Consider the following 224,786-nt stretch of genomic DNA (forward strand, 5'->3'; position numbering starts at 1 on the left):
AAGTCCAAGTTCATCCACGGGCCCTGCAGCGGAGAGACAGACTCAACATTGTGGAAGAGGGACTGCGCTGTGACGGTACCCACTGGGCTACAGGATGGCTGCCCACGTTTTTCCTAGTGTTCATTCAACACTAGGCAGATGGGCTTAAAGATTTCTGCACAGTGGAATTGCTCTCTTCCCAGGTGTTTGCACAAAAGAAGGTGAGGTTTTTAGGAGGGCTATTTTCGTCTGCAGTCTTTGACCTTTCTGGGTGCTTCTCCAGCGCCTCACCCAGGATACCCAGGAATCAAGGAAGGAAGGAAGGTAGGAGGCAGGGAGGCAGGGGGAGCAATGGAGGGCGAAGAGAAAGGAAGGAGGAGAGGAGGGAGAGGAAGAAAAGAAAACCAGGCCCTTACTGCTGGGTTGTTATTTGAGTCCCGAGGGGCCTAGCACGTCTGCCTCTCCTCCTTTTCTGGGTCCTTGGCCAAGTGATTGATGTCTTTTGGAATTACCAGAAGAAGGAAAATGGAATGTACTTTGCCCAGAACCCAAAGTATAGCCCCTTTTGATGGTTCTTCAGGATTTCTGATTTTTGCTGTTACAAAAAGTCTATGATTCGTATTCTTGCTTTTGCCACTTGGCCTGGTAATTCCTTAAATTCCCAGAAGTAGACATCTTGAGTCAGGAAGTATGACTTTGCTAAGACTCTTGAGATCCAGTACGTACCGTGTATCACCACGCCCCCGCAACTCTTGTTAAATGTTCTCTTCCTTTTTAATATTGGCCAAACGATCCGTGAAAGACTGTTTTGTCTCTACTCTTCATCAAAAACTGCAAACCATTATCATTTCGGTCTTTCTTCTTTTGTGAACTATCACACTGTTTATGAACTTTGTACTATTGAGGTGTTTGTATATTACTCACTGACTTGTAAAAGCTTTGTACATATGGCAACTCAAATTTTTGGGTCACATGAGCTGTGAATACGATTCCTAGTCTGACATTTAGTTTGGTTAATGTGGCTTTGCCATGTGCAATGTTTTGCTTTTTATGTAGTCAAATCTATCAATTTTTACAAATATTTTCCTATTGAGTAGACATGGCTTTCAGGCCCTACCTTGAGCCTAAATAAACTTCTGCCCCACTTCTCACCCCCTTTTACATTTGAGATGTCAGGAGGGAAAAGAAATAAACATAGAATGGAGAAACACAGGAGGAACAGAGTTGGCACACCTCTTTTGTCTAATCAGAGGTGAAATAAGAGCCTTTCACAAACACCCTTTAATGTCTTTCTGCTTTACTCTCACTGACCACAGCCCAAGTGCCTCCAACACCATTCAGAGCCATCTGTGCTGATTTTCCCACAGGCAATGCCCCTTTCCCTTGAGAATGCCAGACTCAGCATCTTAGAGAGGTCCCCTTCCCTAGTCGCACTCTTGGCCTGTCCTCTACTAGTGAATCAGGAGAGGCAGTGATTGAAATAACATGTGGCAGCATCAAATACCAATTGTTCTGATTTTGACAGTTTTAAGAGTTGTCCCTAACTTTTCCTCAAGCTGAAACTTACTGGTTTTACTCCAGTTTCTTTACTGTGGCATTAAGAATCCGTTTCAGTCCTCTGTGAGATATACAGCACTCATAAATATTTAAATATGCCCAAGTATTGTCCTGATTCCAATCTCCACCCATGCCCCCACTGAGCTGACCTAAGCATTCTGCTCTATTGATTTGTGTGTGAGTGAGAGAAAAATGATGGATTATTTTTTATGTTTTCTTTTCAGTTATTGCCATGCTAAAATTGCAAGGACATGATTTTATTTTCTAGGATGTCTATGAATGGTCTATAAAGCACTGAATGTTGAACTTAATATATGTAACAAAGCAAGGGTGAAGATGCAATTCAAAAAGACGGCAGGAAGTTCAGAGACCCGAGCTGAACTATTGAGAGTAGGATTTCGAATTTGGAAATAGGGGACCAAAGTTCATTTGCTGGCTTCCATTCCTTGATCGTTAATTACAGTTATTCAATTAATAATTCAGTGTCCTGAACTATTTTGATAACTCCTCATTAAGAGGATCAAAGCTGATAATTAAAGGATGGGTCAGAGACCCTATCCACAGAGAGCAAAGGCCCCAATGAGCAACATGAAAGAAGTATCATTTCACATTCCTAACATGTGAGCAGGCCATGAATATTGATGGCACCAAAAGGAGAGAAAAGGACTAACGTATGGGCTTGAAGAGCTCTGCTTTGTTCACAGTCCAAAATCAATATTACAAACACTGCCCAACATGCTTCAGTAACTGTCCATCAATTATTTACAGGTGTCTTTTGTTCAAAGTTTCTGTTTACAAGATTACTTGAAGATGAACTTGAAAGAACGGTGTTTGTGTGTATGGGCGGCGCTGGTCCTCTTGGCTTGCAGATTTAGATCGAGGTAACTGTGTGCTCTATCCTTCCGTCCCATGCTTTAATTTCTATCAGGTTGACATTACAGGTCCAAGATGTTCACTTGTCCCCATTTTCAATATCCTACTTAACTCACAGCCAAGGTCAAGAGAAAGCAGTGCCCTTGAGTTGTTTTCCACATTTGTCCTTGTTCTGCTTTCTCAAAGTTCCCACTGCCTTGGAAATGAGGAGAAAACACTTTAAGAACTATTCTTACTGGGTCCTAATTCTCTGTCAGCTGTGTCTGCTTAAACCTTATGCCCAGTTTCGAGGGACGGGTCTGCCGTTTGATTCTTTTTGTGTGAGGTCACTACCTAGCCTGCAAATTACTCATAAAAGAGGAACAACTTCATCAAGAGCTTACAATATTTGCTAGTCAATGTGCTGAGCATTTTTTGAGACAAAATTCTTTTTAAAATCTCCTGTGAGATGGAGGTATTATTATAACCATTTTATAGATGAAGAAACTGAAACTTACCAAGTAGAAAGCTGTGACAGTTAGTAGCAGAGCTGATCATCAAGCTTGACTTTGCTTGCCTCCAGCACCTGAATTCTTTTCCACTATTTTATACTGTTGTAATGAACTCCTAAAAAAAAAAAAAAAAAAAAAAAAGTCCTGGTCTTTCCTCGTGTAGAACAGGAATTAGCAAACTTTGTTGTAAAGGTTGAAAGAGCAAACTTCGTAGGCTTTGTGGGCCTTGTGGGGTCTTTCACAATCAACTGACTCTGTTGCTTTAATCAAAAAGCAGCAGACATGATACATAAACAGATGCCCAGGCTGTGCTCCAGTAAGTCTTTAGTTACAAAAACATCCAGCCTGGTTTTGACCTAGAGGCTGCAGTTCGCCAGCCCCTACAGTAGGAGAATCCACGTGCTTCGAGTACAACCCTTAATAATGCTTTGCCTATTTATGAGACACATTAAATGGCAAACTTAGTTAGCATGGGATTCAGTAAGTCCTTCATAGCCCATGACAAAGAATTCTGTGCAGAAATGTCTTCAAGTCCTGGAAGATTTATCTGTGAAATAGGCACTTTGGTGAAGTTGTTTCCATGGGCACTTTGAGGAGTCAGGACCCAACTTGTGCACCAACTTTCCCCCCCCCCACAAATTCCATAGTATGGGCAAAAATTCAGGTGAGGGAAGCAGGCCATGTAGTCATGGGGTTGGACGAGGTAGGGAGTATGCGTCTGTCAAAGGGGCCACTGTCTCCTTTCCATCCAACATTCTTGAAGTGGAGGAATAGGGGCTCAGTGTTACTGCAACATCTGCAGAGAAGCCCCTGGGAAGCCATGTAACATGCTGGGTGTGCACCTGCCGCATGTAGCCCCGGACTAAAGATCACCCTGGGGAAGGCTGCTGTTCTGCCAGGGTACACCATGGTAGAGAGAAACTTAAGAGTTGCCTACAGTCTAGTTCAACTACGAAGTAGTAGTTGGGAGATTTTCAATTTTTGTTCTGTATTACCTCAGTCCCTTAAATAAATAAAAGAGACTACAGTTACTTTTTAAGTTCCAGTGGAAATTCAGTAGTAAATATTGTACTTTATTTAATCTTTTTAATTAAAGTATCCTTGACATACAATACCCTATTTGTTTCTGGTGGGCACCCTAGTAACTCAGTATTTTTAGACATTCCAAAATGATCCTTACAGGAAGTCTAGTTACCATTTCTCACCATACAAAGTTGTTATAATCTTACTGACTTTATTTCCCAGGCTATACATTACTTCACTGTAACTTACTTTATAACTGGAAGCTCGTACTACTTAATCCCTTTCTCCCCCTTTTTTTTTTTTTTTTTTGCCAACCCCTGTGGTAACCAACAGCTTATTTCCTATATCTGTGCATCTGTTTCTGTCTTATTTTTTTCATTTGTTTTGTTTTTTAGATTCCACATATAAATAAATCCTATATTTACCTTCCTCTGACTTATTTCACTTAGGCAAATACCTTCTAGATTAATCCATGTTTTCACAGATGGCAAGATTTCATTTTTTAAATGGCTGAGTAATGTTCCATCGTATATTACGTACCACATCTTCTTTATCCATTCATCTATCACTGGACAGGTAGGCTACTTCCATATCTCTGCTGTTGTCAATAATGCTGCAATGAACAGTGAGGTCCAGATAGCTCTTCAGACTCTTTTCATTTTCTTTGAATAAATACTCCAAAGTGGAATTGTTGGATCCCATGGGATTTCTATTTTTAATTTTTTGAGAAACTGCCATACTCTTTCCCATCATGGCTGCACCAATTGACATTCCCACCAATAGTGCACAAGGGTTCCCTTTCTCTACATCTTCACCGACACTTGTTACTTCTGGTCTTTTTGATAAGAGCCATTCTGACTTGTGTGAGGTGCTATGTCCTTGTGGTTTTCATTTGCGTTTCCCTGATTATTCATGTTGAGCTGCTTCTCTTGTGCCTTTTGGTCCTAGCATGTCATCCTTGGTAAAAAAATTGTCTATTCAGGTCTTCTCATTTTTTAATTGGATTATTTGCATTTCTGCTATTACGTTGTCTGAGCTCCTTATCTCTTGTGGATAGTAAACCTTTAACAGATGTGCAGTTTGCAAATGCTTTCTCCCATTCTGTAGGTTGTCTTCATTTTGTTGATGGCTTCCTTTACTCTGTGAAAGCTTTTTAGTTTGATAGCGTCATTTTTATATATTTTAGTTTGTGTTGCCTTTGCCTGAAGACACTGGTCGAAAAAAATATTAGTAAAACTGATGTCAAATAACTTACTGCCTGTGTTTTCTTCTAGGATTTTTATAGTTTCAGGTCTTATAGTCAAGTCTTTAATTTATCTTGAATTTATTTTACTATATAATAGTACTCTAGTTTCATTCTTTTTTATATAGCTGTCCTATTTTCTCAGCACCACTTATTGAAGAGAATGTCTTTTTTCCATTGTATATTTTGCCTCCTTGTCATTATTGATCACATATGGATGAAATCTTTTGATGGGGAGAGGGGTACTGTGTTCTATCCCATTGATCTACATGTCCATTTTCATGTCAGTACCATACTCTTTGATTTCTATAGCTTTGTGGTAGTTAAAAATCAGAGAACATGGAACCTGTAGCTTACTTCTTTCTCAAAATTGTTTTGCTATTCGGGTCCTTCATGGTTCCATACAAATCTAAGGATTCTCTGTCCCAAATCTATGAAAAATATCATTAGTACTTTGATAGGGATTGTACTGAATAATATGGACATTTGGTAATACTAACTTTTCCAATCCATGAGCACAGATTACCATTCCATTTATTTGTGTCATCTTCGATGTATTTCATGCCAGGGTCTTCAAAGTAGTTTCTGAACTTCCTTGATTAAATTTATTTCACTTCCTTGGTTAAATTTATTCCTAGTGTTTTATTCTTTGTGACCCAACTGTAAATGGTATTGTCTTTTAAACTTCTTCATGTTTCAATATTAGTGTATTGAAACACAATCCATTTCTGAATGTTATTTTGTATCTTGTGACTTTCCTAAACTCATTTATTCTAATAGATTTTTGGTGAAATCTTTAGGTTTTTCTGCATAAAGTCTCATGTCTTCTGTAAACTTTACTACTTTCTTTCTGATTTGGTTGCCTTTGTTTTTTTATCTAATTTCTATGGCAAGGACTTCTAATACTAGCAAGAACTTCTTGAATGAAAATAGCAAGAGTGGGCATTCTTGTCATCCTCTTGATCCTGGAGAAAAAGCTTCAGCTTTTCACCATTGAGTATGATGTTAGCTGTCAGTTTGCCATATATGGCCTTTATTATTGAGCTAATAAGGTCCGTCCTTACGTGCTTTGTTGAATTTTGTTAAAGCTTTTCTGATTCTACTGATATGATCATTTGATTGTATCCTTTGTTTTATTAATGTGGCATAGCATGTTAATTGATTTGCAGATACTGAACAATCTTTGTATCCCTGGAATGAATCCCATTTGACAGTGGTGTATGATCTTTCCAGTGTATTTTGAATTGAGTTTGCTAATATTATGTTGAGGATTTTTCCATCCATGTTCATTAGGGATACTGGCCAAAATGAGTTTGAAGCATTCTTTCCTCTAAAATTTTTTGAATAATTTGAGGATAGATAGGAAGTCTTAAGTATTTGCTAGAATTGAGCTGTGAACCTATCTGGTACTGGACTATTGGTTTGCGGAAGTTTTTTAAATTACTAATTGAATTTCATTACTTGTACTCAGTCTGTTCAGATTTTTAATTTCTTGTGATTCTGTCTTGAAAGTTTGTTTCAAGAAATTTATTTCTTCTATGTTTTCCAATTTATTGGCAAATAATTGTAGTACTGTCTTAAGAGCCTTTGTTTCTGTGGTGTTAGTTGTAACTTCTCTTTCATTTCTGATTTACTTTGGCCCTCAATTTTTTTCTTATTAGTCTGGTTAAAGGTTTATTGATTCTATTTATCTTTTCAAAGAACCTGTTTGGTCTGCTGATCTTTTCTATTTTTTGTCTTTATTTCATTTATTTTCATTTTGATCATCATTTCTTTTCTTGTACTAACTTTAGCCTTTGTTCAGTCTTTTTCTAGTTGTTTTAGGTATAAAATTAAATGGTTCATTTGGGATTTTTCTTATTTCTTGAGATACTCCCATAACTCCCATAATGAATTTCCCTTTTAGAATTGTTTTTGTTGTATCCCATAGATTTTAAAAAAGCTGTTTCCATTTTTATTTGTGTCAGGGTATTTTTAAATTTCCTCTTTGATTTTTTTCATTGACCCATTGGTTGTTTAGCAACATACTGTTTAGCATCCAGGTGCTTGTGGGGGTTTTTTGCCCCATTTTTCTTCCTGTAATTGTTTTCGAGTTTCATATGATGAAAGATTCATATTAAGATTCATATTAAGAAAGGTTATTTTAATCTTAAAACCACTGAGAGTTGTTTTGCCGTGTAACATGTGATTTGTCCTGGAGAATGTCCCTTGTACACTTGAGTGAAATGTGTCTTTTGCTGTCTGGGGTTGGAATGTTCTTTATATCTATTAAGTCCATCTGATCTAATACATCATTTAAGGCCAGTATTATCTTCTTGATTCTGTCCAATCTATCCATTAATGTAAGTGGGGTGTTAAAGTCCCCTAATGTATTACTGTTAATTTTTCCCTTTATGTCTGTTAACATTTGCTTTTTATATTTGGATATTCCTATGATGGCTGCATAAACATGTAAAATTGTTATGTCCTCTTCTTGGATTAACCCCTTTATCATTATGTAATGCCCTTCTTCGTCTTTTGTCTGTTTTTATTTTCAAGTCTGCTTTGTCGGACAGAAATACTGCTGCACTAGCTGTCTTTCCATCGCCCTTTGCATGGACTCCTTTTCCATCTTTTCACTTTGAGTCTCTGTGTGTCTTTAGATCTGAAGTGAGTAGGCAGTATATAGCAACATATATGTAAAAGAATTGGTTTATACATTTTGCCACTTTGTACCTTTTTATTGGAGCACTGAGTCCATTTACATGAAAAGTAGTTACTGAAATGTATATTCTTACTGCCATTTTGTTCATTGCTTTCTGGTTCTTTTTGTAGTTCTTTCAATCTCTTCCATGAGATTTGATGGTATGTTTTAGTGTTATATTTGGGTTCCTTTCTCTTTATTGTTTTCTTTTAGTCTATTGTAGGCTTTTGGCTTGTTACCATGAAGATCATATACGTTGGCTTACATATGTAGTAGTCTTATTTTAAGCTGATGGATGCTTAAGTTCAAATGAGTTTTTGTGTCCCACATTTTTACTCCCCACACTGTGCTTTGTTTTTGACATCTTATTTTACTTTGTTTTGTTTACCCCTTAACTACTTATTACAGAGTTGGTTTTGCTTATAACTTTTATAGTAACTTTTCAAGTGGCTAATTTGCTACTTTCACTATATATTTGGTTTTACCAATGAGATTTTTTTCTTTCATATATTTATAATTTCTAGTTATAGCCTTTTTTATTTAAAGAAGACACTTTAACATTTCTGGTAAGGCCAGTTTAGAGTTATTTATGAGCTATGTTAGCGTATGTTTTTCTAGGAAACTCTTTAGCCCACCGTAAATTCTGAATGATTACCTTGCCAGGTAGAATATTCTCAATTGTAAGTTTGTCTCTTTCAGCACTTTGAATGTAGTACGCCCCTCCATTTGCACCGGCAACATTTTTGCTGACAGATCAACTGGTACTCTTGAGGTTTCCCTTGTATGCAACTATTTGTTTTTCTCCTGTTTTAAGATTTTAACTTCTGCCATTATTTTTAGTAATATGTCTTGGTTTGGATCTCTTTGGATTCTTCCTGTTTGGGACTGTGTTATCTGGACCCAGCTGTCTGCTTCCTTCCCCAAGTTAGCAAACTTTTCACCCATTACTTCTTCAAAAAAGGTTTTTGCCCCATTTATCTCTCTTTCTGCTGGGAGCAATATAATGCGAATGTTAGTATGCTAGATGTTGTGTCCCAGAGGTCTCAAACTATTGTCATTTTTAAATTTTTTTTCTTTTTGATCTTCTCACTGGGTAACTTCCACTATTCTCTCTACCAGACTACTGACCTATTTTGTGTCATCTAATCTGTGGGTGATTTCCTGTGGTGTATTTTTCAGTTCAGTTATTATAATCTCCAACTTTGTGACTTCTGTTTGGTACTTTCTTATATTTTCTAACTCTTTGTTGAAGTTTTCACTTTATTCTTCCATTCTTCATTGGAGTTGTATGAGCTTCTTTATGACCATTACTTTGAACTCTTTATCAGGTAAATTACTTACCTCTGTTTCATTAGGGTTTTGGTGGGGGATGTAGTATCTTATTCTTTTGTTCATCACATAACTCCTTGGTCTAGTTTTTTGGTTTTTTGTTTTGTTTTGACTGTGTTGTATCTGTGAATTATGGAGAGCACCTACCTCTTCAGTTCCTGAGTCCCCTTGCATTGGAGCATTCCCTTTGGAGACTACATGTGCCTAGTGGTTTGGCTGATCAGCTAGAACTGAATCAGATGCAGCCTGGAGGGTTCCAGGGTGTACTGCACCAGGGCCACCCTACCCCTGGCTGGAGTAGAAATGAACCACAGGGGCACCTGGGTGGCTCAGTGGGTTAAGCCTCTACCTTCGGCTTGGGTCATGATCTCAGGATCCTGGGATCAAGCCCCACATCAAGCAGAGAGCCTGCTTCCCCCTCTCTTTCTCTGCCTGCCTCTCTGCCTACTTGTGATCTCTGTCTGTCAAATAAATAAATAAAATCTTAGGGAAAAAAAAGAAAGAAAGAAATGAACCACAAGGACACAAGATGCTGTGAACCAGATCAGCCTTTAGCAAGACAGTTGGAACTGAAACATTCATGTGCTGGGGTTCTCAGAGCATCTCCCTTACAGGGTTGTCCTGGAGGGATGGCTGGAACTGAAGCAGAAGTGTGCCTTCTTTGCTTCCCACCCTGGAAGGATGGCTGGAGCGGGGAAGGCCTGATGGGGTCCTGAGGTGCTGTGGGCTAGGGCTGTCCTGGCAGGATGACTGGGTTGGGCACAGTTCAGGGGAGACCTGGAGCACATATTGAGACCACCTTGGTAGAACGGTTGGCACTAATGTAGACTTAGAGCCTGGGGCTTGCTGAGTACCTGGACCTTGCTCCCATCTACACTATCAAGGTCAGGGGTTATATAAACAGTGGTGCCTGGTGGCACCTTAGACCCCACAGAGAGTTCAAAGAGTTCCACACTTTTTGGCGGAAACTCTAGAATTAGTAGATGACTTTCCTTCACTTACAGTGCAGTTGCTCTTTAAACGGCTGTTTCTTTGCTGTGTCCTAGGGCAGGCCACCCCTCAGTGATACCCTCCCTAGTGCAAATCATCACATCAGGGTGGTGTTCCCATCGATACCAGGTCCTCCTCTTTCCTGTCCTCTGTGTCCTTCCTCTAACATCATTGTGCCAAAGCCACCCAATCAGCACTCCGTTCTTCTTCAGGAAGAATTGCTCTGTATTGAGTTGTAGAGTCTGTGTGTCCATGGGAGGAGGTGAGTTCTGAGATTTCTTAAGCTGAAAGCAGTGAGATTTTTCATCAGTGTTTTGGCACATTAAAGATCATGGCAAAGAGTACAGGTGCTGGGCCCAGGTAGGTCAGATGTTAGCCAGATTCTAAGGCTAGCCAATTTCCCTGACACCCTAAGACACAGGATTAATATATGTTATCCAAAAAGCTCAAGGAAAAGTAAAGCTTTTAGTTTCTCATCTTTTTTTCATGATTCCTCATTCTATACTTTCTAGTAGTAACTAACTAGGTGAGTCTGGGCAAATTTAAGTTTATTGGTCCTAAATTCTATAAAATGGGAATATTCATAAAGACCTGAACAGGTGGAGAAGAAAAATGGATTTGTGTGTATAAAGGTCGACCATTTGGGGGTCTTCATCCAATGTCTGTTAAATTTAGTGCAGGAGGAGAGTTCCACATGTACGTAGGTGAGGTCCATACAGTTTAGAGCAACAAATCTGGATCTGAGGGAAAGCTATGAAATCTAGGTCTCTGGTTCCATTGGAGAGGCCTAGGCTAAGTCCACAGCCCTCACTTGGCAGCATCAGGTTTTTAAGAAAAAAGAAGTCTTCTGGTGGTGAGATCTTAAGTGCCACAATTAGAGGTCTTAATGCTGACATGACTAATGTCTTCACAACTCCCTTGGTGTCTTTGTTTTAAATTCTGGAATACACAGAAAACTGACTTATCTACTTCCCTCCAGGAAAAGTATAGGAATGATAACATTAAAAAGCTTCTGCAGACAAGCTCCATTTTAAGACTTGTGAACTTGATAAAAAGTATACTTTGAAGCAATAATGGATGAAATGGCAGTTGTGATACCCACTATTTTTCCTAATGGACCATTTACTTACTCCCCCAAAGTAGCTTACACCCTAGAAATGTATGTCAAGGTGAAGCAATGTCATTTTAACTTGATCTTATTTGGTGTGCGAAATCAGATGTATGGGCAAAAGACTGAGACAGTCTTTCAAGTACCATAAAATAGACTTTTTTTTTAACCCTCTCTTCTTACAATGGAGGGTCCTACAGTAAAGGCAGCAGAGTATATAAAGCATCGTGCCTGGCCCTCAATTTAAAATCTAGGGAGATTTAATTATCTCTAATACTACATGTTTAAGTCTTAAGTTTGCCATATGGCTCACATGCCCAAAATTAAATGTAATTTTTTAGTTTCCACGTTTGCTTTTAAAATTTGCAAGCCTGGGATATTAACATGAAGTCTTCAGGCAATAAAATCATCACAAAAACTTAGGTGCCATCAGCAGAATGAATGTTTTTACTTACTAGTAAAACACTAATAATCCTGGTAAGCAACCCGTCAAATTCAAACAAAGTTAGCCCACAAATGGATGTACCCCATTTCCATTCTTTTTGCAAGACTAAAATCAAGTAGATATAATTGTTACTGCTATAAATGTTATAGTAATATTTCCACCCCCACAATTGTGAAAGGACAGGGATAATTAACAGTGCAGAAAGGATGTTTTTGGCATTTCTTAATGTATAAAATCCCATATTACAGTAGTGTGTGTTTTAATGACATTATGCATTTAAAATCTGGGTCAGTCACTTTTCGTCTGTGATATATTTCTGCATGACAGCATCTGAGAATATGTGGACACATGTCTTCTGTAAAAATCATTAAACCCAGAAAAAAATGACTCAGATTTTACTTACATTTAAAGAAATAAAATGACTAACAAATGAGAGAAGAGCCAAGAATAAATCATTTACAGCCTAAAAATTCAACATTTCAAGACTTCTAACAAAATAGTTTAATACAGTTGACATGAAATGGATCTCAGAAAACACCCTTGATCTAAACAGAGACGGTTTTATAATTTAAATGATTTACCTTTAAGACAACACCTAAGCTATAAAAATCCCAACAGGTTTTATTTCTTTTGTGACTATGTCATGATCAAGCTTTGGCTATAAAATATGGGAGTGGAGATACACCTCCTTAGCACTCAGGAAAATGGTGCCCAGAAGTTAACGTGTTATTTTATTTCTGCTAACCTGACAACAGAACCTAAAATGCAAAAATTTAAATCTTCTAAAACAAAAAATACAAATACACACACAATAACCCCAATAAGTCTATTTGTCAAGATTTATAAAAGGAATCTTCTTCAGCAGTTAATCAGAGTTCATTAATCTACATCTGCAAATATGTTCTGCCAAAATGTTTTGGTACTGAGATGCCTTTCAAACCACTTTAATGCAAGGACTAAAGGAAAAGTTCAAAAGAGGAACAGAATAAGGACCCTGTGAACCTGTCCACGTTCCTTTGTGAAGGCTGAAAGATGTGGAAGGCCAAGTGGAGATCCATGGTGAAGTCTCTGCTGTGTTCCTCCAGGGTCTGTCGGAGGTATGTTGCCTGGGATCCAGACAGGGTGTGAATTGCATGGCAGCCCATGGCCATAATTCAATGTGATAAATTCATGAAGCGGAGAGGGCTGGGACAGTCAGGGAAATGATACTCCTTATAGCACACATATGCAAATGTGATATTGCAGAAATCCGAGACGATTTCCCCCAAACCCGCCAAGACAGTCATCCAAATAAGAGACCTCTGCATCCTGTCTGTCACTCCTCCAGGAGTAAGCACACCTCTCTTCGCTACCGCGTTACCTAAAACAAATTAAATAAGTGAGTGAGCATTCAGAATATCATCCCCCGCCCCCCAGGACAGTCTCTGCTTTACCAGCCCTGGAAGTCCCGAACGCGTTTAGCAGTTTGTCCCTTTATCTGTAACCAACTTCGCCAAATCAACTGTTCAAATCAAATTCTTCACAGTTCTTGCTTCCAGGTTGAAAAAAAAAATGCACAAAGGCTTGCACAACATGGTATTATGCACCTTAGCTTGGTATTTTGTTGAGTTACACAAAACCCATCAGATTCGGTACATTCATGGCCCAGAGAGTTAACGCAGGCCTGCTGAGCATGCTTTCTTAAAGGCATTGAAATTCTTTTCAAATGAATGCCAATTAAGATCAGTGTATGTCTATATTAAATGTTACCTTTGTTACTTTTTAATGTAGTTAACTTTTATATTTTTTTTTTTTAAGATTTTATTTACTTGAGAGGGAGACCACGAGCAGGGGCAGTGGGAGAGGGAGGAGCAGGCTCCCCACGGAGCAGAGTAGGACCCTGGGATCATGACCGGAGCCAAAGGCAGCCACTTAACTGACTGAGCCACCCAGGCATTGCCCATCCCCCTTTTTAATGTAGTTAACTTTCTAAAAATAAGTTACTTTGGGGGCATCTGGGTGGCTCAGTTGCTTGAACGTCTGACTACTGAGTTCAGTTGCGGTGGTGATCTCAGGGAGATCGAGCCCCTTATCAGGCTTTGCGCTCAGCGGGGAATCTGCTTGAAGTTCTCTTTCCCTCTCCCTCTGACTCTCCCCCAACTCTCTCTCGTGCATGCATGCTCTCTCAAATAGATAAATCTTTAACAATAACAAAAACTACATTCTTTTGGAAAACTGCCATAATTACCAGAAACAGACATTAAATTAAGTTTACTGTTGTTTCTTTTATTTCTTATTATTTATAAGAAAATAAATTAGCAGTTACTTTTATTTGGTCAGTTAAGGTGCACGGTATTTTACAGGTTAGAGTACCCATATACAACCTGGGGCAGGGGTGCAGGAACCCAAAAGCTTAAGATTTTAACAGGCCCACAACATGAACATGTATTACTTGATGACACAGTCATCACTCCTGGCCTTTGGACCCAATCAAAGTATTTATTCAAACCTCAGATTTGCTGTTAATTGACATATGGCCTTTATTTTATATATTCTACAATACAGTTGCTCTTTTGTTTGTCAGGAGGCTACTCTAGCACACCCAACAACAGCACAGTCCTCATGGAGCTCATAGAACAAGTACGCTAGCCCTAGTCTAGGTAAAGGAACACATAGAAATTTGTTCAGCTTTGCAGGCCACAGTCTCTACCACAACCACTCAATTCAGCCTTTATAGCACAAAAGGAACACAGACAATACAGCATGTCAACTAATGGGGATTGTTTTGTTCCAATAAAACTCTAATTGTAGTCACTGAAATTGGGATTTCATGTAATTTTCATGTTATGAAACACTTTTTTCCTATTGATTGCTTCCAAGCCTTTAAAAGCACAGAGCCCATTCTTAGCTCTTGGACCACAAAATAGAGGCCACGGGCTGGGTGTGGCTTGCAAACCATTGCTTGGAGACTCTGACTGTAGAAGAAAGAGACCAACAGGCAACGGAACGACATGCCAGGAAGAGACAGGTGCTATGGGCAAAAGGATCCTAAGGCCAGAAGGGCAGGGCTCTAGGGCTTTCTAGAGGATTGTCATGTGAGGGGCTGCTGGAAGGAAGCAGGGGAGCCCTGAGTACCTGGGAGGAGAACTCTGGCCTTTTCCTCCACTGAGGCACAAAGAGGAGACCAGGGAGGCATGGCCAGAAGGTCAACTTAAAGGGGGGTCACTTTGGTAGAAGTGATGAAAGGTGAGGCCCGCAGGACTTGTGAAAAAGAGGACAAAGAACATGAGAGGAGGAGGAGTCAAGCAAGGTCTTGATCTCAAATCCGAGGGTAATGGAGACAGAGATTTTCTGAGATGGGGAGGACTGTCATTGCTTTAGCTTCTTCGATTACTAAACATTCATTCGAGTAGCACCTGCTCCTTTCAGCTGTAAGGCAGAGTGAGTGTGATGTGAATGGCATGGCCCGGGGCTCTGGCGTGTAGCTCCACTCAGGAAAGCAAGGCTCTCAGGTGGATCTGCTGTGTGCATCTACATATGTAAGTTAACAGCGTTCCCAGCCAGGTATCAGCCTGTATCTAGGATATAATTCTCAACAGCATCTTATTTAAGGAAACTTACTTTACATGACCAGCTTGTTTTGGAGTTGATCTCTATTAAAGTTTAATGATAAGATTCTCTAGGATTGGGGCGCCTGGGTGGCTCAGTGGGTTAAAGCCTCTGCCTTTGGCTCAGGTCATGATCCCAGGGTCCTGGGATCGAGCCCCACATCGAGCTCCCTGCTCCTCGGAAAGCCTGCTTTCTCCTCTCTGCCTCTGCCTGCTCGTGATGTCTGTCTGTCAGGTAAATAAATTAAAAAATCTTAAAAAAAAAAAAAAAAAGATTCTCTAGGATTTACTTTCCTGTCAACATTTCATTTTGCTACCTGTGTATGGAAGGCTCATTGGCACTTTGGAATCTGGTGGACAGAAGGTTGCTATTGTGCCAAGACCAGCTCCTCTCTCACGTGACAGGGGACTGGGAGTTATCTGAGGCTCTAACTCTACGAAACAGGAAAGACAAGACTTCTGGGTAAAGGATCCATCTCAGCTGGACCTTGAAAGACAAGGAGAATTTTAGAAAAGGGACTAGATGAAGAAGACAGCAGTAGGATGTGGAAATACATGCTCTATTGGGTGAGTCATCTTGATGGCTCATCTCAAGGTGCTTATACTCTTTTCTGTTACCCGGGGGAATCCACTGGTGGTCTCTCACCAGGGAGAAACCTGGGCAGGGAAATTACCCCAGAAACACAGAAAACAGTATAAAGGCAAGAACAGAGCAGGTCCAGAGCATGGCTAAACGAGAATCAACGTTAAGAACAACTTCTTGAGAATGGTTCGCTAAACCCCATCTCAGACTTATTAGACCAGAAAATCCTAGAGGTGGGGCCCACAAGGGTGGGTACACGTTCCCATGGTTAAGTTTCCTGCAGTGACAGTTACCATTAAATAATTAGAATACTGGGACACAAGAGAATGAGGATGATCCTTGTGGTATCCTAAGAAACAGGGGGAAAGTTACGAATTAGAGGACATTCTGAGGCAGATACCAGAAAGACTGGGTCATCTTAGATCTTGAGAGTGTTGCAAAGATAACCTGTTGTTTACATCAACTCTTATCTCTAGTTTTCTAATACGCAATATTAGAGACATGTAGATACTAAGTGGAACCTTTGAAGGGCTACATGAAGAGAATCTAATAAGATGCTTGCAAAGAGCTCCCCCTCCAAAAAAAAAAAAAAAACTCTAAAGCAGATTTTTTTTTTTTTAACCTCAACACTATTTACATTTGGAGCCAGATAATTCGTTGCTATAGGGTGGGGGATCTACTCTGCTTTTTAAGATTTTTAGCACCTGTCTGGCCTCTCCCCCCACGATGCCCATAATAACTCCCATGGCAAGTACAAACATCCCCTTGATGGAAAAATTACCCTGGTTGAGAACTTTTGCTCCTAAGACATAGCTCTTCGCTGTCAGATGTTGGAAAAATAAAAACAGGACAAATCTAAAATTTCTTGACATTCACTATGATTTCCTTCCATTTTCAAACAAAAAAGAGCCCTGACCCGCAGTTTACTTTGGCTCTAGAACAGTGCCGTACAGTTGCTGAGAGCTTTAATGCAAACACCACCGACATAAAGGGAAACTGAGGCAGGATGACAGGGACAGCTGTAGTTCTGCACAAGAACTAGTAGCGGAATTTCTCTCTGGAAACGCTGAAAACTGTAGAGGCAGGGTGAACTCACACGGCCACCCTCTTACATCTGGAAAAGACAGGATGACTGGCTAGGAAACTGACCTCCTGGTTGTCATATCTTCATCCAAGTCTGTTAATATCTTGACTTGACTGCTTACTCTTTTCATATTTGCATTTAAATGGAAAATACAATTCTGACCTAAGTGGCTTCCTGCAGAATTTTTTTAAGTGTTTTTATGTTTTGTTGCTGCTGTGCATGAATTATATAAGCAAAATGAAAACTATTTTGTTATATAGCTTATCCCCCTCGAGGGCTGCAATGGTTTTACCTCTGTAGGACCTTTGTCGCACTTGTGGTGTATGGTTGGTATCTATTTTAAGAAAAAGACACAGCTTCTGAGGGTACTAGGCTCTTCCCAGAAACCAGTGACACCTCCACAATTGAATTTACTTTATGTTCCTAAGATCCATAAAAGACATAAAATGTGGGATGCCTGGGTGGCTCAGTTGGTTGAGCAGCTGCCTTTGGCTCAGGTCATGATCCCAGCATCCTGGGATCGAGTCCCACATCGGGCTCCTTGCTCCGCAGGGGGCCTGCTTCTCCCTCTGACTCTGCCTGCCTCTCTGTCTGCCTGTGCTCGCTCTCGCTCGCTGTCTCTCTGACAAATAAATAAATAAAATCTTTAAAAAAAAAAAAAAAGACATAAAATGTTTTATGCAGTTCAAGTCACAAGGACTTGGATTAATAAAGGAAACAAAGTTTTACTACTTCAAGATTATTCTCAAGTGGCATATCACAAAAAAAAAAAGAGAGAGAGAGAGAAAGAAAAAGAAAAAGAAGAGGAAAGAAAAAACCCAAGTATCATTATGGCTTAGGGAACTGTATTGTGTTTCCACAACTTTTAGAAGTGCCAAATGAAATGTCACTACCGTTGAGGATTTAGCTAGAGCAAACTTATATTCCCAGCACACAGAGCCAAAATGCCCCTAAAGGTTTGCTTCCTGCAAATGCTCTCTAACTGCACATAAATAGAGAGGGAGCCGCTCCAGCAAGAGACCACTTAGACACATTCTTTTCCGGAACACAGTTGGCTTGTACTCATGGTCTTGTTTTATATTTATATAGAAGAATCAATACAAGTATAATCTTACAAACGTCACTTCTTAGTCTACAAGCCATAGGATAAATGGAAATTTTTATCTCTGATGTATGTAAGGCCCCAGCTCATTAGCAGCTCCAAGATTTTTATTCAGGAAGGGGATGGGGAAAAAAAGGGGCAGAAAGGGCCCCGTGGGGAAAGGAGAGTGGAATTACTTTAAGGCAGGGTTTGCTTAGCAAGCACACTTGGGTTTACATAGTTTGGAAGTTAATTTGGAGTAGCTTAGAAATGGGCTTGAGAGAAATGATGAGAGTGTTAACCTCCCTCCTCCACCAACAGAGGACTCCATGGACTTCCACAGCTCTGGCTGTAAGAGCATATACAGGCACGCCTCAGAGCTACTGCAGGTTTGGGTCCAGACCACCCCAGTAAAGCAAGTACTGCCATAAAGCAAATATCACAGTAAGGCATGCTAAATTAATTTTTTGGTTTCCCAGTGCCTATAATAGTTTTGTTTATACTGTGCTGTCCTGTTAAGTGTGCAAGAACATTTTGGCTTAAAAAAAAATGTACATGTCTTAATATAAAAATACTTTGGGGGGGGGATGCTAACCCTCATCAGAGCTTGCCTCCAGTCATAGTCTTTTTCCCAGAAGAGGGTCTTGCTTCGATGTTGATGGCTGCGGATGAATCAGAGCGGCAGTGGCTGAAGCTTGGGCTGGTGGTGGCCATTTCTCTTCACAAGACCATCTGGCCTGTTGTGCTGACTGACTCTTCCTTTCAGGAATGTTCTCTCTCTCGCAGCCCATACTGTTGCTAGCATTTTACTCACAGAACTTCTTTCAAAATGGGAGCCAGTCCTCTCCAGCCCTGCTGCTGTTCATCAACTAAGTGGAAGTAATAGTCTCAGTCCCTGGTTGTCATGTCAACCATCTTCAGAGCATCTTCACCAGGAGGAGCTGCCATTGCCAGAACCCATTTCTATGCTTGTCCATAGAAGCACTTCGTCATCTCTTGTGTTTCTCATGAGAGTGCAGCACGTTAGTCCCATGTTCTGGCTCCTCTTCTAATTCCAGTTTTCTTGCTATTTCCACCACACCCCCAGTGGCTTCCTCCCCTGAAGTCCTGAACCCCTCAGCGTTGTCCATGACTGTTAAAATCAACTTCTTCCAAAGGCCTGTTAAGAATGAAGCCTCTAGAATGCCCAGATTCATCTGGGGGAGTTGTAGCCTTATTAAATGTGCTTTTAAAATAATAAGAAATTCAAAATGACGTCCATTCTGCAGCCTGTGGATCAAGGAGTCATGTTAGCAGCCATGAACACATTAATCAATATTCCTCTCCATCAGAGCTCTTGGGTGACAAGGTCCATTGTCCCTGAATGGTAATATTTGGAAAAGAATCTTTTTATAAGCAGTAAGTCTCAATGGTGGGGTTTAAATAATCAGTAAACCAAGCAGTAAACAGATAACACTGACGTTTGGGCTTTGTCCCACTTCTAGAGCACAGAGTAGGCTTAGTCTAATTCTTAATGATTCTAGGATTTTTGAAATGGTAAATGAGCTTGTCTGCAGCCTAAGATCACCAGGTGCATTAGCCCCTGACAAGAGTCTACCAATCCTTCAAAGCTTTGATGCCTGGTATTGACTTCTCCTCTCTAGCTATGAAAGTCATGAATGGCGTCTTCTTCCCATAGGAGGCTGTGTTGTCTGCAATGAAAATCTGTTGTTTGGAGTGGCCACCTTCTTTATTTTAGCTGGAACTTCTGGAGAACTTGCTGCAGCTCCCATATCAGTACCTGGTGCTTCACCTTGCACTTGTATATTATGGACATAGCTGCTTTGTTAAACCTCATGCACCAACTTCAGCTAGCTTCCAACTTTTCCTCTGTACCTTTATAGAATTCAAGAGACCTAGGGCCATACTCTGGCTCAGGCTTTGGTTTAAAGGAATGTTGTGAGACCACTCAAACTTTCTCCATATGGTTAATAAGGCTGTTTCCCTTTCTTTTCATTTGTGTGTTCACTGGAGTACTTTTTAAAATTTCGTTGGTGGGCTTTTCCTTTGCGCTTCCAGTTTGGCTATCTGTTGGTGAGAGGCCTAAATTTTGGTCTGTCTTGACTTTGGACAAGGTTTTCTGACTAAGCTTAATCATTTCTAGCTTCTGACCTAAGGTGAGAAACATGTGATTCTTCCTTTCCCTTGAATGCTGAGAGGTCTGTGTAGATTTATTAGCTGGCCTAATTGCAGTATTGTCGTATCTCAGGGAACAAGAAGCCCCAGGAGAGGAAGAGAGATAGGGGAATAAAACATATACATGTGCAGACTAAGTTTTCCATCTCACAGGGCTGTCACCTGAAAATTATAATAGTACCATCAAAGCTTGCAGATAATCCTAACAAGTAATGAAAAGATTTGAAATATTCCAAGAATCACCAAAATGTGACACAGAAACACAAATTGAGCCAATGCAAATGATGCTAATAGACTTGTTTGACACAGGGGTGCCACAAACCTTCAGGTTGTAAAAACAAAAACAAAACAGTCTATGCAAATCACAAGAAAATGAGATATGTCTGTATTGTGTCATTTAGCCTAGATCATCTTTATATCAATTATGAGAAGTTTGCAATTAATGTTACATAGTTTTGAGTTGGAAATTATGATTTTAATCAGCTACAGAAATAACTGTCTGATTTACTGTACTACTGATAATTTTGTATTTGATGTCAGCTGAAATTGATATTTACAGCTTTCTGTCAAATGTTACCATTTGTTCTAAATATCATCTTTCACTATGGGACTATCAAGGTCACTGCAAACATGGGCCCTGACCTCACAGGTCACTTCTAAAAAGAAAGCTCTAGATGCTAAGCACCTCAGGGCACCCTGCTATGTAAAGCAGAACCATGGTAAATGTTCAAAGATACACAAGACATGAATTCAATCAGTGAACGACTCTGAAGAAATAATGGTAATAATGGTGAAGGAGAAAAGAAAGGCGGGAAGCACGTTCCATGAAAAAACACCTTCCTCAGCAACCTCAAAGGCACCATGGTAAGAGGCACCAACAGAAGGCTGAAACAACAAAAAATAAATAACCCAGCAAGCTACCTCCCTTCGTTAAGTGCCAGACAGACAAGGCTAGTGGAGAGAGACAGAGAGACTAGCTTAGGAGATCTCCATTTCACAAAATGATGGGAGTCATCGTGTGGCGGTGTGGAGAATGAGGCAACTCAGTCCTCCAGATGAGAGACAGTGGGGACAAGACCACCATTGTAAGGACAGTGACACACAAGGAGGGAGTTGGGAGGTACAGTTCCAAAGACCCATAAGAGTGGACATGGGGACATAAGGCAGAGAGTTGTCTGGCTTAAGAATTGGGTGGACAGCGGCACCCTTCTGAGACAGGGAGGCCTGGTCAGAGGCTCCGTGGAGGAGGCAGCTCTTGACTTATGACACCTCAAGTTCAAGTCTTCGACTCTTAAAACTCCTCCCAGGAAGTATCCCTACCTCAGCAAGTCATCTGTGTGTGGGACCTTGCCACGCCATTCTGATCTGCTGGCCTGGCAACTCCAATCCCTTCCCTTTCCATGAGGCTCTTGAAAGAGCTGCAGTGAATTTCATGGCCCTGCCTAAAATAACAAGCTGATCCCCCAGATCACTGCTCTGTAAAAGCTGACATAAAGGGCAATGCTTGGAAATGGGCTTTTCAAAAGGCTAAAGTAAGAGGGTAGGCCCCTGTCCATGTGGGTTTATCGACATAAAACAAGGTCAAGGTCATGGTGTCAGGAGCAAAGGGGGGGGGGTGTCGCATGGTTAATAACCTGAGGAAGCTGTAAAGGAGAATTGTGTGTGTCTATACTTGCCTTTGTTGTTTTGACTTTATTGCCACTGCTACAGGACCAACCTGAGTAATCTGGCAGCACTTTACAGTCCTCTCCTTCCAAGCAAGGATTCATGTGACACCACCATTTCTGAATCACGATGGAAGCTGTAAGACAAAGGCCACAGAGTGTTTGTGATACCATTGCTTCCTCCAGCTACGGACAAAATAGTGCTCATTCAGATCAATATACTGACTTCAAAGATGGTTAATAAGAGCTATTTCACTCTAAGTAAATTTAAAGAATGCCTTCTGCCAAATGCTCTAGAAAAGACTAAGGTGCCAAGCTTTAGCACGTCTAGATTGAACTTGGCTGTGCCTTTTTTTTCCCCCAATGACTTCTGACTTGTTATTTAACTCCTCTTGGCCTCAGTTTTCTCATATGTAAATTAGGAATAAAAGCAGATCCTCACCACAGATGTCAAGAGGAGAAAGATAATTCCTATCGAAATCTGAACTAACCAGAGGCCAGGTACTAGGTTGCCAGAAAATGTTAGCTATTGCTGGGGTCATCATTTTGGAGGCTCCATTGGTGAATGCCAACCTGGGCAAGTTCTTACATTTGATGCCCTCTGTTGCCAGGGGCAGACACAAAGCAGTCAACATTTCCGTCACAGAGGCGTTCATCTCCCCATGCCGTTCCAGCAAGTGATGAGTCACCCCATGGAATCAACAACTAGAAACCAGGTGCAGGAGAAGAGCGTGGCACTCCCTCACTTGCCCACAGTCTAGGCTCGGGCAATCACACCTATGACTTCCCTTTCCACCTTTTCCCATCATCTCTGCTGCCATCCGCCAGTAAGACGAAGGAGCAGAAAATTCTCTGGGTTGGGAGGCAGATGAAGACACATTAAAGAAACACTATCAACTTGTCTGGGTATTCCCACAGGGTCCAAGGACAAAAGGGATTGTGACTCATCATTTATGGTAAGCCCAGACAGTGGGCTGGTGTAGGTCAGAGATCTGGGGCTATAGGTAGGGTACATGGGTTAAGGGGAAGAGGTCATTGAGCCCTGTTTTTCTGTTGAAATAACAGCACTTTGGTTAAAATAATAATAATAATAATACCCCCCAAGGATTCAACCCCAGCTACCATGGCCTGGAAAGTAAAACTCAATTTCAAGCAAATCTTGAGAATTCCTAATAGCTATTTTTTCTCCAGAGGCAGGCACCCTGCTAAATGTAGTTCCTACATTTGATAGAGGAGAGAAAACTGAGGCCCTCTGACAGAGGCATTTTAACACCAGCGCCCCTTCATCGACCTTTAAATTCACACCCCTCCCTCACACCAGCGATCTGTAGGAGAAACAACCAGAGGTGTAGCAGGCAGTGACGAAGGCAGGGGACAAAGCAAGCTCCTGCCTTAAAGACTCTGCTCTGCTCCTGTTAGGCCAAGTGGGTAGACATTGTGCCTACTCCCCCATGAGAACCCCCCATTCCTGATTCTGGCCGAACACTGTGCTTACTATCTGATTATAGTCCCATCAAAACCAATACCACCTCGATTGGGCAGAATCATGATCTAGAAGGATCATAAGCTATTTAAGGCAAAAGGTGTCAACACTGAGAAAGGAATATAGCTAAATGGGTTACTTTTTCTGTCAGGGTGCCACTGCACTCGAGTGGATGGATGGAGACCGAGGGGAGAAGTCTGAGAAAGCTGTGTTCTTTTCAGTCACGGGTATCACAGCAATCCCACCGCAACGCTGGATGGAGCTTTGTTATTTTCAAAGCTTTTTGTTATTTTCCTTTTACATACTGTTCCTCTTTTGATTATCTCAACAACCTTCAGAAGCAGGAAGAGGAGGCAGATGGCCAGAAATAAAAACGAGAGCTTTCCACCAAGTGAGTAAACGGAGGGAGGAGGGACTAGCTTCCAGACTTCTTCCTCTGCCCCTACAAGTCTTCCTGTTGTACCACAACGGATAAAGATAGTTTAGATTAACATGTGCTACATAGAGTTTGACCAGATTCAAAGTGCTGACCAGTCCTTCATTATCTTCTGAATACCTCAGGCCGATCCCAAGTAGATACAAAGATAACTAAGAGATGGTTCCCAACCCTCAATGTGAAATTCCATCTGCAGGACTGCGAAAGTTATATAAATGTTGACAGAGCTTAGTTATATTTACACAGAGTTACAGCTGAATTTAAAATACTTTTTTTTTTTTAAATCTTTAAAACAGTTCCCTCAGGCAGCTTCTCTGCCACTCCGCAGTGGGCACCTACGGATACCTGACGCGGCCCACGGCAACATGGAGGATTCCACAGAAGTCCAGGGAGCTGAGGGGTCACCTGCCCCAGTGAAGGGGACAGGGAGTGGCCGACGTGGAAGCCAGAAGACCCAGATGAGCAAGGTAGTCTGAGAAGCAACCTTCAGCGGCTCTCAATGCCCATTCCAGGTCAGACTTGGATCCCCAGGCGGTAGGGAGCCATGGAAAGTTTCTGGACAAGGGGGTACAGTAAGGCAGGGAGAACTGTGTGCCCGGGAGAGCTAGTCTAGCAGGGGCTGGTAAACAGTTTGGGGCAGGAAGGAGTCTGAAAGAGACCACTTGAGGTATACGGTGAGAACTCTGGGACTAAATTCCCTACAGAGGACATCATCTGGTCCATTCTGTGTCAACGTCCCAGCAAGAGAAATGCTAGTACTTTCTTCCTAGCCTCATGGGGTCCCGAGATCATTCTGAATGCCAAATCCAGAAAAGGAGCTTGAGGGGGGAACAAAGAGAGATGCAGGCATTCATCACTGAAAACTATGCCAATTCTTAACCACAGAATAAAAGATCTTCATAGTATTTTGTTTAAGGCTTTCAATTTATTTAAACAAAAGAAGAAAGCATATATGATCAAACGCTCATGAATTTACCAGTTTTCTTTCATTTAACTGGAAAATATGGGGTGATTTTTCTGAAGACAGATTCACAACAGATTCCTTAAAAGAGCAACCTGTCTTGAAATTTAAAATATTTCCATTTGCCAAAAAAACTTCATTTTCATATTTGAGCGAGGAATACATTAAAAGATGGGCCCTCCAAATGTCAGAGACTTACTTAACAGCAAACGTTCTTTCAGAAAAGAAAGTCTTAATGGATATCACCCTTAGTAGCCACAATAAAAGTTTCAAATTCCTTTATGCGTTAAAGACTGACAAAGAACTCACAGTGAAGGTGAGATGAGGGGTTCACCACCAGTGAATAAGGGGATTAGAAAACCCAGAAGTTCAAGTGTAGAGTGCCTACTGAGCTGGGCTTTGAGCTGAGACAAAGAACCCAGAAGTAGGATTTTATTAAAATAACTCTTGAGAACATCTGCCCACTTAACTGAGCCTTGTCTCCATAGGAAAATAAGTTTGTAGGAGGTATCTATTTTATCCTGTTACAAATACCGTAATATACTCGAGATGAGAAAGTGTCTTGTCACTTCTATTTTTGAAATAAAATTCTTTAGAAAGCCCCATGCCTCCCTGACTTAGGAAAATACAAAACATGCCTATCTTCAAGCTGCCAACCTGTAATGAATTTCTAGTTTTATGCAGAAAGGAAAGAATTTTTAAAAAAAGAAAGAAAAAAGCAGAGAAGCTCTGGTTTTATGGTAGTGACTAGTGTTTTCTGTGATGTTGTTTTCTAGGTGAAAACGTAATGGGACCAATTAGCTATCTTGCTTCTGGTGCATTTTCTGTACTTTCTGTTGAATAAAATAGATGAAGATTTTTTCTATCCCTTGTCCCAATTAAGTATTACTCCATGAAATCAAACACAAGATGTATTCATGTAGCTATTTCTATAAACCTACACCAAACAGGGCTCGGTTCTCAGGAGTTGGTCTTTCATTTTTTTGACCTCGTTTAGTTGCATTTACAGAGTTAAGGCTTTTCTAAAGAAAAGTGTATTTTTACACTGAAGCTACAGACAGAAAGATGAAAAACACATCTTCCTAGAATATACACTGTCTTAAAAATGGAAACAATCACAAAAATATGCTGAGATTTTCAGATACTTTAGCTTTTTGCTCTTAATGTTGTCCTTGGCAAATTAAGATTAAAGAAAGATTTATTAACTTTAAGCCATTGGTTAACTTTAAAGATAGTCGGGGATTGGGGTGGGAAGAGGAAGACCAATGCATTTTTATTTATTATTTCAAGAAAAGCCATTTTACCCTGACCCAGGTATCATGCAAAAAAGCAGTCCTGAGAATACGAATTTTTTTGTTAAAGAAACCTTTGTAACAAGGTATTGTTATTTCCACAGAGTCCTGAGTGAGGCTATGGATAAACAGGTACAGAACCATCTTCTGGGATCTAGGTTGGTCTCCTCCACAAAGCAAGCTCACACAAGTACAATCCTGCCCAGCCATGACCTACCCATAAGGCAGAGTTTCTTGACCTTAGCACGTTAGAGGCTGGACAATTCTTGATTGTAGGGGTATTGGTATACCTTGTATCCCAAGCCTCTCCCCACTAGATGACTGTAGCACCTTCTCCCCCACCAGTTTAACAACCCAAAGCAACTCCAGACATCATCAAATATCCCTATGCTGGCCCAAATCACCCCTGATTAAGCAACACTAATCTACAGTCAGGTCCACTGGAAGATGTACTCAGCCCCAAAGGAGAGACTGAGCTAGTTGAGCGGACCTCATCATCCCTAATACGTAGCAGACACGATGCCACCCTATCCCTTCTCTTCCCTCTTGGAGCCTCTACTGAGGGCAATCCCACAAAGTGAGAACGTGTACCTCTCCTTACTGGCGTACTCTCCTTCATCCACTCTCCTCGAATACAAGTTCCCGGAATGCAGGAACTACATCCACCACTCTGAGTTGACGGAAAGTCCCAAAGAGCAAAGGCTCCGTTTCCATCTCCAGCCTTCCCTTCCACCGCTTCAGAGCTCAAAGAAATACTTCTCATTCCCACGGTTGCCCCTCACTGGCACACCCTTTCCCCTGCTGTGCCGCTTAGTTCCCTCGTGCCTGGTAAAACCAGACCCACTGCTTCTCATGGGACACCATCCTGGACCGCTTCTCTGCTGCTTCCCAGGACCTTCATTTCCTCGATTTCATTGGAGAAAGCAAGACCTGAGTCTAATGAACATCCTATCCCCCAGGAGCCAGGCCAGGTGAGTGTCCTTTTACACCCTCCAGTGCTTTGGTGAAGTTCACCTTTCTGTCATTCACCTGACTGCCACGGGGACAATCTCAGAAAACCGCTTGGTCCTGCAAGTGGTGCAGAGAACACATCCAGTCACAGAACTTAGTGAAACCCCATTTTGAAGACCGACTCCGTAGCTCAACACACCGTCCCTAAAAACCACGTCAGTTGTCTGCAGTACGAATGGGAGCTCTAGGCCTTCACTAAGTGATTTCTGACATCTCACAAAACAAATAGCTTTAAGTTCCTCAGCTGCCCCCTATTCCTCAGCTTTTATCAGTCTTTTTTATGCTTCGAAAGCATTCACCCTAACAAAATAAATGAAGCTTCATCTACTACACATTTATCTCATTTTATCATAAACAAGATTATCTCTGCAGAGTGGTATTTTGATAAATGTGTAGAATACAGTTCCTGTCACTAAACAGCCTTGTATATATTCCAGTCGAAGATCCAAAAGGGAATGTGCTCACCAGCTAGACAGTCGTCTGTTTTAGGACCCAAGTAACCACAGCTTGAATCAAGTCCTTCTCCACCCCTCCTCCCAAATCCCAATTGTGGAGTACAGACACATTTCTACAACACAGAAGGATTTTATAAGTTAATTATAACCCAAAAAATAGAGGGGGGGAGCTCATTTTTCTCCCTTTTTAACTAACAAAAGCTATGATTTTATGGGAAGGCAATGAAAACACGAGATAAGTGTCTCTGCCGTGGATTAGCAGAAATGCATAAGGACGTTCCACTTTCTATGCCAACATTAATTAGTGCCCCACTCCAACGTCTTCTCGCCTTTGTTTTAATTTAAATGTAAATCCAAGCGAATGTTATATTTTAGATCCTCTCCACATTCTTATTGACAAATAAGATAAGAGGAACATATCAGCAGAGACTAGGTCTTTCCACAAGCCAACTGGCAGTATGATAATGCATAATTATTATAGGATAAAGATTATTATGGGATAAAGCTAAAAAGCCCTAATGGAAACATTCGGATAAGGAAGAGATCAAGGGGGATATGAAAACAGACATACATCCTAACTAGGGTCTAAATGACAAGTTCTTACACCTCCTTGGTGACTTTGATTCAATGAACATTTATTGAGCACCAACTGTTGGCCATGCTGTGCTGGGTGCAGGGGATACAAATATTAAGACAGAATCACTGTCCTATCCTTGAGAGTTTGGGTATTCTCTGGCTACAGATGTAGTACTCACTCATAAGTTATATTGGTACATAAAGCTGATCCTCCACCATCCAAGAGAGGAGGTGTTAGTCTTAAATTGCCATTTAAATTTCAATTCATACCAGGCACATCTCGAATGCTCACTAGTCATATATGGATAGTGGTCACCAGTCATATCGGACACATGTGCATCAATACATATAGCTAAGAGACAGATAAAAAGAAAATGTACATCATCACAGAACCTTCCACTGTACAGACTCGGCTGAGACACCAAGTCACTGATCTCTATCACTTACCAATCCTACAAACTAAGGAAATTGTTTAGTTAGCCTATGAGTCCTGTTTTGACATGGACGCAACTAAAATTCCTTCAGTAAAAGAATGGCTAAACAAACTGTAACCTATCGATACAGTGGAATGCTATGGAACAATTGAAAAAAAAAAAAAACGCAATAGGTTAACGTGTCCTAGCACACAGAGATCTCTACAATTTTTTTTTTTTAAGATTTTATTTGTTTATTTGACAGACAGAGATCACAGTAGACAGAGAGGCAGGCAGAGAGAGAGGGAAGCAGGCTCCCTGCTGAGGAGAAAGCCTGATACGGACCTCGATCCCAGGACCCCGAGATCATGACCTGAGCCGAAGGCAGCAGCTTAACCCAGTGAGCCACCCAGGCGCCCCAGATCTCTACAATTTATATTGATAACATGTTGGATTAAGAAATATACAATGTAATACCATTTGGGTTAAACACAGTCATACCAAAATGTACCACATATTCTAGAGATCTTAAATACACAAATATACATCATCAACAACAACAATAAAAGTACTGACCTAACAGATATGTAGTTATTCTTACTGTGATGCCCAAAGGAGATCTGGCCCATATAATACATGTATATAAAAATTAAAACAAGCTACTGGAGGATAAGGTCTTAATATTTCATTTACTAAGATAGTGAGTTTAATTGGCACACCAACTATACTATCCAGATATGGATAAAAGTGCTCTGAGATAAAATGTGTAGTTTTTTATATCTAAAGATTCTATGCTGGAGGCGCCTGGATGGTTCAGCACGTTAAGCCTCTGCCTTCAGCTCAGGTCATGATCTTAGGGTCCTGAGATCGAGCCCCACATTGGGCTCTCTGCTCAGCCTGCCTCTCTGTCTCCTTGTGAACCCTCTCTCTCTGTCAAATAAATAAATAAAATCTTAAAAAAAAAATAATAAAGATTCTATGCTGGATAAGAGTTTACAGTTTATGTCATAATTCATAAGTTTTTGAAGTTTAAAACCCATAGAGTAAGCAAACACGGTTATCATGAATTTGAAAACAATCTGTGATTTCTGAAAATGAATCAATTCTCCCCTGTGCTCAAAGTTATTCATGCACCAGCCAATTTGGGGGGTTGGGGGGGGAAGAGCAGGGGCAGGGAATTATAAGAGACTCAGTTCCCATCCTCAAGCAACCTGCAGACTATGGAATGGCCCACACTCAGAAAGATCTTAAAACATAATGGCATACAGGTAATGGACTGGAAGTGCAGAAGGATACAAGAGCATATAGCAGATATGGAAGGGGAGTAGGAATCAAGTAGATAAAATGTGTGTTGTGGGGAAGGAGGCAATGATTCAGGCAAAGGATATAGGTAGGAGTGTGGAGATCAAAAGAAACATAAATGCCCCCACTTGGACGTGGGTAGTGTAGTTAAAAGAGAGGAGGGAGACTGAGTCAGACTACGCAAGACTTCATCAGCCATGGTAAAGAACTTGGATCTTATTTTAAAGATAGTGGCAAGTCACTGGAGGGCGGTTTTAAATACGGCAGTGACGTGATGAGTTTCTGCTTCTGTAGAAGGCTGCGGCACAGAAAATGGGAGACAGGAGGACAAGCTTAGCAGAATATAATGGGAGCTCTATACTGCGGGTGATGGCAGCACAGACAATCTGAGACAGACTGAGGAGACAAAATTGGTGTGGTTTGGGCTCAATTAATGGAGAAAATAAATATGCTCGACTGTACCAGTTGGTGAGACAGGAACCCAGCAAATTTCTTTGAAATGTCTTTTTTTGGGACCCCTGGGTGGCTCAGTCAGTTAAGAGTCTGCCTTCGGCTCAGGTCACGATCCCCAGAGTCCTAGAATCGATCTCCATCAGGCTCCCTGCTCAGCGGGAAGCCTGCTTCTCTCTCTGCCCCTCCTCCTGCTTGTGTGTGCACAAGTGCACTTTCTTTCTCTCTCTGACAAATAAATAATATCTTTTAAAAAAAACAAGCATCTTATTTTTTAAGGTTAAAAATCTTCATTTTCTTTTACAGATCCACAATCCTTTACCTATGATCCCCAAATCCAAAAAGCTCTGAAAACGGACAGAACTTCTGTATAATGGTGGCAAAACCTGATTTGATTTAACATGAGCTTCTAATTCTTGCCCTATCCCATTCTGCAAGAATATTCTATGTACTTCATTGTAGAATAGAAATATTAGCATCTGTGACTCACGGGTACAACTGGAAAAGACATTAGGTTTGTGAGGGAACAGATGCTGTCTGTACTGTGGTACCTTTAAAAAATCTGAATTCAGCAATGCATTGGGCCTCCAGGGTTTCTGTGAGAAACTGTAGATGGTAAGTTGGCCATATTCACTTCCCAGTTTTCACAGTGATACACACTACTTTATGACCATACAGACCATAAATCTGTGCCTGTGTTTGGTCAGGGAGGCGGGTATGGGTCAGTCAGCTATTATTCTTGATTGTGTGATTCTCGAGTTACAAATGCATATGTAAATTCCAATGGCTGACTTTTAGAGACGCATCAAGTAAGACGGGAAGCATTCGTGTTCGGGGAGTTTTCATGCCACTGAGGAGAAAAGTGCTACAGGCCTTAACCTCATGTATCTCTTCCCCTGGGGACTGATACTTGTTTCTAACAAGATGTGTGCTACAAGAAGCCAGGGGCGTCAAAAGGAATCAATCCCAGGCCTCTACCTACAACCTGTCAACAGTCTTTTTTTTTTTTTTTTTTTTTTTTTAACCCACTGGCACAGTACTCTGCTAGGGGACTTGGAAACAACAAATAAATGACATGTGATCCCAAACTGTTCTCAGGGAAGTTGCTCCAAAGATGTTTTATGAATGTTTGTTAAAATAGTAAACTAGGGGCACCTGGGTGGCTTAGTCCTCTGCCTTCTGCTCAGGTCATGATCTAAGGGTCCTGGGATCAAGCCCCAATTGAGCGCTCTGCTCAGCAGGGAACCTGCTTCCCCCTCTCTCTCTGCCTGCTTGTGATCTGTCAAATAAATAAATAAAATCTTTAAAAAAAAAAAGGAAACTAGAAATACAGAGAATATTAGTGTGTAGAAAAAATAAAAAGCTAATCACTTTTGAGTTGAGAGCTTGAAATCAGAGAGAAAAGTGTATCTACGGAAGCAAGAGTTTCAGTGGATAAAATCTGGAGAGACAGGAGGGGAAGAAAGAAAAAAAAGATCAAAGCATACCTTCCTGATTGTCTAGTAACAGAACTCCCCATTGGGACCACTTGAGAAATATCATTAATAACTTACCTTATTCACCAAGCAATGTGTGAAGTTGCAATGACATTCACTTTTGGACAAAACTAACCTGCAAGCAGCCTAGTTTTCCTTGCGTTGTGAAGACAGGAAAGCAAGGAGGCGGGTGGTGGTTTTACGTACTTTTGCAAGAGTAGAGAAACTGACCAGAAAGGTCTTACCTTCAACACAAGAAGGCTGAGCCCGAGTTGTACCTGCAACCTGCCCTGGGAAGCAGGAGCACTTGACTGTTTGTGATCGCTCTTCTATGCGGTTCTTGTTACAGCACCTGTGGACAGCGACCACCTCACAGGTCCCTTGCTTGATCTGGTGGTGACCTGATGGATAAAACAGACCCAGTGCCATTAGCAAAAAATGAAGCTACAAAGTATGTGAATGGTACCATGACATTTTCCAGCTTCCTGCCCCATGCTTAAGAATCTTGGTAACTTTTTATTTTGATGTCATTTCAAATATATATTAAGGTGTTAAGAATAGCGCAAAAACTTTCTAGAAACCTGTGGTGGACAGAAATTCAGCCCCCAAGACCTTCAACCCCTGGTATCAACCCCATTATGCTACATGGCAAAAGAGATTTTGTGGATATAATTTAAATCACTAGCTCGGGGACACCTGGGAAGCTCAGGTCGTGATCTGGTGGGTCTGGGACTGAGCCCCAAATCGGGCTCCCTGCTCAGCAGAGAGTCTGCTTCTCCTTTTCTCTCCCTACTCGTGTGCATGCATGCTCTCTCTCTCTCTCTCTCTCAAATAAATAAAATCTTTAAAAAAATAAAATAAAATAAAAGTAATTACTGACTGGCTGAACTTAAGAGAAGGAAATTGTCCTAGATTGTCCAGGTACACTAACATGCTCAACCTGAACTCTTAAAAGCAGAGAGGGCAGGAGGGGGAGTCAGATTGAAAACATGAGGAGGATTCAAGCACCACTGCTGGCTTAAAGATCTGGGGGTCAGAAGGCAAGGAAATGGTGACATCAGTCCTACACCACAAGGAACTGAGTTCGGCCAACAAGCAGATTCTTCCACAGAGCTCTCTTAAAAGAATGCAGGCCTGCTGACAGCTTGAGTTTAACCCAGAGGTCAGACTCTGAGCATAAAATCCAGCTATACTGTGCCAGACTTTTGACCTAGAGAAACAGGCCACTAAATTTGTGGTCATTTGTCACAGCAGCAGTGACTAAGATCTTTTATCCGGATTCACTATTGTTAACAAGTGACCCTCTTTGTTGTGTCATTCACTCTCCTTCACACATCTTTCCAAGCCATTTGAGAGCAACTTGCAGACAGGACACCCCTGCCCCTTTACTAACAGTGCAGTGGGTATTTCCTAAAAACAAAAACATTCTCTTACATAATTACCAAAATTAGGATATTTGACACTGATATGATATTATTTACATGATGCTATTCCATGATCTCAGTTTTGCCAGTTGTCCTAATAATGTCTTTTCTAGCCATTATTCCCCTTGTGCAGGATCCAACTCAGGGACCTACATTATATTCGGTTGTCACGTCTCTTTAGCCTTCTTTAATCAGAAAGTATTTTTTGGCATTAATCTTTCTTTTTTTTTGGCCTTAATCTTTCTTAACCTTGACATCTGTCAAGAATACATGGCCGTTATTTTGTAGAATGTCCCTCAGCGGGTCTAACAGCTCTAGTCAAAGTCTTCAAAGACTCCAACCCCAGCCAACAGCTTAACTGCAGTCTGATAATACTGAAGCAGGACCACCCAGCTAAAACACTCCCAGATCTTGGATGCCCACTGACTATGTCAAATTGTATATGTTGATTGTTTTCAGCTTTTACGAATTGGGCTACTTTGTTACACAGCGACAGATAAAAAAGAATCATCTGTCTGTAACAGGATTGGAGAGACTATGTAAACAAGGTTGTGGAGACAATGTTTAGAATTTATTAATAAAAGACAACCTCTTCAAGCACTTTCAACTGTCACATACACTATTTACCTATGAATTGTGCCATGAATTACAAGCGATCTCTTCTCCTCATTAAAAGAAGCTTCCCCAGGGACGCCTGGGTGGCTCAGTTGGTTAAGCAGCTGCCTTTGGCTCAGGTCATGATCCCAGGGTTCTGGGATCAAGTCCCACATCGGGCTCCTTGCTCGGCGGGGAGCCTGCTTCTCCCTCTGCCTCTGCCTGCCTCTCTGCCTGCCTCTTTGTCTGCCTGTGCTCGCTTTCTCTCCGTCTCTGGCAAATAAATAAAGTCTTTAAAAAAAAAAAAGAAGCTTCCCCAAAGATTCCCAGGGGCTAACCCTTTGCTTGGTTTCTGTTGTTCAGTGCATGTACTTCAAATCACAAAACTAGTTTAAAGATCTGAATTATGGAATATTTGTTATCGATAAAACTAGCCCTTCCACACAACAACCTCTATATTATTCTGAAAAACTTCTAGCCTTTTTTCCTCTGTTAACTGTGGGTGGAAGCAAAATTCAATCACTGGCAAGAATGACTACTAAGGCAAAGTGTCCTTTGTTTTTTGTTGTTGCTGTTGTTATTTTTAAGATTTTATTTATTTATTTGACAGAGAGCACAAGTAGGCAGAGAGGCAGGTGGGGTGGGGGAGGAACGGGCTCCCTGCCGAGCAAAGAGCCCAACACAGAGCTTGAACCCAGCACCCTGGGATCATGACCTGAGCTGAAGGCAGAGGCTTTAACCTACTAAGCCACCCAGGCACCCCGCAAAGTTTCCTTTGTAAAACACAAAGAAGCAGAAATAGTACCCAGAGACTCAAACCACCATGCTGAGAGAACGTTTTCAATGTACTATAGAAGAAAGCATAAAGTGATTAAAACTAGAAACCTAATTAAATATACACAACAAGAATGCTGATTTCCCACGCATAGTTGGATACATTAGTAAAAAAGTCAATAAAAATTGTAATTACAATGTCGGAAAAGTAGGGTGCACCTTTGGTGCTGAGTAAGCAGAACAGCGAGAACTGGGAAGAGTTCAAGAGGAGACCCTGTCTCTAATTTCCAGTAACAAGTAAGCACCTTTTTTAGGTCAAATGTTCCCTGAATGACTAACTATGGGGGGGGGGGGTGGAGTCATTCTCAGTCCTCCAACAGTGCCTTCCCCTCCCTGCTGGCCACTGTCACAGTTTGCTCAGCTGCCACAGCAAAGGACCACTGGCTAGGTGGCTTAAACAACAAATCAAGGTCCTGGCCAATTCAGTTCCTGGTGAGGGCGTTCTTTGCAGCTTGCAACAACCGGGTGCCCTGTATGTCCTCACGTTGCAGGGACAGAGTGCTCTGCTGTCCCCTCCTTTTCTTCATAAAAACACCAGCTCTTCCAGATTAGGGCCCCTTGCAGATGACCTCATTGAACCTTGAATTCCTCCTCACAGACTTATAGTCTTATCTGGGGATTAGTGCTTTACAATAAGAATTGGGTGGGGGGCAGCAAATACTCAGTCCATATACCAACCATCCTGCAGGACTTAGATTTTCAAAGACCCTGAGGAGTCATGAAGGTGGCACTAAACCCCATTAAGAAAATAAAATAAATGCATTTTAGTAAGAGAATAGTTGAGAAGTGATTGGGACATTCATTAATATTATAGATGGTGTAGGATTTTGCTGCTATATAACAATCCACAAATGCAAACAGATTTTTCCCCTACTCTAATATGTCTGAATAATCAGCTTGTGTGGTCTAGGATTTTCACTTACTTAATACTGACTATGGTACCTCATTGATTTTTAAGACATAATGTTTTTCTCATAACTTCAATATTTCAGGTCTCACAACTGATAGCATCTGGTCATTGTAATTGGCAATGCTTTTCTTTCTTAGAAATACACAAAATAGCTGTGTATCTCACAACTGATGGCATCTTAGGTTTGATGAAATAGGGTAGGTTGCAGGCACTGTTTTAAATCTTTTACAAATACTATTCTGTGTAATCTTATAAAAATGCTACGATGTAGGTACTATTTTTATTCCTTTTGTACATTAAAAAAAAAGTACAAACATTAATTTGGCCTAAGTCACACACCTAGAAACTGAAGAAGACAGATGCAAACCCAGGCAGTATCTATACTATCACAGAATGCAGGGGAAAGACAGCAGCCAATATTTTACTAAAGGGAGCCAAAATGACGTCTCCACCACAGCAAACCACAAGATATGGCTCAGTTTCCCATTGAAAACAACTTTCCTACAAGATGAGAGTTTTTGTGGGACTCCATAAAGACACTATTTCTAGTCATTCCTCTACTATTGACACTGGACTGTGGTCTTGGTATGTGCCTCATTTCTTTGTAATCTACAGTTCTCGATGTAGGAAGTAAGTATTCAGAAACAAGTACTTAAAAGTGCTCAAGGAATGACGGCAGAAGACAGGAACCTCTGCTAGGTTCTCCAAAACGAAAGAAAGCACATGAAGCAGGTATATACACATAAAGAGATTTATTGTAAGAAACTGCTTCACGTGATTATGGAAGCTGAAAACTCCCAAGACTTGGAGGATGAGTCAGCAAGATGGAGACTCCGGGGAGCCAAAACTTCAGTTCCAGTCTGAGTGCAAAGGTTTGAGACCCAAGAAAGCCAATGTTGTCATACTAGTTGAAAGACTGGCAGGTTCAAGATTCAGAAAAAGATGGTGTTTCAGTTTCCAAAGGCAAGAAAAGACTAATGTCCCAATCCAAAGTCAGGAAGAATTCTCTCTCTCAAGGTCAGTCTTTTTGTTGAACTGAGGCTTTCAGCTGATTGGATGAAGCCTACCCACATTAGGGAAAGCAATCTTCTTTATACCGTCGATCAATTCAAATGCTAAACTCATCCAAAACACCCTCAAGGAAACACACAAAATAATGTTTGATCAAACATCTGGGCACTACGGGGTCCACTCAAGTTGTCACAAAAATCGATCACCATAAACATCATAAAACTATGTAATGTAGTCATAACTGGATGGGGGCACGGAATGAAAGTTTTTAAAAGAGACAAAAAAAATTAATGGCTTTCGTGGTAAACTTAATTCTCTGGAAAAGTACAAGAGGGAGGCTTGTTCAGTAAGATTACTACCAAAGAGTGGCCACTGCACGTAAATCCGCTTAAACACCTCTCTTGTCAGCAGCAGGAAACATTTTGGTTGGTGATCCAACTTGAAAGCTAACGCTCAACACATGTGAGTATTAAGAGTGAGAGACGGTAGCTCCAACTTCTCATATGGGATTTACCTTACAGGTGTGAGTTACAACAGGTAAGACTAAGTTATCCAAAAAGTAGAGCTGCTCTCAGAAGCAAAACGGGCTCAACAGAAAAGAAAACACTATCCCCTTGGCGCTATCTCTTCATCTCTGTCAATTGCGGGGCCATTTCCCCTCCAGGTTGCCTGGACAGGTGGGAGGGAGGATATTTCTTTCTATTTAACCAATACTTCAATAGTGTACTATGCACAAGACACTGTTCTCCGTGCTCCTGGAGACATATAAGTGGGGAAACTTAAAATTGGTACTTGATTCCTTGCCACACTTTCGACCATGCAATGCGGTTGCATATTTTCTTTTCAGAAAAGGTGACTTAAAGTATTATCAAGACTATAACACGTTAAGATGGCGAATTCCTCACTCAACTAAAGTTAACATGGACATCATTAAAAACATTATAATTCTTAAAACAATAATTGATTACTTTGGGATTGCTAAAAGAAGAATAACTTTGAAGAGTGCATTGCTTAAATCCTTATCTTTTTTTTTATTAACTATGCTTTTAAGAAAAGTTGCCAACAACAAAGGAAATGCCCATTTGTCTCAGTGCAGTCAGGGCCATTCCACTGTTAAAGAGAGAAAATGCAAAACCTCATTTGCAATAGCAGTTCTTCCATTGAAACTACTTGAAAGCTGATAGGGAGTCAGGAGGCATCAGATTAGGGTGACTTACTTCACGCTATTATTTTCCTTGGATCCTTTTCCTTTTGTTCAAATCCCTTTTCCCCTTCCTCCTTCTGTCCAGCTCAAGAATATATACCCTTTAAAGGAAGCCTCACACTCCAGTGATCTTCTTAGAAGGCATTTATTTTATTTGAGTATGGTATTTCTCTATGGCATTCTCAGCCTTTCTCTCCATGAAAGCACAACAGAGGAAAGAAAGCTGAAAAGAAGAATTCATGAAATGAAAGCAGACAATAGTGGCCAGTTTTTGCCTTTGGAAAACATGCCTAGTATATCCTGGTTGTAGTTCTCTTATAATTCTCAACTTTCTCCCCCTATACCTGTCTCACTCAGCTTTCAGTCAAAAAGGCATCTATCACAGTATAAAAGTAAAACTACCGTAGCCATGGGACCACCTGCTGGGCAAGCTTCCTAACTTACTCTTGGAGACAAATATCTTCTGAGCCCCTAGCATGTGCCAGGGCCTCTGCTGGGTGTGAGGGCAGAGCAGTAAAGAAGAGACATGGCCTTTGGTCTCAACAAGCAGAGACACCAAACAAAATATCTCACAAAATTCTTGAGGACACAGTCTTCTCCTTACCTTCTGGTAACAACAGAGGTAGCAATGGACTTGGAATCAGAATTGCTGCACTAGAATGTCAGCTTGCAGAGCTGGGCGATTTCATTGAACCTCTTACTTTCATTTTCTCATATATAATAGTTTATTATCTACCTTACATGACGGTTATGAATTTTAAAGTGCTTAATGAACACTGAGGTACTCGAAAAACTACAGATGTTGAATAAATGACTTTGTTTTTTGTCGCCACATTTATTCAATAAATATTTGTTGAGTATTCACTCTATGCCAGTACACGGTAACTATGCTGAACAAGACAGGCCCCCCCAAATCCTCTTCCTCCAGGACGTTTCATCTTTTAGTGATTTAAGAAACGCAAAGCAGGAAAGATACAATTTAAAACAGGGAGGGCCAGAAACTAATATTTGAGTGAAAATTAAAGCAGTAAGAAAACAGGTCCTTCAGACATCAGGCGAAAAGAGGCCCTTATAGCTCTAGCTGTATGAGAGAAGGAGAAATTAATAGATGATGCCAGAAAGATAATGGAGGGCAAATGGGCAGATTATAGAGGGCCTCATGGGTCACTGTTGGAGTTTGGGCTTTTACTCACAATGAGATGGGAAGCCCTGGAAATGATGAACTTAGAATGACCTGCTCTGACCTACATTTTAAGAAGATGTATTATGATTGGAACAGACCCAAGAGGAGCAAGGATGGAAGTAGGGACATAACACCTGCCACAATAATCCATGGAGAGGTGATGACGGCTTGGGCCAAGGTCACAGCAGTGGGAATGATAAGAAAATGTTGGGTTCAGGATTTATTTAGAAGGTGGAAGTGACAGGATTTGCTGAGGGGTTAAATTTAAGATGTGAGAGGAAGAGAGGAGTCCACGCTGACCCCAAAGCTGTTGACCTGAACACGGAAAAGGTGGGGTTAAATAAATGAAGAAAAAACTAGGAGCTTGGCTGTTACATTTTGGATGCCAATTGGATTTTAACCGAGGAAGGTCAAATAGGCAGTTAGACATTTAAGTCTGGAATTCGAGAGAAGTCTGGTTTTAAGGTGGACAGTTAGTCACCTTTGCAATATGAGACAGTATCTCGAGTCATGACACTGGATAAAATCTCCAAAAGAATAATAGTAACCAGATGATGGAAAAAAAAAAAAAAGATCACTTACATGTTGAGTTTGGGAAAAGAGAAAAGGTAGCCAGTGGCCTAAATAGAACCAAAAATAAATGTGTGGGGCCAAAGAATTGGGTTCAAGATGGCAGCACAGCAAGATCCAGAATTCACTTACTCTCACAAACCCAATAAATTTCCAACTATATATGGACTAACTCCTTCTAAAAGGCACTGGAAAATTTCATGAAGAGAGCCTCCACAACAAAGGATAAAAGGGCAGCGATGAGACAGGAAGAAGCAGAGACATGGACTCACCAGGAAAAAAACATCGCAGTCTTAGTCAATCACAAGTGGCAGGAATTACAAAGGTATGGAACTTTTTCTTGAGAAGCGAGGGATTCAAGCTCCACATCAGGCATCCCAACCCTTAGATCCCACACAGCATAGACAAGCCCCCAAAATACCAGGCTTTGAAAATTGATGGAGATTATGTTCAGAAGAGCCAGAAAACTATAGCGAGTGGAAAAACTGTGTAAAGGGGCTCATGTGCAGAATCACTTGACCTAGAAACCATCTCAAAAACACCAATTTGAAAAGCCCTAGATAAAAGAGTCCATTTACTGATCTTAGAGAGTCTGCTGGAGAGGCAGGACACAGCAAAGACTCTTCACAGAAACCGAGACACTGGTGGGAGCCATTTTTGTGATCTCAATCTATCTTCTTAACACGCACTGAATGGTATCATTTTGGAATTCTCCAACTCCTAGCTATTCTCCAATTCTCCAATTGCTAGCACCAATGGGTGTGTCCACTGAAAGCCCCACCCACAAATGCAAAGAAGCAGTTGCTGATATACCCCAACAATGGGTCAGAGGAAAGACCTATCCACCCAACATAAGACCACCCAAGTATTTACAGCAAATATTAACAGAAGTAAGGGGGAAAGCTGAGAGTAATAGGATAATAGTAAGGGACTTGAACATTCCACCTACATCAATGCATTGATTATTCAGACAATGTAAGGAAACATTAGCCTTAAATGACACATTAGACCAGATGGACTCAGTAGATGAATATACACTCCATCCAAAAGCAGCAGAATACACATTCTACTCCAGTGCAAATGGAGCATTCTCCATGATATATCACATGTTAGGCCACAAAACACGTCTCAATAAACTCAAGACAAGTGCCATAATATCAAGCATCTTATTTGACCACAATGGTATGAAAGTACAAATTAGTTACAAAAAGATAAGTGAACAACCAGATAGGTCTTTGAACAAAAAAGAAACTTAAAAAAAGAGAGAGGCAAATAAAAACAGAAAAAATGACACACCAAAATCTGTGGAATGCAGCAAAAGTGGTTTCTAGGAGAGAAGTTCATAGCAATGCAGACCTACCTGAAGAAATAAGAAAAATCTCAAATAATAAATTTAACTTTATACCTACAGGGCCTAGACAAAAACAAAAACAAACAAAACAAACAACAAAAAAAGCAGCAAATCCCAAAATTAGTAAAAGGAGGGAAATACTAAAAATCAAAGTTAAAATAAATGAAATCAAGACTAAAGATACAATTTAAAAGATCAGTAAAATTAAGCTGATTTATCCATAAAATAAAATTGACAAACATGTAGCCAAACTAAAAAAACAAACAAACAAACAAAACAAAACTCATTTAAAATCAGAAAAGAAAGAGGCAAAGTTATAACTTCTACCACAGAAATAAAAAAAGTATCAAGACTACAATGAACAATCACCTTCAAACTGGATGACCTAGGAGAAATGGGTAAGTTTCAAAAAACACAATCTTCTATGACTGATTTGGGAAGAAATAGAAAATCTGAATAGATCAATTACTAGTAAGGATATTGAGACACTAATCAAACCTCTCCCAACAAACAAAAGACCAGGACTAGATATCTTCACATAAATTCTACCAAACAGTCAAGGAAAAACTAATACCTATCCTTTTTAAACTCTTCCAAAAACTAAAAAGTTATTAAAGCTTCTAAAAACCTTCTATGAGGCCAGCACTACCCTGCTACCAAACCCAAAAAGGATAGCACATGCACAAAAAAAATTACAGGCCAACATTCTTGATGAGTATAGATGCAAGAAACCTCAACAAAGTACTAGAATACCTAATTTAACAATACATGAAAAGGATCACACACCACAACCAAGTGGGATTTATTCCAATAATGCAAGGATGGTTCAACATCTGCAAATCAAGCTACATATCATATTAATAAAATGAAAAGTAAAAACTATATTATCATCTCAAAAGATACAGAAAAGCCCTTGACAAAATTCAACATCCATTTACGATAAAAAGTCTCAATCACGTGGGTATAGTGGGGACCTAGATGAACATAATAAAGGTCATATATAACGGTTCTACAGCTAGTATCATATTCAGTGATGAAAAGATGAAAGCCTTTCCTCTAAGATGTAGAAGACAAAGATGCCCACCTTTTCCACTTTTATTTAATGCAATATTATAAGTCCTAACTGAAATATTATGCAAGAAAAAGAAAGGCATCCAAATCAGAAAGGAAAAAAGGTAACTCACCATTTTCAAATGACAGACTACATTTAGAAAACACCAAAAAAGTGTAGGAACTAATAAATGAATTCACTGGATTTATAGGATATAAAATCAATATTCAGAAATTTGGGCATTACTATATACTCAAAACAAACTAGCAGAAAGAAAAATTAACAATACCATTTACAATATATCAAAAAGAATGTAATACCTAGGAATAAATTTGACCAAGGAGCTAAAAAACCTATACACTGGAAACTGTAAGATGGTGATGAAAGAAATTGAAAACAACACAAATAAATGGGAAAATAAACTTTGTTCATGGATTGGAAGAATATCGTTAAGTAAGATGTCTGTACTACCCTAAGAAATCTACGATTAAATGCAATATTTAACCAAAACACCAATGACAATTCACTGAAGCAGAACAAATAATTCTAAAATTTGTATGGAACCACTAAAGACCCCAAATAGCCAAAGCAGTCTGGAGAAAGGACAAAACTGGAGGTATCAGTCTCCTTGATTTTAAACTACACTACAAAATTATACTGAGCAAAACAGTATAGTACAGACAATAGAAACATACTGATCAATGGAAAAGAACTGAAAGCTTGTAAATATACAAATGTATATAGTGACAGTCTATATCAGGAGCCAAGAACATCCAAGGGAGAAAGAAGAGTCTGTTCAGTAAATGGTGATGGGACACTGGCACCTACGAAAGAATGAAATTAGACTGCTGTTTATACCATACACAAATTTACTTTAAAATCCATTACACTTGAATGGAAAACCTGAAACCATAAAATTCCTAGAAGAAAAAATGGACAATAAGTTTCTTAACATCAATCTCAGCAACACCTTTGAGACTCCAAAGGCAAGGGAAAAATAAATGAGACTATATCCAATTAACAGCTTCTGTACAGCGAAGGAAACCATCATCAGATGATAAGGCAACCTAATGGAAGGCACAAAGATATGTGCAAACTCTATACCTGATCAGGTACAAACAGACAAAATATATAAAGAACTCCTACAGCTCAACAATTTAAAAAAATAAATAAATAAGTAAAAACCTTTAAAAAATAGGCAGAGGATCTGAGTTTACATTTTTTCTAAAAGGACATACAAATGGCAAAGACACATGGAAAGATTCTCAGTATCACTAGGTCAATGGAAATTGAAACCAGAATGAGGTAACCCCTCATGCCTGTCGGAGTAGCTCTTATCAAGATCACAAGGAATAACAACGGTAACAAGATGGGCAAGGGTGTAGAAAAAAGACAATCTTCATACATTGTTGGTGGCACAGTCCCTGTGGAAAACACTACGCAAATTCCTCAAAAAACTATGAATACAACGAACAAAGGATCAAGCTATTCCATTTCTGGATATTTATCAAAATAATACAGAAAGTCTAGTTCAAATGATATATGCACCCTATGCTCACTGCAGCATTATTTCCAACAGCTAAGATAGGAAAACAAACTTAAGTGTCTATCAGTAAATGAATCAAAATGCATATACACAGACACACCAACAAGTCTTGAATACTACTCAACCATAAAAAAAAAATGAAATCTTGCTATTTGGACAACACAGATGGACTTTTGAGGGTATTAAGCTAAAAGAAGTAAGTCGGGGGGCAACTGGTGGCTCCGTCAGTTGAGCATCTGACCCTTGGTGTCGGTTGAGGTCGTGACCTCATGGGTTGTGAGACTGAGCCCTAACTTGGGCTCCGTGCTTGGTGGGGCATCCGCCTGAAAGATTATCTCCCTCTGCCCCTCCCTAGACACATGTGTGTGCTCTAAAATAAGTAAATAAATAAATCAAAAAAAAAAAAAAAAAAAGACAAAGACCATGTGATTCTACTTACATGTGGAATCTGAGAAATAAAACAAATGAGCAAACAATTTAGATTTTAAAAGTTTTCAAATAAGAAGTTGGCAGGGTGTCGATGGAAGTAAACTAGCACTGCAAGAAATAACCAGAAAGCACTATAGAGGGATAGCCCCCAGGTGCTTCTGTTTAAGTGGCTGCTCTGCTATCTCTCTACTTCTCTGAGGCTTCAACCATGGCTTCACTTCTCTTTGCCTTGGTGTCGGTATCTGCAAAGTAACAAACTTTCAGAGTCTTGATGTGAGCATAAAGGTAATAGAGAGAGTGTTGCATTGCTACTATTAATACCGCCATTCTTATGAACTATTTAAACAACTATTATACTGGAAAGATCTAGAAAGAAATATAAAAATCTGGGTACAATTCATTAAAAAAAAAAAAAAAACTATACTTCTCAGAACAAGGAAAAAGGAAATTGTGTTCTAGAAGCAAAAAGTCAACACTTGCAAAGGTCCCTAACCCAACTGACAGTCATTGAATTTGAGATCTGAGATAGTCAGCAATCCTTGTTTTAATTTTTTTCATCCTGGCACATGAATCCCTTTATTTCCCCCACAAGTATTCATCAAGTAGTTCCTCAAACCCTGAGTTTTCCCAGCAGAAACCAGCGGATGCCAATTCCAGGCATTTCCAAAGACGTGAGCCATGACTCCCATCCCCACGGCATAGGACTATACTGGACGCTCCAGTTCCTATTTTTCCGGCTTCTGGTTTTACTCCTGGCGAGAGTACTTTTCAAGGTTTCAGACTCAGCAGGACCACTAGGGGACAGGAAATCAAATCAAGTGCCTTCCCACACTCAGTGGGTCAGACCAAGCACCCTTTTTCTGAAAGGGGAACATAATTGCAGAGACACAGAAGAGACTGCAAAAAGCCTCTCCATTTAGAGGTAACTGATGAAGCAGAGAGCCCACATCACACTTCACTTGCGTCTCCCCTCTGAGCTCCAGTCAGCCACCCCCGCTTTCCTAGCACCAAAAAAAAAAAAAAAAAAAAAAAAAAAAAAGGGGGGGGGGGGGGAAGAAAAAAAGAAAAGAGAAAGGAAAAAAAAAAAAAAAAAAAAAAACAAGCAAAATTGCTGTGTTCAAAGAACATATTTAAAAAGCTATCCATACAAAATAAAGTTAGAGTAAAAGCAAATGAGAATTACAGATAAAAAATAAAAGTACTTGTTTAGTCCCTGAAAGTCTCTCCCAGTAGATGCATTTATGATTTTAATAACATTTCATACACAGAATAGATTTCTTATTTGTTGTTCTACTAAATTCATGTGCAGAACCACCTCAGTAGATAAAAATAAATCTTTGCACACATAATGTAGAAATTGGTGATGAGCTTCTATTTGTATGTTAAAACATAAAAAGTATATATGTATTTTTAACATTTTCCCTTAGAAAATTTTATTCTATTTTATTTTTTTTTATTATGTTATGTTAGTCACCATACAGCACATCATTAGTTTTTGATGTAGTGTTCCATGATTCATTGTTTGCATCTAACACCCAGTGTTCAATGCAGTACATGCCCTCCTAATACCCATCACGGGGCTATTCTATCCCCCGACGCCCCCCCCTCCTCTGAAACCCTGTTTGTTTCCCAGAGTCTAGAGTCCCCATGGTTCGTCTTCCCCTCTGATTTCCCCACCTTCATTTATCCCTTCCTTCTCCTAATGTCCTCCATGCTATTCCTTATGTTCCACAAGTAAGTGAAACCATATGATAATTGTCTTTCTCTGCTTGACTTATTTCACTCAGCATAATCTCCTCCAAAGATACAGATGCAGTAAAACAAAGGAACACATGCACTCCAATGTTCATAGCAGCAATGTCCACAATAGCCCAACTCTGGAAGGAGCCCAGACACCCTTCAACAGACGAATGAATAAAAAGAGGTGGTTCATATTTACAATGGAAATTTCTATTTTACTTCTTTTTTTTTTTTAAGATTTTATTTATTCATTTGACAGAGATCACAAGCAGGCAGAAAGGCAGGCAGAGAGAGAGAGAGGGAAGCAGTCTCCCTGCTGAGCAGAGAGCCTGATGTGGGGCTCGACCCCAGGACCCTGAGATCATGACCTGAGCCGAAGGCAGAGGCCTTAACCCACTGAGCCACCCAGGTGTCCCAGTTCTATTTTACTTCTAACCAAAATGGACTCCAACAAGAAAATGCATCATATTTTTCATCATGCTATAAGCTATGTTTTAGGTGTTAAACTCTTTTTTTTTAAAGATTTTATTTATTTATTTGAGAGAGAGAGACAGTAAGAGAGAGCATGAGAGGGGAGAAGGTCAAAGGGAAAAGCAGACTCCCCATGGAGCTGGGAATCCGATGCGAGACTCGATCCTGGGGCTCCGGGATCAGGACCTGAGTCAAAGGCAGTTGCTTAACCAACTGAGCCACCCAGGTTCCCTAGGTGTTAAACTCTTACAAAAACATTATTGTTGTTACCATATCCTACATGTCATTAAATACCTAAGTCCAGAATGAAAACAGAAAATTACCCTGACATGGCACCATCGACATTTCCTTAACAGCACTTAACAATTTTCAATTTTTTAACTCCAGTTAAAGATGTGAGAAAAACACCTTTGTTGATCTCTCTTTCCTAGGATCCCACTAAAACTATACTAAAGGAAGACAACAGATCCAAACTCACAAAAGCAGCTGAGAGACTTTGAATAAGTCTTTTGGGAGACAGAAAGCAGGTGGATTAGCAGTAAGTGACAGGCGGAAGTGGATACTGAGGGGATGAGATGGATTCATTTCTAAGCACCTCAATAGGTCCTTCAAAGTATGGGGTTGGAAGCATCCGCATACTCAAAATTAAAGTCCACTCGTCACTAAATCCTCTCCAAATTCAGAGATTTCACCATTCTTTAAGAAGGCACAACTGATGTTTGAATAGCATAAGTCCCCTCATACCCGATTTTTTTTTATAAATATAGTACAGTGCTGTAAATGTATTTTCTCTTATGATTTTCTTAGTAAGATATCTTCTCTAGCTTACTTTATTGTAAGGATATGCTATATAATACATGTAACATACAAAATACATGGTAATTAGACTGTTGATGTTATCAGTAAGGCTTCTGATCAACAGTAGGCTATTATTAGTAAAGGTTTTGTGGGAGTCCAAAGTTACACACTGCACAGGGCTGGGTACCCCTAACTCTGGTGATGTTCAAGAGTTAAGTGTACAACATTTGGAGAAATTTTCTAATATGAAGGAGACTAAAATAAACCAAGAGAAAAAATAAAATGAGAGGGCAGAGAATTAATGCAAGGAACAGACAAGGACCTAAGAGTACTAAAAGTAATTGTAAGACTCAAATTTTTTTTAAAAAGGGTGGAAGGAGAGATGATGAATTTTTACTATGTGTCATTATATGTGTATGTGTGTGTGTGTCTATGTCTGTATACATGCCATTATACATATCCCATTAGTTTTATATGTAATTATAATGTATATGAGATCCATAGTTACAGAGTATACATATGTACACACACATTCATTAAATCTTACAATAAGTAAAGTAAGGGAATAAGACCATTTCAAAGTCATCCATCAAATATTGAAAAATAAAAACAAAAAACAAAAAAAAACAAAAAACCTCCAAAACAAAACCAAACCACATCTCCAATCCAGGTAATAGCATACTGAAAATCCTATGATAAAAACATCAGCAATAAGAAAACACTCAAGAATTTTTTAATAGCAAAATCAATAATTTTGTCAAAGAAAACCTCCCTTGAAATTCGAAAGATAAAAAGAGATAGAGAAAACTGAAACCAAACAGGAAATTCTTAGAGAAATAACATAGATGACCGAAAATCCTATTCTAGAGATAGAGAATGATAGCAAAAAGCAGTGAGAGTATCACAGAAGAAAAAAAAACCAAAGAAAAAAATAACAAAAACAAAACAAACAAAACCAGAGCAGACCAACACCATAACACAACACTATAACACACACTATCATGAAACGTCAAGTTTTAAGGATAACAACAAAAACATGCCAAAAAAAAAAAAAAAAATGGTTAAGAAATTTGAGAAGCCAGAATAGGAGATATTAACATGCAGAAAAGGAAATGAAATAATTTTATTAGACTTCTCAAAACCAACACTGTATATGCTAAAAACCAGTGGAGTCATGTTTTCAAAATTCTAAAGGAAAATTTCTATATCCCAAAAGATTGTCAATAAAATGTGAAACAAAATGTATTTCAGACATTGCTTCAAAACTTTTCTTTTCATGAATCCACTTATTTAAGCATTTACTAGAGAGTATGCTGTACCAAAATAAAGGAATAACTTAGAAAGAGGGAGACGTAAAAAGACAAGAAATTCAATCCAAAAAATCAGTGAAACAAAGCCACGGGGTCAGTGTCTCAGGAAGTCAAATGGAGAAGATCTCTGGAACAGAAGAGAATCTGAGACAACACAGAAGCTCAAAACATTTTATATATGCCAATCAACAGAACAGCTAGAAACAGTAAAACTGTCCAAGAGAAGCAATATATTCTTCACCTATCATAACGAGGGTTAATAATAAGATCTAAAAATTGGTGAATCAATAAATCATAGCATATGCATATTGTTTAGAAACACGATATTAATAGAAAAATCTAAGAAGGGGCACCTGGGGTGTTCAGTGAGTTAAGCCTCTGCCTTTGGCTCAGGTCATGATCCCAGGGTCTTGGGATCGAGCCCCACATCGGCTTCTCTGCCCAGTGGGGAGCCTCCTTCCTCTTCTCTCTCTCTGCCTGCCTCTCTGCCTACTTGTGATCTTGTCAAAAAAAGAGTTCTGATGTCGTGCTGCCTAGGTTTAAATCCCCCTTTCATCCCTTGGTAACTGTGTAAATGTAGGCAAGTTTCTGAACTGCCTTTAAAAAAAAAAAAAAATCTAAGAAAAAAAATAGTTGCCGCTGGAGAACAGAATTCGGGTACAGAGAGTGGAGGCAGCTGATACTCAATAAGTATACCAATACGAATTTGGTAAATTTCATTATGTACTTTGAAATCCTAACCAGATGATTCCCAAAGCCATAGCATGTTACATTCCTAGTTGAGTCCTTACTGTGTATGCTTGCACACACACACACACACACATACACACACACACACTCACTCTCTCTCTCATACTCACATACACATATACATACAAACACAGAGGTGTACGCACACAGAAGCGACTCCTTGCAGTTGATAACTATATCTAAATATCTGTAAGTCTGCTATTTTAAGTAAGTCTTTTTCTTATGACACAGATTATTTTTAGGTTAAAAATATCTATTTTTATGCACTGTACTTTTCAGATATATTTAAGTCATGACACCATATATACAGTAATTCCTTACAAGAATATTGTTGAAAACCTCTTCTTAAAACCTCCAAGACCAGGGTGCCTGGGTGGCTCAGTCACTTAACTATCTGCCTTCAGCTCAGGTCATGATCTCGGGGTCCTGGGATGGAGTCCTGATCAGGCTCCCTGATGGGTGCGGAGTCTGCTTCTCCCTCCCCCTCTGCCACTCCCTCTACCTGTGCTCTGTTGCTCTCTCAAATAAATAAATATAATCTTTAAAAACACACATGCACACAAAAACCCTCCAAGACAGAAGTGGAAATCTCACTGAGTGTTGGGCTTATGATATTTTTTTTTCCATGAGCACCTTCTCTTAGACTATAAGCTTCATGAAGGCAGAGAACATAACCCATTCATGATTGGATCCCCGTAGTAAGTCATCAATAAAGTCTTCTTGAATTAAGCAGTTAATCCTTTTAGACCTTTTTCAATATATGACCCACACTGATACCAGAAGAAACTCACTCCATTAAAGCCACATCAACACCCTATGAACTGGAGCCAGGAGAACCTTACTATTAGGGAAAGCCAAGGAAGATTTCCCTGCATGAGACGTCCACTAGGCTAGTCAGGAACTTGGACACATTTAAAAAAAAAAAAAAAAAAGGACATTCAAATATAATCCTATTCAAATGCCAAAACTTTTATATCTTATCTTTTCAATGGTTCATTTTTACCATTTGTTTTGTTTGCTTTTAATAAAAGTTAAGAAAAGCACTGTCAAAAACGCCTCCCTCCTAAAAACAGGGGGGCTTTAAGAATGATGCCCAAAGAGGGGTAAAAAAAAGAGTCATTTGTATGAGTTATGCAACTTAAATGCTATAAGGGTAGAAAAGTTTGTGGCCACCCAGGACAAGTTGGTGATAACATGTTTTGAAATGCCAGAAAAAATCTAGAACAATATACCGCTGCTGATAACAGTGATCATCTCTGAGAAATGACACTGAGGAAGACAATTTTTGGAATAAACAAGAATTGATTTTATAATTAAATAAAATAAGCCCACAATAAAAATGGGTGTAAATAAAGCAGCAGCTCTCTTGCCAATGCTCTGCAACAGCAGTTTTCAAACTAGGGTGTGCAAACTTCTACAAAGACTTTTGAAAAAGTACACTCACAAATAAGGTACTCAATCCAGATTATTCTCCATACACTCTTTTCCTTATCTAAACACATAGGATGTGCTATGATGCAAACGCATGTATTCCTGCTCTCCAACAAAAGGAGAGTTTGAAGTTTGGGGGTCACTGAAGGGCCCCCTTCCCAATTTTCATCTCATTAAGACATGAAATTCCAGTAAGATTTTCCTAATGCGAAAGATGTCGACTTAGACACTTCCCAAGAATCTCAGCTCCACACTCTCCTTTTTCAAAGAATCTGAAATTCAGGAGTGAGACAGCAGGCAAGCTTCACAGAAGCAAGACCACAAGGAAACCACAACAGTAGATCCATACTCTATATGGATCTCAATATTACCTCAATATTACCTCATCGCCTCAATATTACATCAAAGGATTGGTAAATGAGGGCACACTTAATAGACATAACGTTCAAATACAGTGCTTGAGGTAGGTATCATATTTTTACAAAGATAATTCCTTCTCTAAATGACTTTTTCAGTTAACCAGATGAGTAGTTCCTCAATAAGAGACCATCTACTAAAACAAAAAGTCAGAGTTAACTTCTTCAGCTCAGTCATGCCTAAAAGAGCACATATTATCCCCGGGTACAGAGAGGGATCCCCTAGAAGATCAGGTGTTCTGTTTCCACCCCAAGAGGGTGTACCACAAAGACCATAATGCAATTCTCACACTACCTGGAGTTAGGACAGTGTCACAGATTAACGGTTCAATTCTCCGCAAGATGGATCCCACTTCAGAGGCCAAGTCACTTGCATTTCTGACCACCTTGGCTACAAAATCAGGGCTTTCCACAACCCCAACAGCTTTGATGATTCACTAAAACAACGCACAAAACTTAAGAAAGCACAACACTTACATTTTTGTTAAGAAGGGTACACACAGGGTAAGGTCTGGAAGGGTCCAGGATGCTGAGCCCCCTTGCCCTCACCCCTCGGAGTCTGCGCCCTTGCCCCTCATGTTAAGTGCATGCCGCCTCCCAGTACATCGATGTGCTGTTCACCCACGTTAAGCTGAACCAAACTGGTGTCCAAAGTTTTTACAGAGATATCATCCCATAGTCATGACTGATTAAATAAATCTCTGGCCATGTGACTATACTCAGTCTCCAGCTCTCCTTGTCTACCCACAGATCAGAAGGCTGTAAGTTCCCACCCTCCAATCACATCTTGGTCTTTCTGTGGCCATCCTGCCTCCTGAAGCCATCCAGAGACCTACCTTGAGTGACCTCATTAGCATAATAAAGACAGTCCTGCCGCTCAGGAAATTTCAAGCCTTTTAAAATTCTGTGTCAGGAAACAGGGACAAAGAAAGACCAGATATGTTCTTTATTATATCTCAATAGGTAAATTAAAATGGTGGGAAGATTTCATAAAATTTTTAATAAAATTTAGGGTTGAGAGAACAGCAAGGGTAGGGCAGCTTAAAAGAGGTCAGAACAAGAAGAAAACAAGGAAACTAAGAACAGTGATGAAAGAACACACAGCAAGCAAAGTAACTAGATCAAGGAGTAAGTGACAGCCTAAGGACATGTGGTCAACATGTTTGAAATAAGAGATTATATTTTCTTTCTTTTTTTTTTTTTTTTTTATACATAAAAACAAAGCTCCTGCGGGGAGAATCCAATCAGTAATGGACCTTTCTTTTTCATCTAGGAGACGAATCAGAATGGTCATGTTAGGTCCAGGGGTAGACACTGGAAAGTCCAGCGATAAAAATGGGGATCCCCTTGTCAAGTTCCAGTCATAGGACAGGTAGCAATACTTGGAAAGTGATGAGGGAAAAGAAGGCAAGCTGAGGACAAAGCACAAGCTGACTGTCAGCAACACCCCCACCCCCACCTACTCCCAGGTGGCACATGGGTGACATTCCTCGGGCACTTCTGGCTGCCCTAAAGCAAAGGGAAGGAAAAACAAAGGGTTAACTTACAGAGATCACAGTCCTGCAAAACAGGAGTCTCCCTCAGTTTACAAAATGTCTTAGTGATTTACCAGAAAAAAAAAAAAAAGTGTTCTTATCAATAACCTAATATCCAGAAGGAAAGGAAACTCTCAACTATCTTACTGTTAATGCTTTACTAGAGGGAGATACAACCTTAACTTGACAATTGCAAGGCCTCCAATATCTTGTAGGCCCTCTTTATAGCATGCAGAAATTCTTTTGACAACCTCTCTTTCCTTACTCCCAACTCCCCAGTATACAATCAGCCACCCCTCACACCCCTGGGGCAGCAGCTCTTTCTGCCCTCGGGTCCTGTCCCTGTGCTTTAATGAAACCACCATTTTACATGAAAAACCACCATTTTACACGAAAGATGTCTCAAGAATCCTTTCTTGGCCCTTGGCTCTGGACCTCACCCCACCAAACCTCACCTATGTCCCAAAACTATATCTAAAAGGAAGCCTCTGGAAGAAGGAATTTATCCTGAGAAATACCTACTAATCTCAGTCAGTAACACAATACTAGAACTGACACGCTATGCAAAAATTTATGGTATATTGTTAGTTCTACAGAATTCTTTCTTTCTGTCACAAAGATCAGGTAGATGGTAATTAACACATACTTCTGAGGACAATGTGTTTACTATTTACTGTACATTATCTCATTTGAAATGGCTCTTGAACTGGAGGGGAAGAGAGACAGGACCATGAACATGGAAGCATTGCCTGTGGAGAGGCTAACTCTCTCCGTGTTCTGCACTCTCAAGCATCAATATCAAAAACTAAACCAAGACAATGTGATTAAACAGTACACAAGTATTAAGCACACAACCTGAATCCTGCACATTAGTAGTACATACCTGAAAAGCAGCATGGTAAAGATTAATTAATCAGCAAATGGTATTTGGTCAACTGAACAACTACTTGGAAAGAAAGAAATATGAATTAATATATAATGCTAAAAACCAATATATACTCCAGGTATATTTAAATGTAAATATAAGAATTGATATAAATACAAAAATAACATATAAATGCACTAATAAAACTTTTTTTTCATTTTGTAGTGAGAAGTCCTTTCGAATCAAAATTCAGAAAATTCAGAGGTGTCAGAGAGAAAAATTATATATTTGATTGTCTGAGAAGAAAATTATGTGGCAAAAGCATGTAAGAATAGTTAGATACAAGAAGATCTACTTGTGATTAGGATATAGAAAACTGCAAAAGAAAATCATTTCCATAGCAACAAAATCCACATAATTAGAGAATCCAAACTTTTTTTGAGCCTATCAGGTCTCAAAGAATTCAGGTGAACTGAATTCCAAAGGATGGCAGGTCTTTTGAAAATGTGAACTGTTTGACTCTTGTCAGAAAACAGGAGAAAAATGTGGCCTGTTTTCAGAAAACTATGAAAATTTTAACCATATCTTAAAGGACAAATGTGAGCTGGGAGCACCAAGCCCAGAGAGAAGTTGCTCTCAATCTTGTACAAGGTCTTCCACTGGATGCTCAAGAGCAATACTTTTTCTTTACACATAATAAAGAAAAAATGACCTAGAAAATAATGAAGCAATATTTTTAAAGTATTGAAAGGGGGGGGACTACCAACCCAGAAATTAATGTTCAAAAGTGAAAGCAAAATACAACAGGAAAGTTAAAATAGAATTCCAAAAACTATTCAAAATGGCAGGAATGGGAAGATGAAGGGGAAAAGAGAAGCAGCAAATCAATCAATACACAAACAAAAAAACCAGGAGCCTCAACTCCAACCATATAAATAATTATAATAAAGAATAGTGGACTCTAGAATTCAGTAAAAAGGCAGAGATTGTCAGAATGGACAAAATAAAAAGTTCACCCAAATATATGCTAGCTACAGGCTATATACTTTTTGAAACAGAAAGGTGAAAAATAAATGAATGAAAGAAAGATATACTATGCAAATGTAAGCATGAAGACCAAAACTGCCATATTAGGAGTAGACCGAATATATTTCTAAACAAAATGCATTACATGGATAAAGATGAATATTTTATTAGAAAAAAAAAAAGGTCAGTTTAACAGAAAGATACAGAAATCATACTAAACACAACAGAGCTTAAAAATACATAAATCAAAATGATGGACTTAAAAAGAAAAATAAAAGGAGGGCTCAAGACGTTGGCTAGGAAAACCCTGAATTCACTTCCTGCCACAGACACAACATATTTACAGCTTATTGACACCAGGGACCTGTGGGCCAGCACCAGAAAGATATGCCCCCAAAAGGTCTGGCTTTGAAAAAAATCAATGGGGAACAGGACCAAGATCACATAACTACAGAAAATGGAGATCTCAGTCTAAAAGGGCTCATGCACAAACCCAGTCACCCTGATATTCAGGACAAAAGTAACAGATCTAAAGTAGCTAGACCACAGGCAATGGAGAACACCATACTAATTTTAAAGCAGCCATTAGGCAAGAACCTACAGAGATGTCATCTAGGAGGCAAGCATGGGCAAACACAATTTTTGCAAAATCATCCTAACTTGCTGGTGACAGAGAACTGATGGGTGCCATTTTTGGTGCCCTCCCTCTAAACTACTAGTACTATAGGGCATCCTCTCCTGACTCTCACCCTGCACACCATGTGCAACATTAGAGCTGAAAAAGGGCTGGACAAGCCCCCAAGGGCTCTCCTACCCTTGTAAATAGTGAGCCACAGTGTGTCAGGCAAACTCCCTGACCTTGCATACCTAGTACAGAACTGGGAAGGGCAAGTACCCAGAGCACCACCCCATCCCACTCAGCAGCAAGCAAGCCAAACCAGACCAGGAAAGTACCCCAGTTCCACCCTCACCAAGTACTGAATGGAGACACGAGTGGATCAGGGAATGTCCTGAGTCCCATTCATTCAACTCTGAGACTGAGCCACGAGACAGCCCTGAGCCCTGCTATCCCAGCACTACAACTAACCAACAACTGGACCCAGCAAGTGTCCTGAGCATAGCCCATCTCACAGAGAGATCAACTCCAACCTAGAAATGCTGAGTACCTTGAACCCCATCCTCCCTGTGCAGCAGCCAATTTTCAACAAAGCCAAGCAAATGTCTGGAGCCCCATCAATCCCACCAGAAAACAAGCAGCAACCAGCAGGCCAAGTGCCCCAAGTAATGACCTCCCCGCCAAACAAAAGACAGGCCATAATAAGGCTGGATGAGTGCCCCAATGCTGTCCACACCCTGCAGAGATTGAGCCACAACCAGGATGGGGAAGCCACTCCAACACAACTTCCCCCACTCCATGGCCAATGAGCGATCTGTTGGCAATCTAGTACCTAGCGTCCTGCACTCCCCCCACAGAAGCTAAGGCCCAATCACAACACAGCCCACAGGAAAACACCATGGAGTGCCTGGCTCTGATGGAGATGGGAGGTTGCACTTCTGGGCCATAAGGAACAGCTCCTACAGAAGGTGAGTTATACAAGCCTGAGGGATGTACCTGTTTAGCTTAATATATATAGATGAACATACAGCGATGGGCAAAATCAGGAGACAGAGAAGTATACTATAAACTGAAGAACAAGGCATATCGCCAGAAAAAAGTAGTAAAATTCATTTAAAATAACTAATCAGGGTCGGAGGAGTCAAGATGGCGGAGAAGTAGCAGGCTGAGACTACTTCAGGTAGCAGATTAGCTAGATAGCTAGATAGTTTATATAAAGATTACTGAAAGACCCCCCCCCAGTCTTTAAATAATTAACTGCTCTTTTGTTGTGTAAGAGTACCCCTCCTCCCCTTGCAGTGAAAAGACCCTTCCCCCAGGGTTGAATTCAATGTAACTGCTCTTTTGCCTTTCTGTAACAGCTTGGCTTTTAGGGCATGACACTTGACTCCTGTTTGAACAAGATACCCTCTCCTAATAGCAGGGGCATGGTCATGTAGGCAGGGGGCCACATAGTCACGTAGACAGGATGTCTTTCTGCTGAGTAATAAGGTCTAACTTCCCCTCTTTGTTTCCCCCTTCCCGCCGCTCTCTTCGCGCGCGTGGGTCCCTGGAGCCAACCCGCAAACTCCAAGTATGCCTTTTTCAAAAGTTCAAACTGTCCACCAATCAGTTGCGCCCCACCCAAAACTTGTTTGTACCTGTCTATAAAAACCCGGCACCACCCCAGCCGGGTGTGCTCAGCTAGCAGGAGCTGCTGACCACCCGCAGGCGAGCGCTGACCACCCGCAGGCGCCTGCGTAACAATAAAGAACCTCTTGCTGATTGCATCCAGTGGCAGTGTTGGATTCTTGGGTAAGGGGATCCGCGGGTCTTTCATTACAAACTCCTACAATTCTAACGGCAGATCGAAGAGAAGAAGAACAGCAATTCTAGAAACAGAAAATCAACCACTTTCTGAAAGGTAGGACTGGTGGAGAAGTGAATCCAAGGCAAGGGGAAGATAGACCCCGGGGGGAGGGGCCGGCTCCTGGCAAGCGGCGGAGCAACGGAGCACAAAATCGGGACTTTTAAAAGTCTGTTCCACTGAGGGACATCGCTCCAGAGGCTAAACCAGGGTGAAGCCCATGTGGGGTCAGCGTGGCCTCAGGTCCCGCAGGGTCACAGAAGGATCGGGGGTGTCTGAGTGTTAGAGCTTGCAGGTATTAGAACAGGGAAGCCGGCTACAGAGACAGAGCCGAGGAGTGCGCTTGAGCTCGGGGTTACCTTGAACCAGTCACAGTCTTGGTGAGCTTGGAGCACAGCCGGAGGCCACAGAGATGGGAGTAATTGGGCCCTGTTCTCTGAGGGCGCACTGAGGAGTGGGGCCCCGGGCTCTCGGCTCCTCTGGGCCGGAAGCCACCATTTGTATTCCCGTCCTCCGGAACTCTACGAAAAGCGCTCAGAGAACAAAAGCTCCCGAAAGCAAACCTGGGCAGATTACTCACCCCAGCCCCTGGTAAGCAGCCTGCAATTCCACCTGGGGCAAAGATACTTGAGAATCACTACAACAGGTCCCTCCCCCAGAAGATCCACAAAAAATCCAGCCAGGACGAAGTTCACCTACCAAGGAGTGCAGTTTCAATACCAACGAGCGCAGCGGAATTCCAGAGGAGGAGAAAGCAAAGCACGGAACTCATAGCTTTCTCCCCATGATTCATTAGTCTTGTAGTTAATTTAATTTTTTTTCCTTTTCAATTTTTTTTCTCTTCTTCTGCTAAATTTTATTTTACTTTTACCCTTTTCTTTTTTAACGTTTTTAACTAGTTTATCTAATATATATCTATTTCTTTTTTATACTTTTTCTTTATTCGTTTTCTTTTTTTAATTGCTTCTTTTCTTTCTTTCTTTTTTTTTTTTTTTTTTCTGAACTTCTTTTTATCCCCTTTCTCCCCCCTCACAATTTGGGATCTCTTCTGATTTGCTTAAAGCGTATTTTCCTGGGGTTGTTGCCACCCTTTTAGTATTTTACTTGCTCCTTCATATACTCTTATCTGGACAAAATGACAAGGCAGAAAAATTCAACACAAAAAAAAGAAGAAGAGGCAGTACTGAAGTCTAGGGACCTAATCAATACAGACACTGGTAATATGTCAGAACTAGAGTTCAGAATGACAATTCTCAAGGTTCTAGCCGGGCTCGAAAAAGGCATGGAAGATATTAGAAAAACCCTCTCGGGAGATATAAAAGCCCTTTCTGGAGAAATAAAAGAACTAAACTCTAACCAAGTTGAAATTTAAAAAGCTATTAATGAGGTGCAATCAAAAATGGAGGCTCTCACTGCTAGGATAAATGAGGCAGAAGAAAGAATTAGTGATAAAGAAGACCAAATGACAAAGAATAAAGAAGCTGAGCAAAAGAGGGACAAACAGCTACTGGACCACAAGGGGAGAATTCGAGAGATAAGTGACACCATAAGATGAAACAACATTAGAATAATTGGGATTCCAGAAGAAAAAGAAAGAGAGAGGGGAGCAGAAGGTATACTGGAGAGAATTATTGGAGAGAATTTCCCCAATATGGCAAAGGGAAAAAGCATCAAAATCCAGGAGGTGCAGAGAACCCCCCTCAAAATCAATATGAATAGGTCAACATCCCATCACCTAATAGTAAAATTTACAAGTCTTAGTGACAAAGAGAAAATCCTGAAAGCAGCCCGGGAAAAGAAGTCTGTTAACATACAATGGTAAAAATATGAGATTGGCAGCAGACTTATCCACAGAGACCCGGCAGGCCAGAAAGACCTGGCATGATATATTCAGAGCACTAAACGAGAAGAACATGCAGCCAAGAATACTATATCCAGCTAGGGTATCATTGAAAATAGGAGGAGAGATTAAAAGCTTCCAGGACAAACAAAAACTGAAAGAATTTGCAAACACCAAACCAGCTCTACAGGAAATCTTGAAAGGGGTCCTCTAAGCAAAGAGAGAGCCTAAAAGTTGTAGATCAGAAAGGAACAGAGACGCTATACAGGAACAGTCACCTTAGAGGCAATACAATGGCACTAAATTCATATCTCTCAATAGTTACCCTGAATGTTAATGGGCTAAATGCCCCCAATTAAAAGACACAGCGTATCAGAATGGATAAAAAAACAAAACCCATCTATATGTTGCCTACAAGAAACTCATTTTAAACCCAAAGACACCTCCAGATTTAAAGTGAGGGAATGGAAGCAATTTACCATGCTAATGGACATCAGAAGAAAGCAGGAGTGGCAATCCTTATATCAGATCAATTAGATTTTAAGCCAAAGACTATAATAAGAGATGAGGAAGGACACTATATCATACTCAAAGGGTCTGTCCAAAAAGAAGATTTAACAATTTTAAATATCTATGCCCCCAACGTGGGAGCAGCCAACTATATAAACCAATTAATAACAAAATCAAAGAAACACATCAACAATAATACAATAATAGTAGGGGACTTTAACATACCCCTCACTGAAATGGACAGATAATCCAAGCAAAAGATCAACAAGGAAATAAAGGCCTTAAATGACACACTGGACCAGATGGACATCACAGATATATTCAGAACATTTCATCCCAAAGCAACAGAATACACATTCTTCTCTAGTGCACATGGAACATTCTCCAGAATAGATCACATCCTCGGTACTAAATCAGGTCTCAACCAGAATCAAAAGATTGGGATCATTCCCTGCATATTTTCAGACCACAATGCTCTGAAGCTAGAACTAAATCACAAGAGGAAATTTGGAAAGAACCGAAATACATGGAGACTATACAGCATCCCTCTAAAGAATGAATGCGTCAACCAGGAAATTAAAGAAGAATTGAAAAAATTCATGGAAACAAATGATAATGAAAACACAATGGTTCAAAAATCTGTGGGACACAAAAAAGGCAGTTCTGAGAGGAAAATATATAGATGTTCAAGCCTTTCTCAAGAAACAAGAAAGGTCTCAGGTACACAACCTAACCCTACACCTAAAGGAGCTGGAGAAAGAACAAGAAAGAAACCCTAAACCCAGCAGAAGAAGAGAAATCATAAAGATCAGAGCAGAAATCAATGAAATAGAAACCAAAAAAATAGAACAAATCAACGAAACTAGAAGCTGGTTCTTTGAAAGAATTATTAAGATTGATAAACCCCTGGCCAGACTTATCAAAAAGAAAAGAGAAAGGACACAAATAAATAAAATCATGAATGAAAGAGGAGAGATCACAACTAACATCAAAGAAATACAAACAATTATAAGAACATACTATGAGCAACTCTATGCCAACAAATTTGACAATCTGGAAGAAATGGATGCATTCCTAGAGACATATAAACTACCACAACTGAACCAGGAAGAAATAGAAAGCCTGAAAAGACCCATAACCAGTAAGCATATTGAAACAGTCATCAAAAATCTCCAATCAAACAAACGTCCAAGGCCAGACAGCTTCCCAGGGGAATTCTACTAAACATTTAAAGAAGAACTAATTCCTATTCTCCTGAAACTGTTCCAAAAAATAGAAATGGAAGGAAAACTTCCAAACTCATTTTATGACGCCAGCATCACCCTGATCCCAAAACCAGACAAGGATCCCATCAAAAAAGAGAACTACAGACCAATATCCTTGAGGAACACAGATGCAAAAATTCTCACCAAAATACTAGCCAATAGGATTCAACAGTACATTAAAAGGATCATTTACCACGACCAAGTGGGATTTATTCCAGGGCGGCAAGGTTGGTTCAACTTCTGCAAATCAATCAATGTGATACAACACATCAATAAAAGAAAGAACAAGAACCATATGATACTCTCAATAGATGCTGAAAAAGCATTTGACAAAGTACAGCATCCCTTCCTGATCAAAACTCTTCAAAGTGTAGGGATAGAGGGCACATACCTCAATATTATGAAAGCCATTTATGAAAAACCCACCACAAATATCATTCGCAATGGAGAAAAACTGAAAGCTTTTCCGCTAAGATCAGGAACACGTCAGGGATGTCCATTATCACCACTGCTATTCAACATAGTACTAGAAGTCCTAGCCTCAGCAATCAGACAACAAAAGAAAATTAAAGGCATCCAAATTGGCAAAGAAGAAGTCAAATTATCACTCTTCGCAGATGATATGATACTATATGTGGAAAACCCAAAAGACTCCACTCCAAAACTGCTAGAACTTGTACAGGAATTCAGTAAAGTGTCAGGATATAAAAGCAATGCACAGAAATCAGTTACATTTCTCTACACCAAAAGCAAGACACAAGAATGAAAAATTAAGGAGTCAATCCAATTTACAATTGCACCCAAAACCATAAGATACTTAGGTATAAACTTAGCCAAAGAGGCAAAGAGCCTATACTCAGAAAACTACAAAGTACTCATGAAAGAAATTGAGGAAGACACAAAGAAATGGAAAAATGTTCCATGCTCCTGGATTGGAAGAATAAATATTGTGAAAATGTCTATGCTACCTAAAGCAATCTACACATTTAATGCAATTCCTATCAAAGTACCATCCATCTTTTTCAAAGAAATGGAACAAATAATCCTAAAATTTATAAGGAACCAGAAAAGACCTCAAATAGCCAAAGGAATATTGAAAAAGAAAGCCAAAGTTGGTGGCATCATAATTCTGGACTTCAAGCTCTATTACAAAGCTGTCATCATCAAGACAGCATGGTACTGGCACAAAAACAGACACATAGATCAGTGGAACAGAATAGAGAGCCCAGAAATACACCCTCAACTCTATGGTCAACTAATCTTCAACAAAGCAAGAAAGAATGTCCAATGGAAAAAAGACAACCTCTTCAATAAATGGTGTTGGGAAAATTGGACAGCCGCATGCAGAAAAATGAAATTGGACCATTTCCTTACACCACACACAAAAATACTCAAAATGGATGAAGGACCTCAATGTGAGAAAGGAATCCATCAAAATCCTTGAAGAGAACACAGGCAGCAACCTCTCTGACATCAGCCACAGCAACATCTTCCTAGGAACATTGCCAAAGGCAAGGGAAGCAAGGACAAAAATGAACTATTGGGATTTTATCAAGATCAAAGCTTTTGCACAGCAAAGGAAACGATTAACAAAACCAAAAGACAACTGACAGAATGGGAGAAGATATTTGCAAATGACATATCAGATAAAGGGCTAGTATCCAAAATCTATAAAGAACTTAGCAGACTCAACTCTCAAAGAACAAATAATCCAATCAAGAAATGGGCAGAGGACATGAACAGACATTTCTGCAAAGAAGACATCCAGATGGCCAACAGACACATGAAAAAGTGCTCTACATCACTCAGCATCAGGGAAATACAAATCAAAACCACAATGAGATATCACCTCACACCAGTCAGAATGGCTAAAATTAACAAGTCAGGAAATGACAGATGCTGGCAAGGATGCGGAGAAAGGGGAACCCTCCTACATTGTTGGTGGGAATGCAAGCTGGTGCAACCACTCTGGAAAACAACATGGAGGTTCCTCAAAATGTTGAAAATAGAACTACCCTATGACCCAGCAATTGCACTACTGGGTATTTACCCTAAAGATACAAACGTAGTGATCCGAAGGGGCACGTGCACCCGAATGTTTATAGAAGCAATGTCTACAACAGCCAAACTATGGAAAGACCCTTGATGTCCATCAACAGATGAATGGATAAAGAAGATGTGGTATATATACACAATGGAATACTATGCAGCCATCAAAAGAAATGAAATCCTGCCATTTGCGACAACATGGATGGAACTAGAGCGTATCATGCTTAGCGAAATAAGTCAAGCAGAGAAAGACAACTATCATATGATCTCCCTGATATGAGGAAGTGGAGATGCAACATGGGGGGTTAAGGGGGTAGGAGAAGAATAAGTGAAACAAGATGGGATTGGGAGGGAGACAAACCATAAGTGACTCTTAATCTCACAAAACTAACTGAGGGTTGCTGGGGGGAGGGGGGTTGGGAAAAGGGGGGTGGGGTTATGGGCATTGGGGAGGGTATGTGCTATAGTGAGTGCTATGAAGTGTTTAAACCTGGTTATTCACAGACCTGTACCCCTGGGGATAAAAATATATTATATGTTTATAAAATATAAAAAATTTAAAAAAAAAATAAAATAAAATAAAATAACTAATCAGTACAGAATACATCAAATAAAAATAGCAAAATACGTAATCAAAATATAAAAACATAAAGTTATACACACTGTGTTCAAATCTAAGTTATTGTCAACTTAAAAGAAACTATTATATACATAATATGTTTATATAAGTTTAAGAGTAACCACAAAGAAAAAACTTATAGTAATTACAGGCACAAAAGAAATGGAATGCAGAATCTAAACAAAACACCAAAGAAAATAGTCAAATTCCAAGGGAATAAATGAATTAACAATGAACAAAATGGCAGTACGTACATACCTATTAATTATTACCTCAAACGTAAATGAACTAAATGCTTCAGTCAAAAGACACAGAGTGGTTCAATGGATTCGGGGGGGTGGGGGGGGAAGTTTCTTCTATATGCTGCCTACAAGAGACTCACTTCAAACCTAAAAATACAGACTGAAATTGAAGTGAGGGGGAAAAAATGTATCATGCCAATAGAAATGAAAAGAAAGCTGGGGAAAAATACTTGTATCAGACAAAATAGACTGTAAAACATACTGTAACAAAAAACAAGGAAGAACATTATAGGGGCTCAGCTGAACAAGAGGATAAAGCATTTGCTAATATTTATATACCCAACATAGGAGCACTTAATATATATAAAACATTTTACAAAAATAAAAGAATAAATGGACAATAATACAATAATAGTATAAGACTTTAATATACCATTTACATCAATGCATAGATCGTTCAGACGGAAAATCAATATGGAAACACTGGTCTTAAAGAACACATCAGACCAGCTGAACTTAATAAATACAGAATATTCCATCCAAAAAGGACAGAATACACATTAAGTGCACATGGATCATTCTCCAGGATAGATCACATGTTCAGCCATAAAACAAGTCTCAATAAATTCAAGAAGACTGAAATCTCTCAAAGCATTTTTTCTGCCTACAAAGGGATTAAGGTAGGTATTAACCATAGGAAGGAAATTAGGGGGGGGGGACCACACACACACACACACACACACACAAATGGTGACTGAACAACATGCAATTAAATCACCAGTGAGTAATGAATACTTCAAAGAGAAAATCAAAAAAAATTGAGACAAGAAAGAATTGAAACACAAAGTTCCAAAATCTTTGAGAAAGAAACAGTAAAAGAAGTTTTAAGAGAAAAGCTCATAGCAATCCAGGTGTACCTCAAGAAACAAAAACCCGGGGCACCTGGGTGGCTCAGTGGATTAAGCTCTGCCTTCAGCTCGGGTCATGATCTCAGGGTCCTGGAATCAAGCCCTGCATCGGGCTCTCTGCTCAGCAGGGAGCCTGCTTCCCTCTCTCTCTCTCTCTGTCTGCCTTGCTGCCTACTTATGATCATTCTCTCTCTGTCAAATAAATAAATACAATATTTTTAAAAAAGAAATAAAAACCTCAGATAAACAATCTATCTTTACATTTAAGGAAAAGAAGAAGAAAGACAAAAATGCCCCAAGTTAGAAAAAAAAAAAAAAAAGATATAAAAAGATCAGAGCAGAGATAAATGAAATAGAGACTAAAAAAGACAAGAAAAGGTCAATAACACAAAGAGCTGGTACTCTGAAAAGGTAAACAAAATTGACAAACCTTTAGCCCACCTCATCAAGAAAAAGAGATAGGGAGCCCAAATAAAATCAGAAATGAAAAAGGAGACATTATAATCAGTGCAACGGCATTATAGAGGGTCATAAGAGAATATTAAGAACAATTAGTGTATACAAGAACAATTACCATGCAACAAATTAGATAGCCTAGAAGAAATTGATTCCTTGAAACACACAACCTTACAAGACTGAATCAGAAATAAATCGAAAACCCTACCAGATTACTAGTAATGAAATTAAATCAGTAATTTAAAAAAAAAAAAAAAACCCTCCCAACAAAGAAAAGTCCAGAGTCAGATAACTTTACAGATGAAGTCTACAAAGTCTACAAAGTATTTGAAGACTTAATGCCTAGCCTTCTCAAGTTAGTCCCAAAATTAAAGAGGAAAGAGTAATTCCAAGCTCATTTTATGAGGCCAACAATATCCTGATAATAAAATCAAAGTTGGTTTAAGGGAACATACTCATCATAATAAGGGACACATATGTGCTAACATCACATTCAAAGTTGAAGAGCTGAAAGCTTTTCCTCTAAGATCAGAAACAATACCATGTTGCCCACTCTAACCACTACTGTCAACATAGCATTGAAAGTGCTAGCCACAGGGGCGCCTGAGAGGCCCAGTGAGTGAAAGACTCTGCCTTCAGCTCAAGTCATGATCCCAGGGTCCTGGGATCCAGCCCCACATTGGGCTCTGTGCTCAGCAGGGAGCCTGCTTCTTCCTCTCTCTCTCTGCCTACTTGTGATCTCTGTCTGTCAAATAAATAAAATCTTCTAAAGAAATGTGCTAGCCTCATAAATAAGGATGGGGGGGAAGGCATCCAAACTGGTAAGGAAAAAAATAAATAAAATGGTCTCTATTTGCAGATGGTATAGAAAACCATAAGGACTCCACCAAAAAAACAAAAACAAAAACAAAAATAAACAAAACAAACAACAACCACTATTAGAACTAGTAAATGAATTCAAGTTGCAGGATACAAAATTCATATATGGAAATCTGTGAAGTCGCTGTACACTAATAACAAGGTAACAGAGATATTAAGAAATAAGCCCATTTACAATTGTTAAAAAAGTAATAAAATATTTGGAAATATATTTCACTGAGGAGGCAAAGACCTGTGCCCTAAAAGCTCTTTCATCTTGATGAAAGAAACTGAAAATAACACAAATAAATAGAAAAATATGCTGTACTTATGGACTAGAAAAATTAATATTGTTAAATGGTCATATTACTCAAAGCAATTTACAGATTGAATACAATCTCTATGAAAATACCAAAAGCATTTTTACAGAACTGGAATAATCCTAAAATTTGTATGGATCCACAAAAGCCCCTTAACAGCCAGAGCAGTCCTGAGAAATAAAGCTGGAGGTATTGTGCTGCCCGATTTCAAACTACATGACAGTAAACAAGACAGTATGGTACTGGCACAAAAAGAGACACAAAAATCTATGGAACATAATAGAGCACCCAGAAAAAAACTCATACTCATGTGGTCAATTAATCTATGACAAAGGTGGCAAGAGTAATCAATGGGTAAAAGAATTTCTTCAACATATCATGTTGGGAAAACTGGACAGCCGTACGCAGAGAATGAAACTGGACCACTTTTTTACATCATACACAAAAATACACTCAAAATGGACAAAAGACTTAAATGTAAAATGAAAAACCATAAAACTCCTAGAAGACTACATAGGCAGTAAGTTCTAAGTGATATATATGGAATCTGAAAAGCAAAACAAAGAACGAAACAAAATTCGTAGATGATGGATGCAGAGAAGAGAGTGATGGCTGGCCAGAGGCAAGGGAGGTTGGCAGTGGGTAAAAAGGAAGGAGGGACGCCAAGACATACCAACTTCCAACCATAAAATGAGTGGGGTCATCATGTATAGCATGGTGACAATAATCAGCAATGTTGTATGGCATGTTATGTAGCTTTATATGGTGCTGGGGGAAACTAAACTTAACGTAGTGATCATTGCAGTGTATACAAATACTGATTCATTTTGTTGTACCCTTGAATCTAATGTCATACTATATGTCAATTACATCTAATAAGGGAGTCAAGATGAATCTTTACACTCCAGATTTAGCAATGGATATTTAAATAACGAATAGGACACTACAAGTGCCAACAAGAAAACAAAATTAGATAAACTGAACTTCATCAGAATTAATAACTTCTACTCAAAAGACACTGTTCAAAAAAAGAAAATTTAAGACACAGTCTGGGAAAAATAATTCGTAAAACTTACTGGATAGAAGACTTATAACCAGAACATAAAGAACCCTTACAACTCAATAAGAAAACAAATTAATGGATATATAGCTCCATCCCAAAAACGTTCAAAAACATCAACAGGTACTACAGGAATGCAACTTAAAGCTTTACTAAGATGCCACTAGGTATCCAATAAAATAACTACAATCATAAAAGTGACAAAGCCAAATGCTGATAAGAATGCAGACAAACGGGATGCCTGGGTGGCTCAGTTGGTTAAGCAGCTGCCTTCAGCTCAGGTCATGATCCCAGAGTCCTTGGATCGAGTCCCACATCGGGCTCCTTGCTCCGCAGGGAGTCTGCTTCTCCCTCTGCCTCTGCCTGCCACTCTGTCTGCCTGTGCTCACTCTCTCTCTCTCTCTCTCTCTCTCTGACAAATAAATAAATAAATAAATAATCTTTAAAAAAAAAAAAAAAGAATGCAGACAAACTGGGATTCTCATACATGGAAATGCCAAATGCAAAAAAATTCCCCACTTCGAAAAGCAAATTTGCAGTATATTACAAAAATTAAGCATGTAACTACCATACCCCCTCCCACCCATAATCCAATTCCCAAGGGAAATGAAAACTTACTTCCTCACAAAGACCTGTATGAGAATAGTTTTAGAAGCTTTTTTCTTAAGAGTCAAAAACAGGAAACATCCCAGCATCTATCACTTGGTGAACAGATAAGCAAACTGTGGCGTATCCACAAAACTGAATACTACTTACTCCACAGTAAAAATGAAGAAATTACTGACAGGCAAAACAATATGGGAGATTCTCAAATGCATTATGCTAACTGAAAGAAGCCAATATATTCTATCATTGTGTTTATACATCAATCCAGAAAACAGAGAAATCCTGTTTCTGAAAGAAATCAGACCAGTGGTTGCCAGACACTGTTTGCAGAGAGAGAGATGGAATGCAAACATACCCAAGGGAACTTTTAGGAGTAATGGAAATTTTCTTTATCTTGATTGTGATCATTACACTTACTGTATATATTTATCAAAACTAATCAAACTTACACACTTAAAAGTGATCATTGTTCTTACTGAAATATAGTTGACATATAGTATTATATTGGTTTCAGGTGTACAACATAGGGATTTGATAATTAGATACAGTACAAAGTCATCACCATATTAGCTATAGTTACAATCTGTCACCAAAGTTAATCACAATATTATTGACTATATTCTCTATGCTGTACATTTCATCCTCGTGAGTTTTTATTTTACAACTGGAAATTCTAATCTCTTAGCCCCCCTCCCCCCACAACACACACTTATTTCACCATCCCTCTGGCAGTCACCCATTTCTTCTCTGTACTTATGGGTCTATTTTTGTTTTCTGTTTGTATGTTTTATTTGTTAGATTCCACATACAAGTGAAATCACATGGCATTTGTCTTTATCTGTGTGACTTATTTCACTTAGCATTATCCCTTCTAGGTCCATCCCTGTGTCCTTAATAACAAGATTTCATTCTTCTTTATAGGTGAGTAATATTCCATTGTGTATATATACCACATCTTTATCCATTTATCTGTTGATGGACATTTAGGTTGCATCCATATCTTGGCTACTATTAGCAATGCTGCAATAAATATAGAAGTGCATATATATTTTTGAATTAGTATTCTGGTTTTCTTTGAACAAATACCTGAAAGTGGAATTACTGCATTGCATAGTATTTCTATTTTTAATTTTTTGAAGAATTGCCATATTCCGTAATGTCAGCACCAATAATGAATTCCCACCAAGAGAGCATGAAGAGTCCTAATGGGATGATTTTATATATGTAAATTAGGTCTTTTAAAAAGTTTTACTTTTTTTTTTTAATGCAGGCTGAGTAACACAGTAATTGGTCCTAAAACCCAGTAATTACATCCCCAATGACAAATCAAAACAGAGGCATACAGTGACAGAATCAGAGCAGCATAAACAAAAAAGTTCTGTCCAGCTTAGCAACTTCAGGGCGGTGCCCAAAGTCCAAACAGGAGAGGACCATCTACCACCTCCCGGAAGTGATCCCAGATAAATAAACAAAAAAAGGATGTTTGCAAGCATTGAGGATAACCCTTCTAAAAGAAAATGGAAAGGGGCTGGTGAAACAGAAAGTGGATGGATCTATTTCAGAGCTCACCAACTAATTTTCTGGTAACCCAGGTAGCTCCAGAATTTGCAAGATAAAATAAACTTTGAAAAACAATTTTCTCTCTCCTTTTCTCTCACACACAGAAAAAGAGATGGAAAGAACATATACAAAATATAACAAAAGTCATTGTCACTAAATAACAAGACTATGGAGACTTTCATTTCCTTTGTTTTGCTTTTCAGGTTTTTCCATGTTCTTTCTTACAATGATCCTATTTACTCCTGCAATAAAAATGGGGTTTTTTAATGAAAAAAAGGTCAAAACGCAAAAGATAAATTGAAAAAATATTTGCAACAGGACAGATGGAGTTAGGTTCTTCAATATGTAAGAAGTGCTTACAATTAGTAAGATTATTGAGTATCCAAAAAAAAATCACAAATAGACATGAAATAAGTACAAATTGCTTGTAATTATATGAAAAGATGTTCACCTTCACTAATAACTAAGGAAGTACAAATTAAACTCACTTGGGCAATTTAAAAAGGTTTATAATTTAAGATATTAGAACAGTTGTGAGATATGGCATAATCTTTTATATAAATTGTTATGCTGCATAAATACTGAAATGATGTATCAGGGCATGTTTCAAAATACACATCAAAATTATGAATGCACACACCCAATAACTCAGCAATTCTAATTCTAGAAATTTGTGTATTTGCTAGGTACAGAAATATTTGTAATACATACAAAGAATCATCTACCAGGCTCTTCAGTACCATAAAGTATAAACAAAGTAAGTGTCCATCAACAGGGTACTGGTTTAAGTAACCATGTAAGTCCACACAATACAGGATGGAGATCTACGGGGACTGCTATCCTACATGTTCAGTTTCTACAATGAAATAAACAAATCAAGTTTCAGGCAGTATGGAGCATTCCTCTCCTGTGTTTAAAAAGAAAAAATAGGGGTACCTGGATAGCTCAGTGGGTTAAGCCTCTGCCTTTGGCTCAGGTCATGATCTCAGGATCCTGGGATTGAGCCCTGAATCGGGCTCTCTGATCAGCAGGAAGCCTGCTTCCCCTTCGCTCTCTGCCTGCCTCTCTGCCTACTTGTGATCTCTCTGCCAAATAAATAAATGAATAATCTTTTAAAAAGAAAAGAAGAAAAAGAAAAAATAGTGCACACAAGTTTGAGCATGCATGGAAAGGGACAGGAAGACACCCAAGAAAATGGTTACCTCTATGTAGGAAAACCTGTATATCCTTTTTACTGTTTCAAATTTCACCACGTACATGTGTTAGCTTTTATAACCATTTAACCTTGACTAATAACATACTATACCCTGGTTTTCTGCTTTGTAAAATGGTAATACTTGTCCAGCTCATCTCAGAAGATAATTGTGAATACTAAATGAGAAAATACAGGTGCATGAAAGTGATTTGTAACCTTCATAGTATGTTGCATGAATTGCATAGGAGTTATATATTATTGCTGATCATGATTCTTTTTGGCTATAGGTAATCATTTTATGACCCAGGATTTACAGCAGATAGGTCTAAAGAAAATTTAATTTAAGGTGAAAAGATAAACGAGAAATAAATGCTAAGAACATAGCTGTAAAATGTATTACTAGAAGAAGGATTTTTATTCTTTTGGTTTTAAGGTCAGAGTTGGAAAATTAAAAGGGTCAAGGAAAACATATAAATACTCATGCAAAAGCCCTTTTCAAAAATTTCTGTGCTAGATAAACATTTAATCTCTGACATTTTTGAGGTCCTTAAAAATGAGGACAAAAGCATCACATGAAGTTCCACAGGAGCTTCATAATTAAAGGAGAGTCAGTTGAGGCCAAGGTGATCCAAAGAGAAATATGTTCCCTCCATGCTGAGTGAATTTTAAACAGGTGTTTGCAGGTATCAATAAAGCTAATGTTAAGAGGAAATAGAAAAACAACGAGACCTCAGAGTATTCAGCGGAGACCGAAATTGCAACAAACTAACCCCCTACACTCACTATTAAAAGCTCATTAACTCCCAGCTGTTCATCCATTAGGCTGAGAAGAAGAAAAAGCCCATGCCCTAGCTGTCACATATTTATACCAGAGGTTTTCATCTCATAAAAAGGAGAGAGAGGGAAGATAAGGAGAAGATAACAATCATAATTATCTCACCGGGCTGTGGAGAAAGCTGTGGTAAGTACAATAAACCTCTCAGGCAATAAAGTCAGATGAATGTCCAAAGTCTGCCATGTTAAGAAGAAAGACGGGCAGAAGGTAGATGCCCAGTGGCATCATGGTACTCGTCCTTGAGCTACTTACAAATGAGAACCCCATGATTCACCCCAGGAGGTCACATCTAATCTACACAACAAGCAGAAACACCTGCAAATAAAATATTTTTCAACCAAGCTATTCACCATGGTACACAGTCCTTGACTCCATTAAATTAAATGGAAGAGGGCATAAGAGTACAAATCAGATTTAAAGCAATCTGTGCACAGACTATTGTTTTCCTTAAAGAGGAATGGAATAGAGCCGCTTATTGTTGATAGTTCTAGGAACATGCTCAAAATCTGGCAACTTGTAAAATAATTCCAGCACATAAGTGTTATGTTTGGCTCAGGGATCCTCAAAGAATTTAATTTCTTAGTTGTCAGTATTTAGAAGTCAAGATATTTAAACTCAGTGGTCTATCTCCAGCTTGCCTAATAAAATGGAAGACTCCAATGCTAAGACTATATTTGCATATTTCTATTAGAGACAAGTCTTAAGTATTTGAGGGCTTTTTCTCCTATTAGAGCCCCAGAAGCACAAAAACTGAACAATATAACTTCTTCTATGTAAGTTTCATGCTATGGTATAATAGATGGTTCTTCTTTCCTGCTCTTCTAGCCTCTCTGTGATCCCAGCCTCACCTATATGGCTGAATTCCCACATCCCTAACCACCCTTCTGCCTTGCCACCTAGGCACACCGGCCTCCTTGCTCCTCCTCAAACATGCAAGTCATCTTCTGACTCGGGATAACTGTACTTGCTGTTCCCTCACCTGGAACATTCATTCCCCAGAATTCAACAGGGCTGGCTCCTTTACCTGACTCAAGTCTTTACTCCCACATTCCTTTCTCGGAGAAGTCATCCTTGACCACCCAATTTAAAACTCCACCTCTGATCTCGGCTTTAATTCTCCTCATAGAACTCATGATATCTGTGATACTCTACTTTATTGTTTTTACTGTCTATGCACCCCCACATATGATGTTAGCCTCAAGAGGACAAGTATTTTTTTTTCTTTTGTCTACTGCTCTAATAGTGCCTGGCACATAATAGCCATTGGGGGAAAAAAAAAAAAAAACATAGCCATCAAATGAATTAACTGTTTCTCATTAGAAAACAAAAGAAACGCACACACTCAACACATACCCATACAGAATAATGAAACCATAATGACTTCCCACCTCTAAAATGAGAGTACAATTTATTGTAGGCCTAAAAGACATGCAAAAGTATATTCTTCACACTGAAGGGAAATTTTATCAGAGAGAAATCTGGAATTTTATCAGAAAGGAAGAGCAACATAAGTGGTGAATAACTAGATACATATAGTCTATATTTCTCCTCTTTCATTTAAAAAATTACATATGACGATTAAAAGCAAAATGATCACATTTTCTGGTTGGGTTTTTAATGTACACATATGTAATTCATTTGACAACTGTAATATAAACAAAGGAGAATAAGATTTATATGATTGCAAGACTTCTATATTTTGCTTGGTGTATCTAAATATTAACTTTAAAGTAGAGGGTGAGAGATTAGATATGGGTATTTTAAGCCCTAGAGCAACCACTAAAAAATAATACAAAGAGAAATAGCCAAAAAGCCAATAGATAACATAAAATATTAAAATTTAGACAAAAGAAGCCAAGAAAGGGGAACAAAGGAGCGAAAAGTGGTGGTGACATAACAAAAACAAAAAAACAAAAGCAAACAAACAAACAAAAAAAATCCAAATAATTAAATGACAGACCCAAGGCTAACTATATCATTACATTAAATGTAAATGACCTAGTCAAGATGGCGGAGGAGTAGCAGACTGAGATGACACAAGGAGTGCAGCTAGATAGTTATCAAACCATTCCAAACACCTACAAACCCAACATGAGATTGAAGAGTAGAAGAGCAACGATTCTACAAAGAGCAAATCGACCACTTTCTAAAAGGTAGAACATGCAGAGAAGTGAATCCAAAGAAACAGGAAGATAGACCACGGGGGCAAGGGGCTGGCTCCCAGCAAGCAGTGGAGCAGCAGAGCACAAAACCCAAGCTTTTAGAAGTCTGCTCCACTGAGGGACATCACTCCAGAGGCTAAATTGGGGTGAAGTCCTCGTGGGGACAGTGTGGTCTCAGGGCCCACAGGGTCACAGAAGGATCCGGGTTCTGAGTGTAGCAGAACTCCCAGATATCAGAGCCAGGAAGCAGACTATAGAGACGGAGCCAAGGTGTGAGCTCTCAGTTTGAGGTGACTTTAAACTGTGCTCCACAGCACAGTCAGGCCACTGCACTTTGAGCAGGGACCCCACAATTGGCAGATCCATGGAGACCTACCTTCCTCTGCCAGAAGAGCAGTGCAGCAAGAACCGGCTGGGTTTGGAGACTCCAAACGGGGTTGTGTGCCAGAGAAAGAAACGCTTTGTCACAGGCCAGGTGAGCTCGGAGCATGACAAGACACCAGGGAGACAGGAGGGACTGACTGCTTTTCTCTTAGGGTGCACTATAGAATGGGGCCACAAGCTCTCGGCTCCACTGGGCTGGAGACTGGGAGCCTGCCATCCTCAAAATTATCACATTTTCTGGTTGGATTCAGGGAAAAAAAGCTCTACCGAAAGGTTCAGGGAAAAAAAGCTCTGGAGAGTGAACAGAGAGCAAACGGAGGAGATTACTTAGTCTGACCCCTGACAAGGGTGGCGCAATTCCGATCTGAGCAAAGACATTTGAGAAGCACTACAACAGGCCCCTCCGACAGAAGATAAAGAAGAACATTCAGTCTAGACCAAGCTCACTGATCAAGGAGAACAGTGGATTTCTAGCAGATGGGAAGGCAAAACATGGAATTCGTGGCTTTCTGCCATGATTCTTTAGTCTTGCAAAGTTAAATATTTTTAATTTCATTTTATTCTTATTCTAATTTTTTAACTTTTCCTCTTTCCTCGTTTAACGTTTATTAACTAGCTTATTGTAACAATACTTCTCTAAAAAAAATCTTTTTAAACCTTCATTATTATAGTCACATTATATCCTTCATTGTATCTAACTTTATTTTTTGTATACATATAGATTTTTTTCTTCTAAAAACTTTTGGTACACAATTTCTTCTTTTTTTTTTTTTTCACAATTTCTTCTAATAGATCAAAATATATCATAAATCGAGCAAAGGGCATTGTTCCAGTCTCCAGCCTAAAAAAATTCTCTCCACTTTATTTTTCATTCTTTTTCCAACCAACATATCTTCTCAATTCCTTTTTTAGAATTTTTAAAATTTTCATTTTTATAGTCATATACCATCCCTTCATCATGCTTACCCTTATTTATATATATATATATATATATATATATATATATATATTTTGCTTTCTTTAAAATTTTGGAAGGTAGTTTCCTTTAAGAGACCAAAATACACCCAAAATCAACTGGGTGGCTCTGATCTATTCACCAGTCATATATAAAATTTTTTAATTAAAAAATTTTTTTTCTTAACTTCTTTTTATTCTCTTTTATCACCCAATTGGGATCTCTTCTGATTTGGTTAGCGAGACTTTTTCTGGGATTGTGGCCACCCTTTTAGTATTTTATTCTCTCGTTCATATATACTTATTGAGAAAAATGACAAGGCGGTAAGCAAGCCACAAAAAAAAAAAAAAAAAAAGAACAAGAGGCAGTACCGAAGGCTAGGGACCTAATCAATATGGACATTGGTAATATGTAAGGTTTATAGTTCAGAATGGGGATTCTCAAGGTGCTAGCTGGACTCCAAAAAGGAAGGAGAATACTAGAGAAGCCCTGTCTGGAGAAATAAAAGTCCTTTCTGGAGAAATAAAAGATCTAAAATCTAACCAAGCTGAAATAAAAGAAAAACTATTAATAAGACAATTTAAAAAAAATGGAGGCTCTTACTACATGGATAAATGAGGCAGAAGAGAGAATTAGTGAACTAGAAGACCAAATGATGGAGAATAAAGAAGCTGAGCAAAAGAGAGGCAAACAAATACTGGACCACGAGGGAAGATTTTGAGAGATAGGTGAAACCTAACATAAAACAATATTAGAATAATTGGGATTCTAGAAGAAGAAAGAGAAAGGGGGGCAGTAGAGAATTTCCCTAATATAGCAAAGGAAGCAAACATCAAAATCCAAGAAGCACAGTAAACCCCCCTCAAAATCAATAAAAACAGGTCCATATCCCATCACCTAATAGTAAAACTGACAAGTCTCAGTGACAAAGAGAAAATCCTGAAAGCAGCCTACTATAAGAAGTCTGTAACATACAATGGTAAAAATATTAGATTGGCAGCAGACTCATCCACAGAGACCTGATAGGCCAGAAAGAACTGGCATGATATATTCAGAGCACTAAATGAGAAAAATATGCAGCCAAGAATACTATATCTAGTGAGGCTGTCATTGAAAATAGAAGGAGAGATTAAAATCTTCCACAACAACAACAAAATAAACGAAAAGAAGTTATAAACACCAAAACCACCCTAGAGGAAATATTGAAAGGGGTCCTCTAAGTAAACAGAAAGTCTTAAAGTAATGGACCAGAAAGGAACAGAGACAATATATAGTAACAGTCATCATACATGTAATACAATGGCATTAAATTAATATCTTTCAGTAGTTACCTTGAATGTAAATGGGCTAAATGCCCCAATCAAAAGACACAGGGTATCAGAATGGATAAAAAAACAAGACCCATCAATATGCTGTCTACAAGAAACGCATTTTAGACCAAAAAACACCTCCAGATTTAAAGTGAGGGAATAGGAAACAATTTACCATGCTAATGGACATCAAGAGAAAGCTGGGGTGGCAATCCTTATATCAGATCAATTAGATTTTAAGCCAAAAACTATATTAAGAGATGAGCAAGCACACTATATCAAACTGAAAGGGTCTGTCAAACAATAAGATCTAACAATTTTAAATTTTAATTTTAATTTTAAATATTTTAAATATCTATGCCCCTAACATGGGAGCAACCAACTATATAAACCAATTAATACCAAAATCAAAGAAACACATCGACAATAATGCAACAGTAGTAGGGGACTTTAACACTCCCTCACTGAAATGGACAGATCATCCAAGCAAAATATCAACAAGGAACAGAAGTCCTTAAATGACACACTGGACCAGAGGGACACCACAGATATATTCAGAACATTCCATCCCAAAGCAACAGAATACACAACCTTCTCTAGTGCACATGGAACATTCTCCAGAATAGATCACATCCTGGGTCACAAATCAGGTCTCAACCGGTACCAAAAGTTTGGGATAATTCTCTGCATATTTTCAGACCAAAATGCTCTGAAGCTGGAACTCAATAGCAAGAGGAAAATCGTTAAGAACTCAAATACATGGAGGATAAAGAGCATCCTACTAAAGAATGAATGGGTCAACCAGGAAATTAAAGAGGAATTGAAAAATTCATGGCAACAAATGACAGTGAAAACACAACTGTTCAAAATCTGTGGAACACAGCAAAGGCAGACCTGAGAGGAAAATACATAGCGATACAAGCCTTTCTCAAGAAACAAGAAAGGTCTCAAGTATACAACCTAACCCTACACCTAAAGGAGCTGGAGAAAGAACAGCAAAGAAAGTCTAACCTCAACAGGAGAAGAGAAATAATAATGCTCAGAGCAGAAATCAATGAAATACAAACCAAAAAAAACCGCAGAACAAATCAATAAAACAAGGAGCTGGTTGTTTGAAAGAATTAATAAGATTTATAAACCCCTGGCCAGATTTATCAAAAAGAAAAGAGAAAGGACCCCAAAAAATCATAAATGAAAGAGGAGAGATCACAATCAACACCAAAGAAATACAAATGATTATAAGAACATATGAACAACTATATGCCAGCAAATTTGACAATCTGGAAGACATGGATGCATTCCTAGAGACGTATAAATTACCAAAACTGAACTAAGAAGAAATAGAAAACCTGAGCAGACCCAAAACCAGTAAGGATTGAGGCAGTCATCTAAAATCTCCCAAGCACCAAGGGCTCAGGGACAGATGGCTTCCCAGGGGAATTCTACTAAACATTTAAAGAAAAATTAATTCCTATTCTTCTGAAACTTTTCCAAAAAACAGAAATGGAAGGAAAACTTCCAAAACTCATTTTATGAGGCCAGCATTATCTTGATCCTAAAACCAGACAAAGACCCCATCAAAAAAGAGAATTATAGACCAATATCCTTGATGAACACAGATGCGAAAATTCTCACAAAAATACTAGCGAACAGGATCCCACGACCAAGTGAGATTTATACAGGGGCTGCAAGGCTGTTTCAACATCTGCAAATCAATCAATGTGATACAATACATTAATAAAAGAAAGAACAAGAACCACATGATACCCTCAATAGATGCTAAAAAGGCATTTGATAAAAGTACAGCATCCTTTCTTGATCAAAACTCTTCAAAGTGTAGGAATAGAGGGTACATACCTCAATATCATCAGAGCTATCTATGAAAAACCTACAGCAAATATCATGGAGAAAAACTGAGAGCTTTTCCCCTAAGGTCAGGAACGTGGCAGGGATGTCCATTATCACCATTGCTACTCAACATATTACTAGAAGTCCTAGCCTCAGCAATCAGACAACAAAAAGAAATTAAAGGCATCCAAATTGGCAAAGAAGAAGTCAAACTATAACTCTCTGCAGATGATATGATACTTTATGTGGGAAACCCAAAGGACTCCACTCCAAATCTGCTAGAACTTGTACAAGAATTCAGTAAAGTGTCAGGATATAAAAGCAATGCACAGAAATCAGTTGCATTTCTTTACACCAACAAGAATACAGAAGAAAGAGGAATTAAGGGGTCAATCCCATTTACAACTGCACCCAAAACCATAAGATACCTAGGAATAACCTAACCAAAGGGGCAAAAAATCTAGACTCAGGAAACTATAAAGTACTCATGAAAGAAATTGAGGAAGACACAAAGAAATGGAAAAATGTTCCATGCTCGTGGATTGGAAGACCAAATATTATGAAAATATCTATGCTACCTAAAGCAATCTACATGTTTAATGCAATCCCTATCAAAATACCATTCATTTTTTTCAAAGAAATGAAACAAATAATCCTAAAATTTATATGGAACCAGTAAAGACCTCTAGTAGCCAGAGGGATGTTGAAAAGGAAAGCCAAAGTTGGTGGCATCACAATTCTGGACTTCAAGCTCTATTACAAAGCTGTCATCATCAAGACAGGATGGTACTAGCACAAAAACGGACACATAGATTAATAGAACAGAATAGAGAGCCCATAAATAGACCCTCAACTCTATGGCCAACTAATCTTTGACAAAGCAGGAAAGAATGTCCAATGGAAAAGAGTCTCTTCAACAAATGGTGTTGGGAAAATTGGACAGCCACATGCAGAAAAATGAAACTGGACCATTTTCTTATATGACACATGAAAATACACTCCAAATGAATGAAAGACCTCAATGTGAGAAAGGAATCCATCAAAATCCTTGATGAGAACACAGGCAGCAACTTCTTTGACCTCAGCCTCGGCAAGTTCTTCCTAGAAGCATCATCAAAGGCAAAGGAAGGGAAAAAATGAACTATTGGGAGTTCATCAAGATCAAAAGCTTTTGCACAGCAAAGGAAACAGTTAACAAAACCAAAAGACAACTGACAAAATAGGAGAAGATATTTGCAAATAACATATCAGATAAAAGGCTAGTATCCAAAATCTATAAAGAACTTATCAAACTCAGCACCTAAAGAACAAATAATCCAATCAAAAAATGGGCAGAAGTCATGAACAGACATTTCTGCAAAGATGACATCCAGATGGCCAACGGACACATGAAAAAGTGCTCCACATCCTCGGCATTAGAGAAATACATATCGAAACTACAATGAGAAACCACCTCACACCAGTCAGAATGGTTACAAAACAACAGATGTTGGCAAGGATACAGAGAAAGGGGAACCCTTCTACTATTGATGGGAATGCAAGCTGGTGTAGCCACTCTGGAAAACAGCGTGGAGGTTCCTCAAAAAGTTGAAAATAGAGCTACCCTACAACCCAGAAATCACACTACTGGGAATTTACCCTAAAGATACAAATGTAGAAATCCGAAGGGGCACATGCACCCAAATGTTTATAGCGGTAACGTCCACAATAGCCAAACTATGGAAAGAACCTAGATGTCCATCAACAGATGAATGGATAAAGAAGAGGTGGTACACACACACACACACACACACACACACACACACACACACTGGAATACTATGCAGCCATCAGAAAAAATGAAATCTTGACATTTGCAACAACGTGGATGAAACTAGAGGGTATTATGCTGAGCGAAATAAGTCAATCAGAGAAAGACAATTACCATATGATCTCCCTGATATGAGAAATTTGAAAGGCAAAGTGGGGAGTTTGGGGGGTAGGGAAGGAAAAAATGAAACAAGTGGAAATCGGGAGGGAGACAAACCATAAGTGACTCTTTTTTTTTTTTTAAGATTTTATTTATTTGACAGAGAGAAAGATCACAAGTAGGCAGAGAGACAGACAAAGAGAGAGGGGGAAGCAGGCTCCCCGCCGAGCAGACAGCCCAATATGGGGCTCAATTCCAGGACCCTGAGATCATGACCTGAGCCAAAGGCAGAGGCTTAACCCACTGAGCCACCCAGGTGCCCCAAGAGACTCTTAATCTCACAAAACAAACAGGATTTCAGGGAGAAGGGGGGTATGGAGAGGGTGGTGGGGTTATGGACATTGGGGAGGGTATGTGCTATGGTGAGTACTGTGAAGTGTGTAAGCCTGACGATTCACAGACCTGTACCCCTGGGGCAAATAATACATTATATGTTAATTTTTTAAAATTAAAGATAAAAGAGAGAGAAGTCCAGTAGAGCCAAATCCATAGAGCCAGAAAACAGTGGTAACCTATGACTGGGAATGTTGAGGGGAAATGAGGAGAGATTGCAAATGATTTTGATTTCTTTTTAAGGTGATGAAAATGTTCCAAGTTTGTGGTGATTGGTCACACAACAGTGATGGCTGAGAATACACTAAAACCACAAAATTGTACTTTAAGTGGAGGAATCATGAGGTGTGTGAATTATAACTTTGAAAAGATCTATAAAGAACTCCTCAAACTCACACAAAACAGATAATCGTGTCAAAAAATGGACAGAAGACATGAATAGACACTTCTACAAAGAAGACATTCATATGGCTAACGTACACATGAAAAACTGTTCATCATCATTAGGCATTAGGGAGATTCAAATCAAAACACACTGAGATACCACCTTATACCAGTTAGAATGGCCAAAATTAACAAGATAGTAAACAACAAGTGTTGGAGAAGGTGTGGAGAAAGTGGAACCTTCTTACACTGTTGGTGGGAATGCAAATTAGTGCAGCCACTTCGGAATACAGTGTGAGGAGATTCCTTAAGAAATTAAAAATAGAGGGGTGTCTGAGAGGCTCAGTGGGTTAAAGCCTCTGCCTTTGGCTCAGGTCATGATCCTGGGGTCCTGGGATCGAGCCCTGCATCAGGCTCTCTGCTCTGCGGGGAGTCTGCTTCCTCCTCTCTCTCTCTCTGCCTGCCTCTCTGCCTACTTGTGATTTCTCTCTCTCTGTCAAATAAATAAAATCTTAAAAAAAAAAATTTTTTTTAAAGAAATTAAAAATAGAGATACCTTATGATCTTGCAATTGCACCACTGGGTATTTACCCCAAAGATACAGATGTAGTGAAAAGAAGGGCCATCTGTACCCAATGTTCATAGCAGCAATGACCACGGGTCGCCAAACTGTAGAAAGAGCCAAGATGCCCTTCAACGGACGAATGGATAAAGATATGGTCCATATACACTAAGGAGTATTATGCCTCCATCAGAAAGGAGGAATACCCAACTTTTGTAGCAACATGGATGGGACTGGAAGAGATTATGCTGAGTGAAATAAGTCAAGCAGAGAGAGTTAATTATCATATGGTTTCACTTATTTGTGGAGCATAACAAATAACATGGAGGACATGGAGAGATGAAGAGGAGAAGAGAGTTGAGGGAAATTGGAAGGGGAGGTGAACCATGAGAGACTATGGACTCTGAAAAATAACCTGAGGGTTTTGAAGGGGTGAGGGGTGGGAGGTTGGGGGAACCAGGTGGTGGGTATTAGAGAGGGCACGGATTGCATGGAGCACTGGGTGTGGTGCAAAAACAATGAATACTGTTATGCTGAAAAGAAATTTAAAAAAAAAAAAGAAAAAAAAAAGAAAAGGAAAGAAAAGAAAAAAGAAGATATGGTTCGTATATAGAATGGAGTATTATGCCTCCATCAGAAAGGATGAACCCAAATTTTGCATCAACATGGACAGGAATGGAAGAGATTATGCTGAGTGAAGTAAATCAAGCAGAGAGAGTTAATTATCATATGGTTTCACTTATTTGTGGAACATAAGGAATAACACAGAGGACACTGGGAAATGGAGAGAAGTGAGCTGGGAGAAATCAGAGGGGGAGACAAACCATGAGAGACTGTGGACTCTGAGAAACAAACTTGAGGGTTTTGGAGGGAAGGGGAGTAGAGGGTTGGGTGAGCCTGGTGGTGCCTATTATGGAGGTCATGTATTGCATGGAGCACTGGGTATGGTGCATAAACAATGAATTTTGGAACATTGAAAATAAAATAAATTGGGGGAAAAAAAGAGGGGAAAAGAAAAAAAATGTAAATGACCACACTAAAAAATCAAAGACAGAGATTATCAGAGTGGATAAAATGAAATTACTCATTATTTAACAAAATAAGAACCCTTTCTGTGTTGAGGGGAAAGACCTGCTTAGTCAGGTGACTTGCATTATACAGTCAATTCTCGGGCAGAATTTCAGTGTCCCATTCATATGGAGATGGGAATACCCTGAATTAATCATGTAAATGACCTTTAATTAGACATGAGTCCAGAAGTACTACAACCAGGGAACAAATTTACAATGCCATAGAAATAAAGCAAAATGGCCACAACCATTGGATCTGCAAACTTGGGGCAAAGTGGTGGAGAATATATGCCTGAAGCAGCAAAAATTTTTAAAAAGCTCTCCCACCTTTTGTACCACCTTAGCATTAACAAAGGGAGCAAGCAAGACTCAGGAATCCTACTTTGGCAAATTTTGGCTCTGGCATCCATCAAGCCCACTGATTTACTTTTCACGTATTTTGGGACACCCACCCCCCAATGTGTGTAGTAGTTTAGTAGGAGGACAAGGCAGGTATGTAACAGATGGAGACTCTTAACAGAGGCATGTGACCCCAAGAGGAAGGAACATGGCAAAACAAGGTTACCATGGCTGGAAGCATCTCACTCCACCTTAAGGACCTGACTACACACAGCCCAAGAGCTACTGGTCACACTGGTCTTGTTCTCTGCTCCATGTAGTGTTGTAGGTTGAACTGTATCCCCCCAAAATATACTAAAGTCAGTACCTATGAATGTGATCTTGTTTAGAGATAATACCTTCACAACTGTAATCAAGTTAAAATGAAGTCTAATCTAAGTGACCTGTGCCCTTGCAATCAGAAGAAATGACCAAGTGAAGACAGACACCCAGAGAGTGGGACAGTGGAAGCAGAGACCGCGGTGCTGAGTCGCCAAGAACACTTGGGGCTATCCGAAGGTGGAAGAGGTAAGAAAAGATCCTCCCCTAGAACCTTCAGAGGGAGTACGGCCCCATCGGTATGCTGATTTTGGACTTCTAGCCTCTGCAACTGTGAGAGAAAAAATTTGTTGTTGGAAGCCATCCAGTTCATGGTACTTCGTTAGGGCAGTCCTGGGAAACTAACACAAGAAAGGACAATATTTTTTCTTTGGAGTCTATCATTTGAGGAAGGAACAGAAGAAAAGATAAGGCTTTGTTTCCATCAGAAGAACCCAGTACCCAAGAAATAAACCACTCCCTGCCTCACACCCAGGTCTAATGCAGGGATCTCAAGCTTATATGACTACAAAGTAAATGAAAAGAGCAGCCATAAAACCTAAAGAGGCACAGAAACAAATGAAAGTCTCTGTGATTATCACAGCAGAGTCTCAGTTCTGGAGACACAGAACTTTTGTTAGAATCGAGAAATTAAGATTTTGATGTGTGTATTTTCAGACAGTGAAACACTGGGCAGATGAACACAGCACCTATTTGGGCCAGACACGGCCCACAAGCTATCAGTATGCAATCCCTCCCGTCAATCACACCCTATACCCTAAGGCAGAGATTGAGAATCTAACAAAACTCTGGAACTGGTTTAAAAAAAAAAAGAGTCACAGTACTTTTAATACGTAACAGCCTACCATTGGATTTCACCAGTTGTCTGGATTTCTCAAGTTACTCAACAATCTTAATTTTTCTTAGAAACATGCCATTAATATCCATCTTTACAACCTCATTTCACTTATAAAAGGAAATGCTGGAGTGATACCACATTATTAAATAGTACTTATCAAGGCTAAGAGGTTAATGGACAAAAAAAACTTAACTCATCATCGTTAGTGGAAGGAAATAATCAATTATTAATCTTATTTTTAGTTTTTGGCTGAGAACATTAGCTACGATTACATATACGGACTCACCCATTGACCATCCTTTTTTCCATCAATGTGTAAAGGGAATTTTTTTAAGAGACAGAACTGAGAGTTCCAGGATCGAGTCCCACATTGGGCTCCCAGCTCCATGGGGAGTCTGCTTCTCCCTCTGACCTTCTCCCCTCATGCTCTCTCTCAAATAAATAAATAAATCTTTTAAAAAAGAGAGAGAGAGAACTGAAATTTCAAAGTTGATGGCACATATCCCAATGTCATGATCCCGGACATAGCCTGGGCACCAGCATTTTAAAAGCTCCCCTGGTGATCCCAGCATGCAGCAGAGTTTGCAAACTTGTACAACAGACAATAGAATGGAGGACTTTTTCTAACATTTGGGTAGTATTTTTTTAATCTCAACTCAAAATATAATGTACTTATACCTCAAAGGTAATCCCCTCAAAGCTTTCAAATTTTCAGAAAAACAATCAGATTGATTCCTGCTATCTCTTATCCTGTTTAAGTTGATGAAAATCTTCTGGGTCACTAAATTGATCTAAAGTTGTCCATGTCATCTTGTAATTATTCTTCTTCGCACGGGCAGTAATTTTCAACTTTGGTGTTTTCAAATTAACTAGATTAAAAGAATGCCACTTAACTATGCACAAAATGTGTTCTGAGGATAGATACAACTTTGCTTCTCTTCCTAATGAAACTCAGCCCTTTCATCTTAATTCAAGCAGAATCTCAAACACCAAAATGAAATGAGTTTGATATTTTTCTATTTCTATTAAATTGATGGCCATCTACACACAGGTAAAAAGCCTCACTCATTCTCTTCATTATCCCAGTACAGCTGCACGACTGCTTCTGTGAGATCAGTGGGTTTTATTGTCTCTTAATAGTGGGATTACATTTTTCCTATATTTCTGCTGTTATTATTTCTTGACTTCGCAAAGCATCTCAACTTTGGCAGGCAAATACTGGCAGTTAATCGCTCTCTGATTTCAGGGAAGTAGAAACCGACTTACCCCAATCCTACACTGGGAGATAGATGTTTGAATGAGATTGTCTGATTCAATTCAGAAAAAAGAAGCTGGTCCACTGGCCTGATCCCGACATTTACTACATAAAAGAAGAATGGACTATTGTTTTTAAATTCCGCTAAACAGATTGCATAATTAAGGGAATAGAGAGCCAATAATGACATTTAGGTGAACACTAGTCTACTGAAAAATGCCCCCTGTTTTAATTGCTTGCTTCTAATTCGTTTCAGGGTTTCGTTTTGCAGCAAACTGTTTCTGGTAAGAAATCATATTGGTGGTTCACAGCCACGCAGCCCAATTCGGAAATGCAACTCCACTTAGGCAATGATTAGTCATAAAGCTAAATGGCAAAAATGGCATTTTAATTTTGAGCTTATATTTGAGCAAGAGCATATTAAAAACATTCAGCATAAACCGATGCACTCCCCCTGCAATAGTCTGCTGAACTTCATGGACAGAACAACTACAATCTTGTACAAAAGGAATCAGACTTTGAGCCAGTTCTTTAAAAAAGGGAGCTGCCATTTTTATTGCTGTGCTTGAGTTATGGATTTTAAAAACGGCATCATGCACGCAAGTTTAATTCACTCTGTAACGATGAATCAAATACAGGCACATAAAGAGGGATTCCAAATCAGATAAAGTGAAATTCAGAAAATGCCATCTCTTTACCTGCCGATCTATAAAATAACTCCAGATGCAGCCTTACTGTGTTTAATGGCGTAATCAAAAAATGTGTCAAGACACTGGGATTGCAAAGCTGCTTCACTTTACACCCTGTCCCCGATGACTCTTTTAAAAGTGGGCAGGTTGTCAGAATCGATGGGACATAAGCACCTTTCATTCCCTGAGGAGCTGCTAGGATCCTGACCTGTGCAACCCCCTATTTTTTTCAAACTCCTCTCTTTGGAATGCAAGGTTTTTCTTAAAAATTCCAGTATCTTTTACCAAACCTCAGTAGACCTATGATGATTTATTTTCCATTGACGAGCATACAGAACTCATGTTATAAGGATTCGCTGTCCGTGAATACAGGCTAAGGAAAGATGACACCAAGCCATTTGCATCATTTTTCCCTACTTACCCCTTCCTGGAAAACTGATCACTAACAGAAGTGCTGTGTTTTCTACCCTGGCTCTCTGCCTGTCTTTCCTTAAAATTTTAGAAAGCCATAGGTATTTAAGACGGCTGTATTTTGCTAATGTTAAATATGTGTTGTACTACTACAAAGCAACTGAAAAGAACTTTACAGACTCATACTCCCATTTAACTGAAAGTAACAGGGGAAGCTCTGGTCTTGAGATGAACTTCTCTTCCCCCCTTCATCCCCCCCGTTGAGCACAGGTCTGCTCTCCCACTTCGTGAACACTTCCAAATCACTCCTTCCCACTTCCCACAGCTCCCTTCCTCACATTTCTTTCCAAAATTCCACACTATGCATTGATCTCAAGAGGCTGACCTGCAGGTATTGGCGCCAGCACCCGAAAGCCAAGGCTCTGTTTATCGATCACAGGTGGAGGGGGTGGGGTAGACAGATAGACTCCCCACTTCAGAAAGCATGATGTAACCCCAGGAATGAATGTGACCCAGCAATTCTGATTCTCTTCATTAATAACAATCATCTACTGACCACCACTCGGGCCAAGAGTAGTAGAAATTGGCTCCATCAAACACAAAGATGATCAGGGGCACCTGGGTGGCTCAGTGGGTTAAGCCGCTGCCTTTGGCTCAGGTCATGATCTCAGGGTCCTGGGATCGAGTCCCACATCGGGCTCCCTGCTCGGCAGGGAGCCTGCTTCCCTCTCTCTCTCTCTGCCTGCCTCTCTGTCTACCGTGATCTCTCTCTGTCAAATAAATAAATAAAATCTTTAAAAAAAAAAAAAAAAACACAAAGATGATCAACAGTAGTGGCTGAGAACCAAACGCAGACACAGCTGAAAACACATGCGCTCCCAAGAGCTGTGAAGCCTCGACCAAGCCTTTGCTTTTGAATCAAGTTCATGCCTCGCGAGCAAAATCACCACTAATTTTGAGACCTTCCATTTCTAGTGCCGTTCACCGCTTTACTAGCATTTAAAACCATGTTTGGGTCTTTATAGCAATTTGGACAAGAACGACAGGTGACAGCGAGCATAAACACACTTCGTTGGCAGAAGGGTTTCCTTGGATGTGGGGGTTACCGAGGAATTACAGCAAGGAGCTGAAGGAAGTGAACTCAGGGTGGAGACTGGTTTTCTGATGTGCTTTTGCCTCTCTTGTTTAGAGACTAAAGACAGGGAGGTCAGTCTACAAACTACAAAATAAACTCCAAAGCCTCCCTTTTCCAGCAAATTGGGATTTGAAGACAACTGTGCATCAGGCATTGCTCTGGCACCAGGGATACAGCCCTGAGCAACAAAGACCTGGTCCCCATCCCCACGGAGCATACGCTCTTCTCTAGTCCATTTCCTCGATGAATCCAAGAGCAGCAAGGACATCACCGCACTGTACAGCGTCAGTAGACTTACATGCCGTTTTAACCTATGAGCATACACACTTCAAGGCCTGAGGCTAAATAGTGATGTCTCAACAGACAAGACCAACAAATCCAACATGGCAGAAGGAGCCAGGGTGTGCAGCTTTTCTTTTTCGGGGGGTACTTTCTGAAACAGGGAAGTCTGGGGCAACGTTTATTTGGAAGGAAACGAAGAACATGGAACACTGTTCTGTGTGTGGCACGTCGGTGCTATGACTTACTCAGACTCGGTCTGGTGGCGAACTTGGGAAAAGAGTAATTTTACTCCACTGGATGACAATGAAGTTGCCCAAGGTGTTAGGCAATAGTGTCTTGGACTTCAGGACGCTCTCTGCCTACATACACATGCACACCAAGTTCACCCACCGCGCTTCACTCTTCCTCCTCACCTCCCACAGTCAGCTGGCCACCAGCAGTCCCAAGAATACAATTTCCTAGCTACAACCTAAATCCATCATGAAGGCTGGGACAGCGGGCCACAGATTTCTCCCCTCCTTTTATCAGTCCCTTGCAATGGGACTTTCTAGCTTCTCCCAGCAAAAGGGGCTATCTGATCTACCCGATTCAAGGATGGTCATCTATGACTTACTTTGACTAGTGGGACATGAACAAACCTTTGAGAGGCACTTGTACATTGGGACTTGCTTCTGGCTGTTGACTTGACAATAAGCCTGTGGACAACTTCAGCCGCCTTATCATTCAGCCAAAGCCAGCTAACCTGAGAGGTATAAGTGGAACCATCCTGACCATGCAGCCCCTAGATGACCTGCTAAATGACCACGGACACATCAGCAAGCGACCCACAAGCAAGCCCAGTCAAACTCTGTTGAGCCTGGCACAAACCAAGAGAACTGCCAAAAATTTCAAGCTAAACAAACAACGGTTGTTTTAAACTGCGTGTTTGAGGAAAAGCTTCTACATCAACTTACTCGTCTCCATCTTCTGCCATCATAATTTCTCACCTGCAATATTACAACAACTTCCGTCTTGTCCTCCCCCATCTACTCTCCACAGTGCAGCTGGAACAATCTTTCAAATTATGTCTATCAAAGTGTATTATATAAAACATATGTATGGGGGCATCTGGCTGGCTCAGTCAGTGGAGCATGGGATTCTTGATCTCAGGGTTGTGAGTTCAAGTCCCACGTTGGGTGTAGAGATTGCTTAAAAATAAAATCTTTGGGGTGCCTGGGTGTTTCAGTCAGTTAAGTGTCTAACTCTTGTTTTCAGTTCAGGTCATATTCTCAGGGTCATGAGATCCAGCCACCCCCGCCCCCGCCATCAGGCTCCATGCTCAGCCCAGAGCCTGCTTGAGAGTCTCTCTCCTTTTCCTTCTGCCTCTCTTGCTTGTGCATTCTCTCTCTCTCTCTCAAATCAACAAATCAATCTTTAAAAATGTAAACAAAAAATAGAATCTTAAAAATATGTATATAAATATGTATTTCATATATGCACACATATTATATGTATGCATTTGATGAACAGACTCAATGGTGTGTTGAAATGTTTAACAACCATTTCAGAAGCAAGAAGAGTGATTTGTGGCATTTGCCCATTTCCATGGTGTAAAGAGTTCTGCATGGTGGGTTTTAAGCTAACAATGCTTTACCAACTTGCTTACCAAAGTCCTACACACAGAACCATCAGCTTTTTTGAGTCAGTCTACAGTGCAGTCTAGCACAACACTCACTCTTCCCTCCATAAAACTCTTCATGGATAAAATCCAGAATCCACAGATTACAATTCTTAGCTCCCTGAACAGATTCACGTGTCCCAGAAGTCACAAAATAGACACAGAAACACTTCAGCCAGAATTTTATATTGCCCAGACAATTAAATTTTAACCAGGTGTCAATTTTTTTTTTAACTTTTTCCAGTATGAAATGAGAAACTCTTGAAAAATCAGACAACCTAACATCCTGGATTGGAGCCCAGAGGACAAAGCCACTTGAAATGGGCTTGAGGGCTCTGATTCACAGTCCCTGCTACATGTCTCATACCAATCCTGGCTCACTTCTTTTGATTAGCCATCCTCTTAGACATAGAAGTTTGAGACTCTGGTGTGTAAAAGTTATTGAGCCTTAGGGCACGTGGGTGTCTCAGTCAGTTAAGCTCTTGATTTTGGCTCAGGTCATGATCTCAGAGATGTGAGATGGAGCCCTGACTCAGACTCTGCACTGAGTGTGGATCCTGCTTAGTATTCTCTCCCTCTGCCTTCTGCCCTTCCCCTCCCACACTCAGTCCCCACTCACGCTCTAAAGGAAGAAAAAAAAGTTTCTGGGCCTCTCTACTTCCTTCAATCAGCTTATTCTAAACTCTCCTGACCTGTATCAAGGTTATTTCACAATTCACGTTAAATAACACTTCTGCACAGAAGACCTCTCCGAATCCCCTCACTGTTCCTGTTCAACTCACCCATTGCCTCTCTAGTGGTAAAAGTCATCATGCCTACAGTTACCTGTAAAATGCCAGTCTTCCATGTACATTACGAGTCCCTTGGAGCAAATGATCGACGTTTCTGTATTCAGCACACAAGGTCCGAGAGGCAAATTTACTCATATGTTTGTGAAATGAAAGAATAGACTACACAGATAATCAGATAAACTGAAGATGACTCAGTTTATCATCACGAATTCAGTTTATTCAGCAGGAAAGACTCAGAAAAGAGATTTTTTAAAAATTTAACTAGACTTTTAAAGAATAGTTGCAGATAGTTGCAGATACAAATAACAGAGAGGTCAGAAAGCATCCTAGATGGGAACAGCGTCTATAGTGATGAGATTTGGGCTACCCAGTATCCATTAGCTCAGTGCTAATAACAGTCTGATTTTCCTTTAGTATAAGACCCTTCTTCCTTTCCCATGCTCAACCCAATAGCTCAGAGAAAGTCCTACCTTCCAACTCCACATACAAATCCAATGACCCAGATCTAAGACGTCAGTGCCTTGCATTTGCCCCTGGTCACAATAATTGGTGGTTTGCTGATGAGGAGTGCACGACTCAGTCCTACACAAGCAGACCCAGTTAGAGCCAACCAGTTCGTACACCCACTGATGAGTTTACTGCTCTGTCCCAGAACACTGAAACTCACAAGGGTAGAAGGCTGTAGTTACTAATGCCATCTTGCCACCACGGAGATCCAAAATATAAACATAAAATCCAGAGGAAAGCAAAGGCAAAATATAGACAAAAACTGAATCCTAGAGCTACTGCTGGCAGGTTCTTTAGGTTATAATGAGAGTAAGTTATGTCTTCATAAGAGTCACCATATTCTTTGGCTTGGGACACCTTGGAGAAGTTACTGCCACTTGAAAAGAAACCTAAGTAAGAAAAGAACCTATATGACCAATGTTATAAAAGCTGCAGACCCTAAATAAACTATGTGCTTATTGTGGGAGAGGTTGGTTATAGCCATAGGTTAGGGGATGAAACTAAAAAAGTTAAAAAAAGAAAAAAAAAAAAAAAAAAGGCCAAACTGTAGAAAAACAAAGACCTGATTTTAGGGCTCAGATACCTTACTATTTTCAAAAGGAAAAGTGCTATATAATATTTAATATTATATATCATATATATTATTTATTCTGTATATGTATATTATATATATACAATATATACTTTATATATATACAATATATATTTTTATATATACAGAATAAAATCATATACTGCCTTTTTCAGAAAAGCAAAACAAGTCATACAAAATAAAACAGGACCAAGGAAAATAATGCAATATGTCAGTATCAGCAACGTTACTGTAATTAAGCTTAAATAGGAGCTGAGCTTCCTTATAATCAGGGCAAAAAGGAAACTGCAATCTCTTTTATTGCAGTCCTTGTTTGTTTTAAAAGGAAGACAGCTCTTAAATATACTTTATGTTCTGGGCAACAGGGAACCCTTGAAAGGTTTTTGAACAGAGACATGTTAGGAATACTTGGTAGACAAAACAAAATCAGTTCCTCCCCCTGACCCATCCCGCAACAAATAGCCACACTGTAATTTCTCACAACTTGTGAATATGTTGCCTACCTGGCAAAAGGACTTTGCAGGTGTGAGTAAGTGTCTTAAAATGGGGGGAATAGTCTGGATTATTCTGGTGGGCTCAATAGAGGCAGAGGGTCATTCTAAGAGGGAGGCAAGAGGCCCGAGTTTTGGAGAGAAGGTGATGAGATAAGGGAAGTAGAGGGAGAAGAGCCAAGTGATGAGAGGCCACAGCCAAGAAATGAGGATATCCTTACACGCTGGAAACGACAAAGATATGGATTTACCCCCAGAGCCTCCAAATAGAACCAGCCCTTCCAACCACCTTGATTTTAGAACTTCTTACCTTTGGAACTGTAAAATGATGATAAAGTTGTGTTGTTCTGAGCAATTCAGTTTGCGGTATAAAGCCAGTTTTCTTTTCATCACAGAATCCAACTTTTCAAAACAGAAGAAACCATGGAGTGAATCTCTCGCGGCCCTACAGTTCCGCTTCTAGGAAAAAATGGAGCCACAGCGGCTAGGCACCTGGCCCAGCCTCAGAAAGAGTAACTTTCCTGCCTCACTGTTCACACTCCCCTCCAACAGGTTTCCCCCACACCTGCTTCTCAGCTCTCTGGGGCCTGGCACCAGAACGGAGAGGCCGCTTTTGAAGAATTTCATTAAGGTGTGTTTGAAAGCTTGTCAAAACTTAAAGAGCAGAAGAAAAGCAAGTTCTTCTGCCAGGTACATATTCCACAAATTTAATGAGAACCAGAGCACATGCAATAGGTGTTGGAACCATTAACGAGACGTGGAATTGAAAATAGGCTAAGGAGAGAGGGCAAAGTTATAAGATCAAAAACATGGGACAACAGCTTTGTCACCAAAGCCATACGTATGTGGCAAGCATCCGAGGGGAAGGGCACAGATGCCTGCCTTTCAACAGGAGCAAAGCTAATTGGACTTTCAAGTGCTGAATGGTCACAGCTCTCCTGGTACAAAAGAGACCACCATTTATTTGTGTGACCACTCCCTTAGGACCTGTTCTGCATTTAGGTTTCAGAAAAGGTCACCCATTATGCCAGGGTCAGTCATTTTATTTTTATGCATATAATACATTAAAATGATACTTACTAAATCTCCTATCATTGGCATGTAGATTTCCAAGTGAAACTCACACTCCTGTCCCTCTTGGCCAAAATATTAAGAAGAATTACTGTTTTGCTGATGCACCCTGTTTTATTGTCTTTATCTTATTGACTATCACTGTGTAGCTATGAATGAGCTCTAGAATCCCTATAAATGTTGCTGCAGCCTTTGGGGGAATTCTGAGTAGGAAACAAATCCAATACCTTTTCTACTGATGGCTGTTCTGTGGCTTACATGAAAAATATATTAAGAAATGGAATATTACTCAGCCATCAAAAAATAAAATCTTTGCAACAACACAGATGGAAAAAGAGTGTTTTCTGCTAAGCAAAATCATTCACTCAGAGAAAGACAATTACCATATTCCACTCATATGTGGAATTTAAGAAACAAAACAGAGGAGCATAGGGGAAGGATGGGAAAAATAAAACAGGATGAACAGAGAGGGAGACAAATCATAAGATACTCTTAATCACAGGAAACCAAATGAGTGTTGCTGGAGAGAAGGGGTGGGGGGATGGGGTAACTGAGTGATGGGCATTAAGGAGGGCATGTGATATAATGAGTACTAGGTGTTATATAAGACTGATGAATCACTAAACTCTACCTCTGAAACAAATAATACACTATATGTTAATTAACTGAACTGAAAGAAAGAAAGAAAGAAAGAGAGAGAAAAAGAATTTTCTTAGATTCTTAGATTAAGTAGTTTCTTGGTTCCTAAAGCTTCTCCATTCACAGCACAAGCTATGATGGTATTTTGCTTACATCAAGTATCTATTGACAACAACATGAATGTGGCCTTTAAAAACATTTTTTCACTTACCACGTATTTATCACAGCAATTCAATTAGGCAAAGTCTCATTACCATAATCCAGATCAAAAGTTGGCAAACTGGTTCTCAGAGAACCAAAAGGTTTTGAGGGCCAAGCAGCAGAATAAACACTATTATATCAGTACCTAAAAAATCATTTAAAGTGACCATTGGGGCACCTGGGGGGCTCAGTGGGTTAAAGCCTCTGCCTTCGGCTCAGGTCATGATCCCAGGGTCCTGGGATCTGGTTCTCTGCTCAGCAGGGAGCCTACTTCCTCCTCTCTTTCTCTCTCTCTGCCTGCCTTTCTGCCTACTTGCGATCTGTCAAATAAATAAATAAAATCTTTTAAAAAAATAAAAAAAAAATAAAGTGACCATTTAAGAATTTAAATATGTGTAGCTCATGGGCCCCACAAAAGTGTAGTGGGCAGTGCCCAAATTTGGCCCAATTTTTTTAAAAAGATTTTATTTATTTATCTGATAGAGAGAGACATCGCAAGAGAGGGAACACAAGCAGGGATAGTGGGAGAGGGAGAAACAGGCCTCCCGCTGAGCAGGGAACCCAATGCAGGGCTAGATCCTGGGACCATGACCTGAGCTAAAGGCAATACTTAATGACTGAGTGACCCAGGTGCCCCAGTTTGGCCCAATTTTGGCCCAAGGGCCACACATTGCCAAACTCTGATCCAGATAATTAAGAAATTTCTTAGTTAAGAAATTAAAAAAGCATATTCATAGATAGCAAGAAAAACTCATAATATGAATTTTGATCTGTTCCCCTAATCATTGAAATTATATAAAATTCCATGCAGTTTTTCCCCAGAGTCCAGAAATCTATGGTCTTTATAGGTACAAGATGCAAAACAACCACTGGGATCTTCAGGGGGTTTTTGCAGGTAAATGCAATTAAGGAATATTGATAGACACATTTGTTCAAGAGGTTTTTCAAAATAACAGGAGTGAGAAAACACTGTGTTCTTACCCTGTTGCAAAGTGATAATAGAGGTATTAAGCAACAGAGAAAACCATTCTAATTGATATCACCAGTTAGCTAACTTTTATATGCAGTTTTTCCCTCTCTAATTGACATTTTATAAATGGTATCTGCTTTGTAAGTGTTCCATTTTGATTTATGCCAATCTGTTGGCATTACACATGAACTAGAAGAAAATATGGAGCCTTCTGCTTCAAGTATCCTAATTTACATGCTAAATCAGAAGGTCAAAATGAATCTTTGTCATGTTTAGAGGCCTGTACGTTGGCCCAGAAATAAAAGGCAGCCTGGTGAATTTCCCCCCCCCCCCTGGCAGGAAGGATAGTTCTTTTCCTAAAAAGGCAGCAAGTAATAACAATGCAAGTTTAGAACAACAAAATCCAGTGCATTAGAAAATAAATACTATGCGAAGTCCTTTGGTGCAATAAGTATGGCTGTATTTAAGTTGAAAATTGTGATTCACTCTGTTAGTAGTTGAGCAGCAGATGGCCTGAAGTTATCATAAATATGTAAGCTCTAGAAGTACTCTGTATTGAAGAGCAGCCAAAACACAACAGTGTTGAACAACACAGAGCATAGAGAGAATGGTCTGACACATCCAGAAGAATGAGAATCTTTTCCCAATAGTCCAATTTCTAAGCACAGTGGAACACCAGAGACATCAGCCAGCTTTCCCATGCAGCAGTGACGACATGGCAACCTCATTGTTAAAGGTTACATGACCAGGAAGTTAGCCTTTTTCTTCCAATTAAATTACCACATTTTCATAATACAGAACTTGAGCTAGAACTTCACGTGCTTTCTTTGGTAACTTGCTGTCAAAATCCCAGCTTAATCTTAAGACAAAGAACTGAACAATGCAATGGACAACTCTAATGGGACAGTTTGCTTCAGCTTAAGTGTTACTTTCCCCCTTCTCTAGGTACTATGACTTTTCTCCTTGCTCCTATATACCTTACTACCTGAAATGCTATCCAAAAAGATCATTGGAAATTCTCTTCATTGCTGAATTACAAAGGGAGCTCATTTTCTAGCTACTATAGCTACAGCCATTATATTCTCTACAGGCTGTGATAAATAAATACATGTGAGATCTATCCATCTCCTCACTAATGTCTATTATGTACTGTACTAGAGAACCACAGATACAGAGTTGAATGACTTAGAGAAAAAAACATTCCTTTCCCTATGTTTCTACAGAATTGGGTTTGAAACTGCTGCCTTCTCCCACTCCTCCAAATGGGAGAAGGAGAAATTCATTTGATAGGTGAAATAATGAGAGTCCAACATCCCTGATTCCTAGTTCTGTCCTACACAGGCTGATTTGTTCACAACTGGTGTGCTGATGCGGTCTTCCTGCATTCAAAGGGTATGACAAAGGCCAGGATCTGCCATGTTGGGTTACGTAGATAACGAGGGAACTGTTCAGCCATGGGTGAGTCCCAAGGAGGAGAAATATCAAGAAGTCTATCTGGGGGATGCCTGGGTGGCTCAGTTGGTTAAGCGGCTGCCTTCGGGTCAGGTCATGATCCCAGCGTCCTGGGATCGAGTCCCACATCAGGCTCCTTGCTCACCGGGGAGCCTGCTTCTCCCTCTGCCTCTGCTGCCACCTGCCTGCCTGTGCGCTCGCTTGCTCTCTCTCTCTCTCTGGCAAATAAATAAATAAAATCTTAAAAAAAAAAAAAAAAAAGAAGTCTATCTGGGCTGCAGGTCTGAGCCTCCTTCTCTAATCCTGTTTTACCAAAGGTATTGCTAATAGTTTGGTGTTTCTCTGCCTCATCTCTTTGTTTTCCTTAGGACCAGTAAGGGGTTGAGGAAGGATAGGACTCAGAAAAAAAAGGTGGGGGAGGGGGAATGGATAGGACTCATTGTACCAACAGATAAGATTACTGCCCTCAAGAAGCTCAGAGCCTTCAAGGATCTTTACTTTGTTTTTCCTGAGCATTATTTATATAATTAAACCAAAAGTAGAAAACACGTCTAGTGTACTTCTTCAAGGAACATAAATTCAATGCAACATTTTTTTAAAAAAACTACTGATTCGTATTTCAAAGACACCTAAGAATGCAGTCTCTGGATAAGTCAACACATAAATGGCATCAGTTACATATAAAATATATAATCATTAGAAAATAACTCACAGCGAACCAACTGGGTACACAAGATCTTGAATTTGAGTGACCTTAAGCACATGATAACCTTCTGAACCCTGCAGAAAACAGTGTGCCAGTGACTGGGGAAGCATTTCACTTCACAGTTGATGTCCTGGCATTCAAGGTGCCGAGAAAAACAGAAGTCTATGACACTGTATTTTCTTTCCACATAAAGAGAAAAATAGTTTGCCTTCAATTCACTAGCTGGTAGAAGACACTCTTCCACTGATTCCCACACATTACACCTGTCGGCTTTAAAAACTGTCAAAGGCATCAAATAAGAAAAATATTTTACTTCAAGTGACATTTCTAAGAACAAATAAGCCCCAGCCATTTAGTTGGTTACTCTGTCTTGTATACCTAAGCCATGTATTATATAGTCTGTGGTTAAGCTTTTTGTATAAAAAGCTTACCATCCCAGACTTGGCCAACAGGACGTGCAAGATTCACCCGAGAATGCCCATGATCGACAATAACACAAATGTCATTGACAGTCATTCCATCGTAGTTTGAAGAATGCTAACAAGTACCAGAAACTCTTCTAGGAGCCGAGAACAGGAGACTGAAGAAAATCAAGTCCCAATACTCACTGTGCTCCTACTCTAGTGATGGACAGGGAGAGCCGAGCACAACAGCCGTGTCAATCACAACTCCTGCTTACTCATGCTCTCAGCTCACATTCAATTCTCCACCATCTCGTGCCCCCTTTCCTACAACTGACTAGTCTAGTGTAGCTAACCCACAGGCTGACTAGTGACTAAGCCCTTTGTTCTGGCATTAAAAAAACAGCAAGCTGAGTGCATCTTCTCCCACTCCTTGAATGTGAGCTAAAGACAAGCAAGAGAGAAGGCATTTCGCAATGGCAGCTGAACCTGAGAGTGTATGATGGCTGCTTTCTGTAAGGAGGACAGGGAAGTGTTGTTGAAGGCAAATGCTGGCTGATGTTATAAGCCGGCAGAAACAGTGAATGAGCAAAAGCAATGGTGAAAAGCAGCAATAATTCCCAGCTCGGAGCCAGCCTGCCCTTCGGTAGACACTTTGGAAATATATGGGGCATTTCAGGATGTCTCAGGAATTGGGTGGACAATGAGGCTTGATATCTTGCTTTACTCTTGAAGTCGTGCACAGAGAAGAATTGTCCTGCGATCGATAGAAGTCTGAATACCCCGCAGGACATTCATGTAGGTGAAAATCTGTAACTATCAGGACTTAAAAGCTGAGTCTACTTTACACATAAAGGTGGAGCACACTTACATGTCAGTCTAGGAAGGACTGCTTTGTTCAGAGCTTTAGCAAGAGATGCTCACCATTTCAGGTAGACCTACTGCTTTGTGTCAAGTTCTCCAACCTGCCATACCTTTGCTGATCTGCAATCCGAAGCTGTTGTATTCAGAGACTCTACATAAAGAATCTGAAAACATCATGTCATCTGTTAGCTTGCCTGAGAATTTACATATTGAACCATAGAGCTTTCTACTCCTTTTTGTTTCTCTTTTATAACAGAGCAAGACATTGGAGGGTTTTTCTTTAATCATGTGCAGACGTAGAGAGTATTACTTGTGAATTTTGGCTTAAAACAGTAAAGGAGGTGCTAAAAAATATTTGTTAGGAAAAAAGAGAATTGGGCGCCTGGGTGGCTCAGTAGGTTAAGCCTCTGCCTTTGGCTCAGGACATGATCCCAGGGTGCTGAGATCGAGGCCCGCATCGGACTCTCTGCTCAGCAGGGAGCCTGCTTCCTCCTCTCTCTCTCTCTCTGCCTGCCTCTCTGCCTACTTGTGATCTCTATCAAATAAATAAATAAAACCTTTAAAAAAAAAGAAAAAAGAAAAGAAAAGAAAAGAAAAAAGGAGCATTGGATCTGATGAAATCAGCCAGAATGGAGGAGAAACATACAGAAGAAGGAGAGTACTTCTAACATAGAACCGTTCACATCCAAGAGGAAGCCTCTAAAAATGGCTTTTTCAACAACAGTTTCCAGGTGGTCCTGGGCTTTCAACTCTCCCACCTCAGTCAGACCATGGTAAACATCTCTTGTTCCCTGTTCCATGACCTGTGTGTCTCTTCAGCTATCAGGACAATCATCCTAAAATGATCTTTATTATTGTCTTTGTCTTACTCAAAAGGTTTCCAAAGTCCCAAGTTGCCTTCAAGTATTCATAATCTAGATCCAATCTATTTTCCCAAAAGAAATTTTCTGCCTACCCAAGCCCTCTGAATGAGCCACCCTAATCTCTACTTTTCCCTAAATAGGTTACAAGCCATCCCAAATCTCGTCTTCATACCTCTGACTTCTGGTTTCCCCATAGCAAAGCCCGTTCTCACCTCTGATGCTAGTCCCTTTATTTTTCCCTTAGGATTCAACATAAATTCCTTATACAGAAGTCCTAACGGATCATTTCTTCCTCTAAAAAACCTAGAGGGAGCCATTAAGTATGACACGGTAGTCCAAATAGGGTCTATTACACTACAATAACAAGCAGCCCCCAAATCTCAGGGGCTTACAACAAAGGCTATACTTCTCACTTATGTCAGATGTTCCATCCAAACCAACACTGCTTCTGGGTCCTTGTCATCTTCATTCTAGGACGCAAGTCAAGGGAGTGCCTTCATCTTGAACACTGCTGCCCATCATGACAGCAAGATAAGAGAACAGGGGGATTTCCTGATTTAAGGAAGCTTTTGCTCAGAAGGGCCGTGTGTCACTTCCACACAGATCTCATTGGCTACAGCAAACCATATGACCAAACGTGATGCCAATGAGGCAGGGAGAGATGAGACAACAACTGTATTAAATCTTTAATAAATGAGTCAGCTTGCATAGTGAACACTTCCTAGCAATACCCTTAAACCTCTTGAGTACAGGTTTCAGGGTCAGCAACAAGCCATTTATTGGTATTCGGTTCTAATATGATGAGAGCAGTGGATTTTAATATTCTCAACTCTAAAGTCCAAACCCAGAAAGAATGGTTGGTTGTTCAGTATACATCAGAACCCATAATGTCTCTTGGACTGTCAGTTCATGAATTTCATTTACCAATGCAATTAAATTCTAGTACAATAAAGCTGGACATGAATTTAAAGCGTGCTCTAACAATATGGGGATTGTAGTTATTGGTCTAGAAATAGGTTTTGTTACTAATAGACTTTGGCTGGGTTTGTTGTGCAGTTTTGAGAACCACAAATTTATTTATTTTTTTTAAAGATTTCTTTGACAGAGATCACAAGTAGGCAGAGAGGCAGGCAGAGAGAAGTGGGGGGAAGCAGCTCCCTGCTTAGCAGAGAGCCTGATGCGGGGCTCAATCCCAGGACCCTGAGATCATGACCTGAGCCGAAGGCAGCGGCTTTAACCCACTGAGCCACCCAGGTGCCCTGACAGCCACAAATTTAAAATTATGAAATATAACGTATGAAAATCTTACTACACGCTGGAGATCAGGAGCAATGTAAACCTTCCAGAATTCAGCAAAATGTGCAGAACTTCATTTCAAAGTCAGTGCGCTGCGGAAAACTACGAACTGCTCGCGCTGCACCCCAGGAAGGTGCAAATGCGGCTCATCCGCGGACACGCACTAACTCTGTTAGTACCGTGGGATCCGACACCACACATTGTGTTGCTCACTACTGTGCTGCTTTCACAGGCGATACTAACAAATTCACATTATTTTTAATTCCATAATAATGTCACCCATACATTCAGTGGTGCCAAAAAACACAGCCAAAAATCAATGACTTTTGAACCACTGCCAAACTACATACCACGATCTTCTTTCAGGTACAAACAGAGCTACTCGAGATAACATGGAGGAAAGAAACACAGCATCAAGGCACCAATAAGATGGGATGGCCGTAGATTCATGAGCCGTGAAGTCAACCTTGTTTGATTTTTTTTTCCCCCGGGAGAAAACAAGTATTGGAAGATGTGCGTTATGAATTAACGTGATTCTTCGTGTATCAGCCCAACGATAAACCCCACGGCCACCCTGAATGTTAAATCTTTCCACCACGAGGAAGGCCATGAGGGTACATTCCCTATAACTACATTTCATTCAGGTGCTTTGCCCCTATACTGCTTTTTATCCAAAAGAAAAATGAGAAAATATCGACATGTTTAAACCATGATAAGTACCTAACAGCGCTCAGGCTTCTATTTAAAGACATGGCTGTCAAATCCTTCACTTACAGAAATATTTGGAAGTGTTCCTCCAGTAAATCTGCGGTGAAAACTGCCTGTGGAAAACCTCTACTGGTATTAATTTTTGCAATCCTATTGAGCCTCATGTTAGCAAACTAAAAGATGTATTATTGGGCGCCTGGGTGGCTCAGTGGGTTAGGCCGCTGCCTTCGGCTCAGGTCATGATCTCAGGTCCTGGGATCGAGTCCCGCATCGGGCTCTCTGCTCAGCGGGGAGCCTGCTTCCCTCTCTCTCTCTGCCTGCCTCTCCATCTACTTGTGATTTCTCTCTGTCAAATAAATAAATAAAATTTAAAAAAAAAAAATAAAATAAAATAAAAGATGTATTATGCTTGCTCTACGTCTAGGGAAGGGGTGGGAAGCTCTAAAAAATTACTTGTTTACTCGTGGCTGCCACAGTGGCCTTTCGCAATTTTCCGGTCAAAACAAATACTGACTTTTGAAAAAAAAAGTAATCCCAAGGGTGAGGAGGATGTAAAATATTAAGTCAAGCCAATATCACAAACATCTGCACGCCTACTACGTGCTCAGTAATGCGCCAGATTTATGCCTAAAATCCTCACCCTGGGAGCTACTGGATAGGCAATCTAATAAGCAACTCCAATGAACTCCAACTGAAGCTCATTTGTGTGTACCTCTCAGTGACAAGTCAGCACGATTCGCTGGACCGTCAGACTCCTTCTCGGTCAAGGAAACGTTGCTAGCTGCTGCTCTTTACCCAAAATGACCTCTGAGAGGCAACCGCACTGAAATTCCTGCATCCCTTTTCATTCCTACTGTTGTGTTAGAATGCTTTGCTAATGTGGAATTAATTTCACACGCACCTCCGTAACACTACCGTAATACCGACGCCTTACCAGCTCTTCTCTCCTGCTAAGTTTGTTTTACAGATGTGTCAAACCACAAGGCCCACATCAGCTCAGCTGGGTTTGCCCGACTAGCTTTGGCCTTTTGCGAATGAAGCAGAGCAGTCATTACCTCGTCCTCTCAGACCAATCACCCCTTCAACCCCAAAGAATTCACAGAAGATATTCACGGACTAAGAATTTACAGAAGATATTCACTGACTCTTATTAAGTGTCAAGGTCTTGGGGTTTCAGCACACTTCCTGTTGTCTTTTCCTAATGTCCCCCCCCCTGTCAGGGATTCACACCTGAATTACACAGAGAGGCCCATAGTCAGAACAGGTAGGAGGTGGGGGGTGGGAAACAGGGTAAGTGAACTTGAGTGGGGACAAGTCACATCTTTATTCCACTAACCTCACACTGACTCGAGCAGCAACTCCAGTGATGAAAACGGTCAGTGGAATGCAATGCCATTAGCTGTGCCTACAATTTTTGTCACCGAAAGAAATCATGGGTATTTTTATCTCACATTTCAGTTGTGCCAGATATGCTAAGACATCATTTATGTGCATTCCTACTTCAAAGTTACAGTAGTTATTGCGCATGCCACAAGATCTTTTTAAATGTGTTACTGAAGTTCAAGTATCACCTTAACTCACATTTTAAAATATACCGGATAACTGAATTTCAATATATTCTAATATAACAGGTTTTCTTTGTTATAGTACTGATTTTATGAATTAAAAACATAATGGGTTTCCTGGGGACACCTGGCTGGCTCAGTCAGTAGGACATGCAACTCTTGATCTTACGGTCATGAGTTCAAGCCCCACACCGAGCCTACAGCTTATTTTAAAAGTAATAATAAATTCAAAATGGGGGGGGGGGGAGTGGTCAAGATGGTAAATGTTACATTTTTTTTTCATATAGGTTCCCTTTGTTGTGGTACTGATTTTATTTTGTGAATTAAAAACATAATCCGTATGGAATACCCTGCCAAAGGAGTCCATGGCTCCGAGAAACGATGCCGGGGGTGTGGTACACGGACAGTGCCCAGGACCCAGAAAGAAAATGAAGCCAGGAGAGGCTCCGTGGCTGCTCTTTTTAAGGGCCTATTCAGCCAGAGCGGCCCCACCCCGCTCTTGTTGAACAGCCATTTTGTTGTTTATGCAGTAAAACTTAAACTGACCCTGCCTCCCACGCCCCCACACACCCCACCCCGACTGCCCCAAGGGGAACTTACTTAAAAGCAAGTCCGGGAAACCAGGCCCTGGTAACAAAGCCCAAATACAGGAGTGGGTCAGGCCAGGTGGAGATAACAGCCCGAATGCAGGGATGAGTCGGGTCAGGTGGAGACATCCAATCAGTAGAGCGCGCATACTGTCTCCCTAGCTACCAAGGAGTGTGGGCCCCGCCTTTTGGGCGCCAATTCTGAAAAAGGTGATAGGCTAGTTCAAATGTCTACTATAGGGTAAACTGTAATTCAATTGGTCACTTATGTGTGACCTAGCATGACTGTTCAGCTTTCTCCGTGTGTTGCAATCTCATTGGCCACCTGTGTGTGGCCAGGCCCAACCACATGACCTTTGCTCTATAAGAGTTAGTCTGTGAGGCAGGGAGGGGTCGCCCTCTCTGTAAGGGGCGGCCCCGACTGGTTTGATGGTCGGTTTGATTCTTGATGCTTGGCGCAAAATAAAGCTTTGCTTGACCTTCGCTTTGTATCAGTCTTGCTCCTTTGACCATGGACCCATTATTGGGGGACCCAACACTCTTAAGTTATTCAAAAAATAGGAACAATAGCTACCACACAGATCATTTTTAAATACCTACTGTATTTGTTTCCTATAACTGCCACAACAAACGACTTCAAATTTGACAACTTAAAATAATACAAACATTACTTCATTACTCTGTAAGTCAGAAGTCCAAAATGGGTCTAGGCGGGTTACAATCAGCGCGCACAGGGTCACAGTCTTTCCAGAGGCTCCAGAGAGAAGCCATTTCCTTGCCTATTGCAGGGGCCGTGAGATGCCCTCGTTGCTTGGTTCACCGCCCGCCAAGCTCCACATCACTCTACTTCAGACATCACATCTCCTTCCGACTCTCTCGCCTCCCCCTTTCACTCCTAAAGACCCTTGTGATGATACGGGGCCCATCCCACTCATCCAGGACCATCACCCTGCCTCACAATCCTTAATTTAATCACACCTGCCATGTCCCCTTCAGCCAAGTAAAGTAACCCTCAGTTTCCAGGGACTCAGATGTGGGGCTCTTTGGGAAACCTCATTCTGCCTACCATACTAGTGCAATTTCCAACTATGCTTTACCTGGCAAAACAAGCCAATGAGTATGAAAATATCTGCAGCATATAAAAACAGAGAGGCCGGGGGCGCCTGTGTGGCTCAGTGGGTTAAGCCTCTGCCTTCCACTCAGGCCATGGTCTCCGGGTCCTGGGATCTGAGCCCCACATCAGGCTCTCTGCTCAGCGGGGGGCCTACTCCCCCCTCCTCCCCACGCCTGCCTCTCTGCCTACTTGTGATCTCTGTCTGTCAAATAAATAAATAATCTTCTAAAATAAATAAGTATATAAATAATGGGCCAACCATGAGAGACTCTTAACTATAGGGAACAAACGGAGGGTTGCTGGAGGGGACTTGGTGGGGGGGGCGGGGCTTAATGGGTGACAGATATTAAGGAAGACACTTGCTGGGATGACCATGGGGTGTTTTACGAAGTGATGAGTCACTAAATTCTACTCCTGAAACCAATACTACACTATATTGAATTTCAATAAAAACTTGTTAGGAGAAAAAAAAAAGTATCTTCAGAATTGAGAGTTTTGAGGTTTTAAGTTCAGAGTTCAAGGTCACAAAGCCAGCAGGGGACAGAAACAGCATTCGGTCCTCTAACAAGAGCTGCTTTGGGATGCCTGCTGTGTGGGAGCTGCTTTACAGGCTCAGTATTCTCCTATCCTTTATCCTCCAAACTTGCTGTCCTACATTCTCCAGACCTGCCCTCACTTAGCCTTGAATCCAGAGTTTAAAAGTTTCTCTTACGGCTTTTGGGAGCCTTCACTGCCAAGTCCCCAGAATTTTATTTTTATTTACCCAGTATTAACCTTACCTTAATGGACATACTTCAGAGGAGGCAGAAGCAAAAAGGAAAGGCTCACTCAGCGGCATCTTCACGACTCCCCACAACTCCCATGAATGAAAACCCAACTTCAAAGGGAATGCCTGTCGTTATCTGTGAGCCCTTCTCCAGGGTATCTCAGGCGCATGCAATGACCAGCTCTGCCCTTCTGTGGCAGGCTTTCTTTCAGATTCTACTGGGATCGTGGGGAAGGGCCCTCCGGATTCTCAAACAGTTCACAGCCTAAGCGCCACAAGCAAGGGTACGCAGAAATCGATCAGTATAAACCTGATCATCAGACAGGGAGGGACACCTAGGCTGGTGGTCAACACCGTGAAGAGGCTCTTAATAAGAAATCAAACTAAAAGGATCTTCAGAACAAGCAGGAGCTCTGCAGAATGAAGAGGGCTTTGAAGGGTGAGAGCACGCTGCCGGGCAGGAACAGAACACGGGGGCTAGAAATCACCGCATGGCTCAGGGAAGCGACGTATGTGGGCTACAGAGAAGCGGGGAGATAAGAACAGAACGCTGGACCTGGGAACAGAAAGCCTCCTTTGGAGGAGCCAGCTCCGCTGTTATCTGAGTAAACTACAGTTACTTCATTATCCTAAGCTTTCTCGTCCATAAAAAATGGATAATACGAAGGTTAGCCCACAGTGGGGTTATGCAAAATAAATAACATGATGTCAGCGCATCTGCAGAGGTGTTCATCTGCATTTGAGGAAACTATCAGGGCAGAGAAGCGTTACATGGGGAGAAAGAGGAAGAGAAGACATAGCATGATGGCCCCCCACTCACAACGGTTCTACTTAAAATTCTGTGACTTGGAGGTGGTGCAACAGCAGTTCGCATTCAGGAGAAAGTATATTGAATTATTGAATCTGGATCTTTTCCCAGGCTAGCACTATGTGGTAGGATGCTCACTAGTGATGTGGGGAAGTGGCAGTGCCGGCTCCCCGGCAGCCACGCATTCACCAGGCTCAACAACCACTACACTTTCAACCATTCGGTACCCACAGTCATTCTGTTTTTCACTTTCAGAGCAGTACTCAATAAATTACATGAGATATCTGATACTTTATTATAAAATAGGCTTGGTGTTACATGAGTTAGCTCAACTGTAGGCTAATCTAAGTGTTCTGAGCCCGTTTAAGGTAGACGAGTCTAAGCTGAGTCAGAAGACGAGGTGTATTAAGTACGTTTTCAGCTTACGATATTTTCAATTTATTATGGGTTTATCAGGACATAACCCCATTGTATGTCAAGGAAGATCTGTACAGTATTATCAACAGTCTGAAGAGGCTCAAGAGTAATGAAAACACACCTTCCTTCTGAAGATTCAATCCTTTTCTACTCAAACCTTTTGTACCCAGTAACGTTATGAGAACAACCAGATGTAAGTAAGATAAAATAACAGGTCATGTATTATTTCAGAAGACTTCCATTTAAAGGAAGTTACCTAGTGCTCCAAAGACTTGGGAATAATAGCAAATTCAGCATATGTACCGGAAAGAGTCTAGAATTTTCCATGACTGAAACCTAACTCTGTATGAAATATACCACCCAAGATTATATAGTAGCATGTCTGTCTAAGGAGCCTCAGTAAAAACATCATGTAAAGATGATTTTGATTACTTGGAAACAGAAGTGAAAATAAGAAGTTTTCCTTAAAATAAGCCTGGTAGGAATGAATAGTCCACAAACTTCTTAATTAAGTAGTGTGTAAATATTTAATTTGGTTGGAAGAGCTATTTTTCTTAATTCCTTTGTCAACTTTGAATAAAAGTTTCCCTTAACTGAGATCTACTCTTTAAACTTCATCAGCAACTACAAAAATCAAACAATGTCCTGTTGATGGTCTAAAAAATAATAATGATAACCACTTTCAGCTCTTTACAGAACACAGCAGAGGAATACAAGACTAGCGTCAAATGCATGCCACGGTATTCCTATTCCCAGCTGCAAGATCTTAGGTAAAATGGTATCCTCAAGTGTAAGATGCTTCATCTACAAAACAATGATAAAAACATGAAGAGTATGTGAAACAATGATTGTAAAGCTTCCGACACTCAGACAGGCTGCAGAGACATGTCATCTCTCCTTGTAATTCCTTAGTGCTAATGCCCACCCTGGCTTCTCCCCCCAGACTTCAAGAACCCCTCTCTAGAAGAGGAAGGAAGACTTACATAATTGGCTGATTGGCAAATTTAGGGAGAAGGAAGGCCCATCTGTGGTAGGACCCCTTTGAGAACCTGCTTACCTGAATATACACGCACATTCTGTTCCCCTTGGGTCTGTGCAGTAAGGAACCCACCCCAAGCAGGCCTGGTACATAAGGCTATCTGATTTAAGAGTAGAGTATAGGCAAGTCCACTCTGCCATGAACTCAAGGCCACCATCTCTACTCCTGCCATTATCAGGATTAACATGGAAATTTTAATTCTCTACCTGAATAACTTTTGTTTTCATTTATCACTTGGTTCTGAGTTCAGACACAGGCTGAAGAATGTTCTTTACCATGCTCCTACAACCCAAATAATAGGCACATAATAGTAACTGCTATTACTACCTTCACCATCTAAATCCTCCTCCCGGAGCTTTACCACTTCATATTCAGGTGCTTTCTTGAGAACTTCATGTGAGCAGCTAATAAGCATTTCAACTCAGCATATCCCAAATCGGACTCCTGATACCCACCTTCCCGCCACACCTACCTGTTCTTCCCATATCTTTCCTCACCTCAGAAACAGCAACTGCTTCCTTCTGGGTGATCACGCCAAAATACACTTACACCATCCTTGATCGCTCTCTTTCTCTTTCAATCCACAGTCCATCTGTCAGCCAGGTTGTGTCGGCTCCATTTCACTGACATTTTCAGGATCTACTCAATTCTTGCCACATCTCTTGGCACCCCTATTTCTTGCTAGGAATTATTTCAACAACCTCCTTAGTGGCCTCCATGCTTCTGCTCTTGCTCTCCCACATGTCAATGCACCACCAGGGTGATTCTTTTCGAATTTAAGTCAGAAAACGTCTCCTGCTCCAAACCCACAAAGATCTTGAACCTCGCTCAGGGTGGAAGCCAATGGCGTCACGATGGCCTACAAGGCCTGATTTGGTCCACGTCCCCCACTGCCCGTCACACTCACTCCACATAACTCCCCCACCTTACCACCTAGTCCTTCCCCTCGCCCCTCCACAGCCTTTGCATTCTCCTGGTCATGCTCTGGGTCTTTGTCTAAATGGTACTTCCCAGTACAGCCTTTCCTGATGACCCCACTGGAAACTGCTCCCTCACCCACATCCACCCTGCTGCCCCAATCCCTCGACTCTGTTCTTTTTCTCCTTAGAACTCGCCAGCATCTGATATTTACTCTTTCTGTTTGTTCATTGTCTATCTCCATTCACTAGCATCAAAAGCTCCTGGAGGACAAAGACTTTGTTTCCCCAGCATGGGAACACTGTCGGATACACAGTCAGCAACACCCAAATATTGATTAAACAAATAAATGAATGAGATGGAGGCACATGATACAATGTCTTTCTTCCTTGCCTGTGGTTTCTAGAAGGCTTGATAATAATAAATATCTTGAATAAACAAACCCCAACATTGCAAAATTGCAAATTTCTCCATCGAAGGCAAACTTGTGAAGTCAGCGGCTCAAGCACGGCACAGAGAGAAGATTTTTGTAGGAAGTTTTACTACAAAGCCCCGCTGTTGTGTGGCAGTCTTACATGGGTACCAAGTCGGCTTGCAGGTGACATAATTAGGTCACTGGGGGCAGGAATGCTTAGAAATGATAAAGAAATCTGTATGTCCCCTCAAGTCAGGCTCCCTGTCGCTTCCACAGCTGTGTCTTCCTTCTTCCTTCCTCAGGATCCCAAGTCAGACTCTCAGCCATTTAATACCATCTTTACTTTCATAAATTCCTGAAATAGCTCAAAGTGGGCAGCCATTTTGTCTTCTTCATGTAGTCCTCTTTAAAATTTGTGATTCTTCAAACACACTTACAAAATGATCCTTCTCTTTGTGTCAGAAGACACCGCTGCAAATTATAATGTGTTTTCTAATAATACACAATATTGTTAGCAAGAAAAAAAATTCCAGCAAGGTCTGCAAATTACATTTTTAAAGTCTTATTAAGTATTCTAAATAAGCAACTACAGGGGTGCCTGGGTGGCTCAGTGGGTTAAGCCGCTGCCTTCGGCTCAGGTCATGATCTCAGGGTTCTGGGATCGAGTCCCACATCGGGCTCTCTGCTCAGCGGGAAGCCTGCTTCCCCCTCTCTCTCTCTCTCTGCCTGCCTCTCCATCTACTTGTGATCTCTCTCTGTCAAATAAATAAATAAAATCTTTAAAAAGAAAGAAAGAAAGAAACTCTCTAGCTCAACCTACACTGACCCCACACACATTTATCTGTCGAAGTCCTGGTCACGTCCCCCTCCTCAAACTAAAATAAATAAATAAATAAATAAATAAATAAATAAAATAAGCAACTACAGAGAAGAAAGAAGGGTATATTACCCCCCCCTCAGGTCCCTTATCTCTTCTGATTGTTAACCTAAGAATGCACCGTTGACTGTTTTGTAGGAACTCCCCATCACAAGAAGATGGCGTTTTTGTCTGGAATCTCTTGTTGAGGAAATAATCCTGATTCCTGGTAGGTTGGTTCGTCAAAACACAATCCTGAGGAGGAATTGAAGGCTCAATATTCGTAGGGGGCGGGGGGGAGGGTTCGATCTATTGAGAACTTAGGGAACAAAATAGGTCCTTGCAAATGGTACCTATCAAATGTAAATGAAATGCTGTGTGTGAAGCAGCCTGAGAACCAAGAATCTTGAGCACCAAGGAGCCTATGTGTAATAACATCCGGCTTCTAGGACTTAGAGTGTATCACAGTTTGAAGTACTTTCCCTTTAAAATCACCTTCTATACAAACACTAACATTAGAAGTGGCAAAGCAGCGATGAACCATTCATTCAACAAATGTCTGCCGAGTACCTACCACGTTCCAGGTACTCCTCTAGGCAGTGAGGACAGAGAACAGAACAAAAGGATTCCTGGCCTCATGGAGCTTACCTTCTAGTTGTCCTTCAAAAAGTAAAGTTCTTTCCAAAGCAAAATTCATTGCTCATGTGAAACCCACTTTGTACAGTAGAGGAAAACACCGAGCTTGGAATCCAGAGGTCAGAGTTCGAGTCTAGACTATGCCAACTGGTTGCCTTGCGTCCTTGAGAAAGTTCCCTCATTAACTTTCCAGATCTTTAGTTTTGTGTGTTATACCAGGATGCAAAGGATGAAAGAAAGCACCTAGCAAATTACCTGTTCTATGGAAGGTGCTATTTCTAAAGAACAGTGATAGTAATTGGTATGACTCTCTAACCCAGGACTGGAAAATTATGGCCCGCAGGCCCAATCCAATTAGCTGTCTGGTTTTGTAAATGAAATTGTATTAGGACACAGACACCTCTTCATTTATGTATAATCTGTGGCTGCTTTCATGCTCCAAGAACAGATTTGACTAGTTACAACAGAGACTGTTTGACCCTCAAAGCCTCATACTTTTACTCTCTGACCTTTCAGAGAAAAAAAACTTACCAGCTCCTGCTATAATCCTGGTGTTATGCCAAATAATCCAATAACAGGTGCCAACAGCATCACCCAGCAGTGGGTTTGAAAAGCAAAATCTGGGGCCCCACTCCAGATTGGCTGGCCCCACTCCAGATTGGCTATCTTTTAGCAAGATACCCAAGCGTGACTCCTTTGACACAGAAGGCTGGGGAAAAGGGCCATGGAGTGTGGCCATGATGACAGGTGCATTCTTGCTTTAAAATGTTTGGGTCAATATCAACCTTCCCCTTCCTACCATTCCAGCCAATAGCTGGATTCAGAACAACGATTTCATACCTTCGTGAACATCAGAATCACATATATAGCTTGTTAGAAATAGAAACTCCTTAGATAGAAACCGAAACTTCCCTCTAGTGATTCTGACTTAATGAGTCTGAGGTGGGGTCAAACAATCCAAATTTTTAAAACTCATACCCCCCTGAAGATATTCAGATCCACGTGATTCTGGAACATTACTTGGGAAACACTGAACAGTATGCTTTTTTATCTTGTAGAGTTGGGGCAAAAGTCCAAAGCATCATCTGTGTCCATTACTACTAACTTTTTTTTTAAGTTTTTTTTCTTTCTTAATTTAACAAACACACAGCATGGCGGTGGGGAAGGGGGAGAGAGAGAAAACAAGCAGGGAAAGGGGCAGGCAGAGGGAGAGTGAGAAGCAGATTCCCTGTGGATCAGAGAGTCCAATGTGGGACTCAATACCAGGACCCTAGGATCATGACCTGAGCCGAAGGCAGATACTTAACCAACTGAGCCACCTGGGCACCCCATCATTTTTCTTTTAAATACTGAAAATATCACCAGAACATAGGTCAGCAGTAGTTTATGGCAAAGTAACGGCTCCGTGGCTATCCAGGGTTTAAACGCCATCCATCTAAGCTACAAAAACTAATTCACTGCCATTACTGTTTTCAGTGACAAGAATCCATTTTCGTATCTTCATGACCTTGTTCAAGGAACTTTACTGAACACCAAAGGTTTGTAAGGCATCATTCTAGGTAGACTGGGAGTCCAATACTGAGGGACCCACATAACATTCACTCCTAGCACAAAAATCCATCCAGGGCCACAGCCAGGCCCTGCTCCAGGTCAGGGGCTGGCAAAGGTTTTCTCTAAAGGACAAGAGAGGAAATATTTGAGGTTTTGTGGGCCATGCATTATTACTATATGGTTGTTTTGTTATGTTTTGTTTTTAATCCCTTTAACCTTTTTTTTTTTAAGATTTTATTTATTTGACAGAGAAAGAGAGGTCACAAGTAGGCAGAGAGGCAGGCGGGGTTGGGGGAGGGGGAGCAGGCTCCCCACTGAGCAGAGAGCCTGATGTGGGGCTCAATCCCAGGACCCTGAGATCATGACCTGAGCTGAAGGCAGAGGCTTAACCCACTGAGCCACCCAGGTGCCCCTTAACCTTTTAATCATTCTTGGTTCTACAAAATCATTCTTGGTTCTCATGCAGTACAAAAACTAGCTATTGGCCAGATTGGGCCTGTGGTTTTAGTTTGCAGATCCCTCCTCTACATGAGGAACTACAGCAATGACTAAAAAGAGACAAGATCCCCTGCCCTTTGGGAGATAATCCTCTAGCAAAATGTCACATATAATCAACAAATGAATGGATTAAATTGTAGATACCAAGTCAGTTCTAGGTAGAAAAACAGGGGATAAAAAGTGACAGCGGACTTTTTAAAAAGATCTTATTTATGTATTTGACAGAGAGATCACAAGTAGGCAGAGAGGCAGGCAAAGGCAGAGAGAGAGAGAAGGAAGCAGACTCCCTGCTGAGCAGAGAGCCCAGTGTGGAGCTCGATCCCAAGACCCTAAGACCATGACCTGAGCTGAAGGCAGAGGCGTAACCCACTGAGCTACCCAGGAGCCCCGACAGCAGAAGACTTTTAACAGAGAGGGGTCAAGGAAGGTGGTATTTAAGGAGAAAACTGAATGAAATAGGGAAATGAATGCTCCTCTTGCAGATACAGCATGGCCTGTTCAAGTTAAATTAACATCACAAGCCCATCCATGATGTTGCAAATGGCAAGATCTCATTCTTTTTTTTTTTTTTTTAAAGATTTTATCCATTTATTTGACAGAAACCACAAGTAGATGGAGAGGCAGGCAGAGAGAGAGAGAGAGAAGCAGGCTCCCTGCTGAGCAGAGAGCCCAATGTGGGACTGGATCCCAGGACTCTGAGATCATGACCCGAGCCGAAGGCAGCAGCTTAACCCACTGAGCCACCCAGGCGCCCCAAGATCTCATTCTTTTTTATGGCTGAGTAATATTTCACTGTAGATATAAAATATCCCGTGGTGTGTGTGTATGTGTGTGTGTATATATATATATATATATATATATATATATATACAGTAATATTCCAATGTGTATATATTAGTTTAATATTGTATGTATATACAATATACATATTGTATACAATATAATACATGTATACAATATATACAATATACATATACATATTCCATGGGATATATACAATATTCCACTATGTACATACATCTTCTTTATCCATTCACCTACCAGTGAGCATCAGTTTGCTACCACATCTTGGCTATTGTATATAACGCTGCAATAAACAAGGGTACATATAGGGTACTAACTGAAATAAGTCAGAGAAAGACAAATACCATGATTTCAATCATGTCAAATTTTTTTTAAAGATTTTATTTATTTATTTCACAGACAGAGATCACAAGTAGGCAGAGAGGCAGGCAGAGAGAGAGGAGCGGGGAAGCAGGCTCCCTGCAGAGCAGAGAGCCCGATATGGGGCTCGATCCCAGGACCACTGAGCCACCCAGGTGCCCCAATCATGTCAAATTTAAGAAACAACACAAATGAATAAAGAAAGAAGAAACACCCCTGGGTATAAAAATATATGTTTATAAAAAATAAAAAATTTTTAAAAGAAAGAAAGAAGAAACAACAACAACAACAACAACAACAAAAAACCAGATTCTTAGATACAGAGAACAAACTGGTGGTTACCAGAAAAGAGGTGGGTGGGGGATGGGGAAACAGAGAAAGGGTATCAAGAATTTACTTCTCGTGCTGAGCACTGAGAAATGTATAGAGTTGTCAAATCACTGTATTATATACCTGAAACTAATATAGAGTACTGAATGTTAATTTTGTGAGAATTTAAAAAATAAAAATAAATAGAACACAGGCTTTGAGAAAGGAAAAAAATATATCAGCATGAGGAATAACCATGAACACCACATGAGAACGTAGCAAAACAACATCCAAAACAGAAGTCATTCGTAAGAAAAAGGGCTCCAGGCTACAAATATTAGCAGGACAGAAGTGAATGTTTTACTACATGATGTACATGCAGGTATTTCAAACGGGTCCTAGAAAAGTCAGCACCAACTCAAGCTTCATTAACACTCAGATGCAATTCACAACCTTTTCATATTGAGAAATGTTCTCCTGCCCCTTAAAAAAAAAATCATTTTAATTCCTTCTTACCCTGACATATGGCCTGTCACTCTGCTTTCCAACCTCACATTAATCCTTCAGAAGCATTAACTTTGAGATCACCTGATCCTCACTATAAGTCTGGTGCAAAGGAGTGTCTGGTCTTTGGAGTTATCGTTAAAGGGGAAAAAAAATCTAAGGACACCAACGCTGTCAACTAGCTAGCAGTTGCACAGGTCAGAAAGACCATGAGCTACAGTCACAGAGGCACCGGGCTGAGATGCAAGGGCAGTGGGAGCAACCCCTCAATGAATGGTCCACCATGGGAAAAAAAAAAAATGCTATGCCCACAGACTTGGCAATACTCCAGGCAGAAAGCTGGAGGGAGAAACAGCTTTGTTAGACTCTCCAGTTCACCTCCTTTGGTTTCCAGTAGAAGCTGCATTAGGACACCGTCTTTTCTCCAAAGAGATGCCTTGTTCCCTCAGGTTAAAGTCTCAAGAAAAGATAGAGATTGCGAGACAGAAGGATCCCATGGCCAACAAGGGTTGCATCAGTGAACTATAGCCAGAAATCATTCTCACCACTTACTAGTTTGAGAAAGAACATTCAAGAGCCTAGGTAAGTAGTCGCTCCAAGAAATACTCCAGAGATAGAACACCTGTGGCTTTTCAAAATAAAACTGTTATATTCTGTTTCCTTCAATACCCAAAGACAGGAGCTAAGAAGCCAGAGATGACACAGACACATAACTCACGTGGTGACGAAGAAGAGGGAAAATCAGAGCTCCATGGTGTTTAGCAGCCAACACTCTCCCTGCATGCGAAGCCTTTCGTGGTCGTTGGAAGCCACCATGCCTGCCAAAGCCCTCCCCGGGCTCACTGCCCCGACCATCGCTAAACTGACCTTAGGTACTATTATTTCCTAAAATACTGGACCAAGTGAAGCTGCTGTCTTGTCCTGGAGTTGCCCTGTCTCACATTCCCCACTCCAGCTGTCAAGACAATAACACTGTATTAACTATAAAACTCGGACACTACAGGCTTCCTTTATATGCCCAAACAGAAGGTGATCTTAAAGAATAAAACACACACACACACACACACACCCCTTTAAATTTGCATTAAGTCTCCGCAGTCCCACAACTGCCTGGCATTGTTTTTGCCTTTCTTCCCTGACAGCACAAGGCCACCAGCCCCTGAGCTAACTCACAAGGCGTGACTATCACTCTACACAATTCACGCACTGTCACCTCCAATGGATCTGCTGGGGGCGGGTGGGGGGAGAAACTAAGCTTCTCAAAAGGCCACTCATTCCCCATTAGGAGATTTGAGCACAATCAGGTACGAAATCACTCGGTCATAAAATCTACATTAATTTCCCAGACACATAACCTGTTTTAGAAACATTTACCACCAGTGTAAATGTTCAAAGTGTTCAAAGCTCCTGCTTTGAACTTGTCCTCCAGAGGTTAAGTGAAACACACATGGAATTCAGAGATCAAATACTTCCAAGTCCTTAACTTGGAGTCCAGAATTAATGCTAGGGACCTCTCTAGAAAAGTTAGATACTACTGCTGCTAATACCTATCCCTTTTAGAGCACCATGTCTGCTTTATACATAATGACCTATTTCACCTCCACATCTACACGAAAAGGTGGATGTTATTATTGGCCCCATTTTATATGGGCATAACCAGTGGCATAACCACAATTTGAACACAGTCTGGCCCCAGTGCCTATGCCATTAACAGCCACTCGTCACCGCCCTGCAACACCCAGAGATATCTACCGTCTCCACGTGGAAGTGGAACACATACAAAATTAAACTTCCCAGCATTCTCTGAGGTCCTACCCTAATTAGGACTCCAACGCCAGACTTGACATGAGAGAAAATGAATCACACAGTATCCTGGTGGTCTGCTCCTGGTGGTCTTATCAGCAAATAAACATCATGGTCTCCACACATACATTTTAGTCCTTTTGGCATGAGATGTAACTGTAGTCTCCTATGACCTACACTGTGCTTCTTCCCCAGCAAGCAGGGATCTTCCACCAATAAGATAGAGCATTCTTGGTCTTTTCATCCTGCTCTTTGGCCTCTCCATGGACTGTGGTGGCACAGATGTGGATTAAAGGTAAAAAATGGGGCGCCTGGGTGCCCCAGTCCGTTGAGTATCCAACTGTCAGTTTCAGATCAAGTCATTCAGTCGTGGGTTGTGGGCTTTGGCTCCGCAGGGAATCTGCTTAAAGAGTCTCTTCCTTTGCCCCACCTTCTGTGTTCTTGGGCTCTCTCTCTAAAGTAAAGACACCCTGAACAAAAAAATGGGGGGCATTTGGATGGCTCTGTCAGTTGAGCCTCTGACTTGATTTTTGCTCAGGTCGTAGTCTCAGCGTTGTGAGATCGAGCCCCGTGTCATGCTCCACGTGGGGCTCTGCACTCAGTGCTGAGTCTGCTTGTCCCTCTCCCTCAGCTCTTCCACTCTAACCCCCCACCACTGGCACTCTTTCTCTCTCTAATAAAATCTTCCAAAAAAAAAAAAAAAAAAAAAAAAGGCCTATTTAATGGTATTACTTCCTCATCCCCCAGTGGTCCCTGGGCCCTTTTAACATCTCCCACATCCAGTGCCATGGCTCAGGCAATAATTCCTATTGTCACCTCCAAAGGCAGTGAAGCCTGCACTACACCAGTTACTATCCCAAAGGAGAGGTCCCAGCTCGCATACCACTTCCTCAGGCTGGACTCTTTTAGGGTGAGGACATGTACAGTTCATAGTGCATGGAGTGTGGCAGACTGTCTCCTTTCTACTTCATCAGCTCACCTAACAAAAACCAACTTGATTCCCTAGAACAGTTTGCCAAGAAGAATGCCAACATTTTAAAAAAATATTTAAAAAAAAAAATTTTTTTAAGATTTTATTTATTTGACAGAAAGAGAGAAATCACAAGTAGTCAGAGAGGCAGGCAGAGAGAGAGGGTTAAGGAAGCAGGCTCCCTGCAAAGCAGAGAGCCCGATGTGGGGCTCGATCCCAGGACCCCGGGACCATGACCCGAGCCAAAGGCAGAGGCTTTAACTCACTGAGCCACCCAGGCACCCCTTAAAAATTTTTAAAAATATTTTTAAAAAGGGGGATTGCACTTGGGTGGTTCAGTAGGTTAAAGCCTCTGCCTTCGGCTCAGGTCCTGGGATCGAGCCCCACATAGGGCTCTCTGCTCAGCAGGGAGCCTGCTTCCCCCTCTCTCTCTGCCTGCCTCTCTGCCTACTTGTGATCTCTCTGTCAAATAAATAAATAAAATCTTAAAAAAAAAATACCTAAGGGAAGGAGTCAGACACTCCTCCAGAAGTTGTCCCTTAAATAGATTTCTCACCTCTAGCACTAGCGATCCTTCCAGGGGAAAGGAGCAATAAAAAATGCTGATGAATAAACGGCAATATAGTTTTTCCATTATTTATCTTTATTTAGCCATCCTTGTAAGAGTTTCACTTAAAAATCCATATTTCCTTCTTCTCAGATTTCCTCATTTCTTTTTGGTCAATCGATTGATCTAAAATGTGATGGTAACTCATTGTGACATATTACAGATAGCCACAAACACTTTGACACTCCTTTGGGACACAGGGATGGAGTCTGTGTCCCCTCCTTTGGGAAAAGAATGTGCCATGTGACCAATACTAGAATATTCAGGAATTACCCTGTGCCAATTGCTGGACCCAGACTTCAAGAGACTTGACAACTTCTACTCCCTCGCTTTGGGAAAGCTTGTTCTTGAGCCCTGAGCCAGTATTACGAAGTACATGGAGAGACCCTGAAACTACACACAAAGAGACACAGCAGAGTTCAGGCTTGCAGCTGCCCACCCAAGTGGGGGAAATGTGAGTGAAGCTACCTTACATCCTCCACCCTAGCCCAGAGGTCATCTGAATACCACCAAGCAACCCAATCCAGGTGGAGAACCATGCCTAATAAAGTGTGCCTGATTCCATGATCTGCAATCATGACATAATAAAATGTGTTAAGTCATTAAGTCTTGGGAGCCATCACATATAAATATTAACAAATCACCAATCCTTCCTCAAAACCCCAACTTTCATTCACTCAACATCTTCTCTCCCAAAGGATCCACTATTGAACAGCTTCTCAGTCATCCCTCAACATTGTCCTCTATTGCAAGCCCTGGCCCTCTTGTCAGTCTTTCCAGAGAGTGTCTGGCTTGCTGGCTGCCATTTCATATGGCAATGAAAAATTGCCTCCTTCACTGGAAAACCACCAGGATCTACACCCTCCTCTTCGAATTCCAAGAGATCATAAGGCTCTTCCGCCTTGCAAACAAATGCAGTGCACTTACACGAAAGAAACACTTAGGGGAAGGTAAGAGATTGGGTTCTCTAATTTTAAAATTCACTGATATGGTCTATTAGGTATGGCAGATCCAAGGTAGGCAAGACTAGAGGGGAAAGCAAGCTGGGCAGAGATAAATGGGACTAGACCCTGGGATGAAATAGCAGCAATGGAGATCGTTTCAAGAGTAAGATTAAGGTCAAACTTCTAGGAAAGGGTTGGGCAAATTTCAGCATGCCTCAGAATGCCCTTCTTAAAAAAACTCAGATTCCTGGGCTCGAACCAAGAGATTCTCAGTACATCTGGAATGGGAGCCCAGGGATGTGTATTCTAATAGCTTCCCAGTATTTCTGATGCAAGGGGCCACAGACCACTCTCAGACTCGCTACTTGAGGTCTTAGCACACAATGAGTGAGAAACAGGAAAAAAATGATGAATCAACACTGTCTCTTAAGACTGAGTAAGGGCGGGACACCTGGGTGGTTCAGTGGGTTAAAGCCTCTGCCTTCGTCTCGGGTCATGATCTCAGGGTCCTGGGATGGAGCCCCACATCAGGCTCTCTGCTCAGTGGGAAGCCTGCTTCTCCCTCTCTCTCTGTCTCTGCCTGCCTCTCTGCCTATTGTGATCTCCGTCTGTCAAATAAATAAATAAAATCTTTAAAAAAAAAAGACTGAGTAAGGGCAAGACAGAAATAGGGAGATTAGAAAGGTCTCCTTTACAGGGTGGTAACTGTTTCAAGCTAGGTAATATTAGGAAGAAACAGGCATCTCACTCACTGCACTTGTGAGTTTGGTGGCAGACCCAAAAAGCACATTCTCCAGCCAGGTTTTCCAGTGCCCAAGGCAATATGCTCATTTTCACTTGCCTGACTCTACAGCTCTCTCTCAACAAGGTCAGACCTGAATAGGGGGCCTCCCAAAACTCCAATCACAAGGTTTGAATTGAATGGGCTAAGCTTCAGCTCAGCCTCAAAGTCAATACATACCCATGATCAATTTCTTTGCAGATTCACTAAGTCTGAATCGTAGTCCTTGAAATTCACTAACCATGTTTCCGAACATTATCATACCATCCTCAGGGTAGCATTGTCAACTACCAAAAACAAAGCAAACTAGCAAGACTGAGCCCTCAGCTCCTGGGTGGGGGAAAAACTTCCCTCGTCTCATATTCGCGATCAGACGAGATAATCCTTTTGGATCTAAAAACCCTACGTGTTTCCCCACACTGTTCTGAAATAATTCCTTCTTAATAAACTCTCCTCCTTCAAAGGAAAACTGAGGGTTCTTAAACCAGAAATGTGAAAGTTCAGTTGTGATTCACTTGAATCTTTCACAAGAACATGGTAATAATGTACAAAGCAATGTGATTTCTAAGTAAATTATACTTTAATTTATAATGTCAAATAGAGAGTTGGAGTGTCACAATGTTTACATATCTATTAGCTTTAATTATTACCTACTGCAGAACCAAGAGGGGAAAAACCATTTTCCCCTGCTAGTGTTCTAAAAATAAATCTTAAAGCGTTAATAGATAGCAGTCAGTTGTGTGGGTTTTTTCGGTTTGGGGTTTTTTGTTGTTTTTTTTTTTTTTAAGATTTACTTATTTATGGGGTTCCTGGATGGCTCAGTTGGTTAAGTGTCTCCCTTCAGTTCAGGTCATGATCCCAGAGTCCTGGGGTCCAGCCGCCCCACTCTAACCCGCCCCGAGCCAGGCTCCCTGCTCAGCCAGGACTACACTTCTCCCTCTCCCTCTGCCCCTCCCCCATTATGTGTGCGTGCTCTCTCTCTCTCAAATAAATAAATAAAATTAATTTTATTTATGAGAGAGAGAGAGGAAGACAGAGTGAAAGAGCACATGTGGGTGGAGTGGGAGGCAGAGGGAGAGAGTCCTCAAAGCCAACTCCCCACTGAGCGTGGAGCCCAATGAAAGAGCTTGAGCCCAGGACCCTGGGGTCACCACCTGAGCTGAAGGCAGACACTTAACCGACTGAGCCACGCAGGCGCCCCCAACTGTGTTTTTAGTACAAGAAAGTGTGACTCTGTGACATTCATCTTCCTTCTATTAACTTCAAGTTTAAGTAATATTTTAAATGCATGATTTATTATTTATTATTAAATTTCCCTGGAATGCCCACCTTTCCTCCTCTCTAACTACTTGAGGAAATTTGTTCTTAAAATCTGGGAAAGTCCCATCTCTCCTGTGAGGTGAGGTTGGGCCATGACCTCTATCTTTCCTGGGTCATTCCCTTTGCTAATTCCTACCCTACTTCTAATTTATGCAATGGAATCAGCACTCCTCTGTGTTTTCCCCCAGTCTCTTACCATCTGTTTTCCATGATATGGCCCTTTATTAATTATTCATTTCAATTCAATAAATATTTATTGAATGCCTATTGTTGGCAAAGACAGTACAGCAAGGCAGTTAAAGGATGGAAGAATGCCCAAGTCTGAGGCACTCTGGATCATCTACTTCCTACCTGCATGGCTTTGGCTTATCTGCTCAACTCCTGTGCCTCAGTTTCCCTGGATGTACAAATGGATCTAGTAGTATGACATGCAACAGCGCCTCGAGTGTAACAAGCCTCAATTAATGCTAGCTGTTGCTTCTACTACTATTGCTAAGCATACTTCTGGGCTCACAGAATGTGGAAATAAATACAGTATAGTGACGGTTTCATAGTTTAGAACTCATTCACTGACTTAACAACTATTTACTGAGTGCTATTTGGGGAATCTAACTATGAACACTCCTTCATTGAGAGAAAAAAACCAATAAGCAAAATAAATAAATAAATAAATACTAGGATGTCAGATAATTATGTCTTCCATAAAGAATTATAAAGCAGGATAAAGGGTAAGAGAGTAATACTGTGGGACAGGGGCTGCCTGAAGAGGTAGCATTTAAGGCAAGTTCTCAGTGAAATAGGAGAGTGAACGCAAAAGAGGCTTCAAGGCAGAGGGAACACAAGCCTGAGATGAGAGTGTTCTTTAAGAGACAGGAAGGATGCCAGAGTGGCTGGAACAAAGGGAGTAAGGAAGACAATGGCCGAGAGGGATGTACTCAGGGCCCAGGTCTGACCGTGCTTTGGAGGTCATGAGAAGAACTGTGGGTTTTATTCTAAGGTCATGGGAAGCCACTAGAGGGTTACAAGCAGGGACGTGACAGGCACGCTGTGTGGACAACACACTAGAACCCTACACACCTTCACTAACCATCAACACGCTACATATTGATCAGTTGTTCCTGTGAGCTCCTTGCGGGGAGACACCAAGTCCTGTGAGTCTCGGCATCCCACCCAGCTTACTTGGAGCAAGGAAAAGATACACAACTAACGCCTTAGTGATTGAATGATCTTTGCTTCTCATTTGCCTGAGTTAAAAAAAAAAAATCAAGTATCATCTCTTTTTATATATTTTTTTAAGATTTTATGTATTTATTTGACAGAGAGAAATCACAAGTAGATGGAGAGGCAGGCAGAGAGAGAGAGAGGGAAGCAGGCTCCCTGCTGAGCAGAGAGCCCGATGCAGGACTCGATCCCAGGACCCTGAGATCATGACCTGAGCCGAAGGCAGTGGCTTAACCCACTGAGCCACCCAGGCACCCCAATATCATCTCTTTTTAGAGAGAGAGAGAGAAAGCACACATGCACACACAAGCAATGGGGTGAGGGAGATGGGGGGAGGGGCAGAGGGGGAGCGAGAATCTCCAACAAGACTCCGCACTGAGCCTGCAGCCTGACATGGGGCTTGATCTTACTTCTCTGATATCATGCCCTGAGCCGAAATCAAGAGTCCGAAGCTCAAACAAGTGAGCCACTCAGGTACACCACCGAGTATCTTCTAATACGTCCTCTCTGGTTTTGTTCTTTTGAGGGGTTTTGGTTTGTGTGTTTCCTCTCCTGACCACCTTTCAAAGAAAAGTGAACACAAATTTTACCTCCACAGATGTCCACTTCCCAACAACCTCAAACATCCGGAACACAGCCTCGAAAGACAGAACACGAAACGTCCCACGGAGCTCTGCGAGAACCAGTCATACCTTCGCAACACAGAATCTCTCCATCTGACCTCTAACAATCAGCATACGCACCACATCACTATCATTAACCTACAACCCTGACCCTTGGTCCCAAACCTACGGCAGAATAAAAATCATAATAGGGGCCATAGAATTCTTAGGAGCCAGAATTCAAGGAGCTTTGTCTCTGAGGACAAAACTGGATAGGGTCACATGGGCAAAGAGGACTGGAAGGTCTAAGGCAACTTTATGTTTCCAAATAACATTGCTGTATTATTTCTATCTTATTTAGTCAAAAACAGCATAGAGGGTCATGCTGCGAGTCCGTGGAAACTACTGCACAAAGCAATTAGCCACTATGGTTGCCTTACCCAACATTCCTCTGAAGATCAGTATGTTCCCAAACATACCTAACTGGTCTGACTATTCCCACTCAGAACATTCTCATCAGAGCCCTATGGAAACTTCTCTTGACCTACATTTTCCACCCACTAAGCAGCCTCTTGAGTTAACAGATTTCATAGGCTCCCTATGTAATAGTAACCATCTAACGATTTTTAAATTAACTAGCTATTTTAAATTAAATAGCAAGAATTCTGAGCTGGAAAACAGGTATTGTGGGGCCACTTTTCCTTCTAGGACTCATCAGTTCTGGAAAGGGCACTCAACCCAAGATTTAGTTTTCAGCATTCACACAGATGAATAATACCAGTTAGACCTGAGGTCACCAAATGGGTCTGAGAGCCTCAGTACAAATGTGAGGGGATAACAACACAGACCTCCAGGATCAGGGAGAAAGTCCAGCAGGACATGCATAAGGGAGAAGATGTGGTTCGGTGCCTGTTAATGATGTCGTAATAATCATTTCTATCAACCAAACTCATCATCATGGAAATAGCATTCTTCTTGAATTAAACTTGAATTCCCACAGCATTCCTATTATCCTCCTCCGTGCACCTGTTCCATGTTCAAAGTGAGGCAATCAGCGTCTCTGTCACAGGGGCATTCGGTGATCTCTTCCAATGCATGCAAACTGTCAAACTGTTGCCACTCAGCCACTTCTGAAAACGCGAAGATACGCTGGTGGCACAACCGCTAAATAATACAGTACGTCTGAAAGACAAAGTCCCTCTTAATAAAGGAACGGCATGGCCTGTCAATTTACTCAGCACATCAAGCATCCATGGAGCGTTGCAAAGATGGAAAAACAAAGTCTGTACCCTAAGGTAGGGAAGTTATTTGAAAAGAGGATAAACAGGAAATAGTGTTAGATGTTAGCTAATGAGGACCGGTGGATGTCAACCTTTCAGCGCCCAGATAATGCTTTTAACGGCCGCCAGACTGATTTCAAATTGTTGAAACTGAAAGCAGGTTTTACATACTGTGATTGCTCTGATTTATTGTTACCTAAAAATAAGTTATGCAGAAGGACGCTGCAGAAGTACACAGTACAAATGCATCTAGACTTATTTACGGACACACACACACGTGCACACGTGCACACGCATACATAATATAGTAAAATGTTCCTAATTTTCCTTGAGTGTTACAGCTCTACAAATACAAAACACTTGGTTTTAGCACCCAACACCTCCGGAAGCCAACAGAATTTTTTTAAAGGGGGAGAAGGGTAGGAACAAGCCAGATTATCGGAAGAAATACTATATATCTATATATATTAAGCTCTGATTCTAGTCAAGAGAAGATGAGAGGAGTGGAGTAGACCGATTTATCTCCCTCTCATTCTACCACTCAGGAATTTAAATCTGATTCCTGATTCTCCATCTGCTTATCAAACACCACAGGCCACCACAAGATGCGGTCTCTAACGAGAGCGATCCTGCTTTCCCTCCCTCTGTGGACTGTCGGGTCCCGCTCACTCTATCCATCAGCATGGCATTATCGCTAACTTCTCTCATGGAGCAAGGAAGCTGTCACATAAAGCCATCGGACTCCTAGATGAGGAACAAGGCACATTCATTCGAGAAAATGCTTCGTGGAAATGCTTGTCGTCCCTCATACAGGTACCATCCCCTCAAGTCTCCGTGCTTACAAAAGTATCAAGAACAGGGTCATGTCCATCAGCTTTCACAATATCCTTTTTGTAATTATGTTATAGTGAAGTTAATAATACTATCAACCTAGTGTACATTTTAAGGAACACCTGTGTGAAGCAAAAATACTACTTTGTGACTTTCTCAGCTGATGGGAAAATGAGAAATTACACTTTTATTTCTCAATTACATTTTTTTCAATCAATTTGTATATAAAAATATGTAATGGGTTAGCATGAAGGGGGCACTATTCTAAGTAGTATGGCTGTGTCTGTCTGAGTGTGTCCATGTTTAATGGACACACCTCCACACAGATGCAAATAGAATCCTCACAGTAACTTCACAAGGTACACTCGATTGCTTGATCAGCTGAGGAAACGAATGTTCAGAGAGGTTAAGTAATCTGCTTAAGGTCACACAGCTACTCTGGAAGAAACCAGCTTTTGTTTCCGGGTAATTTGGATCCTGGAGCCCAGACTCAACCAATGTGCTATATATAACAACAATGCTTAAAATTTGAGAGAAAATCTTCTAGTTATTTTTATCTTTATTCTTGAACATGTCAGCCAAGGCTCACAAATTCAACTGCTTATACAGAAGAGTCAAGGGAGTCAACATAAATGAGGGAAGCAGGTGGCACAGGGAATGAAAACTGCCCCAAAGGCTGGGGACAGCTAATAGTCAGCTACAGCAAACTGTCACAAAGCAGAAATAAAGACTCAGTGTTGCCCCAAATCTGAATTTTTAACGTCAAACCTTGTGATTTTTCAAACAAGGCAACTAGTTTTAAAATACTTTTAAACATCATCTGGCCAAACATAACACGTATGTGGACCTAAATGACCGGTGGGCCACCACGTTGAGACCTCAGCTTCAAACCATAACCTACTCAAATTTTGGGTGGGATAGGTCAAATCATTGGCAATAAATACGGATGATATTCACATGTCATCGCCAATACCGGTCTGATTGGGAAACACTTGAATCCCTCCCTCCGCCTGAGACACTTAACCAAACCTGTTTCTTAATTCATGTCTTCTTTCTGCAGTTATCATTTGGTCAGGTAGAAAATGACCTTGCTGGTTCTATTTATTATTTAACAGAACTCCGTCTCAAAATCCCTGTCATAATCCATAATAAAATATAGAGAGCGCAAAGCTTAATCGGCTGTAAATGTACAGTAGTTAGCATTCGCTGCAAAATGCTAATAATATTTCGAGAACGCCATTTCTCTTCCTGGCCTTTGGACCAAATTGGTTAATGGGCTGAGACTCGGGAAATAATGGAAATAATTTAGGCAGAGAACTTCCCAACTCTGCACCAACCTTGAACTGCACTGCCTCCAAGCCAGGAAAGCAGCCCCGAGACGGCAGCCTACCACACCCAGTCGGCAACGAGAGCTCGCCCATCGGGGTGGACACTTGTGACTCTGACAAAAGCACGATCTAATATTTCAGTCCCAAATGGCAAGTGTCTACTTTTCAGACATTCTTAGCATCGGATTTTCTTAGATTACTACATAATTAAAACTGAATGTCTCACATGCATGTAGAATATTGAAATCCTATGGTTCTAAGGAGTTTTCTAAAAGATAGTTCTAGTCCTGGAGGTCCTTAACCCAGCACGCTAATCACATACGCTCATCACAGGGCTGGGACCCTGAACCTGATCAAGTGAAGCCCCAAAATTACTTTTCCAAAATCTTGGCCTTTACATTCCTCCATCTCAAAACAGAAACCTGACCCACAGCTTCTGTGACCACAAAGCAGAACAACCGCTATGGCCTGACATTTGTTAGTATGCTGTCATGTCACGTACGTACCCCTCGCCCACAACCCAGCAAACCCTTCCAGGCATCCATGGATCCCAGGGAAACTCCCGAAACAGGTCCACCCAGGGACGCTTACTTGGATCACCAATGCATTTCCTGCTGTTGCTTATTTTGTTCTTGTTTTGGGGTAGTGGAGAACTGGAGCAACCCCGGTGTCCACCCCTGAGAGACAGAGTTCCAGTTTTGGTCTGCTCACTAGTCACTCTCAGGAACCAACTTGGGAAAATCTTTCCCACTTACATTCCGAAGAGCGGAGATGACTGACATTTCCCAGCCCTGGGAAATTTCATTTTACATGAGAAAATCGCCTATTATATTCAATATTCGCTCAGTTACACACACACACACACACACACACACACACACACACCATATTGTTCCAGCTTCCCTGTAAATAAAAATAAGACACCTGTGCTTCTCCTTTGGGAACCCCTTGCCTTGCAAGAGAGACAGACACGGATCCTCCTCATCCTCAAGGATGAAGGCTGCAAAGGAAGTGCACACGCAGGGCACGAAATCACAGAAGGTGCTGGGTCCTCCACGGGATGCCACTGCTCCAACTGGCCATGGAAGGGCTGGGCTGACCTCCCCTCGACCCAGCTCTACAGCTTCCATGAGAATGTCATGGTCCTGGAAGTTTTCAGGCATTCCCTGACTTCCCTGTCTACACATGGGCAGAAAGGAACCCGAGGAGTCCCCAGAACACCACCTGCGACCCCCGTCCCCCTCCCACCTGCTGGAACTGCAGACTGACAATACAGATGCCAGTGACAGAGATTCGATTCCTAGACACTCGAGAGGGGCCTCCACTGATGTCCCCCAAATCAGTCACACACGAGCTCCACCGGCCAAGAGTGCAACACGATGCAGGAGCTCCCATACCTGCCCACTGCCAGCAGGTTTATCCTCAGTGGCCCTTTCCAGCCGGCCCGAACGGAAGCTCGCCTTTGCTGACCCCTGAGTTCGGGGCAGGGCAGCTTCCCACCCAACCATCGCGTTGCATCCCAAGAGGGAAACGGTTCTCTGATGATGCTACCCGATGCCCGTGTCTGCAGGACCCCTTACCAAGACAGCCGACTCGATACCTCAGGCAGGGAGGCCAAGATGTGGCTGTTAGATACGACAATTCTTCCTCTTTTTTATGTTGTGGTGAAACCTACAAGCTTTCTCTCAATTAAAAAAAAAAAAAAACCACTATAAATGCGTAAGACAAAATTCATAGGATTGCAAAGAAAAATAATCATGTTATAATGCACTTAGTTCCCGTGGGTTAGGCATCTATCTGCCTTCGGCTCAGGTCATGATCCCAGGGTCCTGGGGTCGAATTCTGCATCAGGCTCCCTCTCGGCGAGAAGCCTGCTTCTCCCCCTGCCTGCAGCTCCCCCTGCCTGTGCCCTCACTCGCACTCTCTCTCTCTCCCCCTCAAATAAATACATATAACATTTAAAAAAAAATAAGTAAATAAATATGAATAAAATAAAATGTGTTAAGTTCATAATCCAAGCAAGCTTTAAATATTATTTATGACGTGTGCGTACACGCATGTAGTTGTTAGTAAAAATAGGCCGAGAGCAGCATATGAACCACCTGCCCGTCCTGACAGGGATGTGTATTTTTACCCTAGTCACCCCTTCATTTCTGAGGGTTTCCAAACTGGTACCTATTACAGACTATTCAGACAGCAAGATTCTAACTCTATCTTTCAGAGAAGCCCAAGCTACAAATATATTCTAAGGGTGACATTCGTGACTCTCTCCACTGCGCATGCCACCTTCTGAACCATCGGCAACACAGATCAAGCAGAATAAGAACACGGTCAGGAGCCAGGAGCCAGGGAGCAGAATCCCGGCGTTCGGTCACCTCAGACAGGAACCACCTGAACTGGGATCTCAGAGACATGGAAACCCACTAACCACACCTGCTGACCTGTGTGTGACATCATACCTTCATGACACCTCAAGGCTTGAAAGAACCTCAGCGGAATATCCTCTAGTTGGGGCTTTCACGTTACTATGACTAAGAATACATTTTACTGGTAAAAATAAAGTTCACAGTCTTCTGAGCAGAGAGTTGTTGCATTGCTGTACCCTGATGACAAAAAATGCTCACGCGAAGGGCATCTGGGTGGCTCAGTCGGTTGAGAGTCTGACCTTGGCTCAGGGTTAGGATTGCGGGGTCCTGGGATCGAGCCCGTGTTGTATCAGGCTCCCTGATTGGTGGGGAGTCTGCTTCTCCCTCTCCCTCTGGTGCTTCTCGCCCCGTCCCAACCCATTCGTACTCTCTCTCTCAAATAAATACAATCTTTTAAAAAACAAGCATCTATGACATGGCATTATTAGGAAGTCCTTAAGTTCTTTTAAGTCCTTAAGGCTTCTTTCCATCAAAATGCTATCAACACACACTTGAAAAATGAGATATATACAGATGAGGGCCATCTATCCAATCCAGTCAATTACTGCTACCGAGATGGATACAAGGACGCATAACAACCTGCCCCTCTCCTAATCAGCAGATCTGCACATTGTCAACTTTTTTTTATATTTTTAAAAGATTTTATTTATTTGTTTGGCAGAGAGAGAGATCACAAGTAGGCAGAGAGGCAGGCAGAGAGGAGGAAGCAGGCTCCCTGCTGAACAGAGCTTGATGCCGCACTTGATTCCAGGACCCTGAGACCATGACCTGAGCCGAAGGCAGAGGCCTAACCCACTGAGCCACCCAGGTGCCCCCACATTGTCCATTTGAAAATCCATCTAACTTCTGTGTTTTACAGCTGTAGAAATGGAGGCCAACAGATTCAACCGTTAGAGTAATTTTTCATCGTCTACACAACTAGTTAATCATCTCAACCTGGAAGAAAGGCTGGTCACCTGGCTTCCAAGTTGGCAACCTCAGTGTTCAGAGCCGCGCAAGTATGATCTGTTAAAAATATTCTGAAAAGTTGTATTGTTTAAATTGTTGCACACCGTTATTTTAACTTACTAATTCAGACTAACTAATTCAGTGTGGTAATAGCTTATTAACATGCCTAAGTCATTTAAAAATAAATTTGTGATTTTATTATTTTCAAGCACTCTCAGCAACTTCACCTAGGTAACGAGAGGAGAATTTATAATTAGCAATATTTTTATTTTACCTACTAAAAATGCATTAAGCACATCATATATAAAAATTAACTCACAATAGGGGCGCTTGGGTGGCTCAGTGGGTTAAGCCTCTGCCTTCGGCTCAGGTCATGATCTCAGGGTCCTGGGATCAAGCCCCACATAGGTTTCTAAGGTCAGCAGGGAGTCTGCTTGACCCCTCTCCTTCTGCCCCTCCCCCCTCACTCATGCTCTCTCCCAAATAAAGAACAACAGAAAAATTTAAAAATATTAAAAATGAACTAGTGATACACATGACAAAAAAAATCTGCACAAAGAAATCAAACAAAAAAGAATACATACTCTATGGTTCTACTTAAAACTGTAGAAAAAGCAAACATCTACAATGACAAAAAGATCCGTGGTTACCTGGGGATGGTGGGGGGAGGGGCAAGAGGTACTGGTTACTAGGAGGCACAAGCAAACTTTCAGGAGCGACAGGTAGATTCATTATTTTGATATGGAGATGACTTCATGGTGTACATATGTATGTTAAACAAACTGGGGGCTCCTGGGTGGCTCAGTCGGTAAGCGTCTGCCCTTGGCAGAGGCATCCGGCTCTCTGCTCAGTGGGAAGCCTGTTTCTCCCTCTCTCACACCCCCTGCCTATGTTCCCTCTCTCGCTGTTTCTCTGTCAAATAAAAGATTCTATTTATTTATTTATTTATTTTTAAGATTTTTTGTTTATTTATTTGACAGACAGAGATCACAAGCAGGCAGAGAGGCAGGCAGAGAGAGGGGAGGAAGCAGGCTCCCTGCTAAACAGAGAGCCCGATTCGGGGCTCAATCCCAGGACCCTAGGATCATGACCTGAGCCAAAGGCAGAGGCTTTAACCCAGTAAGCCACCCAGGCGCCCCAAATAAAATCTTTTAAAAAAAAAACAAAAAACTTATCGAACTGTACTCTTTTTAAATAAGTTGCATTCACTCTATGTCAAATACACCTCAATAAAGCTGTGAAAAATAAGTAAAATTAAAAGAAATGCCTTATGTTCTAAATGTAGTTTCAAAACTCTATCAACTATTCTATTTTAACCTCACAACAGGGGTGCCTGGGTGGCTCAGTGGGTTAAGCCTCTGTCTTCGGCTCAGGTCATGGTGTCAGGGTCCTGGGATTGAGCCCCACATCGGGCTCCCTTCTGAGCAGAGAGCCCCTGCTCTCTCTACCTACTTACGATCTCCCTCTCTCTCTGTCAAAAATCTTTTAAAAAATAAATAAATAAACCTCACAATAACACTTTGAAATATGAGATGTTGTTACACCCATTTCCAGGAAAAAGGAACTGAGGCTCACAGAGAATGAATAACTTTCTTACTCAGTAACTTCCATAGCTAGAACTTTACAAAACAAAGGCAGAAGCATTTTGATTTCATGTTAAATAAACACTTCCAATGCACTTGACAATTTTTTAAGATAACTTAAATAGCTCCCAAGCAAAGATATATAGATCTTTATCTCTGGCAAATATTTACACTATTTATTTGCTTAGCAAAAGTCTTTTCATGGATAGCACATGGGTAAATGTCAGCCCTATCATTTCAGGAGCATCACCAATTCTAAAATTAATGGGGTTCAAATCAAGGTTTCAGGGACTTAAGAAAAATAATCCAGGTTCTGGTGTGTCACACACCCAAGAGTTGCAAGTGAGACTCACAGGAAAACCAATTCAACATCAGCACAACCCAGGGTAGAAAAGACAGCTTAACAGCCCTCTTGTTCCCACCTAGAGAGATCAAACACCTGAGTTTTTCTTCAGGAGCAGATAGACTTGCAAGTGCATGCACAAACACGTACACATGTACGTGTACACACACACACACACACACACACACACACACACACCCTGGCAACTAAATTGCTCATCTAGCCACTCTGTGGATGTTTTAAATTTCTAGGCCCTAAAAATACACTAACTAGAAAAATCATAAATGTTGATTGCTGCTCTCTCTCTTTACATATGGGCATTATTTCCTATAGGGTAGGACTGGCCAGCAACAGCTCAAGCAGGTGTAAGTAATATCGTCACTTGGAATTCTTCCGCTGGTCCACACTTGCTTGGAAGTCTCTAAGAGGAGACCACAGGACATCTGACGAAGGAGCCCTGAAAACGGAACCATGTTCTTTTCCCTGGCTCAAATCTACCCAGGCTTTCAAAGCTCCTCTTGAAAGAAGAGCCTTCCACCATCCCTTGCACATGCTTTCCAAACTACCAAGTCAGTGACTACGTTTGGTTCGGAGGAAGAAGACACACACCTCAACTTTGTTCTCCTTCACCCACCACCAAGGTCAGGTTATTCAAGTCTCCCACGCCCCACACTTCAGGTATATATTTCTCGTCCTTTAGCAGGTACCTAGGCAAAAATCAGGGATGAACCACAGAAAAGCTACCTGCTTCTAGCAACACTGATGCTCATCGTATCTTTTTCCTAAAACAAAGTTCTCTATTATTTTTCCTTCTGAATTTGGGACCCCAAAACTCACACCAAACAGGGAAGAAAGAGGACCGCACAACCCAGGAGAAGATGCCACTGCCTTCAGGCTCTCCTCACCCTGTTTAAATTGGCTACGGTTCTCATCTGCTTCCAGACATTCCCAAAAACATAAGCACTGGCGGCACACGGCATTAGAAGTGAAACTGTTTTTTTAGCTCTATACATATACACAGTCTTCTCGTAATCAATTAATCCTTTCTAGCAGTTTTCCGAACATCTCTTCAATAACATTATCTCCAGAGCGCTATTCTGAGACTACCATCTGGGCCACAATATTGCAGGCATTCAAGCCACACCTAGAAAAACACAAAACCTCCTGTTTCTTCGTGCCCCCTTGCCACCCCTCCTGATTCTTTTTACCAGTGATTTCATTTTCCTTATCTGGGATTAAAGATTCTGATTTCCTTAGATACCACTGACATCCAGATGAGATACTGACCCATAGCTTTTTAAACCCCAAATTGTAGGCTTTGTTTGAATGAGTTTAAGTGCCTGGCTTGAAAGAACAAAGAGGAACTTTCTTCTCAAGGGTAAGGAATATGTTCTCCTAACTACCCAGAGAACCCTTCAAAGGTGGCTCTCTCCCTACCCTGCCTCAAAGACTCAGAAAGGGGTAGCAGGAGAATCCTGCTCTGCAGAGTAGGAAGGCTCAAGCTCATTTAAGGAACAGAAATTCTTTACTCTAGGGTCAGGAAACAACCCTTCCTTCCCTCGAAAAAGGATGTGAATCTGGCTCATTTGTCAGATATTTTGCAGAGCTGACCTTGCCAACAGCATTGGGACTTGAACTTCGAGCCCAGGAGATAAGAAGTCGAATATTAATACCTCTTGTCCTCTGTTCCTTTCCCTTCTTCTTAAACGCCAAGATTATGAAAAGCCCAGGAAGATGGCACTGGAGAAAAATAATGTAGTGTCCAAGAGAGGTCAATGGAATCGTTAAAGCTAGAGGCTTTTAGCATTCAGGAATGGACAGGCCAATGCAAAAGGAGTATTTTCACAGTCCTTTCAAGAAGTGGAGATGGAGGGCAACTTTATACGGGGAAAAGAGACCTAGACCTCTCCCAGCCAAACTGTGGCCCACAAACACTTAAAGACTCAATGCCCCTGGATCAAACTATAGTTTGGTAAGAACTAGAATCAAATTTCTTCCCCCCACCCCTTCTGAATCAGTGGTTCCCATCTTTGGCCGCAGGCAGCTGTTCAATAATACTGTGGCCTGGGCTCCACCTTGCAAGCAAGATTCAGACGGGACAAAGTTGCAATGAAGGCACTGTGTTTTATTATGTAAAATCTCCCCAGAGAGAGAATTAAGTAGACATCATCATGTAGATGCCCTTCTCAATCACCACCAAAACAGAGGTTTTTTGACCACCCCACGGTCCTGTTTCTTGTTTATAAAATAAAAGATAATCCTAGGGAGTGGCTTTTACAGAGCTAGATCTATACAGTTAACAAAGTAACCGTTCACCCATTCACTGGGTGTGCAGCAAGAGGAAGACAGACAAGAACAATTATGGAAGGAAATGTATTAAAACTGTATCACTGGATTGCACTCAGGTGGGAAAATGCCCATTATTGGCCAAAATAAGCTGTCCAGGGAGGAACTTCAAGACCTTCAGGTTGATGCCAACACACACACACACACACACACACACACACACAATTTCAAATAATTTTGACGCTTCTCTCTTCCTAAAAGAGAACGATCTTATAAAGAGCTCTTATAAAGAACGATCACACAGGCAGTGATGAGGAAACGGAACGATCTTCCCCAGTCTTTATGACTTAAGGTTACAAACCCCACTTACATGGCATTTTCCATAAACCTAGAAGTAGACATTCAGGGGACGGGGGAAAAGAACTAAATAAAACATAAAAATAAATTAACCGAAATAAAAGGAGATGAAACATTGTGCCCTATGATTGACCCATGAAAACACAAATAACTTCTATTTCTCATCTTTCAGAAAGGACTCATAAGCATGTGCTGTTTATTATAGTCACCTCCAGCCACGTGTGGCCCTTGAGCACTTGAAATGCGGCTTAGGGCCATAGGTAGAAATAATATTTGGATGCAGGTTACATAAAATGTATTAATACTAAATTAATTTCAATTTTTTTTACGTGGTTATAGAACATTACCTATGTGGCTCTCGTATCAATACTGGACCAGGCTGCATTAGACCAGGCTTGCTTTTTGCTATTGAGCTCTTCTAAGCCTTGCCTGCCCCCTAGTGTCAGAACTCGGGCAATACAAGCAAGTCATTTTTCAAAATCTGTTTTAAGTACAATTCATTTTAGCATGCGAAGTAAGAAATAGCAGCTTACATGCACAGCTTTATTATTTGCAGTGTTCACCAATAACAAATTGCACTTGAGCTTCACCAAAAAAGTCCTGTACTAGAAATTACATTCCCCACTCAACTGTGAACCTTGGAAAGAAAGAGATTTCTCATGAAAAATTAGGCTAAAATAGTCAATCCAATCAAAGGTATCTGCAGGGTTCCTATAAAATTTCAGCCATTATAGGGGCCAGAAACATGAGCCCAAACTTGGATGCAACCACTACTCTTCAATTTATCCTAAGTTAAAAATAACACAAGGCACCTGTAGGGGTTACTTTCTCATAAACATTTTGAGTTAAAAGCAATCAAGACCCAGCAGATTCAGGGAAAGCTCTTTACCTCTCCTGACAACTGTCTAAAAAGAGTTTGGGGGGAGGGGTTCCTGGGTGGCTCAGTGAGTTAAAGCCTCTCAACCTTCAGCTCAGGTCATGATTCCAGGGTCCTGGGACTGAGCCCCACATCGGGCTCTCTGCTCATTGGAGAGCCTGCTTCCTCCTCTGCCTGCTTCTCTGCCTTCTTTTGATCTCTGTCTGTCAAATAAATAAATAAAATCTTTTAAAAAAAATAAAAAGAGCTTTGATAGAAGATCTGCCTGAGGAAGAGAGCTATCACCAGAGGTAACTACATTATCATGTGAACTGGGTCTGGTGCACAGGGAGAAGAGCAAAGCCTGTTCCATGAAAGTCCTCTATGTCCCACTATTCCTAAGTGGCCCAGAAAACAGCTGTTTACTGAACATCTACTGTTTCATTTCCTGAAGATTGCATTTTTTTCTTTGAAGACCCAAACCCTTACTCCCTCTCCTTAGTTCACAATGACATATATACCTCACTCTGCCTGTCTTTGTAATTTCCACATTGGTGTGGCTTCCCCATACACAGCCTATTTAGTTCAATTTTTCTCCTGTTTATCTGTCTCATGTCAGTTTAACTCATAGTCCAGCTAGAAGGTCCTTGAGAGAACAGGATATTCTCGCTCCCTAACACACCAAAGCAGCCAATTCCGCCATTCAAATATTCATCATTTATAATATAGAAAACAGGAAACCTAGGTTACCATAAATTTCAACAGTATGGAAATCTACAAAATAGAATACATTCCAAAGGAGAAGGCAAGTTTCAATAAAGATGGCTAACATGTTTTGAGCACTACCTATGTCAACACAATTCTTAGCAGTTTCCAGATATAAACACAGGCACGGCTTGGAGGTAACCTGCAGGGGCAGTTCCAGAGCATGGCAAGGAGGTCAACATCACAATCCAGACAGTGGATTTTGTTTTCCAGTGCGTGGAAAAATCATGTGAACAATATACTGTGGTCTATTATGAACTACAGTTATGTCCAAAATAAACCAACAACAACGATGTCCATACTTTAATTTAAAAATACTTTACCACAAAAAATGCTAACCATCCTCTGAGCTCACAGAGTTCCCATCACTGATTGATCGCAGATCCCATAGCAAATACAGCCATGGCAAAGTTTAAAATGTTTCGAGGACTACCTAAATGAAATTCAGGGACAGGAGGCGAGCCAATGCTATTGCAAAAAAAATGGCGCCGGTACGCTTGCTGGATGCAAGGTTGCCATAAGCCTTCTGTTTGTTAAAAACAGACAAACAACAACAACAACAAAACTCCAGTCTTATGGAGCACAATAAAACAAAACACAATCCAACTGGGTGTGCTTGTGATGGACAGCTACTTACAACCCTAACACGACTCTCTCTTTCATTGTCCCCACTTTACAGAACAAGAGACTGAGTCCCAACTTGGCTTGATAGCCCGCCCAAGAAGAAAAGGAGAACCAAGCACACATGCAGCTTGTACAACTCATTGTGCCATAAACAATAAAATCCCCTACTTCTGACACGTCCAGTCGCCCACCAGCACCCCGCCAACTGTGACTGGCTAGCTTATTAGCTGGCAAGCAGGGGGAAATCTCAGACCTGTCACAATTCTTGGCACCCGCCCAGCTTCCTGCACCTCCAGGTCACTCGATCCCCAGCTTGGTGAGGCCTTATTTGTTAAATATTCCTTTGCTCCTTCTTGCCTGGGGTTGAGCGGAAACATCAGTCTTCATAAAGCAATGCTCTTCATTACAGTCCACCTTTTAGAACAATGAAAAACAAGCCTTTGTCTCTTATACGCAATAAAGTTTCAACCTCTCCTGGCATTGATCTATCTCCCTGCACCTACCCACAGCCCTCAACTATTGTCAAAGATGAACATTTCCTCAGGTGCGTGGGTGGCTCAGTGGGTTAAGCCGCTGCCTTCAGCTCAGGTCATGATCTCAGGGTCCTGGGATCGAGTCCCGCAACAGGCTCTCTGCTCAGCAGGGAGCCTACTTCCTCCTCTCTCTCTCTGCCTGCCTCTCTGCCCACTTGTGATCTCTCTCTGTCAAATAAATAAATAAAATCTTTAAAAAAAAAAAAAATGAACATTTCCAGACTCCCTCTCCTTCTGGATGCCTCTAAATATATAAATAGCTACTATTTATGGAATGTTTACCATGCTAATCCACCCACCTACTTTGTCTTATTCAGTCATCCTAATAACCTCATAAGAGAAACAAGTAGATCATTTCATTTTCACAGACGATGATGCAGGTTCAGAGAGGTTAAGTAGCCTGGACAAAGTCACACAGCCAGATGTGCAGAATCAGGATTCTATTTGACTCCAGAGCCCAAACACTTGATTCCCTTCTTCATTCCCAGATGCGCTCCGATTTTACAGGTTCTTTGTCCACCTGGACAGAGTATACTACATAGGAGGCTTACACCGAAACATATATTAAATAGTAGCTAAGCAGCACAGCATTTTTGTGCAATTTACACATCCCCAACCGGGTCCTACTTAAAGCTCCCTTGGGGAAACAGAACCACTGAAATGAATTTGCAAACCAGCAGCATCGAAGTTCCTGTCTCTCTGTTACATCAGGAGACAAGCTCTGGTTCTGATTTCAGAGGGGAAATTGTTAATTTTTTGAAGTGTCCAGTTATTCCTAGGACTAAATCTCAAGTATGTGGGGTGCTTACTGTCCCAAACTCCTCACGCCTACCTACATCAGATGAAATTTCTGCAAAGATCCCCACAGGATTAATTCCACAGGATTCTCAAATTTCTGAAACAGCCTGTCTTTCCACCGCGTTACATTTGCTGCCCTCTTGTGGGGAAATGGTGCTGCTTACAGCAAAAAACAAGGCAAACAAAAAAAAAGAACCAAAGGACAAATTGCTAGCGGAAGAAATAAGAGTTAATTAACTCTGGCTTCCTTTCAAAAGAAACTGACCTATGAACTGTCCCCTTCACCTTTTCTATAGCTTGAGGCTACAAAAACCCACATCGTCTCACACTCAACCATTACCTCAAGTTAAAACACACACACACACACACACACGCACACACACACACACACAGGTGGTCTTTTGTGTTTTCTATTTCCTTAAAAATACCACTTCTGGACTCTTACAGACGCTTATGAAAGCCATTTTGCCTTAAAGAAAAACTCCCACCACTTATCCTATGAAAATCCGGTGGGGTCTCATTAGGTTTGGTTTTTTAATGCTTGAAATAAAATAAAAACTTCAAGCCACACCTAGTACCTCATCTTTCAAAACTGAGGATAAGTCCCACCTTCCTCCCCTTTATCTTGGCGAGCCCTTGTGAAGTCTCTCCTTGTTAAAACCCAACCATCGACAAGCCACTATCGTCTAACAAGGGATTCCTGGGGCCACAGTTCCCTTAATTGGTCAGCACAAACCACAAAGCACTTGGGACGGTAGGTAACAAGAGGCCTTTTGGACACAGAGTCTTCTGCAGTTAACCCTCAGCAGCTTGCCCTGGAGCTGCGTTGGGTACCCCCACAGTGGAGTAAAATCTGCCCAGTTTCTCAGCATCTCTGTATAGACAGCCTCCCCCACCCTCCATTGATTCCGACCCTGAGTTTTCCATCAGCTGAGCTCCATACTAGGAAGAAAACCACATGGCCACTGCAAGGATACTAGACTTCCTTCCCCTGAAGGTCATTAGTGGACATTTATAGCAGTCCTCAACCCTCTCCCCATCTCTCTCTCTCTTTCACACACACACACACACCCCACCCCCAAGCATCACTAGAATGGGAGGGATGCAGGGAAGTGGGACGGAATGAGGAAAGGGATGGTCAAAGCCCTCCAACATCCTCAATCTGCAAAAGCCTTTTGCCCATCATGGAGTAAACAATCAACAGAGCCAACAGAAAAGTGGATTAAAACATGCAATAGCTTAGGGGCGCCTGGGTGGCTCAGTGGGTTAAAGCCTCTGCCTCCAGCTCAGGACATGAACTCAGGGTTCTGGGATTGAGCCCTGCATCAGGCTCCCTGCTCAGCAGGGAGCCTGCTCCCCCCCCCCCCTCTCTGTCTGCCTGTGTACTTGTGAACTCTCTGTCAAATAAATAAAATCTTTTTTTAAAATGGGGTTATGGACATTGGGGAGGGTATGTGCTATGGTGAGTGCTGTGAAGTGTGTAAACCTGGCGATTCACAGACCTGTACCCCTGGGGCTAATAATACGTTATATGTTTATTAAAAAATAAAAATAAGAAAAAAAGAAGATATGATCCATAAAAAAATAAATAAATAAAAATAAATACCAAAATAAATAAATAAAATCTTTTAAAGAAAAAGAAAAAAATGCAATAGCTTAAACAAAAACAAACAGCCCACCAGCACATTAAGGGCGTCATCGGTCAGAAAGAGATACAAGGCCATAGAATGGACACGTTTTCATTACTAGATGGGCACAAAAACAAAACTTGCTAGCACCGGGAGTCGAAAAAGGAACAGGGAAATGGGCGTTATCGCACTGTGACTGTGGGTGCAAGTATAAGCAAGTCCAGAAGTCTAGAAGGTCGCTCTGGCCCCATTAAACCACGAATGCGCTGCATCGGAAGCTGCCCCAGACGCACCAGAACTCCGGTTCTCCTGGTCCACCTGGGTCCCCCGCTAGGACGTTCTCCCGTTGCCCCGCCCCGAGATGCGCTTATGAGCTTGGGCTCCAGCCAATGGCCGCGCAGCGCACGAGACCCCGCCCACACTTGCGCGGGCTCCTTACACCTGCCAGCTGAACCCTCGGCACATTTCCCCTTGCAGCCTGCTGGAACTTTCCTCTTGCAGCCTGCTGGAACGACGGCCTGTCTAGGGCAACCTTAGCAGCCACAGATTGAAAATGTTAGCACTTCAACCACCGCGGGTTCTAGAAAGACTGCAATACAGGAGAATCCTCGAGAGGATACATTGGCCCCCGACCGCAAAGACTCAGGAGCAAGAAACAGACCTCCCTTTGCTGAGCCATTTTTGTATTCGGTGTGTTGGTTACAGCAGTCGGGCTACTCTCGCTAAAACATGTGCACGCACTTGAACTCAAGATCTCGCTACTAGGAATTCACCTGGCGTCGGAACATATATATTTGTATAAATACGGTAACAAGTCAAGTGTCCACAAAAATGGGAAGGGACCTAATCATATATGGCATGTCCTTAACATAGAGGACTATGCGGAGTTACACAGAGTGATAGATCTGTAAGCACTCAAACGAAAAGATTTATAAACTCTGTCGTTGGGACGACTGGGTGGCTCAGTTGGTTAAGCAGCTGCCTTCAGCTAGGGTCAGGATCCCAGCGTCCTAGGATCGAGTCCCACATCAGGCTCCTTGCTCAGCGGGGAGCCTGCTTCTCCCTCTGCCTCTGCCTGCCATTCTGTCCGCCTGTGCTTGCTCTCTCTCCCTCTCTCTGACAAATAAATAAATAAAATCTTTAAAAATAAATAAATAAATAAACTCTGTCATTAAATGGGGGAAAAAAAATCAAAACAGGGGCATAGTGAGAGGTAAGTGCATACGCACATACTAGGGGAAGCATTCCTTTTTCCTGGAAGGACAGCTGTGATGCAGCTTGACTAGGCCATGGGACGCCCAGATATTTGATTGTACATTATTTCTAGGTGTGTCTGTATGGCACAAAAGGGTGGGAGAAAGCTGACTTGGTTCTTTGCCAGACTGCTGAGCTGGGACACCAGTCTTCTGGTGCCTTAACTGTTCCTGGTGCTCAGCCCTGCAGACCTGAACTAGAATACATCCCGGCTCTCTGGTTATCAGACCTTCAAACCACATCACTGACTTCCCCGGGTCTCCAGCTCGCAGACCGCAGATCATGAGACTTCTCAGCCAACACAGCTGTGTGAGCCAATACTTCGTAATAAATCTTTTTATCTCATGCATATCATACACATGCACTCATGTGTGCATGCAGTAAGAAAATGAGAACACTGAGCCCCCTGCAGGGAGGAACCAGTCCTGTCTCCTTGATGGTTGTTCAGACAAGGGGTGAGAAAGATTTAAATCCCAAAGATGAAAGCAGGAGGAATCCCCTAAAAGCCAAAGGACATGTGCTGGGAATCCAAATAAAACCAGCTAGGAATTCTAGGGCTGAAAATTTCATTCCTTGAGCATGATTTGCCAAGGCTTTGCTCTGACTTCTTGCTGTCCCGAGGGCTATTGAGTCTTGGCTTATAGAGAAGATATTGTCCGTATTTCTTGTGCACATAATTCTAATCTTAATTTAGATTTATCTCTGTCCTTGTGCCTTCTCTAAATTCAAAGAAATGAGGATTGCCGCATGGATAAAAATTGAAGGTTCAGTCCTGTCCCCTGTTTCCTTCAACTCCTAATCCCTTTTCAACACAATCTCTCAAGCTGAGTTCCTGTTAGTCTGGAAATCTGCTCTGATAACCTGCCCCACTGAAATGTTCTGCCTGATTGCTACTCAGACTCTCAGCCTCCACCCAAGAAGAGATATGAATTAAACAGATAAGACTAATGACTTCAAACACTCTATCCTTCAGAACAAGCTCATCAAAAGATACACAGTGCCATGACCAACTAGCTGTAGGCACTTCACAGCAGCCAAATAGTATTGATTTTATGCTGATTCATTAAAATTTCAATTATTTTTCTCGTCTTCTCTGAACTCTCACTGGAGGCGGGAAAAAATGAACCATGAGAGATTTTTTTAAAATCATGGTAAGCCTAATATGCTGTCTTAACCTTAAAATATCAGAATAACTGAGTGGAAAGCACAGCCTGGTATACGTCTGAGGGTAAGGATATCTGACAAACTTGATACATTAAACCCATAAGAGGCAGAATTTAGGATTTTATCTGGTTGAGAGTCTGAGACTCACTTTTTCACTAAGCGGTCCGAGAAAGCCTGGCATTGCCACACTTCAAATTACTAACGCAATGACGGCTAATTAATTATTTGGCAATGAGTCTACAAACAAATAGAAATGGCTCAGGAAAACACATTGCACTGAGGAGTTCCCAAGTCTGTATCATTTTAAATGTAGATGTAACAATGAGAGGGGGAGGGGCAGAAACACACATACACCTGCACCCACACACAGAGAGACTCAAGTGATTATTTTCAACATTTTTAGAAATAAACAAAGTATACACAAGGGTCTCAAGAGAAATTGCGAGAATGATTCTCTAAACCTTTAGACACATTTTATTTTAGGTCCCATGCAAAAGCTACCGTCGCTTTTTTTCTTTTCTTTCTTCTTTGTTTTTTTAAATCATTCACCATCTTTTCTCCACCAAGTGGTCTTAGATTATCTGACAGCTTCACTGTAGCCCTGGAAGTGTTTAAGTTTACCAGTAAAGATGTCCTGCCTTCAGAGGAACCTACAGGAGTAATACATACGCAGAGAAAGGGACGCTGGATTTCCAGGATTCTTGGAGAAAAATCACTCTAAGAATGGAAATGTATTCAGGAAAGGAAAAGGAGGGGAAAACACCTGGAAACCATCCTTTAAAAATGTCTAGAACACTCTTTCAGCACCAAACCACTGAACAGCAACGCCCTGATGTAGCTCAGGTTCGCTCGGATTATTTACAGACCATCAAAAGCTCTTGTCAATTACCTGTGTCTAAAATGTGAACGCTGACGTTGGAAAGGGTTTTATTAATTGATCTCAGTGGTGCATAATGAGCTTAAAGGGCTTACCTGCGTGTCCCCGGAGGTGCTGGCTGGAGGCGGACATCAGCTTACAGCACACCATTAACACGTAGGCCAGAAAGAGCCAGTGTGACAGCAACACTGACTTAGCACAGACTCTCATCCTGGAGAGAAAGCAAGACACAAGTCAGTGAGGGCTCAGGGAGGTGAGGCTCTGGGACAAACGCGCAAGCACGACCTGGGGGAAACTGGAAGAAAACAGCAAGTGAGAGGTGCTCAGCGCCGGACTTCTTTTCCCCCAAGGACACTAAAGGCAAATCACACCTGATTCCTACTGTGCGTTAACTCAATTTCCAATGAACGCTTCTTATAATTACGAGTTTTCCAAGTTAGCAACATGCTTCAATGAGAAGTCTATTTACGAAGCCCCACTGTGTAGCCTGACTTTTCCTCATAGAACATGGGGGTAACATACTATTTTATATCATGAAATTAGAAAGCTACACACAAAGAGCTGGATTCAGATAAAATAGACATGGTTTCTGCATCTCAGAGAAATCACAGAAATGGTCACACTCAGCCTGAGACTTTTCTCCTGGTTTCTCTGAGTGCATATTAATAAATGATTTTCAGTCTCAAAGTTTGGTGGGAATATGGCCAAATATAGGCGAATGTAAAATAAATTTAATTTCTTATGGATGTCGACAGATGAACACATAAAGATGTGGTATGTATACACAACGGAATACTATTCAACCATGAGAAAAAAAGGAAATCCTGTTGTTTGCAACAATTCAGATGGACGTTGAGGGCATTACACTAAGGGAAATAAGATGGAGAAAGACAAATACTGTTGGATCCCACTTATATGGGAAATCTGAAAAAAGACAAACTCAGAGAAACCGAGTAGAGCGATAGTTAGCAAAGGTTGGGAGGTGAGAAAAATGGGGAGATATTGATCAAAAGGTACAACTTTTCAGTTACAAGATTAACCAGTTTGGGGCGCTAATGTACAGCACAGTGATTATAGCTAATAACTCTTTATCATATACCCGAATGTTGCTAAGAGTCGATCTTAAATGTTCTCACCACAAAAAAGAAATGGTAATTATGGACAGGATGGAGGTGGTAGATAATACTATGATCATCATTTTGCAATATATATATATATATCAAATCAGCACATTGTATACCTGAAACATACACAGTGTTATGTGTCAATTACATCTCTATACAGCGAAGATAAATAAACTTCACTTCATGCAGATGGACAGTATCGAAACAGTTGCTTAGACAACTGAATTGTCAAATTCAGTTCACAAATGTGTATATACATATAGTCTACTATTCTCAAACAAACCCAAAAGAAATGAAATAAAAGGAAAATATCAAAAAAGCATTTTCAGGGTGCCTGAGTGTGGCTCAGTGAGTTAAGCATCCAACTCTTGACTTCAGCTCAGGTCATGAACTCAGAGTCGTGAGATCGTGCCCCAAGGGCTCTGTGCTCAGTGAAGAGTCTGTTTTGAGATCCTCTCTCTCCTTCTGCCCCTCTCTCTCTCTAATAAATAAATAAAATCTTTTTAAAAAATGCATTCTCCCCTCAATTTTCTTCTTATTGTAACTGAAGGATAGTTGACATCTCCACTAATTTCCTCCTGTTTTTGACATTTTAGGGAAATTAGAACTAGATTAACTTTTGTTTGCTATTTTTTTTTAATTAACTTTTTCAAACAAAGTGGGGCAGAGAGTTTGGCATCTGAAACTCCAGTGACATTAGGCTCTGCCTGGCACAGGTATCGTGATATCTATGATATCATTCACCTCATCGGGTCAAGGGAACCCCGTATATTTATATTTATATTTATATTTATATGATTTATATACGCACACACATATGCATACATATAATGCCATATATAAACACTGGTTGGAGTCCAGTTTGCCCCACAAGAGGCAGAGTTCCTGAAGTTCTGAAAGGAAGGGTGTCAGAGACCAGCAGCATCCCGACCGGAACCCTAAGACTGTGCTTGAGAGAAAACACAGTCTTGGGGACCTAGCACCCAAATCATACTCCAGAGAACAGGTTCTACCCCCACCCTTCTCTCTTGGCCTCTCGCAATGTAGTCAAATAGATCTTGTTGAAAGGTATCATTCCATTCATTGATGTGAGACTCAGTCTGCCTTTGAAGCAGGCAGGGCAACACAAGGTTCTAAGATCATATCTGAACAACTCCGCATTCAAGGAAACACAAAGTCTTGGCTTCTCTTTGCCCTTGGCCTTGGAAATCCTGAGCATTCCAAACTGACATGGGAACATCAGGTCTCTCTGCTTGAAAGGCCCTGCAGGTGCTTTAATTTCTCAAAGCACCACCCTCTGTCTCCCCAACTTCACCTTGCACACGCGAGAGATAGACACCCCAGGAGCAGTTCCAAAAGTGGCAAAGAAAATAGGTGGGTCTACATGAGCTTCGGTACAAGCACAGCTGCCCCTTGAATATCACGTGTGAACTGTGTGGGTCCACTTACATATGGAGTTTCTGCCATACATTGTGGTATTATAAATGCATTTTCATTCTTAGGATTTTTTTTAAAAGACTTATTTATTTAAAGCAGTGGGGCAGAGGGAGAGAGAGTCCCAAGCAGACCCAATGCTGAGCATGGAACCAGACTCAGGCTCAATCCCACAACCCTGCAATCAGGACCCGAGCAAAGCCAAGAGTCAAGTACTTAATCAACTGTGCCACCCAGGCATCCCTCTTAAGATTTTTTAAAATAGCATTTTCTTTTCTCTAGCTTACTTTATTGCAAGAATACAGTAGGTAACACATATAATATATAAAATACGTGTTAACTGACTGTTCACGTTATTGGTAAGACTTCCAGTCAACAGTAGGCTCTGAGTGACTAAGTTTTTGGGAAGCCAACTTCCCCAACCCTTGTGTTGTTCGAGAATCAGCTGTCTTTAATTATATTGTCATTTCAGGGAACTGATTATTAATTTATTACTAATTAGGGAAAGCATGTAGTTTCTGCATTTGCTGACTTTGTGGATGAAGTGCTCTGTCCCACCCATGTCTTTAAAATTCCAGTTGTTAACTCCAATATTAGTTACTGATGAATGGTCACAAAATCTCTTCCCAAAAGGTCAAAAATTCAAATGCCCACAAGTGAATGAGTAGGCTGGTGGGACCAGGGGCTGTGGAGGCCCGCTCTGGAGACCCACCTGGGGGCAGCTGTCACCACCTCAGCCTGTCACTGTAGTGCAGAAATGTGAGCCCAGAGATCCCAGGACTAACTTCTCAAGAGAACCTGGACTCTGGCATAGAATCTTCCCAGTTTATATGTTGGCAACTAATTCCATTTGTTTTATTTTTAAAACAGAGCGCAAAATAGACAAAGTAACACACATTTTCAGGCTGCATAAGGCACCTTGGCTTCCAGTTTGCAGCAAACTTAGTGGCCCCCAAACAAAGCATTTGAAGGAATCAGATAAAGAGGGTATTCATTTCTCTTCTGACGTAACAAATAAACTGCCCAACTCAGCAGTTGAAACGATATGGACATGGTTTCCACAGTTTCTAATAGTTTCCTTAATTCAGAAGTCTGGCACATAACAGCCAAGTCCTCTGCTCTGGGACACCCAGGACTGGAATCAAAATGTCATCTGGGCGTGTCCTCATCTGGAGGCTCAACTGGGGAAAGAATGGCTCCTAACCACCTGCACGCTACTGGCAAAATCCATTTCCATATGCCCCTATAAGCAAGGTCCTATGTTCTTGCTATCAGCTCTGAGAGGTGACATCCTAAACTTGACCACATACATGGACCCTCCTCAGGCTGAATCTCTTCCTCCAGGAAAGGCAGAGTCCTTCACTAGAGCTCACCTGGTCAGGTCAATCCGATCCAGGATAATTTCCCTTTTCATTAATTCAACATCAATATATTTGAGACCTTAATTACATTGACAAAAATCCCTTCATCTTGGTCATATAACCATAACCTAGCCACAGGAGGGAACCCCCATCATATTCACAAACGTGTCCACACTCAAGGGGAGGAGATAACCCAGGTCGTACACACAAAAGGGTACACGTCCCAGGGGCCATCTTAGAACTCTGTCTACCAAAACTGGGCAGACCACCCAATCACAAAATTTTATCCATACACGTGGTTTACAAACGTCCAAGTAGGTATTCAATCTAATTAGTTTAAATGATTAATCACACAAGTTAACCTCTAGATTTATATCACTGAAAATGGGCTCTGAGGAAAACATTACCCAAAGGGAATGTGCTCTCCCTAACTGTCCTTTTCTTCAGCTGTCACTCCCAGTGCTGCTGGATTGACCTGAGGACAAGCATCCCCCTTGCCCAGTCCATGTATCCACCATCCATTTTCTGAGATGTGAGCTACATTGCTGAGAACTGCAAGTACGCCTTGCTCTCTCTCCCCATGCTAATAAACCCGTCAAACACAAGCTGGTTCTGAATCCCATCTTCTTGTTCTTAATCCAATTTCCAGATGCCCAGATCCCTATTGTCTTCTTAATTCTTAACCCTCCACTGAGTATCATTAAATACTTTTCTTCTGCTTCATGGGGTGGCTCTCCTGCCTCTAACCATAAAGTCCCACACAATTTAGTCTCCAAATTCAGACTAGGTCTTTCAGGTGGTCTCTAACCTCTCCTATCTAACATACCAGTGAAATTTGGTTTCCCTATTAGTCCTGACATCACCTAAACCTGTCTGGAAGGGTTTTACCAAATTGGGGACTATGTTTGAGATGATCTGAGCCCCAAGGTTGGGGGAATTGGTGAGCAGGAGACTTATCCAGGGACAGTCCTGAGATATCACCTGTGGAAGGGGAAAGCAGGGAGGGAAGAAGGCAGGACAGAAGGAGGAAGAGGCCCCCGAGAACCCAGTGGAGAGTTCCAAAGCTGAAATGCCCCTTCTCAGCGATTCCAAGCTGGGGGCCAAGGCTTTATCCTTTCATGTTGACCCATCATTGGATATGAGCTGCCCCTAAAAATATGGTTAATTTTAGGCAAGGGGTCTCTTTGAATTGAGAATGATTCAAGAAAGCTCTAGGTCATCTTTTGCAGTTGGCTGTGTCCTCATTCCTAAAGGGGGAAATAATCCTTTCATTCCAGAAGGGGACTCTGGGTCATGAGGGAATGAATCCTTCTGCATCGCAGCGTCCATTACCATCCATCTTCAAACAGAAGACGCCATGTGCAATATGCGTAATTTACTTTGTAATTTACTTTGCTGTGGAGTCATCCTCAAGAGAAGACCCATCCTCTGGGGTATAACAGACCGTACCATGCCCATTAAAATGTCATAGGAAGAGATTTCATATAGGAAGCCAATCCCCTCCTGGGCCTGTTTTGTCCTCAGATCCATTCTTTTCCCTTCCCCTGGGTCACTCCCATCAGCTGCGTTGTCCAGGTCCCTGAATCAGCTGGATTTAACCAACAGGGAGTAGTAGCTAGAGCCTGGAGGGTGGAAGAAAAAGGATGGGGTATTCCTCCCCACCTTCTCCAACTGGAGCAAGATGTATGGAGTGGTCATGTCTCCTCCAAAGTGCCAGTTCCTGCCAGGAGACCGACTCTGGTTCTAGCTCCCACTGAGGGTCCCGTCCCCTAGGTGCTGGCAAACACTACTTCCTTCCTTTGTCCGACCCCGGGGCAGGGTGTAGCTTCCTACTGCTCCCTATCTCGGGGCTGCCTCCATATGTTCTGTTTGACTTCTCTGGCTCTCCCTTTATTTAGGTTCCCTGAATTCAATTCTCTCTGTCCCACATTATCAAAATGGTCTGTTTTCCTGATTGGATCCCAACAAAAAAGCCCAAGCCCGAAGTCTTAAGGGCAGCCATTCCAACCTGTGGGGAAGATCCCTGATCCATCTGCGTACACAGACAATTCCATGTACCAGGTTCCCGCGTGAGCTTGCAGTGCCTTAAGCAGGTGTTTCCTGCCATCATTCTTTTTTTTTTTTTAATTTATTTATTTATTTGACAGACAGAGATCAGAAGTAGGCAGAGAGGCAGGCAGAGAGATAGGAGGAAGCAGGCTCCCCGCGGAGCAGAAAGCCTGATGCGGGGCTCGATCCCAGCACCCCGGGATCACAACCAGAGCCAAAGGCAGAGGCCTTAACCCACTGAGCCACCCAGGTGCTCCCTGCTATCATTCTTTATTGGAGTCAACAATCCAGACACCCAGTCAAGGACTTCTGACCTACCACATCTAACATCATTCTCCCACTTCGATTTCTTCTCCCTAGAATATTTTGTTCAAATGTAAAACAAAATTGGTGTCTCTTTAGATTTTACCTTTCACCCTGCTAAGCAGCCAAAATGCTGCTTTGCAAATGGAAATGGTTTCCAAAATAAGAGAAACTAACTAAAACTTGAGAAACTTGATTCCCAAAATACTCAAAAATTCAATGAAAAAAGACACCTTTTATTAAGGATCGTCAACTCTAGGATTCTCCGCTTTGCTAAATTCTCAATGCTTCATAAAGAAACCATCTCTGGTGTCTGTTAAAATCATTTTACCTTGGTGACTTCATAAGATTTGGTTCCAGTCAAGCACAATTATTTCAAGATGGATTTCAGAGCAACTCCAAACTCCCATTTGTAGCGAGGGCCAACAATTTCTGCAGTTCCAAAAAATTATCTTAGCTTGGAAAGACCTATATAAGAAACAACAAGGACAGGAAATCATTAGCCTGTTGATGCTGAAATGATACAGATTTCCAGGAGCAAAATAATGGTTTTTTGGTTTTTGGGTTTGGGGGATTTTTTTTTTTTTTTTTTTTTTTTTGCCATGAAACCTGCAGCTTGAGGACGATGGGAGGGAGCCAGATGCAGCCACACTTGTAAAGGGTCTTAATAAAGGAAGGGGGGAAGACACAGAATCCAGCACTCAGTAACTCATCGCAGATTAGGTAACAGAATACAGTTTTTTGGGATTTTTTAAAAGATTTTATTTATTTGACAGAGAGAGAGAGAACTCACAAGTAGGCAGAGAAGCAGGCAGAGAGAGAGAGGGAGAGCAGGCTCCCCACTGAGCAGAGAGCCCGATGCGGGGCTCGATCCCAGGACCCTGAGACCATGACCTGAGCCAAGGCAGAGGCCCAACCCACTGAGCCACCCAGGCGCCTCCAAAATACAGTTTTAAAGTAGAAGTTATCTCAGCAGCAAAGGCATTCCAAACTTGACAGAGAATCCCCAACCTTCATGATGCATAATTTCATTCACCCCATGTCATTAACAAGGGGATGAGACCAGAAATGGAGATGGTCCCTTCCCAAGAGTTCTGCCCCTTGCCCCAGCGCTATACAGTGCTGGAAAAACCAGCCTGAAGATCTGAATTCTTAGCTCTGCGGGACATAAACCTGCAGACGTTGCTAACCAATCAGTGAGGCTCCTTTCTGAAAAATGTTAACCAGAAGAAGAGAGGAAACGTCCCTCCAACAGAAAACATCCCACCAACATACAAAGAAAGCTTGTGAATACCATAGTTGACATTCAACACACTCCTTTAATGCACAGACCTGAAAGGACTTTTCTACTAGCAAAAACATCTTTGCAAGAAGGATTTAGATGCTTCCAAACCAAAGACATCTCAAGAAAAAAAAAAAAAAATGGACCATGAAACACACCGTTTTTAACTCTGCTAAGTTTAAAACATCCCTCCAGTGGTGGAGTTGGGGGAAAAACAATGATGTGCGTCGATAAATATTAAAGTTGCAAATATGAGATAAAAATGATCTTGCGACACGGTCTAGTTCCTTTAGAATCCCGTTGAACCCATCACAAACCTGCCACAAAGCACATCTGAGATTTTTCTCTTCTTTAGCTATCTTCCCCTGAAGGTAACTACACAAGTCTGCCCAGAGAACACTGTAGGTAATGGGTTTGCAGACCCGTCCCTTTGGGACCAGAGGAAAAAGAGTCAGCCTTGAGTGAGTAGCTCAGGAGAGGAGTGGCTTTGAGTAACTGTACAAGTACAAGATATTCGGGGAAAAAATAAAACATTGGCAAATGTTCATCTCCCACTTCCTCCAACTTTATTAAGTATGTTTGTCCTGATGTCCACCCAAGGGCACAATGTGACCTTCTCTTATCGGAAAGAAATACACGGTCTAATTTATCAGAATCCATCATAATGAACTTCCCACATATTGGAAACCAAAATGACCTTTCCTGGCTAATATTTATCTTGTTTTCTTCACACAAAAGGAACCACTGGGGGTTCTTTTTTCAATTCATTAAAAAATGGATCCATCAGTGAAAAGAAATGTGATCTAATAGTTCCTACGCCAGACAAGGAGCCAGGAATTTAATTTTAGGCTGAGCAGTAACTCATTCGGTCAGATTTTCCCAGGGCATACCCCCGGCACCGGCTTAAAGGGATTAACTCTTTCTGGTCACTTCTTGAACTTGAGTGCATTCAAGGCCATAGAAAATTCTGTGCAGAGCAGCAAAAGCATTTGCTTCTGGCCATTTCATTTCTCTCTCTTTTGCTTCCCAGCCATAGCACAGTGATTCCCATCCAAGTGCTTCCGTACTCATTTGTTTATTTAAAAAGTCTCAGATTATTCAGGATGAGAGGCACTGCCTATATCTAGACTTAAGGAAAAAATGTTTTCTGGGGCACCTGGGCGGCTCAGTCGGTTAAACATCTGACTCTTGATTTTGGCTCAGGTGGTGATCTCGGGTTGTGAGATGAAGCCCCACATGGGATCCACACTGGGTGTGGAGCCTGCTTAAGAGTCTCTCTCTCCCTCTCCTTCTGCCCCTCCCACCACCACCATCCCCAACTCATGCTCTCTCTCTCTCAAAAAACAATAAAAAAAAAATTACAAATGTTTTCACGTGCACAATCATTCTCAGAATGAACTTCACTCCACATTTAGATGCCAGGCTATATTTCTCATCTTTCCCCTGGTGTGCTCTTTTCCTGTGCAGAGACAATCACTCTTGTCCAACAGAAAAGCAGAATGCCTATTTATGTTTCTTGGTCCAAGACACTTTGAGGTTCCCAGCCAGAGGAACCTGGCTTGTGATGTTTTATTTATTTCCATTGTACACAGGAAAGAATCCTGCCTACACTTGATTTTTATTTTTCTATCAAGGAAACAGTAAGGTTTTACCTCTCTTTTCTCTTGATCTATTTGCCCTCACCATTAGTGGGCTGAATCCCCTATGGGGATTATTCTTTTGGAATACAGTCATTTACCTGTTGTAGATAAGCACTCACAGAATATCTCTGTTGATTTTCCTATACCCACCTCACTGTGCACATGTCAATCAATATAGCATCAAACCCCTCTTCATCTATTTTGTGTAAAAATTTACAGTGATGAAATATCACACTTCCCTCTAGAATTGGAAGACACAATGACCTTAAAGTTAGCTCTAATCAGGATGAAAAATCAGACTAACTCAAATTTGAGGGACATTCTAAAACGTAATTGCTTTTGAAAGTGTCAAGGTCGTGAAAGACCCCCCCCCCAAAAAAAAAAAACTAAGGAATGGTTTCAAATAAAGGAGAGACACATGGCAAAGAAATGCATTTGTGACCATATGTGGGATCTTGGGACCAGAAAAAAATACAATACGCAGACCTTTCCTCAGAATAAACTGCATACGCACACATATACATCCACACAAACAGCCGTATACACATATACAATACACACACGCACAGCTCTAAAGGACAGTATTGGGCCAATTAATAATTTCTAAATATAGTTTGCAGATTAAATTACAGGGTTGTATCAACATTAAGTTTCCTGACTTTGATCATATTGTAGATAAGAAAGAGAATGTCCTTATTACTAAAAAAAAAAAAAAATACACCCTAAAATATTTAAGGATAAAGAAACAAATGTCTCCATCTTATTTTCAAATGATTCTGAGGGTAAAAAAAAAAAAAAATAGAGGGGGCGCCTGGGTGGCTCAATGGGTTAAGCCTCTGCTTTCGGCTCGGGTCATGATCCCAGGGTCCTGGGATCGAGCCCCACATCGGGCTCTCTGCTTAGCAGGGAGCCTGCTTCCTCCTCTCTCTGCCTGTCTCTCTGTCTGTGATCTCTGTCTGTCAAAGAAATAAATAAAATCTTTTAAAAAAAAATAGAAAGGAGGAAAGGAAGGGAGGAAGAGAAATGTGAATGAATGAGTTCAAAACCAAATGAGCATGACCTGAGTAACTGCGGCATCGGGGTAAAGGGCTTGTAGGACCCCTTCCTTCTACTCTTTCAATGTTCCATGAAGTCAGAAATTATCCAAATAAGACATTACATAACTAATTAACAGCCTTCAATTCATGAGATAGACAAATATGATTAAGCACGTATTACCAGTCCTAAACCACGAGAAGAGCTGATAGTTGGAATGTTCTGGTTAATTCAAATCTGTGAGCATTCGTACAAACTTGTTGTTCTGTTTGTTTATTTTTTGGAGGTTTTGGATTTTTTTTTAAATATTTATTTGAAAGAGAAAGAGTGAGAGAGAGCATGAGCTGGGGGTGGGGAAAGGGTAGAGAGAAGGGGGAAAGCAGGCTCCCTGCTGAGCAAGGAGCAGGGACCCCCTCCCAATGCGGGACTCCATCCCAAGACCCCGAGGTCATGACCTGAGCCGAAGGCAGATGCTTAACCAACTAAGCCACCCAGGTACCCTTCCTTATTTGTATTTATTTAAAAAGCACTCACGGGGGGCGCCTGGGTGGCTCAGCGGGTTAAAGCCTCTGCCTTCGGCTCAGGTCATGATCCCAGGGTCCTGGGATCGAGTCCCTCATCAGGCTCTCTGCTCAGCGGGGAGCCTGCTTCCTCCTCTCTCTCCCTGCCTCTCTGCCTACTTGTGATCTCTGTATGTCAAATAAATAAAATTCTTTAAAAAAAAAGCACTCACGGGGCGCCTGGGTGGCTAAGTCAGTTAAGCAACTGCCTTCGGCTCAGGTCATGATCCCAGGGTCCTAGAATGGAGTCCCACATCGGGTTCCCTGCTCAGCCGAGAGCCTGCTTCTCCCTCTTCCTCTGCCTCTGCCTGCCTCTTTGCCTACCTCTGATCTCTCTATAGATAGCTCTCTGTCAAGTAAATAAATAAAAGTCTTTAAAAAAGAAAAAAAGAAAAAAAACTGTCATTGGAAGCCATTGAGTTTCCATGATTGAAAAAATAAATAAATAAATAAATGAAAATTAAAAGCACTCCCATAGCGCCAGGCCCTGTGTCAAGCTCTTTAAAATATGAGTTCACTGAACAGTAGGATTTACGTATATCCAGACATACAGATGAGAACTGTAAGGCATAGAGAGAAGAAAGGATTGCCCAAGGTCACCCAGCTAGCAAGCAGCCAGGCCAGGATTCAAATCCAAGCCATCTGACACCAAGGCACCGACTGTTTCAGTTCCTGTAAAATCATTTCCAAAAAGAATTAGTCCCTCTTCATGCATTAGTAAATAGACTGAAAATAAATCTATCTTTCTTTGGGAATTCAAGACACTGGTCAGCATCCTAAAGTTGAGAATTCTGTTTCTGGAAAAACGCGTCCAGGCCGTTGGACTGAACTTGCAAGCAGATCAGAGCTGGGAGCCAAGGCGGGTTTCTATTAACCCCTCACTTAGTTTTGCTTCATCTCTGAAAAGCTGGTGAAAAACAGTGATTCAGAGTTGCTGTGAGGTTCTGATTTGCTGCAGATTTATTAAAGGCTTATGTCATTTTCCAAATTAAGACCAAACATGCAAAATTCTAAAGTCCTTGAGTGCTTAAACTGCCATTTCTCAAACAGATGGGAAACAACCACACTTCGGATCAGAACTCCTCTAAAACATTTCAGAGAAAACTACCAAAGCCAGAACGTAACACACGGGGGCTGAACTACTTCTGTTGATTTCAATGAAAGAATTCAGCATCGAAACTAAACAAAACAAAACAAAAGTGGATCTTTGTCCATGCATACACTCCAACTCATTTCCTGACAAACTTCAATAGGAAAACATTTCTGAAACAATAAAATACAGAACATTCTCTCGTAATCACAAAGCAAAAGGTCCCCAAGCTACTAAACAGCACTGCCCTTTCCTGCCTGCCCACTAGCAGAGGGGGAGGGTTGTAGGTTCTACCCTATGTCACCTCCAGAGTGGACACATTTGAATAATTAGCTATCAGTCTCTCCAGACTCGCCATCAGCCCAACCAATCTCCCAGAGTAGGATCTACTGGGATGGTCTGGCGACTCCAGTTCTCAGCCTCCCAGGTACCAGGCTGCAAACTGGAATAATTCTTCCAAGTATTGATAGAAGATGTGACACCCTTACGTTTGGACATCGTGGTAAATCCCTTTACCACACTAATGTCTATTCAATCAAGACCAAAGAGGACATAAGAAATGTATCCTGAATTAGCAACCCAGGTTTGGGGAGTTAAAAAAAAGAAAGGGGGCAGGAGGGTTTTGAGTGGAAACCAGGTGAAAAGATGATCCCCCAACAGTGATGTCTTGTCTGATAAACAACGGAAATTTGGAAACAGAAGTTGCCTGCATAAAATAATTCATCATTTCTCCAGGCAGAAATGAGAAAAGATGTTTCCATTTCCAGGTGCTTAAATAAAAAAAAATAAAACATTGAATTGTCTTCTGGAAATTTTCAAACAGCTTTTCCGTGAAAATATGTAAAACCACATGTAATCCCTCTCTTGACAAATTTATTCTGAAACCAGTATTAATGAGCTTCTTCCACTGAAGAGTGGGCTGATGAAGGTAAATGTATTTAATAGGTTATTGACGCTTATGTGAATATATTTCAAACACAGATGCATGGCTGAGGTCTCCATTGGGTTATCATTCATAATTATCACATGACGCATGGAATTACTTCAAATTTAGAGTATGTTCACCATCATATGTTAAATTGGGCCCTTTTTTTCTGCCGAAATGTGGTATATGCATGTCATAAATTGCTTTTTTATTGCTTGCTTAAAAACGTCTATGAAGAATTTACCACCGAGCCATTTTACAACATATTAAAGCACGTCGTAAATGAGCCATTAAAGACAATAACTGTGTCTATTAAATATTAAAGAATTTTATAAATGGCATTTTAATTTCAAGTGTTACCGGTACCATCTCATCTGCATTAGGTGGTAGGGAGTTCTTTAAAAAGGCTCTTCCAGTTGGAGATGATTTAAATAAATTAAATAGACATGCTGTGTTTTTATAAGGTGCACACACTGTCATTTTTAAGAACTGAGAAATTCCTTAAAACCACAGAGCTGCTTTATTTAAGCGCTGTGGCACAATCCTTTCTAGTGGAATTATGGGCAAACGGTGCATTATGTTAATGAAGAAAAAACGCCAGCCTTCCAGTGACCATGAAAAGTACAAAAGCAATCATCGCTAAGTGATAATAGCTCATCAAGAGCCTGGGTACATAAAACAGAGAAAACAGACTGGTAAGTTCCGTGAAATAAGATGGACTCACCGAATTCAGGGACGCCCAGCAGGACTCCACAGCTTGTTGTCCAAGTGAAATCGCCCAGGTCTGGGGCTCAACAAATGTGAACGGTAATGGCAATTTAGCCATAAATCTCTCAAGGCCCAATTATCCTTACTGCAGAGAAGGTTTATTCCTTTTAATTAGCCCAGTGTTTAATTGGAAATTTTCCTCTCATTTCTCATTTTTCAAATAATCAAAACGGAGCGTCCAAGGATTTTAACATAATAAATGACCAACAAAAGAATATTCTGAAGGCTGCCCACAAGTCGCCAGGCACTTGGAATTTTTATGTAAAAAGTTTTTATGTAATGTGATCGAACTGCTACATAAAGAAGATTCATAAAGTAAGTTGTACATAAATATCAGTAACAGGACTTCTACTCTAATCATTATGGCCTTAGCTGGGGCACGGGGTTGAGGTCGGGGGCGGGGCAGCGGGGGGTGTCAGTTGGCGTCTCTTCACTTAGATCCAAAATCTCAACCTCTTGACGGGAGGGATGATATCTTATGTCTCCTCTACCCTAAACTCTCACATAATGCCCACATCGTGGGTGTTACATATGCTTGATTAAATAAATGAATAAAATGGAAGTCTTTTGTGTCACTCCCAAATGAATGGTCACTTCATTTCTAGGCCCCTAAATCCCTCACCTGTGAACTAGTAGAATTCAACTAGAAGACCGCCAAGGTGCCGTCCAGCTGTAATAATGACCCACAAGAGCATTTTAGGAAAAACACAGTTTTTTCGATAACATACAGCTCATGGACATATATACACAGCAAATTCAGCTGTGACAAAATTGCATGGCAAGGCAACACCCACTACAGACAATATTGGCCATTTTAATCTATTAGTGGGATAAATGCTTCTTAAGAGCTTAATCTAAACCTTTATTAAATTTCAACCTGAAAATCATCTTTTGTTTGGCAACAGTGCCCTCCAGTGGCCACAAAAGGAAGTCTGTTGACCGTGCTAACGTGAACTGATCTACATTTTTGTTAGAGAATGTTTTAATTTTTTAATAAAGCCACATTTATAAACAGAATATAAGCTATCCTTAAATAAACATAAGATATTGAATAATTTATGTAACCATATCACAGTAAATGGCATCACAAAAATGGTTAAAACAGACCAACAGCTTCTAAATGAAATGGTAATTCCTTATATGAAATACTACATAGAGTAAACACAAGACCATATTGGGATTTAGTATTTGTTGCTTCTCCCTGTTACTTCTACAACTCAAGTCAATGTTAAAATCTATTATCAAAAGTCCCCAGGCTATTTAAAGATGCTCAAAATACCCAGCCTGAATATACTAAATGCCTCCTAGGCTTTACACTAGGACATGCTGGGTGGAAATAAAGAGTAAGACTGATTTCCTGTCCACCCATAAGTGATCATGTACCTGGAAAGGGCAAACACACTCAGGGCAACCAAGACAGTAGGTCACCATAGTTGGTGTTGTCTTTCAGAATAAAAAAATTAAAACAATGTCAAGAAAAGTAAGATCAGGGAGGGCTTCTGTAATCCAGGAAAACTTTCCAGAAGAGGCAACAATGCAGTCCGAGGAAGGAATAAAGGAATATTTGGAGAAAGGAGTAAAGAGTACTATTTGGAGAAAGGAGTAAATGTTTGGGGATTTTTAAATTTCCAGTTTTGTTTTTTGTTGCTAATGAGGGAAGTTCTGCATGCACGTGTGGGCTTGTCTGGCTTTGCTCTGATTTGAGATGGTGGAGGAGGGGGAACAGCCACGGAAGGAAACCACAGAACTCAGGGAAAGGGGGAAAAGAGGAGGCAGGTAAGGGAGACTGACCTTATGCGGACGTCCTACAGAAGAGCTGGAGACAATCTTCTCTGTTGTCTCCACGTTCCTGGGTCACCTCTGCAGGATTCCTTCAAACAAGTCAAGTATTTTTTTTGATCAACTTCAACTCTCCTGCTCCAGGCCCTATGCTGGGAGCTGAGCACAGAGGACAGATGAAGTCCTGGGTGACCTGGGGCTTGTGTTCCAGCAAGGGGAGACAGACAGGTAAATGAGCGTGAGTAAGAGAACTGTGGGTTAAGAGAAGTGTAACCAAGAAAAGGAAAATGAAAAGGGAAACAGAGACTAGCTGGTCTTTCTGGACGAGAAGCTACCTGGACAGGGAGCCTGTCTGAAGCCAAACGAAGCCTGGTCTAGTCGGGAGCAGAGAGACATTTAGAGTGGATGGGGGCTGGCAGCTAGAGGAGTGAGGAACATGAGATGACGTCAGAGAGGTCCCAGGGCAGAGAGCAAGGGAGCCTGCAAATCACAGGACGGAGCTGGAATTCGATTCCACATGTGCTGTGAGAGTTTTAAAAGGACAGAAATTGAAGATGGGCTAGGTTTTCAAAAGGGCCCTCCAGGGTGCCTGGGTGGAGTCAGTCAAGTGTCTGTCTTTGGCTCAGGTCATGATCCCAGGGTCTTGGGATCCAGCCCCACATCGGGTTCCTTGCTCAACAGGAAGCCTGCTTCCCCTCTCCCTCTGCCTCCTGCTCCCCCTGCTTGTTCTCGCGCGCGCTCTCTCTCTCTCTCTCTGTCAAATAAATAATTAACATCTTAAAAAAAAAAAAAAAGCAGGGTGCCTGGTGGTTCAGTGGGTTGGGCATCTGCCTTCTGCTTAGGTCATGATCTCAAGGTCCTGAAATGGAGCCCCACATCAGCTCTCTGTTCTGCAGGGAGCCTGCTTCCCACCCCACCTCCTGCCACCTGCCTCTCTGCCTACTTGTGAACTCTCTCGCACTCTGTCAAATAAATAAATAAAATCTTGAAAAAAAAGAAAGAAAGAAAGAAAGCACTCTCCAGCTGCTGGATGGAGAATGCCCTCTGATGGGCTAATGCTGAGAGACTACTGCACCAGTCCAATTGAGACATGGTGATGGCTTGAGGCAGGATGGCAACAAAAGAGCCAGAGAAGAATTCATGTTCCAAAGCCTAAAACAATGCTTGCGTATAACAAGTTCCCAGTAAGTGCTGATGAATGAATGAGTGAGTGCCTAAGCGAGCGCATGGTAAAACTCTTTTCCCTTCATTAATCCTCTCTAGAGCTGGCATCTATCTTACCAGTGAGTGCAATAAAATTACTAACTGCCTTATCTACCCCCTCAAGAGTAGTAAAACTTGCAAAACATTTTATCAACTGCTTGTTTGGTGCACATTGAGGTCTCAACCTAGAACTGCATGAGAATGAATTTGGACTTGAAACTAATGTAATATTGTGTGGCGAGTACACTGCAATTAAGAGAGAGAGAGAGAATGAATTTGGTCAGCTAACTTCGAGAGTAGAACACTGATGAGGTCTTCTCTTACATACATTACTGAGTTATCTCCAACACCCCGTGTGAAGACAAAACTAATAAACCAACTTACAATGTCCAAGCCTCAGGTCTTGGCACCAAGAATGCTAGTTTTTATGCTTCAGATGTTGCACATCCTAGAGTCAATTATATTTCACCCTTCACTTTAGCTACTAGGAAGCTCAGAGCCAAATTTATCGTCTACCACCCATAAGTGAACAGAACTTCTCACCATGGACTTTATATACTAAATTTACACTTAGTTTTTCTATGTTCCCTCTATCTTTCATTCCACTGGATATTGTTAAAGGCTTTCTCTAGTCTGCTTTGATGGGGACAAATACATGAGTATATAAACAAGACGACATTATTTAATATCCTCTAACAGATCCAAAGTTCAATTTGTCCTCTCTCTTCATCCACTTCCCTTTTGTCTACCCATTCTACTCACCATCCCAAAACTCAAAATTCCCAGCTTGACACGGCCGCCTAAGGGTAGAAGCATTATTTCTACATAATAAAATGAAAAATGTCACCTACACTACACAGCACAGGAATTAACAGGCAATGAATCACATTAGGATTCATGAATGGGTTTCCTGGTAGGTAATAGGATGGGGGGAAGGGCCAAAGGACCAGTGCTGTTTACTTTCTGGGAGGAACAAAGTCTATTGCATGCAACAGAGGGAAGCAAGCAGCGAGGGGCCCAGGGGGAAGATGAGCAAAGGGATGTGTTGGGAAGGGACTCCAAGGATACACATCTGACAGCTTGAACAGAGCTCAGTCTTGGTTCACGGTGACTCAAACCAGTCATAGCCTCCGAAAGTAAGACCCTGATATGTGTGATCCTAGAGTCCAGAAAAATATTCATGGGCCCTCGAAAACCGTGGAAAGCCATAAAGGTCCCCCAATGATAGGTCCGTGATCAAAGGAGTGAGTCTGAGCAAATAAAGCAAAGCTTTATTTCGAGCCAAGCATCGAGAATCAAACCGACCAGTGGGGGCCGCCTCTTACAGAGAGCGCGACCCCTCCCAGCCTCACAGACTAACTTTTATGGAGCAAAGGCCACGTGGTTGGGCCTGGCCACACACAGGTAGCCAATGAGATTGCAACACACAGAGAAAGCTGCACAGTCATGCTAGGTTCCACATGGGTGGCCAATTGAATTACAATTCACCCCATAGTAGCTATTTGAACTAGCCTATCACCTTGGTCAGAATTGGGGCCCAAAAGGCAGGGCCCACACTCCTTGCTAGCTAGGGAGACAGTATGCACGCTCTACTGATTGGATGTCTCCACCTGACCCGACTCATTCGACTCATTCGACTCATTCGACTCATTCGACTCATTCGACTCATTCGACTCATTCAACTCATTCCTGCATTCGGGCTCTGTTATCAGGGTCTGGTCAACCATATTCTATTGGTTTCCAGGACTTGCTTTTAAGTAAGTTCCCCTGGGTGGGGAGGAGGGGGGAGGGTCAGTTTAAATTTTACTGCATAAACAACAAAATCCCTGTTTAATGGGATGGAATCACTCTGGCTAAATAGGCCCTTACATTACCTGATTGTTTCAGATCTTAAGTCAAGAGAATAGAATCAAAGAATCTGATAGTGTGGTAACATGTTAACGATAGGTACTCAGGGCCCGACACTGGACCCGTCAGTTCATTTCTCTACTCATCAAATCCTCAAAATAATCTGAGACGGCAATTCTTTTTAATTCTTTTGTTACCCTTTATTTTTTTATAATTTTTTTATTTTTTATAAACATATAATATATTTTTATCCTCCGGGGTACAGGTATGTGAATCACCAGGTTTACACACTTCACAGCACTTACCAGGTTTACACACTTCACAGCACTTACCATAGCACATACCCTCCCCAATGTCCATAACCCCATTCTTTATTTTTTTAAAGATTTTATTTATTTATTTGTTAGAAAGGGAGAGGGAGCAGCAAGCAGAGGGAGAGGGAGAAGCAGGCTCCCCACCGAGCAGGAAGCCTGTCGCAGGGCTCCATCCCAGAACCCTGGGATCATGACCTGAGCCAAAGGCAGAGGCTTAACCAACTGAGCCACCCAGGTGCCCCTTTGGTCAACCTCTAGTTAACAGAGGAGAAAATAAGCCCTCCTGCTTACTTACACGAAACAAGTAAGAAGTGGACTCAAGATTCCAAACTGGGCTGAGAGATTCCATCCTCTGGGAGGAAAGGGGAGTTTAAAACAGAAGGGGAAAAAAAATGGGGTGGGGGCTAGAAATAGTACATGCTCAGTCAAGACTAAAGACTGGGGTTTGTGCAACACAGAATATCCCGCTCAGAACGTCCCGCAGTCTGAGGAGGGACTTCTTAGAAGGACAGAGTCTTCCTAACAACTGGCCATCATTGAAGGACGACATCCCATAAATTCCAGCCACATATCTGCTTTTTCATGTGTAAACATTATGAAATACCTATCAAATATTTCCAATGAAAGCTTGCCATCAGAGTTGAGATGAGCTCTAAGTGTAAAAACCACATTGCATCTGAGAGACTTAGTACAAAAGAAAGAACCACCTCATTAATAAGGTCTTTCCAAATGAAGAAACAAGTGTAGATAGAATCTAAAAGAAGAAAAAAAAAAAAAAACCCAGAGTGTCTTATTGTCTGTGGATAACACTTGCGGTTATACCCATGGGCCTGGATTTTGTTTTTCACTTTCAAAAATTTTGTGTAACCCCCCCCATCTAAACTTCTGTCATTTCCAAGGGTAATTAATATTTGGAAAGATCTTTTGGTGTTCACAACAAGTTGTGTTAAACTCCTCCTATAATTTGATATCATTGACATCAGTTAAAGGCCTGGGAGGCCATTCCTCTTACTCAAGACCAAAAAACACAAAACAAAATAAAAAATCCAACTTACATTTATAAGGCATTACGACCAGCCACTGAGTTTTCAGAAATTTCTAAGCCTAGTCCACATTTTCACACAAGAATTCACTAATCATCTTCATTTGGGCATGAGGGAAACATTCTGACAGCAATTATGCCCATATAAGGAAATAAAAGGAAATCACGGGGTCATGATCCCATAATTCCAACACACAAGAGATGCACCACACACTAGGAGACTTCTAAAGCAGAGAAACACAGGAAGCTAGGAAGAAAAACCTTTCTTCCTAGTCATAGATTTATGCCCTCAAGGTAAAAAATGCACTATCCATCCCCAGAAGGAAGCAATGCATGTAAAAATTAAGATTATCATAATCTGCTGCATAACATAAAAATACACAAAATGTAGATTCATCTTTGTGAATGACAGGACCTTTAAACTTTAATTAAAATAACTTATCACTTGAAAACCCATCAATTGTAATCAATTCTAAAGCACCTTTGTAAACAGTGGGGGCCAGAGAGAGCAGAAACAAGTAAATTCCAAAACAATCCAGTCTTTCATAGCCTTCCTGCCTCAGGGCCTTTGCCCAGGTTAATTCTTTGGTTCAGAGCCAAACACATTGTTCCGTCTTCTCCACCTAGTTAATTCCTCCTCAATCTTCATCTCTCAGGACACCCACCACCTCCTGGGGGAGGCACTTCCCTAATTACTAAGTAAAATCTCTAAATTTAAGCTTTTCCTTTTGATTAATCAGAATTGCATTGCCATACTCATGTGGGTCTCTCCTATAAGACCTGAAGCTCCATGAAGGCAAGAATAAGAGTCTTATCTTAGCATTGCATTTCATCTCCAGGCCTTGGTACTGGACCTGACATGCATCAAGCATTCAACACATATTTGTTGTATCAATAAATGAATCTGAAAAACTCACCATCAGTAGGATGTCCAATGCCCTCTGCTTAAATTCAGGTTTTCAATCACCGTATTCATCTTGTGGCAACATTTTAAACTACAGACACTTTTTTAGGTGTGGACCCAACTCAGAGCTATGGCTTTCCCAGAGAACATCCCAGCTCCCAACCAAAGCTCTGGAGAGAACATCCCAGCTCCCAACCAAAACCAACTATGCTTTGCTACGTGGTTCAGCCACCTGGAACTAAAATTCAAGCCATGCCAAGAGAAGTCTCCTCTTCCTGGAACTGAGAATTGAGCCTGAGAGATAGCTAGTCTCCTAGTCATTCCGGAATAAGCTCTTAGAGCAGAGACACAGAAATCTGGGACCTATGGAGTGGACAGCTCTCACCAGAACACATAGGGGCACAAAAAAAGCCGGTCTGCACAGAGACAAGACTGTCACAGTTGTCCAAAGAGCAGAAATGAGACAGAAGGACACGATGCAGGTCCCAGAATGTTGTTCTATGATTAACCTTTCCTTGGCCTGCCTTCAACCCTCCTCTCGCATTCTGTAAGAACGTCTAAAAGTTATTTTTTAAATAATAATTTTCATCTTTGGCCTAGCTAGATTGAGTGTTTAGTTGAGTCCAAATAGAATTACCCCCATTTCCTAGACCCCCAGAAATTACCTTCCGAAGGTCACAAAGCTCACAGTGACCCAAGCCTAGCCACAGAAGAACAATTCTGTCTGCCCTGTCCAACTGTGAATTAACATCCATGAAAAAAACAATTTTTTTTAATTACTATAGCTTTATTTTTTAAATTTTTTATTTTTATCATTATGTTCAACTAGCCAGCATAGATTAGTTTTTGACCTAGCGTTCAGCGTTCACTTGTTGCGTGTAACACCCGGTGCTCCTCACCACACGTGCCCTCCTCACCGGCCGCCCCATCCCCCACCCCCCTAAAACTTTCAACTGAGTTCACCAGGGGCACGAGGCACATTTCCAGGGCTCTGCAGCTCCCTATTAAAGGGCGCAGCTACAGAACCTCTCGGCCCCTGCGGAAAGTTCCACCGGACAGCACTGGCTCCATGAAGGGTCCCCTCCGTTTGAAAACTCTAAAATGAACTGCAGAAACAGGAAACGGCAACTCAGAAGAAATAACCCACACAGGAAGAAAAAAACCCGACAAGAATATCCTTCATCATATCCTCACAGGAGGGTGCCTGGGGGGTGGGGGCGGGCAGTCAGTTGGGTGTCTGGCTCTTAGTTTCGGCTCAGGTCATGATCTCAGAGCCCTGAGATTGAGCCCCAAATCAGGCTCTGCTCTCGGTGTGAAGTTTGCCTAGGATTCTCTCTCCTTCTCTGTCTCTCCTGCTCATGCTCCCTCTTTCGCTCGCTCTCGCTCTCTCTCAAATAAATAAATCTTTAAAAAAAAATAAGATATAATAAAATAAAATAAAATATCCTCAAATGGATAAGAGGGTCTGCAACCAAGAAAAAAATCCAGGGTGTTATTTAAAGAAGAAAAGAGGGGACACCTGCCTGGCTCAGTCGGAAGAGCACAGGACTCTTGTTCTCATGGTTGTGGGTTCAAGTCCCAATTTGGGTGTAGAAATTACTTAAATAAATTTTTTTTTTTTTTTTTTAAACAGAGAGAGAGGGTTCATGGGTGACTCTGTCAGTTAAGCATCTGCCTTCAGCTCAGGTCATGACCTCAGGGTCCTGGGATTGAGTCCCCACGTTGGGCTCCCTGCTCAGTGAAGAGCCTGCTTCTCCCTCTCCCTCTGCTGCTCCCCCTGCTTGTGCTCTGTCACTCTCTCTCTGTCAAATAAATACATTTTTTTAAAAAGGAGAGAGAGAGAGAAAGGAAATATCCAGGAGACAAACAAGAAAATCAGTAGAGGGACGTTGAGGAAATTTGCCAAAAAATAAAGCAAAAAGGCAAACAGATGGGAGCTAAGAGAGAAACAAAAAAAACTTTGAGTGTCAGGGAAGGAATTCCAGGACCCAGATATTAAGAGTTCTGCTAAGAAGAGAGACAGAGAAGATGCAAGGGAGAGAATTATCAAAGAAAACCTTTTTATTCCTGGAAAAGAAGGACATACGTTTCCAGATGGAAATGTTTGAGTCCTCAGCATAATAGTTGAAAATAGACACGCACCAGAACACTGGAGACAAACAGAAGACACTTAAAAGTTCCAGGAAGATAAAAACAGGCCAAATGCAAAGGAATTCAGCTCCCAAAGTATTTACTGCTCAAGCATACCTTCTAAGAAAGCAAATGGAGGGGATGATCCACCAAAATCAAGAAATAAGCTAAGAGGGGCACCTGGGTGGCTCAGTTGGTTAAAGGACTGCCTTCGGTTCGGGTGGTGATCCTGGAGTCCCGGGATTGAGTCCCGCATCGGGCTCTCTGCTCAGCAGGGAGTCTGCTTCTCCCTCTAACCCTCCCCTTCTCGTGCTGTCTCTCCCTCTCATTCTCTCTGTCAAAAAAATAAATAAAATCTAACAAAAAACAAAAAAACCTAAGAAAGTCTTCCTACAATGGGAATACAGAAAACATGATATCCAACTCAGGTGTTCAGGAGAATGCCAGCTGCTTTAACAAAAAGACCCAACAACTCACGGCTCAAACAAAAGTTCATTGCTCACTCCAAAAAAGAAAAAGAAAAGTAAAGAAATTGCAGAAGCTCATTTCAGCCCATACATTAAATACAGTGGAAGACCCCGGAACCTGGGCAGGTCTTGCCAACCCAAAACATGGGTTCTTGTTTCCATTGTGCCCTATCCGTTCAGCAAGCAAATCAATGGACCTCTCAGAACCTCAAGTTCTTCATCTTGAAAATGGATTTTTAAATCGTTGACCTGGGCTACGGTGGAGTTAAATGAGGCATGGTATGGAAAAAGTCTGCGTCAATGATGCCCATTCCAATAGGAGTTGTTGTAATGACCTCCAGAACCCCTATAAATGTCCCGCTCTGCCCTGAGGGTTTTCTTTGCATTGACAGCCAACTGATCGTCTCCAGATGCTTTGAGGTAGGTGCTTGTCATTATCCCCCTTTACAGAGGAGGAATTTGGATGCAGAAACGTAATTCGACGTGCCTAAGATCAGCTACCAAGTGGCAGAGCTGGGATAGGGGCTCGGGTTCCAGAGTCTACCCTCCCTTCCGCTGGGAAACACGGTCTTCCCAGGATCTAGAAATGAGCGCTCCCCCCCCTTTCCCCACACCCTACCACTTTTGTCAGCCCATACCAGTACCATTCACTTTCTGGATGCACACACGAGTTATAATACTGTCTTTGGGCTTTCTCTTCTAACATTTTCACCTTGTGGTCATATATATGTTTGTCTCTGGGTCTGAAACCTTATTGGACCGGAAAACACTCGACGCCAAAACCAAACTCAGCCTTGTTCACGCCACAGCGTTATGCAAAGCATAATCAGCAAAAGGATCCTGCCTGGAAAAACCTGACAAACCAAGTTAGTAAGATCACGTTCCAAAGTATTTTCTTTTCTTTTTTTTTTTTTTTAAGATTTTATCTATTTATTTGACAGAGAACACAAGTAGGCAGAGAGGCAGGCAGAGAGAGAGAGAGAGAGAAGCAGGCTCTGCACTGAGCAGAGAGCCCGATGCGGGACTCGATCCCAGGACCCTGGGATCATGACCTGGGCTGAAGGCAGAGGCTTTAACCCACTGAGCCACCCAGGTGCCCCCAAAGTATTTTCAATCTAATAAGTAATTTCAGACATCACTGGTTCTCCCAATCAATGGCCATTTCTGTAAGAGACGAAAGGAACCAAGAAAAAGGAGGGAAAAAAAAAAAAGGCAGACACAGGAATCCTGAGCGGTAACATCCCAGGGTGCTCAGTCTCGGATTAACATGGGTCTGACCTACAATAACGGTGGGTACCGCGCTGACAAATCTTTCCTTTGACCGACATTTGCCGATATCTCCTGTGAGGCAGACCCTGGAGCAAACAGGAGCTTTTGCCCAGGACTTAGAGCAACGGCCGATCCTGCGAATGCGGCTTCTGAACATGAGGTCGTTGGGTAGAATTCAGGGCTTCATGAACTGGGATGAAGAAAAAAAAGACATCTTTCTTTTTTCACTCACCTCTATTTGAAACCCATCACATCCCTCAAAGATAAAAGTCAGCAACAGGGGGCGCCTGCGTGGCTCCGTGGGTTAAGCGTCTGCCTTCAGCTCAGGTCATGAGCTCAGGTCATGATCTCAGGGTCCTGGGATCGAGCCCCACATCGGGCTTTCTGCTCAACAAGGAACCTGCTTCCCCTTCTCTCTCTCTCTGCCTGCCTCTCTGCCTACTTGTGATCTCTTTCAAATAAACAAATAAAATCTTAAAAAAAAAAAAAAGAAAAGTCAGCAACAAATGGCAGGAGTTATGTAGCAATTCCTAGAACAAGGTCATACATAGAAAGTACAGGTATTCTCAAGTCACATTGCAGTTTGTGGTGTAGACCTCAAAATCTGTATCCATGGCCTCTCCGTAATTATATAGCTCATGGATCTGCCCAAAGAACATGCTGTTTAATGCATTAATAACAAAGTGCGTGTTCTCTATCACAAACTGCCTTCATGCTGCAATCACTACAGGACAGTACAGCTGGCTTCCTTTGAAGTCCCATGGATTTTGTTTTATGTGCTTTAAAATGTATTCTGAGACGAAATCCACTGGCTTCACGAAATGTCCAAAAGGACCTATGGCACAGAAGGGGTTAAAGGATCTAGATCCCAGGAGCTAGCAAAACGGATGACCCTATCACAGCTACCTTCTCCCTCTTTCCCCCTCCTGCCCTACGTAAGCCGGACCTTGCACCCAATTCTGCCAGTTCTGATACAAAAAGTTGGAGAGCAAACTCGCAGAAGATGTACTGACATCTGTGTAAGGCATAAACCAGTCACAGAACCACCAGGAAAGACTTGCAGAATGATTTTTGCAAGGTTAAAAAAAAAAAAGAAAGAAAAACACAATTTGCCCTGTATAGAAAGCACCATCGTTTCAAGTACTTCTTGCAACCACTATTTGTAATGTATTCCAACTTGCAAGTGTAGAAATGGCCTCATTATCCCCACAGAGGTCCTTCAGAAAGTCTATTTCAAAGCAAGCACATTTGAAAGTTAGCCCGCAATCTAAAAGCCAGAGCTATAAATACGCAGGGCCTGGGAAAGCTAGAGCGGGCCGGATTCCATGATTGCATCTTCAAGGAAGAAACCGGCAGAGCTGGAGGCCAGCAGATTGCTCAGCGAACAGCTGTAAGAAAAAGGGAGACGAAGTGTCAAAGATCTTTAGGGTAACAGGTGTCAGAAGTCCAAGGGCAAAGAGACCCCCAACATCCTGAAAGAGATAAAATACACACGCAGGCGAGCATTAACAAAGAGGTGCATGAAAGCTTTCCCGATGGATATTGCAAGCGTCTGTGCAGGCTCTGACAAAGGACAGGCAACAATGAAGTGAAAGTGTCCATATGAATGGGGTCTCGGGATGGGTTCGCCCCCAACCAGAGCCCGAGACAAGGACATACAGGTGCATAAATGAGGTCGCTGCCTCAAACAGTGGCAGCCAGATTCCTTAAGGCCTCTCAAGAAGCAATGAGAATGGTTCCCAGAATTGGCAGCAGGGAGAAGCATTTATGCACGAGATTTCCATTACGGACATCACGTCCCAGGTTTGCATGGGCCGCCTCTGCGACGCCACAGAAGACCCTGTGAGGAAGGCAGAAAGACTTGGCAGACACTAGGGATGGAACAGGAGCAGCTCAAGCTGCTTATAGGTGCTGGTACCTCGTGCTCTAGCCCTCAGCTCCCTGGAGACTGACCTCTGAACTTGCAAGGAATGGTCCTTTGCAGCTGCCGAGGGTTATAAGAGCAGAGGTACCTGCAACCCAGTGCAAAGGAGGAACGCAGCCTTTTCTCTTCTACAGCCACTTTCCTGCACTGAATTTTAAAATCCCTTCACTCGCCAAATAGATCTGAGCCCCAGCTATGCAATCGGTACTGCCTCCGGGTACGGGCACAAGCAATGAGGGGGACAGGCGAGGTCTCTGCCTTGTATTCTGGTTTCAGCCATCTGAAAAATGAGTATTCAACATTGATAAAAAGAGATGACAACAGACAACAGAAAGGAATGAGGAAGGGGGAGAAGGCAGAGAGAAGAATTCAGCAAGGGCAGTGGGACATTATTGTTTTGTGCTGGAACCTCAAAGATGACAAGGAGCCAGCTGTGGGACCCATGGAGGAAATGCTTTTAACCAGAGAGAACAGCACATCCAAAGGCCCTGAGGTGCAAAGAAGCGAGCCAGAGCCCTAGTGAGGGAAGAGTCTTCCATAAGGTGGGTGGAAGGGAGCATCTATTATAAGCAAGAATTCTCACTGGTCAGGGAGTGAGCATACGGTGGAAACTCATTTTCAGATAGTGTTGAATTCTGTGCCATACACAGAGTCCTCTCTGCAGGCCAATTTCCATCTAAACCAAAGTATTTCTTTTCCTTTTCTTTTCTTCCCCCCCCCCTCCACATTTTCATCTACAGATCACTGAACTTGGACGTTCACAGTGTTAACCAGGTTTGAACCCGAAGTAAAAATCCCCAGCTGCCTGGAGTCCAAGGCATTTTGGAAAGGAGGAAACAAAAGTAAACCAGAAAGTCATTTCCCATCTGAGGAAGAGAAGAAAAGGAGCCGGTGGGAGTTGGTCCAGGTGAATAACTAACGTTCTGTGCACACAAGCAGGTAAGATAAGGAACAAGATGCAGACTCAGGGCTCGTCAAAGGGAGAAGCGTCCTTCCTCCAAATGGCAAAGCTAGCTCTGCTTCCCCGCTCCTTTCTCATGTCCTGGGAGATGATACATTGATTGGCACAACAGAAAATCAGGTATCGATTTCATATATCCCTCCTTGGACATTAGAATTGAAAATCTTGCCAGCTGACTGCCCTCTAATTCCAATTATTTGGGGCCTCTTAGCCTTGAGAATCTCTGTACGCAAATAATAATGACTGCTATTAGAAAGCTTTTACTTAGCACTAACTAGCGGCCAAAGATGATGCAGAAAACTTGTTACAGGCATTAACTCATCCGTGTCTGGCCACAGCCTTCTGAGACACAGACCTTCTTAGAGAAAATGCAAACGCAGCAAGGTTCATAATTTGGCCAAGGTCATAAAGCTGGTAAGTTGGGAAGCCAGGATTTGAACCAGCAAGGTCTGACTCCAGAGCCCTTCTCTTAACACAAGCTCTAACGGCTTTGTTAAATCCGTGTTAAACGCCCAGCTGGCTTTCGTGGGGACAGCGTTGTGAAGGTTGTAAGACTTCTTGGAGAGAAGTCCCTGCATCTTACACAGAACTCCCTGCCATCTGAAAACCAATGTCCACAGCCTGTCCCATCCATCATGAAAGGGTCCCCATAAAGTGATTTTGGCCAAGAGAGAGGAAAAAAGGCAAGGGAGAGAAGGTTTAGAAAAATTGATCCTCCAGTAATAACCAGAGTAGTCAAAGAAATTAATGCTCATTGTCCAGACAGAAGGTGGAGGCAAAGATACGCACCAACTGCCATTCTCAAGATACCCACTTTCTATTTAGCTGGCTCCTGCAAAGTCATCTGCTTTGGAGAATGCTTCCATCTTCAAATGAAAAATCTTCCAGCTTCCGATATGGGTGTCAAGAGGGCTAAAGGCCAGAATGAGCTGAGCCCAGCAGAAAACGCACAGAACTACAAAAGGGCTATTTTTGTTACACTCAGAGCAAGGAGAACAACAAGACATAGGTCTCCTGCTTGGTGAGGGTGATGTGATGCTAACGGATGACCGCAGGAGGAATTACTCAACTCCGGTCCGCGTCTGTGTTCCGTCGAGAAGGATGAGATGCTTGCCAAAAGGGTCAAGGGGACACGGGTTAGAGGGGACTGAGGTCCACAATAGGGGTTGTGATGGTCAGAGTGCCTGCCCTCTCTAAATGAGCCCGAGGGTCCCGACCCTGAGGAATTCAACCCCGCAGTACCAATGACATAGGTGTCAGGTAGCAAAAAACGACTGGCAAACTCTGAAAAATCTGGGAGAATAGTCGCTATACCAGCAAATGGAAAGGTATGAAAAGAGCGGTTCTGCCAATCACAGATCAGTAATCATGGGCCAACCTCGTAAGAAATACTTAGAACACCATTGCCAGGCACCTGGGTGGCTCAGTTGTTTAAGCAACTGCCTTCGGCTCAGGTCGTGATCCTGGAGTCCCAGGATCGAGTCCCACATGGGGCTCCCATCTCCATGGGGAGTCTGCTTTTCCCTCTGACCTTCTGGAACCTCATGCTCTCTCTCACGGTCTCTCTCGCTTTCAAATAAATACATAAAATCTATTTTTAAAAATGTCATTACTAACATGGGTGGCAGGGAGCAGCAATGACTCCTTGGAATCCGTTATGACTGTTACGGTCATAAAATTCAGAGTTCACCAAGATATTCTGGGTTTTTCATAAAACTCCAATGCAAAAATATAAAGAAACAGAGGCCAGGCATAATGAAAATAAGTGGGCTGAGTAACCCATCAGAAGTTTTCCTCTCTGCTGATTCATTACATCTATGCTGATTTAGAATATATTCTCCAGTGGTCTGCCACTGGGCTCTCCCCAGAGCCATGTGTGTTCATTTTCCTATCAATACTTTGGCTACCGACATTGCCTGAATTCCCCTCAAACTTGGGGGGGAACTGAACCTAGGAAGAAACACAACAATTTTGGTCTGTCAAAAGCAAAATGGAAAAAAAAAAACCCAGTAAGGTGGACCAATCCATTGAAAGTTAATGCAATTAAATTCTCGGGAGGTAAATGCAAATTATGAAGAGTGGGTCCACGAACATAACTTGACAGTAGAGGATAGAAGAAACGCTGCTCTCACACAGCACATGGAGAAAAATTGCTCAGAAATGTCTCAAAGGACTTTGAATTTTAAATGAGGCATACAATATGGCTGCTAAAAAGGTTATCTTGATCTTATGTTTTATTAGTAAGGATTTGTTACTTGAAACTAGAGAAGGGATAAGTCAGTTATACTGTGAATTAGACTAGAATGAAAGACGTCGTGTTATTCAGTTCAGTTTCAGATTCAGCCCTGGCCCATGGCACTTCCGCCATGATGAACACGTTCCACATCTCCAACGCAATCGTCACCCCCACCTATGACGACTGAGCTTTGGAGATGTGACTAGTATGACTGAGGAGCAGAATTTTTAGTTGTATTTAATTCTAATCAATTTAAATTTATGTAGCTGCTTATGGCTCATGGCTACCAGGTTGGGCTGTGCGGCTGCAGACAAAGCTACATGCCACATGGTGGAAAAAACTGGGCAGATAGCAAGCCTGAAAAGAAGACTCCGGGGGAAAAAATGGCAACAGTGTTTAATATCTGAAGTGTTGTCTTATGGAAAAGGGTTTAGAAATACTCTTTGGAGACCACTGAGCAGAACTAGAGAAATCATAGTAAAATGTTTAAAAATCATGACTGTACAGAAATAAGGGTTTAATAATTATAACAATGTCAGGTTTTTTTTTTTTTTAAGTCTTATTTATTTGAAAGAAAGAGAGACAGAGAGAGAGAGAGAGAGAACATGAGCAGGGCAGAGGGAGAGGGACAAGCAGACTCCGGGCTGATCATGGAGCCAGACACAGAGCTTGATCCCAGGACCCCGGGATCTGGGACCTGAGCCAAAGACAGACGCTTAGCCGACTGAGCCACCCAGGCATCTGGACAAGGTCAGTCTATGAGGCAAGACCAGAACCCATCAACCAGCACAGAGCAGGGCACTGAGGAGACCTTCAAGAAATACTTCTACTTAGTAAGTAGGTGAATCGGTCCATCAAGGAAATAGGAATCTGTCCACATGGAATGCAGATGCCTCAAAAGACACTGAATCCCACCCCCCCAACCCCATCCACTGGGAGTCCCAAAGGACCTAGCCCACCACTGCGGGGAGACAGTGAAAGCTCCAGGCATCCACCAAAAGGCCACAGGATGAGATGGCCCTCCAGGTCCTTCCAGATCGGCTCAGACTCTCCCGTCTGCCATCAGATGGGACTGGGTTCAAATCCTGACACTCACTATTTGTGTGACTGTGTATCTACAGCTGCATAACAATTAACTACATATTTGAGGACTTCACGCCGCACACATTTAGGACGTCACAGTTTCTGCAGACCAGGGATCTGGGCACGGCGTCGTTGAGTGTTATGCCTATAGTCTCATGAAGCTGCGGTCAGGGCTTCTCATGAAGCCCAGCCAGGGTCTCACCTGGAGGCTGGACTGAAGAAGGCTCATCTTCCCCACTCAAAGAGTGGATGCCAACACTCTGTCCTTCATCCTCACATTTGCTGGCCCAAGAGCTCCAAGGCTTTCTGCTGGTGCTCTGCTCCTCGAGGACACCTGCCTTTTCTTGCCACATGGGCTTTCCCAACATGCCCACTGACAGTTTCCCTAATGCAACAATCACAGCTATGACATCCCCGCACTTTCACTATTCCATGGGCTAGAAGCACATCAGGTCCTGCCCCCAAAGGTGTGAACACTTGGAGGCGGGGATCACGCGGGGCCACCCCAGAATCTGACAATGACCCTGGCAAGTCAGCACATCCAGTTATTCCCCGTAGAAATGAGGCACTAATTGCACAACGCAGTCATCACAGGCTCATTTAATATACAAACTCACGTTAGCGCGTAACCAGGGTCAGGTTGCGCTCCACGGCACCGCTGAAACGTCACAACAACAAGTCTCATAGGGTAGATCTAGGTTAAAGAGGCTTAAGATTAAAAGAGAAGCAAGCCGACCCTTGAAGCCCGAGAAATACTTAAGAATTCTCAGCCCATCATCCACCTATAGAAGTTTGGTAGTTATAAGCAGAATTCATTCAACGTTCATTTATTCAACACATTGGAATGCTCAGACTTCTGCATTCCCTTTGTTCCCTCCTAGGGTCTAGCTCAGCAATTCTCAAACTTCAGGGGTAAGAAATCTTTGACAGGGTTATACCCCAAAACATACAGGATTTTTCAGTGAAGAATTCTGACTATATACAATTTTTCTTTAAAACACTTCTTCAGGGGTGCCTTGGTGGCTCAGTGGGTTAAGCCTCTGCCTTTGGCTCAGGTCATAATCCCAGGGTCCTGGGATCAAGCCCCGCTTGGGCTCTCTGCTCAGCAGGGAGCCTGCTTCCCCCACCCCCTCTCTGCCTACTTGTCATCTCTGTCAAATAAATAAATAAAATCTTTTAAAAATAAATAAATAAACAAACACTTCTTCAGCACCAAACCCCTTGGGTGGTCAGATTCTACTGTCCCAACTTTACAGGTGTGTTATAACAAAACATCATTAAAAGGGTGACACAATGCTCCGTACTTAATTGTTTGATAAATAGCAGCTCGTATCTCTGATTTAATGACCAAGCATGGAAAAAGGATCTGGTGGTAGATTTTGCCTGGAATATTTGCTCATTTTAATGTCACTTTCCCAAAAAGAGGGTCAAACTCTGTATCTTTCCCTTCTCTGGAATTTACATTTCAATAACTGTAGCCCCAAAACATGTTAAAGCGCGGTCACATTCTGAGCTGCCTGCTGCTAAAAGCAGACACTGCTGATGTTCGAGAGGAGAGCAATTATGCCAAGCCAATCGATAAAACGAACTGTAAAGATTAATCCTCCAGAATCCATTTTTTTCCTATGGAGGACGGCACTCGGCGATTTCTCCGTCCTCTCCCCCGTGTCTCTATCATCTCAGAAGACAAGGACAAAACATCAGCAATTAAAAGGAGCTTTCCAATGAGAGTTCAACGTTCTTTTCTAAAACAACTGCACTCCCTGTTAATGTGGATTGAGAGGGTAAAGAGAAAAGAGACACTAAGAGAGGCATTAAGTGTTGGGTACTGTGTCCCCAGGCTCTCTCACTTGTATCATAGACCCCCCCCCAACTAGTCGGTATGATCGACTCTGTTTTACACATGGAGAAACAGAAGGTGTGAGAGAGGTTAAACTGCCCAAAGCCCACAGTACACACATACAAACACACACACACACACCCCAAATGGAACTGGAAGCTAGACATTCAGAAAAGGATCCCCTAATACAGAGCATCTCTCCAGCATAACAGGATCCCCGAAGCTAATCAACTAATATTTTGAAAGTGTATGTGCGGAGTACCACCAGCCACTGGACGGCTTATCAATAAGCCAGAAAACCAATTAACAGGAATACACAAAAATACAAGCTCACTTGTAATCTTGGGGTAGCAGGTAGGGGACAGGAAGGGGAGATTGGTTCATTTATATTAGCATGTCATAAAAGGTTAAACAGAAAAATAAAATGCCACAAAGCCTCCTGGAAATGGTACGTGTACAGGGAGATGCAGAGGTCAGCCGGTGGGGCTGTTTGGGCTTGAGACCCTTATTAGTGGTAATATATTTCTTATCTATGCAGAGGGCTCTAGTGCCCAGACCAACAGCCCAAGTGGTGTGAAATCATTTCAATTCTCTGCACCTCACCTCCAAGGCACCCCCCTCCCCTAAGCCCCCTTGGATCAATGTTTCATCTACATGTTTCAGCGAATCACTGATCCTTCTCCTTCGTTCGTGGAGTCTAGGCTCACAGAATATTTCCCGCACATTGATTCCATTATTTCCATTCTATTATTTTCCCCTTGTCTGTTCCCCACTTCCCAAGACATTACAGGGAAGCCCATCCCTAAAGGGTGTATGAGCAATTTCCTTTCCTACACCTGCCAGCACCCCTTTAATCATGAAACATCAGCAAAGACCTGCAAACCCAAATCTTCCTTCCACTCTTACCAGTGCCCCTGAAACTGGGCCTTTTTATTTGCCTGCAAACAGTGCATCAAAAGGAGGGGGGAACGGGGAGACTGCTTGATTAAAAGACTGCCGTAGCTCAAGGACACAACCAAAATGTTAGATGCCTGACTTAACTACCGGCCACTAATTAAATGCAAAACAGTAGCATTAATGCAAAACGGGACGAGCGACACTGTATTGGGCTTTTATTTTTTTCCATACAGTGAATACCCCTGGCTTTCCTCATCCGCATCCCGCTGCATTTTGCAAGGGTCGGGGAACAGATGAGCAGGCGCCGTTAATCAGTCTTACTCATCTGCACGTGCCACTGCATTCAGAGAGAATTAATCATGCGTGTAGCCGGGGGGCACCTGGGTGGCTCAGTCAGTTAGGTGTCTGGCTCATGATCTCAGATCAGGTCTCCATCTAGGGCTGTGAGTTCTAGCCCCACGCTGAAATAATAATAATGGGTATATCTGAAAACCAGGAGGACCAAGGTGCGTTGGCTCCCACGCAAGTGTTCCCCCACTCATGATCTTCCCTTAAACCCCAAGAGAAGAAACTTAGTTTTTCTTCCGCTATAGCTGGAAAATTGGAAAGCCCTACGAACGCTCTCCCTGGGCTTCAGAAAACCACCAGAGATTAACAAAATGGAAAGAAAAGATGCGGGGCTTTCTGATAGTTTCCTCTGAGTACATGTTAAACTACTTGAGGATATCACTTTGGGGGTTCAAGGCATTTACCCAGGTTCCTAATGCAGGGAAAGGCATGCTTAAAAGCACTGTGGGAAGGAATCCCACCCCCAGATAGTTCCCCAGCCACGTTATCTTGTTAGAGATCAATGCTTGGGGTTACTAAGGAACAGTCTGTCCTAGGGGAATTAACGTGGGAAGATTTTTTTTTTTAATATTTTATTTATTTGACAGAGAGAAATCACAACTAGGCAGAGAGGCACGAGGAAGCAGGCTCCCTGCGGAGCAGAGAGCCCAATTCGGGGCTCGATCCCAGGACCCTGGGATCATGACCTGAGCCGAAGACAGACGCCCCAACACACTGAGCCACCCAGGCGCCCCAACGTGGGAAGATTTTGAGCTGCTCGGTCTTTCACTGAAATGGTCCTAAAGACACGCCTTTTTAAAAACAACAACCAAAATAAATAATAAATACAGCGGCTGCTTGTACCTAGTGAAAACTTCCTGTGTGCCAAACCCTGTGCTGTGCGTGTGTTTCCCATCCAAAGCACACCTGGCCTTTTCATTTTATACAGATAAGACACCTGAAAGGGTTAACATTATTTGCTCAGGGTTGCACAGTCAGGGCTGCAGCCAAGACTGAAATCCAGGCGAGTGACTCCCGAACCCCATTTTCCTTGAAGGCCACCCAGTTCTGCCCCATTTACACCAAGTGACTGGGAGGGTGGGGTTGCAAAATAAAGCTAGCCACCAGGGGGCAGACCAGAGAGAAGAGTGGAGGCAGCAGGGCCCGCTGGCAGAGCAAAGAGCCCAGAAAGAAGGGGGAAGATGTGCTGGAAGGGAAAGGCTGCAGAAGACAACAGGTGCTTTATTTAGCAGAATAAATTATGAGCGGAGACTCTGAAGCCAGACCCCCTGGGTTCAAATTCCAGCTCAAATCATTAGCTCCCAGCATTCAATTTATAGTGCTGTTCCTTGCGGCCTCTCTCTTGGGCATGAGGTCCTGCAGAAGGGTAACCGTCTGGACAAATCAATGTTACTAATGTGATCAAGGTTGGACAGACATCCTCAGAGACAGAGAAAAGTGGAAAGACCGAGAGAGATGGAGAGAAACTCAAGATCTAAGTTGTTGCGTGACCCTGGCTTCACCATCGTCTTCTCTGGTTTTCCTGTCTGTAGAATAAGGACGATAGGGTCGCCTGGGTGGCTCAGTGGGTTAAAGCCTCTGCCTTCGGCTCAGGTCATGATCCCAGGGTCCTGGGATCCAGCCCCGCGTTGGGATCTCTGCTTGGCAGGGAGCCTGCTTCCCTTCCTCTCTCTCTGCCTGCTTGTGATCTCTGTCAAATAAATAAATAAAATCTTTAAAAAAAAAAAAAAAAAAAGAATGAGGACGATAGTCCTACTCACCCCAATTAAATGGGTGAATCTATTCAAAAGATTTGGAATAGTGCTTGGCACATGATGAGCACTATTTAAGTGTTAATTATGTTTTATCTTAACTATTTAACAATTCTGGCAAGAAACCGCCCTGGCTCAAACACTCAGGCTGAAAAAAACAAAGGTATGCAACAGAAAGGAGTGTGTATGTTCACCAAAACTGCCTATGACAATGTTCGGAACAGGCAAAACCTAGAAAAAAACCAAAAGTTTAACATCAGAATGGGTAAGTAGAGTGGTCTGTTCGTACAATGAACTACTACACAGCAATGAAGAAGGGTTACATGCAAAGCAGATATATTGCTTAACAAACTCGAGGAAGAATACACATTGTGTGCTTCTATTTATATGAAGAGGGAAACCCAAAGCTCTACTAGCAGAGGGAGACATGTGATCTCACCTGGGGGAAGGGGGCGAGTGTGACAAGAGGCAGGCACAAGGGACACATCAGGTACCGGAAGTTCTGCATTCTGAGCAGTGGTTTCATGGGTGAGCCACGTGTACACGCATATTCACAAGGCTCTCTTGGTTAAGATTTGGGTACTTTATTATAAGTTACACCTCAGTTTTTCAAAATTAACAGAAGCCGCTGAGTCAGTATGGGAGGTGTGATTGCATGTACAAAGTTAATTTTTTTCTGTTTTAGTAATTAGGAGTTTCAAAGTTTATTTTAAGAAGTGATGCATTTAGCCTCTCTTGCATTAATCAGATCATCAAACTCATGTCACAGATATTACTGTTGAAGACAAGACTGAATATAAGTCTATTTCAAGAAAAATATGGGAAAACTTGGGGAAGAAAACAGGAAGGCAGTATGTGATGAATGGAATTTAGAAATCACTAGATTCTAGGGCAGCTATGGAGGGGGGGTCAAATGGACCTTTATTCCAGTCCAAGGTAGACAAACTACATCCAAGGACCGAATCACCCTGCTTTTACACAACCTAGAAACTAGGCATGGTTTTTACATTTTTAAATAGTGGGGAGAGAGGGGGCTAAAAGGACATTGCTTGACATGTGAAGATGATCTGAAATTCAGATTTCCAAGTCCATAAATGGAAAGGTATCAGATCACAGGCACCCTCATTCATTTACATACTGTTTCTGGCCCTTTTCCCAAGACAATGGCAGAGCTGAGTAGTTGTAACAAAGACCATGGGACCGCAAAGCCTAAAATATTTACTACATGGCCATTTGAGAAAAGGTTTGCTGATCTCAGCTCCGAAGGGCAGCTTTCATCTTGGCCACTGATGCTGCCCTGTGAAGTCACATACTCTTCTAATCCCTTCTCACAGAGGCATTCTCCTATAACCACTGTGATTAGCTCTGGCTCCAAATTCTGACTTCATAAAGCCCACAAACCAGGGCGCCGGGGTGGTTCAATCAGTTAAGTGCCTAACTCTTGATTGTGACTCAGGTCATGATCTGGGGGTCCTGGGATTGAGCCCCATGTGTCAGGCTTCATACTCAGTGGAAAGTCTGCTTGAGGAGTCTCTCTCTTTTTCACTTGACCCTTCTCCCTGCTTTCTGTCTCTAAAATTAATAAATCTTTAAAAAGATAAAGCCCAGGGCGCCTGGGTGGCTCAGTGTATTAAGCCTCTGCCTTCGGCTCAGGTCATGATCTCAGGGTCCTGGGATCGAGCCCTGCATGGATCAGGCTCTCTGCTCAGCAGGGAGCCTGTTTCCCGCTCTCTCTGTCTGCCTGCCTCTCTGCCTGCTTGTGATCTCTATCAAATAAATCATTTACTTATTTATTTATTTATTTTTTTAAAAAATGATAAAGCCCATAGCCCATGTGTAAGCTCTGAGATCTGACCCAATGGCAACTAAAGCACAATGAGAGGATGCTTCCCCAAGACAGTGCAGTCACAAACCATCACGAGGGAACATGATGAGGTTTCTCCGAACACACAGTAAAACTGTCCATTCTTTTCCTGGAATGTTTACTGTATCCTCAGGTTAGTTCTTGCTTAAAAACCAACCAACTTGAGAATCCTCTTCTGTTTTCAAGGCACTAATGTATTTTTAAAGTATCAACATTTAAGGCTGTTGTTGGAAATGTACCAACACAAAGTAATTAGAATGCTAATTGGCTGATAAGAAAGTTTAACTGTCAAACATGATGGAAGATGAATTTTCCTACCTCTAAACTTTCAATAGGTTATCTCCCCTACATGGAATATCCTTCCTCTTCTTGTCTTTGTAGCTACCTCTCCTTATCAGATGGAAAAGTCCCCAAATATGAAAATCATATCAGGATCAAGAATCGCACTACACCCACCATCTTATGCAAAATGGGTGTTTGAGAACTGTAAGGAAGAAGAAAGAAATGGAGAGGGAGTTATAATCCCCAGTCAATAAATATGGTATTGATCAAGACATGCTGACTTTATCTGCTCATTGTCTTAGATTTTAGTGACTATTTCTCTGTCTGCAAAAGCAGTAACTATTTTTGACAGACAAGTTCAAAACCCACCAGTATGAATGTGTACTTTTAGAAATAGGGTAAATACCTTATAGTTGTGAGAAATTGTTTCTTATAGAATGCCGTTCAAGAAAAGGTGTGAGGTTCCTCCGGGCTCTGTCTAATGTTAATCATTTATGATATACTGTGGTTCAGAGCTCAGCAATTGGAGTCATTTCAGGCAGTAAATATACATTTCCTGTCAAAACACATCAAATGGGTAAGACTTCAATTTATTTGAGAATGAGTTGTAACTAACTTCAATATTGGCAATTTGGAGAATTCTCTGATGGCTTTTAATAGCCTTGGCAGTTTTCTCCTCACATCTTGCTCCCAAACCACAGAGTATGTCTGTGTGACTCTCCCCAGAAATGGCCCTAGGTATCTCTCTGTGTGGTATGAGTCTGTACAGTTCCAAATCTATAGTGTTGCATTCCTTTTCCCATCACTTAGGTTCTCCAGAACTAAAGATATGTCTACACATAACTTGAAGGAGCATTCTGGATTTACAAACTATAAATCCTTCTACCATGTTATGAACTCATAAAGGGTTGGGTGCTAACCTTCTGCCTACATCATTTCACATCACTGCCTATAACAATGACATAGAAAATAAAGGCTTTAACACAAAATGACTTGCTCTTTTACAAAAATTAAGCCCAGTGATACACAAGCCAAGGCAGGTACTTGAGCACTACACAATCATCAAGCCCTCCCACTGTTGCACCTTCTGTTCTGCCTTCTTCCCACCTGCCTATCATCCTCAAGGTCACCTCACAGACCAAGATGGCTGCTGGAGAGCCAACTATCACATCACATTCCAGGACTTTAGAGATCCACGAAGGGCTCCACTCTTGATTTTAGGAAGACTCTGCAGAAGTACTACCTGGCATTTCTATATGTATCCCACATGTTCACCCAAGAGCCAGAGAGGCTGCGAAACAGTCAGAATTCTGGACAGCATGTGCCTCACGAGAACTCAGAATGTCAGGAAGGAAGGGGCAGGACGGATGTTCTGTAGCCACCTAGCATCTCTTCTGCAACCCTATATTGTATATACACACTCTGTAAAGATGAATGATCAATGTTGAGGTCAATGAAAGAAAGGTAGATTCTCCAACATGGTGCCTTTCAACACCTCAGCGAACCTTTCAGAAGACTCAGTTTGGTCAGTGTTGCACGCTTCCTCAACATGTTAACATAATAACAGATTTTGGATGTAAACGGTACCTCAACTGCACTTATGATGAGACTAAGGGGTTGTATGGTTTGAATTTTCAGGTTTTGTCTTCCATGAAATTTAATTAGAACACCGTGTGTGTTTCAAGCTCATCCAAACCCAAGAGCAAGATCACAGCCTTCCTCACTGTGGAAATGTGGAAAGACGGAAAGCTCAGGGAAGCAACGGCATTCACCGAGGATCAGAGGGAAGGGTAGAAGCCCAAATGCTGAATTCAACACCTCTGCATTTTCACACCAATGCCCAGCCTTCTGGAAGATCACTACAGCTTGGCAGAAGCAATGTGGCTTTTGGCAGAACTTCAGGAGTAATGACAGTGTGCATTTATACACTAAGCTGCAGTTTTCAAAGCATTTCCACCTGGTCAGCAATTGGAAACACCCACCAATGCTTTATAGGCAGGCAGATTGCTGTTGCTCTGAGTAGGTAAGGAATTTATGCTCTTGAGGTAACAGATTTAAAGAATGAGAAGGAGCCAGCCAAAAAAGAGAAGGAAACAAACAAGATGCACGTTCCGAGGAAAGGAACATCAAGTAGAGAGTCACCGAGGAAGGAGCGAGTTTAGGCATTCTAGGAAATGAGAGATGGCCAAGGTGATTCTAGGAGAAAAAGCAAGGGGACGAGATCTCAGATGACAACAGAAAACCAAGATGCTAGCAACCCTCACCCTTTGGCCCTACTTCTATACAATGCCTATTTTTCCTACAACCAATTCCATTTTCTTTCTTTCTTTTTTTTTTTTTTTTTAAGTAGGCTCCATCCCCATCGTGGGATTCAAACTCACCACTCTGAGATCAAGAGTTGCATGTCCTACTGACTGAGCCACCCAGATGCCCCAACCAAACGCATTTTCAGCGTGAGAATCTTACCTACCTTATGTCTGTCTCCATGCTCAGGCAATCTTCTACAACCATCTCCCAAGACAAGAAAAGGAAGGTGTTTTCATAGCAAGGCACGCTATTAATTTTAAAATATATACGAAAGTGGAGAATTATAAAACTCCATTGGCTTTCAGAGCAAATTTTCCACAAACTTCCTCTGACCGGGGGCTTTCTAAATTTTATCTGCATGTGTATTTTTTCAAAGAAGACGTACCTACGAATACACAGGGTCCTATTTCTGATCCATCTAGAGCAAATCTATAAACTAGCCCACTGCAATAACAGAATTCCAAAGCCCCGCCGGAGTATTTACACCTAGTAGGTCCTCAGTTGCACTGGCTCCTTTGGCCAGTCCTTAAAGGGTTCAGTGTTTCCAACAGTTAGAGAGGAAAAAAAAATTTTTTTTAATATCTTTGCATCCATCAACCAGCATTTTCAAGGGCAAGAATCACTCCAGAGCCCAAGGAGCTGTCAGAGGTGCTAGAGGTTAATGGCTGTATTTACATAGCCATCAATTCACTTTACAAAGAACTGCCCCAGCAGAACGATGCGGTCCCATCCGGCAGCCCCATCCGGCAGCCCAGCCAGCCCAGGGCAGACCCGAGTCTGAAGGAGGGAAGGAGAATGCCTGATAAATCTTAACAACCTGTCCTGTTTTCAGTAGATTATTTATACCTCTATTTTCAGGGGAAGAGTCTTGAGCCTCTTGTCGAGCACAACGGACTACATTTCCGTCTCTTCAGGAGTCACTTGTTAAGACATTTGGGGAGGAAAACAGTCAAACCGTAGCTGTACCTCCTCGCGCGGACTTTACCCTCCACCTGCGCTGTCCAAAATGGCAGCCAATGGCAGACAAGTGCCTGTTTAAATGTAAAGCTAAGTTAATTTATTTTTTTTAAAGATTGTATTTCTTTATTTGAGAGGTGGAGATCACAAGTAGGCAGAGAGGCAGGCAGAGAGAGAGAGAGGAGGAAGCAGGCTCCCTGCTGAGCAGAGAGCCAGATGCGGGGCTCAATCCCAGGACCCTGAGATCATGACCTGAGCCAAAGGCAGAAGCTTAACCCACTGAGCCACCCAGGCGCCCCAAAGCTAAGTTAATTTAAAAATAAAATGGAATTTAAAATTCAGTTCCTTGGACACAACAGCCATCTTGCAAGTGCTCGACAGTCCCGTGCGGCTCAGCGGCTTTTGTTAACGGATGACACAGACTTCAGAATTTTCTCCCTCGTGGCAGAAAGTTCTATTGGAACTTGTAAGACTGTTTACCTCTCATGTCCAAAGGCTGACGTGTTCTGGGGTTTTTTTACATCTTGATTCAAGAGAAAAGGATAGTGAAAGAGACTTTCTGCAGTCCCCACATTTTCCAGATGCATTCTTAAGCAACACAACACTATAACACACATCCTCTAACCAGGCTCTTCTGGGTGTACTTAAAAAACAAAAACAAAACAAAACAAAACAAAACCACTAGCAAATGGCTACAAAGCTACATGTAATTATGAGAGGGCTTTAAACAGCAAACGCTGCATCTCAATAGAAGGTATAAATTTGTTCACAAGCCTTCACACAGGGAAGGGAACCTTCGGGGCCGTGGGTGGCTCAGTCAGTCAGATATCCAACTCTTGATTTCAGCTTGGGTTAGGATCCCAGGGCCCAGAGAGATCAAGCTGAGCTGTGCTCCATGCCCAGCATGAAATCTGCTTCTCCTTCTCTCCCTCCTTCGTCCCCCGATCTCGTGCACAAGCTACCTCTCTCTCTGTCCCTTTCTCTCTAAAATAAATAAATAAAATCCTTTTAAAAAGAGGGGGGATCCCTCTTTGGGGATTTTGTTGGTGGGAATGTACATGGGTGCAGCTACTATGGAAAACAGTATGAGCACAATCGGTGAAGTATATTAAAAGGTACAGGGGCGCCTGGGTGGCTCAGTGGGTTAAGCCTCTGCTTTTGGCACATGTCATGATCTCAAGGTCCTGGGATTGAGCCCCGCATCAGGCTCTCTGCTCAGCCAGGGGCCTGTTTCCCTGCTCTCTCTCTCTGTCTGCTTCTCTGCCTACTGGTGATCTCTGTCTGTCAAATAAATAAAGTCTTTAAAAAAAAAAGAAGAAGAAGATTAAAAGGTACAAACTTCTAATTACCAAATAAGTAAGTCCCAGGGATGGAAAGTTCAATACGGGGAATACAACCATTGGATCACTACATTGTACAACTGAAACTAATAGAACATTGTATGTCAAATATATTTCAGAGAAAAAAAAAAGACTGTTCTCATAATAATCCCTGTAACAGAGGAAAAAGGAAAAATCGGAATATCCACCTGTAGAGAACAACTAAATAAAATGTAGTACATTCCTAGTGAAAGTTAGGCAGTTAAAGAAATGGACAAGAGCTATTTTGTATCAACATGATAGGACTCCAAGATAATGGCAACATTGTAAATTATTGAACCCGATGTACAGTAAATTACTTAAGTGAGAAAATTCATACAATACTGCATATTTAGTAAACACACATGATTTAAATAACACAAATAGGAAAGTCCAGCATGTTTTGATGTTTCCATGTTATACTTTGAAATAAACGGAAGGTGCCAGATCTGCTTCTGACTTCCGTTGATTGGTGAGCACTGACAAATGAACTTCAAATGGTTAGAGAGGGTGTCTAACACTTGTCAGTCCATTCCCCCTCCTCCTGTCGGGATTTCTTTGAGGCATTATGAATTTTCAATATGTGCAGGATGATATCAGCCCAACTCTTAATAGTATTTGGAGAGAGAGGTTTAGAAATGGGTTGAAGAGGTCATGAAAGGGGAGGTTTTCTTTTAATCTTACTGCAGTCTTACCTTTATTTTTCTACCGCTTGCATGCTACCGGGGGTCCTCCACAAGGTCACCAGTTGCTGTGATCCTGTCTCATCACTGAAAGCATCACTGTCCAGAGGACACAGTACTTGCTGTCATGATGCTGACCCGCCATTCCCAGCCAGCAGAAAAATACCACGCTTTTTTTTCCCAATAAGTGGCTATTTCTGCTGCTTTGTCTTCCATGTAAACTAGCTTCTGTCGTGCCCTAGTCTGCCGCTCAACCTGGAAGTCTCATCACCTAACTGTCTGGAGTTAAGAACCGAAGGGGGACACAGGGCACCGGGGCAGGCAGCCAGGGAGGACAGCGATTGCATCTTGACGGTTGGGCAAAGATAACCAAAGTGAAACCTGCCGAAGGGACAGCAGTGACTGATGGGTCCCAAGGAAATGTTAGTACAGACCTAGTCATACGCAACATGCCACAGCCTTTGCAAGAGGACCATGGTTCTGCAAACCAGCCATGTAATTAAAACACAGCTCTGGAGACAGAAAAGGGTGAGTGACTCTGACCCGGCCCATCCACTCTTCTTGGTGGCTTAGCCAATGCTAACCTTCCTGCCAACACCCACACATTTCTATAAGTCAGACTATCTTGAAAAATTCTCACAAAACCACCATTTTTAAATAAATGAATCAAGATCTAAACAATCAAGTTGTTCAGGCTTTGCTTTTTCATTCAGAAGAGACTCCGGTTTGCAAACTTCAAGTTCTTGTTAATAGTGCAACACAATGTAAAATCCACTGAAAGCTTTTCATTTAAGCAAACACAGATGATAATTTATTCCTCTAAGTGGTAAGAGAATGTAACAAGCCAGGCATCTGTGCAAAAACTTTCCATACCCCTTCAAGCCCTATCACTCTATCTGGAACTCCATCTTCTGGTCCTAACTAAATCTTCAATTATTCCCAGAATGGATGAAACCTTAAATCCACATCAGCTTTTAACATCTGCTGAGTCTTAACCAGAACGAAATTCCTGTGTGTCACCTGCCGGCAGGATTACAATTTAAATCAGACCCACAGTATATGAAAATACAGGTCACATTTTTCCCTTGGTCAATACAGACATTAGCCAGATGACAGAAGGAGATGTTATGCTCCTCCCGCGCTACGTACAGCCAAATTGCCTCAATATCCACTTAAACAACTGTATGATTCTTATTCTAAAAGTTCTTAACTATGGAAAATATACCTTACACTCTAAAAGAAACTTAGGGGCATTATCAAAATCAGTTCCCCTATGTAACACTGATCCAAACAACATCTAATTTGTATTTTGGGCTCAGTGATTTAAATTGATCTTCAGAAGTATACTTTTTTTTTTAAGATTTTATTTATTTATTTGACAGAGAGAGATCACAAGTAGGCAGAGAGGCAGACAGAGAGAGAGAGGAGGAAGCAGGCTCCCTGCTGAGCAGAGAGGCCAACGCGGGGACTCGATCCCAGGACCCTGAGATCACGACCTAAGCCGAAGGCAGCGGCTTAACCCACTGAGCCACCCAGGCGCCCCAGAAGTATACTTTTTAGACAAACTTAACCAGCATATTCCAAAATGAGAATCACAACTGAACCAAAACAACCTGGTTGTATGAAAATGTCTGTAATAAATTTTTTAACTCCGAAAGACGCACAGTAACAACGGGTGTGACGCACAGACTGGACCGTATCAGTGCTCTGGCGAGCTCATCAAAACTGCAAATTCTCAGGCTCCTGCCTAGATTTACTGAACCAGCAGCTCTGAGGGCGAACCCTGGGAATCTCTGTTTTAACAATACCCTCCAGGTGGTTCTTGTGCACTAGTCTCAGTGAAAATATGAAGAAGTGTAGGAGAGAAAGGAACGCCCGCACAATGTTGGTGGGAATGCAAACTGGTACAGCTACTATGGAAAACAGTAGAGAGGTCCTCGAAAAATTAAAAATGCAAATCCCAGGGTGCCTGGGTGGTTCAGTTGGTTGAGCAGCTGCCTTTGGCTCAGGTCATGATCCTGGACTTCTAGGACTGAGTCCCGCATCGGGCTCCCAGCTCCTTGGGGAGTCTGCTTCTCCCTCTGACCTTCTCCTCTCTCATGTTCTCTCTCACTCATTCTCTCTCAAATAAATAAATAAAATCTTTAAAAAAAAATGCAAATTCCATACAGTCCAGTAATTCCACAACAGAATATTTATCTAAAGAAAATGAAAACACTAATTCAAAAATATATATTAACCCCTATGCTTTATGTTTATTGAAGCTTTGTTTATAATAGCCAAGATAGGGGCGCCTGGGTGGCTCAGTGGGTTAAGCCGCTGCCTTTGGCTCAGGTCATGATCTCAGGGTCCTGGGATCGAGTCCCGCATCGGGCTCTCTGCTCAGCAGGGAGCCTGCTTCCTTCTCTCTCTCTCTCTGCCTGCCTTTCAGTGTACTTGTAATTTCTCTCTGTCAAATAAATAAATAAAATCTTTAAAAAAAAAAATAATAGCCAAGATATAAAGCAATCCAAGTGCCCATCAATGGATAAATAAAGAAGATGTGATATATATATATATACACACTATACACACACATATATACACACAATGGAACACACACATACACACACACACAACGGAATATTATTCACACAATGGAATATTACTCAGCCATTTAAAAAAAGGATGCGATCTTGCCATTCGTGACAACATGGATGGACCTAGAGGGTATTATGCTTAGAGAAGGAAATTAAACAAAGATAAAGACCATATGATTTCACTTATATGTGGAATCTGGGAAACAAATGAACATAAAGCAGAAACAGATCCGTAAATACAGAGAACAAACTGATGGTTATCAGAGGGAAGATGGCTTAGGGGAACTGGCAAAATGGGTACAGGGGAATGGAAGACACAGGCTTCAGTTACGCAAGGAGGAAGTCAGGAGGATAAAAGATACAGCACAGGGAATACGGCCAACGCTACTGTAACAGCCTTGCGTGGTTACAGAAGATGGCTACACTTGTAGTGAGCACAGCGTAAAGTATACACTTGTTGCTATGTTGTACACCTGAAACTGGTATAACATTGTCTGCCAACTACACTTCAATAAAAAGAATCATAATAAAACAGGAATTGGGATACCTGATAAGACTTGATAACATGAAATAGATTTTTTACATCCAGAATGTTCAGAGGACCAAAAAAATTTGCCACCAGCATAAACCCTATATTCATCTCTGCTCATTGCTGACTTCTGAGTCGATGAGGACTTGGAAACTTGTATATGGATGGAGTCAACTGCTTGTACGTTCGTGTCTGTTTATGTTATGGTTCAGAAATATTTGCACATCAAACCAGAAACTGAGTTTACACTTGGGATCACGAGTCCTTTGTAAATGTGAAGAGAGTAAATTTGGAATCCAACGTCTTGAAGACACAGAGTTTTCTAGGAATTCTGCCAGTCCTTTTTCTCAGGGTGACTTTAACTTTCAGACTTGAGGAGTATATTTTCCTTCTCTGATGAATACTTCCGTACAATGATTAGTGTACTTTGTTCGAGCATATATCAGGACAATCAGGACAAGCTGACTTTTCCCCTGCTCTCAAGAACACTGGAGCTTGCCGCTCCATCCTAACGGGTTACCCAATATGCTAGGCGAGTATCAACAGCCAGGCTTACTGGTACTCTGCTCCCCCTACTCACCCACAAAGGACGTGGGGCTGCTGTGTTCCAAACATCGCCCTTTTCCTTTTAAATAACACAGAAACCTTGCAAGTGAGCTACACACCTCTGACTTAGGATTCCCAGGAGGACACCCTTAGCTACAGGCTTATTTCTAGGCCTTTAGAATCAAATTAGACTACCCCATCAGACACCTATTTGTGCAAACGTTAATTTCAAGTGTATTTAAATGCCTCAGCGTCTTGCTTTTGCTCATCACATCAGGCAGAGTGGCTTCCACTGTGCAATCACAATAATGAATAAACATGGGGTGCTTATAAAGGACTCGGGAACCACAAAACTGATCAATTGTTAATTCTACAAAGTGACTAAACGTGCCTTCTTTTGCAATGACTCCATTAAGCTGTGCTTTGGGTGGGAAAGATGCCCGTGTCCTCTGCCTACGGTCTCTGTAAAATAAAAATGCAATCATCCCTCAGATCCTACCTAAGGCTTATCTTGATCTCAATGATTTCCTTGCACTGTCTACACTCACCGCTACCCACCCCACCCCCAACAAGAAGCGAACATTGGCATGGCATTCTAAACACCATGAGCCGCATAGTTGTTAATCGCCAGAGGATTTGAGGCAGCACTAATATTAACAGCCCAAATAACCATCGTATATGGCTACCAGCCTCTTAGTATTTTGATCAAACACTGATTTCACAGTGAGTGTGGCCCACGGGAGCTCCATATCTCAATCAAATTCCTTAGTGTGGCAGGATGAGGACTTTGAGGTCTTTTCCTTGCCATGAACATATTTGTTATTTATCTCTCATCCCCCACCACACCTGGGCTGTGCACATGAAGCGTTCATACAATCTTTCTTGAACTGGAAGAATGAATGATCAAGTGGGAGCTTTGGCTCTCCCACACCACCTGGGCTCACACTGTGGTTCCTGCCACAAGCCACCTACATGGTCCCTATCCAGTGTCCTTCACTTTCCTGGTATACAGAAAGGAGATGTTTAGACCAGTAAAGGGATACAGCCTCTATGCAACACTGTACGATGGTTCCTCAAAACATGAAGCATGGAATTACCATATGATCCAGCACTTCCATTTCTGAGCTCATACCCAGAAGAACCACAAACAGAGGCTCAAGAAGATATCCAGACACCCACATGCATGGGAGCGGTATTCGCAGAAGCCGAAAGGAAGCAGCCACCCACCTCGAGAGACGAATGGATAAACAAAATTGGATTTTCACGTGCAATGGGCTGTTTCCCAGCCTTAAAAGAGAATGGAACTCTGACACACACTGCAACATGGAAAAACCTTGAAGACACTATGCAACGTGAAATAAGCTAGTCCCCAAAAGGAAAAATACCGTATGAGTCTCCTTCAGCGAGGTACTTGGAGCAGTTACATTCTTAGAGATAGAAAGAGAATTGGCCGCGAGGAGCTGAGAGGAGGGAGTAGGGGAGCTGCTGTTTAATGGGCACAGAGTTTCGGTTTTAGAGGACGAACAAGAGTTCTGGGGATGGAGGATGGGGAAGGCTACACAAAACATGAACACTTAATGCTGCCGGACAACACACTTAAAAAAATGGTGAAGTAGCAGGCACCCCGCAGGCTCAGTCAGTAGAGCACGTGATTCTTGATCTTGAGGTTGTGAGTTCAAGCCCCATGTTGGGCACAGAGATAACTTAAAAATAAAATCTTAATAAAAATTTTAAAAATAGGGTTACATAAACTTATGATATTTGCATTTTAGTGCAATTTTTTAAAACACTTAGGGTAGAGATGTCTGTGGCTCAGTCAGTTGGGTGTTTGCTTTCAGTTCAAGTCATGAACCCAGGGTCCTGGGATCGAGTCCCACATCAGGCTCCCTGCCCAGGGGGGAGCCTGCTTCTCCCTCTACCTCTGCCTGCTACTCAACCTACTTGTGCTCTCTCTCTTTCTCGCTCTCTCTGTCAAATAAATTAATTAATTAAAAAAATACTTAGCATAGGACTGTATGGGTGGCACAATCAGTTGAGGGACTGACTCTTGGTTTTGGGTCAGATCCTGATCTCGGTGTCATGAGATCAGGCCCCAGGTCAGGTTCAGTGCTCAGGAGGGAGTCTGCTTGAGGATTTTCTCCCCCCTTCTTCCTTTGCCTCTCCCCCATGCGCTTTCTATCTCTCAATTAAATAAATCTTTAAAAAATAAAAAGCAGATAAAATAGCTCAGTAGCCAGCAACATTCTTATTCAACAAATGATAGCTACTGTAGCTACGATGATTTTTTTCAAAGGTTAACAAAGCAAATATTTAACAAGGATTCCCTCATGTGAAAATGGTAAATACTTGCAGAAAACTTTAATGAAACAGACATTTGCTATCTAACATCCAATTCCGTTTCAATGCCTCCTTGCCCACTGCCGCCTACCCCAACCCCCACTGATACTAAGCAGCCTTATTGGGGATGTTTAAATCTTAACCAGTTCATTCCCCAAAGGCCCCCGGCTGAGGTGAGTGGAAATTCCGCACACAAAAAGTACCGGACATGTACCAGGGCCAGACTCCTAGCCATCCCCCAGCTTGCTTAATGGAGCTCCACACTCCTAAGGGGATCCAACGGTCTGCAAAGAGCAGGACAGGGTATGGAGAAGATGCGAGTTTTTTCCTGGGAGGACTGGGCCCATGGTAACCAATTTTACGGCTCTTTTGATTCATGTCCGCGGATGTGTGTGTGCGTGTGTGTGTGCGTGTGTGTGTGTGTGTGTGTGTGTGTGTGTGGTTGAGAACGAATTAATCCAAAAATATAGATGAAGAAAGCTGGGTCTCGGATGTGAAGCCGGGTTGCATAATCACTTCTGAAAGCAGAGAAAAGGTAACAGATGTTTACATTACAATCTGGCTGCTTCTGGAAGAGCTGCCAAATGATTTAAATAGCAACGGAGATTGCAGGCCCCAGTGAATTGTTAGCCCCACTGATATGTGTAGAGAATTCACCCCAATAATACATGTTGGGATGGCCTTAATTAAATGCCCGGCTGTATAAAATATGTCTGGCTTTCAAATTGCTTAAAATCTCAAACCGGACACCAATAATAAAACATCAAACTGAAGGATGTATTCCAGCACTGACATTATGAAACTTGCTGTCTTTGGCAAAAAGCAATGTATTACAAAGAAAACTCAAGGCTGCTTTTTAACTTTGGGTGTTTTTATGACCAGCAGGAAAATGCATTTTTAAATAGAAAAACATACAGCCACGAAAAAGAATGGCCTAGAACTCTCTTCACCCAATTGTCATCCTTCCCAGAATGGTTCCAGAGAGTATCTGAGTCTCACTGGAGTGCAGGTTAATGGCCACACCCCATAGAAAGTCTTCATAATAGGGGGTTTCACCTAATCGCATGGTCGGGGGCTGACCTCAGAGATGCCAGACTCCTTCCCCAGCCATGGGTTCACCAAAGGCCTTCCCATGGCCCTCTGCCCAGTAAACTAAGCAGTACAGATTATATGATCTATGGCCCCATTTCTCTAAAATGATTTGGTCTCAACATCTCTCTGTGGATGAAAGGCAAAAGGAGGGAATTGGAAATATATGTACTGAAATATGAAAAAGTATTCTTGCGATGGCAGAACTGGGTACATTTTTTCACTTTCCTTTTTATACTCTTTTACAGGGCTTGACTTTTCTACCCCACATACGCATTTTCTTTATAAATTAAAGAAATCAAATAGGAAAGACATCTTCAAAACAAGCCTAGTGTGATGCAAAGAATCCTAGTGTACGCATTAGAGACCTCAGTTCCTGCCAGAAACAAGGAACTGGGGACATTGGGTAAGCCATTTCACTGGTCTGGGCCCCAAAAGTCAGCCTGGATCCAAGTTTCTCCACCTCAGCACCAATGACATTTTGCGCCCCAGAATTCTTTGCTGTAGGAGCTGCCTTACGCCTTAGTGTAAGTCTAGCAGCACCCCTGTTCTCTACACCCTAAACCTAATTCCACCCCACGCTGTGACAACCAAAAATGTCTCCAGATGTTGGCAAAGGTCCCCTACAGAGCCAAACTGCCCCCACTTGAAAATCATTGTCCTAGAAGGTCTGTAAGTTTCTTCCTTGTTGGAAACCTTCTATGATTATTTTAAACACTGTGCCTAAAGTCCAAGTTGGAGGCCCAGTGTTCCACTCTGGAAGACCAAAATCTCATCAGTATTTTCAGGATTCACGAGGCAAAAGATGAAATAAAATTGAATAAAATAAAGAAACGAAACTGTGAATTTTCAGAGAAGACTTTGGGACATGTGGCATAGATATGAAACAGAGAGTTTAAGCAGATGCAACAGTCATTTAAAAACTAATAATAACTCAGGTTTTGGACAGTTCCACCTTTAGTTAAGACAAGTGAAATGCTGCAGAAATGTTCAACGGTCTTTCTAGTTTGAAATAAACTCAGAACAGAAAAAATACAACAAATCAAAAAACCCACATAGGTTATTTCTTCTCTGTAATGCTGTATTTTTATTTTTTAAAAAAAGAAGCCTAGTGTTTTCTCTTTATAAGAAATGCAAGGGCATTTTTCTAAAAGAGATATTCTCTTCTCCACTAACAATACTATAAACAGTCTTATGAAAGGAGACAAATTAGCAACATCTTTACTACCTGTCTATCTTTCTAAATATAGTATCTTGTTTTTATTTGTCATTTCATTAACATTTCATTAACAAAAACTCCCTAATATCTGACACTCCCAGACTTTTGAATTAAAATCATCTATGCCCATGTTAATGACTTGCTGCTGTAAGATCCTGACATCTTTTGAATTAAAAACAGTGACAAAGAAAGATTCAACACGGTTTTTGATTCATGACTCTTTGGACAACCATAGTTCATTCATAGAGAGAAAGCCATTTATTAACCAGGATGTTTCATCAACGTCAACATTCTATACCTGACACACACTAAGAGCTCAACAAAGGCAGGGCACCATTAGCAGGACTCACAACCAAGCCAGAAAACAGTTTTATTCCAAATTACCAGTTTGGTTTTACAGCAACTGAAAATTACAAGGTATGACAGAGGAGACAGATCACACAATAAATTAATATTCTGAGCTCTCAAACCTTCTATCATGCCTCATCTTCATTTTAACGTTTGTGTCTTTCCGCATGCTCAAATAGGGCCAAACTGAGTCACCCAATCCATCCTCTTCCACTGCCACCGCCCCTAGAAGTGTGTCTTTTGTAATTGCAAATACTAGGACAGCTACTAGGAAGCAGCCCAAGGCTAGCTGATGCATAAGGTTGTCAAATCCCTGAGCTGGGTTCAACTGCCTAATATTCTAACTGATCCCTGATAGGAAGAGAGGGGGACACGGTCCTGCTCTGCAGACACAGCTGAAATGAGGGGTCCTTCCAGCATCCGAACACCACTCTGCAGGCCCTTATTAGAAACGTCGGGAAAGGGCACGGGGCTAGAAGTTAGGATCCCAGTTCTTTTTACAAGGTAATGGGCTGAAGTCATAACACCTTCTACCCCTGATCTTTTAGAATACTGAACTCCTGAGGTGCTCTCCAGATTTAAAATTCTGTGAGTCTTTGAGTCTTTAAACCTGATTATGCAATTAAACTTATGTTTAAACACATACACACACACACACACACACACAGGGGTCCTTTTCACTGACTTTATGGAAGAAAATGATTTAGCTTGACTAACAACTATAAAACACAAAGAGTTAACTTTGTGATAGGGAGCCAAAGTTCATTCTTTTCTTGTGGGGGAGTTGCCAGAGATCACGAACTGTGTGGGCTATTATTACGAAGTGTAACTCAAGCTTATTTCTGTAAGTAAGGACTGTTAGGAAGGATGGGAGCTTTTTCTAATAATGTTTTCAAAACAAATAGCTATGACGTGATTAATTGGTCAAGATCCCTCCGCCAATCCCTCTGTGGACGTCTTTTTCCTCTCGCCGGTCCCTCAGGCTCAATCCTGGATCTCTCTAACGAATTAGGAGGAAGTCAGTCCACTGTAGGATCTACAACTGGCTCTGGGACTTGGAAGTCATTTTGCTAACCTTAGCAGATTTATTTATCCTGCACCTGATGAAACGCCCCCGTGTAAACAAATGAATCCATCAACTAGATGTTCCATCTATCTTGAGACCAAAAACAAAACCTCAAAAGACTAGACCATTTACTCTGACATCTCTCCATATTTGTAAAGAAATAGAGCCAAAATGTAGCGTAAAAACTCCCAAAGAACAAGGAGGCATAAGGAGGAAACATACTTCTGCAAATTCTAAGGAGATCTATAAACTGCAATCTGAGAATTTTATTAAGCTAAGCTTCTTAGTATAGAAATCCCTAACACTCTCCAACTGGGCAGCTAATTGAGAGTTAGAAAGAGCCAAAATGACTTCCCTCTTTCTCTTATTCATCACAGGCAATATAGAACCCTTGCTCAACATGATAATGTGACTCTTGTCAATGCATGTTCAAATCAGATAGAGGATTGGCTCATGATGATGTCATCCCCGTGGGTTAATCCCCAGTGAATGCAGTTTCAATATCATATGCATCAACATGTCATTTACATAACAAAGTGTTATATTAAGTATAACAATAAATGAGCTGTGCAGATAAAAGCTGCTATTAGAGAAAGGCTATGTGCCACTGAAAAGGAGTCAGGGGGACAAAGACTTTTTTTTTAGACTAAATGGAACTAGGTCATCAAACAATACACCTCTCTAAAAAAAGCAAAAAATGAATATTGAAATTCAAGTGACCTAGAACATTCTAGTACTAGAGATATGGAAATGTTGGCTCCAATGAAGTAATTAAGTAGAGATATTTGTAGGGTTTGTATGTGTGTTTGGGAGACAAGTTTAAAAAAAAATTAAAGACACTGAAAAATAAGCAAACTAGCAGTGATTGCTTTTCTGGGAATAACAACTTTCTTATCTTTAAGAGGGAAAATTGGCCAAGTCAGATCGTGACTTAAAACCCTGAATAAATTTTAAAGTGTTAAAGGGTAGTTAAAATGGCACAGAGGGAAGACAGAAAAGTCACGCAAAGCAGAACAATGAGCAGAACTGAGGGAGGAAGCCTTGAAACACAGCTTTATGAGATTATTGATCAAGAAATGTCCACACATACAAAGATAGCTGCTTGCACAAATGAGCAAAGCCAACTCACGCGGTCAGTTTGGGAGGACCTAAATCATCATTCATTAGTCACGATGATTCTGAAAACTGTTCTCCTGCTGCCTTATTAAGATCTGTATTTCCAGATCAAAGGAAGTGTTAGGCTTGTGCACTGATTTATAACTACAAACTTAGCAGGAACGCTTGTCACTGTAAACCCGCAGCGAAGTGTTGAGGAATTTTTTAAGTCCTACATCTGCTCAAGAATGACCAAGTGGAAAAACACTGATTACATTGTGATTGGGCAGGTGTGGTTGTCTGGGTGTGCAGGTGGGATTTTCAGGTCGGTGCCCGTAATCCTTCTAGCAAGGATATTAGAGAAAGAAGCCCACCAAGGCTTTGAACCCGCCCATCCCCGCACACGGGGATCGCCTGTCACATCACATCAACCTTGCCGGCCTTGGAGGGACGGCCATAGAAAAGTTGAAGGGGAAAAGAGTACAAGGATGCAGATGCTTCACCAAAGGGGGTACTTAAATCCCGGCTAGGGATTTGGAGGGATGTGAGCCCATGCGTAGTTCTCAGTGAGTCCATGAACCTGTGAATGTACATCTTCCCGGGGGCTGAATTATAGCTTGGCTAAAGCTCTCAGTGGCGTCCGTGGAACCCCCAGACGTCAAATGATACTGATTCAGGAGAAAAACGCACCAGTGGCACCGCTCTGGCTTTAGCTGCCCCCCTAAGTGCAAGACACCAGACTTTCCACCTCCCATCTTTCCCAAGCCATGAGTTCAGGATTAAAGATGCTCTCCTTTCCAGGAGCGGATTGTCAAGGCAAATGAGGCAAGAGAGGGTCTGAAGAAGAAGGGAAGCAACATAGACCCTCCCGCCTGGTGGACAAATCCGAGGTGCCTCAAGGGGGAAGAGACGGAACTTCCAGACTGGCTCTAGTTTTCTACGTGGGCGGGAAGCTTAGCGCTTCAACTGAAAAGACGCGCCCCGGGTGCACGCAGCGTCCTTCCAGCAAGAGCCCCGCAACCAGGGCTTCGGGTGTAGGCTAAAGTGGTTCCCCTAAGGGCCAGGGTCAGACCCAAGGGATGAAGCCCCAAGGCCGGCTTCTCCAAAACAACCGCTCACCCCGAGTTCACGCTCCCCGCCCCCATACTGATACGGATCCATTGAGAGGCCCCTCTGGCAGCCAAGGAGCTCCCCGGGGGATCCGTGAGAGGTACATACGAACCCCGAAGTTGGCAGCGCCCGCTGCCCGGCGTCAGCCACGCATCCCCTCTTAGGAACGCCGCTTCCAACTTCGGGGTGCACGCCAACTACCGCACAGGAGGTCACCCCCGATCAAGAGCGTCGGGATGAGGGGGCTGCCCGGAGCCAAGTCAGTATCAGCCCGAGAGGCAGCCACCTGCCACGAGACAGAGACTGAGTACTGGGTCGGCGCCACCCCAACCCCGTCTTCCCAACCCCTCTTCCGCCCTTCCAACCCTTCTGACCTGACTAGAGCCGCGGCCAAGTCGGGCTGGCGCGTCCAGGACGAGGCTCGGATCTCTGCACAGGAGCCGCGGAGGAGGCTCACCGGGCCACCTCCCCGCGGGCGCCCCGAGAGTGGCCCATCACCCCCGCAGGCTCACTGTGAAAGTTCTCAGGTCTCTCCGAAGACACGTCGGCAACTGCCGCAGAAAAGCAGCGGCTGCAGAAGCGCAGGTGCCACTCCACTCCCGGAGTCCGGCTGCAGCCGCACGCGGGGTCGGTGCGCCCCGTCCGGGCCGCGCGCCACGAGCAGTGCGGGGCCGAGCCCGCGGGCGGGCGCGCGGGCCGGGAGGGGCCGGGCCCACCGCGGGCCGCGCTGATTGGCCGGGCCGCCCGGCCCCTGCCCCCGCCCGGCCCGGTGGTCCACGTGGGCCGGCCCTCTTCCCTCCCCGCACCTGGGGCTCGGTCACCCTCCCCCACCCCCCGCCCCCGCTCGGCTCCCAGCGCCTCTCCCGAGCGCCTCGCTGTGGCCAGCGCTCCGCAGGCAGGTGCCAGGGAAAGGTATTCTTTCCGAATACCTGAGAGCCGCCGGAGCCTTGCATAAGAGAGTGGAATTTTTGGTTCGGCTCCGGATGAAAAACGATCCGCACGCCGCGTGTCTCCATCCGAAGACCCCAAACAGTTTGCAAACAGGCTTCCTTGGCCGCCCTGAGCGTAACACAGGCATAACTAATCCGGCTTCTTATATAACGTGCTTGTATGGGAGAGGAGGGAAATCCGCACACAGGTCAATGCTGAAATACTTTCTCATTTTAAAAAGTATGAAAATACAGCTACGACTTCTTTGACTCGCACTCCGTGCTAAACCCTCTTCCCGTGCCCCTTCTCTGAGTGAAGTAATTCGTGACATTTAAATAGTATTTTTTTACAGAGAATACCTCGTTTGATCTCCATTTTATAGATAAGAAAACTGAGGCACAAAGAGACTAATTTACTGATCAGTAAGCCGAGGTAACTGTGTGTAATTTGAACCCAGCAGGGCCGGTTGCAGAATCCACTTTCTTTAATATTCAGTGTAATCTACAAGGGGCACCACTGGAGACTTTGTTAGAAATGTAGACTTTGAGATCTCACCCTGGAATCAGACACTTCATTTTAACAAGATCCCCGAGTGGTTAGTATACGCATAAAGTTTGAGAAGCATTGCTCTCTATACCACTACACTGTTCACTGTCCATGGTTTGCCTTACAATTTTTTGATCTTTTAACTCTGCATTGATATAAAATAATGCGTCATCCTGCCCCAGCTGCGCTCCAGAGTCTAGTTGCCCTTTTCTGAGCCTATTGCCTGAGCTAACATATGGAAGCCTTCCTGTCTCCCTTCTCGACACCTTTGTTCTATGCACACACATACCCCACACCATATTATTTTGTGTATCACTTAACACTTTGAATTCTTGACTCTTTTATCATCAAAATTGGGGCTCCGAGCAAAAGACAGTCCTGTTACCAAGTAATCCCCAGTCTCGGAGGGAATTCAAGCATCAGAGACAGGGGCTTGACCTTTGAGATATTTCTTTGGACTGAGATTCTAGCGAGAATGAGAACAGATGCAAGGAGAACATGCCAGGAGAAGCCAGACCTCTCTCCAGAGACCATTCATTCATTTGCTCAATGAAATAGAGCCTACTTTGTGTCGAGCACTGTAAAAAGGTGCTGATATCTACAAAAGTAACAACAACAACAACAACAAACCCTAGAAAAACTCCTGCTCCTATGGAGCTGACGGTCTAGTAAATGAAAACAGGCAATAAAGTGATAAGTAAAATACGGTTGAATAGAAGGTGTATGACAGGGAGAAGTGAAGTGTGGAAAGGGAGTTTAGGGTTGGGGTGGGCGTGATTTTAAAGGTAGTGGTCAGGCTAGTTGCCACCTGACCTTTGGAACAAAGACTTGGAAGATCTGAAAGATTAAGTCATTTAGAAGCAGTCCACATTCATTCACTTGCCAAATATTTATTGATTAGGGACTTAGAGTCAAGCATGGTCCTGCCATGGGTCTGTTCAGTTAAGCACTGCTGTTTTTCTAAGTCCAAGTTTCCCTGGACTGAAGTCTACCTATCCTGATGGGGAAAAAACAAATTTAACGATTTTGTGGCTCTATCTAATAACATATTCTCCCATCCTGGGTGTTCAATATTATTAGGGGTTTGTGTCCTCCAAATTCATACCCTGATGTCATAACCCCTAGTCCTTGGAATGTGACCTTACTTGGAGTACCAAAGATGGCAGACATACCACCAGCAGAAGAGAGAGGCATAGGACAGACTCACTCTCTCAGCCCTCAGAAGGAACCAAACTTACCAACGTCTTGATCGGAAGCTGACTGACTGTTGATAATTTCTGTTGTTTAGTCCCCTTAATTTGTGATACTTTGCTAGAGCAGCCCGAGCAAACTAATAAAAGTATGATTCTAAGGTAAGATGGCACAGTTAAGCACCATCTACGATTTTCCCATTTCTTTTGTGCAATGGCAAGAAGCCAAAATGATCTGATGAATTGAGATTTACTAATCAAATCAGCACAAGAAAACACAAATTATGTTTTTTAAAAAGAAAAACCAAGGGGTGCCTGGGTGGCTCAGTGGGTTAAAGCCTCTGCCTGTGGCTCAGGTCATGATCCCAGGGTCCTAGGATCAAGCCCCGCTTCCAGCTCTCTATCCAGGAGCCTGCTTCCTCCTCAATCTCTGCCTGCCTCTCTGCCTACATGTGATCTCTGTCTGTCAAATAAATAAATAAAATCTTAAAAAAAAAAAAAAAGAAAGAAAAAAAAAACCCAAATGAAGGGTACCTGGGTGGCTCAGTCTGTTAAGCAACAACTCTTGCTTTCGGCTCAGATCATGATCTCAAGGTCACGATCTCTGGATCTCTGCACTCAGTGCAGAGTTGATTCAGGATTCTCCATCTCCCTCTCCCTCTGCCCCTCCCCCATCTCACTCATTCACTGTCTCTAAATAAATTAAAATAAAGCCAAATAAGCCCCAATTATTCAATCATTTCTTCATCACATATTTATTGAATGTCTGCTACACACCAGGCTCTGGGATACCATGACAAACAAGGCAGATGTGGTCTCTGCTTTCACATGACCTGTGTGTCTTGTTACAGGAAGAGTTGCACAGTGAGCTCCGCCAACAAATGAACAAAGCAATTTCAGAACAGGGAAAGGGCTTAAAAGAAAGAAAAGAAGGCTAGAGGATTAAGAGAATGGGGGATGGGTTTAATTTAGATTGGCTGATCAGGGAAGGTCCCCATGAGGTAGTGACAGAGGAGCTGAGTGCTCAGTGACAGAAAGCTGTCCAAGCAAAAAGCCGGTAAAAACTGTTCTAGGTGGGGCGCCTGGGTGGCTCAGTGGGTTAAGCCTCTGCCTTGGGTTCAGGTCATCATCCCAGGGTCTTGGAATCGAGCCCCACATCAGGCTCTGTGCTCGGAGGGGAGCCTGTTTCACCCTCTCTCTCTCTCTGCCTGCCTCTCTGCCTACTTGTGATCTGTCTGTCAAATAAATACATAAAATCTTTAAAAATAAAAAAAAATTTTAAAAAACTGTTCTAGGCAAAGATAACAATCCGTGTTGTTAAAAAAAAAAAAAATCCCTGTCATTCATTCAATAACACCCTTCCTTTCTCTATCATCCATTGTGCATCCTTTGAGGCAGTGCAAAATCAACAAAATATCTGCTTCCTAAAAATGGGGTCCAATTATTTTATCGTCTTATGTGAGAACCTGGGAAGGTTGCACCGACAGGGCTTTGCATGCACACACACACACTCACAAAGCCCTTTTTGACAAACCTCTGTATTTGTAGATGGTGACACCACGTGACTTAAACATTGTTTCTATTTTCCCTATTTGTAGCACCTGCTGGACCATCCTGGTGATTAATCAATCTGCTGATAACTAACGGTGCCCGAGAAGGAACATTCCAACTCCGCGGGGCTCCTTTCATAAAATCCTCTTATTGTCAAATGAATCTTCCATTTTAAAATTTTGCAAAGCTCATGAACTTTAAAAGGGATTTTTACTTAGGAGACTCATAAAAGTACTAATTACCATTAATCAGGAGATGGTGTGTGGCTCACTATGCTAACTGTTTCACATGGATTACTATCCTCACAACCCCCAGAACATAACTTCTCTTATATATAACACCCATTTCACAGATGGGAACGCTGGGGCTCAAAAAAAGATTAAGTAATATGCCCACCGTTGAAACCACTATTTGATGGCAGACTGAGGTCTTGAGCCAATCCTTTAACTTCGAGGCTTATGCTGGGGCGGGTGAGCAGAAAGCAGAAAGCATTTGTGTATTCCTTTGCATTTGTCTTTGAAATTTTCAAAGCAGTGTTTTCTGACTTTTTTTTTTTTTTTATTTACCCCAGCCCTCTAGCTTTTCAAGTTCACTTTTCTAGGCAGATATTTGCTTTGCTTTCCCTTACTTCAAACTGGGAACTGCAAGAACTTTGACAAAGGAAATGACTGATATATTTTTTGTTTTCAGCCTGTTTTTCAAGCATCCTCTGAGGAAATGTGAGTCAAGCTTCTTGAGCTCAGCCTGCCTTTTTCAGAGATCCCTGTCTCCTCCACCGACACTCCCCAACACAAAGGGGGTCCATCCCCTTGCTCAAACGCGCCCCCTGCCAAACCAAATGCTGAGCACAACGTGCAATGCCAGCTTTGGCCCTCTTTACACAGATACTAATAGGCTCTCCTCCCTGAGAGTGAACATCTAAAAATGGCTTCAGCCGGTCTTTGTGAATCACTTTCTATTCTAGTGGCTTCCCTACAGTCTTGGTCAGGGAAAAAGCCCGGGAAACTTGCAGTGGTGTAAAGATGTGAGGTATCTCTCACCGGATCCCCCATTCCCCCTGCCTCACGTAGGAAGTGGGCAGCCGTTTTAGCTGCTAAATGACTTCCTGCCTGGGATGGCTTGGTCAGGCTTGCTTTAAACTTCTGGAACCCAGACAAGGCGTCTGGCCATTCGCTTTGGAAGACTCAGGTGGGTTTCACTATCCTTCCCTTTACTGACCGCAACCCAACCGCTTCAATAATTTATGCCCTGGAAAAGAACAGCGCTTCAGGGTAAATCAGCATAAGAAGGATTCATGAAACCACAGTGGGAGGGCATTTTTAGAGATCACACAAGAGCTGTTGCAAGAGCTAGTTCCAAACAGGACTGGCTCCGGGTAGAATCATCAAAGAAATAATGCTCCTTTGGTACTCTATTTTTCCCCATCCCTTTCACTCACCGTCTCCCAATGTGGTCATATCACCCCCAGCTACCCAGAAGACTGCCACTGTCACTCACTAATTTATTTTTTCCTTGATTCTTTTATGAATTCATTTAAAATGTGTGTTTGTCAAACATGCATATCCATGTTCATTGCAATATTATACCCACAGCCAAAAGCTGGAAGCAACTCAAGTGTCCTTGAATGGATAAACAAAATGTGGTATGCACATACAATATAATATTATCTAGCCTTTAAAAGGAAGGATATTGGGCGCCTGGGTGGCTGAGTGGGTTAAGCTGCTGCCTTCGGCTCAGGTCATGATCCCAGGGTTCTGGGATGGAGTCCCGCATCGGGCTCTCTGTTCAGCAGGGAGCCTGCTTCCTCCTCTCTCTCTCTCTGCCTGTCTCTCTGCCTACTTGTGATCTCTCTGTCAAATGAATAATAAAAAATCTTTAAAAAAAAAAAAAAAAAGGAAGGATATTCTGCTACATGCTTCCAGAAGGATGAACATGGAAGACATTAAGCTAAGTGGAATATGCCAGTCAAAAAAGATATCTGCTGTATAATTCCTCTTATATGGGGTACCTAGAGTAGTCAATTTGTCCAGACACAAAGTAGAATGGTAGTTGCAGAAGATAGAGCATGGGGAGAATGGGCCATTAGTGCTGAGGATACAGAGTTAGTGGGCAGAGTTTCAGCTAGAGGAAAAGAGTTCTGGAGATGGATAGTAGCGATGATTGCACCACAATACGAATATACTTAACACCATTCAGTGGTACCCTTGAAAATGCTTACAGTGGTAAACTTTATGTGTATTTTGCCACAATCTAAAAATGTTTTAAACTAACAGAAATTCTTCTAAATCAACCCAAACTGGTCAAATTTTAAAGCTTAAAATGTGGGGTATAATTCAATTTGTATCAAAACTTACCAGGCCTAGACTAAACATATATTCATATAAACAAAAAAATGTTAGAATTTTGTGTGTGCTAGGCATGGGACTAGGCACATGAGATTCATTTGTATTTTTTTTTAAGATTTTATTCATTTATTTGACAGAGGGAGAGATCACAAGTAGGCAGAGAGGCAGACAGAGGGAGAGGGGGTGCAGGCTTCCTGCCAAGCAGAGAGCAGGATGTGAGGCTCGATCCCAGGACCCTGAGACCATGACCTGAGCCGAAGGCAGAGGCTTAACCACTAAGACACCCAGGTGCCCCAGGATTCGGCTGTTAAAGACATTTGTAATCCCTGACCCCAAAGAACTTAACAATAGCATGCCAAGGTGACCTAGATGGAATCGTTATTCAGGCTATACTTTCTACCTCTAGCATATAGTGAGTCCCCACTCTGAGCCAGGCTCTCTACTACCTACTAGGATACACTGATGAACAAGCCAGACACTGAGCTCCTCATCTTAGAGCTGTCAGTCATGTAGGGGAGAAAGAAAGTAAGCAAGAAATTATTGTTTCTCTAACCCCTCTGCACCATCAAACTTTACTGGTTCTCACTTTCTAGACTCTAACACGACCTTCTGTGATCTACTAATGATGTCCAGAAATAAAGCTTCTAACTGTGATCGCTTCCATATGTGTAACGTATATGTGCAGTAACCCAAGTAACAGTATATTACTAGGGGCTTTTCCCCCTCAAAATGTGGTTTGCCTCTCACAATTTTTTTACAAGATTATTTTGGGTGATACACAGAAGGATTATTTTAATAGTTTTCATTTATTGGAATGGATATTGGGAGGAGCTAAATGAAAACACCAAACTTGTGATTTCATGGATACAGCTATTTAGAATGAGATTAAATTAAAATGTGACACCAATTAAGAAAAATATGATAATAGTGATAATAATTTGGTCAAATAGTAAATTTGAGGTGAGGCCCAACAAAATCAGGAAGGAGGCTGAAATTTTTAAACATAGGAGAGACTCTATTGGCACAGATGCAGAAATGCTTGAGCAGTGATAGGCTGATGAGAATAATACTCTGAGGAAAAACAGGGTTTGGAGTCACATTTATATCCCATCATTGGTCTAGCTTGGCTCCATTATTAATGTTCTTTCCTTTTTTTTTTTTTTTTAAGATTTTATCTATTCATTTGACAGAAAGAGAAAGAAAGAGCACAAGCCAGGGGAAATTAGAAGGAGAAGAAGGCTCCCACTGAGCAGGGAGCTCAATGCAGGTCCAATTCCAAGACCCTGGGCTCATGACCCAAGTCACAGGCAGACAGCCAACCAACTGAGCCACCCAGGTGTCCCAACATTCTTCCCTTTATGACTCTGCGCTCTTAGGAACAGCCACCCTGCATCACCCTAACACGTGCTGAGAATCTCTCCCTCCCCCGTTCACCAATTCAGCTTCCTTTGAAAAGACTCAGTGTAGACAGAGGATGATAATAGCAAAGAGGGGAACGTCATCAAGTATCTTTGGAACTTGGATTCCAAGAATGCTGAGCGTATACCATGATGTTGATATTATGGCAACTTATAGTGGAAATATTAACATTTCCAGTCCTTACCTGGCCTACTGACTCTCCTAGACTTCTAGAGGAAAGTTTTGGAGAAAACAGAAAAATAAGCACTGGGTTTTATTCCAGCTTTCTTTCCATCTGCTCTATTTTAATACAGGCAACAAAACCCACATGGCATTCAACTTTAATTTTTGGACTTGAATATTTTGCCTCTACCTTGAAACAACATTATTTAGTCAAAGGTCATAAATGTTAAAGGAGGATTTAAGAGGCTTCAGTTGGACATCTGACATTTGAAATATTCTCGATCAGGGACTTACCCATCAGGGAAGCCAAATCTACCAGTGGGCCTCAAATCCTATGGATTTCAAGCAAGTTGCAGTCTTAGACATTTGCCTGCTTGCCAAACATCCCCTTCTGAGAAAGCATCCTAGACAGAATCCTTGATTCTAAGTGACAGAAACTCAACACAAACAGATCTAGGCAAAAAGAGGCTGCTATTTACATAACTGAGATGCTCTAGAAATGTAGCTAGATACTGGAGTTTAAGAAAGAGCATGAGGGGCACCTAGGTGGCTCAGTAGGTTAAAGCCTCTGCCTTCAGCTCAGGTCATGATCTTGGGGTCCTGAAATCGAGCCCCACATCGGGCTCTCTGCTCGGCAGGGAGCCTGCTTCTCCCTCTCTCTCTGCCTGCCTCTCTGCCCACTTGTGGTCTCTCTCTGTCAAATAAATAAAAATCTTTAAAAAAAAAAAAAAAAAAGAAAAGAAAGAAAGAGCATGAATGTGTAAGTGTTTCTTCCCTGTATCTTGACTATGGTCTTTTCTATGGATTGGCCTCATTCTCTCTTACTAAGAGAAGACTTCTTTCAAAAGGCAAGAAAATTGTCCTTCACCAGGTCCAAGCCCTATCCAGCAATAGGACCCTAAATTCAACAAACTCCTCCAGCTTCAAATTAAAGAAATCCAGGCCAACTTGTTTTACAAACTCATCCCTTGCCCAGGCAGGGTATAGGAGATGAAGAGCAGCCCCACTATAACCACACAGTTATAAATTCCTCCAAAAGAAGGAGTGTTAGACAATAACAAATTAATGTCCATTCCAGGAGGCTGCCTGATGTAATGCCCTGATTGACCAAACCATATAACAACAGCTAACCAGATTAGTTTGGGCTTCTAAGTCTAGAACTTTCTATCCATCCAGTATTCCTGACTCGTGTGGTCTGGTTAGAAAAGTGGCATGAACCAATCACACTTTTCCCCCTGGAATTTGAAAATGGGCTTCCCCACCCAAAAAAAGGCGGGGAGGGGAGCCCAAGAGATTGAGCCATTTATTTGGAGCAGATGAACTAAATTACATGACAGATCCTTATAGGCAATACATAACTGAAGCTATGAAGAAGCCAACCTATAGAAACAGAGCTCAGAGCAGAAAGAAACATTGACTCCGAGACTGTATTACCTCTGAAAGAAAAGTTCAGGGAGTCCCTGACTGAGTTTGTTGGAAATTCCAGTGTCTGGAAATTTTGTGATCTGCGTGGGGCATCCTGGTAAAAAAATAACTAACACATCTGATGCCTCTACCCACATTATCTCATTTCTTTATGGAATTAACTCCCTTAGAGATTCTTTATTCTCTCCGCTTTACAGATAATAAACTGAGGTTCAGAGAGCCTTTCTGATGTTTCTTTTCTTTTCTTTTTTAAAAGATTTTGTTTATTTATTTGACAGTCAGAGACCACAAGTAGGCAGTGAGGCAGGCAGGGAGAGAGAAGGAAGCAGGCTCCCGGATGAGCAGAGAGCCTGATGCGGGGCTTGATCCCAGGACTCTGGGATCATGACCTGAGCCAAAGGCAGAGGCTTTAACCCACTGAGCCACCCAGATGCTCCTCTCTCTGATGTTTCTTAATGTGATTTTGCAAGCTAGAAAGTCTCTAAGTCAAAAACGTGCTTTCCCTCTACTCCAGCATGCCTCAGAACCTTGAGTAGCATGGAAAGATCTGGGCTGGAGGTACAGATTTGGAAATCAAATATCTACTTAGACTCCTAGAGATATTCACTAAAGCCATGGGAGGGAGGGGGCTGCCAAGTGAAGGATCACAGGGAGGGCACAGCTGTGATAGCCTGATGCCTTTTAGTGTTCACTCTCAGCCAGAGTCCACACATTATGACTCTCTCAGCAAAAGGGAGGTTGAGGTAGAATTTGTGGGCATAACAGTGGTCATGCTTCTAGGTGCCACGGAATGAAAGAAACTTCAAATAGTTTGTTTTGGAGGACGTGGTCATTTTCCTGCTGTGCTTACGCTGCATACCCTCCCAATGCACCCAGCCTGAAAAATTCAAGAGAATCTCCCTTTTACACACGGATTTCTAAATAAATCTTGCAAATTGGCATAGGCATGCAGGGCCGGGCTGAAGAGAATGAGACAGAGAATAGCAAGGAGCGGGTGTCAGGTTGAATGTGGCCATCCCCAAGGCGACAGTTCCACCCGCTTGTGATAAACAAGGTTCCACAGGGAGCTGATTTTGCCCCTGGTGAATTCAGAACATTCTAACATGTTAATAAGATTTTTAAGAGCCACAGATAAAAACTAAACCATGATTCACCGTGTCAGCACTTTATTTTGTAAGGTTCTTAGCACACACTGACATAAATTATAACGAGTAAATACATGCGCAGAGAGGATTTTTTAAATATTCCCTTGTCCTCCTTTGTAGTCCATGACCCTACTTTGTGTTCTCACCCGCAACCGATTCAAGCAGCTAGACAGTATGCTTACAACCCTAGGGAAAAATGTACCAAAGCAAAACTCTGAGAACAAAGACACAGAGCCATGGCTTAGGAGTTTCAAAATAGGCCGCTGAAAGCCATGCTGGAGATATAATAGTTTTGAAAGGGTTTCTGAGACCCAGAAGCCAAGTTTTTGAATATCAAAAAGCCACAGCCTATCTGGAACAATAGACTGGGAAACAATAGCCTCCCCTCTAGTTTTCAGACAGGGCAAGATTCCATAGGGGGATGGAAGAGAAGGGCCGATAGAAAGAAGAAAGAGGAGAAGGAGCCTTAGCTACAGGGACCACCATGGACAGCTCTCCTGAGTTGTGCGAGACCAACAACAGAATTCCGACCTAAGACGGATGGGCACAGCGCTTCTCAGCCTTGGAGCTATTCATCTCTTGGCCAGCGAATTCTTTGCTGTGGGGGCTGCCCTGGGCATTGTGGTATGTTTAGCAGAATCCCAGGCCTCTATCTACCCACCCAGATTGAGAATCAATAACATGGGAAGAGAGAGCGGGGAAAAGGAGATTATACACACATATCTTTCTAATAAAAAAAGTTATATGTTGTTTATACAGAAAACTTTAAGAACACACAAAATCACGCCCCCCCCAAATCATCCATATTCTACCCAGTCATAAAGAATCATTGTTAATGTTTTATCTACACACAATTTTTCCTGCATATGTATTTTGTTTCCAAAAAGACAAATAGTGGGGCCAGGTAGCCATAGGACATACCATTTCGTAACCTGCAATTTTTTTTACTTCACAGCTTGTTGTGGATTTTCATAGAGGTATGGCATTCCTTGAAAGCGCTAGAATGCTACATAATTAGCCAGTCCCCTGTTGTTGGACACTTAGCTTTACTCCCCATATTTCATCATTATTGGTAATGCTCTGATGGACGTTTTCACATATTCCTTAGATTGTTTTCTTAGCATGATTTCCTAATGAAAGTTCTTAGAGAAAACTGAAATTTGGGAGTTGTGTCTCTAACATTTTCTCTTTCATTGTTTTGAGTCACAGTTTGCTGATTTAAAACAACTTCTATTTCTCTAGTGTTTTTCACATTCTCACAGTGCTCCCCACATTGTCAAGTATGCAGGGAAGCTAATAATTGTCCCTTTTCACTGACAAGAAAAATGGTGCTCCCAACAATTAAATGACTTGTCCATGGCAACACAATTATTTAGCAACAAAGGACTAAAACCCATCTTACCTCAGTCACCTGGACTTTTGGATAACAGTGCTCACATTGGTAGCATATACGCTACCAAAGTGGAAATAATTCAGGACGAGTATGTTCTATGCTCATGGTTGATGTGCAAACTTGTGGGTACCAGAATGTTAGGATAGTTCTTAGTTATGAGTTCTGTCTCTAAGTGCTGTTTTGTGTATATTCAAGAGGTCCCAAAACATAGTCCAAAGCTATGAGACCTTGGATGAGTGAACCTACTGCTTTCCACACAAAATTCCACAACCAATCTCCTATCCAAATGCTGACTTAGAGGGATAATATTTTAAAATGTTAATTCCAACATCTGCTTCCATCTCATCCCTGAAGCCAAATTAAGTTGGTACAGTCTGTTTTTACTTCCAGTTATGCTCTAACACAGATTTATTACCAATTAATTTCTTATCGAGGAAAAACAACCCCATCATAAGTATTTTAGATAATGACATCTAAGTATTTTATATTGCTTTAAGTCGGGAAAGTTAGAACAGAGTGCATCCAATGTTCATTACCTCTTAATGTTTGCATTCTTTTTCTTGTTTTGATTCACCAAGAAAAAAATGAAAATGCTACCCGCTGCTTAGCCATTTTTTAGGTTTAATGAGATTAAATAAATTCTGAGGGGGGAAAAGAGTACAGCTTAATAATGTTTTAAGTGGTTTGTAGAAACATTCCCTCTACCATGGGCACAATTTTAAACCAAAGCCAACTTCTGCAGTGCTGCTGAAAGCTAATGAATGCCTTAATATTATGCAGAGGAAAAAAACGATGAGTTGATTAGATGCAGAAATATCCTAGACCTCTGAAATACAGTTAGGAAAACAACTCAATTGTACTCAGAGACAGAACTCATAACAAAGAATTATCTTAACATCCCAGTGATCCATTTCACGATGCATTAATAATAAGTGATCTTCTTGGCAGCCTACGTCGAGGTAATTGACACTCACTGATTTGATGGCTAGACTTCAAAGCTCCAATAAACCTTGGGCCAATTTCTCTTGGTTCTTACAATACCCCAAAAATGAGCACAATTTAGAACATCATAAAACTTTTCTATTTCCTAGAACTTTGTTGATGCTGAGCCATCCTCCAGTTAATTAAAACTCTTTTTCAGGTTGGTATTTTTTCTTACTAAAGTATTCGACAGATTCACCTAGAAATTTTATTTTGCTTTTCCTGATTGTCTGTCTAGACTTTGGAACTGGTCTGTATGTGCAGGTCTTTATCTTTGTATGAGATTATTACCTTCAAACATACTTGCTTTCTAAACGTTGGACATCCAATGGGGTAAATGTAACATCACAGAAACCTGAAATATACAGGGTTTAGGGTCTGGCAAATTCCAACATGGTTGTTCCTTGATCCTGGGGCCCCGAGTGAAGGGATATGTTACATGTCACAATGCTTGGGTAAAGGAAGCAAATATCAAATAGCAGGAGATGTCTGAATAACTTCGCCACTAACAGTTATTGAAGAACGTGAAGAAGCAGCAGACAGCAAAACACAGGCAGCGCAACAATAAAAAGGAATGAAATGTGGATACTTGCTACAGTGTGGATGAACCCTGAGAACACCATGCTTCATTTCATTATTAAATGAAATAATCCAATCTCAGGAGACTTCATATTGCATGATTACATCTCTCTGAAATGTCCAGAATAGGCAAATCCACAGAGAGGGAAAGCAGACTAAGAACCAGGGGCTGAGGAAGGGGTAACAGGGGTTGACTGCTAACTGGGTGTAAGGTTTCTTTCCAGGGGATGAAAATGTTCTAATAGAAGGCAGTGGAGCTGATTGCACAGCTTTGTCAATAGACTAAAACCACTGAACTGTGCACTTTAAGTAGGTTAATTTTATGGGATGTGAGTTATATCTCCAAAAGGCTTAAAAAAAAAAAAAAACAGGCTGAGACAGATAAGATTCAAAAGAAAGGGACCAGGAGTCTGAGGCCCAGGAGGTTTAGTTACTAAAAGAAGCATCTTTCCTCCTTGGTCTAAGTTGATTGATGAAGTTTCTAGGTAACTTTGATATAAGTAATTGAAAAAAAAAAAAAAGATTTTTTTTTAAGCAAAGGAAAGTCAACACTGGATCCGTACTCACCTCAACTAAGTAGATTCAGCAAACATCCCCAAACCCCCATGCACTAGCCACCTAAAACACCAAAGGGATTGCTTCCCTTTGGGCATCACGTGCTTTTAACTAGAAAATAAAATATCTTTTAAAGTAAAGGAAGATAGGTGCCTGCCTACCTCCACTGGTAGAACATGAAACTCTTGATCTCAAAGTTTTAAGTTTGAGCCCCAACCAGACATTACTTAGAATCTTAAAAAAATAATAAAATAAGAAAGAGAGCAAGAATGTTTAAAATGATTCTTTCCAGGTACAGAATTATGAGTATTTTCTTTTGCCCAGTGCCCTAGCCTATAATGACTTTGTATTACAGAAAGGGAAAGGAATTTTAAAAAGAAAAAAAAAGGAAAGGGTATTGGAGAAAAATACAGGGAGTGTTGTATTCAAGCTCTGGGAACACAGAGGAAGGAGAAAGGAGTTGTGCTTCAGGAACGACACAGAAAGTGGGAACATCATTTGATATTAGCCCCAAGAGATGGAAGAATGTTCTCCATTCTTCATTCCTGATTTGAAGGATACAATAAAGGCTGAGTCCTTCAGCCTGCTAGAGTGAGTTTCCAGACTCAGCAGCTCCCCACCCCTACCCCAGGCACCCTCTGGGAGAACTGAAGGGTTCCAGCTCTAAGCCTGGGGGAAATACTCCCCCACCCTCTGCCCACCTCCACTCACGAGCAGGACCTGCCTTTGGTTGTACTAAGGGCAGAAATACTGTTAACAGAGAGGAATCCTTAGGAAGGAATTTGCTTCTGGATACGGGCCAGCAGGTGCCACATTAGACTCTTCTGTTGTTGCCAAAGCACGTAACACAGTAAGATAGTTCCTGCAGAAGTAAACACGGAGAGCTTGGCTATTACTGCACACATAGTAAGTGGATTCCGTACATTCAGTTACTCTGCAGGAGAGATGCTTGCCTTTTCAAAGCTGATGCATGGAGTTCATTTATTATGATGAACCGTGTTCATCGCCACAATTCTGACCCCATCAGCCTTTACCTTGTTCTTGCGGTTATGCATGCCTTCTCTGATGCAACAAAAGAAGATGGCAAAAAGCAACCAGCTTGGCTGCGTGGAGGCTCTATCCAGGCATTTGGAGGGCAACAGGGGGAGGAAGCCTATCACAAGAAAAAGAGCATGGGCTTTGGGTTTGAATTCTAGCTCCACAAACTCATCAGCTAATTGACTTTGGGTAAGTTATTCTGGCTTTCTGGGGTTTCATATCTTCCTCGATCAAGTGGGCTAATATCAGCACTGACTGCTGTCTCACAGGGCGGCTGTGCGGACTGTTTCAAATCAGATACACACCATCACCCGGCACCGTGAAGTTCCAACCAAATTCAAGGTCATTTTCATCGGTTCTCTTAATAAAAGGCTCGCTATAGCAGCATTCCTCAAAGTTTAGAGATATTATCTATGCATTCTACTGTCCTCCCCTTTATTTTTTAGCTTATGAAGATACATTTATGTGTGTATACAATATATACAGGTGTGTGTGTATATATATGTGTGTGTGTATCTATATATCTATATCTATGTATATATATATATATAGAGAGAGAGAGAGAAAGAGAGAGAGAACCCACTTTATTGGAACTGTCCTGGTTGCAAGTGACAGAAATTCAATTTGACTGGCTTAGAACCCCTCCAAAAAATTAGTTAACATTTATTGATTCATGTATATGAAACCCTGGTGGCAGTTTACTTTCAAACACAGTTGCATATAGATAACCAAACAATACCAATACCATTGTCTCTCTTCCTGTCGTAATCTTTGCTTTTCTGTATGTGGGGGATACACATAAAGCACTGAGAATAGTGTTCATCTCACAGTAAGCACTCACAGCATCTCACAGTAAACACACATATCTGCTACTATTATTTCATTTACTCCTCCCCCCAGCCTATGAAACAAGCACTATATTACCCTACTTTTACAGATAAAGAAACTGAGGCACAGGGAGGTCATATGGCTATTCAATATATATCCCAGCTGGCCAGGCAGTCTGATTCAAACGGCTCTCCTTGACAGCTTCTCCCAACTATCCCCTCATTGGTCTAGAACAGGAGATTGAGCCCTTGATTATAAAGGGATTTAGAAAACCTGAAACCTAAAAAGCAGATGCTTCCAAAGTAAAGCCAAGGAGTGTGAAAGGTTGGGTCATTTGCCACATGATGGGGTACTAGCCTTGTAAATCTGTTTTTGTTTGAAGCAGAAAATAAATTCCTAGGGCGCCTGGGAGGCTCAGTCAGGTAACCGTCCCAACTCCTGTTTTTGGCTCAGGCCATGATCTCAGGGTCCTGACATCAAGCCCCAGCATTGGGCTCCCTGCTCAGTGTAGAGTCTGCTTAATTTCTCTCCCCCCCCTGCCCCTTCTGCCCAGCCCCTCCCCTGCTCCCCACTAGCATGCTCTTTCAATAAATAAATCTTTGAAAAAAGAAAGAAAATAACTTCCTCCTTCTATAATCCATGCATAGATCCTATTAATCCTACACAAAGGCAGGGGTTATACCCACCTAAAAAGCCTAGAAGCATGCGATGGTTGGAATATGAGTCCTAATACTGGTTATCCTTTGTTGACAATCCGGTGCCCCAATCTCTTTCTACTCTTGTCTGCCCTGTTCCTTGCTCTGCACCCTACAGGGCTGGCCCACATGGACTGAACCTCTGAACTACTTCTCCTCTGGCTTCTAGCTGGGTTTGGCTATTGGTCATCTTGCCATCATGAAATCAAGCCCAAAGGTGGTGGTAATCCCCACTGTGGCTTATCCTGGAGTGGGTCACCACCCCCTCGTTGGTTTATGGTACCCAAACAACCCTTTGCAAAGGGCCCCTTTGCTTCATCCTCTTCAGTTAAACCCTTTGAAGTAGCCTTTGGTCTCTAGGTCTATATGATACCTTTGGTGGGCCCTTGGCATTTCTATTTTCATGAATGTCTTCCTCCATAAAAAATTACTAAAAATTATATTTTGTGACTGTATCGGTAAAAAGATGAATGTAAGCCAGGTTGGATGATATCTACTTTTTCTCTTCTGATTTTAAAAGAATGTAGAACATTCCCATGGGTTCCTAGAAGTGCCACAGGCCCTAGGCACTGTGCCTGTTATGCATAATAGAGAAGTCAGCCCTGCTCCTTTTCTGCCCGGACTCTGACAGATGCTGTCTCTCCTAACTGCATACCTAACAGACAAAAAATAGAAGGTAGAGGGAGGTGGGCTACTATCAAGTTAAGATCATGATCCTGGGGTCAGATTTCCCAAACAGCCTGTTTCCATTACAGCAGACCCGGCATCCTTGTCCTTAAGACAGATCCTGTTTCCAAGTCACAGCTACAATGACAAGATAATAAAGAAAGAAAAACGGAGTCTCTAGTGTTGAATTAGTGCCCAATTCATTTACGACTCACCACATTCCAGGGGCTGATGGTACAACAATCACATACTTCGTTAATAATCCTCACTCTCCCCTCCATGAAAATCTCACTCCGTCGCCGGAAAGGAGAGAACATTTTCTGTGTGTTCTCGGGTCACAGTTTTGCCCCCAGTACTGGAAAAGAAAGTTGGTGGTTTTGGTCTTGTTTTCAAATGAGAACCAAGAATGTTTTGATGATGAATACTGCCTTTAATTGGCAATTTGTGAACTATTGATGACCTTGAAGGTTATATTCGGGATTTTACTTGCTCAGCCAGCTCTCCGTCTGTGGTCTCAGAGACCAGGCAGAGGGAAGTGGACAGTGTGAAACTGGGCTGGGAGAAAGACAGGCTAGGCAGCAGAAGATTTTTTAGACCGAAAGCAAGCAGTTATTGATTTCCTTTTGGAGTTTCACACCTCGTGCCCTACACAACATGGTACAGAGGGCCCTTCAGATTCTTTCTTTGCTTTTTTTTTTAAATCTTCTGTTGTAATTTCAAGGGAATGCCAAATTTAGATCTCTAAGCCCCTAGATCCCTCTGATCCTCCCCCTGGCCAGCCGATTCTTTGACAGACTGGGGCGGGGGAGGGGGGTTCCCTAAAAGGACAGGGGAAGCCGAGAATCTGCCTGTCAGCATCCTGAATATCAACCATTAAACTAATGAACTGTGGCAACGGAATTGTCTAAGTTCATTCCAAATTATGTCTTCGTAAAGTTCATCTTTGTTTCCAATTATCATCCTGGAATCATAAATGTCGAATCTGAGGAACAGCCTCCCAGCTCTGTGAGTCTCATTTGTATCTTTCTTACTGTTAAGCCCGTGGAGGAGATGGCCCGCTTCACTGGAAACCTAGGGCAACGGGTCCTCTCTTAAAAACAACACCAAAACCAAACTCTTTCTTTTTTGTGTGAAATTAAATCTGAAAAGGTCTCAGGGGAAAAAAAACAAAAAACACAAAACTGCCCTGATTCAGTGAATCTGAATTCTGACAGGTTGATGAGGACAGTGTTTTTAAGTATATCCCCCTTAAACTATTCATAACCCAGTTATAAATCAAGTTTATTTTACATCTTTTTTTTTTCTCCATCCTCTTATGACCATAAAGCATTTACCCTGACAAGTTTATAAAGAATATTGAGGTTGATACTTGCTGGTCTTAGTAGAAATTAATCAAAATCCATCTGTTCCCTTCTCAGCCTGGACAATTTCATTACCACTAAACCAGGGATTATAGGATTCTTACATCTTCTTTTTTTTTCCAACACAGTTCAGTTGATTTAGAAACAATGATTAAAGCTGCTTACTTTAAGGAAGATTGTTTCCAATCTTCCCTTCTTGCAAGGCAGAGAAAGATGAAAGCATCTTGATCCTGAAATATTTATATCTAAGACTGGAAATCTGTATCAGAGGCATGATGAACGATTGCAACCAAAGATTTTTTATTTTAAAGTCATATTTCTTATCTCCACACTTCACTTTCCTCACAAGCTGCAGGAAATAAACATTAAATACACTCACTGCCCCCTACCCCGGGTAGATTTTCTACCTTTATTCAATTGTAAATTCAATGTGGCATAATAAAGAGACTCAAAGATAAAGATTACCTTTCTGACACTGACTATTTATAGGGATAAATATCAGTTATCCTTATGTGGCCTTAGAATGCCTGCTTTCAAAGGAATGCAGAACACAAATTAGAGGGAATGAATTTAAGCCTCCCGCAAGGAGATACCTTGATCTGGGATTCAAGAAATCTAAAGAATTAGAAGTGATTACTAGAGAGTAATTCTGGCTTTAACCAGCCTTAGAAAGGTGCTATAATTAACTGTTCTTACTCCTTAAAAAAATTTTAAAAATCTCGTTTCCATACTTTTCCCCCCTCTAATACCCTTTAAATCGAGGTAAAAATGCTCAGATCTTAAGCATAGATACCATTTGGATAAGCTTTGACAAATGCATCTACTCATAGAACCATCACTCCAATCAAGATCTAGAACATTCCATACTCTTTTTTTTTTTTTTTTTTTTTTGGTGTGGCTGTTTTTAATAAAATGAAAATCATTACAGCTCTCTGCTACTAGGAATGATCACCCCTCTAAATTCTAAAAGGAGTAAAATAAAACGAAAGACCGTTACCTGGGTTCCCTACAGAGCCAAATGCTGTTTGAAGCCAGTCCATGGCCAGGGCCTTTTAACAACATCACAAACTGATCTTGACCGTCAGGCAGAGGGGATGGCGTCATGGCCCAAACATCAGATTAGAAACACAATGATTCCCTGGGACTGGACACAAAATCCTGGCAGACGACACAGCCTTTCATCTTCTGAAATGTATAAATTGAATAAAGCACGGCCAATTCTGGGCCAGACTGTTGGATGAAATTCTGTTTTTGTTTTTCTTTTTTTTAAGCTCCTAACTGTTCTACATAGATATCAAAACTTCAATTACAGAGGACCCAGAACCTGTCCTTCTGTCCATGACATTTCTTCCTTCCTCACTTGCCCCCCCCTGCCTCCATGTACCAGGAAAACAGTCATCTGCCTGCAGTCCCAGCCTGTGGAACCCTGCACCTCAGGGGTGTTTCCTTGGAAGGCAAGAATCTTGTTGAATAAAAGGAGAATTACCAACGTTCATCTGTGGAAATCTTGACGGGAATATATCCATAGCGTAAGGAGTGCAAAATGCTTTTCATTTCATTTGGTAATTGCTGCTCAGGGACCTATGTACAAAAATAAAGGATGAATGGACTATATAGTATAATAAAAAAAAGCTCCATTGTGGGGAGTTCCTTCTGTTGATTTCTTTTTTAAACTAGGAGTTCTGTACTGGCAAGTTCTATTGTCCCCGTATTGTGGTACCACAGAAGAGTCCAGAAACACGGGAGCCAGACTCTGTGAGTTCAAATCCTGATTGTGTCACATATTTGATGCGTGAATTTGAACAAACCACTTACTTCTCTGTACTTGCGTCTCACCTCTGTAAAATGGGGACAGTACTAATGCTCACCTTAGGGTCAACTAACTTTTTCTAAAAGCCAGATATTAAATACTGTAGGCTTTGCAGTCCACGCATTCTGTTACCTCTGCTTCCCACCGCTATTGTAGCATGGAAGCAGCCATAGGCAGTATGTAAATTAGAGGGTGTGGCTATGTCCCAATAAAACTTTATTTATGGATGCTGCTAGGATTTGAGTCTCACATACTCTTTAACTAAGACCTTTCTTTTTTTTTAAATAAGACTTTCCTTTTTAAAAGATTTTATTTCTAAGTAGTCTCTTCACGAAGGTGGGATTCAAACACACAGCCCCAAGATGAAGAGTCACAAGGTCTTCTGACTGAGCCAGCCAGATGCCCCACGGCTTTTTTTTTTTTTTTAAGAGCAGTTTTATTTTAAAAAGAAAATTGAGAGGGAGGCACAGAGATTTCCCATGTACCTCTGCCCCCACACAGCAATACCCTCCCCCATTGTCAACACTGCTTACCAGAATGACACTTTTTTTTTAAACCAAGGATGAACCTACATTAACACATCATAATCATTCAGAGTCCATAATTTACCTTAAGGTGTACTCTTGGTGTTGTACATTCTATGGGTTTGGACAAATATACAATGATATACACCCATCATTATAATATCATAGAGTATCTTTACTGCCCTGAATATCCTGTGCTCTACCTATTCATCTCCCACAATCGGCAATGACTCATCTTTCTACTGTATTCATCATTCTACTTTTTCCAGAATGTCATCTAGTTGGGATCATACCATCTGTAGCTTTTCAGCTTGACTTCTTAGTACTATGTATTTAGGTTTCCTTTATGTCTTTTCATGGCTTGATGGCCAATTTTTTAGTGCCACATAATATTCCCTTGTCTAGATCTTCCGCAGTTTATTTCTCCATTCACCTAATGAAGAACATCTTGGTTGCTTCCAAGTTTTGGCAAGGAACCATAAAGCTGTTCTAAATATCTTTGTGAAGCTTTGTATGCATAGTTTTTCAATTCCTTTGGATAAATATTAAGAGCACACTTGCTGGATCCTATGGTAAGAGTATGGCTAGTTCTATAAGAAACACCCCAAGCATCTTCCAAAGTGACTGCACCACTTTGTATTACCCCCAGAAAAGTGTGAGAGTTCTCTTGATCCACACCTTTACCAGCATTTGGTGGTGTTGGTGTTCTAAATTTGGCCATTCTTACATGCGTGTGGTGGGTCTCACTCTTGTCTTAATTTGCATTTCTCTGATGACCTCTGATGTGGAGCATCTTTACATAGCCTTATCTATCATCTGTATATCTTTGGTGAGCTTTCTGTTAAGGTCTTTGACCCCTTTTTAATCGGGTTATTTGTTCTCTTACCGTTAAGTTTTAAGAATTCTTTATGTATGTTAGAAAACAGTCCTTCATCAGATGTGTCTTTTGCTGAATCTCATATAATTTTCAGTTGTCAGGAAGTCACCTTCTTCTTCTGATTTGGTTTTTCAACTCTTAAAAACTGTAAGCAAGGGGCACCTGGGTGCCTCAGTCAGTTGAATGTCTGCCTTTGCCTCGGGTCATGATCTTGGAGTCCTGGGATCGAGCCCCGCATCAGGCTCCCTGCTCAGCAGGAGTCTGCTTCTCCCTCTACCACTCACCCTGCTTGCTCTCTCTCTCTCTTTCCCTCAAATGAACAAATAAAATCTTAAAAAAACAAAACAAAACTGTAAACAATATTCACAGCTTACAGATCGTACAAAATAGGTAGGAGCCAAATTTGGCCCATAAACCATAGTTTACCAACTCTTGAATTAACACAGGTAAACTCTTAGACCAGTGCATGACACGTCATAACCACCATGTCCATGTTACGAGGTATTTGTATCATCTAGTGGAAGGTGATGAACGCTATTCTCTCCCGAGGTTTGGTATTAGTACTATTTCCCAGAAAGTTGATTTACGGGCCTCTAGTTTTGAGAAAAAGAGGTAGAGGTCCTAAGAGAGAAAATGATCTTAGTGTCTTCCTCCAATATCTAAAAAAGATATAATGAACACTGCCTCCAGATATGGATCCAACATACAGAGTGCACCATTGTATAGATCCCATCGTTTGGGGAATGATTTTTTAAAGCCATTGCTGTCCATTTTTGCACATTAAATCCCACAAAGAGATTTATTTACAACATTAAATCATTTCCTTGCTGCCTGGCTACATTTTTAACTATTAAAATATTCATCAGACACTCTAAGAACCTAATGCCAAGTGTTTTATGACCTTTTAAAGGATGACTTATTTAAAAAAAAAAATCCCCTCCAAATGTGGATGTCAGCATCCGAATGAGTCTAATGAAGAGCAGTCCATTGTCAAATATTAAAGGGGATAAACACAAGCTCGTTGCCCTAGAAAACACCACCCAGGATGGGCTCATTAAACAGAAATGTATGTGATGCATAAAGCTGTTGGCTGGGGAAATGGGAATGAAAAGTGGGGAGGAATTTGGGGCAAAATCTGCTTGCTCCCTAGTATGAGAAACACTCAATTATCTAAAACAATGATTCCCAGCAGGGGTCGATTCCCCTCCCCCAACCAAAAGACATTTGGTAATGGCCATAGGGATTTTTGGTTGTCACAGCTGAGTTGAGGGCTGAGAGTTGCCACTGGCATCTAATGAGCAGAGGCCTGAGATGCTGTTACATTATCCTACAATGCACAGCATAGCCCAGCACAACAAAGAATTATCTGGCCCCAAATGGTCAACAGTGTTAAGAATGAGAAAACATAGTCTCCAGGACACACCCTAACCAACCCCCACCTCACACCTGACTTTATCTTGCTTTTTCTCTGCAGTGGACACTATAGAAGTGTGTCCAACAAATACATATAAACACTGGAAACCATCTCTCCCTAGGTTTCTATTAAGGACCACAGTTCGATTTGAACTCTACATCCGTCCACTTTTTCAAAAGCATCATGATGGAAAAATTGCAAGATTGGTGTTCATTTAAATTACACAAATTAATTCAATTACCCTGAAGAAAACTGGTACCAGATCACCAGATTGCTGAGCAACTGATGCTAATTTGGTAATTCAATTTACTAAAGAGGTAATGTGACAAATGTTTAAAAGCTAGTCATCTGTATCTAGCACCAAGCCATCCAAGGAAGTCAGTACCTGCTGTGTATCAATTTGGATCCAATTCTACTCCTTGTTCTCAACCAAAATGAATCTGTTCAATTTTCTTTAAGTAAATAAGGCCCTTTTTAGAGCAACACCTGGTGAAAGAAGAGGTAAAAATGAACCTCCATCCTTGTACAAAGAATCAAAATACTAAACAAGCAGGGAGAACTCGTAAAAAGCCTCCAAATCAATTTATGAAGTCAAAGTAATTCTGATTTATCTAATGTAACTTTAAACTGGAAGTACATTAATTAACATTTTATATTTAACACTGTTCTAAAAATTGATATTATCCATTTAAAACTATTTTATTTTCAATTTTTTTCTTTTCTTTATGTGTTTAACTAATCTCTGCACTCGACATGGAGCACGAATTCATAACCCCAAGATCAGAGTCATGATGGTTCTCCGACTGAGCCAGCCAGGTGCCCCTAAAACATTTTTTACAATAAAATTATATTTAAACTATATCTGTAGAGTCCTTTATGATTCTATTTAAATTCATCTGTATTTGTAGTGTGCTTTGTAATTTGTAAAATGTATTCATATATATTACCTCTCTGGAGCCCTAAAATAACTCTTAAGAAGGAACGGTAGATTTTATCATCCTTGATTTACAGATGAAAATACAGCTTTTGGTCCAACATATGGGTCTGTGGATTAACTCAACTGATGGCACCAGGTTTTACAAAGTTCGATTAGGAGGGAATATGGCAGAGACGATTGCTTCTTTAGTGCTGAACAGATAACTCCCCAAATGGATTCAAAACAACAAATATTTCATTGTATCTCAGAGTTTAGTGGGACAGGAACTCCGGCAGAGCCTACCTGAGCATGTCCGCTCCACAGGGTGCTGGCTGGGACCACAGGGCTCATTCCGTGGGACTCAGCTGGTAGATGGTTCTGACCATCCAGAACCGCTTCCTCCATGTGTGCCTTGATGGGGGCCAGCTGGAAGGCTGGATTCCGCCAGGTTCCTCTCTTCCACATGGCCTCAGAGCCTCTCCCAGTGGTCTCTCCAGCTAGATAGTCAGACTTCTCAGGTGATGGCCAAGAGCATGGATTCTGAGACTTAGGGACTGGAAGCTGCCAGTCATACAGTGCGCGGGGCCCAGACACTGGCCAGGGATTACTTCCACCATAATCAGCTGTTCCAAGTGGTCACAGAGACCACCCAGACTTAAATGTGAGGGGAACTGAAGGGAGGAATAGATGCCATTTCTGGAAAGGAAGACTGTCTAAATATCTGTGGTCATCTCCAATCTGCTGCATAAGACCTCGAGAATCTTTTCCAGCTTCAATGTTTAAAGATGGCCCAGTGACTCTGGCACATTCCCTGATAGCAGGAGCTATTCTCCTCCAAGAAACGAATTTCTAGGGGCACCTGGTTGACACAGTTGGTTAAGCAACCAAGTCCTGATTTGGGCACATGTTGTGATCTCAGGATTGTGAGATCGAGCCCCACGACAGCCCCATGTGGAGCTCTATGCTCAGTGCAAAGTCTGCTTAAGACTCTCTCTCAGGGCCCCTGGGTGGCTCAGTGGGTTGAACCTCTGCCTTTGGCTCAGGTCATAATCTCAGGGTCCTGGGATCGAGCTCTGCTCAGCAGGGAGCCTGCTTACCCCTCCCTCTCTGTCTGCCTCTCTGCCTCCTTGTGATCTCTCTGTGTCAAATAAATAAAACCTTAAAAAAAAAAAACAACTCTCCCTCTTCCTCTGCCCCTCCTCCTCTCTCTCTCTCTCTCTCTCTCTCTCTCAAATAAATATATTAATTAAATATTTAGGGGCAAAAAAAGAAACTACATCTATCAGGTGAAACCACAAACTTGAGAGGGCTGATGTAAGCAGGACTCAATACCCATGCGTTCACCTATAGTCTCTCTTGACCGACCACTGTCGGATCTCACCCATTCCCATGGCTTCAGCCATCATTTTTATGCCAGCAGCAACTATTTTCCTAGGTCCCCAGACTCCTGCGTCCACCAGGTTCATCCACATGGACACCTTCCCGTCACCTCGAACCCAGCACAAAATGGAACTCACAATCTTTCCTCTCAAGCCTGACTCTCTCCCTGCCTTTTCTGTTGTGATGATATACCCATCTACATTCTCTTCCATATCTGCATCCTGAGCGACACCATTGGCTTCTCCTTCCCCCCTCCCACTCTGCATTAAATTGAAAACCAGGGGCTACAGACTCTAACTCCTAACATCCCCCCATATCACTCCATCGTCACTGCCCGTTCTCATTCGTGGACTTCCACACTCTTCTCCTGTCTCCCCTGCCTCCTGTCCTGCTTCCACAAAATTCAGAGCAACCTTTCTGAAGTGCAGATATGATTATGTCTCTTCCCCTTATAGCTGCAAGGATCGTTGAGAATAAAACCCAAAATCTTTAACATGATTTACCAATTTTGTTCTTGTATGATTTGATTTGAAGACACACAAATGCCCCCCTGCCCCATAGATTTCTCTCTCTATTGTTGCCAGTAAAATGTTCGTATTATCCACTCCCTTCAGTGATGGCATCTGAAGTCTCTGTTAATTGCAAATGGATACTGAGAGGAATAGCCACACTTAACATCTTCTCGGCCATGAACTCCTTTACTGGGATTCACTCATTAAAAGTATCACTGTAGCTATTTGGTCTTCTGGGGATGGGTCACAGGATAGGTTAAGTCTTGGAAAAACAAAAAGCAATGGTTGGAGGGAGTAGGAGAATGGGGAGGAGGAGGCGGGGGGGAGGAAGAGAAGAAAGCAAGAAGGTGACCAATGAATGGAATGGTGCAGACAGCCACTTAGATCCAAAACTCCAAAACCATCAGATGAATCAGCAAACTGTCCTCATTGGATAAGGTTACCATAGCCGGAAACCAACTGGATCCCCAAAAATAAATGCCAAGGGATGACTTACCTGCGTTGGTCACATATGAATTTGTAGTACCAATCATTTCAAGAAATTAGGGACCCATCAGGCAAGACTCAAAAATGTTTTCCATGTTTAGCTCAATTTCTTCACTGTAATGGTATTACTACCATGATAGGATTTGACCCTTAATAGACTTTAACATTTGTGAAACTCAAGTTCTCTGTCTCTTCTTTGGCCATCTTGCACTGATACTCTGCTTCTCTCCAAGTTCCTCTCCTGTTGCCGAGAAATGCAATACCAGCACCACCACCAAAACACTCACAGCCCAACTCACCCACATGCCTGGGCTCCTGGCTATGTCTGCTGATGCTCCTTCTTCAAATATCTCCTGCTTTACTCATTTTTTTCCAACACACCTGCCGCCTTTCCCACCTTTTTCTTCCCCAGCAGCCTCTTAAGCCCCTTATCTAATCACTGAGCTTTCTAATGCTCCCTTAAATCATAAAATCTGAATCCCATAAAATCTGAATTTCAGAGATGCTAATGACAATGACGATTAGTTAATATTTTTGTGTATTCCCCTGATGTTCTCTCACACTATCTCCTGCGCTCTTTTTGGCGCAAATGGAATTATCTCCTCTCATCTTCACAGTACCACGGCAGTGCCTCAGTCTTGTTGGTATCTCTTTCACAGATCAGGTAACGGAGACTCCGGGAAGTCAAGCAACTTTGTTAAGGTCATACAATTAATTGATATTTTACAAAGACATTCAAATAAAGCTGAATCAAAAATTAAAGTTGATTAGGACCACTCACTCAGAATCATTTGTTATGCACTAAAATATCCCTGAGTCAAATGACATGATGCCAAAGATGTGCTTCAGAATAGTCTAGAGCAGGAGGGGGTGGGGTGTGGATGATACAAGAGTGTTCGGGAATTGATGATGTTTTGTAAGCAGATGATGAGTACGTAGCTGTCCATTGTACAATTCTTTCTATTCTTGTGTATGTTTGAAACTTATCAACTAAAAAGGTGGGTTTTTTAACATCATCTTTTTCAGACAATCACAAATAGTCCACGCCTCCTGATCATCACAGTCTATCAGTGTTTATAGATGATTATAAAATGTTCCATGATGCATCTAGGCTTATAAATTACCTAATGTGGGGGTCTGAGGCTAGGTACAAATGTCTCATCTTTGTCACCCGTTTATTTTTTTTCCTAGACCACTGGAGTATACATTGCATACTTTTCTTAATGGAAGAAACAATTACCCGGGAACTGTGTCCAACTGCAGACTGTTATCTTTTAATTAACCTGTGTAGCCTTTCTTACTTAACCTAGTTTGAAAAGTGACAGCCACTTGGGCTGTCTAAATAATGTT

General features: G+C 41.7%; 1 protein-coding gene across 1 annotated transcript; it reads right to left on the reverse strand.

Annotated features, from left to right (window-relative positions):
• Positions 1-12,065: 12,065 nt before the first annotated feature.
• Positions 12,066-197,372, reverse strand: TAFA4 (TAFA chemokine like family member 4). Its single transcript, XM_059387871.1, has 6 exons — positions 197,083-197,372; positions 148,375-148,511; positions 141,868-141,983; positions 31,995-32,150; positions 21,908-22,032; positions 12,066-13,081 (listed from the first exon to the last, which is right to left on the reverse strand). The coding sequence occupies exons 2-6, from the start codon at positions 148,386-148,388 to the stop codon at positions 13,070-13,072; spliced, it is 423 nt and encodes a 140-aa protein (XP_059243854.1). The 5' UTR covers positions 148,389-148,511; positions 197,083-197,372; the 3' UTR covers positions 12,066-13,069.
• Positions 197,373-224,786: the final 27,414 nt, after the last annotated feature.

Source organism: Mustela nigripes, chromosome 2, assembly GCF_022355385.1.
Source record: "Mustela nigripes isolate SB6536 chromosome 2, MUSNIG.SB6536, whole genome shotgun sequence".
NCBI classification, from domain to species: Eukaryota; Metazoa; Chordata; class Mammalia; order Carnivora; family Mustelidae; genus Mustela; species Mustela nigripes.

What these genes read in the sequence shown, in the direction of transcription:
- TAFA4 (XM_059387871.1), bottom strand. An exon ending in GCACCTCCGGGGACACGCAG is followed by an intron (nt 32,151 to 141,867) that starts GTAAGCCCTTTA and finishes TTTATCCATCAG; the next exon opens with GTCACCACCAGATCAAGCAA. An exon ending in TCAGCCTTCTTGTGTTGAAG is followed by an intron (nt 22,033 to 31,994) that starts GTAAGACCTTTC and finishes TTTGTCTTACAG; the next exon opens with CTTCCATCGTGATTCAGAAA.